Genomic DNA, 288,358 nt, shown 5'->3' on the forward strand with positions numbered 1-288,358 from the left:
AGACGAGAGGGGTAACACGATTAGATGGCACAGGACTGGATGGAACGATTCGGCCGACTTGATTTATCCGCGTACCAAAGCGTTATTGCATTAGCGCCCCGACGACGATACCACTGGCCAGCGTCCCGGGGGCGCTTCGGCATCGCGGCTACCAAAAGTCCTTCTGTCCAACCAGCCGTGAATCATCCTTAAGAATTATGTCTTGGACGGTGGTTCCAGGACGCGCGATTTGTCGTTGGATGGCTTGAGCACGAGCTCGTTACCAACGCTGAGAAAGCAGAGAATTCGCGATTTAGGATGCTGTTTTCGCGTTAGGAGAATCCATTGTACCCGGTTGGTTCGATATGAAATAAGCGGAAGAATTCTTTTGCTTTTTGATTAGGTTTTTGATTAGACTCGTTAATTGGAAAATCGTCGTAGGTCAGGATAGTGAGCAATAAATGATCCACGACTCGCACAAGATTTAAGTTTATATATTTTAAAGCTAATAGTATACAGTGTGACAATCATGTATTCAAGAACAATCATGTATCCTCAACACGCCATCGCCGAATTCGTTTTAATCGCCTGGAGACGCTAGACACCTATCGAAATCTCTGAATTTTTCACACCCATCATTCTACAACATCGTTCCATGCATTTTCAGAATTTCGTTGATATTCACTTCGTGGTTCAACGAAGAAAATAGAAATCGAAATACAAAGAATTTATTCGTCTCGGAATGAGAAATTTCGACCGTTCCGACGGATGAAACTTCTCACCGACTCGTTATTTCCAAGCCCAGCTACTACTGACCCTCGACTATTTATATTTATGTATAATACTTTATATTATATGTATAATACACACTTCTCCCGGAAATTGTTCACTTTATACACATCGAGTCTCCGTTTGTACTTCTCGGACACGAACTGATGCAGCTGTCTCGCTGACGAGTATCCTTGCATCACGATTTTGCAGAGCTTCACCAAATCGTCAAAAAATAGCTACGATAGGTGTAATGGAATTAAATGAAACAAAAGAATGAAAGATGATTTACTTGGAAAGAACGTCTCTTCGTTATTGTTAGAAAATTGAATACGTGAAGCGAGTATCTTGATAACACTCGACGACCAAGAAGTCAAGTGCTTGCCAAATACTCTAAACGAATCGATATTCACCTGCACAGTTTCACAACGGTGGTGAGTCGGCTACGATTAACTTTATTCTTCTAAAATAATTCCACCATTCCAAAAGAAATCTACTTTATCCGATCTCAAACTTTTCCCCTCCAAACCACCCCTGTTACTTCCCACGCCAAAAAGTGAATGGAAGAAAATATTCTGCAAGATCGAAGACGCTTCCTATCGTCGAAATAATCTTCGAATAAATTTCGAAACCCAACGAATCATACGGAGAAACTCTCTGAACGATACCATACTCACCACCGTGCAAGGAAACAGCGACAATCGCTGTTAGTCGACTTCGAAGTCGGAGTTTTTTCGTTTTACGCAGGCCTGTCGAGTCCCAGTGCTTCCTGGTGTCGTCTGGCCTTCAGTCTCAGATCCGCGATGCTGCTATTTTTGGAACGTGCTGCGGCCGCAGCCAACGAAGCCGCCAAACTCAGGGGATGAGGGTGCGGATGACTGGACGTCGGTGGCGGAGGCGGCGGTGGTGGAAGACAGAAAAGACCGCCGGCTGCCGCGTAATGGAGGACAGCTGGGTCGAACGCAGAACCTGCCGCCGTGGTCATGTTGCCACCGGCACCTTGCATTGGGGGGTGCAACCTCAAGGCCGGCAGGTACGGCGCCACTCGACACGGTTCCAGGGTCGCTGGCGGACTTCGAGGAGCCAGCACCATTCCACCTGCTACATCAAACCTTTTTGTTACTGCCAAACCTACATATAAGTATATGTAATAATTAGTTTGCGAGTGTCTTTGTGCGTTTATGGGAACTTATATCTACCCATACTATAGTAGGATATAGGATTGTGAGATTTTCGTTGAAGATCTGTGCGAGGTTTATGAGGAATTTAGAGAAAATTTTTAGGACACTTAGCTGGCTGTTTTGCAAGCGATCATCTATCGGCTTGATCGTATTCTTCATTGTAGCTCACCTTTATGCAATTGACTCTCGTGCTTGCGGCACTTGGCGCGTCGATTCTGAAACCAGACTTGAACCCTCGCCTCGCTTAAACCGAGTCTCTGGCTCAGTTCTTCTCTCATGAACGCGTCAGGATAATGCGTCTCATCGAACAGCCTTTCCAATTCAGCCAATTGTTCCAAAGTGAAATTCGTTCGAGATCTTCTCTGTTTCCCGTTTCCGTTTCCGCTGTTACGGCAGTTCGATCCTAGGAAATATTTCAGAAAATACGTCAGCTTCCAAATTCGCAACACACGATCGATGCAACCGTTTGTTGTACTTTTCGTAATTTTATTTCGTCTTCTTTTATTATTTATACGGATGTAAAAATTGATAGTGGAGCTAGAAAACTTAGGTGAGTCAGATGTTTTACGAGGATTAATTCAAGAACAGCAAAAGCGGTCAGGAGAAGATTCAGAATTAATCTCAGCGAATCGTTCACAGGTCATTTCTTCCGGTCTGGCCGGCATCAACATAAATTCCTTCCCCTTACGAGAATCTTATTCAAATTACACGACGAGAAGAACTTCCGATTAGTCGACATCAGAGACGCGTCTCCTCGGAGTACGATTTATGTCTCTTTCTTCTTGTACAATCCATATTCTTCTCTGCTTCTTCGAAAAAGTCGAGTCGTTTTCCCCATTCAATAAGCAGATTAACATAAGTCGAGACGAATTGCCGCGATTTTGAAATTCGATAAAAATACACGTCTCGATTATTATTCCATTGCAGTCATAACCGCTTGTTTACCAGGAGACTTAAAGCAATAAGGGAAATCCAAAGTTGCAACCTCGAACGACGACGAAGTGTTTTTGCATTCGCACCCCTTGAAATATGTTTCCAAGTACCGACGAGACCAATAAAAGTCTTCACGTTCCAAAAAGAAGCCCGTAAAACAGGCGCTCAAACCTAATTTAACTCACAAAATAACCGCATCCTCCGCGTCAGCACCTTAATCGACCGAATCGTCTCGAAGAAAGGTCCAACCTTGGACTAATTATCTTCTCCCTGTCAACTGACGCTAATTTCCCCGGTCATCCCGGAGACGATCTTAAAAACTAGCTTCAAGACCCTGGCACCAAAAGAGCCGCAACGAGTTAAAGAGACGGCCGTGGGATAATTAACGGGCGTGCGATCTAATTAATGGCTGCTTAATGCAAAGTAACTACGGAGTAGAACTCCGACGAAGGTGTTGCCGATGGGAGATCCTCAGAAGGAGGTCCGTAGCTAGAACAGAGGCAGAGGAGGCGTTAGAGGGGTGGATTAAGCGTCTCGCGTAAGAGCCCTTGACGAAGGGGACGTGATTTATATAATTTAGCAAAGTGGTGAGCTACGCAGCCTTGTACGGGATCGTTAGTTACCCTTCCACCCCTCTATCCGACTGTTTAGTTTCTCCCTCTTTCACCGCGCCACCTTAATCACTCCCTCTCGGCCTTTCTGCATCTGTCCGTCGACATTTCCACCTCCGTAAAGATGGATCTTAAGCGAGTCGCACGTTTGTACCGATCATTAACGATGTTTGACGAAGATTTTGAAGCTCGTCGGGTCGGTTCGAGCATTCGCAAGTGGATCAGAACGGTTGATTTCAAGTTTTTGCGAATGGTGGAATGTTGCGATCAAGAGGTACCAGAGCGAACGTTTTAACCGGTTTCGCCAGGAAAAATATCTTCCTTATGTAAAGACTTAAAAAATGGTACGAACCGTGATATATGTACGTATACGCAGTCTGGAAATCCAGTCTGCTTTTAGTTTCTCAATTGGTCGGTCAACGATCTACACAGGACGCTCGTTACCTGTTCATACCTTACGATAGCCACGTAAAGGCACAAAGAAGTAGTAACCATAGATCGCGGATTTGTATGTCTTTACACGTGCAAGTAAACGTAACTGTTATCGATAGAATTCATTAGATAGATTAGTAGGATTATTCAAAGTCAATTACCATCGATTACAGTCAATTTCTCCCTCCCCGGCGGGCAACAGAACGATCCACTCCCTAAAGCAAAACAACGCGCCTCCCTCTCATTAGCCGCGGCAGTTAACTGAAAACAAACACTGATAATATTTGCAAGCTCGCCATTCGTTTTGCCTGATAAATTACAAACACGGAGGCAAAAGCGTAGCGACGAAAGTTTAAAAGCAAAAGCGAGACATTTAAAAAATAGGACATCAGAGGAGAATTCGAAAGACAGAGAATTACGAACGAAAAATAATAAAAATCGATGGACAAAGAAAATAAAGTGTGGAACCGTGTTCCGATTAAAACGAGGAGGAATTACAAGGACGCAGTATCGCGCTTTAATCAATTAACGCATAGCTACGTAATCCAATCGGAGGCCAGGCAGAGCGAAGCCCGCATCCATATGTACAGCGGTTTAAAACCCCTCCTAGTAAAATAACTCGCGTGGTTTCCGGACCCGTTGTCGTTCCCGTCATCCGCCCCTTCATCATCAAACTATCCCCACCAGTTTATACGGTTTTCGTCACCCCCTCTAGCCTGTCTGCGTTTCTAGTTGTCTCCCGTGTTGTTGTGATCGTTTTAACGATATCGAGTCTACGACTCGTTGCTACGAGTTTATTAGTTCTGTGGGCAACAATTTTATGGACGATCTGTTCTTTCCACGAACTTTCCAGTTTACAATTGCATCTTTCCGCGAGAATGACGAGATTCTAAAAGCGTTACGCCGCTTCGTGATAGTTTGGATATGACTCGATGATGGTCTAGAATTGATAGGTATAGCAATAACAATACCTTGCAAAAGTATAGAAGCTGAGGAAGTTTTCCGTGTACGAATAACGTGAGTCTAGAAATGGTAACAAGCGAATCGTAGGTGCGAATTGGTTGTTCGAACAAAGCCAATATCGTATTGCCGTAATCGGGAAGACAATGCTAGAAGGATGAAACGAGAGAGAAACTGGAGAAACAGAAGAAAAAGGGAGGGTGGCTAGTAGCGAAACCCTCCTGGAAAACCCGAAGCAATCACACTCGGACACGAGGGGTCGCTAATTCGATTACTAAGAGCGCTGCCCTCTTGGCCTGATCCAGTCAAACCACCCTCGACTCCCTTCGTGCACCAACTCGCCGATCGTGTCCGGGTCCCTGTATTTTTTCACCCTCGCGAAACGAGTCGGGATATCGCAGCCATTAGGCGTATAAAAGCGTCGGGACAATCCTGGTTAACCCCCTCGCTAGTCGCGTCCACGTTGTAACTGCATATGGCACGCAGCCGTGAAACTTTCCGTGAATCGTTTGGCAAGAAAGTAATTTGGCAAGAAATAGTCGAAGATTTGTGTTTTTTGTTTTGTCTCGGATAAAGAGGTTTCGCAGGAAGATTCTTGCTTTTATAAAAAGAGGTGGAATATTGGAGAGATGTTAACGTTCAAGAAATTAACATTTTATTTTTTATTTTTATGGGTGGAAGAAGCGATTGTTTTATGTAGACAAATTTAGGGAGGAATTGGTTTCAAATTATTTTAAACAGATTACTCGTTATAAAAGTTTCTATGGGAGAAGAGTATTAAGAGATAGTTGGATAAAGACAAGATCAACAATCGGACAAGATTAACAAGACTACCAATGTTTATATAATGTAAATTCATATTCTCATGGTTGGAACTGAAGAAATGAAACTTAAATTGAGATTCGTCCACCCAGTCCACAGTCCGTGGATAATTATCTCGATGATTTCTAGCATGACATAACACGTAGGTAATTCTAGACTGTGCAAATCATCGATCGAAGTGTCATTTATATTTCACGACCAGCTAAAACCTGCTCGATGAAGATTCACCAGGGTGTAACCAAGGGTTGTACTGTAAATATCGGGGAGAATTCCAGTAACGTTCTAACAACCATAGCCATGCTTCAAAAACTTACGAGCTTAGGGGCCGTAAACATCGATGCACGACCTTTGACCAGGGGTCAAGCGGAAACGGCGGTAGGATCATCGGCGATGGCCATTTGCAGAGGAAACGCGTGCGCGAGGACACGGGTCAGGTCGACGGCAAACGAGGCTAAGTGGCTGGCCGAGAAACGTAGTGATCTACTACGACACAGACCACTTTCTTTCAGTGATATTTGTTATGTCATGCAGCCCGTCGTTCCTCGTCGTAAGTCGTGAGATATCGTTTCCATTCTCCTGTCTGCTATGGACGTCGCACGCCACGCGAAATCGCGTCTACTGCAAATTGGATGTGCAAGGAAAATTAAATTCTGGTTTCTATGAATTTCGAAATGATAGTCTGGTAATTTGAACTTGGAACGGAGATTCTTCTCATCTATTCGCAAAGTCTTTTTTCGAAAATAAGAGAACGAAGTTCCTGTATATCGGTACATCGAGGCATGACTTTCACAAGTGGCTGCCGTGATTAGCTTGTTCACGTATTTCTATTTATCAGGGTGATTGAATAAATTCTGTTCTCCGCTGTTATCAACTTTAGCGCTTTTATACATCCTATTATCCTAATCTTCCCGAGATTACAATATAACTCTGAATACATATCCATAAAATCCGATAGAATTGAGATTTCCAATTGAAATTCTGTTTCCAAATCAGAACCCACACTCCGTTGGCTCGTTTTAACTCGAGTTTCACGACACCTTCGAAACTTTCATCGCTCGAATCTGAACTACAAAACACGAAAGATAAGAGCCTTCAACCCGCTACTGCAGCTTTTTCTAGAAACCAAAGAGTCGAACGAGTTTTCCTCCGATCCTTTGCCGCTTCTTCAACTCGCGGTTATTTATGGTTTTACTTGGGCGCGTCTGATGGCTGCCGGCCGGGCAGATTGCTTTTTGATTTGCGCTTAATCGGGAAAAGTTATGGGCCCCGGAGAGATACAGGCGGAAAAGAGCAGCGAAAAGAGAAAGAGAGAGAGAATACGGACTCTTGCTCTCCTCCCTTTTCTCCACCCTCTGCGAAGCAAAAGAGCCGCGTGTTAGGGGGCGTACACAACTAACGCGGCGGGCCGCATATTAAACCATAAATTCATGCGAGCTCCGGCCGCAATAGACGCCGAGTTATCGCGGCGAGGAATCCGCGTTGGCGTTACTTGAACGCGTCAGTTTTTAAACGTGATTTTCATTCGCTATAGCCGACCGTGCCCCGTCCTCTTTCGATCCAATTTAATCCGCGCGTATGTAACGTCCAGCTTGTCGATTGCATTTTTTATCCAACCGACCATCCTTCTCCTACTGTTGCCCGCTGTGACCGCTGTCACCGATCGTTTGACGTGCTGTAAATTACGAGACTCCAAGATTTATAACGCGAAAGTGAATTTTGGACTTTTTCTGAGGGATTTTGGAGAGTTTTTTTGGCAGACGCGTGTCTCTTGGATATTTTCGAACACGACGATTCTGGCTATGTTAGAATTTGTCGTAGAGGTTGAAGCAAAATTTGTCGAGATCTTGTTACAAGACGCGATAAAACGTACAGTAGCTGGTTGCTTGAATCGAAATAAGCACAAGGACTAGATAAGCAGTGAACACAATGTAACTACTACACAGTGTTAACCTTTTAAGAGAAACGTCAACTGTTCTCCGCATCCTCGCAGAATGCTCTGCAAGAGCAATTCAACGTGTACGTTCGATATTATCAAGTTTATCCCAAATCTCAGCCCCAAATTGAACCGTATCGATGATCGTCGTAACCCAAACGAAGAAAATTAAGATAATGTTACTGAATTGATCTTTATACGACTATTTTAAAATTTGCTCTCTTCGTAGCGAAAGAATGCAATCAAGGGAGATTAGAGTATCATAGAGACGTTTAAAGAAAATTCTTGGAAGGGGAATTGATTTCAATGGAAAGACGTGACAAAAGAGAGTGGCGAGGAGGGAGGAGAAGAAAAAGTGCAAGTGGTGGACGGGGAACGGCTGTTATTGAAGTCGACTTGGAATGTGGGTAGAATTGGAGGTCGGTGATCGTTACGTTGTGAACGGTCAGCTATTCCCAATCACTTCTGAGCTTTATTGGACGACGTGCTGAATTATAAACGAAGATCGAACCCTCCGACGATACGTGTCGGACCACGGAATTCGTCCAGAGGTTCCTGACCTTCTTACTATCGAAACAAGAACGAATTAAGAAACGTCCTTTGGAATCCTTCAAAACACCAGTCGTACCATGGGAGGTACTAAAATATCTTTGTACAGCTTGCAAGATTATACACAAATAATAATATAACGAGACAATCTTCTTCTTCTTCTTCTTCTTCTTCTTCTTCTAGCAACGAGAAAAACGAATTAAATACTCCACAGAATCGCCGTAAATAAATCTCGAGAAATTTAAAGCTTAAGACCAATGATTGTTTCATATTTCCTTGAAACTCGAGGCACGAAAAACAAATGACGTAGCAGAATTAATTTCTATGTCAATGTCAACACTTTTTAGCACGACACGAATAAAATGAATTACTAAAAAATACGGGAAGCTAGTTAAAAGGCTATATAATGTTATTTATATTCAACGTTACCTTTCGTACTCTCTTCCTGTCCCTGCATCAAAGACCTCGAAACCTGCGACTGTAGCTTCAAATCCGACGATTTCGTTTCGTTAGAAGCTTGACTTTTCAATTCGACACAATTTTCGGGGCTAGCTGATCGATCTCTCGAAATCGGTGGTGGCGACGGACTGCATCCTAGCAATTTTCTTACGGAGAGCTTTAATTCCGGTGTCTTTAGAGGCGGAAGGCTGTCCACGGTGTTAACCACGTCCTTCGCCTCCTTGCTCTTGGTCGTAACGGAGAGATCTTCCGGTTGGAGGCGGCCTTCCGGCGACGGCGGCTCATCCACGCTGCTCGCCTCGACGCTCGATGGATCTTGAGCGGATTCGCTCGTCCCTGCACCGACATCTGGAGAACCATTGCCAGAAATCAGTGTCTGAACACCTCATTACGTTCTTCTTCAGACAAATATCGTTAATCAGTAGAATTATACAAATTCATATCCTCGTAGTCGTAATTAAAAGAGTAAGAACTAGACAGAAATTCGTTTCATCTACCGAATGTTAGGACGAATTAAGATTTTGACTAGGGAAGTGAAGAAGAAAAGGAAGAAGAGATATCAGCGATGGGAAATTTTCATTTGCGTGTTTAGATTTGACGAGACAAGACTGGTTAATCTTAACGTAATGTTAGAAGCAAATATTACGAACGATTAATAATAAGACAGCCATAAGCAGACGCAAGAGATTGTTATTCGAAAATATTGAAAGGATTCTTGGAAATTCCTGATGTAGATTTCAAGTGTAAAATTTATATTTCCCAGAGTCTGCTTTCAAATTGAGGATTCAAGATTCACCGTGGGAACAGTTTGTTTGACATCGTCTTTGAGGAATGAAGCGCACGTTCGCGATATTCTTGGAAACAAACAGTGGGAAGCGAATCGTGCACGAGGATCAATTGATTATCAATTCACTGAATAGGAAAAAGAGATCTGTTGAAACTTTGTGCGATGGTAGAAAGGTACGCAGAATATTTCTTTGACTTTTTCTCTCTGTTCAAGAAACTTCGCTGTTCAAGGGAAAGGAAGATTTTACCATCATCTATTTGCATTCTTAACCCTTTGTTTAATTCCTTAACGTTGTTTAACACCCAAACGTCTATTTCATTCGTTCCCTCGTCAAACTAAAATTGAAATCACGAAGTTTGGCTACGTGTAAACTTTCCGCACAATGATCGTCATCGGAGAGTCAAGATTTCTTAAGAAATAAATATATACCATACGACTTGGCAACTTCTTCAAATCAAAATCTCCTCAAAAAAGTAACTGTTACATCAACCTTTACAAACCGAATAAAACTGCACAAACCACCTACTTCCATTGACCAATCTTCACATTCCCATAACTACAACCTCTCGCCTTTTCCATCACCACGGACAACCATATCTAACTTCACAACTATGCGGCCACATGAAACTCAACCACGATCGAACCACGTGACAACCATCTCAAACCGATCCACCAAGAAAATACACGTAAACCAGCAGACGAGGTTCCAAGGATGTAAAAGTAAACCTCCAAAGAATAAGGAAGACGTACTGCCATCGTTCTCCGCAGAATCGCCGAGCAAATGCGCGACACTGAGGGTGATCCTCGCGGACGGAGGTCGTTCGGTGGTTGTTCTGCATGGCGCGTGTTCGCCAGCCGCGTTGTCGAAGCTCTTGGAAACGAACTGGGCGAGCTGCTCCATCCTCGCGGAGAAGACTCGCGCGACGACGCGGCTCTCGCGTCGACCTCGTCGCCGAGGACGAGAGCACCGAAGGGGGTGCACGAAGGTGGCTGGTCGGTGGTAGCTGACGGTCGGCGTCGCGACGCCACGCGTCCCCCAGGACGCCATTCGGACGCCGGCCAATCGAGCGGCTCGTAGGCGTTTCCGCTACGCCCTCTTGCCTTCCCGTTCCTCTCCGCATCCCTGTCGACCACCATCGACCTTCGACACCCTTCTCCTCTCACCCTTCGATCGTTCGCCCCCTCTACCACCGGCTACTACCCGTAAACCGAGGCTCATTAGCATTTGCGCCCGCTTTTCCACCCGCGAAGCGCAAACTACCACCTACCGATGGCCGAGCTGCCTACGTTGGCCAGCGTTTGGCTATCCCACGTCTTTCGCTCTGTTCCTCTCTCCGTTGCTCTAGATGGCTGGTAGTGTGTGTAGCTCGACGACCACCACGTTTACGAGCTCCTCGTTCGCAACCACCCACCCTCGGTGACGTCGGGACAATTCCTCCTCCCTGGAGGACACGCTTCTCGTCCCCGTGGATGCTAGTTTTAGGTGAAAACGATGCACGCTCACGATTCCCGTCGATGACGTCTATGCCGTGATAGCCTACGACTGCTCTGAAGGATGACGATCAGTTTAAAATGATTTACTCTTGATAGATTTGTCGAGATACGTCTTTCAACGAGGAACAGGGATGAGTTTGGAAAGTTTTTCGAAAAACGCCAGCAGATTAGATTAAAGGGGGAGAATTTAAGCGACCTCTAATCGTCAATGACTGGGTTTAAAGGGTAAGCTTGGAATATATTAATTAATCGAAAAGTAGGGGGAGCGAATAAACACTGGTTTAAAGGATAGAAATTTAAGTATGTAAGTAACGATGGTCAGGAAGGTTGATCTCTTTATTTCTTTTTTATCTCCAGCGCTCTACGACGTTCTATACACCCAAAGTGTCGAATCTTTTCGACCTTCGAAGGTAAAAGGTTCACAGAACAAAATTGAAATTCAGGTAGCGATCTTAAATCTTAGGTAAAAGATGGAGAACTCGTGTGTGGTACTTTGAAGAGTAGTCGAAAATATTTGCGTGGCAACGTTTTACTTCGAAATGGACGTGTAACGGCCCTTTTGGCAGGCCAGCCGCGTTCCAAGCGAATTGCGAGGCCGGGACGCGTCGTGTCTCGTGTTTGCCGCTACCAAACTCGGCAATATTTAAATGGGATTGCGTTCGGGAATGTAATTGCTTGGACAAATACGGCCCGTGAAACGTTGGGACGGATATGGACAGAGAGGAACGAGCTGACAGATGGGAGATCCAACGGGGATGGAAGAAATCTGACCTGATTGCCAGGAGTAAAACGTAGAAGAAAAGAAAATGCTGGTAACAATGAAATAGTGGAGCATAATGTATCAGAGTATCATTGATAAAGAGAATCGTCGTAAGTGTGGGGGTTTCAGGATACGGCAGATTCTTCGCGGTTGATACACAAATAAAAATTACTCCTAGAATCTTTTCCAAAATCAAATGCAACAGAGAGTTACTTCCAAAGTAGTTCCAGATTAAAATATATATAATTATTACCAACTAGAGTCCAACTCTCAGTCTCTTCTTATACGTCTATTCGATTATCATCGATCAACCACCACAAAAAAGAACACATAGCGGCGATTCGCCGACCAATCCAGAGACACATATGTGTCATCGAGCCGGTGACATATCATAAAAGGCAGCAAATGCAGGTGAATGGATCCGAAAGACGGAAAAAGAAGCCGCGAATCGGACAACGGAGATGGAAGCAGACAGGAAGAGGAGACTTGTAGCGACATTGAATGACGCTTGCGTACGAGAGGATGAAAGAGACCGACCAACATCGGTATAGAGGAACAGAGAGAGGCGAGAAACGAAACGAGGAGAGAATTAACACGCATGCAAGAAAGATAACAAGAGGCTGGTAGAGCAAAGAGAAGGGAGAAGCCAGGCTACAGAGAAACGTTGGAGAGGGGAACGGTCTATAACGCAGGCAGACGGAGCCAATCAGGGCGCAATGCGATTACCTTAACGAGAAATCCGATTACTTATTCATTCGCCTAACTCGAAATCAGTTTAACTAATCGTTTAATTCGGTAGCTACCCCCCTACGAGCGAGCGTTTTCGAGACAGACACGGGCCGAATTCTCTCTGTGGATGTTCGTTGGGTGTGGTGGCCATGGGATGGATGGATCTCTCCATCCAGCCTTCTCTGGCTGGCTAAATAGAGCCGCACACGCGCAACCACCGTCGTTTCTACACGTGCTGTATTACCCTTAGCCCAGAGGGTGAGAGAAGGAGGGATACAGGCGGTGGGGAAACAGGCCAGGAGGAGAGAGGCCTCATTCAATTCAATTACGTAATGAATTGTCGTGTCTTGAGTAAACACCCTTCCTCACCGCGACTCGCCGCCGGAAAATCGCCGGTTGGGGATATGTTCTCCTCGCGCGGAGGGGATGTCGTGGTGGCTGCGCGCACCATCGTCTTTACTGCATCGTTCAGGTATGGGGATGATGTTAGGGCGAGGAATTAGCGAAGCGATGAAGCAGTTTCAGATAATATCGCGTGAAGAGTTGAATCAGTGTTTTTGTCCTTGTTTGCACTGGTTTATCCTTAATCGTCGACTAATCGACAGCCTGTTTTACTATTCATGGTGTAATAATAATCGTCTTTCTATCGAACCTTCGTATCGTGAATTATTTCATTCATTTTCTATTTACTCTGTCTCTACGCGATAACGTAGCAAGGTATATTTTTATTTTACTTTTGATCAAAGAATGAGAATTTTTCAAAGTTCAACGTTAATCGAGATATAAATCGATCGGAATCGATTCTGTTTGCTGAACATTTTTTTTCGTTTTAATATTAGAATACGCGATTGATATTTAGTTTTACGAAAACAAACTTGACTTGACTTGCGCGTGATTCATTTATAAGACATACTGTACGAAACCAGAGATTCGATTGAGACGAATCAATCTGCGGCTTGCAAACGCTTCGAAATCTTCCGTTGCGTCTCCGCCAAGCTTCCAGTTTCACCTCTGTTTGGCTTGTTTCAACGTATACTCACTTCTTGGTCTTCATTTGCTTCTTCTCTATCCTTGGTCGTTTTCCATCGCGGTACATCGATACGTGGATGCTCGCGATATCGACGTTTACGGTGCTACTGATCTCGTTTGCATAGGCAGTATCAGTAATTCCGCTGTTCTCTCAGAATTAACAGGACCCGTTCCACGGGGTTACTCACGGGTTTGCATAGGTAACCGGTAACGGTCGACGATCAAAGGAAATCGAATCGGTATTAGCGGGAATTCGAGTAAATCGTTCGTTTCCTACATTCGATTATGTCCTAAAATTTATCATTTTTTTATCATTAAAGATCATATAAAAGTTTGCTTATCATTTCGTTACAGCGAACCTTCGCCATGGACTCAAATCTTCGGACAAATTTCAATCGAATGACAGAAATATCGATCGATAGATTTTATATTCGTCTTAAAGAAATTTTAACAACACGTGCCCAATGTCATCGATATTTCTTTGTTTCATTCACGTTCTGGAGGACTAAATTTCCGATGTAACGCACACACGGACGAAAGGACGATTTCCGTCCACAAAAAAAAGTCATTTTCGCCATGGCATCCTTCGGGTCCAAGTTCCAAATTCCCAGTGTAGTGTCGTTAAAGGTATCATTTTCAATTAATAACAGAGAAGATACGAAAAAGAGAATTCATAGGTTATACCACAACCTAACACAGCTTTTCTTAGCTTAGCTTAGTTAGCTGAGCTTAGTTTCTAACGAAATGAATCAACAAGGTTGCATGCATAAACGAATTACTATTCCCAGGATAGCAGATATCAGAGACCATTGTTGAATGGTCCTTCGATAATACAATCTGTGCTAAAGGAGAACATCAGAGCGTTTTGGTTTCGAAAATCGAAGGATCAACCGGTCGAACCCGCCGTAGGCAACTGTGCGCAACCTTTGCCACCTCGTATGGATCTCGTTTGCAAGGGTTGTCCTTCAAAGTGTCTCGAATTTGAAAAACAGAAAAAAAAATCGAAGAGACAATTTTTTGGTTCTAAGAAACAATCAGAAAAGCCAAGCAATTGTAAGAAAGAGGAGAAACCGGTAGAAAAGAAATTGATCTGGTGGGAGACGATATTCGGTCCAAGCCCTAAGAGACTCTGGCCTGATCCATGTACTTGTAGACTGGCACACAGAGAGAGAAAAAAGACGAGGGCGCGCGATCCAAGATTGCGCGATCCAAGATATCGACAGACTGCAGGAGATGTTCTTTTGTATACAGAACCGGTAAGACGATGCTCGGTATCTTCTTGCTTCGAACCACAACCGAAATCTCCACCAGGATACAAGATACCCAAAGCGGCGGTTTTCAAAATCATGGAAGATGTTTCCTATACGGTGAGCAATAATTTTGTTTCTTTTTTTGGAAGTAGGTTTTTAATAGTCAGTTAATAGTCGATAATTTAGAAAAATTAATTGCGTGCAATACTTCAAAGCAGGACTTTCATTTTGGTTTATATTCTGTCTTGCGTGATAACAATTATCCGTACGAATGTGAATTAAGGTACATGATCAATAAAATTAAGTTGTTAATCTTAAAACATATGAAAGTTTGAAAAACCATAAATGATATGAGTTACATATATAAAATTCTTTCGTAATACGACTTTACATTAAGAAATAAATTTAATGGAAATTTGTTAATTTCTAGATGCCGGGTAATCGCATGGCCCTTGATATGCAAATGTATAAAGTTGACAAAGATGTACGATTGAAACCGTATAGTCTTCCGTACGAAGAATTAAGACCTCCAGAAAGACAAAGAAGACCATTCAGTTGTCAATTAGGAATTCAATCGAAAGACGTTCTTCCACCAATAAATAGAGACTTGAATTATTATGGAGGTCTTCGACAACAACCGATCGAAGAAGCTAAACTACCGAAGAACCTCAAATCCACCCAAACAAATCAGAAGAAATTGCCTGATACTGGAGCCAATTTAGATCAAATGGTCCAAAAGCGAAGTAGAATAGAGCAGCTTAAAATGTATATCAGACAGAAAGACATGTCTTATTATCCGCCGTTTTCTTCCTGATCGACAATGTTGAATCCATTTTGCATGACAAAGAATCTATTAACTGAATAAAATGCTGAATTTTCGTGTAATGTATATTTAAATCGTCCGTGTGTGCAAAAGAAGTAATCTGTAATGTTGTTCACTTAAGCACATCATCGAGGAATAAAGAAAACGTAAACACGATCTGAATTTGTTATAAGAAAATAATATTCGCAGTCTGGAAAAACGTATTTCCAAGATAAATTAAGATTCGTGAAATATATACATATAAATGTTACAAGTTACAATGCACATTGTAAGGTGTTCTGTTGGAGTTGTTCAAAAATTGCGCGAAGCTATAAAGCGATACAGTGCCATCTACTTTGGTGAATTGCAGTCGATTCTGAATAGAATAAGCCGTCTATGAGCTACAATATTCCCTTCGATGGCGGCGTTGTTGCTGTGTGTGGACCCCTGTAGAGCTGGCTACGGGGCAGTCAAATGTCTCGTAAAGGAACTCCCTCCGCTTGCAAGTCAAAACAAATCCCGCGAATCTTTCGTAATCGACGAGGTTTGTGTTCGGTTCGCAGTTGGCCGCAAGGAGAGGTCGGGATTGTGGGTAGTTCGATAGGTTACAATCAATTAATCCTCCTGCCTGGTTCGCCGGATGGGGACAAAAGGGAGGAAACAAATAAAAAAGAAAAACAGAAAGCTAAGAACAACGACGACACTGTACAGTATCACGACAGAGTGTGGATCGAGGGTAACCAAGTGACAAACAATAGTGTTATAGACGAATCGAATGTTGACGTTGGGATCGGTAAAACCGCCGATGTCGAGACTGTAGCCGACATTGAGAAATGGTTAAAAACGCGGTCGGAATCCGTGTCGAGCATGGATCTCGACGCGATCAAGTCCGGGGTCGAGGAGGGCGTCGACCGGTACCTGGGCGAAGAACTGCAGCACGCTTTTCTGGGAAAGGACCCTGACGGATTGTCGATCGACATCGATCTCTCCGATAAGAAACTCAATTTAGGTTATGATCCATTGCTTCAGGAGCTTCAAAATGAGAAGCTGCTCGACGAAAAGGATAGCTTTATATTACCAGAATTTCAGCTGGATCATTTGGATCCACTGGCGTTGTCTCCGGATGACATGATGGTCGCCGGTGAAATTTTACCGTCGACCAGTGCTCAACCTACTTTAAGTGTCCCTAATAGGGACGTCGAAGGAATGTGTACAGAGACTGAACAATCTTCCCTGATGAAGAAAGCCATGATACCAGATAATCAGGAATTGCAGAACAAGTCTACGCAAGTTGTGGTAGATGATTTGCGTTGCATAAATAGCACGAGCAAAGAAATCGAGCTGCAAAAGGACAATGACTTGTGCAATAATCCTACGAATCTCTATGTGCAGGATCTCAATTCTGAAAACACTATACAAGAGTTGCAAGGTACAAAGCTAGATGAAGGTGATTCTGAAAATACTATAATTGAACAATTGAAAACGAAAGCTAAGGTAAAATTAGAACCACGTATTATTAAGAAACGTAAGAAAATACCAGAAATGATAGAAAAGAGTTATGATAATGAGATTAGAATATCTGGAGAAGATATTGTGGATACTGAAGATGGTGTGATGGCTGTTGTAGCTATATCAACAGATAAAATTTCAAATATGACTCAAATTGTGATAAATACCGGTACAGAGGAACAGATTTATCAAGGAAAAACTTCTGAACTTATAGAAGCTACAGGAAATTTTCCAAAATTACCAAAAATAGAAACTTCAACTGTATGGAATGGAACAGTGGAACATAGTACAGAAAATCCCAGTAATCAACACGAAATGGTAATATCTAATGCTTTAGAAGAATTGGGTATTTCAGATGATAACCTACAACCAATATCTGTTAATGAGCATGGCAAAATATGGCTTTGTCCACGTGATGATTGCAATAGACAATTTAGTAAACTTTATGCTCTAAAAGGTCATTTACTAGCGCATTATGGTGTGAGACCTTTCAAGGTATGTATTATTATATCATATATAATTATTATAATATATATTATATATGTCGGAGATGAAAGAACACCGGAGCCTTTGGAATTTTGGATAATCCCGCAACATTGTAACCTAGAGTCTACTATAGCTGTAATTGAACAATTGTAGTTATTCAACCCGATTGTAATTGTTCGAGAGTCGTGATGAGCTTGGGCTCGAGGCGACAGTCAGTCGCCGAACGTAGCCGCGGTCATGGGATGAACGCTTTGTCTAACAAAGGTATGGAGTAATTCTATAGCTCTCCTTAAAAGAAATATTCGTGGCGACACGCGACAGTAAACATTCCAACGGTTTCTGTCCTGTGGCTCGCCACACGCAGACCCTATTCTTCGAGTAAGATGATTGCCAGATGTCGATGCGTCTCCGCAGTACATGTTCGGCTAGCTCGAGGGCCCGTTATAAATCTTAAGATTTAGTCAACTAAAGTCCTTCAAACAGACAAACAGTCTTTGTCCCAACTACGGGAAAATAGGGGAGACTTATTTTTCAACGAGCGGCGTCTCCCACTAGCAACTTTCCCTCGAGGGCGGCTAGCATCTTTTTCTAACCACCGATATGGAGATTGACCAATTAGCAGCAACGCCAATTTCCCTTACTTTCTGAACGAAGGCTTTTCTCGACGAATCCGATGATCTCGTGTCCTTAGACACACCCCATTATAGTTTTCCTCTGTGGCATCATCGGGACGGGAAAGGCATTCTTTCTCACGATCTCATTGATGAAAGGAGTAACTCTTTACGACCAGTGAATATTACGCGTCCGACTTAGATTTTGTGAGTACGTTCATCTATCATCCCGTCGACCGCGGATTCGTTATTGAACCTAGGATCATTGTCATTAGTTTCTCGAGCACCTAACTACCACGGTTACTTGTCCGGTTCTATAATAATCGTATTTGCACTAGTCAATGTCTTCTCCATTGCATAACGACAACGTGTAACCCAAACGAAGATTCGTTTCACGCCCCTAACCCTAATTCTAATGTAAACCCGACATATATATATAATAGAATTATATATTATTTATAATTTATTATATTTTATTTATAATCATATATAATTCTTTGTTTCTGAATTTCCTTTGACCTTTTCAATTAGAATTGTATTTTATTTATTCACTTATATCTTTATTTTCAGTGTGATTTCGAAGGATGTGCCTGGGCATTTTATTCAGAGTTTAAACTCAAAAGACATAAAGAAACTCATTTGAAACGTAAAGACTATGTTTGTGAAGTAGAAGGTTGTAATCGCCGATTTACTACGATTTATAATTTATGGAGTCACGCGAAATTGCATACTCGCCCAAATAGAATAGTATGCCAAGTGCCAGACTGCCAAGAAAAGTTTCAGACAAAGAGAGCACTGGAACTGCATATGAAGAGTCATGATCAAAGTCATGCTCCATATGTTTGTAAACACGAAGGATGTGGCAAAAGATATTATAGTAGTAATGCTTTGACGTCGCATCAAAGATGCCATAGTTATAAGGAAGTAGATGTAAAATGCTCGTGGCCAGGTTGTGGTAAAGTATTTGATAAGCCTTGTAGGCTGAAAGCACACATACGTTCGCATACTGGCTGCAAGCCTTACCTTTGTACGTTTCAAGGTTGCCAGTGGGCATTTTCTTCCTCTAGCAAATTAAAAAGACATCAAAAGAAACACACCAATGAACGAAAATTCGTGTGCGACATACCTTCCTGTGGAAAAGCATTTATGAGATCAGAGCATCTCAAGGAACACAGATTAACTCATAAAGAAGGAAGGTACTTTCAATGTTTTATATGTAATGCAAAATTTTCTGCAAAAAGTAGTTTGTACGTTCATATAAAGAAGCATCAAGTTAAGGAAGAGGTAAAGATGAACTCACACAATAACGTCAATAGCCGAAGCAAGAAGGTACCATCCATAATAAAATCGAAAAGAAAGTCGATAGATCTGAATGTAAACGTAGCATGCCTAAATACATCTACAATAACAGAAAAATCTGAACGCAATGATACAGTAATTCAAAATAACAGTGAAAGTCAAACTAAGGACGATACAGTGCCTCCACGAGATCAATCTAAGACTTTATACCATTGCCCAGTTGAAACTTGTACACGTTCATATACTACGAAAGCTACGCTAAGAGCACACATGTTAAAAGTACATGGTACTCCTGTTGATGAGTGTGGTAAAACAGCTAATAAAATACCTGGGGATTCTGTTTGTAACATGGATTACATTTTATATACTGGTCCTTCAATATCAGAGCCTACAGAGCAAATGATAATGGTAGCACCTTGCGATGCGGTTATTCTCAGTACTTCTTCGGAAACGGATCGCTCTCTTCCTGAACCAGAACCGCCGCCTCTTAATAGTGTACTGAAAACATCGGAACCTTCTTCAAACGCTGCTACACATAAGCCATTATCTAATCAACACGTGAGAAAGGATCAGGGTTCCGCACGGACTGATCTGACATTTTCCGATGTGTGGAAATTAAAGGCGAATGGTGCTGTGTTAGATTCAGTTGCCGGAGCATCCGATGTTGTGTTAGGTACAAGTGAATTAGAAGAGGGTCTTTTGCTCACAGAGGAATTGCCTTCAATGTATTATCAAGACGATGTAGTAGGAACAGAGTATCAGGTACTGTTACTGGATTCGGTACCATCTGAAAATACTATAAATCTACGAGGACTCGAATAATACATGTAATGTACTTCGGAAATGGGTGAAAAAACTGATCATTGTTATTTTCTAATATAGGATAAGTTTTAATATGGTCTGTGATCAAAGGCTAGTATGAGCCCCATTCATTTATACTACAGTCCATAATTGCTTCAAATCGTTATTTTATTAATAAATTATTGCTATTTTTCCAAAAAGTTTATTCATTGTTCTTCTATTGTATATAAAATTCCTAAAACCTTGTGTATATAAAAGCCAATGTATAATAAGATTTGTTTACTAGTGTTAAGGAACTGAATACACATTTTGTAAAATGTGAGTAGTTTACATGTTGTACACTTCATACATTGAGGATTTTTACTAATTGTATAACAATTCAATAATTTCAGCATTTAATAAACCAAGATATACCGAAATATCAATAAAAGCAGAAAATTGGAATGTTTTTATACAATTGGTATACAATACAATAATTAAAAAATAATTGGACAAAATATAAGCTGCACGAAATTAGATATGTACTTTAATTCCTATAAACGCATTAAGTGCATGTATTAAAAATATCCTTAATGCATTATTTTTATTTTATTAAATATACATAATATATTTTCATAGTGCTAAAACTAGTAGTTTAACTAACAAAATTATTGGCCACAGTATATTTGACTTTATTTCCTAAATTGATTTTCTATTAATTTCAAATTTTGCTTTTGTAACAGTTTTTAATCTTTGTAATATACGATATTTATTAAAGAAATAATTTGAAAAATACTGTTTAGTAACGTTGCGATTATAAACATGATAATCGTGCACGTACACATGCGTATGTTTTTATGTATCACAATTCTGTTAATCAATTTATTGTCAATGTGATATAAACTTCATTGAATGAGGATGAAAGAAAGTTCTCTCTTCCTCCACATAGGCGCTAGTCGTAATTATTAATAGCTAAAAATAGAAAATTAACTTGTCTAAAGGTAGGTATATCAATGCTTTAAACTATTGTTTTGAATGGTACAGAGTTTCTAAAGATATTAAGACGAAATACAAATACATAATACTTCATTTTAGAATCGTGAAAAAATGTTGCCTATTATCGCTAATTTTCAGACAATGTCGGCATGTTTCTCTACACTAGACATGTGTGTTTCCGCATACGGTCTTCCTAATTTCTTATCGATCTTCAGATACAATCGATCCTTCACTTTCTCTAGGAAACACATTAAGGAATGCAATATGGTTATAAATATACCTTCGCCTACGCATATCAATGAAGCTTGAACAGGTTTTTTCCAATCGAGGATTTTATAAATATAATGATAACCATTCTTATCTACTCCTCCAGCAAAATAATATATTAGTGAAAACATGGTGTATAAAAACACTATGATTAAACACCACCAGAAGTTCCTTAACCTAAACGGAATGCTTGTAATACAAAAATCAATTATCATTAAAATACTGTTACATATGTGTAGCATAATGTTTAAAGGGTCCAAATAGTGAATCCTGGGATCGAATATGCTGCACCAATAGGTAATCGTAACTCCAAACGCGATACTAGTAGTTACGACATAAAGGAACCAATAAACTCTGTCTATCAATCCCAGCATCAACGCGGAAGGATCAAAGTCTGATACTTTTTGCAGTTTCCATCTTCTCAATACGAGAAAACCGCCAAGCAAAGCTTGACTGACACCCAATATTAAATCCCAGTTTGTCAAATAAATTGGCCACTTATCATATACTACCATAGGTTTGTAGCTACCGAATTCGAAAATCGAACACACGACTATACAAGCCCAGACCATAAAGATTAACCAACGATAAAGTAGGTACCAGGTGGCTACATGTTTCTGACATTTTGGTTCGGACAAGAGTCGTGAATGTAGTGACTGATCCTTTTTGTAGAACCACTTCCTTGCTGCTTCTTGGCACCAGAGTTTATTTACCATTGTTCGACGACCTGCAAATAAATAATATTTATCACTAATGACGTAAGATATTCATAAAAAATAGTTACGTACAATGAAAGTAAAAAAATATGGTGTATATTCGCTATGCAATTTTAAAGCCTAGAACGAATGCTACTATGCAAGATAGATATTAGAAATTACGAAACATTAAAATCGAACTGCCACAATAATTTCTGCTGTTTGTGCATGATTGTTATATTACAGTAATTAGAATCCTGTTATTTGGATTTGAAATTACAAATAATTATCGTGTTATAGTACACATGCGTGTTTGTTCATTTCCGGCAAATTTCCCGCTCAAAACTTTTGAGCGGTTCAAAATGAACAATGACAATACAAGTGATTGATATACGAATTTTCATAGAGTGATAACGTTTTTGTATAAAGGAGGATGATCGTAATGTTGTGGAAATTCAATAGCAGGTGTTGTGTTGTGACAGAAACATATAAGGCAACTGCATAGTGTTGGTTTCGAAAATCGATGATATTAAAAAATAACTTACATGATGAACATTGTAGAAGTGAAAAAAGAAATCGTTTTGGGACTACCAAACTGCTGAATAGTGTTAATACCATTTTTTATGCGAAAGCTTTTGTTAAAAGCCTGGTAAGTGAAATAATACCGTTCTCGTAAAACTGGTAAGTAACATAACCTCTACGTGTGATTAGAGAATTACCGTGGATGCAGCCATGTTGGTTCTATTCGAACAATTTTATCTTCACCGCCAAAAATAGCGTTTATTCAAATATTATTAAATAATATTATTTTTTAACTTAAATAAAATATGTCAATTGGTCTAGCAGTAACTAAATGCAAGATTAAATAAAATTACAATGTCATAACAAATATCAATCATTCCCCTGTTTAGGACGCAGGTGATCTGACAGATGCACGTAAAATCTAATTCTAAAATATTCTAATTCTAATTCAATTCTTTTTAAATTCATAATTGTTCATTCTTTATATTTAAATTAATAATTATATAGTTTATATGTACTGTAAACATATCTATGTATTATATTTTGTATTAATTTTATCATAATTAAAAACAATTTCATACATTTATACAGTCTTTTCGTAAAAATTAGTACTGCAGCATAGATTTTAAGTTACTGCATTTGCCAGATACACCGCGACCGCTGAAGGAATTTCTACGACAGCGAACTCCACAAGGTTAAGTGCAAACAAATATTATAATTTACAAGTTTGTGTTAAACAAAGTCGAATATTTGATAAGAATGTATATTCTTGCACAGGTAGTGAATCTGATTAGATAAATATTCCAATGTTTAAGTTTTGTGTTTCGTATAAATTTATATTTCAACAAACATTAAAAAAAATCATATATGTCAGTTTCTCAGGAAGTAAACAATGTGTGTATATATATATACATACACATTTCTTCATATACTGTCAACATTTTAAACTAGAGAAATACAAAACAAGACTACATAGATCAAGTGATATCTTAAACATTATATAATTTTTAATAATTGATGAAATAGTTAAATGCACTAGAGGTATAAGTACATAGTATCGTTTATAGGTTATAACAGCTTGAGCGATAGAAATAAAAGAAAAAAGTACGCCATGCCGCTCATTCGAAGGATTGAAGCGATTGAGGTGAGACAGCCGTGTAAAATCTTTAATGGCATTGTCCAGACACCGGCGCAGATGGGAGCTGTTTTGAAGTAATTAACCCTGTTAACCCAAGGCTCTGAGGTTCGCACGGACAGCGCTTTAAGCTCACGCACCGCGCATATGCACGTATATATATATATATATATAGATACGTAAGTCGTGACAGCACGGTCAATCGGCCAATACCAATTCTCTCTTAATTTATTACAATCTTCTATTATTATCACTATAGTCACACAACTGCAAGTAAAAATTTTTCCTCAAGGATCAACATCCTTAGGAATTCACACTACTTGCGAAAGAATTACATGTACAATCCAAGATTAATGAATGGAAAACCCGATAGTGGCGTGGAAAGACGAATTTTTTAATCACGTATTACATTGAAATTCGATTAATCGATCGATTATCTCATTCAGGCAATTGATTACGTAGCCATAGTATGGCTTTGATGATAATTGAATAAATCCGTTGATAAATTTAAATTAACACATGACACCCACATGGATCGTTTTGCCGAGGACCACAACTTTTCGTAATAATCATGGGAGAGACCTATTCCAACGGTAGAAATTTAAAAAAGGTTGTAATCAAACATAAATTTTTTTAAGTGCGCAAGGTATATCTGCTTGTGTATTAAATACATACAGAGCAAATAGATAAGGAGTACTATCTAAAATAACTTGTTACCTATTGACGAAAAACGTTTTAAATGAATTATGTTGTATTTCATTGCTTATAAAATGGATGCAATTTTATTTTCTAGTATCTTATATTTTCTGAAAAGACCATGTATCAAGATTACTACGAATTTTTTAAATGTCACATTATATTTTTTATAACATCAATTGATCCTACTGGATATTCTTTATAAAAAAGCATTAATCTATTTATAGCGCAAAATTATTAGTTTAGCAAATAGATGTTTTTTACAGATAATGACCAGCTGGGTTGACTAATGTTCTAAAAAATATACGGTGCCATTTAAAAATATAATAGATAAAAAAATGAGATATAAAGAAATGAAATTGCATCTATCCGATGAGTCTCTGAAAATGCAACATAATTCATTTAAAATGATATTCGATAAGACTAATAATTAACTGGTTATTTTATATCGTATGCACTTCTTATTGACTTATCCTGTATGTAGTACTAGTACTTACAAATTGTATAAGTAACACATTGAAGGAACTCCTGACTATTGAGTTAAGAACAATACTGAAGCTCCTTTAATTCAAGCGAAGTCAAGTTCGATTTCTTGATATTGACATCTGACAAAATATTTCGTTATCACTACGGCACTTTATGAAACCGATCTTATCAATATTGGTAACGATCTATGGTATATATACATATATGTGATATGTATCACATTTTCAGATTAAACATTTAAAATTCAAAATTTTCAAAGGGATCAAACTCTAAAAAAACAAATAACATATTTCTAGTAACAATAATTTTCTTTATATAGTGAAGCAAAGAGGAATTCTGTTTTAAAATGAAAGAAAAAGGAAGAATATAAACAGATCACGAACCGAGTTGTTGACCAGGCACACGAAGAGGGAGGTAGACTTTAGCTGTTGAGGGGCTATGAACAACGTATTCTTCGATCAAGTCGATCCTCGACCACCATAAACACACGATCTGCCTGCACGATAGAACGCCTGACCCGTCACTGACCAGTCTCCTGTCCAGTCTGGTCAAAACCCTATAGCCATGAGTGAAATCAATCCAATCCGTACATTACCCTTTCCCTTCCTCCACCCTTTGTTAACTATGTATTTAAACCGCCCCTGGACGACCAGCTTCACTGCACACATTCACAGAACGTACGATCTTTCATTCAACTATTACGGTTGATAGCTTTTATTTCGAGGACATCCGTGGAATCGAATCCTTTTCACTTCATTATTTTGGCCAAATATATATAGCTCATGAATTATATAATCTCAAGTTAAATAATTAAAACTTTATATTCGAATCATCAATGACATTTGTCAAAAGGTTTGGAACGTAATAACTATATATGCTTACCAGACATTGAAGCATATGTTATCTTTCATATACTCTTGCAAGTATGTATTACTTGTAAAACACTCATTTATAACACTTTACGCAAAAAATTAAGGAAGAAGGAAGAAGCGTCTTTCAGAGCATGCTGAAGAACATGTGAATTAGTATACAAGCCATAAACCCATTTAAAGGTCGGGTTCTGTTTCGATAACTTACAAAAACAAAAGGAACGTTGATCTTGAGTAGCCTGACGTCACATGAAAAGTTAGTAGATTTTATAGCTTTGGAATAACTGTACGCTGAGAAAAAGAACACAACTTGTCTCTGTGCTTGTCATCTCTATCCTTCAATTACAAAATATTACATTTTTCAGATACTGATCCTTCACTCTAAACAATCTGATCCACATATACCTAATCTTCCTGTCATTATAATATCAGAAGAAGAATTACATTCACACGCATCACCGAACAACTATAAACCTGCACAAGATCTTTGACTCATTTAATCCTCCAACTTTTCTTCTGTGAATGATCGAGAAACACGCATAGACAACACGTGTGAAAAATCTATAGCCGGTTGGAAAATCCATTACGTAGTAATGAAGATAACGCGAAGTCCTTACTATCGAATGAACGGCGCGACGTAAACGTAAGAAGGAAAATGAAACCGGAAACAAAGGAAAGAACGAGGATAAACGTTCGCACCGCATAGCGTTGCGGGTGCCGGGATCCGCAGATGTTCCTTGATCCTCCCGTCGATGCAGGAAATCTTCTCCGGCACGCCATGGTCCTCTATTTCCTCGCACTCGGGAGGCATTTGAGTCCGGCCTCCTGTTCGACGTACGCCTGGCCCGTGACTGCCCGGCAACCGGCTCCGCGTGCTTCAAATCAATATCAATCGCTATGCACCAGCTGTTCCCCCCGTGGTATACGGCACTGTGTTCCTTGCGACCACCTTTTCGACACGTTCTGATAATAATTGCCGGTGAGTTTCCTCCTTTTTATGAACGACTTACTATGTATTTACAGTGAACGTACCTTTGCCTAGTGCTCCCCGGATCCTTTCTCATAAAAACACATTGATGTTGACGGAATGGAATTTTTTTTAGTAATGAATTTTTTAGAATAACTATTTTAGTATTTCCTAATTAAACATTTAAGCGAAGTTTGCTAAAAAAGACTAAAAAATATGTGCTTAAAAATATCACAACTGTAAATCCATTTTCATATCTAAAATATATTTTATGTGCATATTAATGTGATATATGAATATTTAAGTATGATATTAAGTAAAAATGAATATCTATTTATGAATATATGATATATGAGTGAGATATATTATAATCGATAAAAAGATAGAAGATCGAATGAAAAAATAAAAAATTCATCAAAGATTTAAATAGTAAGAATCAATGGATAATCAGTTCGTAGAAAAATTAACTGTGCAAGCTTTCCGGCAATTATCGATCGATTAAACAAATAGCTAATACGCTAATTGCTCGTTAGCCAGCTTATGTTGCTTTTAAATACTCATATTATTGTTATTTTAGTGAAAATGGCATTGTATTATGTAAGGGTTACCGAAGTGTCAATCAGCTCTATTGCGAAGCCCTATGTGAAAATCAGTTAATAAAAGATGATAACTTTATTAACGCTAAAGAAGGAGATATTACTTTAATTGTACAATAATCATCTAAAACACGCCACGCTTTGGAACTTTATTAATTTTGTTCGAGCACATGGTCTTCTATACGTCTATAAGTACTTACATGGTTGCTCTGAACCGAACGCCATTGACTCATAATGTCACGCGTTGCCTCATTCATTATAAGGAAGATTTCTCTAATTCTTTGAATGGGTTACGTCTTCCTTGTCAGTAGATATGCTTTCTCACTCTTTACAAGAATTATGAAAGTATAATGTTTTATTGCGTTCGCTATAAAGATAACTTTCTATGCTTAAAACTTTTCAACACAGGTAAATATATTAGTTTATCTCCCCTGCAAGAAAAAAGGGCCGCGTGGTCAAGGTTTTACGCAAACGCAATCGTGTGGTTCGCATCGTCGTTTTGGATGTTTACGAGGGATACCGAATTAGGGCTGCGGTGGGTTCCCCGAGGTCGAATCGGTTTGTTGATTTCAACGTAGATCGTGAACCGAACAGTATGCAGTATTTCGAAGAATTGATCGATGATACGGCTCACTTTACAAATCGCTCTGTACAAACTTTATATATACAAGTCATCTATCTTATCATTTCATTATACGTATACCTCGGAGATTTTAAATAAAAAGAATTTGGAACTGAGGATATTCAAGGTAAAGAGTTAATATAAAAGAATGTAAAGTGGTAAAGTAAACGAGCGAGTGAAAGTTTTCCTAAAGTTCTTATTTAAACCGTACAGGATGGTCTACTAGGAAAAGAAGGTTGACCAAGCTGTGAGGTGATTGGTCGGCTGGAATCACCAGACTTTCGAGCACATACACAATATTCTACCGCACAACCACCGTTCAGTGGTTGCGTGTGATAAGGTATTGAATAGTCTCAGCAAGCAGCAACGATGCAGCAATTTTGCTGATTGCAAACACGTACGCGGTAGGTAGTCTTTTGAAACTTGTTAAGCGTATGACGTGGTCTTGATTCTACCTTAAATGATTGCACGCCACCGACCGGGCGTTCATTAGTGGATCGGCTACTAGATGATGATGGAGCAGTCAAGTGTGCGTGTTTTCGGCGTTATGCAACTATGCAATAGTGCGTTAAAGCATGGTCAAATTACGGTAGATGCTTCGACGCTCCACGTCTCTTATTTATGCTGTTGTATGTGAATTTCGCTCTTCCCAGTTAAAAAATCTGATGAATTTGAGAAAATGAAAACGACACTCGGAATCTCTACAAGAATGTAACTCCTATACGCCTATGCATTTTTTTTATGGTTACAGAGATCTCCGGTTACCCGTGTATGCGTACGTAAGCGGTTTACGCGTATCATTAGTTACCGGTAGTAAGACGTTTTATTCGATTAATACCGTGTTTGAGGATTCGTAGGCGCTTCTTCAAACATAAATACTTTCTTTTAATTGTATTAGTAGAATCTAATATGCTTGTAATTTATTTAAAAGTAAAATTAATTTACCGTTTACTTTATAGTTTTATTATATTCAGTATTACACTATATATACGAGTATACAGAATGTTCCAATAAAACGTAAGTTGTCTGAAACTTTGAATGGAACACCCTGTATATAAAATCCTAAATAAAAGCAATTGATAAAATTATCAAATTTTCAGGATTTAATGGGTTATGCTATTTCGAACACATGACCGATAAAAAGGATTTCCTATGGCTGATGAATACTCACACACATGTAGAACAAGTATTTGGAAGCGTAGTCATGATCCTAACCGAGAGCTACAATTTTATAAATATACGGGACCACGCGAAGGAAACAACGTGGTGGAAGACCGAGTTTTGTGATTCGTTGGTTTACGAGACGACGCACCGTTCATGTACCAAAAATAAGCGAGACATCTTGCCTTTGCCGGTCTCTCGAGATTCAGAAGACTTGAAGATACTAAGATAGAGGCAAACGTGCAGCCGCTGATTCAGATTCACAAGGTATAGAAAACAAAACGGAATGATGGGTTTGCGATACCTCTTCTGCGGTTAAATCGTGGTGTAACGTGAATCTCCATCTCTCGAACAATGCGACAGAGATTCAATATCCGTTGGATCATTCTCACCATTTGCTTCCTACTATGCACCGGCTGCTTGGCTAAAGACGGGTACATGTAAGTAATGTTAATATTTATTATTCTTTCTAGATCAGGAGCGGCATTATTTTGAACAAAAAATATACATATAAATAGTAAAATAATTAATGGATCACGTTAATTGTTTCTGATTTTTTTGGAATGGCGTATACCGTATATCGTATATCGAAACTGACAAGGATTAGACATTGATTTTACCTGTATTATTTTTTAGTTTGACAGATCGTCATTAATTTACGTTATTTCCATTAAATATCAAAATATAAATATAAATTTAAAATCAATATCATTTTATGGTAATTCAAGGAGAAATACTTTCGCCATTCTTTAAATATCGTTAACCAATAATTGTTATTCTAAAATGTGTACAGATTTGATGACAATAGATGTTCTATAATCTGTTTAATTATTCATTTAATGGAACAGAAATTGAGGAGTACATTCATTATTTTATCGCTTTAGAGTCACGCGATGGGCAGAGACCTTGGGCGACGAATTATGGGAACTTGCAGAAAAGGTGGCGCGACCCGAAGAGTTATTAAGCGTAAGTTTGATCTTCATTCGTGCATGCATCTGTGTCCATACATAAGTTACACGCGATCGCGTGTTTCTCTCTTTCTCTGTCTGTCCATCAGTATCGGTTGATTCGTGTAACTATTTTCGTCGCGCCCCCGTACATGATTATCGTCACTTAACAGAGGTAGAGGACTTAACGGATAGAGAAGAAGAAAATAGTAAAAGAAAAAGACCGACACAAAGCACAAGGGAAACAAAGTTATTACTAATGTAAAAAATAAACAACGCAGAAAAGAAGAAAATTGGTCACACGAGATAGACGAAAGAAAAGAAAATATTTGATGAAAAAGAAGGCTCTAGTATAATATCAGGACTGCAAAATATTCGGCTAGAATTATACTTTTTAGAGATTTTTCTGTGGCTTATTCTGTATGCATTTGAACCATGAGTATTGGAACAGATTTCGATTATTTAGATTTGGACCATCTAGGCTGTGATCATATAGAGAGCGGTAAGCACAAAATTGGAGTATTTGGAGTATTAGTATTGGCTGTGCCACCGCTTGTATTACCGCTTACCGCTCTGTATGATCATCGCCTTGCACGAATTTCTAAATGTTGGTAAAATCGAATTTTCAAAATCATTCATCTCCATGAATGGCAACTGTCATCTTCGGGTTTGGCAACCTAAATACTGCCGAAAAGTCACATTCAGATAAAAAATTTTGCAGTCCGGATACTATACTTTATCTAAGAAGAGAAAGTGGAAAAATACATAAATGCATTACTCGTCTGTGATAAGTAGTAACGAAGATACAATGTATCGACCTACGATAAACTAAATCGCCAAACTCTTGCACTGGTTACTTGGCCGTTAATAACTTAGTTGGTAATTTTGGTTTATAGAGAAATAATTCGTTGATGGGACAATAAATTATCCGTTACCTATATATAGCTTAGATGGCCCCAGAAAAGTAACTGAAATTATGTTATGCAAATTGAAAGTACTTGTGATCTGCGTAGGGAAAGTGTTCTGCGCTTTGAACCGCGATCTCCGTGCATAGATGCCGCCTGCGATACGTTTTGAACAATGATTATGATTGTATCTGCTGAAGCCCATTTGTTAAACAACGTAAAATACTAATGTACGAGTTGAGGATGAGAAAACTCTATAAAAGCTGCTAAAAGTTAATATCTCACTAAACAAGACGTCTTTTAAAGAAAACAAAAATTTTACATTTATGATTAATATTTTTTCATTAAGAAATTTAGACGGTCTTTGCAACAAATGATTTGTTATGAAAACGAATATAATTTTATTTTTATTTTGTACTGAATTAAACTTCAGGCGTTATGATAATTCACGATAATGCTGTGACATTGCATTCTCGCCAGATGGTTCATGGTTGTTATTATTAATTAAACTAAGCCAGGATTTGTAATATAATAGGCTATTACTTGTATCAATTATCCAAAGTGGATCGCAGGAGGTTTTAGAATTTTAGAATAGAAAAGAACCTGGTTTACACTGTTTATCGATCATTCTTGTCCTTTTATCAAAAACGAAGCATAACCATGCGAAAAATGCAGCCATTACTATAAATGAGTCGGGTAAAAGTTTGAATGACCATGAAGCAGTTGACATTCATAGAGCTTTGTACTCTAATGTTTTTGTAAATCGTCCGTAACATTTATAATTCGAAGGTCGAAATTGAACATATATGTAGTATGAAAATTCAGTTTTATAATTAAAGATTTCCAATTTTCAATTGTACCATTTGTACATAGCACTTCGCAATTACAAAGAGTAAATCGATGCATACACTATTATTATACGTATACATACATACATTACCATAGCGATGTATTATAAAAATATTATTATTTAACTGTAAAGTTTCTCCCTCTTTTTTCCTAAAAACTTTGTTTCGATGCGAAGGAATGAAGGACCAGGTTCATTACGTATTGTTCAAAAGAACAATACGATGAGACACGGGCGCGTACGAGTAAAAAAAGGCCGCGGTTTCGGCGCAAGAAATTAATAGTAGCATGGCGTGACGAGAGGGAAAAAGCGGTAGAATCCAGGTCGAAGAGGAGGCAAGGTATAACCGTAGTCCCGAATGAATTGCAGAAATACAAAGCGATGAACACGCGAGTGGAAAATAAGTCCGGGGAGGAGTTGGTGAACATAATCAGCGAGAACGTCGGTAGGATGCTCCGAAGGAAGATGGACGCGGTGACCTGCATCCGGATGGCGGCTGAGGAACACGCAGAAAACTGGGAGAACGATGAGGAGGAGGGAAATTTCACTTACGTGTCCGGAAAATATAGTCCAGTGAACAAGGAGTTACCAAAGATTCCATCGAATATGGAAAAAAACATCGATGCTTACAGGTTCATAGGAAATTGCTTTTATCCAATTTAGATTTCTTCTTTCTATAACTAAAGATGGCAAATATCTATCTACCTTCACTTTTCACTTATACATATACTGTATATCTGAATTCAAATTCTCATTCTCAATTATTCGATGAAATATAGTTATTTAAAAATTATTAGTCAAGCTGTAAACGATTAAAGACGAATCAGCAAGTCGATTTTTCTGTGAAAGTATATCTATATCGTTTGATGATTACTGTTTATTTGAGATGAAAAATATTGTTCATGAAACGAATATAGTTATACTACGTAGTGGTGTATATGTAATAATATATAATTCGTGCGTAATATCGAAGCATTCTGAGTAGTGGTACAGAATGGAATTAGGCTGAGAAGCTTGAAACGTCTTCGGCATCGATCGTAGGTGAATGTTCGAACCACGAATTGGGTCTAGCATTCTGTCTTGGTCTGAATAGTTTGACGGTCGAAGAAATTGATAGCATTTGTTCGAAACATGAAAATCAAATGAGATGACATTCGAACATGTTTTAAGTTAAAAAATACATTCGATACATTCATGATCCTCTCATTTCTCTATAAGCAACAAAAATAATCGATTCCGTATTACAAAACATAAATGTGATTGTTAAAAATATTTACAGAAAAATGCTGCTAACGCCTGACTCACACTTTTACAATATACCAGTAAATACAAGCTTTTCGTCAGTGCATATACCTACAAACGTGTACGACATGTCACCAGCGGTGATCGAGGATATAAAGAAAACCGAGATCCTCGACAATATCTTCCAACAAAACTACGAGTCAGATCCGGCTTTGTCTTGGCAATATTTCGGCTCTGTCACGGGAATGTTGAGACAATATCCTGCCATGCAGTGGAAGATGGATCCTACGCAGGACGGCCAAGGGGGAGAGGAAGAAGATGAAGAAAAGCCTGACATTTATGATTGCAGAGTACGTAGCTGGTTCATTGAGGCAGCGACTTGTAGCAAGGACATGGTAATACTGATGGATACCAGCGGCAGCATGACGGGCATGGGAAAGACTATTGGTGAATGAAATATTAGTATTTCAACCTTTTAATTGTAGGGTGGAGTTAATTTAACTTAAATGAGAAATAATTTCCATGAGAATATTCTTTGTAATCGTAAGGTATGATAGAACTATGTTAACTTTGATTCAGTTTTAACATTTTTTAAGAAACTGTTTAGTTTCCCTTCAATTTATAACTCTATTTATTTCTACGTACTCGTATATGTACTTTATGCGTTAATAAAATTTGGAACTTATAACGGTCTGACGCGACCACGGAAAATGTGTTAGAATCAAAATTAGAACGCATTTGTGGTTGCTCCACGTAAACTATGTAATGCATGTTTGGAATGCACCGCGAATCTGAGGTTACACGTGCAGTATTTAGTGAGGATAGAGTATATTGACGCAATCGTATCGCATAAATCTTCGCAAAGATTAAATAATCTTTTCATTCTTGATATAATATAATCACATAATAACAATTATCTTAATGATGTGAAAACTAATATTAGTCTAATTTCCTTTCCTTCCTAGGTGAAATATTCAAGATACTTATCTCCATTCTTTCATAAATATTTTTTCAGCAAGGACAACAGTGAACGCAATATTGGATACTCTTTCAAATAATGATTTCGTGACTGTATTGAGCTATACAAACGTGACATACGATGTGGTGCCCTGCTTCAAAGACATGCTAATCCAGGCTACTCCAGAAAATGTGTACACTTTCAAGAATGCTATAGCAAATGTTAAAACAGAAGGACTCGCTAATCTAACAGAAGCATTCACTAGAGCCTTCAACCTACTAAGCACATACAGAGAAACACGCGGGTGTGGTGCAGACACATCGTGCAATCAGTTAATTATGCTTGTCACGGATGGTGTTCCTGGAAATCTGACAGAAGTAAACCAATATCTCCTTATAAAAAATTACGTTGTTTATCTAAGCTGCTAATTATCTCCTCGTCTTTTTCTTTTAAAACTGTAGATCTTTTCTGGAGCACATTTAGTAAGAAAAAAGCGATTTTATCTGACGAGATAATTACGCCTAAACAGATGATTAAGACTTAATAATAATGTAAACAATTTTCTAGGGGATCTACATTACATATATACATATATATACTCCAACCATTTTTCTATACATCTATCTGAATGCTATTATTCATAACGTAGAGAAAGTCTCTCTAATTAATTGTTCTATCATAGAAATACGGAGCTCGTTTCTGTCTACAGACCATTTAACCTCCCATTTGTGCTTATTGTAATTCGCCCTGGCTGAGCTACGTTTCCACAAGAATTATACTATCGAGCGTAAGAACATGCTACGTTGTCGCGAAACCGCACTAAATTTAAGTAGGTCCGGTGAGCGCGATTTCCATTGGAGAAAAAGGTCGCGTTTTTAGCTCTATCCTCGACGAGTAGCTCTTCAGTTTTATGAGATCCCACTCGAATCGACGAGAATCATAGCGATCTCTGTCTTCCTATCTCTACCTCTCTTTCCTTTCCGCTCCTTTCATCTTTCTCCGGTCTTCTTCTCTTTCCTTCATCTTTTCTCCTTCTTACCATCATTTCCTCGTACTCCTTCCCTCTTTTCACGCTACTCTGTCGGTCTCTCACATTTTTCTCTCCTTCTAACTCAGTATCTACGTATATACCGATGCTCTTCACGCGACAGTGGTCGCATTTCCTTATCACTCTTTCAAGTGCTTAGAAAACGCATCATCAACGATAACGCCGCGGCACAGTTGCACCACGATTACGCGAAACTTTATGGCTGTGAATATGCTGCTCCGAACGACCTTCTTATACTCTATTTCTTTTCACTATCTATTCGAACTAACTTTATTTTTGTTATTTTTATCAAGCAACATTCGAAAGGATATGATCTATATGAATTTTATGTAGGTATTCAGAACATGGAACTGGCGAGATAATGACACACACATTCCTGTACGAGTATTCACATATCTTTTGGGAAAAGAAGTTACCAAAGTTCGAGAAATTCAATGGATGGCTTGTCTAAATCGCGGCTACTATACGCATGTTCACACACTAGAAGAAGTTCGGGAACAAGTGCTGAAATACATTCCCGTGGTCGCACGACCCATGGTTCTTCAGGATGTGGTGCATCCTGTCGTTTGGACCCATGCTTATGCGGACATTACGGTGAGATAATCGCCTTATACAGATAACTAATAATTGTATAATGTATAATCACGTTATAATTTTTAATCTTTGTCGTGTAAACAATTGATCTATAATTAATTCATAATCAAAATTACCCGACTATTAGATCATTTTAGGTGTTTGAAGAAAGTAAAACGTTTGACTATGTTAACAATCTGTACACATCGAAAAGCATCTATGGCTCTGTTTCCTCTTTGACCGTTTCACTTTGTACATAGTGTCCCCAATTCTGTAAATTTTCTGATTCACCTTCCGCTAGAATCCAGCACTCGCCACTTGGCTGTGGCTGGTGATGCAGCACAAGGAGCAACAATCACGGCTTCAGAAACTTCTGAAAGGAAAACGTCTGGGCGTTCGAATAAATGAGGACGATACCTACATACAGAAGGTTCAGAGCAAGCAACAATCATCCCTGTAGCTTTAAAGCTGCCTTATCGTGCTCGATGCGCTCTTTCCCTTGGCATTTAGTTGAATGTAGAAATAGTAGTACACCCAGCAGATAAATTTAGGCGAACCCTGCATATAATTATCATTAGCCAGGCACTTTTATTTTAATTTCCATTCGCGTTTAATCTTGCTCTTCTGTATCCCGAAAATTAATCCCATTGTAAAATGCGAGTTTTTATTGACCTATTATTAAAGCGTTTTGAATGGAAATAAAGTTTAGTATTTTCTTTGCATGCGATACTTTTCTTAGGAAATGTAAGTCGTAAAACATTAGTTAATGGCAAACAAGACTGCACAGCATCTATAAAATGTTTAATAGTTCTTTAGATTTTATAGCACAACCTCAAATGTCATTATTTTTATTTTTATATATATATAAGTGTGATTTTTTTACACTGATTGCATCATAGAATAACACGAAATAGAATTTAGTATACACGTAGAGGGGAAAACAAATTAAATCTATACCTATGAATTTACAAACCTACAAATAATTAAATTGTACATCTAACAGCTCCACAAGAGTGAGGACGTTCGACAGGATGCATCTCTATTGAACACGACAGCTTGGCAGGAGTACAGGCTCCTTACATCCGTCAGCACGCCAGTGTTCGACCGTAAAGGGAATCGCAACAATCGGACAAGAATAGCGAATTTACTAGGTGTAGCCGGCACGGATGTACCAATTGACGACATTCGAAAGCTTACATTGCCATACAAGCTGGGCGTGAATGGATATGCTTTCATCGTGTCCAACAACGGATATGTGATACTGCACCCAGATTTGAGACCCGTTTACAAAGGCACATTAAAGCGCAATTACAACAGCATAGATCTCACGGAAGTGGAGATCTTGGACGATGGTCGTGGCCCAAGGTAGTTTCCTTTATTTTTTGGATTTACATTTACAAAAATATAGTACGTCTGAAACATATATAATATGTTTGTTTGTATAGCGTAAAATTTAATAAAGATCTAAATTTTATACTCATTCTTTCCTAAAGAATAAAAAAAGTAAAGGATATAATAATCTATTCTAAAAGCTTGGTCATGATAAATCTCCGAAGTATAGCTGTTCCTGAAAGAGGAAGATATTGCTTTCGTGCAACGCGGCAGACCTTAGAGGTTTAAGAAGAGTTTTTATTAAAAACGGGTACAGGAACCCCGGGCCAGAGGTGCTGGAACTACGAGCCGCGTTGGTGGACCACAAAAAAGGCAGCTTAAAAGGAGTACCCGTGAAATTGCATTACGACGACAACCGTCGTGTGTCTCTCGAAAGACGCGACTACTTCTACGCGCCTCTTCCTGGAACGCCCTTTGGCCTTGCGGTCGCTATACCCAACTATGGCACAACTTGGATCAAGGTAATCCTTTCAGGATATCGTGTGTATACACGCATTGCTAGAAGTTTACGGAATCCCGGAGTATCTCGGCTAGTTCCGGTGAACCCGATGCCACAAACTCGGACTCGCGTTCTCGAGATTGTGGAGCAGCAGAAACTTTGAGACCTAGAGCAAGCTTAGATGGTAAACAGCAACCATCTGGGGAAACCTCTTAATGGTCGATCGAGCGCGGAAAATTCCTTGCAATTAATGTAACTTTGAGGTGAAGCTCGAAACTCATGGTTTAACAATCAATGGTTATATATTTTTCGTCGTTTTTAAAAATGTTTAAAGATACATTCGATTTAAAAAAAATAATAGTTCACTTTGTTAAATAATAGCTTTTTCTTTCTCAACGTATTACTGGTTATCCTTGATTCATCCTAAATCATCATTTTCATAAAAAAAATTTCGTACGTTAAAAATTTTATCACACATTGTTCAAGGTTGGAGACGAAATCCGGAGGAACCAGAACTTGAAGGTGAATATCTCCGACTTCTTTATGGGCAACAACTGGCGAGTACACCCCGGTTGGGTATACTGTCGCTTTCACTATTTAGAGGGTCACGAATTCAACAGTCCCGAACAAGAGTTGAGACACTTCCTGGACCTGTTAAATAAGCCTGGCTGGCGTTGGTCTGAACAGTACGAAAATGAAACTGACCATGTTCCTAACTGTGGTAGACGGACTTTGTCACAGGATGATTATTATTGTAACAAGGAATTGATGCAGCTGTTAGTTTTCGATGCAAAAGCAACGAATGCCAGCTTCAATAGCGATTTTGTATTGGATGATCCCCGAGCGCGACAGTTAGCAGAAGATTATGGAATTTTTTTAAGATTCGTCGCCACTCAGAGTGGTTTAACTAGGTGGCATCATTTAGATACAAACAACTTACCCGAAGACGATGATGGCATCGTTTTTGGTGATCTTCACAGGAGAGCTGTAAACGAACCTTGGTATAAAGGTGCCATTTTCCAAAATATTTTAGATCCTAACAGCATATCTCTGTCAGGTGATTGGAAAAGATCATTTCTTAATAAAATTGCCTATCTACTTTCTTAACGTTTAAATATCTATTTATCTTTTAAATTGTTTCAGTTCCTTGGGAAGCAGGAGTAAATGCTACAGTAACAGCTTCGATTGGAATATTCCCTAAAGACGACCGCAAAACTGCACCAGCAGCAGTAATCGGTTTTCAAATGCCAATGAAGGATCTTTATAAGAAATTTATTAATCTAACTTCCGGCCAAACAAACTCAACCTTGATAAACTGCCGCAATTTATGGATAGATTGTTACTTGCTCGATCAGAATGGCTTCATCGTGATATCAGAAGCGCACAACGATACCGGTCAGTTCATGGGGACACAGGAGGGTGCAGTGATGAATTCCATGGTCGGCCAGGGTCTCTATGATCCTGTCGATATTTACGATTATCAAGCCTGGTGTGAGGAAGTTGTAAGTACTTGAACTTATAGTATATTCTAGTAACCAAAACAATCATACCTTTTCTTCATTTCTGCTTTTATAAATTGTCATGTAACGATTAATTTCCATATGTAACGACAAGATTTTTCTGTAGTAAGACCTGGACAAATCTTATATCCTTTCCATTTTCACCTTTTTCTCCTACCCTACTATACCCAGCATTCACAATCGTATAACGTATAAACTTCAAGTTTTCAAGTTCCATCGCCGAGCGAGAGTTTGTTAAAAGCTCTGTATTTCGAGAAGCGTGCGAGTGTAAGGTAAAGTTTCGAAAAGAAGCCCAAGAAACAAGTAAAACAAATAATCGAAAAGTTCTTGGAAACTGTACGATTCCGTTCGCTCTTTGGCGACATATTTCTAATTCGTGCCAAGTTCCACCGAAGAAAAAGTTCTCTCGCCGGGCGAAAGATAGCCGTAACTTGTTGTGGAACGTTTCGCAAACAAAATGAGAAACTCGGCCGAGACAAAAACAATCTCACGGGAACAAAACCGTATCCACAGCGCATCAGCGGTGCGGCCACCTCTCTGACGGACCCGCTGATGTACATCTGGAAACTGTTGCTCTGGTTTCTGTTACGTGTGACGTGGTTCACGACCCAGTTCGTGAACTTGCCAGTCGGTTACGCCAAAGTCCATTTCGATGAAGACGCCCCGGACCCGCCGCCCCCGCCTCGCCCTTGTCTCTATCATTATCCTTGCGACCAGAAAAGGGTACTTTATATGATGAACAACACGATCGCTGGCCAGGGCATCACGAATCATTCGGATTATTGCTCAAGGCCGTTCTATGCTCGTAGGGTCAGTGTCTTTCATTTTACCCTCGAGTGGAGTATACTTCACCCATAAATTGATTTAAAACATGAAAAAATAAAACACGAATGATATGATTCGCAGGTCCCGCATACAAATTTATTATTGGTGGTCGTCGATGCTATGTATCCAACCTGTTACAAGAGATTAGAGGTAACACCGGTAACAATTTCTCCGCTTGAATACACGAACGGCTCGGAAAGCGCGCCTTGCCATAAAATTCCACTAAACGACCTTAAAAGGAGGCGTCTTGAGGGCTGCTTCACGGAGCACCCCTTGGAGTATGAGATCGAGGACTGCGGAGGGGCATCACAACTGACTGTATCTTTGCTATTATTTTCTACCGTTGTAGCTAGAATCTTATATACATTTATATAATTGTTTAAAACAAGAAGGTTATAGATTCGTTTAACGATATTGATTGCCTTGAGTACGATGCGAATTACAGTATATAAATGATATGATAATAATAACGTTGATATTTATTGTGTCGAACCTTATAACTTCTTGCAAAAAAATAAAATTAAAAATTGAAACACGATTAAGATGAATTAATCTTATTAAAAAAAAAAACGTAAGATTGATGATTACTGTAACTTCGATAGCTATTCAGATTAGAAATATTCAGCTTGATGTTTTGTAAAGCAGACTATGTTCTTTTTTTTTTTGTGGACCAAAGACATCGAAGAACGAATCGATCGTAGCGAAGAAAAGAGAACATAAAGCCTGACGAAATATCTCCCTATCCATGCAAGATACGATTTTCTGTTGGCGTCGGAATGTCTGTTGATAGGGTGAAAGGAGCTTGCCCCAGAAAATGTTTTGTTCCCTCCTCCGCTCGGATATTCAGATCATAACTCCTTCGCTAGCTTAATTGTAACTTTTTATTCCATTTTCTTATATCGAATAAAATTATACTCGTTAAAAATGGCTAATCAAAATTAATCAGTTTCTTTTTCAATCTTTTCCAATCAGTTTTTTTTTTCTATGTAGAAAAATTAATTATTCAACAATGCCTGTTTTAGAAAATCTTCCATTAACGCCAACTCATTGGATTCCTCATCTCCTCTTTCCTATCGCTAAACAAGATAAAAAATTCAAGGATGACGATTTCTTAAATCTCGACGATAACCATAACAGGTATTTTCTCAAATCAAACAATAGATTCACTAATCCTTTTATTCTTAAACCAATCAATCGTTATATTTTATCAACTCCGTCATATTCCTCATATTCCAAGAAATCTACGAAAATCTGTCAAATCAACGAAGAACTCGAACGTTCTCCCTGATTCTATAAATTTGCGAAAACATCAGCCACCTACAATAACTACGAGAATCACCGCTACGAAAATCTTTGGGAAAACAAGGGCGGCCGAGCTCGAAGGTGACTTTTCCGAGAGACAAACATTATTATCAATTTCGTAAGGATGCTTATACGAACGGCGACGCGGCGTCGAGACTCGCCGGCCGTTCCGACGCCTCTCTGCTCGTCATCGCGCGCAAGCTCCACGTCTCACCGAACGATCGATAAACCATACTGGCGAGTACCGTGGTGTCCGGAGTGGAACGGTGCGCGCACTGCATGGCGACGACGTCGACGACGACGACGAGCACGACGACAACGACTACGGTCGGACCGGAGTATCCTTAATGTCAGACGCGAGTCTTCTCTCGGCCTCAGTTTTGTTTACCGTGTCCTCGCGTAAACACCGGAGCGCCGAAGAAGACGAGAGTTATGAGGCTCCGTTTCCTGCCTGCTATCGTCATCCTGATCCTGATCGAGGCACATGGTGACAGCATATCGTCCGACAAGTAAGTTCGAAACGACTATTCATCCAGTAACTCGTACATGAGAAATTTTCCATTTTTTCCTTTTCCACGTTCGAATTTTATGTAGTTGATAGAACGGTTGGAATTGTCAGGAGTTTATTACGATTAGTCCACATGCGCAACCCTTGATATAATGAAAACGTGGATGTTGATACACGTTCCTCGTTGGTATGTTTGTATAGGTCGTCCCTTTGTAGTTTTAGCGAAGGTCGCTTGGAATAATTGGAGATTTTACAAGAGACGTAGAATGTTGAAAACGGGGAACGGTAGAGTTTATGGATTTCATGTAACACGTTTATATTCTTTGTATTATCGGCATTTTGAAACATTTGATGACATTTGAGCATTGACAATTGATACTTAGATAGATAATTGTATAATTATTTACAAATTATATGGGTACCTTTAGATTTGACTTATTATTTCGTGCAGTTATAAGAAATTTCTTGGAGTTCAATCTGTCTCCAATTGGTAAACCGTAATATTTTAAATACATCCACTGCTTACATAACGTTAAAATAATATAACATAACATTATGTTAGACTAGTAGTACACACTAATAGTGCGACCATTTGAAATTTATTCTCTGTACAGAGTGGGAACATGGGCAAAACAGTTAGGTTTCGAGTTGTCGCAGTTGGGCAAGTTTGTGACCAACGTGGACAAGTTCACCGAGAGCTACAAACAGGCAGCGGTGAAGCCACGTGATGGCACTGCTTTAGTCCACGAGATCGCTAAAGACATCAAAGCCATGATGGAATCGAAGATATCAGCTATTAAGGTACATAGTCTGATCTAACCAGCCTAGAAATAAATCCTAACGCTACAAATTTATTTATAAAAAGCCTTTAATAATATAGATTATAACATCTGCGACAATTGGTCAGCTTTTAGGTAAAAATCATGCAATTCGTAAATGTCGTATTTATAATGTTACCATAGAGAATCATGGATGTCGCGGAAACATCAGCCTTGTCCGCTCCAGATGCCGATCCTCCGGAGTCCTTCTTATATATCAACGCAAAGAACAACACGATCGATCTGAAACACAGTGCTCACTTCGGCGGTCAAGTCAATTTGACCATGTCGGCAGTTCACGTTCCGACGAATGTCTATGATCGAGCCTCTAACGTAATTAGAGCGATCAAATGGTCCGAGGAGTTGGATAAAACCTTCATCAACAACTACGAACAAGATCCTTCATTGTCTTGGCAATATTTTGGTAGCGCGACTGGTTTCATGAGACAGTATCCTGCGATGAACTGGTTGATGGAGCCTGTGGATTTGTTCGACTGCAGAACCAGAAGTTGGTACATCGAGGCAGCTACCAGTCCAAAAGACATTCTTATTCTTATAGATACTTCCGGTAGTATGACAGGGATCCGCAGAGAAATTGCTAGACACGTAGTGAATAATATTCTGGACACTCTTGGAAACAATGATTTTGTTAACATCATAACGTTCTCCAATGTTACGAAAGAGGTAATTGACACAGAAATGATCCTATATTAAGAGCGAACAGCTAGATTTTATAACAAGATAAATATGAGTTAGTTATCGATCATATTTATGATAACCAGTTATGGAATCAGTGAAAAATGGTATTCCAGGTGGTGCCATGTTTCAACGACACCTTAGTACAAGCTAATTTAGCGAACGTGAGGGAATTAAAGAGAGCTATCATGAATCTAGACACGGAGAAGATTGCGAATTTTTCCCTGGCCTTGACCACCGCATTCGAGCTCCTCGGAACCTACCGAACCGAGAGGGAAGGAGCCAGGTGCAACCAAGCGATTATGCTGATAACAGACGGCGTTCCTTATAACTACAAGGAGATCTTCGAGACATACAACTGGGAAGATAATTCCAACGAACCCTTTAAAGCTGATATGCCTGTCAGAATGTTCACTTATCTGATTGGCAGAGAAGTGGCAGACGTAAAGGAGGTGCAGTGGATGGCCTGTGCTAACAGAGGTTACTTCGTGCATCTCTGCACCTTGGCTGAAGTGAGGGAAGAGGTATATTTAATTATTTTATACTTTAAATTGATCGGTATTTATATTTCAGTTTAGTTTATATATCAATTGGGTGAATTAATTAACAAATTGTCGTCTTTAGGTCCTTAAATATGTTCCTGTAATGGCAAGACCATTGGTTCTCGGTCGTACGGATCATCCAACGATCTGGACTCCAGTCTACGCCGACGTGACAGATCCAAAGATGACCGATTGGTTGTGGGAGCAAAGAGAAAGCGAAGAACAGAAAGAGAGATTCCTCATGCTTCACAGCAGGAGAAGATTCTTCAATGCCGAGGAACGAGATCGCAGATTCGTGAAAAAGCAGAAGAAATCGCACGACCAGAGCGGCGATCTTCAGGAATACAGGCTAATGACTTCGGTTAGCATGCCGGTGTTCGACCGACGAGAGAACGCGGTAAGATCTTCCTTCCTTATACGATTCAATTAAAGAAACTAATTCTCTAGAAACGTGCTAGGACACGTCGTAACTGTTACGTTAGATTCTCTGCATATATTCTTACAAAAAATTATATTCTGTCTCGGATGGTGAAGATTGATATGAAAAATTTCGAAATTCAAGTATACCCGATGCAATTACATATATGCAATTACATGCAACGTCACATGATGCGATATCCATGGTGCATAAATAAAAGATTCAGCTTTAGGTATCATTAAAAATATCCTGGAACCTGTGTTATTACATATCGAGAATAGATTAACGTCCCTGTCGCTGTATGCAGATTATCATTAACCCCGTTCTATTAATAATTATTTACGGTGAGATACACCTATTATACCTGTGTATACATTGATTTGTAAGAATTCGAACATCAATCAATTAGTCGATCACGCCACGATCAAATGAGCGATTCTCAGGTTTTCTTTGTGATTATGTATATTATTGAATGAAATGAAATTAACGATGGTGGTATTATCGAGACACTCGAGCAAGCAGGCATTCACAATCATCGCTCTCCCCATGATAACCCCTTTTCACTCCACTGCCTTCGTTCGATCGATCAGACGATATCAACACGTGTCGTATTACCCTCTTTATTCGTTGACGGATAAACGTTTAATCGCGCAAATCACCTCCGCAATGAGTGCATTTTTTCCTTTGGTTTTAAGTTCCTGTTTGTCCACAGAACATCACAAGGCAGGTGCTGGTGAACGAAGCATACTGGGTGACAGAGACAAGAGAGGTTGGCAGCTAAACAAAAAACACAAGCAACGTTGTTTCAATGCATAGAACCCTGTACCCATCCTTTCACCTTATTGTATTCAAGTACGCGACTTGGTCCTTTCTGGTCTCCACGTTTACCAATGGAAAATTTATCTGCCTGATCTAGAGCTCTTCTTAATAGCAATGGACAATTATTTTATTTTGTAATGTCGACGACGAAACCTATATTTTACTGTAAGATAATGTAAATTAAGGAAATAGCAATTTTTTTAAACGAGACGTGGATATCCAGGGATGAAATCGATGTCGCGTAACAATCTTTCGTTACATTTAGGTCTACGTTCGTCTCTCTGGTATCTTACTTTGGTCTAACATTAGTATTGAACTTAGTTTAATCATTAGGTAGGTTTAGGTACTTTAGTCTACCCTGTGCCCTGTTCGAGACGAGTAGAAAAAAGCGGATAATCCCGCTCGCCTGTTGGATTGCGAACGACGATACCTCCTCTTGATATTACCATTATTATTATTATTATTATTATTATTATCATTGAGACTCGTAGAAGAACTTCTGGTTCTGCAGTGTCTATATATGTATACGTATACTCATACTGAATACAAGAGAGAATATTTTGGTTGGATATAAAATGAGTACCAAGTACACGTGGTACAATTTGATCAGTTTTATTGAGTGCTAGATTTCGCTAGACAAGTAACATAGTAGAATTAATTCGAGCATCGTTCCTATGGCCATCTTTTTTCTACTAATACATAAAGAGAAAAAAAGACAGGAGAAAAAAAGATAGGACAAAATTTATGAACTTACATTTCATCAGATTCCTCGGTTATTCCTTTGCAGTATTCACTTTATATATATATTGATATTTTTATTTTAGTATTCGATAAAGAATCCTTTTGCAGTAAATTTGGAGGAAAATAGACGGCTATCGGAACGATAACGGCGTGGCTAATTGTGATTTGATTATTAACACTTAGGATAGCCTGCGTCAAACGTTTATTGTCCTTATTGTGTATCGTTCTTATTATTATCGTTATTATTGAGAACGTAGTTGAGCTAGTTATACGTCCAGCAGTATCGTCAGTGAACATTATTATTATTATTGCTATTGTTTTTTCTTTTTTAGTAACTATCGTTATTTAATTCTAGAACGTGTGTCATTAGACGAATTTATTGTGATAGCGTTTATATTGGAGAAGGTAGATACGCTTATGGTTATGCGACTTGGGATGATGATGATTTGTAATTAATTTTGACACACAAATTAATCATTTGTTTACTGGATTTCATTAAAACGTTGTCATGATTCTTTGTGTAGACACGAATCGCAGATCTGCTCGGCGTCGCTGGTACGGATGTTCCTATCGAAGAGATACAGAAACTCATGATGCCACATTTAGTAAGTAGACTACATTTAGCGTTTCCTTCTATTAGAAATAAAATATTAATTGTCACTTTTTATTTTCAAAAACAGCTTGGCGTCAATGGATACGCGTTCATTGTGACAAATAACGGTTTCATCCTGATTCATCCGGACCTCCGACCAGTGGTAAGGAATTTTCTTCGTATTTAACTTCTCTTTAAAATTATTTGATACAACTCGAAATCACCTAACGAATGTCATTACAGTTATTTATGGTGGTGGAAATATAGTTTCAGGGCATCCTAAAACCAGCGTACAATAGCGTCGACATGGCGGAGGTTGAGCTGATGGATCAGGATAGGGAACCCAGGGAGTTCGATGAAGGAATTATTACGGTACATGTAAATTAGCTTCTCGAAAAATAAATAATTCCTACTACTATATATGTAATATCCACAAATTTATCCACAGCTTCGGGATGACGTGGTCGACCAAAAAAACGGTAGCGTGACACTGCACACGAAATATCATTACGATGATATGGTGAGTTGTATTAAGATCGGTATTATAATTAGAACAATATAATATCAGAAATATTAATTTTGAACTCTTCTGTTTCTTCTGGAGAAACGTGTGGGTAGGGTAAGGAGGAAGTACGATTACACAGGTATACCAAATACACCATTCACGGTGGTGGTTAGTCTGCCGGAACATGAACACATTGGAAATTATCGCGTGCACGCAACCGAAGAAATACATCGTTCACACGTTAGTGGTACGTACGTTCGTAAAATGCATTTCAATAATAACTAAAATAATGTTTCTTTTTTGCATTCTTGTAATTCCCCACATTAAAGACAAATCTCGTTAAACCAGCAACATTCAAGAATTAAAATAGTCAGACGCATCTGCGAGCGCTGAACTTTTAATAATCGAGAGAATTTCGTCTCGAAACTTTTCAACGGTGCCTGTAAATAGAATTCAATGTTTTATTCAATAGCATAGATATATATGCAACGTGAAAAGTTCGGTAGAAGTTTGATTGCAAACTTTCCACCGAGCATGCACATTTGCGGGAGAAGCTGGCAACTTTTGCCTGCGTATATAATGAAAAAGGCCGCGGAAATAAAGTTATCTCTCCCTCTTGGACATACAATCATGGGAATGTTCAAACTTCTGGTCTAAATCTCAGAAACTCTTCGGATACTTTACGTCTCTTGTACGAATAATTCTTTAAACTTCTTCTGACCAATACATTGCGATCACACTAATTTAATTCATCGTTACATTACATTTCCGATTATTTGTTAATCATATCTTAATAAGATTTCCCGTTATAGGCAAGAACGTGTCTGATTATTTCACTGGTAAAAACTGGCGGGTACATCCACATTGGCTGTACTGCAAGTAAGTGAATAAATATAAAGTAATCAATAGCCTATTTTTTTACAATTTTATTCTTCAGCTATTTCTTGGTAGAACTATAATGAATCAAATAATCCTCTGATATAGGTATCACTATGAAGACGACCGACCGTTTAATACCTCGGAAGAGCAGCTTGTGCACTTCCTACAGCGAACCCGCCAGCCAGGCTGGAGGTGGAATGACATGAAACAGCCATCCCAGCCACCGGAATATTCAGCCACGAATTCCGGTAATGACACTCACCGCAAATCAAAACGTAAGCTTCCGCATACTTTGTCTTTATCATATCCTCATAAAATGAAATGGTAACTGACAAATTTTTTTATTCGAATAGCTACACCATACAAAGCGGACAAAGACTCTTATTACTGCGACAGGGATCTTCTGTTGAGTCTGGTTTTCGATGCAAAGGTAACCCAATGGTTCGCGAATCCCAAAACTGCACGCGAAGAGGCAGGGTGAGTACCGATATGATTTTATTTTTAAAACAAAATAGCAAAGCATTCTTGGTGGATTGTACGCTTTAAAAATATATATTAAATGAAGCTTCAATGGTCTGGGGATATTAAGGATAGGATATCATCTTTTCTCTTGAGAAAAATCGTTAAAATTGTTAAAAAAGAGATTAAAAAGATTGAAAAAAATGTTTATAACGCCACTGTACCATTAAATAGGTTCGGTGAGCCCCCATTTTCGTGCCCTCTATATTTTTACGTTTTCTGCACAGTTCTTCTCTCGTTTCTTTCTTTTTATATTCTTTCCTCTGTCAAAATTTTAACAAAAAAGTGCACCCATTTCCTTTTTTACTAATACTGACCACTTTGACGCCATGCAGACCTTTAGCTAGGCTGATGAATCTGCTGCCCAGGTAACGTCCATCATAAACGCACCTTACGTTTTTAGAAGTTAACCAGTTGACTACAATGTGCTATTGCTTTTTTCTTTGTACAAACTTTCGTTCTACAGTTCGTATATTTTTATTTATCTCTGCTGATTCTTTTTGATGTTGATTAATTTATCATCTCTGTTACTATTAAGGACATACCTTTTTATAACATTCATTTAATGTTTCTTTTCCTTAAATCTTCTCAACAATCTGTATTTTATTCTTTTATTATTCCTTGTACATTTGATTAGTAAAAGGTATTATAGTCCGAGGAAGAAGATAGACCTTCAGTATTGGAACCTTGAAGAGGAAGAGGACATTGGCGACTGAAAAACTGGAGAATCATTTTTATTATTCTGTATAGTAGTCAAACTCATTTGTGAAGCTTTCCATGATAATCTATTATAAATAACAAATTCTAACTCAAAAAATATCAAACGAAGCGAAGCAAATGAGTAACCACAGCCAGTATTCCCATAATGCAGTATCATATCAAATATAGCATCACAGCAGAAAATAAAGTATCTTAGAAAATAAAGAACTTGGATTTTAAGGAAAGAATGTATCCTCCGCATATATCTAATACCATCTTTCTTGTAGGAAAGATTTCCAACAACGTTTCGGCGTAACGCTTGCCTTCATGGCTACCCATAGTGGTCTGACAAGATGGAAAGACTTCATGATAAACGAAGAAGAAACTATTCCTGATGATCACTTCAGTAAGATGTATCCCAGAGCTATCGACGAAGTGTGGTACAAGCGTGCTGTGGAACAGCACTACGTGAATTCCGATAGCTTCGTCTTTTCCGTGCCAATCGACGAGGAAGGGGCAGACAACACTACTCTTGTCACTGCTAGTCGTGCCATATTTATCGGTAAAGTGTCGCGTAAAAAGATAAATAAATTTGAAGAAATTAAAAGAAGATTAAAAGGTTGAAAGTGACCTAAAACAAATTTAGAAGTTGTTCGGAAGGATAGATCGGATGAAAATATTGAAGTGAATTATTTATTTTATTCTTCAGGGACTGATAAGGAAAAGGCGCCAGCTGCGGTTGTTGGTTTCCAATTCCAACATACCGCTCTTCAGGCTCTCTTTCAGAATATTACATTTAGTTGCAAAGGAGGTGAAAAGTGCACAGATTGCGCTGCGGATGACTGGGCCTGCTACTTGATCGACGACAATGGATACGTGATCGCAGCCGAAGATAAATTTGATGCTGGGAAATTCTTTGGTGAACTGAAAGGACCAATTATGTCTAGTTTGGTAAAAGAAGGTGTCTTCGAAAAAATCAGAATATTCGACTATCAAGCAGTCTGCTTCAAAAGTAAGCAAACTAGTAACGATGGAAGCATTTTGTTGACGGTAAGAACATTTTATTTTCTACTTATATTAGTAAAATGTTTATGAAGAATTGCGTACAAATATATAATGATATTTTTTAATGAGTTACTGTATTTACATGTTTAGCCATGGAAACACATGCAACAGATGGTTTCGTGGCTCATCGGCCAAGCAGCCTGGGCTTGGGCTAAAGCTGGAATTTGGGAATCCGACTACGCAGAAGCGTATGCTTATCCGAACGAAGATGAAGGTATGCATGAAGACTATCAGGAAAGCGAAGAGAAACCACCGATAGATCCTAAGGATGAGAGGCTATTCGATCAAAAGGTTTTGATCAATAGAACACGACCAGAAGCTTGCGATCAAGAGGTAAACTTCATAAAATATCAGTTGCATTGTGACATATTTTCCAATTTTACCGCGACGAGACTACACCATTCTTCTTTCAATTTTATCAGGTATATCTGTATTTGCGAAACGCATCCTTCAACTTGTCCAACACAGATGTAGGCGCAAATACAGGATGTAAATACATCGTGCAACCAGTTGAATACAGTAACATGCTTCTCCTGGTTGTGAACATTGATGAGAGCTGCGAGCAAATGATGATGCCTCCTTTGAGCGTCATTCCAGAAGAAATAATCTACGAGAATAATTCACTGGTATGCCAGAAGGCGCTCACTTCATTAAAACGAAAGAGACCTCAATCCTGTATTCGTAGTCACGCGAGGGAGAGCGAGATCAAAGATCTTTGCGGTTTGGCTTCGAATGTGGCGCCGAATGTCTACCTCCTTCTTCTTTTATCATTAATTTACACTTTGGTTCATCGACTCGTTTTTGGTCAACATTAATGTTTCATTGGATCGATTTAAGACGAAAGACAAGAGATAGAAGGCGATTAAAATTTCAGTTACAAATTTACACGCTACTGATTTTTTCGGAATCGATTATCAAACGGAACGATTATCTTCACGGCCGTTCATGCTATGCAGTATATAGATATCCTTAGAACGTTTTTCGGGTTCGCAAAAACGTATTACATTTATCAACGTTTTACGAAAAGCTATTAAACGAAAGAAAAGTACAATTCGTAATTATTCGTTACGAATCGATCGATATTCTTTTTTTCGTTTTTATAGTTATCGCGATTTCAAGATGTTCTAGTGTTTATAGCGACGCTATAATAGGGAGATATTCTCCGAGTCCTGGTACTGTCTCCTTAAATGGTACTTTGACGATGGTGCAAGCAGGGTCTGCACCTTTATACTAATTGGTCCAATCATCAATGTACCTCAAGGATTATACTATGTCACGGGATCAGGGTTAACGAAATTTAAAGAGGATGTATACCCGTGAATCGGTGCCGAACTAGTCCTAAAAAACAATCTTACTGCCTGAAACGCAATGCGGTGTCTATTTCATATACGTCCCTGCTCTGTTTCTTCTTTTTATCCTTCTCTTCGCTTTTATTCATTCGATTATATTTCTTAGACTTGTTATAGGTACTTAATCAAATTCTCGAAAATTGTACAGCGCTTATTCTTTGCCCGTATGAGTGGAATGGAAAAAAGGAAGCTAACAGATGGATATAATCAAAATTTTATAAATCTACATAGATCGGAAAAGACGACAAGAAAGCAGTAGTCAAAAGTATACTTTCTTAACAAAAAGAAATATCGCGTATAGAAATATTGAATAAGGAAACGTAAAATACATTGCTCATTCAAATACTGTCGCTGCTAGTTACTCTACAAATCATACACTCGACCAATCTTGCGTAGGAAGAAAATTCTAGAGCGGTCGAAATACATATGACGCGTTTAAGATCTAGATTTAAAGTGTGGTACAAAGGAGGAAGTTAATTCACGCGAGAAACGCTCGTAGGTGGAGGACGCACCTACATTTCGTGGGATAATCGGTTGAAGGAAATTGTGAGGAAACGATGAAATCGCATTTACCACGAACTTAATTCGTCACGGTCGCTAATGTTAATTTTTGGAGCATTCAACTATGTAGAATTTTATAGGAAACTACGTATATGCGAGCAGGGTCGTATATAAGAGTTATACTTTCATGACACTATGAAACACACACACACACACACACATACACACAGCGCTTTGTACATTAACCGATGTAAAACGTGTCGTTTGATATTTATAGAGATTACGAATATTAATTTTGTATATTAATGTATTATATGAGAGTTACAAGGATGTGTGCCTTTGGACACGCGGTTACGAGACAAAACGAAACAAAAGTAAAAGAAAAAAAGAAACAAAATCTTGTTGTGTGTTTTTCAAATAAACAACTGATCTCTCTAATTCAATAACTTCTCTGCTTCCTTAAACGAAACAGAAAGGTTTTATTGATAGAAGACGTGGCGAGTTTTCATCCGAAAAACAAATGATGTTACTTGTATTACACAGAGTTTATTACAATTTGCTATGTACAATGGCTTGCCTATGTAAAATGAAAATCATTTCTTATCAAAATGGCAAATGTTGGACTAGTGTTATTTGAATTGACTCATCATCTCCTCTATAATCTCCAGCGTGGTCCTCGGTTGCATATCCTTGTAGAGCCTATCCTCCAGTATTTCCAGATCTGCTCCATTTTCCATAAATTCTCTTAAATTGTGCATTGTGCCATTTGATATTCTATGATCCGTAATCCGATCTTGATTGAAGTTATATGTTCTGATTTTCTCGTTTCTCAATCTCGACCCCATTTGTTTCTTACGTATTTTATTAATAAGGGAAACCTGTTGGTCCAATTGTTCCTCAAACAATATAGTTTTTAGTTTTGTTAGTGCTAACTGTTTGTTTTTTATTTGAGACCTATTGGTTTGGCAAATTACAACTTTACCAGTGGGTATATGAGTTATTCTAATTGCAGAATCTGTAGTATTTACGTGTTGACCTCCAGCTCCAGATGCTTTTTTTGATTCTATTATCAAATCTTTCTCATCTATCTTGATATCAACATCCTTGGGTTCTGGTGTGATTATTACAACAGCTGTACTGGTATGTAAACGACCAGACTTCTCTGTTGCTGGAATCCTTTGTACTCTATGTACACCACTTTCATATTTTAATTTCTTGAAAGCATTGTTATCCGTTATTAATAAAGTAGCTCTCCTTAACCCACCCATGTCACTTTCAAACTGTTCCAATGTCTCATAACTAAACCCTAAATGATCAAAATAATTTACATACATAACTAATAAATCTTTAGCAAACAACATAGCTTCCTGACCACCTACACCTGGTATTATCTCCATAACAACATTATCATAATTTTCAGTATCTACTTTTTGTAAAATAATATCTAAAATTTTCCCGTCAATCTGTGATATCTGTCGTGCATATGCTAAATCTTCTTTTTTTATAAGATCTTTCATTTCTTCATTCTCAGGTACTAAAACATAAGTTATATAGATTTGTTAAACAATCAGGAAAGAGGGTTTTAATTTACGATAATGTAAATGAATGCAAAGTACTTACCAAGATCGTTCAAATCCTTTATATTCTCAATTATCTTAATTTTCTCATTCAGCAACTGGGGGATTTCGTGTATTTTAAGAATATCAGAAATACTTCCTTGTTTTTCATCACCATTTTGATACGCATTCATAAGATGATCTAAATATTTTCTAACATGCTCATTAGTTACAAATAAAGTCGCTTTCGAACAAAATTGGCATATAGATAGATTAGCCTTTTTGTTGAGGTTAAGGAACACTGGATAACACGATTCGATCAGTTTAGTCTTAGCTATGAAATTTCTACAGTACTGGTAACTATTAAGCGAGCATCCTCTTATTAGAAATAACATATTTCATTACAAATTATTATGCAATCAAGATATGTTCCTTATTCATTTACGCGACTTTAAGTAAAAATAAAATCACCTATCTCATGTTTGTATTTACAACTGAAGAGAGCGCCAATATGGCATTAACGCTATCAGTATAGAAAACATTAAGGAGATACAAACTGATCTTTAAAAATTATATACATTTTGTAAATTATATATTCTTAAAACAAACCTAAGTTTCTTAATTTAAAATAATCACAATTTATTATTATATGAGGAGCTGATATTCTTACGAAATCAAAAATAAAAAATTGAAATGTTTAAGTATAATATTTTAAGTTTACCTCTGTTGGTAACAGCAGGTTGTATCATCATTTCGATAGCTTTTACAATCTCAATTCAATTAAGTTTATCTAGTTTTGCATAATATTAAAAAATATAGTACAGGAACACCATCTTTTATAACATTCACTCTTTACGTATACATATAATTGAATTAAAATGTATAATTTATTGTAGCAACAGATATTCAATATAGGCACTCATAAACTCAAAAATGTATGGAATATTTTAATTTCAATCATAAAATCGTTATAATATATTATTGCTATTTACTTTAACGAATCTATATATTGGAAAACAGATACATACGTAAGTAGTATATGTGTAAAGATTGAAAAATGTGGCATATCAATTGTATCGATTTTCTAACGAGTACATACAATTATATACTATTCACTCTTAATATATCCCATCTTTCTCTGTGTAACGCTATAAAATAACTATAATAATACTTTTACAAGAAACATAATGTACATAAAAATATTGACAATGTTGCCATTTATAAATGAATTAAAATAAAACTTGTTATTGTACTTATACATATGTATCATACACTAAAATGCAGTCACTTTAATTACGTATATCAAATATGTAATATATGAACAACCACGTGTTCAAATTAATACAACGACTATATTCAAAATACAAGCTTTCAATATATATATATGAGTATAAAATAATCTATATTGCGCTTAACAAGCTTTCTTCGTTACAACTGGTCAATCTTACTGAACAATTGACCATAGTGGATCAATATTAACACAAAAGAAATAAACAAAAAATAGAAGATAAATTTTTGCGTAACTATATCATTGATGATCGCTGAGGCTTGTAAATCTTATCATTTAAAGGATCGATAATGTCTTTCTCGTGACAGATGATAAACTTGCAATATTTAAAATTAAAAATGAAATCCGATGAATAATCGTAGACAGCTATACTTCATACGGTATGGAAAGCAAGATATACCTAGGGCAAGAGTACCTATTGTTGGAGGATACCGTTATTGGTGTTAGGTAAATATTAAAAAGAATTACCGGAAGAGGCATAGACAAAGACATAGATAGAACAAGGCTAGTAGTAGTTTCAGAAAATATAATTGAAGGTACATTCAAAATGTTGCCCATTTCAAAGTAGGTAGATCTAATGTTCGGGACGAATGCGCCAAGCGTACCGCACGAGAGAGATAGAAAACAAAAGAGAAAGATACGCGTACAGTAGACCAGTATAGAGCGGCACGGACAGCTACGATTGAGGATACTATTTTTCATTAAAACAAACACTACGCAAATTTCGAAAATAAGCGCTTACTACAAAAAAAGGTAAGTTGTAAATTGTTCGACGATTTATTAGAAAGTTTAATAGAAATTAATAATCTATCCGCTGCCCAATTAACGGGGCCGCGATGGAAATTGATTTTAATGTATTTATGTGCAGGCTTATAATATTATAACGAAGTCATGGAACCTTGCGAAAACCGATCACAAGAGAAAGTGCAAGAAGGAGGTAAGATTAAATTAATTTGCATTTGTGATTATTTTACACTGTTTCGTTCGTGCAATTTTTATTATATAACGTCAATGTTATTTGTAATAAAATTATGATTATTCGGTAACCTTTTAAAGTTTTTGAAATGACTCTGACCGTTTAACACTGATTCTATTAGAAGACATTAATCACGTTCGCAAAGTTTTTGATAATAACGTATTGCAAGAATGTAAATTTCATGAAATCCTTAATGAGACGCGCAAGTGAAATTTATTTTATTTTATTAATCATATCGTCATGATAATGACGAATCTTATAATCTATTTATGAGTATTAGATATATAGTTTTTAGACACACAAGATATATATTTTTTAAAATAAAATTACGTGTCATTTTAACAATTATTTTATAATAAATATATTTCATTAAAAATAAAAAATAATGTATTTCAATAAATTAAAAGTATATCTTTATATATATATATATATATACTTTTTTAATAGAAATATTTTTATTTTTAGTATATTCATGCTTATTATTAATTATTATTATTATTATTATTATTATTATTATTATTATTATTGTTATATTTCACATATTATAATTAGAAATAAATGATATAATATATTTAAATATAAATATTAACAAATTTCATAAACTCTAATAATTAAAAATTATACCTGAAGAAATCTGAAATTAAAATCCATTTTTCAGAATATGGCTTCTTTTGGCAAGATTATCTTGATGCTACAAACAGTGTTGAAGTACCACAAATTATGTTTCCACATGTTGAGCTAACACTTCAGAGTGGTATTGAAATTGGCATGTCCCTTGAGGTGCCAATTCCAAAAAATGCAGATGAGGAAGACACCAATTACTGGGTGGCTTCTATTGTCATGGCATGTGGTCCTTTATTACGTTTACGCTATTTTGGTGGAGATGATAGATCATTGGAATTTTGGTTCAACCTTACTAAGGAAGCTGCTCATGAACTTGGTTGGTGTGTGCAAAATAATAAAAAATTAGTACCAACTGATATTATTCTTCAAAGGTCCCCAGACTGCGTGGAAAGATTGACCGAATTTTTAACAACAGCCCGGAGTGTTCCATCAGAAATGTTATCCGGAGTTAGTTAAACATTTGTGAAAAATTTTATATAAAAATAAAATTATAATTTAATTTTCTAATTTTAATTTTTGTCTCCATATAGGATGGTCTAAGCATGACAGAGAGAATCAAGCAAGGCATGAAAGTTGAAGTTAGTGATATACTACATCCATATAAATTATGGGTAGCCACGGTAAGAAGTAATGTACAAATTTTATATTATTATTTCCATAAGTACCATTTAATTAATTTTGTGTTTCTTTAGATTATAGAAAATGTAGGAGGACGACTTTTATTAAGATATGATACTCCTGGTTCATCACGTAAAGATTTTTGGATGTTCTGTACATCAGAACATCTTCATCCTTATGGGTTTGCATCTAAATCTAATTCTACTTGGTTTCTAGAACCACCCAGTTCTATAGTAGAAATGCACACATATGAAGAATGGAAAGATTTATTAGAGTCTATACCAAAAAATTATGATCTTCCAGAAGAATTATTTCATAATACTGTAGATCATCCGAAACATGAATTTAAAGTTGGTATGAAATTAGAAGCATTGAGCCCAATTGATCAGATAAAAATATGCCCAGCTACTGTTATAAAAGTATTTGATGACACTTATTTCCTTGTACACATTGATACATATGATGAGTTGTCAAAGGGAATGGATATTGAAAACTGTATGTACAACAGTACAGAGAAAAACACTTGGCTTTGTACAGCAGAACATCCATATATATTTCCAGTTGGATGGGCAAAAAAACATGATATCAAGTAAGTCTAATCCTTGTGACAGCAACAATAAGTAAACTTTTCAAGTATCCTTCTAAAACAATGCAATCTAAAAAGATATTGGCAGAGAGAAAGTGAATATCCCTGTACTTAGTATCAAAAATGCAAAACTATTTAAATACGAAGAAATAATTATTTTCTAAATTATGTATCCTCAGTGCTCTTAAATCTTCATAATTGATCCATGCCTTATAATGTAACATTTTAACGCTTTTTAGAATTGTGCATCCAAATGGTTGGACTCCAAAAGAAGACGAATTTGATTGGGACGAATATTTGAAAGATACCCAAGCAACTGCTGCAGAAGAAAAGTTATTTCCAGAAAGACAAAGTGCCACTGATGCACGTTTTGAATGTAGTATGCGGTTAGAAGCAGTTGATCCAGAATGTGAAAATATCATATGTGCCGCACATATTACAAAAATTGTTGATAATCTTTTATGGTTAAAGTTAGATAATTATGAAAATACAAGACCAGAACATATAGTTGATATGTGTTCCTTACAAATATTTCCTGTTGGATGGTGTGAATCTAATCATTATCCATTGAAACCACCAAAAGATTATATGGAAGTTTGTAAACAACTGCAAATGCCCGTGAAGGAAGAAAAAAAGACCAACATTCTAGATATACCGATATCTGAGCCACGTTCTTCACTTTGGTGTCCAAAGATATATTTTAATTATCGTTGTTTCACAGGCCCTATGATTTCTAAAGGGAAATTAGCAACCCTACCAAAAGCAGTAGGACCTGGCCCTGTAATTTTAGTTATGAGAGAAGTTTTATCAATGATCGTATCTGTAGGATATAGAAGTGCTCGGATATTAAAGGTCCTTCAATGTGATTCTAAACCAGATCCAGGATACCATTTAGAAGTTTTAAAAGCCAAACATAAAAACAATACATATCGCGCAAGTGTTGCCGTAGTTACATCCGGAGATATGGTGGCTGATTTTTGCAGAAATATTTGCAAAAAGTTAATGGTATGTCCAAATTTATTTGGTCCCTTGTATGTACCTGAAAATGAATGTCCGGATAAGTGCCACAAAACATCAAAAGCAAAATTCAGTAAGTGTAATTTCTTTTACATTTAAGTTATCATATATATGGTTCATTTATAATCTTCATTTCAATTGATTTATTAATACTAATTAACTTTTTATTTTAGCAGCATCTGTTGGTACCGGACGAAGAGGTAAGCCAAAGGGTTACACGAGTATTATGGTACAAAAACCAAAACCATGGGGTGGTAGGCGAAAAAGGAGACGAGGAAGATGGGCAAACAGAGAAAAAGAGACTCATGAAGATTTCGAGCAAGAAGATGAAATGCCATTTATGTCATTAGATTTAGCCAAACACGTATCAGGGCTTGAAGAAACGCTCGATGGAAGACCACCACTTTCTGAGATAGATATCATGATCCAGAAAGGTTTAGAGAAAGGAGAAAAATCAGATGAATTTAAAACTGAGCCACCTTCGAGCAACGCATCGGATGATTCTGGAAGTTCATTTAACGATAATAGGAAGATGAAAGACAGACGAAGCCCTAATAGTTTAAATAATAAACAGCATTCATCAAAATTTAGCCAAAGTTCCACCGTTACTAGATTAGGTAAGAGAGAACGAGATGGGGATACAAGTATTGAATCTGATGGCTCAGATGGAGAATCAGAATATGTGATGATGCAGAAGAAACAAAGGCGTCCAAAAACGCGGAAACTTGATTCGAATCCATTATTTTGGAGTGTAGATGATGTCTTCAGATACTTAAGAAAAACGAATGATTGCAAAGACATTGCAGAAGATGTAAAAGAAGAGGTAATGTATCCAGGAATATAAATTCTTAAGCGGCATAGTTCTAATAATTTATTTTCCTTTTTCTTCTTTTACAGGAAATTGATGGGCTAGCATTTTTACTATTAAATCTACCCTCTCTTACACAACACATGAAGTTGAGAACGAGTTCAGCTATGAAACTTTGTCGGCACGTTGAACAAGTTAAAGTCACGTTCTTTTTACGACATATAAATGAAGTAGAACCAGAACAGTATCAAATTGTATAATTTTAATAATTAGGAAAATTCAATTTATTGTATTATTTATATAGTGTAATATAGTGTATCATGGAACAAGAGGAAAATAACTAGATCTTAAATGTATAAATAATTACAAAATGATTTTTAATTTATACAAACATGCAAGACTCCATTACTTTTAAATAAATTTTAAATAGATATACAATGTATTTAATTATACTGTTGTATATTTAAATTATTTTTATTATATCATGTTTTTTAATGAAATTAAATGTTACTGATTAAACTGACTAATCAGAAAAGTACCTAAGATGCAAATACACATTAAGGCTTATTCTTTATTTTCAAATTGTACAAAGTCAGTATGAAGAAGATTGGACGACCTTTTTCTATCATTAATCCTACTATTATTAACGTTTATATAATATGTATTCATTAAATTTTTATTTTGTGAATTGATAATAAAGCAATAAATTTACAATCGCAAGGAAATCATGTCTTAATATAATAATCTAAAATATACGTTTGAGTTTGTCGGTTTCGTGTAGCTCAATCTAAATTTGTGACAATGCTTTTACATGTCCTATAAACTGCACTGCAATTTTTGATACTTTGCCAAATTATCTACACTGAGGATCAAGTGTCAAACAAGAATTGTGAATGAAGTAGAAATTATTAAACTTGTCATTTATCCAAGACAGATGAATAGATGCAAATTATATGCAAATATAGTTTACTTCTTTCAATATTTCCTACTTTACTTCCTACAACAACTTTATTTTGATACCTAAGTATAACAAATATTATATAACTTTTAATGCAAGAAATAAATGCGATTAACGGAACGGAAAAATCAAATAAAACGAAAGAGATATGATATTCAGTACGAACATCAACTTCTTTTATCATAGAACATATTCTTTGCACACGGTCTATCAATTAACGCCAAAAGAAACGATGCGGTTAAGTGTTCTGTAAGCAGCGCTCGTTGTCTCTGTGTGTGTGGTCTGAACTGATACGAAAACCAAATATGATTACGTACATAATTGTTAACATATTTTGTATTCAGAGACATGATAATTTTTGCATCTTGGCTTTCTACAATACAATGAAAATCATTAATTTTATTGAATATCCATGTAAGTCATAGCATACGGCTCGACCTATATTTTTATATCGAGCATTCGATCGAAGTTTAAATTTGCTCAGACTCAGACGTATTTCTTATCACAGAAGAGATTTGCTATTGGATCTTAGAATATACATGTGTTAGTTATCTTGTTATAATATTTGTATCTCTTTACCTGGAATACCATTTATATATTAATTGTTCTCATACCTATCATATATACGATAATATACCGATAATTAATTAATGGCATAGTTTCTCATCTTATACAATCGTTTGTCATTTTTACATTAAGTTTTTTATCTCTCTTTTATAAAATATTATCGTGACAAACTCTGTTACACTCATGTCTAAAAAAACCACATTACCTAAATATGAATTTCAAACTTGAAAAGTTTTGTCATATTTAGAAGTTGACAAAGGTATGACAGCTCACGTAAAGATGCATCGTTTACCTCTCTTTGACACGTATCAAGTCTAAAATATATCACTTCCCCCTTTTTGCAAAGTATACACAGCTGCACTTTATCCTATACAGGCTATACATAGTAGCTACGTTTGCTTAGGAGGCGCGCTTTTTTTGAATCTGGCGCGACAAGATGCCTTCGATTTGTCTCGGCCGTTATTGGCCAAGAGACTATAAAGACTCACTCCTATAAAGGAATACCCACACCGTTTGTTTAACCTGCGAAGAGAAGACTTTTATGAAAAGATTGTAAGTATTTGACATTATTCAATAAAGCAGTATTAACAAACTATATAATGAACGACTATTTTGCTATATAAAATTCTTATACTCGTCTGCAGTGGTCTTATAAATGTCAACTCTTTTCATAGAATGCAGTAGTGTCTTACTAACTGGCCGGAATTCCACCTTGCTAACTAACATCACTATCCCCACCATTTCTTGGAAGTGGAGCGGAACTTTGACACTATACATATGTGTGCATGTACGTGTGTGTATTTGTACGAGACCTGACATTTAATCGTTTTTATAAAGATTGACAAACCTTTAGATATTGGAGCCGTGATATCTTGGTTGAATTTCTATAGCAATGAGTGCTTAAATCTCAATTTCGAAACAAATCGAAGTTTTACAATATTGTTAAGATTCGAACTATTTTTGGCATGATTCAGTATTAGAAACTGTCTAGGATTTTAATAAATCTTAAATTGTTAATGTTTCGATAAGTCTCGAATACCTTGATTTTGAATGCTCTAAAAATCTTCATAGATTTCAAAGTTTTGAGAGCTCGATGGATATATGTAGATTTAGAAGACAGAATCCCTGGACCTCTTTGCGCTATAATTTTCCAAATAATAATATTAGAGAATTGACAAGTTACAAGTGATGGGTTATAACACTTTATATCTTTACGATTTCAGGTAAAATAGGATAATCGGATAACTTCATCGGTAATTCATAAAATTTACTTTTAAAGTTCCATTTGTTTAATCATCAAACACTAATTGTTATTCTTGTCTAAAAAAGAATATATTAATCCTAATCTATAACCAATGTAAAATTTTACTAATAATATTAAATCAAAAGTATAAGAGAACCGTAATGCAGATCGTATCTTGCTAACTGGCCAGGTTTGGTGATGACCCGTGGCTAGATAGCGAAATACTGCTACACTCCTATGTGAGCGGACCTTAAAGTTCAGTGAAAACTTAGCAGTGTAAGTCGGTGTGACCGAAGACACTAGGTGGGGATCGAGTCTGCAATACATGCAACGTGCACATCCACACTAGTGTACAGTACCGTACGGTGCGCTACGTTACGTGTGCGAGTCAGTGGTTTTTCGATGATGCCTTGGTGATGACGGAATTTTTATAATCAAACACGTCTTAAAACGTTAAGATAGGTGAGCTATTGTCATTGACGTGAAGAAACGTACATTTGATTAGTGACGTACATCGAGATATCGAGTAATAACCAAGGTATTGAGTGAAACGAACAAACGAAGCGTCGGCGATCAATGCTAGTTCGCGGGTGTGCCCGTTTGCCCAGCCCCGTGTGTTCCCTTTTTTCCCTTTTGGTCCCCATGGGATATCTGTTTTCTAAGTAGCGGTCGATCGATTCAGATTCCTTTAAACGCCGTGAGAATAAAGCAAACGTATCGTGAAACAGGTGGACGAACGGAACGGCGGTAAAATTTTCATCGGCGATGTTGTGATTTCGAAGGACAACTTCGGTGAGATCATCGTAACACCATCACCTGTTCCAACGATTGTGCGCGATCCTGAAGCGAATACATAACATTGTTACATATACTTGTTCTATTTTATCTAGTTTCACTGAAAAAATATGGAAAAATAACGTAGATTTTGCATGATACTTTTAAGAAGCTGCTGATGAATACACTATTAGCCGGTCCGATGACACATGTCTAGTTTTCTACATATGTATATTGTTCGTTGATTTTTTACACGGAGAGCACGCCCATTTCTCACATCTCCATTGGCAACTATTCGCCAGGGGATTTGAAAATTCTATTTAAAGTTAGAACTACTTGAATATCGTCAAAATGATAAATTGATCATATTTCATAGAAATTTTGCAGATTTATTACGGCGTATTTTTAGACATTTTAATGATTTTTGACGATGTATACCGGATAAAGGCTTGTTTTTCTTGCATTATGTATCTTTTTATATTTCAGCTTGAGTTCTTTGGAACGCGGTTTATACCTTAGTCATTGGTAGTTCTAGCGTTAACACATTTATTTCGAACAAAATCGTTAATGTCATATTGTATATTCATTCTGACATTCCTGCGCACGATTCATATTCTTCGTATACGCGTGTATACAATGTGATTCAAATAAAATGCAGCCCAGTGTTGTACCAAAAAACTCGCTAATGCCTTTGCGAATGCCAATAGGATTTACAAAGCCTCTAACGTGACAACTTTAGTTGTCGGATTCGTTTGAATCATAACGATTAACGTGGATAAATCTATAGAAAGAATGTTCAAATTCATAATTTATATTTCTTAAAAGGAATTCGAAATGAAATTTTAATTTGATTTCATATAATAGATTCTAGTTTCTACCTATATGACGAAAAATTTGCAATTTTCATAAATGTTTTCTTAAAATATATTTTGCTTCTTCCCGAAATTTGTACGATTGAAATATTTAAGAAAATCTTCTACTTCTAGATCAAGAGAATACCGGTCGATCATGAAGTTCATCGTGTGTATTATCTCAACACTGGTACTGCAGGCATCGGCTTTAAGTGAGTGTAATTCCGTCATCACGTTTTATATCGGTCACAATAAATTCGAAGTAATACTTGTTACGATCAATCAGTTTTCATAATAACAATCTGTGATTTTTAATTATAGTCCATATTCTGGATATTATAGGAGGTGAAAACAGTAGCAAGCTTATCAGATGCAACTAGTTGTTTTCACATAAAACAAATTTCCTTTAATTATGAACTTTTAATCACAAACAATTTTTTTTATATCATTAGAAAATTATAAAAAATACATATTTTGCTTTCACTTGCTTTTATAAGATATGTAACACTAAGTGAATTTAGTTTAATACGATTATAATGCATTGAGTTAGGAGATTATATTGTTCTAAGAATGCACTTTAATTTCATAACATTTCACTATATTTTAAAACATTTCTATTTAAATTTATTCAACGGCTATAAAAACATAGTTACTGCTATATAGCACATATGTTATATATGTAGCAATAACATATGTAACATATTTTACTAAGTGCATATCAGCAAATCGTTTCATAGTGTGTAACAATAATGCACATGTGTCATTTGTATCTTTTATTAGTCCAATCTCCACCACGGATATCCAAACAACCCCCAACAGATGAGCAGTTATTTCAAGTGGCTCAAGCGAAGATTAATGAGAATGACAAACCATTTTTAATTGAATGTGAAGCAGAAGGAGAACCTGCTCCAAGGTAAAGTTCATTTAATTAGAAAATAAATAAAATCTTAAAATATGTCTTGCTACTTTGTTATTATTTTGCAAATAAAAATATAATGTTTAGGAAAAAGATAAAAATAATACTACATTAAAAAGAACTATTTATTGCATTGATTTAAATTTTAAATGCTGATCATAGAAAAACAGAAATTTTATAAAGAATTAATGCAGTAGTGCAACATTAATAGTATATTTTCCAGGAATATTTCATTCATGTAGTTTCATTGCACTTACATGTAAGTCCACTATCTCTGTCCTGCAAAGAAGCCAGAGTAACTGGTCTTAATTACCAGGATGACCTCATAGCCTTAGGGGGTATAAAGTTACTAGTACTGATAAAGATACCTTACTTGTGGTGTGAACTGTAGATGCATGGGAGTGGTCTAACAATATACTGAAGGAAAATAGAAAATATCATTACTGCATTATGATTTATTCTCATCTATTTATGATCAATATCGTACTATTTTTAGCATAACAGTAATCATGAATAATGATAATGTTGAGTATTTGACCAATCTTGATTTTTTATTTATATTTATTGATTTAATGTAGGTATCGATGGATTAAAAATGGAAAGAATTTTGAGTGGCCAGCATATGATGACCGTATATCTCAGCAACCTGGTAGAGGTACACTGGTGATTTCTAGACCACGAGATGAAGATCTGGGTCAATATCAATGCTTTGCAGAGAATGAATGGGGAATTGCAACGTCTAATTCAGTTTTCGTTAGAAAAGCTGAATTGAACTCATTCAAAGATCAGAATCCTATAAGTCTGGATGCAAATGAAGGACAGCCATTTAAACTAACTTGCCAACCACCAGATGGTTGGCCAAAACCAAATGTATATTGGTTAATTCAAGATACTGCTGGAGGCATCAAGTCGATCAATAATTCGCGAATGACTTTAGATCCTGAAGGGAACCTTTGGTTCAGCAATGTTACAAGAAATGATGCTTCTGACGATTTTTATTATGCGTGTGCAGCTACATCTGTATTCAGAAATGAATATAAATTAGGTAATAGAGTTTTATTGAACGTTATCTCTTCGGGAATATCTGCTAGTCAAAATAAATATGAACCCGTTAAACAATATGTGAGTAGAAAAAATGAAGTTGCCTTACGTGGCAAAAAAATTGAATTATATTGCATACATGGTGGAACACCATTACCACAAATAGTGTGGAGTAAAAATGGCGAAGTAATTAAAACTAACGATAGAATAATGCAAGGAAATTATGGTAAATCTTTGATAATTAAACATGTTAATTCGAAAGACGAAGGAACGTATACTTGCGAAGCTTCAAACGGAGTGGGTGACGCGAAATCGTATTCTATACATTTACAAGTAATGGCGGTACCATATTTCACTATCGAGCCTGAGATTATAAATGCGGCAGAAGACGAAACTGTAGAATTCAAGTGTGCTGCTAATGGAGTACCTGTCCCTGAGATAAAATGGATTCATAATGGTAAACCAATATCAGAAGCACCTCCAAATCCACGCAGGAAAGTTACACCAAATTCTATTATTATTGAAAAGTTGACTAAAAAGGATACAGGAAACTATGGTTGCAATGCTACAAATTCATTGGGTTATGTATACAAGGATGTGTACGTAAATGTTTTAGCTTTAGAACCCGAAATTACTCAACCGCCCGCTGATATCGCTACAGTCGATGGTAAAATTGTGAGAATTACTTGCCGTGTATTTGGAGCACCGAAACCTGCTGTAAAATGGATTCGAAATGGACAAGAACTAACTGGAGGACGATACAAGACTTTAGATTCTGGTGACTTAGAAATTGAGAACGTAATATTCTTAGATGCAGGCACCTATACATGCCATGCGTCCAATAAATTCGGAGAAATAGAAGCCTCTGGTAATCTAGCAGTAAAAGAACATACTAGGATCACAGATGAACCAGAGGATTACGAAGTTGCTGCAGGTTCTACTGCAACTTTTAGATGTAACGCTGTTACAGATTCCAGTTTAACGCTTACAATCGATTGGTTGAGTAACGGCGAACCCATCGATTTTGAGATGGAACCACGATTTATCCGAAGTACTGATTATTCTTTAATGATTACAAAAACGACTGAACTAGATACCGGTACTTACACTTGCGTTGCTCATACCGAGTTGGATGAGGCAAAGGCACAAGCTACACTAGTTGTACAAGATGTACCAAATCCGCCAAAGTTAGTTAGTGTTAATTGTGCAGGGATTACAGCTACTATACATTGGACTCCAATGGGTGATAACAGAGCACCAATTTTGAGATACACTATTCAACATAATACCAGTTTCACTCCAGATACGTGGGAGATATCGAAAGATCCTGTTCCATCAACTGAACAAACATACGATGTTCCGATGTCGCCTTGGGCTAACTATACATTCCGTGTATTAGCATGGAATAAAATAGGTCCATCGTTGCCCTCACCGCATAGCGATGTATGTACTACATTACAAGACGTTCCTTTTACGAATCCCGACAACGTTATGGGCAAGGGAACAACACCACAAAATCTGGTTATATCTTGGACAGTAATGCCACAAATTGAACACAATGCACCCAAATTCATGTATAGAGTATACTATAGACGTGATATACCAGGAGAAAAATGGACAATAGAAGACATACATGATTGGAAGAAGAACAGTTTGGTTGTGGATAATCAACCAACTTATCAAAGATATAAGATTAAAGTGGTAGCTATTAATGAAAGAGGAGAATGTAGAGTTGCACCTGAAGAAGTAACAGGATACTCTGGAGAAGATGGTTTGTGGATTTTTTATTACATTTTTTATAGTATTTGCAATTTCTTTTAGAATTAATATTACCTAAAATTCATTTAATGTTACAGTACCATTGCAAGCACCGAGTAACTTTACGTTAAATCAAGTAAAGTCGAGTACAAGCGCACAATTCTCGTGGAATCCGGTCCCCGAGGAATCGGTACGGGGCGAATTACAAGGATATAAGATTCAAACGTGGACAGAAAAGGACGGTGAAAAGGGAATGCGAGAAATCGATATAAGAGGTGGTAATAGGACTCATGCACTGGTTACCAAATTTGTTCCCTTCAACAAGAACTATGTTCGAATATTAGCATACAACGGACGGTAATGAATCTTAAAATAGCAGTTTATAGGCTTTCATATGTAACATTATTTGTAACGATAATCTTTTTATTTTTATTTATTAGATATGCTGGGCCACCTTCTGAAACTTTAAGCTTTGACACACCAGAAGGTGTCCCAGGAACAGTCCTCAATCTTGAGGCGTTCCCAATGGGTTCCAGTGCTTTGTTTTTAGCATGGACAAAACCTGCCGAACCAAATGGTATCTTGACTGGCTACAGAATATATTATGAATCCGTAAATGGAACCAGACTGGGACCTCTCTTGGAGAGAAAACCACATATTATAGACCCAGAAGCCACCAGTGCAAAATTGGCTGCTCTAGCACCTGATATGAAATATCGTGTACATGTTCGAGCAACAACTAAAGTTGGTGAAGGAAATGAGTATGTATCATTGCTTTCTGCTTTAATTTTATATATATGTGTATGAGGTAACATATTGTTTTATACTCACTTAGTTACTTTATCGAGCAAAAAACACGCACATCTCAACAACCTGATATACCACAATTCACATGGGAAGCTATTCCAAAGGAAAATGGATACTCGAATGTAAGAATTATCTGGCAGCTGAATCTCAATGGGAATCCAGGAAGTCACTTTTTTGTGAAGTATAAACTCAAAGGTGAAACGATACCACTCCAGACCGAACCAGAATATCAATCGAACACGATCGAAATTCGAGGACTTCAAAGTGGTGAAGTTTATGTGATGTCTGTCGTTGCTGCTGATGGTAACTACTTCACAGAAAGCGACCCACAAGAAGTAGAAACGAGTAGCGAAGGACCTATCATTCAGCCTAAAGAAAATGTTGCAACCGCTGGATGGTTCATAGGAATGATGTTAGCAATTGCCTTTCTTCTTTTGGTACTTATAATAGTATGCGTTATTAAACGTAATAGAGGTGGAAAATACGCCGTACATGAAAGAGAATTAGCTGCTGGGCGCGGCGATTATCCAGATGAAGGCGGTTTTCATGAATATTCGCAACCTTTAGATACCAAATCAGCAGGCGGTCGCGCGTCTCTGGCATCTTCTTCCCATCAAGATGGGAAGCATCCTGAATCTGATACTGATTCTATGGCAGAATATGGAGAGGGAGATACAGGTTAGTTCAATAGATAATAAATAGTCTATTTACATTAACAATGTAAGAAGACAATTGAAGTAAGTAGTATTAGATTTCAGTAGATATGCATTCCAATTCCCACATGTGTAAATCTGAGGTATAGTTGCATCCGTGATATTTGTTGCGCTGGCTGTAGATGTCGCGCTGCTGGAGTACTGCTATTTTTCTTCTAATTTAAATGCCTGGAAGATTTCTTCTAATTTAAATGCCTGAAAGAAAAATAGGAGACTACTGGCGCCGGTATTCGAACCCGGGTCCCGAACGTTCGTAACCTAAGGCGCTAACTACTGCGCTACCGTCGTCTGGTAGAAGTTAGTGTCGAGTGGCGGTATTTTGTTGTCGAGTGCCGCCACAAATCCACATAACAGCATGAATACAAATACTTGTTTTATATCCATTTTGTACACGCCCGACATAGGATAAGATATTTATTCACATGTTATTTATTTTTTTTTGCCTTAGCACCTTAATTTATGTTATGTTTTTGTTTGTTCATTTTATTTTGCCTTGTTGTTCGACTTAATGTAGAAGGTATGAATGAGGATGGATCATTCATCGGTCAGTATGGTCGACATCGTAAACAGGAACCAAATTCACAAGCATTTGCCACGTTAGTGTAAGGTAGGTTAAATGATACATTCAAAAATAGATCGGAACATTAATGGTTTATGTTTCTTAAATTATAATTTTTAATGCGAATTTATAAATTGTGATGGTCATTTTGTTAAAGGGCGGTTTACGGAGGACGGCTCTTTCATTGGACAATACGGGCCCAAAGGTAGACCGGAAGAAACACCGCCTATTCCAAGCGGCACTATGGCCACATACGTGTAACCTCTGGTATTATCTTATTCAAACCGCATAAACATTGTTTTTTTGTCAGAAGTAAGGTATCCAATCCTTACTAGCCGCAGCATCTCTGCTATGCACCTTGCGCTGGGCGCAACGTCCAACACTATACTGCCAATTAGATTTTGGTTTTGGGTTTTATAGTTCACATAGAAAGATAAGTATAAATGTTTCTATGTCGAGCCGAGTAAAGGCTATATAAGTCATGCACAACGTTTGTACATTCGTGTCGTTTAAAAGGTAATTCCTCATGGATATTTAACACACGTCTAGATATGTGTTACTCGAGTGTTTCAGCAATTTTTAATATTTTTGAGAAACGTTGATCTGCGATGATTATTTCATCTACGTGATTGCGTGTGTTCCAAAGTACAATTTGTTAGTCGATCGAAAATTATTTATAATTATTGAGTTTGTTGAGAAGATCTTTGACTAATTATAAAACCCAAAGACGATAGAGGTGTCTCATAGCGTGCAAGCTATTTATGGACATAATATAGTAGAAAGTATTCTAGCATCGATCGTAACATTTGACATGGCCAGATTGGAAATTGACACTTCCTGACCATTACAGGGTATACGAGTTATGTTTATATTGTTCTAAGTATGCGTATCACAAAAAACGAAGTATGAAGCACTTTTAAGGCTGCATATAGGATTCACGTCTTTCAAATGAAGATAATCAGTATCAATAATTAATTCGTATTACCCGAAAATTAGTTAATACACGGCACATACTGGTGTTACTTATATGCAATCTTGAAAACGGAAGGACTCACATTGAGCATAGTGTCGCAATCTGGCCGGGACTGAAACTAACTTTAATTGAAAAATGAGAAAAAAATTGTTCTAAGAACCTTTAGATGCGATCAATTTTTACTCTGCCGACAGAGGGCCAAATATAAAGAATCAGTGACTATCTACAATTATTGTGCACGTGCACTTTCATTAACGATACACGAATAACAAAAGTATATGAAAGATATTATTATTATTATTATATTATTATTATTATTATTATTATTATTATTATTATTACTACTACTGCTACTACTACTGCTACTACTACTACCACTACTACTACTACTACTACTACTACTACTACTGCTACTATTACTACTACTACTGCTACTACTATTAGAATATAAAAAAGAACATTGTACATGCACTATGGTAGTTTAAAACGAAAAATTTCACATGGCCTCTAATTGTTGCTTTTTGTATGTGAAACGTGCTTTAGCTGAAAATGAAAGTTCTTTTTATTCTTATTAATGTTTACTTTATTTTTTGTAATTTTATTATAATCCAATCAATATAGAATATAATTTAATATATGAAATAGCTATTGAATATATAGAGACATATATTGATTATTAATTAAAATTAGTGTTAAAAAAATGCGATCACATGAGAGCAGCTATTATTACATTTTAGTGTATAAAATGTTATTATGAGACTCATAGAGTTCGTTATTTTCTCCGATAATAAATTTAATGTTTTTTATTTACCGTATTAAGTTATTCAATGCAATGTACAGGTTGTCTGCAAAAGTGTCGTGAGCAAATATATCAGGTACAAAAATAAAAAAGGTACAAAATATAGAATACTTACAATACATGTGCGCGTAAAGTTCGTAAAAGTCTATATATGCAAAATCGTACACACCTCTCAGCCTACGACAAGAAATCGAACTGAATTATGATTGTCCTTCCGAGTTGACTTTTAAAATTTTGATGATTACCATCTTTAACAAAAAAATTTTATTTTACTTAATGAACAAATTCATTGATCTTCAGTTTATATTTGTCAGGGTCTTTTTTGCCGATTATCCTGTACAAATGACTTGGACGTCACATAATTTTTACGAACTTTATATATATAAATATATACGTAAATATATAGGCGCCTACAAAAAAGAATGTATTGTAAATGAAAGAAAACAATAATTTATTATAAAGATACTATGAAGTATATAAAAGGATGCGGAGACATGTAATATATTTAAACGTGATTAATCATAAATTTATATTAAATTACATATTTGCCAGGATAAGCATCCGACGTCCAAGTCAAAATATAGTCGTATATAATTACGTTTCAACGTATTTTTCTAATCGTAGCATCTTGTGTATAGTTTCAAAGTGTGTCCAAATGATATCTATCAGGATTTGAATTTCTAGTTGGCTGAAACACATGGTAACTTATGTGAACTTCCAATATTTTCGTACGTGTTACTGGTCTTTTGATACTTTTAATATATTTTGATATTTTTCTTTTTCTTTATTTCACTTGTTATATACATAGAAAGTTTTTTGTATTCACGATAGGTACGATGAGCGTCTAGCACGACGCATTCGTGTGTTGGATCTGATTTTTTTTATGATTATATTAACAGTTTTATTTATACCGTCGAAGGAATGACACCGTGTTAGCGTAGTGAGCACAGATTTATATTTAAAAAAAAAGTATGATATATGCGAGACTTTCTACAAAACCGTGTTCATTTTACAACGACATGACAGCACATGTTATACCTATAAAACTGTGACAAAAGTAACAAAACAAAGAGAATACGCTCGTTCATACATGTGCGCGTCTATCGTGCTAACTTTTGATTGTACATTACCTTAGTACTATTAAGATCCTAATGCGTTTTCCGATGAAAAGATGCATAAGAGTGCTCCCAGAAGGGATACATCATTATGTATTTTTTCAGCGATGTCATCGTTTCAATATTTTTTCTACGGAGTAGAGTTTTCAGAGTTTAGCAATCTGGTTAAAGATTCTTTCATCTCCCCGTAGTGCAACAGAGATTGAGAGTATGTATCACATTGCGTTACAAATGTTATGTAAAATTTCAAAGTGACTTCGCTTTGTGTTCGACTGTTTACCAGCGACTATGATAACGCGCATTCCAATGCCTGTGTAACATCTCCTATGTCAATAAAGAGAAGAATAAATTATGAATAATAAATAAATAAATCAAAATCTTGAAACAACCAAAAAATATGAATCTAGGACCATTGATCATTCTTTCACCACCGAGTTCTCATCGTTTTCCACCACAAGAATCAGCATGTTCCATCGAAGAGACTAATGACCCAAACTAAAGTAACCATCACAGAAAATGTTCGATGCTTCCTATTCAATTTGCCATAATATTCGATGTTTTCTACCAAAAATCCGTAAAAGATAGGATAAAGAACAATGGCACGGACCCCCTGCAGTTTCATTGGAGACCTTGCTGCATCGTCCTCGAAGCAACGGTGGCCTGTATTATATGGGAACGCATTCGTTTTCCCAAGCAAGGGCTGTGTGACTGTGGACAGAAGTCGAACGAGATGTGACCGATAATGTAATTATGCGGGACAGGTTTTTTGTGCCAGTACTCTAACTTGATCTCTCGAGAATTCCTCTCTCTCTCTCTTTTTTCTTGTCCCCTCTTTCTCCTTTGTCCTCTCTTTCGCCAATATTTCCTTTTTCTGTCTCTTTCCCATGTACTTTCGTCCCTGTTCCATCTTCTTTGTTTTACCCAACTTTCTACCCTGTTCTCTCTTTTTCTTTCAGAGTTTTCCAACTTTTTCGGATTCTTTCTCTGATCGCTAATCCCATTTTTCCGTATTCCCCACTCCGTAGAGATATCATTCTATCATTGTTGTCTACCTAGTGAGAAGAGAACGATGAAAAAGGATGAAAGGAGAACGCGGTCCGATGACGCAGAAACATAGCACGATCTGGCCGCTGCCGTCAGCTACATGCATCGACGTTAGCGCCTGGCTGCCTGCCGGAGGAGCCGTGTGTCCATGTAGGATCCGAGGTCGTGTGCGTTTGTATCCTGTGGGAAAAGAGGAGGTAAGGTCGGTGCATATGAGAAAGAAGGATCGTATATACGAGTTGCACACGCTGATCGGATACACGGGTACGTTGCAAGGTAAAAATTACAATGATAGGTAGATGTCATGTATATCGTACCTACATAAGATGAAAATATATAACGCAAGATCAGACATTATCTCGATCAACGTAGCATAAAATATTATAACGTATGTTATTATGATAAAACAAGAATTCCATTCACAGAAAAAAGGAGAACAAAAGATCATCCAGCGCATAAATTGCTTTCCCTGGATTTTTACTTCCACGAAGTAGGTTCATTGTTCCTATAAAATCGTGCGAAAGATCAACTTTTAATACAATCTATTCGTTACAATTAACAAGCGTAACCAACAGCTGATTCGATTTTGCAAGCATGATCGGACGAGCCCCTGCGTTAATGCGGCTCGAAACGGACCGACCGTCGGCGGATCGACATTTAAAAAGCTGGGGACGGTACACGGTTTTGCGTAATGCTCTGCCGTGTACGACTGTCAGGTGGTTCGTAGCGAATCCAATTAGGTTTGCGACGGTCGGGCAAAAACATTCGATCGGGAATAAACCGGCACCGGTTGCTCCTCATGGGGACGGCCCTCGAGACTCGCTTCCCCGTTCGTGAGCCATGTATAATATACGTTCGAATCAATTGTACGTTGTGTATCGGACGAAACGGCCTTTCCTTCGTAATCCGCCGATAATATACAGTGCTCAATTTTCTCGTGCAATGGTTTATTCAATTTATCCTCTAATTTCGCCTGGCTATTAGAGTCTCAGCACGTATTCCCGCCTACAAATATCGATTGCTCGATGGATATTCCAATATCCGTGAAATTGATTATTTCTGTCTCCACCTTTTCTCCTACTTGTCACTTATGACGCATAAAAACGATGTAAGACTGTCCTGATTTCTTTCTGCAGAAAGTTCTATATACACTATATGATTCTTTTGTTACTAGAATAAAAAGCAAGAAGAAAAGAATAAAGAGGGGTGCTTGTTGTTTTTCTTTTTTTTTTTTTTTATTTTTACTTACCGATCAAAAATACCAAGAATTCAACTGATGGGCTGTTATCGAACCGTGTGTATCTTTCAACCGACCAAACACAGTAATAATAGCTCTGCGCGCGAGAAGATCGTTTCTCTTTTCTGAATTACCCTGTATGCACGCCCGTTTCGTGCACGGCAAAAGGAGTATGAAGAAGGAAAAAGGCGAAGAAGAGAAAGAGCAAGAGGAAGACCGAGGAGCCGTAAGAGATAACAATGGGCCATTTGTTAGATGGGCCAATCCTCGGACACGCAGCCTACAATGGACACTATTATCAACTATTCATTAACCGTTCTGTTAAACCTGTTGCCTGATGTATCCAGAACAACCCCATTCTCCTTCAGGAACTGTGTACTTTGATTTCTAAAAATGAAGATATCGCCGTAGAATTCTTAAGACGCAGTGCATCGTCTAAGATATCACCGATCTGTTAAAGAAAATAAATAGCTCGTTAAATTTTCAGATGAATTACCCGGAACACCTTCAATACAATAGCTTTTTTAAAATTTGTTTAGTAATATATAAATATAAGAAAAAATAACAAAAAGTGCACGAATAGAGCAGCTGGCAGTTTGCTACATATATTTAACGTATTATCGTTGGAGTGCTAAATTAAATATAGTTCCTTTCCCGAGACACGGAGATCGAAGACAGTTCACTAACAAACTCGGTCCACAGCAACGGCAACACATCTATCGCATATCATGTATTATTCATCAACCGGGCTTTCATTCGAACCCCGTGGTCGAAAATAGTAATGCAATCGCCAGCCATTCCATTATTACGCGCTTGTTTTCTACTTTTGCTTTGATTTCGGCTAAACACGGAGGAGAATCGTTCATCTCAGCTGCCATAAGTAACCGTGGAATCGCAAATAAACCTGGTTATCGTTCATTATTTGATGAAGATAAATTGTTTCTCTTCAAGAATCCATGAATTACTTCAGTGAACTCCCCGTAGTTTCTAAGAAATCAATCAATCAATACTATTAACAAAATAGAAGTGCAATAAAAATTTATTAGATGCTGGGATATATAAGAATTAATATTTCATCATTTAAAATATGGAGTTTTTCATTAGAGAATATTTAATAAAAAAGAGACGACATTCTAAGAAAATAGATGATATAGTAATGTTGTTCTCTTGAAACAATGAAATTTGAAAATATATTGAGTAATATGAAACTTTCGTGAAATCTAGGTTATAGAATACGCTACAGTATCTTGCTGATATTATCTGAGATACTAATGTCTCTCTTAAGAGAATAATTTACGTAAAATAGCATTGTACTTTACATTTGTAGTGTACTTTTGCTCGACCATATTATCTCTACGTATATATCTATGTGTGTATATATCTGTGAAATAACCAGTACATATGGAGAGCGTCTTGTGTACCTTTCGTCACCTGCACCTGTTTGTAGAAAGTTTCCGACGATCTGGCATGTTCCTTGGAAGATCAATCGCGTCGCGAAGAGTTGCTCGTCTCTGTGAGGCGCGAAAAATGTTTGCGGCCTGACCGACCACAAGCGCCAGAGTGTAAAATCGTGCATGTCGTATATACCACGATACCTAACAAGCCAGCCTTTGTAACGGATTGCAAAACGACCATGGAAATGTGGTCGAACATTCGACGGGAAGAATACCGTACTAACTAAGAAGAGTTGCACCACAAGAGAACGATGAAATACCATCCTGAAATTCGCTCATCTTTTAAAATATGTCTCAAAAGTATTATGTAATAGAAACTACAATAAGAACTTAAAATACTTGATAAATTTATATTTAATTTTCGTAGCAATCTCTTCAGAAGATTCTTCGTTGTTGTTACGATATTGCTCGTGAATAGTAATCCCCTTTTGGAATATGTGTTCTGACCAAAAGTAAGTTTTAAAGATTTTGTTCCATCTACAAGATTTTTATTGCCAGAGATGTAAAAGCAGTCCTGGAATAGTAGAGTATGTTACTTTGAAACAGTTGTGCGAAATAGCAGGTATTTGAAGTGCTTTATCGTCGATCGTTCGTCTCTGATCGATTTCTGACACCTCACAGATTATTCAAGAGATTCGGGAGAAGCTGAAAGATAAGTTAACAGCAGACTTGGTGTCAAGCTTGGGAACAAAGTCCACACTGCAACAGTGAATTCTCTTTGCCGAATGCAAAGACAGACGGGGGAGGGATAAGGAGGGGAATAGACGATGAAGTACGAAAGAGAATGGAGAGAAGAAACGAAGAGGAGGAACCTGGCCAAAGACGTTTAAAAACTGGTTCCTTCCACCCATTTCTTTTCACCTTATTTGCTAATCCGAATTCTGATTTCCATATATCCGCGTATACAATATTCGAGTCCCGAGGAGATTGATATCGACTGATAAACCATAAAATACGTCAACAGGACTGTCTTTGATTTACCAAATAAATACCAGATATTTATCTCTCCAAGAAACACGTCCGTCTTTAATAAGATCATTCACAGACTCGTCGAATACAAAGAATTTCGTAATATCGCGATTGTTATGCAAATAATTGTATTTAGATGAATTCTTTTTATCTTCGATATCCGATAGATTTTATTGATGACAATGGCTGTATTGCAATTATGAATTGCAGTCAAGGTAATATTCGAATCAATTCAAATTTAAATTCACAGCTTTGTTCAATGAGGACTTATATATTACATTTCGAAGCTGTTCTTAACATTAAATATTTACTACTATGACCTACGATTTGTTATGCCCTGTTCTTATTTTTCTTTCAACAAATAAAAAAATATTCAATGGATTAAGAATCATTTTTTCATATTTTCAGCAAATTCGATACATTTTGTTAACAATGAAAGATCACGGTGGCAAGCAATGTAGCAAAATTAAAAAATATTAAAAATGTCAAAGAAGAAGTTAAGAAAATCCAATGGAGATTATGTCAGAAAGTATGATCGGTCAAGTTTCAAAAGAAGCATCAAATATCGATCTTGCGAATCGTTGTGCACGCACCCTTATCCCCAAACGTATCGGGACCCCTTAAGAGATAGAGATCTTGCTCTCAGACTCACAGCAAGAAGACGGGCTGCTGTAGACCTTTTCTCATTGAGTCAGTCAGTCAGTCAGTCAGTTTGCCGCAGCAACGCGGCCTGTACGAACGTGTGCATACGCGTCTTGTTGACTTAACATCGTGTGATCGTACGGCTGCATTATCGACAGAGCTGGCAGAAAGCTACAGCGAGACATCGGCGAAATTGGTCGTCGGTCAACCGGTCGTTGGTCGTTCCCTTAATCGCGAGATCTGATCCCCATTGAAGCTTCGCATACGTGTCTCTCTGGGTTGTGTCAGCTCATTAAATTGCGTGCGTGAGAACGTGCTCGTTCGTCTCGAGTTTCGCCGTGAAATCCCAAATTTCACGCGTCAAATCGTGGCGTGTTCCGTCGGGCTGCACACACCAAGACACACGAGTGTCACATACACCAACGAATAGCTTACGCTTACAAAGAATCATACAGAAAGAGAAAGATTTACATAGCCACAAGGGGGCTAGTCATAAACCGTGCAACACCTGGCGGCACGTCGTTAATTATGCAGTGGGCCGCAGCCGCCCTGGCCTCGGCGGCGATCGCTCTGCTCCTGGACACGGCGGCCGCGAGAAATCACCATCGATCCGGCAATGGGCACAAACCAACCGGTGACATCTCCCTATGGATCGACCAGCAACAGATCAAAATGTTCAGCGGTAAGTTGGTTTACGGATATCGATACTACCGCGCCACGAATATCCATCCGTGTTGAGTGCCGCATTTTTCTTTTTGCATATACTGTGTTATTTTATTCCTACAGTATTTTATTCTTCTTGATATTCTTATCATATTGGTATTAAAAGAAAAAAATACATATTGTCATTCTAAAGAATTTATTTGATATTGATAAAATTGCCATTTTTGGGATGCTGTTGTGGCATTCACTTATTCATGATTTTAGTATATGGGGACAATATTTATTTTTTATATTATATCTAGTTTATGTTATAAAATACTTCATATATATGTTTATGTTATATGATACTATGTTATTTCATTATAAGATAAAAATTCTATCATTATTGTTCATATATATATATACATATCTTTTATGTGATTCTCTCATGTTTAAGTATAGATATACTACTGTATTAATTTATTCTATAAATAGTATTAGAGTAATAATCTATTTCTTTTAATTTATTCCAACATCACTCTACATAAATATGTATGACAATGTAACAAGTTACAATCGATCTTTATCTTCTCTGTTTCATTTAGGGGTTGAAATGGAGATATTCGCGATTACGGAGGGTAGGGTCTTGCCTTATCTATTGGATCCAGAATTCGAAAGCAAATTACCGATTATTCCGAGCGAAGTAACGTACGTGAATTTTACATGGAAGTCTGGTGTAAAGAAATATTACTATAATTTTTATCGATTAAAATCGTTCGACGAGACGATCCTGAAAACACCATATATCACGATCAAAACGCAAGGAAGAGTACCCAAGAGACCTAAGGGTAATTTATGTTTTTTTAATTATCGAAATATTTTGAGTCAACAAATTTAATCGATTAACAAAAAATTATTAAATTTGATGCCTACGTATATAAATAAATGCATAATGTTCATTAAATTCGCAGAATTCAGCGTCCTATTACCATGTTCCGGTAATAATTCGGGCATTGCGCAATTAGGCATCGGTTTGATGATTGAAAGTCGTAAGGGAAAACCTTTGAACGGAACACCCCTTCGCCTTAACCTGAGAAAAGAATGCGCCGTGCGCGGTGAGTGCGTCAATCGCGCCCATGATCATCTCTTTCTACACACGAACACACACGCCTGCCCGCACGTACAGAGTTCTGTATCAGCAATAATTCATTGCTCAACTTGCTACACACTTCAATTAGAAACTATCGAAATCTCAACTGTTTCATTACCATGAAAACTGCTCTTTGCAAAAAGATAAGGAAAGAAGATGATAGAAGCAAACATTTTTTGTAATAATGATGTATGTGGAGTAGGAGACATGTTATGAATTGACGATGATTTCGATTGTGTTTCTGTCCGATCGGTGCACGATATATATCTTTGTGTATACAACTCGATAAAAGATATTTTGCGGGAAGCTTTAACTGTGTATAACGCTTTCCGATTAGTATGAAGGTAGATCCTCTTATCCGCTTATCCTATAGATCTGTAATCGATAAAATAGTTTCTTCAAATCAATGAGCGCATGAGTCTCTCTGACCCGAATGTATCCTAAAATTTTTATTAATGAAAGCCATTTTAAGTGGCCGAAGTATTCACTTAAGTCAATGTGTAATTGCGTTTATCTGCTTAAATTTACGTGGGTGTAGCGGAAAATAATCGCTCAATGTATCTTGTGTTCCTTTGCAATGAACGATAATTGTTTATGGTCTAAAGGTGAAAGACAAGATAAAATTTATGCATGAACCAATTTGATATTTGCTTGTACTATTTATGAATTTATACAATATTATTAAAAAATACTTTTATGATTACACTTATTATATTCAAATCCTGTACTTGTTATTGATATCAAATGAATCTTTCTTCTTTATATAATATTTTTCATTGCAGAACCTAATCCTGGACCTTGTCCAGATGGATATTTAGGCCCACCTCATTGTAAAAAGGCATTGTGCTATCCAAACTGTATGAATGGTGGCAATTGTACAGCACCTGGTGTTTGTTCGTGTCCACCAGGTTTTCAAGGACCATATTGTGAAGGAGGTATTTTGATTTCAAAATAAGACATATATATAAAACAGATATTTTATTTACTTAAAACTAAACTAATATTTATAAATATTTTATTAAAGTTACACTTTTGTACTATATTAACAAATTATATAATTTATATAACTTTGGATATTGATATAGCAGTTTTACAACCAAATTTAATAACATTTGTTAAAGCTTGATAGAATGGTGCTTGTTCTGCACCATGTTTTAGACCAGTGTCATGATGTTCTTGTTCTTCATCACGAAATTTTTTTATTACTTCTAAAACTTCTTCTTGTACTTTTTCATCACTTTCCATCAATGCACGTAATTGATCGTTATAATGCTCTGTGATCACTGTTTCAACAGCTACGGTGCAAGCCATAGCTGCTTTTTCTCCCATAAGTGCTGTACCAGCACCAAGGACAAACCCAGCAATGTTCCAAACAGGTGTTAGAACAGTGGGTCTTACACGATATTTTCTAATCAACTCTTCAAACTTTGCACGATGTTTCTTTTCTTGATCCCACATATGTTGAATAGTTGGACCAACAGATGTTCTACCTGCCTTATATACCCGTGTTAAATTTATATTCAAAGAAATAACAACATCCTGGTATATATTTACAGTATATTTATACCTAAAACAGCCATTTGTCCAGCATATATTCTATCAGCTCCTAATTCTCCAGCATGATCTACCCTTATAACTGAATCTAATAATTTCCCTGATCTAGTTGCTCCTGAAGCTGCTGATGTACTAGCCAATCGAATTCCAAGCTGTCTAAGATGCAGCATTTTTTTCTATAAACTTTAAAAAAGCGTTTGTGACAAAAATTTTTTCTCTTAATTAAAGCACAATTAATTTTAGGTATATGTGCAGAAAAATGTTTAAATGGTGGGAAATGTATACAAAAAGATACTTGCGAATGTCCAAAAGGATATTTTGGATTACGTTGTGAATTTTGTAAGTAAAATTATAATAGAAATGTAGCTACTAATGGTTAAAATTATAGTATTGGCTTCATAATAAATATGTTTTCACTTCTTTAGCAAAGTGCGTAATTCCTTGTTTAAATGGAGGAAAATGTAAAGGGAACAATGTGTGCAGATGTCCTACTGGCTTCAAAGGAGATCATTGTGAAATTGGTAGAAGATCTCCGCAACGCTCAGCCTGCACAAGAGCATGCAGAAATGGAACGTGTCAACCTGATAATACGTGTCTTTGTGAGCCTGGTTGGTTTGGAAAACTGTGCAATAAAAACAAGCCATGGGCTTGAAAGTAAAAACATATTTTTCACTGGTGGTATTGGTCTGTAGCCAATTGGATGCAACAAGATTTCTTATTTAACATAAAATTACAAAATGTCTTGAATTCTATTTAGACTGTATTCCTTCATGAGTTTAAGACATCTTTTACTTCGAACCTCGCATTTAGTTTAACAAACTTTATACTTAAGACAATACTAGATATGTATTCAGAAAATTATGAATCATTAATTTTATAAAGTATTACTATGTGAATTTAATAACAGTATATATATATATATATATAATAATATATATAATATATATATTTTTTTAAATCCAATTGGTTGATACCACTAAACTAACATGTATAATTAGTAATTTACCCCACCCCAGATGTGATATGTAAAGCTGCTTTACAACATTTTATACTATTAAATATTATTTTTAAATAATATACTTTTATATTGTTAGATTTATTATAATGATTGTAAAAAAAAATAAAATAAAATATATTTTCTTTCTTGTAATTGGTACTTTTCCTTGTTGATTTCGTAAGATTACATGTTGTCTCTCTAAATTACCTTCGTATTTAAGATTCGAACTTTATATCTCGATAACAATTTACAACAATTTCTCATTACGAAAATGTAAGACAAGAATATCGCTATAAAGACAATAAAATAGAAAGAGGAATTGCATACCCAAGATAAAGTCTTTCGAATAGAAAACGTCAAAACAACAAACAATTGTTTCTTGCCGTTTCAGATGGTGCAAGTTTTTAGGTTAGACTGAAACTCAGCAACATCGTTCCAGGGACGCTGAGAACAAGAGTCACGTGTTTCAGGATCCAATAAGAAGGTAGATCGGATGGACGCCATGACGCGTACCCCAGTGGTACCAGCCAATCAGGTTATTCCAGATCCGTATACATGTATATGGTGTTCGTGTTTCCGTGGTCGCTGGTACCTTTTTGCGGATTCTGAGGGGAAATCGGTGAGTGCCGAATAAGTATCGGTGCGTTATTAGCACGTAATTGATCGTTGAGGGACCGGGCGATGCGCGTATGTTGCTTATTCGCGAAATAAGGGCAATTTCGCATCGTCTGCTTGGAGTGCACCGCGCAGGCTCGCTCAAAATGGCCGCCTCGCTGCCGCGTTTGTTGTGGTGGAGATGGAGGGCCGCGTAGCCGATCGATACGGCTGCTGGCGAAACTGGCCATGGTGTCTATGGCGGCTGTTGTGTGTGTTGTTGTGGCGTGGCGCGACGTACACGCGAGTTACGCCCGGTGAGGTAGAAGGTCGCGTTTTAGCCTCACGGTGGTGGTGCTGTGCGGGTGAGCGTTTAACACGGGTGGCGAGATGAGACCGCGAGACGCGAGCGTAGGGCGTGGTGAGAGAGCGTAGCCGACGGCGGCCTCCCCGCAGACGCGAAACCCTGAGCCCTCCCTGATCGGGTGACCACTCACGGGACACACAAGGTGCGTACGCAACTCGCGATTTTCACTGGGCCTGCTCCATGGCTCCGCGGTACCGCGGTCATGAGCTTTGCGGCCCCGGAGGTGGTCTCTTTTGCGTGTGCCCTGCGCATTTTCATTGCCCCCCCAAGTATCCACCAAATAAACGCGCCGTGTGCGCGGCTTGGCGCATCTTCTCTCTCTGTTCTCTCACACCTCGTCACGCTTTGCCAAGCCACGCTCTTACCACTCTTCTTAACTGCCTGTCCGCCGTCTGTCGTCTGTCGCGTCGCCTGTCAAATTCATCCAACAAATATGTATCTGTTGCTCGCTGTCACCCCGAGTGTAACACCGGTTCGCTACGCTTCATCCGCGCATCACCGATATTCTATGTCTATGCACAGACCACGGCGACGACGACGACGACGTTCACATATTTACGTTACGTTAATTTGTCACCGCGTGCTCCTTTTTCACGATGTTATCTCACGTTTAGTGCGAATATCTTATAGCATCACGTTTCATCATGCGTGGGGATCCTAAACATACGCGCGGGAAACACTTCCGCCTGAAACTCATTGTTTATGTTTCTCAAATTCTGACCGTATGTAGTATCATCATCCTGGATTCTTATCTACTCTACCCTTATCATGTAGCATTCCACATGGAAATACTTATGTATTCAATGTCATTATTATACTTTGTAATATTTTATAGTTCATGTGTTTGTAGTAAGAATATCTGTTTATGTGTTTTTCTTACCTTTATATCATCAATTAATGATACATAGATAACGTTATCATTATTTTAATTGCTCTTAAAATATTATTTGATATACAATCATCTTTTTTATTGTTGGATCTAGATTTATTCGTTTCATTATATATATGAACATAGTAAATTTCAATATTTCTTTTAACATTGAAGTTCCTTCCTATAAATAATGTAAGTGATTATCTATATATAGCTAAAAGAACATTATTTTATAGTTATATTTAAATAATATCACTATGTAAACTTAACAGAAGGTAAATTTATAAACATTATGGAAGACAACTTTGTTTTGGAAAATTTATACATTTACAAGAGACAGTCTATTGTTCTATATTTTATATTTCATATTTTATATTTTATTTCTCATATAAGCTTGTTTCTTTCGATTTAGGAGGTGATGTAGAAAGAAAATAAAACATCAAAGATTGGCATCTGTTTCGACGGGGCATTGCAATATAACCGAAGACAAGACGGACGAAGACAAAAAGATGGTGTCTCTGCCTAATGCAGAGCCTGGCACAATGGATAGAATCTCAGATGATGATGATGACGAGCCAAGTAGTGGGTCTGAAACATATGAGGAAGGTGACCTTTTGACAGCTGCTATGGATGATGATGTGACGGCCCAGCTCGCCGCTGCAGGTTGGCAAATCAAACACGCTAATGGTGATTTCCATTTTTTTGCTTTTTCACCTTTTGAGTTATTTATATTCTAATCATTTTCATTTACAAAAGGAAAGTAACATAGAGGGTGCACCAATAATGTTAAATGAACAAGTCTCATTACATAGGCACAAGGAAAAAATAAGTAAAGGACTTTGTAAATTAAATATTTTGGATTGTGATTGACATATTTCAGTTTATAATTGATAATGTTAATAATGCATATTATTCTAAATTTTTATATAATATATAAAGTACTAAAGTATGATTTGTATAATATTATTAAATTCTTTGAACATAGATAAAGAAAAATGATTATCTTTTGCAATATTATAATAATCATATAAAAAATATGAAGATTCATAGAATTGAAGTTACCTTGATTTATCATCAACAGAAAGATAGAAGTAAAATACTGCCTGCCAATGATACATCTAATCTGGTAACTATTAAATATTAAACTAAAATACATTTATAAGAAGATTCTCTATGGAGCCCTAATATGGTTAATAGTTTTAACTGTTCATGTTTTTATTAAGTCATTTAAAAGAAAATACATAAGTTTATTGTTTTTTTCATTTACATCATTGACAGTGCAGCATGAATTTATTGTTTTTCTTTTTTTTGCCTTTTTTTATCTCACTTTTTTATCATTCTAATTTTCTTTCAACAAGATAAGTACTCATAATACAAATTACAAAGAAAATATTGACAAAAAATACCATTATTGAATGCATTTTACATTGTTTGTGTGCTGTAATATTATTTGCTTCATGTTTTTAATATTCTACATACATGGAAACACTGTTTTTTATATACATGTTAATTTTGCATTTTATGCAGTAATTTTCACTAGCAAATTTAGAATTATTCATATATATCATCTTTCCTGTGTGTTTATTAAAATATCATAGCTTAGAAATTAGCTTAATATTTATCATTTAAATTTGTGTTCACTTTGTGCAGTAAATTTATCATGTTATGTTTACTCCCTAAATGTTATAGAAAAATATGTAATATTTTGTAGATGTTCATTTTTACCTTATCGAAAAAAAATTCAAGAATATATTACTTATCTAGATTTCAAATACCTTTCATTTCATGTTATAAAACATAATGTTGAGTTCTATACACATATACAAATTTAATTCATTTTAATATATGTATAATATATCCTTGGATATCAAGCACGTTTCATATCACTACTGCTTTGCATCTCTTGTTTTGAATGAACTAAAGATACATGTTGACATGTCAGTAAAATATCTATACACATATATACATATACATGAATAGGATAAAAATATTTTAGCAAAAATATTTTGAAAATACCGCACAAATTGAAATTTTTTCTTCAGTATCTTTTAATATTACTGATATTTTACTGACATTTTATTTGGTGTGGGATTGTAAAATTAGAAAACATATAGTTAATAATTTGCACATTTAGGCCCTGTTGGCGTAGCTGCCGCCGCGGCTATTGTCTCAGCAAAAAAGAGGAAACGACCTCATAGCTTTGAAACAAATCCCAGCATTAGAAAGAGACAGCAAAACAGACTCCTAAGAAAACTTAGAGTAAGTATATACATATTACTATGTTTTATCTTGTTATCTGTATGCCTTTAAATATTTATTATCATTTATTTATTTATTTATTATTTATTAAATATGTATTTTTTACAGCAAACAATAGATGAGTTTGCAACACGAGTTGGACAACAAGCAGTAGTATTAGTAGCTACACCAGGAAAGCCAAACAGTAGTTATAAAGTATTTGGAGCAAAACCGTTAGAGGATGTAGTAAAAAATTTAAGAAATGTTATAATGGAAGAACTTGAAAGTGCGCTCGCACAACAAGCTCCGCCACCAGTACAAGACGATCCATCTTTATATGAATTACCACCTCTTATAATAGATGGCATACCAACACCCGTGGAAAAAATGACACAAGCTCAACTCAGAGCATTCATCCCTTTAATGTTAAAGTATTCTACAGGCAGAGGTAAACCTGGTTGGGGAAGAGATAGTACACGGCCACCATGGTGGCCAAAAGAACTTCCTTGGGCAAATGTGCGTATGGATGCAAGGTCTGAAGACGAGAAACAGAAGGTTTGTAGATATCTAAAGAATCTTCGAACACCTTTTTTTCATTTCGGATATATACATTTTCTAAACTACTTAATGTTTGTTCTAATGTATTTTTTTAGATTTCTTGGACACATGCGTTAAGACAAATTGTAATAAACTGTTATAAATTTCATGGAAGAGAAGATCTTCTACCTGCATTCAGTGAAGAGGATGATAAATCAAATGTACTGATACAACAATCGACTCCTCATTCCTCGTCGCATCCGTCACATTCATCCGGTCAAGGGCAAGGTGGACAATCGCAGCAACAACAGCAGACGGTGGGAGTTGTTCGCCTCAGCAGCACGGATTCATCTAAGGGAAACTCTTCGCCAGCACAAATCATTGCCGCGTCTCCTACAACTCTTGCCACTGCCACTCAGGTGGGAGTGGATAGAGTACAAAAAAAGAATTGATCGAAACAACGTGATTGAAAAAAGTCCAATTATTTAGTACAGTTTCAGTCTAATCAAATTTAATGCAAGATTCGATAGTACATTGTGAGATCATGGTGTTTCTTTAAATTCTGATTTTACATTAAAAAAATTAGAATTTGAAATTCCTTTATACGCAATTTGCGTTTATGTTCATGTGTTTGGTTTCCCTTATTTGAGTTTAATCTATCTTTATTTCTGTAGTCGTTGTCGTCATACTTGGAATCACATTTTATTTGGTTATACCTTCTGTAAAATTTTCACCATTTTTTTAGTTGTAATCATATCTTGCTTTTTAAAATATTTAAAAAGACACGTGACTCGGCCATCATAATTAATATTTTGTTCTTGTGTTCTAGATGACGGCTCAATATCCGACGGCGGTTTTACAAACAATAACGAATCCTGATGGCACCGTATCAATCATCCAAGTTGATCCTAGTAACCCAATAATTACTCTACCAGATGGTACAACAGCTCAGGTTCAAGGTGTAGCTACTGTAAGTTATCATAAACCACTTTTTATATTTTTCTTTTTGACTTTAGGAGCAAAGTTTTAAAATGGGAATTAATTTTCTTATCTACAGATCCATACAAGTCAAGGAGAAGTGCAAGCACTTGCTGAAGTAGCAGGCAGTGGGGAAGGTACTAGTGTCGCTGTCGATTTAAACAGCGTTACAGAAGCAACATTAGGTCAAGATGGTCAAATCATTCTCACAGGAGAAGATGGACACGGTAAAACAGTTTTCTATAGGCTCTGCACCGTCGCCGGCCAGGAGCTACTTGAACAGTGAATTCATTTTTACTGGCCCAGGATCCTTTGTTGTTTTGCATGCTGTCTGCTACGCTCCATTCAAGAAAAATACCTACGTGTTCTACTACTTTGTACAACGAAAGTAGAATATCGATTAGTTATTCTTTTTTGATACTGTACATATGCAATTTCATTCGGAGCTATGCACAGCTTTATTTTAATTTCTTCTTTAAGAATCCATGATACATGTAAGAGATCATCAAAAAAAATGTTCAGGGCACCTATGTATTAATTTTTATGAATTAATTTACGTTTAAATGTCGTGTGATAAGTCAAGGAACTTTACTAGAGAGAAAATAGAGAAGTTGCTCTTAATATTGTGTCGTTTTGTATATACACATATGTCTATAACGTTTTTAGACTATTCTCTTTCTGAGATGAGATAAAATTCAAGATCTTTTTAACAGGGGCTCGATAATGATGAAATAATACAAATGATAGAATTAAATTTGAACGTACCGTATCTATATGCATGTACATACTGTTTTTTTTATATACTGAAAAGCAATTCATTGATGCCTACAATATATTTACATATTGGAATGTTGCATGTATAGTTCGTACATTTCTATGGAGAGCTTTAGATACATAGATTTTTAAAGATTTTTAAAGTGTGTACGTTATAAAGTAAACAGGTAGAATCGATCGGTTCACATGGATTCTTAAGATTTTAAATTTAAACGAGAAAATAAAGGAAGGTATTGATGATCACATAAAGAACCTGTCCCTGTTTTACAATCACTTTACCATTATTATCGAAAATTGGTTACTTTAATTTACTTTAATTAAAACAAAGAGAAATAAAACTGCTGTACATAGAGTATTTTTTGTTGATGTTTTTATTATTTTATAGCTGTTGTATTTCGCAGCCTTTGTTTAAGCTACTCACGATTGCTATTTTCTAATTTATTTGAATCAATAAATTATTTTTAATAAAAGAATTCGTATTTGTATAATTTATGCTTGTCCATACTTGATCTTACAGATTGGCTTAAACATCTGTTGCTTTTTATTAATGCCTTATTTTTTCTGAAGTGTAGATGAGAATTATGTTTGCACATTAATGATATTACATTAAAAGGGTGTGCCAGAAAAAAAGATAATGCTAAATGTGAAAACAAAAGTATTCATCTTTTCAATTACATTAAATATTTGACACATAGAGTAAGTATATCTACTTTTCTTTAGCACACCCTGTTAATCTAACATTTTTTTATTAGCTTTGTATACAACAATATACTTTTAACTTGTCATTTAAGTTTTAGAAAAAACGTATAGCCCGTTAAATCTGACTGTATCGTAAACTGGTAGCATGAACGCACAAATCCGAAAAAATTGTCGATATCGAAAATACACGTACGAATACGTGCTCTTCGAATTATTAAGTTTGACTTTTTAATTCCCAGTTTGCTATACAGAGAGAAAAATGCCTGGTCAAGGGCAGAACACAGGACAGTTACTTCTTTGTTTCAGGCTATCCTGTTTCCGTCTCAGGAGTGATAACAGTACCAGTATCTGCTAGTATGTATCAAACTATGGTTGCCAATATTCAAAGTGACGGTACGATGCAAGTAGTCACACCAATGGTTCAAGTCCCAAAGGTTGAGCCTGGAAATGGGGAAGCTAGCATTGAAGCTGTCACTATTCAAGGGCATCCTATGACAATGATAAATGCCGCAGGTGAACATCAAGTTCTTCAAGTAATATCATTAAAAGATGCTAATGTCCTCACAAAGGCTATGCAAGCCGAAGTTGTAAAAGATGAGGATAGTCAACAACAACAAACCGTCTCTAGTCCAGAATAAAGCGTTTTACATAGTTAATACAAAGCTTTTATGTTAACACCAAAATGCGACAGGTGCACATTAGTGGTGTTCATGAGAAGAAGAGTGAGAGTATTAGAAATGATATGTGTTATTAATATTAAGGGAGATGATTGTGTCTTTTCTGAATCATCGTATAGTGTGTTCTCTTGTTGAGAAACAGTAAATGAATAGTAAATGAATAATATGTTTGGAGAGTGAAAATGATTGAATGTTCGATGACTCATTGGACTTGAATGTAATCATATTTGTATTCAAGATTCATTGTAGACACTTAGAAGTATTCACTTGTAATTCAATTTCTCGAAGATAGTACTAATTTTTAGAAAGTACTGCGACGCTCGATGAATGAAAATCGTTGAACATGCAAAGTTTCATCGATATATTTATAGTGATAGTATCCGCCGTCTGGATATTTAACATTTTCCAATAAGCAAACACGGATACAAATATTTTCATCTAGTCTTAGTGTCGGGTCCTTAAGAACGATCGATATACCAAAGAATTTTAAATTTGTGTTAAACTATTTTACGAAAGAGATGATTACTAACAAATTATATAATTTAATTACATCGAACTAATGATCTAAAAAGGACTTTAATTGAACGAGTTGATGCTGTAAACTATATAATTCGAATTTATTTGTTGAACTTGTTAATGATAGATTATTTTTTCAGACAAGATCAAGTCTCAAAAGTCGCTTATGGTTTCAAAAATATTTATGGAAAGATCTGTCATATGTAAAAACCTTTTTGAAGTTCAATGAAAAACGAATTCACATTTCGTAGCAGGATTCCGAACTAAATGTAATTTTTGAGTTAATCAAATTTGGCTATCGGATTAAAACAAAATGTAATATGTAGCCTATTTTTATGATAAATTGAGATATGGAGATGAGTCATTTTTCGGCGATAGAGATATATAACGATACATATTAATATACATTAATAATCGACAGTAGAGATAAATGAAAAAAAATTAAGCATTTCTGACGGGTACAAATAGGCTATAAGACATAATTTTTTGAAAAATAAGACATATGGATTTGAAGTACACATCCAAAAAACATAATTACTTTTATCATATTAATACTATGTTATATTAGAAAATTATTTTTAGGTGATGTTATAAAGAACACTATATACATAATTCTCACAAAAATGACAATTAAATTCTTCCATTTCCATTCTGTATTACTCTGATAGTGTGCAGAATGTAGAAATGGAGAATCGCTTATTGTTCTTTATTTTCATTTTCAGGTAATCTATTTATTTTGATTATTAATGAAAAAAAAAATCAAAATGTTTTCATGCATTTAAATGCCAACTCACTTTTATACAATATATTTAATGTTAGGAAGAATATTATTTTTTCTGTGCAATCTTGTTTCAATGTTGCGGTATCAAGTATTGCAAGCATATGTGATTGACTACCGAAAATGAATTTCATTATTCTGACGATTTTATTTACATTTTTATATTTTTTTAGTATCTTTGTGTGCATCATACGTATATATATAGGTATGTGTGTGTACACATGCGCGCGCGCGCGCGCGCGCACACATATATATATATATTATATATATTGTTTTCAGATGATAACTAATAATGAATTTGTGATACTTGTTTAATTAATATCTTTTAGTACATGTGTCTCTATCATGAATGATGATCATGAAGTTCCTGTAGGTGTGTAGTACAGTCTTCTCTTTAAAAAAGTGTATGTCAAGAGCAGAGTCGTAACATTGAAACAACAAACTGCCCTCGACATTAAGTATGAATGATACCAAAAAGAAAGAAGGTTTTTATAACATTATAGGAGAAAGTAGATAAATTTAATAATTATCAGTAGAAAACAGATCACAATGACTAGATATTAATTGTTATATTGTTTTTTAAAACTATGGCCATTACATACAAGATGTAATATATTGATACTCCCATGTAAGACCATGTTGTATTTTTTTGTTCTTGTTTGTAAGAAATCACACAGGACATAAATTAAGTTTAATGTCATTTGAGAAAAGAATGTAATACCATTTTAGATAATTATAGATGTATGTGTACATGACTTTACCACTGTGTATCTTACAATGTAATTTGTACATATGTCATTGTTGTGTCACCTTTCTGCTTTGGTTACTTTTGATGTAAAAAGGTAAAAAAAAGGGAACTTGAAAAATATTAAAAATTTCAAGGCAACATAAAGAACCAATAGAAGTTGCAATTAAAATATAATATATACATATCATTTTGTTTCATGATCTATTAAGGCGATTAAGTCTTGAAAAGCAATATATAAACAATACATGTTTCATATATTTTTCCAATTCATGAACAATATGCTTCATGTACGAAACAGATATGACATATGATAAATATTTGTCAAAATCAATATTTAATAAGAGACATGACAATTGGTATTCTTTTATCCTGATTTAGAAATTGATTTTTTGTTTATTTGTGACAAGTCTAATAGAAAGCACCTCTAAGCGTATATACTATGTTTATTAATTTAAAATCAATAATTAATGTATATCATCAATGGATTGAAGCGCTAATTCAGGCTTATCATAACCAAGCTCTTCTGGGGTATTGATACCTAATTCATCTAATGTAGGTCTGATTTCTTGTAAAATGTAAGGATAAATTTCTTTAAGTTTGCTTCCACATTTATCCTTTACCATCTCCAAAATCCTGATAGCAAGAGCAAAATCATTCAGTTTCCTGCAAGCCCTTAATGCAGCACAAATAACAACTGGATCTGGTACAAGATCTAAACCTGAAAAGACAATGACTGTTAGAACAATTATTATAATATCGCTACAATAATAGTTATTTCAATCTGACTATTTAAATAAATAAGGAAGAACATTTGAAAACAAATTTTTTGAAAATAGAATGTTACTGTTCGATTTAAATTACTCGAAATGATTGTCATTTAAATTGTTAAAAAATAATTGTGATTGTAAAGTATGATATAACTACGCAATTACTGACCCGCTAATTTGTTAAAAACTCGACGAATTTCCCAGTGATCGAGATCTGGACGACTTAGATAATTCACGTATTGCTTATTAAATTCCTCCTCACTTTCTTCTGGGCCATCGTGGGAGGCACGAACATTTCGACTTACAACTGTAGCGCGTGGTAGTAGAGAATTTCTTATGATATTATTTGCTTGTCTTCCCACAAATCGTAACATTTTTTCGACGAAATGTTACTGAATTGAATATGATAGCAAGGCTGCACGATTGGCTTCTTGCGTAATATCAGAAGAAGACGGAATTTGCTCTGAGTTCGATCGAAACATTTCTACCAACCTAGAAGTAGTAAAGCGTTCAATTTACATGCTTGCAGATGTTGTACCGCGTGTTTCAATTATCAAATGTTTCCATATTACTTTTACGTCACTGTATATAATTTTTAAAACTAACCCGATTACAATACATGTATAATTTATTATCTAGTTTTTTTTAAATGACTAAATATTTTACAAATGTAAGTCAATAAAATTTAGAAAATACTAAAAATGTACATTTATATATAGTTTGAGTTATTCATTATCATTATGACAATATTATTATTATATATTATTTTTTCATATTTTTCAAACAATTTACATACAAATTTAATCGTGACGAGTTTATCATATATAAGTACTTACATGTGTACACGTGATGACATATGTACATCGTGTACACGTGTGTTTGTACACGATGCCATTACGTACATGAATATTCGTAGAATCATTAGATTAGCGCTGATCATAAGTAAATCAAAATACAATAATATAGTGTAGTGCGATAATTTACTGTAGAAGAATAGTTGAAAAACAGTGGAAATATTATAATTGCAGAATTATGTATTTCGAGTATAACCCTACATGGCCGTATGCAAGGTTCTGTAATTGTACTTCACTGACTAATTGTCGTTGCGGAGAAAATAATGGTATGATAAGATATTTAAAATAGCGTTAAATGATTCTCATTTTTCTTTCTTTTTTCATTAGCAAGAGTCTAATAATTTAAATGCAATTTTTTCACAAATACTACCAAAATTCACATAAATATTATCTTTTTGTTTATCTAGTGCATGAATGGACATGGAACAAAGAAAATGATACATCTACTATCGTTTTATCTGAAAATAATTTAAAAGTTAAATTTCACAATGGCTATAGTTATGGTACAGCAGCTGTGAGAGGTACAAACGTATTAGAAAAAGGCAGGCATCATTATTGGGAAGTTAAAATGCTTTCTTGTATTTATGGAACCGATATTGTAAGTATCTTCAATAGAAATTAATGACATTTAATCTACATATTGTTTCTATTAATAATGCAAAATTTTCAGATGGTTGGAGTTGGTACAAGTAATGTGAATTTAAATAGTGCACAGGATTACTTCTGTTCCTTTCTTGGGCGTGATAAAGAATCTTTTGGTTTTTCTTACCATGGATATATACAACATGCTGGTATAAAACGTGATTATGGCACTTGTTTCGGGCAAGGTAGCTTGGTAGGGGTATACTTGGATACATGGAGAGGCACCCTAGAATTTTTTCTTAACAGGAAGCCACTAGGTAAATTCATAATATTACAAATATCAACGTATTTATATTTTTCCTTACAATATTTTATGATTTAGGTATTGCTTTTACTGGATTAAAGAATTTTGCGTTATATCCTATGGTGTGTTCCACAGCTGCACACAGTACGATGAAATTGACTCATAGCTGTTCTGTGCCAGCTTCTTTATCAGTATCTTGTTTGTCAGTATTAAAATCATCACATAGAGCATATTTATCAACTATGATTCCTGGATTACGGTACCTTACTCAGAGCATTTTTGCAGATATATTAAAAACTCACTCAAGTAAGTTATTTACAAAGAAATGTGCAATTAATAATTTATACTTTAAATGTTGTTCTTTTCTTCAGACAGAAACGATGAGAATGAGAAGGATGAACCCCAATTTCCAACAGATCATGTAATTCTAGATGACTTTGACTTTGTACTAGTGGGTATGAGTATAAAAAGGAGGAAAATGTGTAGGTGAGAGAATGTGGACAACAGACGTGGCCTCAAATTAGTTGTAAAATTTCTTATTTATAGATAAAAACGATCATTGTAAACATGTACATTAAAAACGAATTATTCCTTCACAGATAGAAAATTTCATATGACTTTATAGAGTTTTGTAAAAGTGTAATGTAATGCATATACCGATTTTTTTAAATATTAAGTAAAAGTATTATTAAAATTTCTTAAGATTTCGTAACATGCTACTTGTACTATTTCGCTTGATACGCGATCTGGTACGAGCAGAAATATCATTAATTTTTGCACAAAAGACAAGAGCTTGAGCCCATCCAGCTAAAGGACCCCATAATTCGCGTAAATAGTTACTAATTTCTTCATGAATTTTTGGGGTGACAGTTTTATATTGTTTTAAATGAGGTAAATACCTTGCCCTAGCTATTTGGAAGATATGAGTGTCTACAGGAATAGCCTCTAAGTGACCTAATGACATTAAACATACACAATCTGCAACTTTTGGACCAATCCCAGGAAGAATAATTAGTTGTTCCCTAGCTTTAGCATATGATGTATTGTTCTTTTTGTGTAAATTTGAAAGCCATTGTTTTCCACCAAGATCTATCAAATGCATTGCTGTATTTACTATATATTCTGCACGATATCCAAATTTTTCTTCTCTTAATTTACTTTCAACATCTTTACTTGCTAATGCCTCAATAGATGGAAACTTGTAATAATCTTTGCCTTCGATTGAGCAAATTTTTTCACCAAAGAACATACATAATTTTTCTACCATTCCTGATATCCTAAAATAATGATGTATTTAAACGTATGATATATAAATTAAACCATTTTACTTTACAAACCTTTGGATATTGTTGTTAGAACTACATATAAAAGAAAACACATTTTCAACAACATCTTGATTTAGTATTCTAACACCATTTGTTTTGTTTAACGATTCTTTAAAATGTGGATCCGCAGCAGTCCATTTTTCGCACAGGTCTTTTAAACACTCGTTCAATCTGAAGTAGTCAGACAGAATCGTGTCATAATTTTTAGAATCTACTAGTGGGCCTTGTACATTGTAGAATAGATAATTATCATGTTGCGTAAGAGTCCAAACATATCCACCAAAGACTCCTCTAAATCCATTATTGTAATTAAACCATCTATAAAAATTATTTTTTACGTTATTTGTAGGAAGCAAGACTATGTTATTTCAAAGCTCGCAGGAAAATTATGTTAGACAAGTGAGAAGTACTAAAAAAATATTGGTTATGTTTTTTTAAAAGATTAATTATGCCATTAAAAAGATTACCTGAAACTTTGACCGCCTTTTAACGTAATGCCTAAATCTAATTCCGACGACAAGCAAGCGATTTTACCATGCTTTGTTCTCACTTCATTTTCGTGCATCTTTCCTTCCAAATGTCTTATATTGCTTGACAAATAGATTTTAATCTTTTCTATCAATGCACTATATTTAATACGAGGCAGGAGAAATTTGTAATACTAGAAATTTCGATTATTCGTACAGGATTAACAGTTTTAAACGTTTATTTTCTTACAGAACAGGTAATATAATATAAATAGATAAACCGCGCGCAATTTGTGCAAGTGGAATAACGGAAACACGTGCGCATTTAATAGCCCGCCAAATTCGACTTTGAATTCGAATCCAAATCCCGAATAGTTGTAGAGGAAGATGCAAAAGATATTATGTATATGAATTTTGATAATTTTCATAAGGTTTTATTCTAATTATTTTTATAATGCATCCTTTATTAAATATGTTAGTACTATATCACTATTATACATATTTACAACGATGTACCTACTGTTAAGAATTTTGATAGTTTATATTTATATATCTATGAATTATTTTCATTTATACAATACGAGGAGATATTGCATATTTAACTTATTACACTTATTTTTTATATGTCGCATTTAAATACAGCATATATTTCAATATTTAAATACTTTTGTATCGTTACAATCTTGATTTTCTTTTCAACATTTTTACATCGCACGAACATGACTCATTCACACATAAATACAATCATACAGAATACATGCACGAGCACAATTAACGCGGAATCAGCGTTATTGTACACATAACCAAGAAAATAAGATAAAAGTAAGTGAATTATTACGCAGATTTCTAATTACAAGAGTCAACAATTTTGTAGGAAAGAGATTTTTTCATTTTCTAAACTACTTGTTAATATAGCGATTTTTTCTAGTTTTTTTATGCTTGAAAAATTATGCTACTCATGATATGTACAGTTTTATTATAATTTATCTACAGAATAATTTATTTGGCATTTTCAAAGACAATAACGACTACATAGTTAGTATATAGATAATAAAAATGATACCCTGTCTATTTCGAACGATTTCATTTCTCCGTTTCATTTCATTTTACCATTAAGCCACCAAGTAAAAATCAGCAGTCTAAAACGAATCTGACCTTGCAAATATGAAAAATTAAATACAAACCACTTTTATATAAGTAAATCTGCTTCATATAATTTTCGTAGTTGATATGTTTGAAAGATTCTAGATACTCGACCAATTAGCTTTACAATTATAAATGATGATTAACTCGATCTTACAAAGAATCGATCCAAGGAACTGAAATATGATATAAAACTGTCGTCAATCTACTCTAATGATTACACTTTCTATAGCGACCACTACGTATTGTCATTCTGTCATTCAGACGGTCAAAGAGGATGACTGCTTTTATCTGTGATCTGTTGTCCAAAAATGACCGATCGGGTCATGATCGAATACTCTCGATAAACTATTACATCCCTGAGAATTGGTATTGACATCTCTAGAAAAAGAATATTCTCAAACATTCGTCGCTCTCTTTTTAAATCTCTTCCATTTAATTTAATGATAAGGAACATTTTCACGGACATGAGCCTGCTTTCGGTATTCGTGATGCTGGCATTTGCCCATCCAGGACCATTTCGTACAAACCTTTTGCGGTTTCAATATAAAACATTTCGTTCTTAGAACGTCAAAGAAGATTTTGCCGATAAAATTCGCGGATGCTGTGTCTGCCATCTTTAAACACGTACGAAATCTGTAAATATGACAAAGAATCTGATAAGTTCGATTCGCATTCGGATTGGTTTTTGATAAATTCATTCGAATCTACAGATTGTCTTGCTAACTGGCCAAAATTTTATCTCGTTAAGAGTTGCTCATCTTTACTCTTGAAGCTACTTCTTGAAAATGTATCTTTTTTTATTTCGTTCGTCTGACATCGACGTCCGAATTCCGACATTCAACTGATTCTATGTAGACTGACTGACAACTTTAGACAACTCGGCTATTGCTGTCTAAGGGTGGAATTTCCTATAAAACGCATACGTTTGATGCAAATGCAATAGTTGGAGATCGTTTGTGCGAAATACGCTTCTTCGATGTATCGTACTGCAAGCATCTCACACTGTTAGAAAATCTCTGTGTGTGAACGCTGCATCTAACCGAACTGAAAGCGTCCTTGTAGGAAATTCCAGCTAAACTCTATCTCTCTATCAATTTCACGTGAAACTTCTTAGCATCGATAATTTGTAACTTACGTATTGTAATATCAATCGATTATAATAATAATATTAATCGAGTAATGCAACAGGACCTTGACAGAGATCCTTCATAATTAATTGGCCCGATTTGAGGCCAGTTAGCAAAGCAGTACTGTAATCGATACCGTTCGATACCGTTCGTCACAGGCACAATGCATCATGCTCGAGATACCCCAGTTGAAAAGACCGTAGCGCGTCTCGAAAGCCGGAATGAAAAAAGGACAGGCCGTGTCGTGTCTGCGACAGCAGGCATCTGCTGTGCCAAAACCGCCCAGATTCGTGTATTTCGTGGCCCGATGACCGCGGCCGCACCATTGTGTCCCTGGGATCATCAACAAGTCCCTTCGCGAGCGGCTCTTACCTCGTCTCTGGCGGTGACTGCTGCTCGTTCCGTTTAAAAGCTTCGAGTATTTCCTGTATTACGTGATATATAAAGAAAAACTGAAAACTCTCTCTCTCTCTCTATCTCTGTAACAAGTACGACAAGTAGATAATTCTCCTATTTTAGAAATTCGATTTATCGATTTAGCAAAGCTGAAAGTGTCTTTATGGTATATTTGAAGAAAAAAGTTAACTAGCACATCGAGATAGACTGGTTAAAAAACCTTTATCCACGATTTTATTCGTTATTTCTATCCAGAGTGATTCGATGACCGAACCTCGATATATTTCGTTATATTCTTAGATGATACCATAAAACAGGATCACAGTTTTTTTATTCTACGCTATATTTCATACATTTTCTTTTTATTATAGTTTTTATACCTTCGTCGATGTTGTGAAATCAATTGATTTCGCGCCCTGTTCCTTACGTGGGTGCACCGATGACGTAGATCCGACGTGGACGAGAGCCACGAGAGGTCCTGCGGGATCCTCGACGAGTTCTCCTGATCGTCCACATCGAACAGTTCGACGGACGTTTCATCGCCGTAATCGTCGTCCAAGTGCGTGCTTGATGTGCAGGATCTCTCGTCACCGACGTCGAGTTTCTCGTCCACACAGTCAGTAAGCGTGCCACCCTCGTATATCAGTTGCACCTTTCTGGCCGTCTCCTGTAGCCAGACCTGCCTCAGTGCTACGTCCGTATCTCTATCACAGTCATACATGTATTATGAAGAATAGAATTATTATTTAAATCACTGCAATTTAAAAATGTTATGACGATACATGCCGAAGCTTAGAAAATGAATTATCTTTCCCTAACATGAATTTTAATAAACTATTAGTTGCATATAACGCGAAAAATACTCTTCTCAAGTAGCTTGAGTTTTTTCCTTTTTAGCGTTTTTTTAGTTGTTAGTTCTTTTCGCATCGACGACGAATGACACAAGAAGAGACGCATCTTTAATTATTTAATTTAATACGCTCGTTTAAAGTAGCTAAAACCCTAACGCGATGCCCGTGTAATTCACGCTAGATCGATCACACGCACGCGTTGCACGATACTTCCTCGTGATTAACGCGCAGCTATGATTGATGCTCCCCCGCCTTCTTTTCAACTCGTCGATAAACATCTTCGACGTTAAATGGTCGTCGTTAAATTCGTCGACGGCTGTTCCACGATAACAATGTTCCGTCCATGTGTTCTCGTTCCAATACGTGTCTTTTCGTCTACTTGTTACGTATGAATCACTCTGAGCGATTAAGAAACTATAAACCTTCTATTTTGCAATACTATTTACAATTAATAGAACGAGAACCATTCAACCAATTCTTTTAGCCCTGATGCTATTTTTTCACCTTTTAATTTCACATTTTGCGAACTTTGATACAAATAAAATTATTCTTCGTTATTTTTCATCTAGCTGACAATCGTGACTCGTTACTATGAATCAAACGTGTAAATAGTTACCAAAGAAATCGTAAACCGGAAGGATTGGAGTTCTCTAACGTATTCATCGAATCGGAAGATTTCGTTTCTCGTTGAAGAATTGATGGTTCGAGAACGATGGTGTCGTTGGCGAATCATGAGAACAGGCAAGCCGCGTGCTTTTCTCGTTACAGCAAAAGAGCTTTCACCGATTTAAGTGCAAGGTGACGTTTCGCGGTCGTGGAATTCCCTGGTATCCTCGTGAGAGTATCCGCAGATGAGTTACAACCGCTGGTCCGAGGCCAGCAGCTCTGGGACCGTTCTCGATGTTCGGTCTCCTGCTTCCACCTAATCCTTGCTTACTTAACTTGCCGCTTTTCGGCTTAAGGCCTCGGTTGGCTTAGCGGTCGCTGTCCACGGCTGTACGCGATAAATTGTTTTCGATCCGAAAATTTAACAAAACACGATATAACCATCGTTGTACGATCTACTACTTGCTGGAAAGTACGCTTCGCTTTTAATTTTCGTCTTTCAAGGTATAATATCGTTTCTTAAATAAAAAAAAAAATCTTTCCATGCGATCAGTTCAACCGGAATATCTAACGTTATTGTTTCGTTTGAAATCAATCATCGATTGGGATGAAAATTCGAGGACCGTGGCGAATCGAACAATTTTTCAATTTTTTTCTCCGCGAGAAAATCGTTCTATTATTTTCTAAACCTTTAGTCGTAAATCTTCAAGGGAGAAGAAGCATCTGGACGCATTGGATCTTTAAAAAGAAAGAACCGCGAGAAGAGGCACACTCACGTGGGAAATACGCGAGTCTCTTTTTAAAGAAAAAGAGCCGACCGACTCGATTTAGCGCTGTGGTAATTCTATGCAGTTTCCGGCTGACAAGGACGCGCGTCCAGTAAACTGCAAACGTATGCCCGGTATCAGTTAGTCGATGTAAAAACGACGACGCGCGGCGTATTGAAAGAGGTAACCAAAGTTAAATGCATACGTAGCCAGTCTCGTGGCTCCCACGCGTATTGGCAATGCTGAAAGGAGGCATTGTTTTCCTCTTCGCTAACACCGACTCCTACGGTTTCACCGGGAGGGTTGTAGTCGTGAGATGCTGCCTCTTCGGGAGATTTGTTCCCTCCTAGTTGAAGGAAATGTTATTCCAGGCAAAGAGGATGCTACGATGTTGCTCTAACGTCGATCGGAAAAACAATCGAACTTCGCGTTTCAAGAAGAAATTCTTGCCGAGTGTTTTCACGAAGTTTATTCGCGATTAATATGTATACTACGCGGTCGTGAGTCGACTAGGTGGGAATCGATGCAGAAACATTTCAGAGAATTGACTTTGTGCGATGCAATAAATTTTCAACCACAGACATTCGTATTTTTGCAATTTTACTATAGCTACGTAGACCCTAAGCTTCTTGGTAATTTTATTTATTAAAATCACTGTTACGAGGTTGATCTAACGTAACTGTTTGGCTTGAATTGAAAACATAAACGAATTCTCAAATGGTAATGAAATAATAAATCTACTCTTCCGTAACTAAGGATTAAACGAGAGATATTCGATGCTATTGAAAATAGCCTAGATTTTACGATTTAAAGAAATATTAAAAAAAGAAAAAAAAAAGGAAGGAAACTTCGAAGAGGATCTTTGATTCTTAGAACTAATAAAAAGAGCATTCTTTTAAAGACAGGATGAAGATCATTTACCCCCAATTGACGATGGTCTCCTTGGCGCAAATTCCAGGCAGTCGAATCACCCGTTCGAGTTCCCCGTCCTGCAGGATCCTGGTGACTGAAATACCGCGATTAGTTGCGGCCTTGGCGAATCCAAACGAGACGTTCGGGAACGGTAGGAGGAGGTTCGATTGTTGGTGAACAGCTCCGGCGTCCGACAGCACCAGGAGCAGCCCAAATGCCAGCAGCATCGAGTACGGGATCCAAATGATTCGCCTTCTTTCCCTGGACACACGCGATATTTATTGCCTCGTTAAGCTATCCGCCACGATGCCTGGTAGCAAATTGAATTTTATTTCTATCCTTTTATTTTCTGGCCGGAGGAATTCGGAGGAGTTTCATGTTACATCTCCTCTCTCGCTATTCAGTTTAACGTTACAGACCAGCTTTTTGCTCTTTGATATTATTCAGATATGCAGCTTCTCAGAATAAATAAAATAAATTTTATTATGAAAATACACTTTCCGTTCGACTTTTATATTATTTGTCAAATAAATTCTTTCAGTTACCATTACTTTTTATTAAATAATCTTACATAAAAACGCTATATAAAAATATTTCTTTCCTCGTGCGAGTTTATGATTAGAGTAAATTATAAATCGCTATATAAATTTTTCCACCTTTATGTGTAATAATTTAACGTTCGTCTATTTAAATCTGTTCGTTTCTGTACTCTTTGAATTATCTGTATTTTTGGGAAATTCGATAACAGACAGGTTGTAAAGAGAATCGGTCGGATCGATGGACGGTGTAACGGAGGTATCAATTTCTGGCGTACAACTTCGATTTGAAGAAATTAAAGCACCGAGCCGTGGCTTTGACAAGCCACCGGGGCCGATACCACCCGCGATCCTGTCGCAGTTTCTTCTCGTCGTTCGTGGAGAACTGTTTGGCGCTTTGCCATCACAGGCTCGATCATCTTCTTTTCATCGGCAAGATAAAAAGAAGCCGCGCCTCTGTATGCTGGCTCTTACGTAATTAACACGTATGATATCTGCACAGCCATATGTTCCACGACTGTTTATTATTTTTTTCACGAGAAACTCCGCAAATTTCTAATGTTCTCTCACCGAAAAAATCTTTCTTCTCAAACGTATATACATAGACATAAAATGTAAATAAATAAAAAAAAAAAAAAGAAAATAAGAAATAATAGCTGGATAACTGAACGTTGTAATGTTTTAATCTTTTTAGCGTCCTAAAATTCCATTGCTGCGGCAAAACAATCCCTCTTCTCGGAGACTTAGACAAAAGACAAGTAAAAACGAGCAGTAAGATAGAAACGTGGGGAAAGATTCTGGAATCTTGGAATTCTGTAATGTTTTAATTTGTCTAATTAAAGAAATTTTAACGGTTTTTATATAAAACATTAGCCTTCCGTCGATAGAGTTCAACGAGCTTCGTGATAAAAGTAATCATGATGTAAATTTGGAATTGCGGTAGCATCTAATCTTGGAACGATGACACATGATTTCATGCAGTTCGCGAAAATATTATCGCGTTTGAAAGAACGAGATAAAAATTACACGTATCCGTATCGTTCCCTTTAACCGGTTGCTTTTTCAAGAATTCTTAATATGTCGTCGGTTATACGCGATAAAACAGACGATTCTTAGAAAATTTTTTTCCTCTTGAAATACGCTGAAAAATCTTACGATACCTTGGTAGCACGCTCATCTGCACGGTCCACGAGCGAAAGTTCCAAAGAGCCCTTGGCGCGGCGGTTCAAACTCTTCCATAAATAGTGCACTTCCGTGAACCGCTGCGAACTTCCTCACGGGACGCACATTCGTTCATATTCGATGGCTATCACGGGCTCAATCACCCTTTTACTATCTCACTTCTCCTATCAAGGATTTCGGATCTTATTTTTAAACGTTAATTGTCAACTCGGAAGCTCTAACTCGTGGTGTTTCGACGCGTTTCCTCACTGAATCGACATGAATCTCAAACGAAGGGACGGAGTCGCGAATTATACAAATAGAACAGGCGAAGGGAGAGATGTTTCGGAAAATCGAGTCACGTGGTTGAGACTTTTCGCGCCCTTTTCTTTCGAGCGAAATCGGTGCAGTGCACAGTGGCTCCGTTTAGCTCGGGGATACCTCGTGGAGGCAATCGGCCGTAGTAACTGGCGCGCTACGCTCGCGACTCTCCCTTAAATACTGGCGAGAGTTCTGGTGGTTGTCCAGTTCACCTACACCACTACCTATTCTGTCACTTACGTCTCTCCTTCTCTGACGCTCTCCCCTTGGTTCGATGCGTTTCCCCATCTGCAACCCCACCACCACTCGGACACCAACCAAAGTCTCTGCTTCCCCTTTCCTCCTTCTCTTGCAACCTTCTACCACCAACGTGAGGAGCCGCCTCTGCCAAATCCAATCCTACCCACTCACCCTAAGATCTAATCCCTGCTCTCTTCCTCTTACTCTTTCACTCTAACTCCCTGTCTGCTCTATCCCCCTTTCCTTTTTTTCATCCCTCTTTCCGCTTCTGAATTCCGCGCGCACACCTCTTTCCCTTCCTTTTTCCCTCATTTCTCTTTCTCTTCCCCTCTGTAGCCGTCTTTGGATCTCGCGTTTCTTCCTCCCCCTCGTTTCTCTTTCTCTTTCTCTTTCTTTCGTTTCCTTTGTCCTTCCACCGACCAAGTCGCTGCTTTTTTACACCCTGATCCTTCCTATCGTCTAGGCGACTCTAGCGAGCTGGCGAGCGACTTTGGTAAATGCCGGTGCATCCATCACCGAGCGTCACACAGGCAAGTCGAGGTTACCGAGGGCCATGGCTCTGATTCCGTGTTACGAGTCGCGTGTTGGTGCATCCTCGTCGGTTGCCTCCTAGCCCGGTGGATTCACCTAATCGATCATACAAAATAAATTTACTGGTTCATCGATATTCGTATTAATACAAATAACAAGAAAACGATTATCTTCTAAATGTAACGCTTTTCATAAATCAACGTAAAGAAGCATTAGTTTCGTCTGCTATTTTCCGGCCGTAATGGATGAATATGATAGAATTACCAATAATCGAAGCTCAGACAGAAGCTTTCCTTTTTCCATATATATTGCGAAAGAAATTATTCGATGATCGACGTCGATAGTACAGACAAAGTCAGCGTCTGATCGACTGGGAAATTTTTCCTAACGCAGGAAGATGTCGACCAAATTGTCGCCGAAACGTTCGTCCATAATAAATTATGCAAATCAGCGCAACATGAGTAGTCCTCGTCATTGGCCATGAGTCCCGCGAGATCGTACCACGACTGGCGACTAGCCAAAGGTCGTTCTTCGCGAGGTTCGCGATAAACTTTCGTCCCGGCGTGCAACCGGGAAGCATTGTCACGCGAATTAGCGCGGCTTTTCAATTTTTCCGCCGGCTAGGCACTTATAGAGAGCCGGCCGCGTTCTCTGAAATGGATCACCTGCGCGACGATTCCTTATTTCCACCAGTGCACCGCGAATATTTTATTCGCAGATGCTCCTGAAGAAGATGTCCGGGTTCCCACGGATGGCTCCGTGAAATTATGCTCCATTAGCTTACTTATTTATATTGCAGTAGCTGCAACAGTATATCATCGTCACTATTATCATTCGAATCTTACGAATAAATAAAATTAAATATAAAAGATATAAAACAATAGGGAAACTTAGAACGTAATTTATCTTCAGATTACGTATTAGAGAAAAATTTACTCGTCACTCGAAAAAATATTACCCAAAGGTTCTCGAACGAGAAAAGAAAATTCCTTTCTATCTTACCAAAAATTGTAAATTCCTCCGAGTCCTTCCTCTTCAAAGAACCATATACCGTCACATAGCTTATTCTAGTAGCTATAAAATACAGGTAACAATTAGACGCGTGCACGATGTCTTAAAGGAGCCGGTCATAAAAAGATGAATGACTGGCCCATCGTGAACACTCGAGGGTCTTACTCTCAACTCAGGTGGATCTCACAAGTTAAACGCGTTAATAGCACTAGGCAAAAGGAGGGGAGAAAGAAGGGCGACACGACGGATTTGAAGATTTATGCTCATCCATCGGCAGCTCTTGAGTGGTCTCCTTGAGGAACGAGATCGGCTCCACGGAAATTAATTGGCGGGACGAAGAAGTGGCAGTGAAAAGCCGCCAGTGGTTTCCACCCATTGTACTCCTTGTGGTTATGACTCGGTGCCGCAGGACAGGGTTGTTAAAAGGGAGGGGGAGAGAAATGGAATGACAGAGAGAGAACAAGGGACAGAGAAAGGTAGACTAGTCGAGGTGAGAGTCTGTAAGTGAGTAGGTAGTTCTTGGGGCACTCGATTGTTCGGTCCTCGAGGGTTCGTCCACGAACTACCGTCTCCATATGCACGTTTTTGGGGCTCATAAAAGATCTCCGAACAAAGGTCATCCCGTTCTGATTTCCAATTGCCTCGTAAAATCTGTTATGTGATTGTAAAGTTGCTGTTTCGCAGTATCCTTTCGGTCGGGAACATCGTCATTTCGTGTTTCGACTCTGTTTGTGCGTGTGAATTATGATCCTGCGAGTAGAGGAATTTTACGTTATGTATAGCAAAATGGTAAGTTCTAACGGCAAGGAAATTAGTAGAGACAAGATTTTTACAAATATTTCCAAATATATAAATATATAACTTATTAAACGTTGAATGCGTTAAACGAGAGAATTCTGCAACGAAAGAATTTTATTTTCAAGTGCCGAATAGAGATCTACCTGTGCCTCCATCAGCAATCTGAAGAACGGTTTCCAGAGTTGTTTCACTCCCCCACAGGAATGGTTTTATTGTTCCGAAGGCGAAGAGCTCTCGAGCTTGAACGCCAGTGCACATAGTGTGAGGTAAGGTTCCGTGGGTTGACTCTTGCAGACACTTTTAAATCTTGGAAAAATATCTATTACCTCTTGTCGCGTTACATCTGGCTGCTTTCTTTTTCCTCTCGCGTTTCTATGTCGATTAAAGTTCAGTTCTCTAATTTATTCAATCGCGTCCTTTCGATCTCCATGCTATTTTTTTACAGGCTAATTAGAAAGAAGCAGATTAACGTGAAACATTATTCGTAGTTAAAAATATGTCAACCACCAATTGTTCCGTCAATCTCCGATATTTATACAATTTCGTAGACAAGAGAATTATCTTGGGGATCGTACTAAATTGCAATTTCTAGAGCTACTTTAACCAGAAAAGAATTCCTGGAAATATGAACGAAGGAAACGTAGACAGAAAAAGGAGAAAAACAAATAGAAATAAAAAGAAGAAGCCAGTTTAACATTGGCATCGCGTGGTTCACATGACTGGTAAACGGCTTCCTCAAACATTCGTGGATTGAAGTTTGTCTTCTCGAGAAGTAAACGATGACAGAACGGATCCTTTGCTCCGTGGATGTGCTCGATCAACCAAGCTCGCAGATCCCGAGTTAAGATCCGCCGCTCTATAACTAACTTGCTATTATAGCGGTTGAAGTGTAATTATCTCGCGATAGTTCAACCGCAAGATATTCCCGTTAACTAGAAGGCAATTTGTGGATACTGGCCATAATCGAATTCCCTCTGTGCTGTATGACAATTGTACTACGTCAAATTAGACGCCTCTCTTTCATTTTCTACCCGGCAGCCTCTTTTCCTCCTACAATTGTAAAACGAGCCATTAGCGCTAGTAAACATTACCGCTGTGAAGAGTTGGCAAACACACGGGCTTTATCGAAAATTTCGTGTACAACGCGGGTCACTATATTTTCGGAAAAGAACAAAGAATTATCTCGAGAGGATTATACACACGTCTTATTCCTCTCGACTCCTAAAATTCAAGCAGAAGTTAAAATTATAATTGAATATCTTTACCACAAAGATCATTTCAAGGTGAAAGTAAAAAAAGAACATTTGTTTCATCACTGAAAATAGATAAAGTAGATAAAACATATATATATCGCGATTCAAAATCTCACAGTCGCAATGAATCATCTTGTAGACACGATCCAGACCTAAAATATAACCATCTTAACAAAACGTTCCCGAATCGAATCAATGACTAATTATACGTTGGAACAACAACGCGGAGAAAAAGGTTTTGGATCGGACGTCGTTCGTGGGATAACGTATCGATCATCCATCGGAGATCCATTACACCGTGCCAGCTTAGATCCTTCGAACACGGAGAGAGGTCGACGATCGTTTCAAGGGAGGATGGCTTCATGGATTTTGTTGAACGAGTTGAGGTATAGTCGTCGTTCAACTTCTCCTTCTAAGAGCTAATTAATTTTTATAGCTTTGCTCGAGGAGAGAGACCTCGGGTCCACCGTTCGTTTCTTCTTCAGATCCTACGAGGCAATATTAATGGACTGGCCCGTTTGCTTCGCTCATGTTTGCAGATTTCCTGCAGGTCCTCTTTATTTGCGGATCGTCTCGTTGTTACTGCACTGACCCCTCCACGTCCATACGTTGATTGTTCCTCCCTGGTCGATGCACATAATTTAATAGTTTTTACAATTTATAAATTCGTCTAGTCGATGGCAGAAAATGAGAGATATAAAATAATCAAGCGTGGTACAGTACAGACATAGCGCCGTGAAGCATAATACTGGTTTCCATAATGAACATTGTTCTCGTGGGCTGACGGTTGATATCTCATAGCGGTTTTCTTCGAAATTGACATATTCTCCTGGAAAATTTATGGGTAGAAAATCCTGCAAAATTATGAGTTGAGTTATTATTTTGTTGATAGCTTTTATGACTTCATATAAAAATTCCTATACGATAGATTTAATGGAATCGAGGAACGTTTGTTCGATCGATTATACTCTACAAGAAGGGGTCTTTGATCTTCCCGTGAAATTTATAGAAACCATGATTAAAAAATCGAAGCAGTTCCACTATGTGAAGCTCTTCATCGTCCGAGAAAAATAAATAACCGGTCGATCAAGTGGTGCGTCTCCCTCGCAGGTGATTAAGTTTTAGGGTTCCGAACGGAGAGATTTAAACATGAATTTATCGTAGTAATTATTTGCCGAGGCACGAACATACAAATCAAGCAGGCTCGTTATTATTACACACGATGGCGAATTAATTGCCAAAAGAGTATAGATCAATATGATCGGTGGCAATCGTTTGATTTATGTCGACATCAGATAGCTGACAATGGAATTTGTAGACTCTGATATAACAAAAAATAGAGTGCAAGATTCGATGCGTTGTTTTCTTTGCTTATTCCTCATATTCGTCGTTTTCTTTTTAGGTTCAACGTCTTAAAATTTGACTGCAAAAAGCGTTCTTCTGTAACAGACGAAATTAGCTGAATCAATAACGGATACTCATAACGATAAAGCTGTATCGATTAAAATTATTTTCGTCGAAATTAAAACTCACCCGTACACGCTGAGATTTTATCGAGCACTTGAATTCTAAATTATTGCAAACAGTGAGTCATTCAAATCTTTGAGTAGTTCCACGGGACCGTAATGCCTATGGAAGCTTATAATGGAAGCATTGTCGGATTTCTAATATAAAATCGTGGCTTATTTTCTGTATTCAACAAAACGCTGTGCGTGCAAATATATGATACCATGGAGGAACGTGTACGAACGCAAATGGATATCCTAAATGGCCAACGGTGAGTGTATACGTGCACGGTTATAATCTATATTGTACCCGCATAGATGTGTCTTTGTCCGTGACCTATACATCAAAAAGATTGGCGTCTTTATTAACAGAGATACCCAGGATTTCTTTTTTTTCCTTTTATTAGTCAAGCTTCGAACTCTTGACGAAAATCAACGACCGTTGCGGTAAACGTCTATCTAATCTCTCGTACGAGCCGTTTCTATAATCATACAGAAAATATTGGGACGTTTGTTAATGTTCGTCAGGTTTAGTTGCATTTTAGATTCAAGACCATCACGCGATACATCAACTTGATTGACTAATGTCGCATCCGAGCAGTTGGTTTTCCCTTGGAAATCGTGAGAAACCGACGCATACAGGAATCTAGTGAAATTTCGATTTACAATAGTTTGCCGAAACTCCCATGTATGTACCAATTTTACAATTCTACTTTAAAAATATTATGTTATACTATATTCCCTGCGAACACCTATTTTGTTATTCGAGCGGATCTTTCAATACTTCATACGCTCGAAAGCAGATTAAAATCGTATTTATCTCCGATTCGTGGTCGTGATCGCGGCCAACCAGAATGAATTAAAACAGAGAACGAAACGTACGGGGAAATGTCGGTAGTAAAACGACGAGGAAATCCCCCTTTCTTGCCCCGTTACCCCTTAGACACTCAGGCCATTCAGGCAGTCGCCGTTTTCCGCGACAATTGCGAGCGCAATGCAATAATTGCATAATTCCCGCCACACTTGCCACTCGGGGCGAAACTGGTCGGTCCATGAGTGGTTGAGCCGCGCGTTCGTAAAAGGGTGTAGCCGCTTCGTAGCCACAGAATTGTAGCTTGTAAGTTGTATCCGCAAGGAGAGCCACCTTTTCTTTCACTCCTCGAACTTTGCCGCTGGAGGATGAATTTTGTGACCGACGTGCGGCTTCGACGAATTTTGTTCCTCCTACTCTCGGGCTATGGGTTAATCGTCAGAGAGTGCTGCAGCATCAGGATGAAGCCGACCTATAGAAAGTATAAAAAGCAAAATATACACATTGTAAAACGGAAAGATAGAAAAATATAAAACATAGTTACCGACGTCGACGAACCTTGAACTTCTTAGTGGACAGTAAGGAATTACAACGAATTCTACTTTTCGTTCGGTCTAACGTGACTGGTCGGTCACTAGCGGTTCTATACCTGAAATTTGTGTGAAAAATTTGTTTCAAAATATCATAAACGTTAAGTCAAATACTATTCAATTATCTATTCATTAGCATCGCTATACCTATGGTATATATACCCATAGTAAGATGAATAGAACAGGCACAATTTACACAGAATAATCTGCGGTTACCCAAAATTATTATGCTGGTAATTATAAGTGAAAATAGCTTGATTTATTGCTGGGGATGGTTATATTTTCTAAGTAACGAGAGGTAACTGTGACGAGGAGGAGGGGGCAAAAGGGTCGGGCAGACGAAGAGAGAACAGATAGGCAAGGCTGCAAACCGCTTGACGAAGGAAATAGAATTCAGAGGAGAACTTCCTTCATTTCGACTTTTACCGGCTCTTAGCGAAAGCAACGCTGCGTTGTAACGGGTGACGTTCGCACAAAGGGTGTTAAAGTTTTACGCGGACTATTTCTCTTTTTCATAGATATACGCCTCTCGGGCGATAAAAACTTGTACAGTTTACTGAGATTCGTGTCGTTGCCATTGGAAGAAGGAAAAAATCGTGAAAAAATTAGCAGACGTTATATTCGCCGATATTCTACGTATATATTGCCGACATTTAAACCATTTATTCCGTCGATGCGTTTGCCTCTACCTAATAACAAATTTCCATTGTATTTCTTAAAAATATTTCAACCTTTTGACAACGTGAAAATCGTCTAGCTTGTAAACACACACAATGAAGCGGTCGTCACGGGAAATTCTTTCGAATTGGTTACGGCGTCGAGTCCCAAAGATTTGTCCGAATGTCGTCGAAGCTTCTTCATGCGGGGGTGGTTTCGTGGAAGAACGACGGGAAAGGAATGGGAATAGGAAAGAAAGCGAACGAAAGGCAGAAGAAATGAACTGGCAATCTCATCAATTCACCAAAAAACAGCCGTAGCGGTATCTACCTGATAATATTTACTGCACATTGAAACGCGGCAGAAAGGAAAGCCACGGGTCTTTGTAAGACCAATCGGCCCATTCAAAAGCTGGTATTAGCCAAGCTATTGTCGGAGCGGCGTGAAATCGACATACGAAAAATTTTAAGCGAATCAATATGACGCTACTAATTGCTGTATAGCTTCGAGTCATGCCGGAACGCAATGTTTGGCCCAACCAACGATATCTATTGTTTATTATAAAAACATACCTCTCTTTGTTGCTGTTCTGTTTCGCATTTTTCTATAGACGCGAAGGATTTGAAACGATTGGAAGATTGCTTCGATACAGAAAGAATTTTAATACATTTAGATTTGTATTTTGATATTTTCAAAATAATTGGTTCGGCTTAAAGCAAGGAGAGTGTCTTCTCTTTAATCAAAGAGCTCGGCTAACTTCAAAGTAGACAGTAAGAAAATCATAGGAAAGCAGCTACTCAAATACAATTTCTAAACGACACACGAAGAATATGCGAAATTATAATAGAACATTGGTGGTTAAAAATGAGAAAAGCAAAGATACGTGGCAAGTGGATGTTCCTGCACCACCCTCCGGTGAGAAGTGATCACGGAGTGGAACCGGTGATCGGGGAACACGCAGTTCCCCGAGAAGATCATAGAGAAAAGAGGAACTTTACGAGCCGCGTATATGGTGCACACGATCCGGGCTGCGGCACAATTCGCCACTAATTGATTTTACGACATCCGTTATATTGACCGTGAAGATCGTCGACAGAGTTGGTCGAGCTGCAGAGGGTGCAGATGACACCCTGGTGCGAGCCATGCATGACGCCCTTTTTCAGCGGATACACTCGAGGAATCTCCATGTATGAACCCTGATCACCGAGGACGATCTGATCTATAGTCTGTAGCGGCCCTCTGTTCTTTGTCCGCTTAATGTTTCGCTGATAACGGCCGACAGAACGGGCCGAGTTGACCGAGGAACGAGAGCTAAACCGGTTGAATCGAGAACCCATCTGATAATCTGATAATCGGGACCCATCTACGGAGACACGACTAAGAAGCATGTGAAAAATACTCTGCTCGTATTTAAGTTTTACATAGAGTGTAGATTGTTTAAAAGCATCGACTAATAAAGAGTATGTATATGAAAATTAGTTTAATGCCACTTTGGATTTTTTAAGTCGAGTTAACGTAAGAACAATACTGAATTTAAAGAAGGGGTTCAGGAGAAAACTGTCTTTGAATCACCCTGTATATTATTAATAAATAAACGGTGAAACTATAAATTAAATTATAAAATTGAGTCTCGATTTATTTGGTGTTCGTTTTTTTTTCAATGGAGCATTAACTATATATAATGAAAGATCGGGAACTTAATTGGTACAGTCGATGAATAAATATGGAAAAAGCGATAAAAAGCAATCGGAGAAACCAGTCGTGGATACAGGTCGTAGCCTCAATTCTCGTTCGATGGCATTAGTTGCCCATAGAAGAACAGAGAATCCCCTTGGCCTCCAATAGGATCGAGACGGGATCTCAAAAGGAGGCAAGATAGGAACGAAGGAAAGTCATCTCTCGCTCTCTACTGCTCCATCGCTATCTCTCACTCCAATGGACAATGAGACAATGGAGTGACGTTTGCGAGACGTGATAGCAGTCGGATTAATTCTCGATCGATTCGAAGGGAGCCGGTTCTCCGCTTTGAGAATTCGTACTTTCCCGACAAATACGCAACCGGTTAACTGTTTGACTTGACACTACAAACCACGTGCTTTCAAATCGTACCAAAATAATTCTAGAAAATATGCTTACAAAGAAAATGCTCAAATTCTTCGATCGGTCATCGTTTAAAGTCTTTTATGCCATGCCTAATACACAATTTCTGAACCATGAAACTTTAATATACCCTATATAAATAAAAATACTACATTGACACGTGCGTGCAAAAAGGCTGACTATATCGACGATCAAATTATTGTTATCATAACCATCTGCTCGTCGCTTTTACAAGCTTAAAAGCTAACGCTGCCGGTCGTCAGATCAAAGGAGGCCGACGCTTCCGCTCTCGAGAATGGAAAACATAACCCGAAATTCCCTAGCGAATACATTCGAAAGTGAGCAGTGAACTGATCGGCAAAGTACCCGGGAGACCGCTCAGAATTTTATATGAAGGAGAACAAAGAGTTCTGCTCAAGAGTTCAGTCCTGTAAATACATATATTCGGTTCAGTATCGCAGAGAATGTCGTTGCACCGGTCTTTTGGGAATTCAAATATGCGATGCATCTACGATCCAAGACACGGATTGGAGATCAAAAGGTTGTATCGGTTTGCAGAGTCCAATAAACGTTTCACGTTCCTCTCGTCGAATGTTTGATTCCTATAAGACGATAATAGTAATCTAGTTCGATCAATCTTTGTCTTATCTAGAATAATATAATATTTAATATGTAAGAAGTCGTGTTTTTATCGAATCAACCATATATCCTATCGTGTTTGTTTCCTATCGCCTCGTGCAAAACGCGTATTGGACAGGGTGCATCGTTTTCGACCACTGAACGCATGAATTGTTGTCACACGAGTTGATTTCAGGGTGGCTCGAAAATCGATGAACTTCTGGCAGGTCGTACGACTAATCGTGATCGATGAACCGGCACGCAGCGGCACGTGACTGGTGATCTATCGCGTGGAAACGATTGATCGCGATATATGGACGCGGAGACATTTCGCCCTTTCGTTGGACATCATTTTTTTTAATACCTCGTTTTAGATCTCGTCCTACCATGCACTCGTTTCAAACTTAGTTTCACTTGTCATTGCAAAAAGTGAAAGAAAAAGGGTGAGAAACAGTGAAAAGAAAATCACTTTTGACTGATCCTAAAAGCTAGACGAATTAGGGCAAGAATGCAGGATAACTAATTGCCCCATAGCGTAAGCCTCATAGACACGGATACCGATACATTCATTTTTAGGCAAACCCATGGCCCCAAATGGCGTTCCATGGTCAGATAGAAATCTCGAAATTATAGCTCGACTATATAGATGTTCTCAGCGACAGAGGAGCTCGTTAGTGACTGAGAGTATCGATGACCCTCGTTAGGTAATCATCTTTTAATTAAGCCAAGAAAAAAAGACGCCGCTGATACATAGTCTGCAACCACAAAACTCTAATTACCTTGCTCTACCGGTTTAACAGGCAGCTTTGTGTCTTCGAATGGGGGCTGACATACAACTTGACGCACTCTAATCTCACGGTTAACTCCTGTGTCAGGTGCATTTCATGTGGTGATGATGTCGGAACTATTCTTCTAATCTACATTTCTTTTGTAATCGCTAACGCCTCAGTTTTTCTAAACAATGACAGAAGTAGCATGTGTCTTCAAAGCAACCATGTGTTTATGTTCATATGTCACGCTCGTTGCCTACAGATGATGAGACGTAATCGTATAAAGTTATGTTATGAATAAGTATTAGAACTTGCATAACTTCTTCATTATCGCAACTGTGATTAGTAGTCTTGCATTTCAAAGTATGTACATTCTAAAAAAACATCAGTTAAGAAACTTTTGCTACCTTCTTACAATGGAATTAATTAAGACGTTGAAAAGTAAATCTCACCATATCGTTTGTTTATTTCCTCACTCTATCTCTTATCTTCTTGCTGCACGTTTGTTCCTTTGTTTCGAAGGCGGAAAGCGCAAAGCACTGTCTCGTGCATATTCGCGATGTCCGTTCACTTTGACGTCGTTCACAGTCCGGGAAGTGACCTTGAGTGACAAATTGATTTCGAACGGACTAAGGTATATAACTCCTTTAGATTTAGTCTAGTCTATCGAGTACCTCTGTGAACCTGCTACTTTTACATCTATTTTACTGGTAAGACCCATCGAAATAACAATAAAATAAATTTTATTTTATTTATTCGAATAAGAATAAAAATAAAATAATATGGTATCGTATTTCCCATTTCCTCTGATGACTTTTATCTAACGATAATGATCACCGATTGTTATTATTCTAAGGAAAATTGAAACTGTTATTGAAAAAGCTACAGTGTATATCGTAGTATAATTGATATATATATAGAGATCGCAACTGACCTGCAGAGGATGGGATTTGCACTACGAAGGGATGGTCGACGAACGGTTGTTTGACGGTACCACCCCCACACCGAAGCATGGCAAACCTGGTATCGCATTCACGGTCCACTGCTTCAGGATTCGGGTCTCCACCCTGTCTCTACGCTCGTGTTTCCTCGTGAAAAAAGAAAAGAGAGAGGTGGAGAGAAGGGAGAGAGAAAGGAGAGAGAGAGATGATACGGTAAAGGCTACCCATCGTTGGCGATCTGTAACCCTCGATCGTCGGATCTGAACATATCTCACGACGAAACATACTTAACAGATGGTTAGGTGAACAACGCATTTGTCTTACAAATTGCAGCATCGAAACGTCTTCACGGCTTCTACCACGAAAATTGTTCATCCAACTGTTCTGTATCCGAGAATATTTATGGAAAAAATTTATTTTCTACCTGGAGAATAGTTTTTCGATTACTACTGTTGGAATCGATTGTGCCGTGAAGAAATTTGAGAAGTTCGTCTTTGACAATTTAGTTTAAACTAAGTTAATCTAGAAACGTTGACTTAATTATTACATTACGTATTGCAATACAAGTAACAGAGTACCAGCGAATGTGATTGCTCTTCATAAGAATATATTGACTTTCGTATACTTAAAGAGAGTTTATAGAAAATTCTATCCGAGAGTACCATCGAATAATCGTAAATCCTGAACCATCTTGCGTCTGTTCGACAAAGAAATCTATGTTGCGAACGGATCGTGAATCCATGAACATAACGCAATCACCTCACGCATCCGTCTTATTCCAAGATCAAGTCACGTGTGAGACTGCATGGTAATCAGCTGACACGGACCGTACACAAAAAGAGTAGGTGATTTTAATAGAGAACAAACAGGATAAAGTGATGCAATTTCCCTCTCTCGATATTTATAAAACGTACTTACAAAGAAAATCAAGAATTTTTCTTTTTTGGTAGTTTGTCCAATATTGTTCCATCGAAATGCAACAATATTCTCTCTTTACTCTGTAAAGTTATCTATCAGTAGAGGACATAAGTCGTGGTCGCGTGGTAAGAAACGGCTGGGCGATATACATAGCAGGTGCGCGTGCAGACAGCTCGAGGCGTTTACCAGTTAACCAAGGGGTGGGCAAACTTTTTTCTGAAAGGGTGGAATAAGAAGCTGCGGGATTTACTGTGCCAAAAAGGGGTCACGCTATGCTAAAGCGAACGCGCAGGTCTTTTTAATCATCTTGTCAGGCTGGTATAATCCGTGCAAATCGTTCGTAAAAATTCTCACTACTTTCTGGCAGACAAAACTACTGTAACTGCAACAGGCATAGCTTCTGAAACATGAAGATGGCTAACGTTGACTGTTCCGTGAAAATGTCTTAAATAGATATCGTATATATCGTAAAAAATATTTTCTTTCTCAGGAGTATTTAAAATTCATACTTACCATTTCATTTGTGTTACAGTAATATATTATCCTATATAAATTAACGAGGATGAACTATCTTAACTATCTACTCAAAGAATGTCTTTGGGACAAAAATGTCACTGAAATGTTATAAAAAAATTAATCTTTAAAATATTCATCTCTCTAATTATTAATTAACGAAAGAAATATTTCACGTACATCAATTAAGTGAAATTGTTTGTCTATATATTTACCAATTTACAAAAATATCCATGATGTTTTAGGGACAATATTAAGAAGTGATTGCAAAAAAATAAAGCACCGTAATCGACACTAATTAAAGATAAACGAGCATAGAAGTGAATAAACGTTGAAGATGTGCTTAGCGCCTGAGTGTGAAGATGAGTAAAAGTTTGTAAAGATAGCACTTAATCCAACGTGTTACGTCTAACACAGAGAGAAAGAGATAGAAGAAGAAAATGAATGGACGTGGCTGTAAGATTCTCATTCCGCCAACACGCACTGGCTTTTTGCCAAGTCGTGAGCGCGAGCCATTAACGTGCGGGATTGCTTATCAGTTGCTGAGTCCGCGTTATTGCGTCGACGATGACCAACCGAGCGGCGGGCGACGCTGTTTCTGTCCCCGTGCCACCTAGATGCCCCCACGTTTCATAACTCGCCAGATATCAGCTATAAGCTATAAATGACGAAAGCGATCACGTTCACAAGAATCTACGTCCGTGATATTGACCTCACATCGATTATGGAACTATTTGCGTGCATAGCGAAAAATTACCGCACAAAAATCATCCTTCCTTTTGTTTGTAAGCTGATTGTTTAGAAAACGCTTCAGGAAATCTCTTACGATACAATATACTAAAACAATGGTACATAAAACATTACGAATGAAGTACATTATAAATGCAATTTATAATGATTTTTATCGGAGTAACAATTTTTAGTTATATATACTTAACTTTGTATGTGATACCCGAAGTTTGATATTTAATAACATTATCTGTATACGGAAAAATTAATTTAAAAAAGTGAATAATGGTTATATCTATTATATGATAATTATTTTCACACGTGGAAAGTAGTTATAGTGTAATTAGCGTTGTTGACACTCGATGTAATCACCTCATACTTGTTTTCCCCTTTACATCCTGAAGTAGATAATTGATTACTACGAAACCTATAATTATGGGTTATCGCTATGTTAAAATAGACCTTTCACTTTCCACTTGTAGCTATAGTAATTGCACATAGAAATTTCATAATGAAACATCGTCATATGAAAAAATTTCAATATAACATTTTGTCAAGAGACGAACGAGTAATAAAAAGATTGTTGGAAAGAAGAGTAATAACTTGTAACCTGTGAACATTTAAATATGGTGGAAGAAATCGCGTCGGCGGTACAGTGTTGCCAGTACGGAAGTACTCGATGACGCTATGCCAGGTTTGCTCCCTCCAAAACCGCGCGTGCATTGGCAGCATTGTTTTTTGGTAGTTTACAAATAAAATGGCCGATATATGAGGCTATTTTGTATGGACAATAAAATATGCAATTCTGTAAAATTAATGACCATCGGCCGCTCGTGTATGTATGTCAAAGTATAGGTTCAGTGCCGCGAAATACGAGAAAAGAAGGTGAAGTGTAAGTGAGCGTGTGGGAGTGCCGTGAGAGGAAGGTGGAGGTTGTCTTTCAAGACCCGTGGACGCCGCGGGCCCGAACACCGAAACGAAGAATAACTTACGAACTCAAATATATTGAAAAATCAACCGACCACTATATCTTTTTCATTGGCGCGCGGTGGCGCGGTGACAACAATACGAGAACGGCTCTAGATTTACGGAACCTGGTTTACAGCGCACAGGCCCCCTCTGCCGCCTGCTCTAATTCTTCAGGCACTCTCGCCTCACCTAAACACTGTGTGTTCCTAAGTCTGACAAAGCAACACTTGGGAACACACCAAGCATTTGTTATACTTTATGTGACAGATGACATACACATGGTGTTAATCACCTTCCATATTTTATTTTATGAATCTTGATTATCCATAAGCTGTCTATTAATATCAAAGGATCAAATATAGTAACTTAGAGCCGCTTCAGGCAGATATGATTCTCAATTTTGAAACCCACAGCTGAGATACTGGAGTGTGACGGGTACGTTTATTTAGAACCTTTCAAAATATTTCCCGCCGACCAGTTTGTTGTAGTGGAAAGAAATGGTGCCGACAATACGTTGACAGAGACGGAGGGGCCCACGAGCAGTGCGTCCAGCCAGCCCACCCCCTCCGTTACTCCTCTGTCAAACATGTGCACCACTCCTGGCAACGTAGGCACAGGATTTGGGTATGCTTGGTCCTTTGGTGGACCTGGAGCAGAAACCCGAGAAAATGCACAGGGTGAACTTACTACAAATATTAGTTATGCTGTGAATAATAATCAGGACCAAGGATCCAGCCAAAAGATACAGATCGACATTAAACCAACTAAAGTTGCCAATAGTACACATCGTAGACCCATGTTCACTATGAATGAAACTTGTCAACAGACTCCGACGACGCATCATACAGCTGGAGCTCATAATCAAACACACGGCACACATGTTCGTACTAAGAAACATCACGATGTATTTTCATTAACATGCGACAAGGGAGGTTGTAATTGTGACGCTGCGCATGCAACACCCCCACCATCTCTTTTTTCAAATACTTTAGTTTTTACTACAGCTGATAAACACGCTATGAGTAAGCATTTCATGACACCTCTTGGACCACTACAGCTCACAGCAGAAGAGTGCAATGAAATTTTAATGAAAAGAGCAGCAGCTGCTTCAAACCAAGCTAATGTTAACAATGTGGCAACGAGCCAGACAGATAGTACGGCTCACTTTGGGCATGTTTTAACGCATGTGAACACTACACAAATCGAAACAAAGGTCAAGCAACAACAAGATATGGGAAGTCAGGTCAGAGTACCAAAAGAAAGACCGTATTCTTGTTCAGAATGCGGGAAGTCATTTCTTCTAAAACATCACCTTACAACACATGCAAGGGTACATACAGGAGAACGACCTCATGTTTGCGTTCATTGTGGTAAAAGTTTTGCACACAAACACTGTCTTCATACCCACCTTCTCCTTCACAGTGCGGACCGACCATACCAATGCAGAGAATGTAAAAAGTCTTTTACACTAAAACACCACCTTGTAACGCACACACGAGTACATACGAGAGATCGTCCATTTGTTTGTCAAGAGTGTGGAAGATCATTTCCTTTAAAACGTCATTTAGTGACACATAGTAAATTCCACTCAGGGGAGAGACCTTTTGTTTGCGAAGAATGTGGAGAATCATTTTCTCAAAAGGATCACCTAACAATGCATTCGCGCTTCCATGGCAGTTTACATCCATTTGTTTGTCACGACTGTGGAGCAACCTTCCAGAGAAAGTTTGAGTTAGTGAATCATGGTCGTTTGCATGGCAGAGTTCCACATTCGTGTACTGTTTGTGGGAAAGAATTTCTTCAAAAGAGAACACTACTAGCACACATGCGCTTACATACAGGAGAAACTCCATTTGCTTGTACTGTTTGTGGAGAAGCATTTCCTCGAAAAACAGACCTGGTAACCCATTCGAAGATACATAACAATAATACGAACACAGACGAAAAATCTCTTATGTGCAGGTAAACAATAATTTCAATAACATATAGTTTAAATGTGTATGTCTGTCTATATTAAAATCTTCTGCATATGTTAAATTTAATGTTTCAGGGAATGTGGATTGGACTTCTCAAACCGGGAAGCTCTTACCCTGCACTTAAGGTTACATTCTGGTGATCGTACTCTTGTAACAGATCTCTGTGGGTTAGCAGCTGCTTTCCAACAAACTCCTGGACACTTCCTTACACCCAACACTTCTGGAACTCATCAGGTATTATCAACATTAGCATAATATACGAAATGCGTATACAATCAAAGGGTTTACAGATGAATGGACCCATCGGAAATCCCGGTGTCAGCCATATGCATGGTGCAACACAAACATCACCACCTGTAGGAACAGGCCCGAAACCAAAACCACACGTATGTCCCGATTGCGGTCGTGGATTCGCGCAGAAACATGGCCTGTCTCAACATCAAAGACGTCATACGGATGGTAGCTGCCATATAAGATCACACGTGTGCGATAAATGTGGAAAAGCGTTTTATCAGAAGAATCATTTGTTATTACATCAACGCCAACACATGGATCCCCCGCCCAGCATACTTCGGCAACAACAGAGACAAGCTGCACAAGCTGCTGCTCAACAAGCACAACAACAACAACAGCAGCAGCAGCAACAACAACAGCAGCAGCAGCAGCAACAGGTACAGCAGCAACAAGTGCAACAACAAGTGCAACAACAACAAGTGCAGCAACAGCAAGTGCAACAAGTGCAACAGCAGCAGCAGCAGCAACCTCAACAGCAACAAACAACGTGCACTGTAGATACAAAAACAATACAGCTTCAAGCAATACAACAAGTGCAACAACAAGTTCAACAACAGGTACAACAGCAGGTACAGCAACAGCAACAGCAACAACAACAACAAGCGTGCTCTGTGGACACTAAAGCAATACAGTTAAATGTCACTATGTGAGACGATATAGAAAGTGGGGATTGGTCGATCCCTGGAACAATAGCACTCCCAAATGCGCACCCTGCTGCCACCCTCTGCACGCACTTCTCTTGTACTAACATTACACGTTAGATATATTTATTATCTCTAGAATCGAATACGAAATAACCAATTTTATTACAAGAGTATATATACAAAGTATACATATTATATTCTAAATATGTAAGGCTTGTAACAAGAAAATAAAAATAACCATATATTAGTGTTTTACATATACTTTATATATCATTTACTCTAGATATGTAAAATGAAACTAAACAAATTAGTTGCCTTAATGAGACGAAGAATTTTAATGAATATATTAACTATTGTTTGGTGAACTTTTTTTCATTTACTTTTAATTAGTAGGACGTCACTTTATAAGAAAATACATATTGAATAAACAAACGTAAAAAATAAGTTTTTTATGTACTACTGCTTTGTTGTTATCCTTCATGCTGCGCTTGTATGGTGAAAGTCGAGAGAAATGTTGATCGTGTGAATGATCAGTAAAAAATAAATATGTAGAATGTATCAAGAAAGAGGGAGAGGGTGGCAGACATAGCGCATTTATGGAGCATTTAAAATTGTAGGTCTGCCCGAAAAAAAAAGAGATGAATGGTGTCTTTAAACGTATTTTTTACGTTATAGCAATTCGCGAAATTTGTTTAACAAATTCTAGAGAATTAAGAGCGCAAGAGCATTACGAAAATTTATATTCCATTAAATGGATAGTTATTAACTTTATTAAATCGAAGGATTCGAATAAAGTTCGAATCGTTAAAATTGTTTTGTTTTTATATGATTGATAGCGTTTTCATTTCTTGAACTTCCGTACTTTCTTATGTTCTCGACTTCGACTTTTTTACTTTATAATACTAAGATATGTGTGAAAGCCATTCACATATTCTTACAAAAAAACATTCAGCATAGTAAACTTTTGTAATAGTTTTGTCAGAGATATGTAATAGCTAATAGAATTGCGCAAAGAAATGAAAGAAGTAATAAAGGTAGCTTTCCTACATAGTTTTAACATACATATATATTTTTTCCAGACAGATAACAAACATGCAATGCGTTTTTTCGTGATTTTACACGAAAGTGAAACACGACCTAAATTAGAATCACATTTTTAAATGGAAGAAAAAAAGGAGAAAAATTGTTAAACGATGAAATATTGTAAAACGAGCTTTAATGTGCCTTTTTTCAAGCTCGCGATTAAAGTACCTTTCCTTCTTCTGCATTCCTGTTTCTATTCGCATACGATACAGATTGTCTTGTGAAAGTAAACGTTTTGCCCACGCGCATGAAAATATATGGGCTACACGAAACAATCAGTATTCATATTTTTTTCAAACTATGAAAATACGAGCATGTAGTACATCTATGCGATTAAAATTTTCATTCGTTTCATTTGTGCAATATATAAGTTTATTCAAGTTACTTACAGTCACACACGAATCAAATGCTTCGAATGCTGCGGTACTTTACTTGTTTACTCATTTGAACATCCTGAAATCTCCCGCGTTTCATTTGGTAATGTAATAAAAAATAGAAGATAGGTAACACGCATTTGTTCATAAGCGATATCTGGCGGTGATGTCCGGAGATAGACGAACGCAAATAGCGCATGCGCATAGGTCATCGTATACCGTCCCGCCTGCGGACGAACCGAAATAAATCGAACGACGCCGAGCCGATCAGCAGTACGGTGCTCGCTGGATGCGACTGTTTCGCGTTAGTGATGATCAAAACGAGTTGTCGTCGTCGTTGTTTGTGGCATTTCGCGAAGACGAAGAAACCGTGATCCGTGATCAAAAGCTCGAGACGGAGAAGAGGCCGAGGACACACATCGTCGCTCGTTGCCGCGGCCACGGATGCATATGGAGGTGCGTAAACCCTTGTTTCGATGCACCCTCTTCATCTATGCACACGTTTTTTCTTTGCTTTGAAAACATCACAGACACTTCCTTTAACACCACTGCTATTTTTCTATGTGATCTCCTCTGTCCCGTGAAACATGATTTAGTACGCGAATGTATCCTGGACAATTGAAAGTGCAATAGATGCATTTATCACAGGAATTGTTATTTACGATATCTGCGTCGAATCGAAGGATCGTTATTCGTCGAAAACTTTCAATTTCGTACATTACCTCGAGTTAATATTTTTTTACAAATAATAGTATGTTTGAAACGCGATTCGAGGAAACGTCCATGCTGTTTTCATTCGGTCAGCCTGTGCTTGGAACGACGCAATACTATTTTTTCTTCTTTAAGTTTGTTTATTTGATGTGCAATCATTCAGGTGATTACAATAGTATCATCTTGGGTTGTGCAAACGTATATGAATTTTGCACGACAGTGAACTCTCCCTTGGAAATAGGCCGCAGATTAAAAGTACGTGCGCATACGGCATTGGACTTTGTGTACGCTCTCAGCTGACGGGGGCCTGTCAGCTGCCTTCCACGAGAAGATCAGGGCCGTCATTTTGTGTGGCGTTTCCATACGATTTTTCCCGTTACTTCGTTTATCTGAAATTTTACAATCGACTCATTCCATTTCGTTTCTACCTTGATGGTACACTTTAATTACAATTTTTCTTCGCTTAGTAACAGTGCATAATCTGCCATATCGAATAGCTCTGTCGTCACGTCCGCACGTGTGCGTAGGACAAGAATCTATTATTCCATTGTTAATTGATCATTGTACACTTAGTTTACACTCATTTAACATCTCATTAAATTTCCATCAGCCTCTCGTATGTATACCTCGTTTCTTTTTCGAATACATTTTTATTCGTCGACTTTTTTTTATTCAAATTTTTTAAATTGCTTCTCACTTACAATGTCAACGACATCGTAATATTCCGCGTCAGTGGTGATAATTTCCTTGATACTTAACCGGCAATCTCACCAAGATAATGCGCGCCGTCTTGTTTTGTACACATTCACAGCTGATTCAACCGCCTCGTCTTAAAAACGTTCAAACTGTTATCTTTTAGTACGCGGGTACCCTTTTGCGACATTTCTTCTCTCTGCTGTATGTGAACGCGTACGTACAGAATGGCTTCGATCGCTCTGAAAAAACCGTACATACATAATATCCAGCATAGTACCTGTGGTAAAGGCTAACAATAAGTGGTAGAGGGAATTGACGTAACGCTTTGCTTCTTCCCTCTGGGTGTTTCTACCCGAGACCACCAAACTTCGATCGATTTTTCTATCGTAAATATTTGGCCAAGTTTACATCAACATTTACGTATCGTCGATTTGTTAAAAGAGTGACATCTAAAAAATTGTCAATTCTGAAGTATCTACAAAAATTAATCTTTCATTTATTTTTTATTAATCTTTTATTTTATTTAACTAATATTAAATTTTTTTTCTATAAAAACGATACTACTTTACTTATTAATATCGAATTATTTAACGAAAGGAATGTTACAATGTAAAAATTGTATCAATTCCCTATTTAGTAGTTATTTTATTAAATATCCTCAAAACCCAAAGTCTGTTTTATCCCAACGATAAAAGAAAAGAAATTCTTTTTTATTACTAGATAATGGAATTATTAATAATTTTTAAGTTTAAAACGATCTCTTGAAAAATGGACTTTTCCTAGTTGTGTCTTTTAGTAAATGGATGATATAAGTTGTCTCTTACTATAAAAATCATACTGTCAACAGAAATTCTCTAAAAGGGAATAGTATATATATCTATTTTCCTTGTACTTGTACCGATTGAGTATAATTTGACTACGGGTTTCTCGAGTCGATCGAGCGCCTTTCGAATTTAATAGCCCGAGAACCGTTTGGTGTGTGGACGGTGTCCATATACACAAAGTGCATATTAAGGTGCAATTCGCTTTGAAAGCGACATCCGCGTGATGCGTTCGTCCACAGGACGCTTTACATGGAAAATTAAATATGCGCGACGAGTTACGAAGGACGATGACCCGAATTAACTAAACTCGAAGCTGCTGCTGTGCGCCGCGCTTGTTCCTCTCCCGGTGTTTATTTAAGCTGCAGTGGTGTAGCCTCGCTTGATTCCTGTCTAGCCAGGCAACAGCGACCAAACCAAGCTGCTATACAGTCACTTTGATTCGCGCAACGAAAGTTCTTCGCTCGTTCCTTCGTAACCATGCTATTGGCCATACCAATATACACCTACCATGTGTACAGTACTCTGCAAAAATATTCTTACACCATTTAACAAATACAAATCTTTTGTTTTCTTTCATGAATGAATGATAATATACTTTTACGATACACTTTAATTCTGTTCTTATTTATAAAGAAGCATTTACCCAAAAATTTCCTAGAAGTAATTCCCTAGAAAGTTGTTAGTTAATTTTATGTAATTAATTTTGTGTATGAGCTTTTTCTGCCTCAATAACAAAAGTTCTTTTAGGTTCATATTATTTATTATCTTGTGTTTGATGTTAAGATATTTACACTATTGTACCAATTTTGCTTTTTTACGAGGAAGTGTTTCCGTGATATTAATACAAGGACTACCAGACTGCTCGAAATTCGCAATTCTTTATAGAAATTTTATAATGTACAACGATGCATCTATAATTTGTAGTTTTATATTATATTTTTTTTATAAATTCTTCATCTTGATTTCCTTGATACAAGTCCCGTAGTTCTAGTCTTAAACTTGGACGTCCACCGAACAAAGCAAAATATACACGTTGAGTAACACGATACCGATATTTTAGGTATTCGTGTATTATGTATAAAAGAAGTTCCACGGAATACATACTCTCGAATAAAAGCACTACCTGTAATGATCGTTTCTCTAATCGTTATACACAGTTATTTAAATTTTCTAAAAGTGGGAATTCCAGTATAATTATGACTAATTAGTGGCTTGTTGTTATTATCTGTCCGTAACGCGTTACGCTTCGATATAGCCAATTTTTTAAGTCTTTTTTAATTCTGTTATAGTCGTCGAATATTTCAAGCAAGCAAACGCATCGAATTTTCTGTTTCCATGAACGCGTCCTCCATAGACCTGTTGGACGACGCTTTTGTGTACGTTTACAGCTGATTGGGCTGTCAGCTGGGCTGCGCGCGATAGAACCATCTAGCAGGCTGGCCAACGCATGTTCCAGAACGCTCCGAGGGGGTCTTGTTTTTCTCTTGCTTTTTTTCTTCTTCTGTCATTTCCCAGCAGAGGCTCTGCTCGCTGGCGACCACGCCAGTCAGGGCAATGCCTCTTACAATCTTTAAACTTATCCCTGCTGAGTCGCTAGCGGTTGGGATAAGGTGAGGGGTTATATTCTACGCGTTTACGTTATACATGTACGCAAGCGTAAACCCTCGCCTATACTGGATGGGTATTATAAGTTTTGCCGGCCAAACTTTTTGAGTAAGTTTTACGAATATAAATAAGAAAAATAAAATACTGTATAAACAGTGGTCTTTTATAGTTGTATTAAGAATATGACGTATGAGAGGAACAGTATTTTAGTCTGCAAAGTTGTAATTAGGTCTCATATTATTAGACTTGCATAGAGAATTCCGTAAGAAAAATTATATTAAGTAAGTTGATACGAAAAATTCATTGAAACGAAATAGAGTTGACAAATAAACTTTATTATTCTTATTGTTACGTGTAATAGTTACCTGAAGTTTTTTATCGCTATCTTCCTATCTTTCTTATAACTTTTTAATAATTAACAATAAATTATCGAACGGCAGTTATTTATGTAACATTCTTTTCTGATCTATATTTATCAAATATACCGAAAAAGTATAATCGAAAACAATTGTGACACTTTTATAGGGATCTATAAATAACGTCCAGTTTCGGTTTTCTTTTTATACGCTATTTTTACGCGTATTCGGTAATATAACGGACGTATTTCTATGGTAATTTATTAACGATTTTCTGCTAAATATGCGTGCTAAAATTACTATATTGCCAAATGTTTAGCGGTGATTGTACTTAATTATAATCGTTCTCGTACGTGAAAGAAAATCTTGCAACATCGGGTAAAGTTACGAACGACCTTTAATTCCAGGAACTTATTTCTAGTTAGTCATAATAGCTGGTAAAACGTGACAAACTACACGAAGATTCCCATTCATAATTCGTACAGTTATACGACACGAGTAAACTTCCGTTAGAAACGTTCTTTATTACCGAACTATAAACTAACGCACATATTATTTTCTTCGCACGCACTTGATTAAACTCGGCTCTCATGGTAGTGGGGCTCGGCGGGCTTGCGATCAAAAACCTCGCTATCATTTATCACTCTACCGCTGCGCTGGTTCGTTGTACGTGCGTGACCTACGCAACTTGACTTCGCTTTTTTTTTTCAAATCGTTCTCTCATTTTTTTTTTGCATTGTAACGATTGTACAACAGAAGATTGCGAGTTTACGTAATTAAAAAAAAAAAACCAAACTGAAGACTTAGGATATAGCAATTCTAATGTGTATTTAAAAAAACATTATTTCTTTTTTTCAAAGCGATCAGACGAACGGATTAGATCACGATACTGGCTTTTTTCTACTGATTCCAACGCGATGCTTCGTTACAGATTGGATTATATTCTTTATCTGGAACATATATTCCGGATTGTATTTGAAGTCCTTGCCACGCGCCATTGGTCTGCTTGTCCGGTGGCCATTGCTTGGAATAATAGGGACACGGATAAATACGAAGTCCATTCACTGTTCCACGCATATAATTGAAACGTTTCAAATCGAACGTTCGCTGCGATAGATATCGGAAACAATGGGTTACGCTTGATTGTGACATGTACCTGGAACATGTCATCTTTACACGAAATTTAAGTTCGCGGCTATTCCAAGTATCGATAAAATGATACCCGCATATCTCCCCTTGCTTATTCTTTTTATTTTTCTCCTAATGTATTTACGAGGTAAATAAGAAGGAAAGAAAGACGCAGTGTTTTCGTCGCTCTTACGTAGTGCATCGCCTTTTTTTTTTTTTTTTTTTATTTTACTCATAGTTGACGAGCCAATAGTCGAAGCCGTACATACTATACGTAAATATAACCACGGATATGTATATGTTTACTCGAGTCTGGAATACATACAGATATATATGTGGATACAAGGAAGGAGGAGTTTAGGGGGAACAAGAATGAAAGAAAACGCTGACCACCAACAACGACCTCTAATAGGAAAGAGGCTATTCGCTTTGTGCTCATCGATTTGATAATGTAGTACTTGTCTTTCGTAATACGTTTTAGAAAGCTAGTCGAAATGCTGGAATTTGAAGTTTAGATTTCCTATTATCATGGTTATCTCGGTTCGTCGAACGTTGTCAGTACGCGCGGATCACTAATTATGTTCAACGAGTCGTCGCGATGAAATGTAAATCTGCACGGCAAAAAAGCCAGCTGGGTTATTGAATCGTCGTACAACGATTTGCTCGGAAGTATGATTCATTCGTACTCGTGCATACGCTTGTCCAACGCACCGCCACATATACGCTACGCAATTCGTGAGTTTTCCTTTTGTATTATTTACCATGAATCAGTAGCCGTACTTAGTTAGGTTTATATATTTACGTTCACGTGTTTGTTCTCCCCACCATTTTTTGTTTTCATAGAACAAAACTCCGGCATTTAGGATATTAAGGACTTACTTTTATGGTCGTCTGGCTTAGGATTACGTGTATTCCTGGTATAGAGCCTACCTTGCTAACCGGTCACATTTAGTCCTGATTTATGGCCAATTAGCCATTCAATTTTCATAAATCTTAACGTAACGATAAGAGCGAAATTTGTTTAACAAAATCTTTTATTTCAAACGTAAAAGATCTCGCCAGTAGCTTCAACGCGATTGGAAAAAAAATATTCGCAGCAACGCATTCACTCTTATCGCCGTCCGTTTCTTCCTTCGCGTGGTGTGCATGGCACCGTTATATTGTATATAATTACTCGTTGCTCTTGCATGCAATCTTGCTCGTGGTTCAACAATCTTGGCGCTTTTAGACGTCCGCGCGAATTATTTATAAAACGATCGTGCACCTTGCTCAACGAAAGAGTTATCTGTATGCTAAGCGGGAACACGCCGTTGCTCGTCGTTCAGTCCCGCCACGCCGCGGCGTGTAATGTAAAACTTGTTGCGAAGAAAACGCGCGCAACGCGACGTCTTTAGAGTCATTGTTCTCTCTCTCTCTCTCTCTCTTTCTTTTCCTTACTCGTGGGGGAAATACACGGATGTATGAATATACGCACTAGACGATCGCGTGTGAGCTTGTTCCTCCCGTTGCGGATGTCTGCTTGAAATTTTTCGGTTGCTGCGTGCACGAAATATCTTCGAATATTTTGGTTCCTAGTCGCGATCTTACGTTTACCATAACATGGATCGATAGCGTTCTCTCGGTAAGTAACGTGTTCAGGAACAAAGAAACAAATCCGCGGTCACTTTCCGTAGAAATAACTGGCCGAATGATATCTGGATTGCATTACCTTTCTCACTTTATATCGGACCGCAACGTGTCTACCGTCGATTATTTTAGCTTAGCATCGAAATAGAATTTAATAGAATGTGTTTCTTTCTCAGGTTTCCGATATGAAGTTTAAAGATGTTTTGTGAATTGGGCTAATGGAAATGATCAAAGTATTGAGAAATTGATGAAATCAAATTTTCTTTTTTATGGAAATGTTTATTGCTTACAATGCACTGTCGGATTCTTATCCCTATTCGAGAGGTCTGCGTGATTTATTAAAGCCATATCTTCCTGTGCATTCGATGGAAGACAAGGGAGAAGAGATATCGTCGTTGCACAACGACTAAAGGGAACGTAAGTCGACGATGTTTCTTACGAACTATCTGCATAAAGGCGTCGTGTTGGAATAAAATTGAAATACTTAGGAAAAATAACGATAAAATGGTATTCTTCCTACTTTATATTTACATATACGTTTCTTATTAAATCGTAGCATACGAAATTCTATCAGGGCTCAATGTTTACATCGTATTATCAGCGAGAGATATTTTGATCGTCGCGTAAAACGTGTTAAATCCATGTTGACGAGATAAAGAGGGAAACGACGCAACGTCACTTGTTTCCTTATCACTAATGTTTGTGTTTATGGTACACTTGGTATTCCAAGTGCGTACATTCGCTATTTACACTTAGCCGGAGATCAACAGCTTTTTGGGACCCACGTACCTCGCGCTTGTAACATTGCGAATCTTTGTAGAAAAAGTATAATACGCAATCTCCTTGTTTTTACTTCTCATTTGCTTTTTATTTTTTCACGTTCGTTTCTATACAATATATTGTTAGTCGCGCATAGTATTTATTCGTACCCAAACGGTGATCTTTTTACGCTCACGTACGTTACGTGTCGTCTATCTCCAGTTTTTATAGCGAGATACGAACTGTGAAATTCGAATGCGGAGACTGTACATGCACATTTAATGCACATACCTGAATCGACTCAGAACGTAAACGTCGTAAATATTCGATTTTACTGTTACGTTTCTTTTCTTCGTGTCCTTATTCTGAATTAAGTGTACATCCATTGACATCGAACCTTCTCGTTGAAATTTTCCGACCTTTTATCAAGCGAAGATTTGAACCCTAGTCAATGTTCGAGCATGTTGATTTTTCTAAACGTACGACATTATCGCGTTACGAACGTTTGCTCAATTCTACGTGTACATTTGTGCTGTTTATCTTCTGCTGAGTAAATTCGTCGATAATAAATATCTTTTTTCAGACAGGAAGTAGCACCTCGAACTTCTACTTCTTTTTATCAATACAGTTAAAAAACTTGTTTTTCAGGAAGAGGTCAGTTTTGTAAAGATCAGGAGACTTTGCTACGTTGTGTTCTAGAATAAACAGATTGTGCAAAACGTAAACATTATCGTGTGTGAGCTACTTGGCAAATGTTTGTAAAAACTGTGATCCTTCGCTGTTTTCCTTTTTATTTTTTTTTTTTTCTGTGGGTCTGTTATCACGAAAGACGTTGATCTACGTCGTCTCTGCATGTAATCCAAGTTAAGGCCGTATCACCGTGTACCGCCTTGCATGTGATATGCAATAGAAAACATTTTGTCAATACACGCGATGACGCGCGGAGTCGTGACTGTATTGCATGACCCGCGATGCGTGTTCCGTCGATCGTGGGTCAAACACGTGATTGCCTTCTCGCGAACGCCACTGTTCACGATCATCTATTTAACCCTTTTCTGTATAGGGTTAGTCGTTGAAGAGAGTTATCGATTATCGCGCGTGACATATCGAACTGCAACGTAGCGCGTCTTTCATCCTTTTTTTACATCATGGAGATTATCGATATGTCGTTTATCGCTGTAGTCGATCACGATCGTATCCTCAGTTGTGTGTGTGTATGTGCGCGTGTGCGCGCGTGTGTGTATATATATATGTATATACGTCAATAAAGTTGCGAACTCGAAATGAAATCCGACAGGAACGAAATGAAATTGTACGACTACACACACGTACATATGTAATTGACCGGCACTATAGTCATCGTGTAGAATGTGAAGACTTACCTTGTGAATCAAGAATAACTAATATTTTTATCGAAATATACGATCGTCTGTATTCTTAGAGAAGTATCGTCTATTATGCGCTTGAAATATGTTTTCGACGCTTCTGTAGCCACTCGTCATTTTAAACGACAACTTATAAATGGCGCCACTTAAACGATGGACAACATTCTATGAATACAAAAAGAATACATGAAATATACATGAAATATGCAAAGAATATACATACGTATCTAGACATGTACGTGATTCGTTCATGGAACACTTTCTTCTGCATGTGAATTATCGGTCGCGTGTAGATTCTCGATTATGTCACGGAAATTCTTTATCGATGCAGTCGATAGTCTTTGTCGGAAGAATGCTCGTTTCTTGGTTTTACGCCGTATCAAATATAAGAGCCTGATAATTTTCAACCCATGCGATTAATGGCTCACTAAATGGCATCGTGATACGTGTGCAACACATTTGCATGGATTGCCGTTGTCCACGTTATAACGTAACGATTGTTTTATACATATTTGGTATCGATACGATAATTCTACTGCGAATTAGTCGGCGTGAAAATGCTCGAACAGTAAAAAAAAAAAAAAAAAAAAAAATGAAAAAATGAGGAATTGTAGTCAATTCGTATGGAACTCGTACGTTCGACCTCTAGTGGAAATTAGAGCGTATTTACTAGCACTTTTTAAGCTGCTTATATCAACTTTATTATACTAACCTTACCTGTTATATCGAGTTAGCGAAAGGTTAAGGGGAAGCCTATTATGTTATATCGTGTACTAGCTCTTAGTCTATGGTGTAGCCATCTAGAACTCGATAAAAGTATCAAAATTTCCAAACAAATACGTACATTCGGTTCACCGAAGAGTTTAGATGGCTGGCCGAGCATGAAATCGATTAAAATTGATTTCTGGTTAGACGGCTACGGTACACGAACGCAAGGTTCGCCGAGGTCCTTGAAACAGGTGCTACGCGACTCCTCGCTGAACTTCGATAGTTTCAGCTTAATCTACTCGATAGTGATTTCGCTGTAACAGCATCCCGAATAATCGCGCGCTTGTCACGTGTTTGTATTGGGTTACCACATGATGCGTGTGGTATGTGTTGGCTCCGTTGAATGAAGTTTAGTCGAAGATGGCCGCAACTCCTTATTCAATGGAGCCGAGAACAATAATACGTGGAACGTGGAGGATTGTACCTCGACAACGGGACCAAATTAGAATCGGCAAGAATTTTTGTATCGTTGGCCGTCGGCCATGTGTCCATGTGCTTTTATTACGACGGTTGTCACATTTCTACTAGATTGAAACAATTTTGTGCGTCGTCGTACGCGTATGTGTGCGCGAACGATCATTAACATAAGTGTTATTTAACGACGCTTCATGAATCTTTACGATCGTTTCAATTTACGATTCTGATAGAGTAGTTCATTCGGTGCCATTTGGGATGCTGGTCAATATGAGTCGAACATCTACGCCAACAGTGGCAAAACGATCGGTTCGGTTTAGTTCGGTTGTCGGTTTCAATTGGGAAGAATAAATGAACATCGCGTCGTTTTCAACGTTCATGGTCGATGTTAACTCCTTGCTCTATGACTTTTTTAGTACATAGTTATTTGTGCGAGCATTCAGTTATTTAGTTAATCGTTGATGCAACATCATATTCTACATAATATTTATTTAGTCGTAAGAAACTGAAATTAGAGTTCAAATTAGATTTCTTTACGAATGTAATTTTCGATATTATTCGACATTATAAGACAAATGATTAATTATTTCTATTCTAGACACGTGTACATCTGAATAAAAATGATCGAATAATTTTCTAGCGAAAACACCTTCTTCTTTATTTTAAATCCGTGCACGATCGCTCTGTCGGCCGAGAAGTTTAATATTATCGATAGAGTTACCGGTTAAGTTAGAAATGGATAAGTTGGCCGCGCAAACGTGAAATTATCGATGGAAAGAATGCAAGCCTTAACGAAATTTTCCTCTAACCTGATTATCTTTCGCGCCGATTAAATTTCCCGCGGGAAGATTTTGCGATAATGTCGTTGAAAGGTTTTCTTTCATTCTATCTCCGCTATTTATATCGAATGGAAAATCTGCGAAAGTCACTCGACGAACTTTCGATCGAGCAATTAACGATCTAGCTCATTGCAATTGTTATCATTCCACGTAACGAGAATGTTTCTTATATGATATTAACGTAGAGATCATCCGAAAGAAAACTTCACGCCTGATTGGAAAAAGCCGATAAGATATACAATATTCATATTGATTGCATTTACCGCTGACTGTTAACCTTTGCAAAAGCGTAATCGGTATTTAATCTAATCATCTGTTTAGATCTTTATTGCGTTTATCTTGACATAATATTGTTTACCATTCTACAAATTGCCTCTTTATTGACCCTGAATGCTCGAAAGAAACGACATTTCTCGATAATTCCACGATGTATATCAAGTTTTAAGTCCTTTTTTTGCCTCTCGTGATCTTCTAAGCGTATTAGATTCGTGTAAGACACATTTACACGGAATGCGTGTAAAAACACGTTCATAAATATGCACGTTTGTAACTAATACTTGAAACGGCATATGAATTTAAAATCGAAGCAGAAATCAAAGGATATACAAGGTAGGACGTAAAATTTCCTGTTTTATCGTTTCAGCTTTCGAAACATAAAGCATATGCGTCGTTCAATTCCCGATAAACGTTCGGTGTATCGCATAAATGGTTATTTCGTTTTATCTAATGTCTACGGATGTCCTGAAATTCTGGTGTCGATATCTGTCTTTAGTATCGGAAGAATCCAATCGTTTATCTTATCATCCTACCGAATATCGTAAGGTTTCTGTCGCTCCGATGAAAACACGACCGAAACATAAACGTCCAAATGGTTTTCTACGTTCCTTCGATTTCATAAAATTCCATCCTTTGTCTTTAGTATTGGAACAAGGTGAACGGAAACATGACCATTTTTAAAAATAAGTTTCATTGTCTGTAAACATCATGAGTTACTGTTATGACTCACTCACGCGGTCTGAAACGTGTGTGCGACTGTTCGCAACTTCGCAACTAGAAGTTGTTCTCTGCGCAACTCAGTTTTCGAGAGTGAACTGTACGCTTTAGGGTTACGCAGTTTGCACCGTACGACATCTGTTCCACGTGTTTCCCTATTGCACGCTTCGTCTGTAGTAAGTACATAACACGCATCATATATCAACAGCAGGTGAAGAAAAAAGAAAACAAAGCGTCTATCGCGGGTAGAAACGGGCTTTCACTGGATTCTTCGTGTCTTATTCATTGGCGAGGTGGGCTCACGCGGCGCACGCCGTCTGCACCGGCATGGCACGGGGAAAAAAAGGATGACAAGAAAATCGGAAATTCCGAGGATGCGCCGGCGACGGGTAGCAATGACCTTGGGTCGTGTATTGACTCGGTGTTCCATCTCTTTGTTCCCAACAATTCGTCGGGAAACTTCTTTCTTGCGGTACGGCCTCTCTGCGGATTCATAGTCCGCGGCCATCGAACCGCGCCACCATTCTATACAGTTGTTCTTTATCGTCACTGTATTCAAGGATGCTCGAGGAGATGCCTAAGAAATTTTTTAACCTAACCTGAGAAGCGTCTTTTATTATATCTTAAGTTATATTATATCTTACGTTATATTTGAAGGTTTCTATTCGTGTTTTTATTCAAGAGTTTCTGCGCTGTTTTGCACGATTCAGTTAATATTGTCAGCAAAAGATTAGAAGCTACAAGTTATCATATATTAATCATTGCCCTCGTAATTTGTTAGTCTATAGCGTCTATAGAGTGTATAGAAACTATGATATAATTATAATTTTTATAATTCATATTCTTAATATTTGAAATAATTACTACTGCGTCGTTCCATTAGATAACTTTATGCATTTAGATATGAAACTACGTTTCAAGCTTAAACCTAGCAGATAATCGTTCGCAAACGCGAATTCGTATCTTTAAATGCAACACACGCGAACCGATAACGGTTTTACGTATTTGTGAATGAAAGTAACGTGTGCTTTTAGTCTGTCAGACCGATCGGTGCCTCGTCGACATTCAAAATAAAATATCAATCGAATTATTGTATCGATTTACTTTTCGGTAGATTAAAATCGTCTTGAAGCGTTATTCTCTTTCAAACTGTTCCATTTCAAATACGCTAATTTCAATTAGTACAGAAACGAGTTTAAACATACAGAAAGTAACATTAGTTTCAAGAAATTGAACAGATGTATAATTTGTTTTAATTACGTCGCATTCTTTTCCTTTTTTTATGGTCTTTAGAGCGACTCTCACGTGTCAGAAATAATACAGCAGGAAGTGTGTCCGGCGATTGTGTCACACAGGCTGTTAATTCCGCGCGCTGCCATAAGCCTGAAAAGTGAAGTACATAGTACCGTTATCGCAAGGCCACGACGAATCATTGTTTCGATTGATTCAAGCTGAGAAAGAAAGAGAACGAGGAGGACGGAAAGAAAGAGAAAGAGAGGGAACGTAGGCGAAGAAAAGGACGCGACGAAGAAGGATTGAAGAAGGAAAAAAGAGGAAGGAGAGGAGGATACGGGTTAAAGCCGCAGAAAGCGTCTGGCTCTCTAAATCCAAATAAGAGGTTACCGTTCTTTCATTCTTATAAAGCAGGAACACCTCGCTAGGTCTAACAAAACAAAAGCTCTCTTATTTTTATATGTACGTACGCCACTATGTATGTGTGTGTGTGTGTGTGTGTCTTTCTCAATACAATATGGAAACGAGATGATCATAATTACGATGCACTTCTCATTCATATTAATGAACGATGCTACATTTTATTTCGAGGCCTTGAACTGAATCACAGCGTTGTCGATATTCTTAGTTTTTTCTCTCTCTCCATCTTTCGCATAATTAATTTTGGGTAATGGGCGCTGGAGAAAACGAAGATCGTCCCGCTTCGAGATCTTTCTTTTCGAGAAGGCTTCGACGATGCATCTATATCGATATTTCTCATCGGTGCTTGATATACTTATATCGATAGAAATGGTTTTCTTTCAAGATTGCCTGAAGCACAATTTACATTGACGTTTCAAACCAAATGCTACGCTTTTGTTTCAGTATCTTTAGCAGATAAATATGAAAGAAACTTGACGATTCTGACGATGAGTACAGCGGCCTTCAGACAGCTCAAGGTCACAGTAAGGTACAACAGGATACAGTTGCATTTAAGAACCACGGGCATATATAACCCCTGAATGCCTCCGCTGCGGGACGCATCGTTCGTTAAACATCCTTGACTTGGAATTTGGAAATGATTTTCACAAAATTACTTTTCTATCAAAGATCACTGTATTTTCTCTAGACATTTTACAAACCTCGTTCAACCGTCTACCTAAAAGGATCTTTTTTAAATTTCTACTAAACCAAAGTTTCTGGTTAAAGTCGTACAAATGTTATTCATAAAATCCCTTCCCTTTCAACATTTTTAACGTTTTCTCTCTCCAAATGATTCTCATATTAAGATCGTGTGATCTCAAAAAGAAGGAAAAAACATTGTACAGAAACAGGTTGGAAGCGTGAACGTTTAACAAGAAGAGAGACTGGCCCGTGCTTCCTCGATCCTTATAAAGAAGTCTTTCTTTAGGTGCATCATAATAAAGACCTTGTCTCCTTTCTTTGTTTGAACACACGCCAGCACGTGGCGTAGCCGGTCGCTCGATATGGAGCGTACATCAATGCTATTGCGCTTCAAAATGTTCAAGCAGTTTCGCTGTTCCGCCGCTGTGCGCGCGTATACATTTCTTATTTTCATATATGCGGTGCACCATATGTTATCTATTCTTTTTCTGCTTTTCTCTTTATCTTACCGACGCGATGCGACGACCGTATTGAGATTTTTCCTCCCTCCTTTGCTTCTTCTTCTTCTTCTTCTCAGCTGTTGGTTTTCCATAGTACACTCTAATAGTAAGCCACAGCGCGCGGTTTAACGTGCTTGGAGCCAGAGCACGCACGTTATTTAACAGGCCGTTATAAATAACTCGGAACTGATAGTTGTGGAATAAATATACATGATAGCGAGTAAATAGCGTGTAGAGCGTACAACGTAACGAGAACGCGGATCCCGAAGAAGACGCTTAGAAGCCAATGTTTGTTTCATTTTTAATGCCCAAACGAATGTAATTTTAGCCCATTTCGCACGTGACTGCCTTTGTTTACTCAACTCGAATATATAGCAATATTTTACCTTAAGATGTTACGGCTATTAGAGACCTTTCATCTTTCTTCCTTTTTCTCTTTTTATTTTCTTTCTTCCAGAAGAAAGCGCTATCCGTTTTCATGTATTTTAACTTTTACAGATATTAGTTTCTTTTTATCTTTAATAAAATCTCGATGATCCTATTCAAATAGATGTCATCTGTTCCTGGTAGAGATTAATGATATCGGATTGAACGCATTGCGTTAGTTAGATCACGCGGCTATCCCTGAACAGTGGCATACAACGCGTGTCGTCATCGTAGATGTTATAAGCGCGTAATTTTAAGTTGCACAACACACAGTCGATCTTATAACTCTCCGTAATAAGAATTGCTATGATTAGAGATACAAAGAGAAGAGCGGCGAGTATATATCGACTACTAATAATGATGTTTATCGACAGGTGTCCCCGAACCGGCGCTGTCTGAACCAGCTCAACAGCTGATCGGAGTACGAAGCGGCGGTGAACGGGGCCACTATTGCACCACCACCCCGCGATTGGAAAAAATTTGATATATTAATCGGTCACTGGTTAACGGCCGGACGTTTCCACGAACGAAAAAAGAGGAAGGACGAGACCAAGGTCGAGAAAAAGGAGCGAGGCGTCTGGACACTCGATAAGAAAAAGAAGGAGACAAATTAACGACGAAGACGACGACGACGGCGACGACGAAGACGACGACGACGACGACGACGACGACGACGACGACGACGACGACGACGACGAAGAAGAAGAAGAAGACAAGGGCGAAGATTTCTTTGCTTGTTTGGATACGCCATCATGGTCAAAACTTTTCAAGCATACCTGCCCTCGTGTCACCGCACTTATTCGTGCATTCACTGCCGTGCTCACCTCGCCAACCACGACGAACTCATCTCTAAGGTGAGCCGTGCTAGATCAGGTAACGAACAGACTTCTCGCATTCATTTCCGAGCTCTGTATACATCGATGTATACTTGTGTTGTGCGTGTCTATGCGTCTATATATTCTCTACATATGTGTGCAACTATGCGCAGTCTACTATACAGGCTTTTTCCTTTTGATTGCAGTCCTTCCAGGGCAGTCAAGGTCGTGCCTATCTCTTTAATTCCGTGTAAGTATGCTAATGTCTTCAGAGAGGCGAGATCAAATCGCGATGGAAAGTAGGACGCGTTATTTTACCCGTGAAACTTCTCGTGCTTTCTGTATATTATGCCCGTCTCTCTTCATCTATTCCCGTTGGCCTGTCGCGATACGATAGGCTATTTATGTAAATGATAAAGAATAATGATCGGTCTTCTTGTTGTTTTAGGGTGAATGTAGGCTGTGGTCCTGCGGAAGAGCGAGTTCTGTTAACTGGCCTTCATGCTGTCGCTGATATTTACTGTGAATGTTGTAAGACCACCCTTGGGTGGAAATACGTAAGTTCCCTCTAGAATTTCTAAGAAGACAGCTATACGTGTATGCACGTAGATCGATCCGGGTATTTGCTAACGACGCTTGGAAATTTTGTAGGAGCATGCGTTCGAGTCGAGTCAAAAGTATAAAGAGGGCAAGTTTATAATCGAGCTTGCTCACATGATCAAGGAGAATGGATGGGAATAGATCGAGTCGAGGGTCACCCGTTGCAAGAGAAACTGGATACTCCCGATACAAACATATACGAGGCCCATCAAAACTTTTCCTGATATAAGAATAATGCCTACAATGTTGTTCTAATCGCAATGTGCGGCCCCCTCCCCTCTGTCAAACCACCAACGAAAGTCTGTGATTTCATTTGTGATTTGTAATCTTAGTAACTTTTTATGTTTCGGACAATTCGACGCTATTTTTCGTTCTTTCCGATCGATTCATCATACAAGCGATGACACCGGCGATCCGCGGCGTCGCGGATCGATCAAACAAGGAAGTATTGTAAAGAGAGAAAGAAAAAAAAATTATTTTTCAACAAACCATAAAAAATAGAAGAAAAAGAAAAAGACGGGAAACAAAAAAGGAAGAAAAAACAAATGAATATAGAATATAAGGAACAAAAAACAGATGATAATGACGTTAGTAAGCTATGGTAAATATGATGACGAAGGTGCCATGGTGGAAATAAAGATGGAGAATCGCTCTGTTCGAACAATGGGGTGCCCTCCTAATTTTAATTCATTATCTTTCTAGACATTTTGCCGTGAATGTCGCAATGATAAATGTTAAAAATTAACGCGCGGGGCACCCCGATTAAAGATCAAGTTTTTTAATCCGTTATTGCACCGGAGCAGCGCAAGTGCCACAGACTTTGCTGGACTGACTGCCTGCCCGCCGCGTCTATCATTGGAATTTCACTGCCGATATTCCTAATATTAATTAAGATGGCTGTGCCGCATCGTAGGCGACGCAGCTGGTAGTTTTTAGAATAGCTTACGAGTATAGCATATTAAAGCCTACGTTATAATATTATAGGACCTCATGGATATAGAAAATAAGGATACCGTAAGAGTAATCACGGGTGTGAAACGGAAGTCGAGAGGAAGAAAGACGGAGTGAATGTCTTACGTGTGCGTGCGTGCGTACGCGCGCGCGCGTTGTGCGTGACAGAGACAGAGAGAAAGAGAGAGAGAGAGAAGGAAGAAGAAAGGTTTGATTAATCGTGTCGTGTGTATATGTTTGATTTTATGTTCACCATGCCTGCCAAACTGTCTGTTAATCTGCCAGTCGCCATTACTGTTAGTGAAAAAAAAAAAAGAAAGAAATACCGTATTCTAACATGTTCACGTTTTCGTCGGCTCTGCAAGGTGTGGTATGACTGAACTTTTTTGTTGTGAATAAAAAAAATCATTGATCTGCGCCTTCCTATGCACGCACTATGAGATATATAATATTAAAGCAAGAAAAACGAGAAAAAAAGTTAAAAACGGAACAAATTAATTGCTCATTACTTTTAATATCGATCTCATTTGTAAATATTTAATAGAGTTCAATGACATCGCAGATTCACTATTTTACAAAAGATCGGAATTCCGATATCCGATCCCCCTCTCGAAGCCCAAATGTACGATTGATTTTCATTGGTCATTAAACGAAAAAATTTTACCATGATACTGATTTGTCATTTTCACGCTAAACCAATACATAATGACATAGCGACATTTTAATACAATTAATTTTCTTTTGGTAGGATATCGTATCTTTGAGACTGCTTGTGTAAGTGAAATGATGTAAACTAATTTTTAGGCGACTTTTGATGTTACCTTCGTTATCTTCTTTAAATTGTAAAACAATTAAAATTGATATCATTTATTTTAGACATAGAGGTCCTAACATTTATGAAATATCGATATTCGGATAGATATTTGGATTTGAAACGATAAAAACAAGTATTTACCGTTCTTTGCGTTCTATATCCAAACGAAGGTAGCAAAATGTGCAGGCGTGAAAAACGTTTAATTCCTATTTTAATATAAAAGTACATATATAAAGCAAAAGTATAATTGTGACATAAGTGTACAAACAAACAAAATATTGGTCGGTTCTTGTGCTACGTTTCTCTTAGAAGAGCGCAAATTGAATAAGGAGTATAAAAACTAGGTGGGGTCATTATTCAGATATTTAATAAAACACGAGTCATATGCGTTCGTCGTTTTGAATGCATACATACGAAAGTGCAGTGTACTTGTGTGTATTTAGAAACGTGATGAATGAATGTGCCGGCCTAATTCCTCATGCTGTCTCTTGAAAAGTACTTTTTATATTACTGTGCCGACGTCCCTTTATCCGCACTCACTTTTCCAGTGATCTTGTTAAATTGTCCCCACCAACACTAATTCCGTAGTTCTCAGCCTCCACCACCATCCACCATTTCCACCATTACACAATTTTGCTTTGTAAAACATGTTCATAATAAAAAAGAAATACAAGGTATTTAATCGAAATCGACTTATTTTATTTCATACGTGATACTCTATTAATTGTACATATGAAATATAATAATTTCATTATTTATATTGACTAATATAGATATTTGACAACTTATTTTAATGTAAGACCTTCCTTGTTCATGTGAAGTTTATAATTTTTTGAAAATAAAGAAATTTAAATTATTTCTGCTGTATATAAAATTAAAATCACGTTCCAGTTTTAACTACTTGTACATCCAAATGTATATAAGTAAGTATATACAGAGATATTAGATGATTATCCTGAACAGCTGAGTTTAAATGTATATTTTGCGTTATGATTGTTGATTGTTTACGTTTGATCTTCGAAAAAAACAACAACATATATTCGGGTATTCTTTTCATCTTATATACGTATATACAATTTTATTTTTAATGCATAATAAATTTTTTAGTTTATTATATACATCTAAAGATAATTTCATTCTTAATAAATTAATATATTTTGCAATATTAACCTACGCTATATATTAATTCGTACAAATATTTGATAAAACATTTTTCATTGTTTTCATTCGAAATTCATACAAATATGAACTTTGCGTCTGCGCATTATTATATTTGGATTTTGGAGTCACAGTTGAGATCTGGTAAAGGTTAGATGAAACGTCATAGTGACGCGTCGTTGTTTATTTCGTAAATATTATTAATTGCATGTGAAACATGTATAATTAATTGCATATGAAGTACGTATATTTATCAATATATATGTTTACAATATAATATACATTATATAGATTATATATGTAAGTCAATAAATTCATACTAACCTTTAGACTGTAAACGTTTTTACGATACTCTCAAACTATAAACTTGGGTCTTTCATGTTCGATGCATGTTTCAGTAGATGATACTTGTTTAAAAAATCCCAAAAAATTCATATAACATGTTCAAACGTTCTAAATTAAGGTTATCATACAATCTTTATCGAATAACCTTTAAAACGGGAGGAAAATAAGGTTTTCTACCTATTACTTTGTTAGATACTCGACTCTATCGAAAAAGCCCGGGCATAATATACTTTTACAGTTTAAGGGTTAATGAAATCAACTGACATATAAATTTATATTACTTAATATAGGTAAAGACCAATAAAATAAAAAAGATGTTACTTCAAACGTGGAAATCGGCAGATAATATTGTAAGAAAAGATATAATAAAGCCAGGAACTTTCTCGAGAAAACCGACTGAATGCGCTTCTTGTGAAGTTGTTATTGAAAACATAAACGTTATCAATGCGTCTGTAGAGGATTTGAAAAACAAATTTAACTCGCAGATTTTACATGGTATAAGTAAAAAAATGTTAACTATAGGTGAAGCAAATTGTGAAATAGATCGTCAAATTGAGCGAGCAATACAAATGATGATGGTGTTAGAAAAAAGTTCAGTTACAATAGATATAATGTTAGAAGGCATTGATGATCGTTTAGTTATTAAGTTCGAAATAACATTGAATAAAATGCAACCATATAAACCAATTTGGGAATGGACGCCACAAGACAAGTATTCGATAGCTTTAACATATAAGGAAGCAGGTGTATGTTTATTTCAGAAACATAGATACGTGGATGCATTTTATAAATTTAGTAAAGCCTGTAAAATTCTAATAACATTAGAGCCAATTCAGGATTTAGAATTAGATAAGACATTAGAAACTAAAATTAATAATTTAAGACTTATATTATATAACAATATGGCTGGGTGTCAATTAAGTCGTAAAAATTATGAACATACCATATCCTTATGTAATAAAATTATAAATAAAGAAGCTAACAACGTTAAAGCATTATACAGAAGAGGAGTGGCACGTGGAAATTTGAAAGACGTAGAAAATGCTGTTACTGATCTAAAATACGCTGTTAGTCTAGAACCACATAACCAAGCAATAAAAGAACAACTTACAATATATAATACAAAATTACAAGAGGCCAACCAGAAATTTGAAGATATGGTAAAAAAGATGTTCAAAGCTTAAAAAATTATGTTGATACGTTTACCTGTAAAGGATTAAAAAAATAAACATTTTTCATTTTGTAAATAAAAAAATAAGTGTTTATTTTTATCTACAATAATTTACATATTACAAGTAATGTATTACTTTAAAATTACAACATTAAGAATTTGTTACAAATATGTAACTTTGTAATTCTATGTAACTATATTATTGTTAAATTATTCTTACATGTTTTGTATTTCTCTTGTAGCTTATATGTACATTATGCACATTATGTACATATGCACATTAATAGTAACAGAAATATTTTTACATTATGTATAATTTATTCAAAAATACATGATGCATCAAGAGAACAATTTATTTCTTGCATTTATAATTATATTGCAAAATTGATTAAATATTGGAACAAGATTATAAGACAATTAGAATAATAAACCTCCCCCTATTATTTAACAAAATATAAATCGTATATTAATACATACCTCTAAAAATATTAGTTTCAAATGTATATATTGGCACTTTTATTATTTTGTGCTTTTATTTTGAAAAAATTTTATTAAAGAAAACATTATGGAATCTATAAGTATTTTGAGAAAATAAGATTAGAATCACTTAAATATTATTTTAAAATGTAGAAGCAAAATAACAATAGATTTTATAGCTTGCAAGTTACATTAAAATAAATATTATTACATATACATAATAAATGTATGAAAGTATATTTGTTAAGCGTTCAGAATGTATAACATTTTCTTGTTGAAATAAATGTGACCATTAGTAACTGCACAAATAGATAATTAATGTTTTAAAACTATCACCATAGAATATTAGAATATAAAACCTTTTCTGCAATCTTTCCTTTTGAAACTATGGATTGCTGCATTAGAACATGCAATGGAGTGTTACAGAAACAAGCCTGAAGTATAAAACTTTTTGAATTTTCTAGTCTGTTATGATAAAAGCCTTATTCTTACAATAAGGAAAGAAATAAAACTATTATTATATTTACAATCCTTCAAAAATTTGTTAGTACATAATTGATATTTTGTAAAATATTAATCTAAGGTAAAGTTATTTAATGCTAAGTCTAATAAAATATATACTACATGGCATATATGTATTTTCAATCCATTGTAATTAAATACATTATCAATTTTATTTAAAATTTATTAAATGTGAAGAACAGTGAATAGTATTTACACTTCAGTTTATTAAAAAAAATTAAACAATACAATAGTAACTGATGTAGGGTAAATCTGGCACAGATATAATTTAGGTATGTTAGTACATATACATAGAATAATGCATAAATATACAAAGTGTGTCTTATTAAAATTTCGTTTCAAAAATATTTTACCACGTTTCCTTGTGACCTTGAAATGCGTTTAAGTACGTATATTCCTCTAACTAAAAAGTTAAACATGAATTGAATATTATAAAAAAAAATGTAAACGTATTTGTTTCTAAAGACTTCTTTACACTTTGTTTTTTATGTATGTATATATATCCATATATTTCAATATAAAAAAAATTAAAATTGATGATAAACATTAACAACCCCAGAACAATAGCTTTCATCCAAACTATCTTTACCAGTAACTATGGAATTTTATTTTTCTAACAAATGTAATATCAATCATAGACAATACTAATAATGATGATTTTCAACAATCTAGCAAGGAATTGTAATCAAAATATATTGTATATACATTCACAGTCACTTTAAATTAAAATATGTAACGTACAGTATTTCCTTGTGACTTAACAAAGAAAAAGCTATTTATGGCCTCATATTACATGGTCAAAACAATGAAATTTTGTTATGTCACTTACTGGTTTTAATACATTGATGTATGTTTCTAATGCACTTGCGAAATTGGGACACAAAGGGAATGAACATCATGATAGTTTAGGCTTGCCATTGGCAGTGGCAGTGGCATTCATTGTTGTATTTGTAGCCATTTCAGCAGCTTGAGCCACTGCTACAGACACTGACTTCTCCACAAATTGTTGATAGACTGGTTTAATTAACTGAACAGAAACAAAAGTGCATTTTCTTTAATATACTTAAGCATAATTTGCAAATTAATGTAAATTTAGTATAAAACAATTACTGATGTTTATATACTCTAGTTTATAAATGGAAAACAATATGACATATATGACATCTAATGATAAAAATGATTATTTAATTATAAATATAACGTTATAACTTTGATAAAATTCATAAAGATAAATGAATTGTGCGTGAAAGTCACTTTTTTTCAAACTGGAATATATGGAATAAGAATTATTTTTATTTCTAAATTAATTATAAGCAAACCCCATACCTTTTGTACATTCGCTCCTGTTAGTATTCAGCTTACATTAAGGAGGAAAAAAAATAGTAACATAATATTAAAGGCAATATTTATATAAGTGAAAAATGTAACACATTAGAAGTAATGAAGATTAGAGTATATAATATATACAGAATATAGAAGATAGAATATATATGCAAATGTTAGAACAGTTCAACTACATTCAAAATGATTTACAATGATCTAGATTGTAATCACATAATTTAGAAGTATTATCAAATAGAATGTTTGTCACATAATTTAAATATCTAAGACAAGGGGGAATAATAATTTAAACAGGGATCGTATAATTTAAAAATATTATTAAAGGCAATGTTCATGAGATGTTGTAAATATCCTGTAAGGGTTAGACTAATAATCTAAACAGAAATTATATAATTTAGAAATACCAAACAAAGTGATATTTGTGAGGTATTGTAAATATTCTGAAAAAAGGGAGGAATAATCAATTAAACAGGAATCATATAATTTAGAAGCACTCTAAAAAATGATGTTTGTGAAGTACTGTAAATATTCAGAAAAAAGAGAGGAATAATGCGTCAAAGAGAAATCGTATAATTTAGAAGCACTATCAAAAATAATGTTTGTGAAGTACTGTAAATATCCTGAAAAAAAGGAGGGAATAATAATCTAAACAGGAATCACATAATTTAGGAACATCATTAAAAATAGTATCTGTTAAGTAATGTATATATTCTAAAAAAAGAGAAGAGTAGAAATTTAATCTATAATTTATAAATATTATTAATAATAATATTTGTTAGATTATATAAGTATCTCTAAAAAAAAAAAAAAAAAAATGGACGAATAGTAATGTAAAAAGGAATTGCAAGAACTCAGAGCTAGTATAAGAATTAATGGTAACTATATGGGAAAGGGCACACCTTATCAATTTTGATGACCTCGGAATGTGTTGTCAAGGTCGCTAAAGTCAACATTCGGAAAAATTTTTTTTCTGTACATCTTACCGTCACTCGGCCTTAATTTTTGAAATATTTGCAAAAAACCTCAATACGATTCATGTTAAGATTACACTCTACTCTGAAGTAGGCGGGCATCTTTATATAGCCCAACCTAAGTTTAATTCATTGGTGAAAGAAAACTATTTTTGATATTGTGCAAATAAAAAATAAAAATGAATGGGCTATGGATTGGAGTTCAGTTTAGGTTGGGTCATATAAAAATGCGGTCACTTATTATGTTGTATGAATGAAATGTAATAGTAACTAAATTTAATTGAAGCTTTTGTGAATATCTTGGACACGAAGGCCGAGCGGTAATTAAATGTACAGCAAAAAATTGTTCAGAATGTTGTCCTTGACAACATATTTCAAGCTTATTGAAATCGGTGAGGTGTGCCCTTTTCTATATAATTGCCGAAGTAATAGTTGATATATTTGAATATTTGATACTTCTCAACAATAGAATATAAATGTTCCCAAAAATTAGATATATCTCCAAAACTAAAACGTGTAGAAGACGAAGGTGGAGAAGGAAGTGGAAATGAAATGAAACCATATAAAATTATAAACCATGATGAAGCAGCAGCCACAGCAAGTGTAAGTACAGTGAATAGTACACCCATATCTCGGACCTGTAGAAATCATATGTGGAAGGTATGAATCAGGAAATATGGTGAAATGATGAGCAGCAATTATTTACATTACCCAGTTAATACCTTGCGCTACATACAATACCATCATTAAAATTTAGCGTGCGTAATATTTTAAATATATGAGGTTTTAAAGATAATGCAATTTTTGATATACACATTTTAAGTCGCAAAACTATAAAAAGAACTTGTGTAAATTTCTATTCATATGATATAGCTATGTAATGTGAATGATTAAATGTGTGCACAGTACATCGATGTAAAACTGGATACTAATTGAAAGTATCTAATTATACATATACAAATTACTTCTCATCATTTTAACGCGTGGAATTAGCGTTATTAATAAATAAATTAAGTTTATTAATTTTATAGCTATAGAGATTTTACGGATATCTGTTATACGTAGATAATTAAATATACATTACTTACATTATTCCATAAAGTGTTTGCCACTTCATCTATTACTACCCCAAGTGTGTCGTAATTACCACTGTACCTATATCGATGAAAGAATAATTATAGTTAAATCAAAATTGCGAAGTACTTATGTAAATTACTATTATGTATATACCTAATATATGCCAATAACATGAGGGTTAATATACAGATGCACATGATGAAGTTACAAATATTTGCTAGCAAATATAAGCCAGTAAAACCAAATACTGAGGATAAAAAGTACATGATGGCAACAATTGCACCATATACTCCTGCGGTTCTTGTTGATTTGAAAACATTTTTACTTTCATTTTGTGCTTTAAAATGAACAAACGCTTTATCCATATCCTGTAATAAATCATGTATTAACATTTTTAGCATCAAGATGAAATATCAGGTAAGCATAAATTCGAACAGTTTCTCACCTCGCATAATTTTTTCATATAGGTTTGACTAAATGCATCTCCGCCCATTTTTCTTTTATTTTGAAATATGCACATAGCTTTATCCATACAACGTGCATGCTCGGTCTCTAAACGCGCTGTTGTTAAATATGGTTTTCTTGATCCACAGACATCTTCCATTAATCGTATATAAAATTCTCTCGCTTCCGTTACCGCAGCCAAATTATTTGCCTCTGCTGTTGCCTAAAAATAGAACGTATACCATAACAAATTCACCAGTAAGGCATAGAACTATAAAATTAGATATATAGTAAACGAAAACTTACCACTAACATACTTTTTGGTTCTGGAAGTTCGTTTCCTTTGTAAATTTTCATGTAACTTTTGAAATATTCCAACAAATCCCTTGCTTTCACAAGTTGACCATCGATTTTCTTTGGAACTAAATTCTCTGGAGCTAATAACACCGGTATGAGCACTTTGAGCTGTTCCTTAAATTCTGGTTGAATTTCCGATAATCTACCATCGAAACGAGGATTAGTGGCAATATTCAGGCCTGGATGTGGCATTAGAAAACAAGATATTTCCGAGAAGCAAGACTTAATATGCATTCTCAGATTTTGTAATTCTGGATGTTGTTTGTCGGAGATTTCTAATCTTCTGTTCAGTATCTCTTTTCCACCTTCTGAACCATAAGGTGCTTCGTATGGGTAACTCCAATCTCTCACTAAGAATTGTAACTTCTGGAACGGCGTGACACCGGACTTTTGTAACGCCAGCCTACCATATTCCGTAAAAAGTTGCAAGTGCTGAAGGTCATCCTCTTGGATGTTTTGTGATAGATTATAAATTTGTACGGATGACAACATTGTACTTAGAGCAAACACAGTCGCACAGTCCTTCACTGTCGACTGGCTATCGAAAGCACCTTGTGTATCCATTAAAATCACAGCAACTTTTTCACCGTCCGGTAAGGTACCGCAAAAAACTTTCGACCACATTAATATCCCTGTTGTGTCTCTTTCAGAGCCTCCTTTCCATGAAAATCCACTCAGTGGCTCATCATCTTGGCCCAACCAAGAATCCGTCTGGTTATTATTATTATACTATGATCGATGTTAATTACGCAGCCAATGTTCCGTGCAAGCATGGAGAAAAATAAAAATAATTATTCGGTTTAGTTTATCTATTCATCTGAATAAGTATTCTAATAAATTATTGGAAACAGTAATTAGACTACGGATATTTGTTAGATAGACTACGGAGGCAATTAAGTAAATGAAACCTAAACAGAAATTTAATCATTTTTATCTGCTAAATATTACAATCAGTGCTTTGAATATTTCATATATATTTCCATTTTATATGCATTCTGTGTATTTTTGTATTTTCAAATTTCCCATAAATCCATTAGAATACCCGCAATCTAACTTATAATTAATATTTCAATTTTACCAGTAATAATAACATACCTGACTGTTCATGTATCGCAAGAAAAAGTCAAGCAGGAAGCTTTTGCCTTTTCTGAAAGCACCTGCTACTGACACAACAACTACACTCCTATTTTTAATTTCATCGTCAAGAAGAATTTTTGACAAGGCTTCTTCGTTTAATTCGAAACTATGGTCTGGATGAGCAAGTACGATCTGTACAGGTTGTCCTACATCCGATGTCTTTTTATCCTGACTATCCATTGAAAGACGTTCTATTTTTTCTTGCCAACCAGATCGATCTAGCGAGGTCCAGAAGCGAAAAAACACATTCATTTATAATTACATATCATTTCTAAAGTAACAAACATAGAAAAAATCATTATTATTACACGCTGTTAACGGTATAGTAACTTGGTAGAATAAAATATGATAAGGATAAATTAGAAATTCTGGGATATAATTAAATGCCTTAATTTTGTAATTTTATTATTAATAAGATTTTTCTATAAATTCATAGGTCCATCGTGTTCAAACGAGCTTTTCGTCACAGTTCATCAGAATGATACAGAATCATCATATGACCATATATGTATTTATTTATGCAAAATGTATACATGATCTTAGGTATTCATCGCTAAACTTTTATAAACATAAGCCTCCAGGTTCTTAGAACTACGTTCGTTTCTTTACCACATTACATGCATTGTAATAATATCCATTATTGCTAAAACATACGCCAAACAAATGAAAATTATCAAGAATTATAATCAATCGTAAACATTTTGCCATCTTCAAACTTTTGTTTTTCTTTTCAAGGATTTTTTAATAAAATTTTTGTTGAAGATGTTTTATATTATCTACTATTATAATTTGAGAATATGAAATTTCTATGAAAATACGAAAATACTAACTCCTTATACAATTGCTCGCTGTTAGATTTTTACGAGAGCAGGGCGAAAAAACGAAAACAAGTATAACGGAGAGGAAAGCAACGTGGACCTTGAACGACCAAAATCTTTTGCTCCGACTGCATACGACAAGGGGGGAAATGTAATGTTTAGAGGCCTTGACATAGCTGACATCGTTCCGACATACGTCTAAATAGGTGTAGTCCACCGCACGTGGCACGAAAGCCAACTATATGAAATCAACTATCATTGCTCACGTCTTACGTGAACAACACGCTGACCTGTGCCACGTGATTCGATTCAATTTGACGAGACAACGAGACACGTAACTTACGCACTCGTGCAAAGGATTGATGTCAGAGTCTGATGAAGATAACGATTGAAAAATCTAATTAAACAATTATATATATAATTCTATCGCGTAACGGAAATTGATTATTAAACGATATTTGATCTGAATTTCTTGTTGTTTCAGAAAAAAGTAGATCTGTTGTAAAGAGCTAATGGTAAATATCGAATATAAATTTTCATATAGTTAATAAAATATAGAATAAAATAGATAATCAATCTTATTCGTGGATTTTTCTCTTATTTATCGTTTTTATGTAACAACAACAAAAAAATTCGTGAAAAAACCGTATGTGATGGTAAAAAAGAATGATATCCATGTAAGCGGTAGAAACGTCACACAAAGATTACCATAACGCGTGAAATGATAATTGTTACACGGCTTCTAGGTTTCAAGAGTCTTGAACACTTTCGTTTTCCAGCATAGTTTCCATGGTACGTGACTGCACGTAGAACGTGAGATACGTGGAAATTTCTCACGACTCGATTTCCAAGCAGTTTTTATAATTGACGAACGACTATGTACGCATTTGCATTCGCGTGAAACGACCACGCGAATTCTAGTCTGGCACCTCGATCGCAAATCTGTTGGTCACAAACATACTGAATACTTCAACAGATCGATCTGCCCTCTTGTAAATGATTATCTATTTCTTTCACTTTGTACACTATGAGACGAAAGTTTGAACTGCAGTTGTACAGGGTGGTTGGTGTAACTGGTGGTACAAGCGGAAAGGGGGCGATTCTACGCGAAAAAGGAAGTCGAAAATATAGAATAAAAATTTTTCGTTTGATTATAACGGATCTCACTGTAGATCGTTGTGTCGATGGAAAAATTAAAAAAATTAAAAAAGAAATTTTATTCTATATTTTCGACTTCTTTTTTCGCGTTACCAACCACCCTGTATAGTACCTTTGGGTATCAGTGAAGATTTAATCGACTTCAACAGATTTTAACGAAGATCAGCAATGACTAATTAATTCATCGTTTAAAAGTATTTCGTTTCTTACGACTGTCGACTTACGTAACTAGCTTACGTCGTTATGTCACAGATTTATGTAGCACCGTGTTAAACCTTATTTAAAAGAAACTTCTTTTTCATCTTTCTAGCTTCGAATATATCAGCAAATAAGTACATGATACTTGTGTCAGATTTATCAGAAAGATACAGAATCACGATATGATGGTGCGATTAACAAAATTTTTAAGAATCTGTTGGAACGGTTAATCACTGTATCTCGATCGAGATATACGTTGCATCCACTACAGACCAAGTAAATTAATTTCTTCGATAACGCGAGATAACACGAGATAATTATTTTAATTCTGTTCGTAATTCCACTTCAAGAAGATCAACGAGTTGGAAACAAATAGTCGGCTATAAATCTGACGTTTCTAAATATCTTTACGAAAGCTCGTTTCTTAATTTCTGCTTCTTCCTAACAAATTTTTCATCAATAGCGACCAATAAAAGCCTACTCTACTTTTATCAACGCGCTGTTCTTAATTCAAAAAATCGATCAAGAATTCGCGCAATTCGTTATATAGTATACGAATAGTGACAATTTCAAGCATAAAGAAAACAATTTCGTTTAAAGCGAAGAGCGTTCGAAACGCGGAGCAGATGAAAAGCGGAGACCATTGGAAAAGCAGCTCCCATGAGTCGTGGAGCGTTTCAATTTTACACGATAGAACGTCTACGAAGGAGCCCCGAGCGATTACTTATTGCGAACGAACGGCCAATTATACTCGCGCGAGCGCTAATTCCACCTCTTCGCCTCTCCTTCCGCCTTCTGTGCTTTAACGCTAGTTCTCTCGTCATCGTTGACGTCGTCGTCGTTGTCGTCGTCGTCGTCGTCGTCGTCGCTGGTGAAATACGCGACGCCGACTGCCATCCACAGCCGCATCGGTGCCTTGCAATCTTGTATTTACACGAATCATTACCGCATTAAACTCGCGAATACAGGGCGTCGAATTTCTCATCTGGAACGGAAGACTCGGGGCGACGCGACGTAGCGAGAAAAACGGAATACGAGAATTTAATTAACAGACGCGCGTCGCCAGCCTCTGCTACACTCGAAAAGAAGAAGGAAATTCTGAAAACGAGATGTTGACTAATGCAATTGGCCTAGTGAAAATGTAGCTCGCCGTGTTTGTACACACCGTTTCCTAGAAAGATTCTGCCGCGCTCTAAAGGCAGCTACAACTGCTTTTCGCATTAATCGTCGTTACTTTTAAGCAACGCGTACGCCACGTTCTTATCAAATATTTCAAGAGTATCCAGAGTATGTGGGCAATTGCGTGTATCGAGGTAGATTTAAACGACGCGGAAGTGAAAACCAAAAGTAATTATTATAGAGCACGGTAAAGAGTAATATTATCGAGAAAGAAGGCGAACGTTTGAATCTTCTTAATGTACTTTTGATATTTTGCGAGATGTTGAACTAAGATACTGAACAAGATTCTGAGAACAGATAGTGATAGGCTAACTATAACTGAAATCTCTTATGAGATAAAAACGAATGATCTTTGGTTTAACATTTAGTAGCAATTTTTTCGACTGCACATTTTCGAAGTTCCATGTAATAATAATAAAAAAAAAAAACAAAATTACAGTCTATATAAATATATGTTTGCAGCATGGTGAAAATTCGATCGATCTTCGTACGAAGTGTTTCTGCTTATACGAGTGAAAATAATTAGAAAGTAACAATTAAAGAGATAGTCCGTATTAATAAGTTTGATTTTCCTAGAAGTCCGTGCGAACGTCAATGAGTAGAAAAACTATTCGAGCTGCGTAAGTGTAAGAAAGCAAATCTATAGACGTTATTAATTAAAAGAAAAAAAAAACTGCAGATTGTTGCTATGCTTACGTATTCAACGCGTGAACGCTGGCTGAACGCTACTATTATACACGCTGTATACGCGTCTATATTTTTCTCCACGTTGCAAACCTGTGATAATAGTTTTTGCACGAGATTGCGTGCATCGTAAAGTATGCAAAAAATATATATGTGTAGCGTTACGTGCGGCATAAGTTATCGTTTGACCGTGGTATTTAATAAAAATTTAAATAATAATCACAGTTCTAAATAAATAATATCGGACTAGCAGGAATTCACAGTACAAATGTTACTGTTTTTTCAATATTATATAATAACAAATATTGTGCCGCAATATATTACTATACTTGGACTTAAAATTCTTAGAAGCTTACGAAGGTTTTGTATGACGATCTATTAAGAATACGCTGTGGTTCAAAGGTCCATTGGGTATGTTTGTAAGACATACTAAAGAATAAGTCAATGAAAGAAACTCACCTTCTTCCTCCCGTTCGTTTGTGTACACCCGTGGAACACGGTTCACGTTTTCATCGAGGGTCGTCATCGGGACTTTCTTGACTGAAAGCAAATTTCGAAACGCATATTTAGTCTATTTACTTCGTTTATGCAAATATTTTCTTCGTAAATAATTTCTATAAACGAACAACGGACGTTAGAACGGAACCAACAAAATAGTCAAGCAAAGAAAGATTTTAGAAAGAAAATTCCAACGATCGTCGATCATCGAAGCATTGGAAAGTAAAATTAAAGAGCAACTATTGCATGTTACGCGTAATGAACGTCAACACTCGGACATTTTCTAAGTTGCTGCTTGTGTATTCGTTTGGCATTACAATGAACTCTGAAGGTCTGCGTTCCGATAAACGATTTCATTGCCGCGAATCTGTTGCGTTGTCGAGGTTTTGGAAACGCGCCAATATCATGTCCAAACTCTCACGTTCGATTGAAACTAAATTCTAGTCGTTCTGAAAAGCTAGTTTTGCGTGCTACATTGTACCTCCTTTTACGCAATTTCGTTATTTACGAATACGCGACGCATTCAAAATTTTAATCCCGTCGAATTCAAGTTTCACGTAGTCGAACGATAGATCGAATGATTTACGTTAATTTCACGACGAGACTGTACTTTGGAACGCGTCACGATCAAAAATATTAGCAAATTATCGACAATTTATGTTCCAATCAAATCCCTGAACTTCACGTACGACCGGTCATTACGTTTCGTATATTTTCAGACCCATCGTTATCCCGATCAAACGTTTCCGTTATCGCGAGTTCTTGTTGCGTCTTGCCGCAGCTTTTGACAACAAGCCAATTCCCTTTCCAACGAGCAAATTTTCAGCCTCGATATCTGCCTTCAAACTTCGTTGCCTACGATTTAAGCTCGTTTCGTTTCGCGATTAAATTCCATTCTCGGCTCGATCGATGATTCCGCGTCGTACTCGTTGGAACATCGTCTTCCGAAATTTCTGACAAAATACCAATCCCCGGCAGCAATCAAACTTTCGAATACGATTAAACCTAAACCCGTCTCGGTCCGCTATTTAAGCTGGTTTCACGCTGGTCCACGGCGCACCGCGATTGTCGTGTCGATCGATAGCTGCATTGTGACGAGCCTGTTGCGCCCTTGTCCTCGGTGGCCTGACCGGGTCCTTGGGCCTGTTGCTTTGTTCTTCTTGCCTTTTCCAGCTGGACGGTATCTTCTTCTTGTCGCTCATGTTGCCGTGGCTCGTTTTTCACATTCGATGCAACGGCTTCAGCAGCCTCTTCTTTCGGCGTTCCTCACTCGTCGACTGAAAAAGGGAATCGCGAGTCCGCGGAACGAGCGAGAAAACGAGGCTGTACCGACACGCACAGGTGCTCGATGCGCACACGATCCAACACTAACTCGAACATGCCAGCCGACTAGAAATATCCTGCTGTGTGTGGTGGTGGCCAGCCGATGGACAGTGGTCAGACCAGAAGCGGAGGAGTCCACCAGAGTTGGCAGTATCCCACAATCGGTGAATACCGGTGAAACCTGGGTGACGTGCTGTGGCGTGTCACCTTGTATCGCGACAGTAGCCCCGCGTATGACCCAATATTACGCACCGCGGATAGTAATTAACGAGAATCGGCTCGTGGAGATTCGCTCGGATGCCGGCGTCCAGGAATAAACCGACTCGAACGCATGACTTTTAATAATAGACGTAATTTTACTGATCTCATTTCACAGATTTACGGCCACGATTTGGCCAACGTCATCGTCGAAGCTTTCGTCGCACAGATTACGTTAAAATGTAATTTGTATAGAATGTCAGAATGTTTATAGAAATTTTTCACGAAAATTTGCATAATAGATACGATATCTTACAATCGAATCGTGTCCAATCAGCATTAATGTAATTCCCAAATGTTTTACGCAATAAGCATAACATTATTATAGGATTTATTTATTCAGAAATATTATAAATTCAAATTTCCAATGATTTCTATCCTATATGATAACTTTTTTATTCACAGATGGATCTATTTACAATGGATTAACCAGGAAACGATAAACTAAATACAGTAATGTGCTGTAACTAAGACAACTAAATGAATAATTCACAACTCGTAACAACTCGGCAACTCTCTCGACTAAACTCTCGACTCCTCGCAACTTGACTCTCAACCAACGACTTCTCACTATTTGACTCTCGGTTAACGACTGTCGATTAATTCCTCTTTCTCCCTTAAGGATCCCTTTGTCTTTTCTCATATCCCCACCACGTACGTGTTCCACGATCGTCATCGCGCACACCTTTTCCCGCGTAACTATTCGACCGAAGGACCGACGATACATTGATGGGCCGCTTGGCCCATTGAAGTTTCTCGACCCTCTCGGCCTGTCAGCAGTTCGGCTTTCTCGCAACGTTGTTTATAGTTCACCCGATATTTCTTAGGCAATCTGTCCACGATATTACATTATGTATATATATATATATACGGAACACGTACGTGGTGGAGGTATGAGAAGAGACAAAGGAATGCTTAAAGGAAAAAGACGAATTAATTAATTTTATATACAGAGTGGTTGGTAACTGGTGGTACAAGCGGAAAGGGGGTGATTCTACGCGAAAAAAGAAGTCGAAAATATAGAATAAAAATTTCTTTTTTCAATTTTTCCATCGAGACAACGATCTGCAGTGAGATCCGTTATAACGAACCGCACGCGTACCGAACGAAAATTCAAAATTGATTTTCTCGAAAACAAAGCCTCAAACGAAAAATTTTTATTCTATGTTTTCGACTTCTTTTTTCGCGTAGAATCGCCCCCCTTTCCGCTTGTATCACCAGTTACCAACCACCCTGTATGTTGAAAGTTTTATATTAAATTCCCAAATCCTCTCATCGGTTACTACGTATGTTTTAGAATGTACTTTTGTGCATTCCAGTTAGCTGTTAATGTATTCTGACTTTTATAGTGTGAACGTAGGTGTTTAGTGTCTGCCCAGATCCGAACGTAATATCACACTTGGCGTGTTTTACCAATGTACTGTTTACTACGCTCGAATAAATTATTCGTTAAAAATTGTACGTTATTATTAACTTAAAAAGTTTGAAGACGTGAATTTTCTAGATCTTTTAAGAGACTATTAGCCACTGAGGAGAGTTTACGCTTTAAGGATACCGTAAACAGTACCGTTTATACAGTAAGTGATAATCGCCTTCGTTGCTCTGGATATAATTATTTACTTTTTGAGATTCTTTAGAACGATTATTCGATTATCTGTTAATATTGCAATAGATCGGTGTATCGTCGAATATTACGAATGAATATTTTCTACGCTTTTTGATAATTCTAGGAATTCTAAGACATTTTAGCGACTATCAATCTCAATAACAATCTTCGTATATACATTACACTTTCAGAATCACTGGAAGCCAATATTTTGATCGTTCGATCCCTAATCCCCAATCAGTCATCGCGTTACGCCGTATCCGGAGATCACTTCGTTATGGAATAATCTAATCCATACTTATCGCGTACCACGGTGTTTATAATGATTTGTTAAATAACGCAATCAAGACAGACACAATGACACACAAAAGTATACTTTCAAAACATTTAAACACTTAATATTTCTTCCGAATATATATGCATATTAAGCTAGAAAAATTTACCGAATGTTCAGCTGGATAAATTGTAAAATACAAATTACACGATAAAAAGAAAAATATATACATATATGCACTACGTAAAGACCACAGATGCAAGATACGATAGTCACGTGTTTTCTCTTTGACACGAGAGTAATTTTAAAATGCAATATCTTGTCAACCTGTCACATTACCAAACTTTTGGTTTTATTACCAAACATTACCAAACATTACTATTTTTGGTAATTATCGATCGTCCACCATACCGATTTCGATGATCTTTGAATATGTGTAGAAACCAATATTTTGAACAATTTGATCTTCTACGTATAATCGCCGATCGACTTTAGTTTCCGAGACATTCGTAAAAAAACTGTCGGTACCAGTACCCTGAATTCTGCTTAAAATTGTACTTCCGCCGTAGCGTATGCGTAGGTATAGTTGGCAGCCGCTTCACGACAGCCGAATAAAACGGCACTTAACCCAAATCTATATAAACTATAAACAGAAGATAATAATTAGGTTTGGTTTACGGGCCACGTTATAATATTTATTAGAAAGAAGACGAATGTCTAGGTTCTGCTATTTTGATTAATTTGATAGGACACTTGCAGTCTAAAAACAATAAAACTTTGTCTTTTCCTATTTTGGGTTTTTCTTACAAATCTATTAATTAGAAGAAAAACTCTGGCGACTAATACGCGAACAACCTGTATATGTGTGTACCTTTTTCCTTTTTTTTTTTTTTCGGAGGATAAACGCAACCTTAATGGTCTCTCTGTTCGAGTCTGTTTAACTCGGCATGGATCTTGGTTAAAATCGTGGGATATTTTTTGAACATATCGTTCCGTGCAACTCTTTTTGATCGGTGGATCTTCAGGTTCGTTGTCGAAGAAGATTCCAAGTATTATTTAGCTTTGGAACTGACGGCGAATGAAAGTTTGGCCTAGCTAAGCGAAATCAGGTTAAGGGAGATTCGGTGGAAATTCGGGTAAACATTTGGTGCAAGTGTAATGGTAAACACTGACCGTATAAACGGCTTCGATAAATGGCATTGACCTATACTTGCTCGATCTGTTCTTTCTAACTTACCGCTAAGTTATCAACGACGATAGTGTCACGTAATTTTTTGGGGTTGGTTGGTGAAATAAAATAGCTGAGTCGTAACGCAACTATTAACCTTGTTTTAATTAAACTTTATTATTAATTCAGCAATCACAATGTAACACACACTGAATTAACATAAATCACAATTCACTCCATCCACGTTATTTAAGACTTAGTTACAACGATACGTTAAATACGCGACTGTTATAAGGGTAGAGACCGGTATAGATATGTTGACTATTCTAAGGATACAGAATAAGTGAGTTTTTCTGGCGATACTATGTCTGAGGAAGGCTAGGGATGGGTGTGTTTAAGGGCACGAGACTATCGGATTTGTTGATGACAATTTTGGTTAAGGAAGTGAGGGCAGTAGACACTGTCTCCGATTGGATAATAAGACGGTTGGTGGACCAGGAAGGGTTTAGCCGCCCTCGCGAGAAAGTTGCTAACGGAACATACCAGATGTGAAGAAAACCAACTTTCTAAGCTAACACGTGGTAGACAATAAAAGTAAAGGGAGATCTAAGACAGGAAATACTCGCTTAGTTCGAAGGACCTTAACTATGAAAATGCCAAGACCCCTGGTGGGTACTTAAGACTATTGAGGGTGCGCACCAAGAATCTGCAGACATCTGGGTGCCATCCTGTCCGCGGTGTGTGGCCTGGTCTCTGATGTGAATTGACGTTACAATAGTTCCGTTAGTTTTCGTATTTTTCGTTATATGCCCGAGCTAGTTAGAATCGTTTTCTATTTCGTCTCTTTCGCGTTCGATCATTGAGCCATCTTTTTTAAATGTCTGCCTTAAAATCAGTTTTCATTGGTAATGAAACGTGGATAATTCCGACGATGAAAAAAAGTATATTTGCAAATACAACATGTTTTTCTCTTGTTCGTAAAGATAGAGCCTAACAAAAAACCAATGGGATTCGAAAGAACAGGATACTTTACTATTATCTTCTCTAAAATAAAGAATGGATAACGATAAATTTCTATTTTTTCCCTCGTTTTTCCGCTTTATACGAGATGACGATAAACATTTAGAGAATCCAGCTGACGATGATCATCCGTACGCTACAACAGTTACGATTCTGCCATCAATGTTTGCTTATGGTTGTTTCATCGTAAACACAGGCCATAAACTAGAAAAATACAGGATCAAAAAAGATACTGTTTGTGACAGATATTACGTCGGCGAGTAAATTACAATTCTCCAACCGTCTGATAGTTGTCGTCACTCTACGACGAATGGATGTCAGTGGCCAGATCATTGGATGTTAACATTCTGCGTAGAAATTTTACGCTCGGTGTCTACTTCTAATTCCCTTCAGGTAGCTTTACTTCAATTTTACGCAGCGTAGAAAAGAACGTAGGAAAAGGAAGGAGGAAGGAGAAAGAGGGAGGAGAGAAGAAATCAACCGTCGAGTATTATCGTTTTGCTCTCTGGCGCGCGGCGATCGATCGGACAAGTGATCGATTTGCTCGCGTTGCACATCATAGAGTAACAGGTTAATGCATACCAAAGCGAAGTGGAATATATCGGTCATGCATAGTCATAGACGGGAAAGTGGATGAATAATGGCTTGTAAAAGTGAAATACAAACAGAAATATAAAAGAAAAAAAATAAAAGAATAAACAAAAAAAAAAAAGAAAAAGGAAAAAGGAAAAAGAGGAGGGAAAGGAAAATTATAAAGTAGATTGCAAGTCTTCCTTTCGACAGGATTGCGTAAAAATGACGGAGAGTAAATAACTGCAACATTCGTAATTACGAGAGAATGATAGGAATATACGAAAAAGCGTAAAACGAGTGATAACGATAATTTAAAAAATCCAAACAGAACAAAATAAAAAATATAAAATAAAAAAATCGGATTTGATAATTCTTTAGCTACACGATACAATTAATATGTTTACAAATAGAAATCGTTCTTATCTTCGTATCATTTGTTTCGTAACCTGCAATAGTAAAACTAACGTACGGCGATGCAATCGATGATGACACAGTAAACAAAAATTGAAGTACTACGATTATTGAGCAGCAAGCAAATATTTGTGTAAAATGAATAGAGTGGATGTTCAAACGTCTCTCGCTCTCGAGTAAACACGTATTAATTTCCTGACGTATGATCTCGGTCTTTTATAATGTTTACTTAAAAAAATTTCGGGGAAAAAGGTAATTGACATAAAACAATATTTTTTGTATCATATATCTACATATTATGCATATTCCTGAGTACGCTGCGATGAGTTGCAATCGTTTAAGCATGAGAATCATATTGTTCGACTTTCAAACTGTTTGACCTTTGAATTATTCTGTTTTGCATCGTCAATTTTTATACGCGATCACGATATGACGTTAGCTGTTATGACAGAAGTAGAAAAAAAGAAATGAACAGAATCCGAGAGTTATTTAGCCGAGGTTCATCGCTGAAGGTGATTTCCAAGGTGCACGAAAGTGAAATTTAATGGCAAAAATAGTGAAATTTAACCTTCAGAGTCAAGTTTAATCCTCTGCTGTTATCGTTGAAGCGTAGATAGTTATAATTAATAAATCACATTTCGATTAGACTCTTTAATTCTAGTTTATACCTTTTAACTGAAAATTTCAGGCGATTTATATTGTACAACATATATTATACGACATATTTGTCGATGTTCTTTATCATATAAAATATGGAATGCAAATAAAGCGGAAATATTCTAAAGACAAGTAACCCAACGCAAAATGCTAGTCAAATACAACTAAATAACAGTCGCTAGAAAGTTAAATACAACTAAACAACAATCGGCAGTACATTTTTTCGCTACTTATTTTTCTAGAATTTTTAAATATACGTTGACGTGCGAAAATTACAATTCAAGAGTAGCAAATTAAAGTAGTAAAAAACTAAAAAAACAATCCTCTGACAAATTATTTTATCGCTATAAAGAAGGAATACACAGACACTTCGTATTATACATGTATACAAATTCTATGCACACAGATTGATATTTTCAAACTCTAATCTTTCGTAAACGTATAATATTTCAAAAAATCGAAGAGGAATTATCGTTATCGCAGAGAACATTTTATCAAAAATGCAGCGTCCGAAAACGCTAGGTGAGGTCACCTACCTGAGCGACGTGAACAGAAGGTATAGCTGCGTGCAACATAGAAACAAACGTACCACTTAACCAGACGGCAACGTCAAAAAAACTGACGCGTTCTCCTTTCTAAAAACACGTGTGCCTGTTCGTGATACTTCATTATTCACGATATCCCCGTTTAGGTTGTTTCGGCGTTCGTTCGCGTTTCCGCGAACGTTACCGATTTACGAGCCTCGACCGAACAAGAAGAATCGCAATCAAAGCGACGCGTCAGCGTCGTCGGCTGCTTCGGCAGAACTTTTAGATCGGCGCACGGTTAGCGGCAGCTATAAAACTGCGGAGTTAACGATCGAATCCGTGGTGCACCAAGTTACGATGTGCTTTCATGGCAAGATATTTATTTAAGAAACCATCCCTCTCCGTATCAGTGTTTCTCAACCTTTTACGAATCGTGACGTTATTCTAGTATAGTAAATAATCCGCAAACCTTTAGTATATTATGTACATAGCAAGATATTTTCAATAGGACAAAGGAAATGCATTAAGCAAATTAAAGCAAATACATTCAACGTAGTTCTCTTGCAACGTGATTCTAATCTAATATTTAATACAACGGTTTCAACAGAGTGTAAGCGTATATGTAGATGGCAGGAGAAAAACGCGGTAAAATACATTTTTGTTGATATTATGATTTTCGTGGTGCTTCGTAATTAAACGTAACAATGTTAATGCGACGTAACTGAGAAAGAAAACAAACCTGTTGGATTAAAAGAACGTAGTAAAAGAACGTAATAATAACAATAATAATTAACGAATTTCTCAAAATTTATGGCGATTGTCCAAAAACCTGGAGTAGCAAAATAAAATCAGGCTCGGACATAACAAGAAAATTCGACTACTTTTCATTTATAAAGAATCGATGTTACGATAGGTATTCTAATAATATTTAATAATATTATAAGAAACCCGTATTGAAAGAAATAAATGCTGAGAGTCTTCGTGATGGAGATTTCTACAGAAAATATTCTCTATAAAGATAATTGTAGATAAAAATAACTTCTGGCAAGACATTCTGCAACCCCCTTGGGGGCAGCGCTGCACAGGTTGGGAATCCGAGCTCTATATATTCTACGCCTCGTTGCGTGATCCCTAGTCCCGCACGAACGCAAATGTTTTACGACAAACGAGGTTTACGGATGGAAAAAGCCGAAGTGTATGTCGTGATGGATCAAGAAGAAGGAAGAGTAACGGGACAAGACGAACGAAGAAACGAGAGCTCGATCGTATTCCGGCTAGTGACTCAGGATTATTATGCCTCCTTCAACCACCTGAACTATCGTTAATCTCCCCAGGCTCGGCTATATCTCCTACATGGGTTATTTATATTTCCAGCGGCGTACGCTAGCAAGTAACTACGATTCGCTTCGAGTTTATGCTGCGCTGTTTGGTTATGCGTTTTCCAAGAAACAGGCTAGCGCATCTATCGGACAGAGATTCCCTGGTGGCAGCGCTTCTTCGAGTTGCCATTGGGGAAATTGAGGTTAACAATGTGGCCAAGAAACTGGTTAACAGTGTTGAATTAAGAACCTTTCCTACGTGCTTGTAGATTACTTCCGCAAATGTCAGCAAAATGTGAACGACATTTGCGTAACAGCGTTCTATAGCGTAGCTGTGGCGCGTAATTAGCAATAAACGTTCGATTGTTCGCTTTTGTACGAGGAACGCGATACGGAGGGCCTCGATATTATAAGAAAGCGAAGCGAAAGCTGCGTAATTGATCAGCGATAAGGCGATGAATTCACTGGTCCTGTTTCTCTCCGCCGTTTGTACGTGACTACGTTCATAGAAGCTAGAAAGTTACGGAATAATCGGAATGTCAACTTTATTATCGTCGTGAACGATCACATAGAAAGGGAGATCACTAGGAAGAAGAACGAGTTGGGAACAAGATATGAGAAAAAAAAAAAAAAAAAACGAAATATCATGGTTTGCCCCTTTTTCCTATTCGATAATAGACATGGTTCGTTCGTAGATGCAGTCGAGAAGAAAGAGAACGAATTTTTCGTGGTGCGTTGGTAGCAATGTAGAAGAATACATCAGTGATCACGTGCAACTGCCCTTACACGCGTTTTACTGCGTTCTCCAACTAACTCAATCTCGTCTTTACCGCGGCGCGTATAAGAAAAATATGGCCGGTTGAAAAATGCCGCTGTGATCTCGCGGTTAAAAGCGAGAGGCAGAGGCAAAGATCGCCCGAGACGTTGCAGAGTCTGAAGAGACCACGCGTTTACTCGTCTTACGTATCGAGCAGAATCGAGGGTCGCACTTTTATTTTACGACGGGAATGTGCGTTTCGCTATTTGAAACGTTGGACGACGTTATCCCGGTCGCATAAAAATCTTTTATGGACTAGTCGCAATTCCACCGGGACAGACGTTCAATCGTTTACCTTGACGCGGTAGTCGAACGAAGGGACAAAGAAAAACGGAGACGAGGAATTGTGTGTTTTTCAGAGGAATCGCGCTCCGGTTTGCACAGTGTGGATATCGTCTCCGAACTCGCTTGAGCGAATAATGCGAGTTTAATCAACGAGCTACGGAAATACGTGAGCGGCCAATGAAGTGAATTGGATGGATCCATCGCGATGTGGAGCACGCGTGCGTGTACTTTGCCGTGTATTGGTACACTCTAGAGGAGAAACTCTTGGTATTAGTCTTATTGGATTGCGACAAACGGATTCGCGAGGTCCTCGCTGGCAATTGACATAGTTCCCATTCGTTACCAGATCTCGTCTTTCGCTAATTATCGATCGGAACTAAGCGCTATTCGGCTATGGAAAATGATTTCGTTTGATACTAATGCACTTTCTTTATGTACGTTCTCCACGTATCAATTGATATAGAAAGTTCGCTCAAGCAATTTCGTAATTACCAGATTGTGCTATAGATGTTTGGATGCTGGATGTTTACGTATTTAAAAAAAGTACGCAAAGAATGAAAGAAATCCACATTTAGTATGTATTTCTTCAACTGTGTACATAAACATATAAATTTACATAAACATCTGCAATCTAATAATCCACATTTAGTATGTATTTCTTCAATTGTGTACATAAAGATATAAATTTGCATAAACATCTGCAATCTAATAATGATGCTACGTTGTTAACTGGAAAGTGACGCGTAAAAAAGCTATTTTCGAACGTAATAATATAATATATTATTAATCAAATTTCCTAACGACGAGAGCGATACTCATAAAATGGGATCAAATATTTTTATCACTTTCGGTTTATAGTTACAAAGAACCCACAGTGATAACTCGAAACACGTTTTTCAATTTGATCGACTTTCGTAATAAAAATTGTAACGATGAAGAAAATTTAGATTAGAAAAAAACGTATCGCTTAATAACACCTATTGTTCATTACCAATTCAGCTATCGGGACGATATCATAAATGATAACAAATGATTTACCTAAATGAACTTCTTTTATTGATTGATATTATTTATGAGCTTCTTTTATCAAACGAGTGGTTCTGTTTTCTTTTCTACATATTCCATACTTCGTTACAATTTATCTTACGTGTTTACTTTCTATTAAAAAGAATTCGTTGTTGATTTATCATTTACACGACCCAGTTTGGAAAATCACACGTCATCGATTATTATTATTACGTATTTGCCGCCTCGCAAAGAGAACTATCGATTGAATTATCGATGGGAGGGAAACGAAAAGACCAGTTTTCATTGGACACGTAAACCTATCGATAGAATTCAATAAAACACGCGCTGTGTCGGACTGAATAGGTATGCCAATACACAGCTCTCATTTCCAATCCTGAATATCGGGGCTCTGCATAACGCAATTGCTTTCGAACTCCGGCCTGCTTGTTTCCACCTGTTTCATTGTCACGGATTTCATTTAACGCGAAATAATGTTATAGCCCTCCCTCGTATAACGTATCGCCGTTCTTGGCCATTCTTTGGTCCCTGCTCGTTCAGAGGGATAACGTTTTCCCCAAACTTTATAGCGGGTACAATAGACAGTTTAACGTTATTGTGTATTTATACACGATGAAACGTAAGCATGATTTCATGTACAAATAGAACACGTGGAAAAGATGCAAAGAAATGTTAAAAAAAAAAATTCTATTCGACATTTTTTCATATTGGTCAACGAAGAGAAATAATTCGTAAAGCGTGTCACGTAAGTGTTTGCAAATATCTAATCGGCATGATATCGGATGTTGTTTGTAAATATTTAACAAGTATCATTTGTATTAAATGTTTAACGATGTGATCGTAGATAGAAGAAGATATACAAGAAAATAAATAAATATTAGGACGAATTTTTTAATATTTGAATTCGTGTTTTACGAACACTCCCTATATACCGGTCATTAATTCGAGGTCATTGCCTTCGACATTAGTTTATTGTATATATTTTGCATTCAAAGGAATATATGCCACAATATACTTCCTGGTTATATGTATAAAGAAGAATTTGTGGACGGTCAACGACATGTGCGTATATTAAGCAATAAAAATGAGTAACGATAAAGCAAGAACGCTTATCAGGTCATGTGAATTAAAGTTAAAAGAAGTATTCCAAAAATTGAGTTCGGGATTTGAAAAGCACGGTAATTTCAAAAGTTATATCATTTCGTTATATTAAAATTTGCAATAAAATATTAAATTGAGAAGAAAATTTAAAATATAAAAAATCATATTACTGCGATTATTTAGTTTTTAAATTCATAAATAGTTCTCGAAACTATTTGTCATAATTGAAAGTCTGATATCTGAAACATTTCATCATAAAATTGCAGTAAATAATATTTTCCTAACAAGAGTTCAATAAAATGGGACATATATTTGTAATTCTAGGACAAAATTTGTAAAATTATATAACAAACAAGAAAAATAATTGAAAATTGTAAAAAAATATATCGTGTAATTTAAATGTAAGAATAAGATTATTATAAATTAAAATAAATTTGTCCTGTGTATGGTTTCCTAATCATTAGTATTACTATGCTTAGATTACTCTGAAGAGAATATCCGCTTGTTGACGCAGCATAAATAATATCGTACAAAGCAGTAACAAGTGAAATAGCTGGTAATTCTGCTGAGTAATAACAAGCAAGGACGAGCAGTCAGTAACAGGCACAGTTTGAAATTCCCTCGTTTTAAGAAACATAGTTGGAAACTTTTCCAGAAGGCGGCAGCACGTACGTGCCATGCTTTGAGGCTACGTCATCCTCCTTTGACAGAATATCACGTTACTACACATGATTATGTATGCATAACAGGCTATTACATTGTTTATACTCTATCATGTAATTGATATAAAAGATCAAATCGTCATATATTACTAATAAAAAATATTTACGATTGTACTTTAACCTCTACCATCAACCATCAACGTTACTTAACACATCCATTAAAGTTTTCACTCTCGCAGCGTATATTTAGTCTGGACGCAACAGTTACGAAGCAATATATTCGTTAGCAATGCGTACACGTTGTAATTCACGAAGTTAGAAACACAGGATTTTCAACAACGATTTACATTGCTTGTGGCAGCACTTCTTACAAATTGTTCATTATTTTAACATATAACGATTCCCCACTTAATCAGAATTAAATTAAACTAACAAAAAACGTTAATATTCGTCCTATTAAGCTAGAAATGTAGTTAAACAGTTGACAAAACGTCAAAAAAAGAGCACAAGGCATAACGGAGAGCGGTTACATCTGGCGCATGAGCTTTCAGAGTACATTTCAATGATTATTAAACGCATTTTATATCGTCGTTGTTATCACTTGAATTTTCCTTCTTATATTATCATAAAATATTGAAAAATAATAGCAGTACTTACCCACATACGATCTGCTGTAATTGCCACTCTGTTTACTCTGCTGAATGTCCGCCATAATGGAATAAGAATGACGCCACTTCCGTAACTGCGTGCAACTGCTTTACTACGTAGGTTAAAACGAACTTTGTCGCTAACTTTTACTTGTTCGTGACAATTACGCGATATATTTGATAGTGAGACGTTTATTGAATGTAAATGCAAAGAATAATATTAACGAAAGTGAATTGCTTCTCGTGGGAAAGAACGGTAACCTCTTCCCACGAGTGCTTTTACTCTCGTTACACCGAACAATAACAGTAGATTTCAAACTTCAAACAGATAATCAATGAGATTAGATACATATCTAAAAATAAACTTCCTCTTAAGGCTAGCTTTTCGTCGAGAGTGTACTGCTTTTTTTTTAATTATGTTATAAAATGATCGATAGAGATTTATTCTTATAAGTGAAACTTCACTATTTCAACTTTCACTAATTACAACCGGTTTCTGGACGTTCAATTGCTCAAACTAGATTTGACAATTTTATCGGCCACTTATAAGAATCGAGCGATATTAAATTTTACGAGTGTAAACATGCATATTTGGAAACGAATTCTACTTTAACAGCACATACAAGTAGATATATTTAAAGAGACTTGCGATACTAAAAACTATATACGTATAACTATAGTTTATAGTTTTTAACATACCTTCTATTAATTTTAACGATATAAAAAGATTACAAGTCCGTCAAAGTTTGTTTAACTACTCACAACACGAAACGACAAAAGCCTCGATAAGATGAAAAACAAGAATGTGTACGATACGAATGTTAGACTCCGTGTTTACTAGTTTGGGAGCGCGCAGCCGTCCTGAAGCCATCTGATTCGTGGTTTCGGCGAAGCGCGGCACTACTTTCGCCGGCGGATGTGATTTGATCCCGGCAGTTGCACGGTCGTAGATTCCCTATGGTGGAATGTGGATGCTGTGCGCGGTGGTTTGTTTCGTACGTGAATTTAGATTCGTTTTGCTGGTGATCGAGCGTCCGGACCCGTCGACCGAATCGCCCTTGCAATCTGGCAGCCGTTTCGCGTGACGATGCAGCTTGACAGAACGTACGTGCGCATTGACAATTACGCGCGAATCAGCGTACAGTGGTCGAGCACGGGTTAGTAAACAAATGACAGAACGGTGGACGAGAGGGAGAGTGAGAGAGAGAGAGAGAGAAGAGAGTGTGTGTGTGTGTGAGAGAGAGAGAGAGAGAGAAAGAGAGAGAAAGAGAGAGAGAGAGAGAGAGTGAGGAAGGGAGCGAAACGAAACACTACCGTACCGTTCCAGCGCGAAACAGTGGCGCAACATTGTGCCTTTCGATTCGCGTTGTTCGATTTCTTCGGTCATTAAGGGAACGCCAGCCCATGCGCTTTTCAGCTGGTTGACGCGCGTGGAACGTGTCCGTGCATTGTCGCCGTGACGTCAAGTGTCACGAGTCTGTGTTTCCCAAGTGCCAAGTACATCAGCCGCGTGCCAGCTGCATATTCAGCCTGTCAACTTTGTTTGGGTTTCTTTCGACAACATCCACCGAATTCGTCGTCCCCATCTCTAACAAGTGTTAAAATATACATACGCATGCACAACAAGTTAACGACATTGTGCGCGAATTCGGTGTCATTTCTGTGTAAGAACGTTCGAAAACACGTTCACGCGGGTGATGCTGCATTCCGTTTACGACTGAAACGCGAGTGGAACTTTCATACCGGGGCCCTTTAAATGTAAGTGGTCGAGGGCAACTACGTTTACACGCGTGGTATATCTAGAAACACAATAACGGTAGTTCTCGTGTGCCGGTTAGCAAGGCATTTAAACTTTGACAAGTCTCGATTTCTTTTTCGTCCCGCTTTAGTTTTATTTGAACGCCTTTCGCGTATTATTCGTTGTTTTTAACGTATCGGACTTGTGTTTTGCTCCTGATGCCGGCAGCGTGCAATCGCGTTCACATCGCCCCTAGCCACGAGAACGAGATCGTCAAGTTCGATCGCGATTCACGGTGAGACGTTCCGATCGTTTTTCTTCCGCGCTATTTACGTGCCATCTCTTCGTCTTTTTCTGTCGACTTTGTCACGCTTTGAGGTTAGAAAATTATGTAATATCAAACGAACACTGAACTTGCCTGGCTCGGAATGTGGGATTTGTTTGCAGTTCTCAGCGGGACCTACTTGACTTGGTGAGTAATTTCATTCTATGTTTATTGGCCTTCGAGAAGCGAATTTTTACTCAATTCCTTATCCATATCGTGAGAGTATTAAAGATGGTTGGTAAATTTTGTCGTACCACTGTGAAGTTGACGTTTATTACATTTTGTATAATATAAGGGATTGATTAAATTGTTCGTTTTTTATTTTGGCAATATATGTTCGTTATGATGCGGTCTGTAGTAAATAATATGTTTAATATGGACTTGCTCGAATATTGTGCCAGGTGTATCGGACCCATTATGTTTAATAATATACGATACTTTAGAGTAAGTTACTTATTACAATATACAATACCTTTTGGAGTAACTTAATTATAAAAAGAGATAAGAAAAAAGTCGAGTAGTTTTTTAAACAGTTGATGCTTAAAATTTGTTCAAACAGTTCTCTTTGAAAAGAAAAAATATGACATAAAGATAAAAACTATCATTCATCGTATCTCACGTACTGCGTCCACTCATTTATGAACTCGTTTCGTGAAAACATAGTCATCAGTCGTCACGCATAATATTTTGTCACGGATGCGTAGGATTCTGATACTTTCGCGCAGTGTTTGCTTGAGCAACCGTGAAATTCGAGGCGATCTAATTTTCGCGTAGCGCGTGCAGTCGTGTCACGTCTCGGAGTGGTAATGAAGGACATTTCGTAATTGTCGATGCGATTAATTAAATCCCACCGCGCACGATGTTAGTCCGAGGCGAATATCCGAAAAGATCAAATAACGTATATCTCGTAAGGTCGACTTCGCATTCCTCTGCATTATCTTTGTAATCTTTGTTCTTATTCTTATCGTACAATAACACAGCATTATCATTGATTTAGTTTTGATGACGCTTCACTCTTTCGTTCGATATTCTACATAAATCGTGCGACAAGCCAGTCGTGAAGCAACAAATTCTTCGATAAATAAAAAAACCACCGAAAAATTGTATCAATCGAAACACAATGATATATAAATTCTATGCTTAATTTTCGATCGTTGTTTTTAAATTTAAATTAAGTTACTTAATTTTAGAGTACTTCATTTTAATTTCTATTTCGTGCTTTAAATAAATAATAATGATTAATAATAATAATTGAAATAAATAGTAATGCTCGAAATAAATAAAAATCAGATAGGGCAGAATCAGGCGAATATATTAGGCGCGATAGTACTCACCGTTTTCGTGTTGTTCTAACAAAGAATCGCATATTTCATCGGTCGTTATTTCATCAACATTTATCTTCATCGGTGTTCTGTCACATCGTTCGTTATCTTCCAGGTTGAAATCTCCATTATTGTATCTTCTAATCCACTTTTTAATGGTATGTTATCATCATAAATCACCATACACATCACAAACTGTTCCTCTTATTTCTTCTATACTTTTATAGTATCGATTCATTTTCACATTTAACATGGAAAATGTATATGTATCGTGTTCGCTCATCCTCAGAAGGCCTTTACTCGTAGAAAATTGAATAAGAAGTGGTTGATGTTGCAGATGAACCATTCTAAGACCGTATTCGTCGTAGCTAGCATATAAGCATTAATTTGAGATAATACTTCTTGAAATGCAAACGCGTTTAAGACGAACGATCTTATTCCTCTACATAATACACTTCACGAGATAAAAACGTAACCTTCTAACAATTTGCTACACACACACACACACACGCACGCACGCGCAAACGTATTCGTAATACATATGAAATTAATTGTAAAAGGCGGAAAGTTTTATTTGGTCGAATTGGACGTGAAAAATATCGGTGCGCTGGAAATCAGCGACTCGTAATTATCCCGCCGCTTAATTACACCGGCGTGTTTTTCGGGATGAACGGGTGGCGGTTGTCTTTTTAGCCGGCAAAACTCGGAAAAGGAATTCTCGCGGTGTGTCTCGTTTTTCAACGGGTCGGCCCTTTCACTTACAGGCTCATCAATCTCCCGCTAGTTTTTCCGACGTGTCAGTGTTACCTATGGGAGCTCGTATGCAGTCACGAACCCTCATCACCGGCCGTTTCTCTTTCCCTTTCTTCCTCAAGCTTTCCGGTTCTGTTGCGCAACTTATCATTATCATATGTATCTCGTGCACGCAGCATCGAGGCACTCGGCAAACAGCAACGTGTATCTAACTTTTTGCCAATCTTCGTTCTCGTTCGCGAATGATGTTTTGCTCGAAACAAGTGGTTGGTATCGATAGATAGTTGGTTGAAAAGTGTACGTCGAAGAATGGTTCGGTCGGTTTACCTGTTGGTTAAATAAAGTAGCATTCTGATCCGCGTTACGTGGAAGTACGAAGTTGCTATAGTTTGTATTATATTGTATGTAACGGCACATGAGTCACAGGATAATACAAATCATGTTGTTGTTGTTTTGCCTCGGAGTATCAAGACCGTTAGGTTACAGGTAATGTAAGAACAAATAAATTCCGGGCAAAACAATGTCACATACAACCGTCAAACGTAGACGAATTCGAATTTTCCGGTTTTCCCTCGACCAGTGTAAATAAACGGACGCGATCGCAAGGAAAGAGTTACAGTCAGTTGTCGATCAGTTATCAACGAATTATCAGCGATCTAATTAACGAGTCAATAGCGGTCCTATTTTACGACTTATACACTGTCTCAGCGAATCGGTTGGTACGAGCGTCTTTGCGAGCATTATCTGTATACTAATTTATCATTTTAAATATATTCGACGGTTTCAACAACGAGCAATCTCGTCCATTAAACCTCACCGACCAACCGCCCTCTACACATAAACTTCTACATGTATATTATATTTTTCTATACTTTTTGCTACGATCCGGGTCCCATTATACAATAGAGTTAATATTATTAAAGAAATTTTAATAATCGCAAGTTTTAAGTTACCAATATTGCTATTATTGTTTGTTGGTTTAGTTAAGATTTCGTAAAGTTAACTAAATATTCTGTTTGATAGAAAATTATGAAATTATAAAAGACAAGTGTATAACCCACAACTTGGAACTTATCAATTTGCTAATTACATATTATTGCCTGGTAAATTATAGGTAGTTTAAGAGATCACTGACCTACTTGTAGATGAAATATGATTTCCTTCTTTAAAAAATTAGTTTAGTAACGACAGTGGTTGGCAAGGAATTCCTGCTCAAACTATAATTCTATTTTAATCATAATTATACGTTTAAAAACTTGTTCTTCAGAGAAATTTGATCGGATATTTTACAAGTTAAAATGCTTTTGTACTTGTATGTAGCAGGCTTCTATTTTCAAAGATTCTTTCTATCAATATATAATCGTACTATAATTGGCTGGAAATTTTTCACACGAGATTATATAATTACAATTTAATTACACCTTAATATACCGATAATAAGGTATCAATTTAATGATACACTATTACGAAGATATTGATATAATAACAGATATAGTATAGTGTTGAGTCAGAGAAATCCTAAGTCCCATTACTTTTAACGAATATCTAAGTATGTGATTTTTAAGAAGTTATCTAAGTCGATTCTATAAACAAAGATACTTTACGTTCGATAATATACAATTATATCCGATCGTAAACGCGATTACTCGAAGGTTAATTACTATCGTACATCTTACCTATGTATATTTTATTAAATAACAGTGGATCTGCATTGTTATGCAAGCAACGTACTTTTTATCCTTTATCGACGTTTGATTACCTTCAAACACATTGATAGTTATATAACATGTTTTGTAAAATCAGGTATATTTGAACTGTTGACTCACGTTTAACCGTAATTTGTAACCTACATTGCGTTCAACGAATGGCGATTGCAGTGTTTGAGAATGTTTTCTACACTTTGTGAAATATCTTAACAATACTGTACTTATGTCCTCTAATTAAGATATCCAATTACATTTGAATTAATTACATTCGTTACTAATTGCGTTGGCAGTTAAAATAAGATAATGGAAAGTTTTCTAGAAAATTTATTCAAAATCAAATTAAAAATGTAATTGCAACTTCCTTACCAATCGCTCTTAGCCTTTGAACAATTTTTATATTTTATATATTCAATATACTATATATTCAGAAGGTTATGAATTTCTCTAAATATTCGTAGTCTGCTTACGTATCAAATATAAATACTAGTTCCCCTACCGTGTATAAAACATAAATTTAATAATACACAAATATTTCCTAGAAGCACTTTCGATACTACGAGTTTATTTTTGAGTTCGATAATTTCCGCTCGATATCTCTTTACTTAATGTTATATCAACACGTGGCTGCGAAAACTTTTTCTAGAGGGATCGTTCGTTTGGTTCCACGTCGAATCGCAGTTTCTATAAGCGATTTCAACGGGGTGGTCCCTCGCCCACGGTGTGGCAACTATATTGAATAGGCAAACGCGAAGCCGGACCGGTACGAACCCGATTGTACGTACCTAAGAGAGTTTATATTTGCACGAACCTCTGTACATGCAAACACGAACGTTCCGTAATTTCTGGTCAGTTATCGTCTTCTCCGGTTCGAATTTAATTGCATCGTCAGGTAGGTTACAAAACGCGTTCCTATCGCTGTCGCATGATTTTTATTATCACGGCCTGGACGAAGCACAGAATGAGGTTTCTTTTTTTTTCCTTTAAATACGGAGAATTATCGTAGACGACTTAACTAACGCAGCAATATCGTTCCATCGCGAATATACATATTAATGTATTAATGCGTTCAACAAACCGTGTTCCGTACTTATTCATGCAGTTGCCTCGATACATTAACCCTTTGCGGTTCGTCTGCTTCATGCGATTGCCTGTTACTATGTTCGATTTATTCCCAAGGTAATTTGTCCTAAACATAGAATAATGCTGAACACAACGGTCAAATTATAACGTCGTACAATTAAATCTGGCAGTAAGATATCATTTTCTCGAAGCAAATTAATCATATTTTTCTTGCGAGCAACGATATAAATTAGATGTTAGAAGAAAAGAGTTTGAGATTTTAGAAGCTTACGGTACTCGTCGAGAGGGATAGATAAACAATGTGTAATCGATATCTATGGATCTTAAAATTCATTCTTTCGATATTTTTCAACTTTCAATTTTTGCGAGAAAATTTTGGATTTTTTCACGAATTCATATTGAAAATATTTGAGGAATCTTCGGAAAAAGATAGACCTTTAGCTCATTGTAGTGCGCTTTGCTTGAGAATTGATGCAGCTCTAATTACTCTGGTTCCGGCTTTGAACGATGCCAATTAAAAGTGTTTCTCCTCGTTACACGATCAAAATCTGTATCACTTAAATCATATGTTTTAAAGAAGAAACCCTGTTTCTCCCATTATAAAACACGTACAAATTTTTATCGTTCTTATACATATAATACTTACGTCTACTGTCATAGCTAATTAATTTTCTTGCGAAAATTGCTACGTGCTGGCAAAATCTGAGATCCTTTTTATGTAACATCCTCTATGTTAAATGCAGGGTACAGCCGTATAACACGTAAAAGCGAGCACGACGATGATTCCTCCTAGAAAAATACGAAAAAAAAAAAATAGAGATAAAAATTTTCTTATTCTCGGCCATTTGAAAATTTATCACGTGTAGTTGATCGTGGCTAATTTCGGACTGGTCAAGACTAGATTATCGACAGGAGGTTATTCTACGCGTGAAAATAAGTGTAAAACGTAGAATAAGATCTTTACACAAGATACTTTGTTTCCGAGAAAAATAATTTTGAAAATCTATCATACGCATGTACCAGGCTGATTTCTAACCAAACACGTTCAAACTCTATTTTCTTAAAAGCGAAACTTTGAACGGAAAAAAATTTTATTTTACATTTTCGACTTATTTTCGCAAGTAGAATGACCTTCTGTCGATAACCTAGTTTTTACCAGTCCGGAATTAGCCATGTTGAAACGTCGAAACTTGATAAATGTTGAAACTCGAATTTCTCGAAAACCAAGCGGCGAATGAACAAATTTTATCATATAGATTTTTCCTATTTCTCCACAAGGAATCAGCACGTGCTCACTTTTACACGTTATTCGACCGAACACGGTATACCGCGTAACTGAGGAGCCACTGGAATCGTTTCAATAGAACAGCACTGTGTTTTGGACCACCCACCGGTAAACTTTAAGACACTGCAATAATCTATCATGTCATAAGATTCCTTTTTGGTAGACAATCTAAAGTACACTCTTGCAGCCACGATAATACTTTTCTTCTCGTGAAACGCGTGGGATTCGTGCATTGTGCGTTATTCGACGTTAACATTTACGCATCTCTACAATCATCCTCTATGCACCGGAACAAAAGGCTGAGGTTCGTCGATCAGAGCCGCGGCTGATTTTAAGAAGCTCTCTACGGCTTCGTACTTCCTATTGTTCCCTGGCTGCTGTCTTATTTCGAACGTGCATCTGCAATCTGCTTCTCGCATCGCGAGTAAACGGCCTACGAAAATTTTTTCTCCCCGTGCGTTTCTCGTAAAACAGGTTGTTTGGTTGTTCCGATACGATCGCCACTGTGATTTCTTGCTATATACGAGTTATCCAGTTTAGCGAATCGAGGGTTATCGTCGATCTGCTTCTCTTATCGCAGGTAATAGGAAACACGTTGCATGTTTCGGGATTTTTCAGAGGGTTTGCTCGAGCGGTTCGTTTCGAACCGGTACCCTGGTCAATTTCGAACTTTGAATATCAAGTATACGAAGATTCTATCTTCAGAGCGTATGTATATCCTTATGAATACGAGTTAACGCGAAATGAATACGTCTTAAAACCAAATACAAGTATATAAATATATCATTATGTTCCTGTTGCTTTCCGATGGACAAAGTATATAGATTTCTTGTCATTGTAATAATTACTATAGACCCCATTACTAGTAATTCTACCATAACGTAGCCTTTAATGATCAGTTTCAATTACGCCTACTTTAGAGCAGCGTATTCACATTGTTTTATCATAAAACAAGCATCCAACGTGAAGTATCAATTTTCAAGTAGACCTGCACCGTAATTAACGAAATGTGGCATGATTAGCGTTCGATTTTCCCATGTTACCATTAATAATTTACTGTAAACAAATGCATTCGGTGTACGACAAGCACGATAAACAATAGTAGCCACGTTGATTACCGAGTGGACACCTTTGTCCCTAGAGACACCCTTTGTTTCGATGTCTATCTTCACCAGGGGAACCGTGTGACGAGAGGGTGGGAAACAGGGGTTAGGGGAGAGAGAGAGACAGAGAGAGAGAGAGAGAGAGAGAGAGAGAGAGAGTGGTTCACGCTCTACTGGCAGTAGCGTTGAAGTAATTGCAATTAAAATTTGTTTCGTGAAATTGGTTACCCACATCCCACGTCCCTGTCTTCTCTGCTGTCCATCAGTTGGAGGCTTTTAGCACGCACTTGTTTTCTATTTATTACACTCTTCTGGTAGATCGAAAATCGTAATTAGTAGCTCGTTCACGCGACTCATTTTCCGTCCCTGTCTCCCTCTCCATTTCGCGTTTCTCTTTTCCCCGTTCTATCCACGTCATTTTTTTTTTTAACAGCTGTAATTAACAGCGCACCGTTTGATAATTGTGCGTCTATTGTCCCGTTGCGGGTTGCGTTCGGGATCGATTTAAAAGGTTCGCGAGCAGAGGAACATTTTAGGCCGAGCGCTTCCATTCTATTTCGATTCGTTTTTCCTCGAACGGCGAGAGGCCCTTTTAATTGAAATGTAAATTGTTCGATTGTACCGCCGCGAAGTATCGGTTGATTTTAACGACGCATCGACCTGCGCAGAAATGAAATTTCACCGATTCTCCGAATGGAACGAAAACAATGCTCGAGCCCGCTAATATCCTGATCGTGACATTTTCTTCCCTTTCGATCGCAGCACGATGTTTGTTTCGCTAAAAAAATCTACGTATTCCCTAGTTTGCACTCTAACGACCCGCCGTGAGGAATTTCGCCGAGCGAATCGTAGCGTGCTCCGTTACTCTCTTTAATTCTTTGATCGCGCGAGTTGCAACGTTTTACGCATATTCAGCAGACTTGTACGGATACGCGTATGTCAGCCAACTGATGGGAAACTTGAAAAAGAAGCTACGTTCACGGTAAATATATCCTCGGTTCGATATCAGATAGATCGGTAGCATACTTTTAGCCAGGGGACGTTTCAATTAATTAATATGAATATACCTAACTGGAGCGTTCAAAGCTAACGAAATGATCATTCGAAGTAATGAAATATCGATAAATTCTGTACGCTTCTATGTACAGTAATTTCATTTCCTCTATGTTCGTTCGTTACAGATATCTGATTTTCGATTTTCATTTTTCAGAAAACGTGTTCGTATACATTGTACGTATTCCTGTATACATATAGCGAATGCATATGTAACCGCGTAAACGTGCACAGTCTGCTCGTACAGAGTATTACGTGGGGGGGATTAAAGAAGATTTTTCTAATCAAATTTCTACCATCGACGAATAAAAATATTAAATTTGTACCAAACGAATCGAGAAATATATACAAAAATGTATACGATGGAAGGAGAAGAACAGGCTCTACTAATAAAATCATATACTTCGTCAAAGATCATTCAAATCCGCAAAAATAAAAATGAAAAATTCCCAATTGGTCGTTTCCATCACTCTGTGGTTCCGGTGTTAACAAATCGGATTAATTCGCGATCGATTCCCTGGACAAAGGGAACGAAAAATGGTACAATTTTGATCGGCAGAAGTAGAAATCGCGCGGCCGCGAAAACGCGAACCGTGCACTGATTACCGGCAATATTTCCCGCACGACCGGTCGTTAATAACGTTTCTGTTATTAATGAACGAACTGCGGCGTGGCGTTAACGGCTGATACGCGGTATAGTACGTTATGAGGTTCGATAATGCGCCACGCGGGATGGCTGACGCGTAATTGTAAACTCGATCGGAAAGGCTCGTCGATGGCGATTCGCGTCACGCTCCCTTATTTCTGGCCGGCGATTTGTACGTTCAGGCTTTTCGCAGCGTTAAATAATCAAAAGCGAATTCGAGGCGCAGTTGCGCGCATCGGCCGATCGCACTTTTCTCCATTTGAAATTCAATGCGATCCGTTTGGGCTTGTCACGAGACTGCCATACTCGATATTTATCGCGTCTTTCCAGAATTTTAGCAATTTTTCGGAAATATCGTTTCTGCACGTTGAGAAGGAAAGACGAGGGTGTTGGTAGGAATTCGGCACGACAGGTGATTCTATCGCGCAGGAATTACATTTAATTTATTGGTCAAAAGTCACGTAAACTATGTATCGTCGAAAAATGTAAATAATATCGTAATATTATCGTATCAAGATGGAAGAAATTTGAATATTACGTAATTACACATACATAGGTGCTATGAAGTAATTGTATCGTTTTGTCAGAGTACAACGAATCGATTAGGACAAGGAGATAAGTAAGTGCTGGACAGAAGTATACTACAGAAATTAGAGAAGAATATAATTTGCATTGATATCGTGCAGATTCTCAGCTTGTTCAGACGGATCTTTCTTTATTTTCTCGTTATATGGTAGTCAAATTTGTTGAGAAAAGAATACACGTGTTTTATTGCTCACGTTAATTTATGCAAGCGACGAATGCACGCGTGTTTAATATTCGCACACAGTTAAGCTATTTCTCGAATGCTGGACCAGTTCAACGGGTGGTCGTTATAAATTATAATAAAACGTTGCACTTCGTGATATCGCCTTCGTAGGAATAGTAAATTTCTCAGGGGCGTAATAACAACGGAAAGTGGTCGCCTTGGGGGGCGATTAATGTCGTCGCTATGAAAAATGCTCAATATTCTTTTTTACCTCTAGCTGTGTACACCGCGACACAATGTATTTTTTTTCCATTTATTATTTATATTCTTACCAGTACAGCGTGTTCTCTTTTTCCCCGATGAAACGCGGATTGAAAAATTTGTTTAATTTACTCACAGAGTTACGATTGAACGATAATTACGATCTTAATTGTCGATAGATCTTTCATTTTCTACCTTACAGCCACGAACCTTCGAAAATAATTCATTTCCACAACGATGTTAACCTTTACGTTACGAAACTCGATTACAGCCGAATGCTACCAGTCGTGCGCGTTTTTATTTCAAGCCAATCGCTGTTAAAATTTGTCTCCTTCTACTGTAGGGATCGACAATAGAATGTACGTTGGTAATATGAGAACAGCGTAAAGAAGTTGAAAATCAAAGAATATCTCTCCTTTATAAAATCGAAACTACCTCGAAGTAAGTAAAGAAATCTATTAAGCGACATAAGGATTAGTCGCGTTCTATGAAATTCCATTAAAAAGAAAATCCTGTTCGTGAAGCCCAACGTAAAAATTTCATTTTTCAAATATTTTTTTCCGACGTACCGGTCGAAAGAGGAGCCACATATTACACGGAACGATATTTCTCAGCACTCATCCGTGCTGTCGTTGCGGAATCGAAGTAAATGCGATTAAAGCTGGCCAGAGCATGAGATCGACGTTGCACGATGAATTCGACGTAACCATGCAGCCATGACGTATAACGGGGAAATTTATAAGGATTCACGGGGATCGTCGTAAACCATGAAAATTCTATTTATTTCGCGAATTTCAGGGCGAATGTGGGACGGACGCGCGATGAGACAAATTTACGATCCTTTTTAGGCATCAAATCTGGCGTGTCGGGAAAGTTTGGCTCGCAGCCAGCCGGTTCTCGAGTGCGGCCAAATACACGTACACATGTGCTCACTTATACTCGGTGAACACGTGAGCCACAGTATTATGAGATATTTAATTTGAGTTTCGCGCCGTTATATATCACTCGGGTGTTGATAGAATGGCTTGTTCTCTTGATTTCCGTTTTTGCACCCGTGTCGACCCGTGATTTACCGTAATTTCTATTAAAGATCCCTCGGAACGCGCACCAATTCCATTCCTCCTTTTGCTCTTCTTCTGCTTTCCACCTCTTCGTCTATTTTTCCCTTGCCGTTCTTGTTTCCTCCGTGCAATCTCTTTTTTCGCGTCAACTTTCGTGCCAGCGGTGTCGCACGCCTACTTTTACATTCTCCGACGACGATTACCGGCATCCGTCGTCGGTGGCGAAAGAAGGACGAGGAGAAGAAGAAAAAAAAAGAGAGAGGAAGCACAGCGTGAGAAACATTATATCGCCGTCCCGTAGAATTTTCAATTTTCTTGAAAGCTCCGTAAAGCTTAAACGCATCCTTCGCGAACGAATACGTTTCGCGTCTTCTCGCGCCGGATTTCTCCTTACAAACTGTGAAAAACCGTGTTATATGAACAAAACCCTACGGTGCAGGCTGTTTCACGGATACGTGCACCGATCCATATGGGAAGGCGCGTTTTGTTTACCGAAACGCGGCCACCACCGGCTGCTGCTTGCCAGATCGGCCCCGTTTTATGCAATTTTGGCCAGCAAACAAGTTTCACGAGAATAACGTAACGGGAATGTATAAGTAATCGTTCACCGTTTTGTTTGTAGAGACAGTCGTTTGTTCTTTTTTTTCTTTTTTTTTTTTAAGGTTTATAAAGAAGGAATTAGTTAAGTCGTTTAAATCGTTGCAGTGAAAAGGACGTATTTCATGTATCGTTGATTAATCTTACGGTTATACATAAATATAAAATTATATTATCGTACAATTGGGAAGAAACTTTAGATACCATTGCTATCGAGCTCTTCGGTTTTGTTTTCCATAAATAGTTTGGTCTCATTTTCTCTGCTTGTACGAGATTATTATCTCGGTTGACCATGTACTCGACCGACCATTGTTGCAGCTTATTGTATCGAAAGGTCATGAGTCGTGATCCCTCAAGATATCTATGTGCTCACCTCGTTTTGCAATAGAAATCGATCACGAGTATTACTTTGTACCATTATTCATCGCGATTCTGTATCCACTTTCCTTCTACGCTTTATCTATTTTTATTCAGTATCGGTTTACTTTCTTATTAGCCCGTTTTATCGATCGGATCCACTCTGACACGAGAAATGAAAAACCACGCAAGATTTAATGATTTAAAAATGACAAACTCGTAAGACGAGAGCGTACGTTAATGATTTAATATAACACACTGGCCGAGGATTGAAATATTTTCAAATTACATCTTGCAGAGAAGCAGTTGGTAAAGATGTCCACGAATTTATACAACAAAGAGTAAAATTATCAATAATAAACGAGAATCGTTGTTAAAATTATTTGTCGTTAATTGATCAGATAGTCGTTGTCAAAAATCTAATCTAATCTAATCGTTCAATTTATTTAATTCATGTGCAGTTATCATCCTCTGCAAAGACAAAGGTAGATCTCCATTCTTCGTTCTTATTTTCCCGAATTTTCCGTTTTCTAAGCGAGATCAGGTCGCTCGTTCGATTCAAGCGAACGATCACCTGCCACCCACTAGTCGCTGTGTTCGCATCTGCGTAAGAAAATTAAAGTTTTCTGTGCTGTTCTTTCCATTAAAAACAGCAACCACATTGCGCTCGATCGTAATTGATTCTCCTCGAATCGTGCACCGATATTCGAACGATTCGCGATTTTCATGCAGAGCAACATCGCGCAATTATGTTTACCTACACTTGCCGGCAACGTTTAGCAGAATAATCCTTTCTTATTTCGCCGTTAGCGGGATAATTGCATTCCGTGCGGCGCCACAGCTCCGTGTATCGTTTTTCTCGAGAGCCTCGTTCCGGCTTTTTGTTTGACGAAGTTACCTTACCGTTGCTACGGTTGCTCCAAGTATCCCGCCGTTCCCCTGGGTACGAGAAGTAAGCTTAACAGTGCGATAAAGGTAATATGATTACGCGAATCTGCAACGCGTAAGCTCGGCCCAGAATATAACTTCTCGATGAATTTGTGATTAATATGCAAATGCCGGCTAAGTTCCGAACCGGAATCGAGGATAATTTCGCTTCGAGCGGTGTACGTCTTGCGGGATATAGAAAATATCGACAATCGTTGATTTAGCGTAGAAATAATTTTTCCAAGAAGCGAGTTTTTATCCTCGTTGAGACGAATAATTTTCGCTAGTACGAATTATTGTTACCGTACGAAGATCACAGGGAAAACATGGTAAGTACGTTTTTATTGCTCTTTTTTTTTTTATTTCAACGTCGCATTGTAATTTAAAGGCAATATTTTCGTACAAAATAACTAAGAATGGAAAGAACCTGTTGAGTTTAGCTAAAGGTATAATCGTTAAAACGAACAATATGTACATTCTCTGTTTCGCATCTTATTCATCGTATTCCATAATCGTTTTTCTTACCGTGCGTTCGTTTGATCGTCAGGTTCGTGTAAATTGAGCTATTAAATTACTATTATCTAACGATATATCAATAATATCTCGTAACATTTTTGTAACAATGTAATATTATAGAAAGTTAAGTAATGGGAGGTTTTTTTGTTGGGCAACGCTTTAACAGCTTTAAATATCCAACCGAGACTGTTATTGCAAGCGATAAATCTTTCGTCTTTCTTACAGCTTTGATCTTATGTAACGAAATAAAATCGATATCCACAATATTTTCCTGGCGTAAGGTTGATACCGATAAGTATTATCGCTGGAAGCTTGAAGGTATTTCGTAGCGCAACACTGCTTCAATTTACAGATTAACAAAACAAACAATCGATAATAACGATTATGATGAAAAAAAACGTCTCGAATGATCAATAATTGCGTTACAAATTAAAGGTAGCTGCGTGATACAAACTATTTTTGTCAATACTGATCCGCTATATTGCCAATCTTCCAAATCAGGGATTAATAAGGGAAAATAATCGCCTGAACAAGAATTTCCTCGTATCTCTACAGAAAGTCGCTAGAAACATAGAAACTTGAACTTTCGTCCAACGATCCACACATCTGCACATAATAATTTTAAAAAATATTTCAAAAAACCCAGAGTTGGCAGTAAGGGAGAACGTTACGATAAATGATCGATCGCATCATCCTTCGATGAAAAATCATTGCGGTTCCGTAAGATAATAATAAATAATAATTAATAATAAAAATCCATTAGCGCTCGAGTGATTTCTTACGAATGAATCATCGATCTAATCTCTGGATTCTCTATCGCTCTCGATTCCCGATAAACCGTGTACGCCATCTCGTTTCGCTGGTTTTTCCATCCGTCGCCTGCATCTTTCTCCGCTTTTCACGAAAGCTGTGCAAGTCGTAAAGCAGAGGCATGAATTCCCTCGCATCCCATTGTCGTAAATAGCTGCGAGGGAAGGCCCGTGTGAATAAGTAAAGACGTTCCCTGAATGACGCCCCGTGAAAGTGTAATGCCGACGAACGTAACGCGTAAACGTGCAAACGTTGATTCTGAAAGTGATTCAGCGTTAGGATCGCGTGCCACATGGAGGCGAAAGACAGACGAACGTGAAAGTCTGGAAAGTTTCGCGTGTTATACGAGGGCGAATTGTGGTTTCACGATCTTTGTTCGGGCCGACTCTGCTGCCTCGTTTAGGCACGCTTCATCAATCATGTTAATAAACCTGTTCGAGCGTTGTCCACGTGTCCGCCGGATGAATCGGGCCACGTTACGAAAATGCACATCCCGAGCATTGCTCCGCTGGAAATAGCCGAACGCAAAGGAGACCGAGTGATCTATGGAGGATTCTTTATCATCCCAAGTCTCATTATACGAACCATTCGCGTTCTACAATGCGTACGGTATTTCTTTTTTACCGCGCGTACTGCCGCGTATTGTTCGAGTTCTGCCTTCAAACTGTATAACATCGCGCGGGTTTTCCTCATGCAAGCCACGTGGTAACCAGCGGCGATTAAATAAAAGGTAATTAAGAAAGAAAAATGCGTCGGCTGAATTAAAAATTACGGATATCGGGGAATACGGTGGCGAATGTAGGGCGTGATGTTGAACATTGTTGGCAACTGGGGTAGGATCTTTTGTGCGCGTGCATTGCCGACACGTGCTTCTTGTTTTGACAAGATAATGTGACTTGATCGGTCGGTGTTATCTTTCAATAGAAACATCATATGGTGTGTTGCAACCGAGAAACGTTTCAATCTTTTACTTTCTTTGTGATTAATATATCCGCGTATTGTTTCATAATTTACCGATATCGCGACTGCATTTATTGTAATTCGCATCGCGTTAATTATAGATAATTCTAAAGGGAATAGTAATTATGGAATTGGAATAGGATGAATTATTTTATCCGTACCGTTAACAGTGATAATATGAATTCGGATGCACGAAATTCTAAATCGATTAAAATACCTTGATCCGGGTAAACGGTGGAAATTTTAATGATCAGCCTTTCTAGGTTTAATATTCTCATTACGTATTCCACCATCGAAGAACGTGCTTTCCGTTCTCAATTTAAACACTGTCCGTGGTTTGTTTGATTCTGAAATGATCTTGGACAAAAACGGTTAGTTGAATTTATCGCTATCTCTTTCATTCATTGTCGCATGACTTAAATACAACCGGTTTTTTGACATACCGACACCGATCGTCACTCACCGGTGCAGTGTCTTCACTAATGAGTCATAGTAACTACAAGCGAACGTTTTAACGCTACTCGTAACGTAATTATTCGCGTGATAACGGTTTTTATACTTAGACCGCAGATCTTTGCGCGAAATATTTCTAAGGAATACTTAATATCGATAAATATGACGCCAGGTATTTTATTTTCCACCTTTTCGATACTTTTATCTCGTCTTACACGTTTTACAAAGAATGTCACCTTTGTCCCATCGAATTCGTAAGTTAGCCTCAATTTTCTCCACGAGTTAGTTCCAATTTAATCCGAAAAATCCTTTCATTGTGATTTACCACTGGAATTGAAGAAACACGTTGATAACCCGTTTACCGGCTAAGCTTCGAAGGCAAGTTCGATAAATAGACGTTTTCATCAGTCGTAAGGTGTTTCCATTTTCAATTTCTACGAAAAGGAAGGAAGACATTCGGCTGCTACATTTGATACGGAGGATAGAGAGGAACTAAAAGGTTTACAGTCGGCACGGCGTTGGGCTGAATAAGCGCGACCCAATGCTCTCGAAGCTTTCGCGCAATAACGTGAGTAATCTACGAAAGCAACGCGGTATGGTGGCTAGATACTACTATCTGGGAAGGGAAAATGTAGGGCACAGAACGGATCGAAGCATCGATCGTTGAAGCGCGATAATGACTCGATGGATTTGAAAGCGGAAGACGCCAGCCGGCGTTCACCTTTTCGACCGGCTCTCATTTTCCCTTCGCCGACTTCCTCATTATTCCCAGATCATTTACTCTGCTTTTTGATACAAAAGCTTGGCGGGCTTGAACTGGCGTCGAAACACACGGCCCTGGCATTCGTGTTGGTGTCCACAGGTTCGTTTATTCGCCCTGTGTGGGCGCGCCTTTTTGCACCGGCTCTATTCGTACCGCTGAAATTCCGGTTACACGCTGCGTTCTCGAAAAATACTTTACGCGGAAGGTTAACCGTTGAAATCTTCCACTGCGAACGTCGATTCTTTCGATGCAAGAATAACAAGAGTTGTAGTAGGTTGTGCGAAAAGTTTCTTTCGTTTTATAAGGAAATAATAGACGCACGATGTTTACTGAATTATGCACGAATATAATAATAGAAATATAATAATAATAATAAAATAATACAAGACAGAAATTGTTGTTCGTCTATTATCACCTTATGAAACGAAAGAATCTTTTCGGACAACCTTTCAACGAAGCAAAATGGTTATTCGTATGTTAGAAAGCGATGCTATTTTTATATAAAGATCGGCGCTCTTCTTATCTGAGACTTTGTTCAATCGCATAATTCTCGCTGATGACACGTGTTGTCCTTTGTCTTTTAAAAGTCGTACGTTTCGTTCATAATCCAACATCTCTCATAGCATAATTCAAACATGAATCAAAAATGATTCACTCATGCGCCCCGTTTACGTATTCGGTACGTGGACGTATGCGAACAGCAACAATTTTTAATCAACGATATCAAGATATCAAAATAAGCACATAAACGGATAAAGTTCGTGCTTTTGAATTTACGTTAATGATGATTGTATAAAATTGACTGTAATGAATTGATATAACTAAAGTGAAGTAGAATGCCATCTTAGTCGAAAATTGTTCGTAGAAGAATGAAAATTAAAAAAAATTCCTCACGAGGGGGTTAAAGTCGAACGTCTTATTGTTAGTCAGATATTCTTCATTTGCATCTATTATTCGAGAGGTATCGTTCATTCTTACGTAAGGTTTACATAAGCGATTGATTTCGTAAAAAATCAATGGGTCGTGAATATTCATGAAAATGTTTTCCTCGCTGTTTACGTATTTGTGTTCTACGAATTTTTGTCTATCACAGTCGAAATATCGAGTACCATAGCCAGCTTCGCATTTTGGTGGATTCAGGAAGATTAGCATTTTACGATTTCGTGTTCCCTGTATCATTGTGCTTAGCCGGTCTTGGTGCGTCTGTTAGAAAGCAATACAATGTTACGTTAATAATCGATCAGCAATAAAACGATAAAGACGCGGCTACAATGGTATCTCGAAGAAGGATAGAGAGGAAAAGTAGCGGGAAAAGAAGTAAAATCGCCGTATAAAAGTTTTACGAGCCACGACATTGCCTTGTTGCATCTGCTCATACTTTATTCCGCTTCTCTTTATTTTTAGCTCCGTACGCTACGAGGTTTAACATTCGGATAAAGTAACTTCGCCGTTATAAACAGCGTCGGCTAACAACCCCATTTTTCCGCCCTGTAATTGCCTCCACATCGAAATAATTCGTTTTAAATGTATTTCCTTATTTGTAAGATGGCGCAACTTCGAAAAATTCGATATTTACGAAACTTACTTACTGCAGCTTTTCCTTTCAAGTATTTCGAACATTCTACGTACGCGAAAATTAATTACTTTACGCGTCAAAGTACTGCACAAAGTACCAAAAACGTACGGACGTTCCAACCCTACAGGTAAGTCGTTCTGCACTTCGAAACCACTTTATGTAATTCGAGTATTTCGTAAGTACAGTAAATTAGATATCGCTTTTGACGAGCAGTGATCAAATGCCAGGAAATGAAACTTTTATATCGAGACTTATTTGGATTCATAATGAAATTGCATAGTGAAATGAGAAGTCCACCCCTGATCGAAATATTTTCCATCGTGGCAATTATTCCGTCGCTCATCCCTCAACCATCGACTTAACTCCGATTTCGTGATCTTAAATACATATGATAAAACTGTTGGAGATTTTCAGTTTTCGTGCCACGAGCATTTGCACTGGTCAAAGCTGACGTAAAGGCTATCTATCGTTTCATCCTTTTAATAACTTCAGATCCATAGAATTTCTCGAACAGCAGCAGTTCTTTTTCCTGTGTGTCGTAACTACGATATGGAAAGGAGATGCATCTATATACCGGTAGATGTTCAAGAGCGTGGACGAGGGTACAAAATGCGAATATTGCGCTTTACCTTTCTACGAGGATTATCTTCAGTGCGATGCATCTCAGTGCATCCGTCTTTCCGTGCCACATACATATTTAATACGTTCATCCCATCCGCGATCAGCCGTTAGATTGCATCGTGTATCGGTCGGATCTACAACGAACAAAGAGACGTAAGACGTGATAACCGTGCACATACGCGCATATTGTTACAGAGATGCATCGGGTATCTGGCAGTGGTGGTCAACTTGCTCGATGATATTGAATATTCGTTTCAACACTGATTCACCAGAGTTTCGTTTATTATTTTTTATAATGTTTACGATACTTAGAGTTTATATATTCTTCGTAGATTTGAACGAAGAAGATCTAATAAAACACATACCTTTCGAAAAATGTAAAAAAGGAATTGATTCTTTCGACCGTTTCTGGCGTATTTCTCCCTTAAGAGATATCGAGATTATCGATAGAGATAATTTATTTTGAGCGTCATCATTTTAATTTATTACTCGTTTTACATTTTAGAATATTGCCTGTAATTAGAATGCACGTTTATTGTACGAAATTATCAGACCTAAGGTGATTTAACATTTATATAACAGACAAACATATTTTTCCACGCTATATAAATAATAGGATCGTTTACGTCCAATATCGCTTCGTGCTCTATCGTTTTCGGTTTCTAAGAAATCTAGAAACAATCTGGAATATTTGTAAATATCTCTGTTGTATGATTTTTTGTTAGTTAAATGATTGAAACTTTTCTCAACGAAGTAAACTATCCGGAGGCAAGAAATTCGATGTTGAAATTTTGTTTCCATCGTCGATGATCAATATTATTTCCTTTGATTCGGTAAAATTCATTTACTTCGTACATTGTAATAGGCATAGAGAGGAAATAATTATTTGTCGCCTGTAGTTTCGTGCGTTACATTTAATTAGATATAAAGCAACGAGCAAGTAATTGATACACGCTATTCTCTTTAACGGATCAAAATGTAATTTTTCCTGTTCCGGACAATGGCTATCCCTGTCGTATCACCGTTTCTAGCATATCGACTATGAAATATCCTCGAATTTCCATTCATAACATATTGGTTTCCTTCGACGCGAGCTTGCTTACTTTTTAATATTCCTCCTCCACTCTGGCGTGCTTTTAAGCTGGAAAACCCGAATATCGGCATTATTTATCGATGTCAAAACGCTGATATTGATCGTTAAATGGATAAATATTCGCGGGGTTAATTTTATTTACGACGAACACGTGTCTGCCTAAGTAACGATGCAAATATTAATAACAGCTTTGATCGATTTTAATCTATTACCTCAGTCTGCCGCATCATTTGTATCATTTTTGTTCATTAAAATTCTTTATCGAATTGTGGTATTTTCATCGTTATTATTCCGTGAATGATATATGATCCTAAATGTTATTATCCTACAATTATTACATACGTTGAACTATCTACTAATGTACTTTGCGTAGCCTTTTAATTTGAAGTTTACATAATATACAGCGTTTGCTTGTCCTCACACAGACACTTTTCAACGACGAAATAAAATATAAAAGGGCGAATATTGCAGAGAATAGATATTCCGCGAACATACTACTCGAAACATTGTTGCAGAATAATTTTTGAAAAAGGGGTTCCCTGTGCCACGGAATGGCACGCGAATGGAATTAAAATACGTTAGAAATGTATCAGAGAATCGAGCGTTGGCCATTTGCCCGTTCGAAGTTCACGCAAAATTAGATAACTGGCCGATATCGAGAAATATCGGTTTCTACTCGGTCATACGATTTCGCGTCCAGCCAAGAGAAGCTTACTTTAGTATTTCCAGACGATTTCACCCGGTCGAACGGACTAGTCACCGGGTATAAATTTCAGTTGCGTTCGCAGGGATGTGTGTTTTGTCTGCGGCCGTGGACACAAGGGGAGCGGAGAACGATTGTTATTAATTCCGTCTCCAGGGTACCACTAATATTCATTTGGTCGACGGCCAGGGACGTACGTGGAGGCAAGTGTGTGCCAGTCGAAGCTTCTGAAAAACGAAGGATCCCACCTCCGAGCGAATAACTCAATATCGACGTGGTTTATTCCACGGGGACGAGACCAGCGTTCGTTCTTCTCGCGTATTTGCCTATTTTGCCCTCTCCACCACTGTCGTTTTGCTCGTTTTCACTTCTCGACGTTAGTTTTTGCGACTCGAATAGGCCGTCAATCGTTAATTCGAAAATAAATTGGCTCGCGGAAATGATAGCTTTTAGTCGATATTTCTTTAACTCTTTGCGATTTCGGTTAAAAGTATCTTTTAAACAAAGAACATACCTGCACACACGCGAAAGTGTATTAACCGCAAGTAGTTAAAAAAATTCAGAGAAATGTACATAGGTCTGGACACGTTATACGAGTTTCAGGACAATATCGAAAAGTACGGATGCAAGAAACGGAGAGAACAAAATAGCGTAATTCTACACCTGTCAGAGGCATTACCATAGATTTCTGTGAAATAAGAGTTAAAAGAGTGTATTTGCTTACGTCCAAGAAACTATTAAAAAAATAAAAATAAAGTACAATTATGGCTTTACAGCGAAACCACTGACCCATAAGAGTTGAACGCTCTATAGTCTCGTATTTTTCTTATCAACAAAGAGAAGTTTAGTTTACATTCTACTGTAGTTAGAGAAAACTTACGTAGGGCGTATAATTCGATAGAATATATTATATGTAGAATGTATAATTCAATAGAACTGCAGGTCTTGCAGAATAGTAGAAACGTATGGAACGTTATCCGATACAGGTGTCAGAATTAATCTAAGCATAGAATATATATATATTTAAATGGTACGATAGGATATACGTGGTTCCTCTGAAATTGGTCAGATTTACCGTAACGCTGTGTAAATAATTGCTTTTACGTAAATCCAGTATCTCTTGATTCGATTACATACGTACGTATAGGCATTTGGAAAAGTATTTGAATATTTGTCATAGAAAATTTTTCACAATATATCGTACGTGTAGCGCTTGTCTCAAATGAAATTCTGTGAAATTTCATTAGCGCTGTAACGAGACGCGAGCATCGTGATTGCATTGGTAATGTTTGGAGCCAATTAAAAAATGTACATGGAAATTACAAGACATTTATTATAATTGTACACTTATCAAAATTTAATATACAGCGTAAACAGTGGCCTTAAACGTATCCGAACCACCTAATTAGCGTTAAACGTGATTCCACTAAATATCGTAGCTTATTAATATAATAAATAATTGACTGTTCAATAATTTCACGAGCCACTATATGTTGTACGTATTTTCCTCGAGCGCGTGTTCTACGCAGAATTTGAAATAATCCTGATCGAATTAAGCGGTTGCAAAGTGCGAATAAAGATTTAAAATAAGAAAGAGTAGCAATCCGCTGAATCTGCCCGATACTTTCGGATCGTATTTTTCTCCTTGAAATACATTTCACGGCGAAGGATTTACCTGGTCCCGTTCTTCCAGCGACGTACATAAACCTCGAGAAATTAATCCCTCAGGATAAGACAGTATGACGGAACAGCCGGAGAGAGAGAAGATGGAAAGCTTTTTTTATAAGCGAGAAGCGCCTCGATGCTTCGTTTACCGAGCTACGATTAACCTAAAAAGTATACAATTCGTCTCTTCCTCTACCGCATCTCGTATTCTTTTTTCTTTTTTTTTTTTAATACTTCCACCGTCTTTTTTCTTACGCTTCTTCTCCTTCCTTGTTTCTGTAACGTTTTATTGTGTAGCAGACTTTTACAGTTTTCGTTCATTTGGAAACAGGAAGTTAGTCTTTCGGTAAAATTTGTTCTTCTGCAAAATGTGGTATGATCTTCCTCGATAAATTTCTTTTTTATCCCGCAGCCGCTTTTCGGGACAGAGTTCTTTGAACAGCGAATGTCATAATACAATATTACAGACACATATACACGTGAATTTGACTACAAAAAAGCTTCAGACGAATACGGGCAATTAATATACTCGAACTTGAAAAAATGTTGGTTTAAACAAATACACACATTTCCAGGCAAATTTTTATTCAGGAGACACAATTTTTAATTACCAATTGCTTCTTACCTTCGATTACCCCTTTTTATCGTCGCTGTACACCTTCTAACGAACATCTTTCTCGCATTGAATAGCAAACGATGGATTTTCAATAAAGGAAATATTGTTTTTTACTCCGAAGTTATCTCTTTTCATTTGGACGCCCTCAGCACGGACTGTTATTGTTTTCGAAAATTATAGCACTCTATTCCGTAGTTCCTCTTGGTCCGTGAAGTGAAAAGGAGAGCGAAGGAGGTAACTTCAGGGATCCTATCCACAACCTATCGTCTGCCGAAAGCGTTCGAGCCTCAGCTCCCGTTTCCTTCGCCTCTTTTACCGTTGTTCTATGATTCTTTTTATTCCCCGATAGACATCTGTATCCCATGCCATCTCCGATACTGTCTTCAATATCTGGAGCAACATGCCGACAACTACGAATGTTCGTGTACTTCCCGACTGGTCAATAACATCCGGCTCTGCTCGGAAATGTCGGAGTACTTCAAGTTCCGTCGTTACATTCAGACGTAGTGCCCTTGCTTCCGCATTTACGTGTCGGTTCTACGAGGGACATCCGGCCCTTATCTTGTAATTGTATCGATATTGAAAAGACTAGTGTAGAATGGATCGTCTTTATAGTTTAATTCGATAAAAATTGAATCAATAACGTTACTATGTTTTGAGGAGAGATGGTTTAAAATACTTGATGTTAAAAATTATGTCTTATGTTAAGAATGTTTGTGATTTATTTATAAGCTGCGTAGCTCTGTATGATGGAACTAAGACTGTGAAAATTGACCGAGTTTGTCCGAACTGATAAAACAATTGACAAAATCATTATACTTAATCTATCAGACCTATTATACTTTTTACCCAAATTCTACGTTGCATTTCTATGGAAAGATTTGCATTTGTTTAGTCACGTCGGATTACCTTTAAATGGTAGGAAATTTAACATACAATACTATTCGTAATTATACTTCCTTTGTTTTCGCAATTGTGATTTAAAATACTTACACTTACGGTTCGTGTATCATAAAATCTCGTATCGTACTTTAATGTACGATTACAATTTTCTTCGTCGATGTCAAATCTTTGTCGATGGAATAATTATGAGCGTGTTTGATCTTTATCAAGTATCGCGTAAATGCTAAGCGAATACAGCGGTATGCAAATATTTTTCGAATTCATTACGTATCGACTTGTACGTATTTGGGGTTCTCCGTGGTGGCTCTTACAAATTTCAGATTCGTTCGTAGCTATCGCGTCTCACGAGACCGACATAGTCAACATCGTATACATCGGTCCGACTTCACGTGCACACATTGTCATCTGCGTTTTGTCCCACGAATCCTGCGACACCTGTATCGTGCACGCTGAGTCCCAGATTATCTCTGACGTGTCCTCTTGGTACGAGCAAAGCAACTTCCGCGCCATTTGTTGCAATAAACTATTATAAATGCTAACACAACTATTCCGTAATAAAATAGAATTATTCCACAAAGCGAAAGATTACCGCTTCGTTACACAACAATTATATAATTTCTGTTTATATACACTCGTGTTCTATTTCATCGTTTTACACTTTCTTTCACTCGTTTGCGACAAATCGCGTGCACCCAAAAACTGATACGCTCGTGTTCTCTTCTTCTACGCTAATATCGAGCACTTTCTCGATCGTTTCACTAGCGCTTGCACTTTCTCTGGCATTTGAACTTTAATCGCTCGAGTACTTGCGAATATTCGCACCACGTTTCCCACAATTACTCCAATATTCTATGAGAAAGCCAATATTTCATCTATGAAAAAACATCGCCTATCCGATTGTTAGAATGTTACATTCTCGCGAGCCGTGCATTCCACCGAGTTATATTACGATATAACTGAAATATTAATTTTTCCTTTTCCACGAAAGAGGGAAGAACGATTTCCATTCGTCGCTGCTATGGTTGCGCGTAAATATCGCGTTATCGGCCCGACTCCATAAACAGGACGCAGCTCGCGAGAAGAGCAAAAATTCAAAGAGAATAACGAATCGGTGCAGTTTCAAGCGGCTGAGCCGCGGTCCTATCGGAGGACGAACGCAGAGGTGAAAATAGGGAAAAGGGAAGGGCTTGAAGCTTTACGTCAGCAGCAAGGAAACTTCCATAATTCTCGTCGTTTTCGCTGGCGCAGGTTGTGCCATAGGCTGCACGGATCGTAGACCTGGAAGGTTGCTGTGAGTGGCGGTTCTGGAGGTGGGGTACGGATGTAAGGTAGCGAAGGCGTACGGTAAGAGGATCATTACGTGGAAAGGCGGGCTAAAGGATAAGAAAGGAAAGCACGATTAGAGACGGGCGGAACATGGGAAACCTGGAAACCGCTGAAGAATAAAAACGGTGTCCTAGCTGGTTTCTCTGCTGTGCGAGACAGATATTTTATATAGATACGTGGTCATGCGCGCGCCAACCAAGGACACACAGTGGAGCTCGTATGTAATCACGTATGTATTACACTGCGAGGCTCGGTTTGTGTGCACGTCGCATTTGGCGGGAGGAACTAAAATCTAAAGGGAATAATGGATTCGCGTAGTTCAACCTTGCTTCTCGGTGGGTTCCAGGCGAGTTCTCCTTTTCTCTCTGCGTTCGCGACATCTGAAAAGGGGGAAACGAGGGAAGAAAAGAGGAAGGGAAGAAGGGTGGGACTTTAAGCTTTACCTCGACAACTTTACCTTCGCTGAGAAAACTTCCATAATCCTCGTTCCGTACACCCGTGTAGCCGCGCGTCTCGGTGAGCGTCGGCGTCGTTGTCGTCGTTGTCGGAAGCTACAGAGCGGCGGAGGAAGGTCGAGAAGGGTGCGTGAGGAGCGAGGGCACGTGGTAAAAGGCTGTACGTGTAGGTAGGCGAGTGGAAGGTAAGAAAAGGATGGAAAGGCCCGTCTGCTAGCTGGACGAAGTAAGTCGGCTGGGTATGGGGCAAGAAAGGCGAGCCCTAAGACCGAGTTGAAAAAGAAAAAAGAGAAGAGAAAAATATATAGGAAGGAAAGAAACGGCTAAACAGAGGAGGAGGAGGAGTTTGATCAGCGAAAGAAGAAAAGCTTCTGACCACACGAGTCAAGGAGTAGCGGATGAAGCAAACGAGGGGAAAGCAGAAACGGGATTCACTTTCTTTGGATTCTATGCTCGTCGACCGGTCGTTCGATGCTCTATCTAGGCTTTGTCTCTCGTCTCTTCCTTTCCTACTTGATTACGTCTTTTCTGCCGCGTATCTTCGTTTTCGATTTTTTCCCTCTTGTCAGGCTAAACTACGGAAACGTTGCTATCCGGAGGAACTGTGGTCGAGGACACGGTCGTTTCATAAATTGCACCAGATTTTCCTAATTACTATCGGGGTTGCCAGGAAAGTTTGTGCCGATTTTTAGATAGACGAGCAGGGTATTAAATATATTATGCAAGTTTGGTTGATACTCCCTTATAGAGTTTTTTCATATCTCTCTCATAAAATTCTTACTATCTTATGAAACAGTAGTTTCTATTTAAATAACGTCCTATAAAGTTTTTATAATTTCTGTGAACGATACCACGCACGTTCGTTGACTTTCATTCGTTTCGACGTACTGAAACATTACCCGTAAGAACTTACTCACCTGTAAAAACTTATTCGATAATTCCATGTTTCTCTCTATCATTTATTCGAAATAAAACTGCAAAAAGAAAAAGAAGAAGAAAAAGAAAAATGTCGTCCGATCCATTCTCAAACAAACTGCCAATTTGCATTATCTCTAATTAGTTCCAGTTTCCTGTTCGTGTAAATTACAGTCGACTGTGACAGTCAACCGCGTAAGCCCGAGCATGTGTGACTGAAAGCGCACGTCAACGAGGGTAGCCGTGTTCCCTCGGCTTTGCAAGATTCTCGTTGTATCGAACACAATTTCTCCGCGGGTTTTCGGGATGCCAATCGCACTCGGTAATCTGAAGCTCGCTTAAACGCTTTGCCGACGCGCATTACGATAATTGATTGCTCAGTTCCTGATTAGAGTTTCCGATCATTTGACACTCGCTCTGTCTACAATCCGGGGGCGAGCCGCGTGGGGGTGGTTTCGCGTCTCGTCTCCAACCAACCAGTTGGATAGAGCTAGTCGATCTCTCGAGCTTACGGTTAAGCCGCCGCCTTCTATCGCTCTACCAGTCGTATCGAAGTATGTATCCTGGATATCCGGATTAACGTCACCCTCAGCTGCGCTGTAGGCGAGTCTTTGCGTGATTTGTTCTTCCGGCAAACGGTTCGAGCGATTCGTCTTTGTTTGTCGACTCTCGCAATATTTGGATGTTGTTGTTTGTCGATACGGTTCTTCTGGAGCTCTTCATGCGACACCGAAGTTGTGCAAACAGGAAAAACGCGAAGATAAAAAATAAAGCTTTATGTCGGGAGCTTACGATATTTTAATGCTGCTACAAAACTAAGAGGATGGTTGAAATGGCCAGTTGGTGATTATTTACGGAAATCGTATAGATTCATCGAGTTTTAACGAATATTTGTTCTTTCTCCGCTTATTGTTAGCGACGTAATATCGGTTTTCCATTTTTTACCAATTTCACGTCCACAGATGTTACATGTTCTAAAAGTTACATCTCAGTGGCAATTTCGATGAAAGCTTGTCGTTATCAATGGATTCTTTTGTCAAATTTTTAAACCTATCGGAAATTTAAAGGATATCTTCGTCGCGCGTGTTATGTTTCTCTTCTATCGACGAAATTAAAACGAACTGGAAAATTCTAGTCATCGTATAACAGATGCAAGGGTATAGTGTATTTTTGGAAATTTGATTGATCATTTTTTCTCTCGTATAAAGCGTTCATACGGACAAAGGCTTGTTTCTGTCTTGCGTCGTGTATTTTTCCACGCGTCTCTCGCACTGATTTCTTTAGTACGAGTTTCAGTATTAAATTTAACTCGCAATTTCAATCGGTAAAGCTTTTCAGCATTAAAAGAGCTGATTGCTAAAAGTAAAATTAATTAATTTTGCAAGGATCTGCAACATATTTCGTTCTTTGACGGAGGAGTGTGTACCGTTTGAGGGATTTATTGGAAAATAATGTGGCTGAGTTTCCAGGAACTTTTCGATTCTGACTAATTAAATGCCATACTATTTTTATACGTTTATTAACCGATGTATGCTTCTGCTTGTTTCTGAAACTGCGAAATTACGAAAAGGTATTTCTGCAGGGGATTATGTAAATCAAGTGAAACGAACGAGGTCACCGTTGACAATAAGAATCTGAATTCAGAGCCACGTATTAAAGCGTCCATTGATTTATTTCGTTCCCTTTACAATCCCTTGCAAATGAAATTTTATTCGATTAACGAATCCCAATGAGATCATAATGGTCCACGACATTTACGCTTTTCATTGTTCAACAGGATCCTAACGAACGTGCCAGGATAAGACAATAGGATATTATAAACATCGATTCTTCGTCGATGCACATTCATCTATGCATCGTTTAATCTGAAAAGAATCCATTGAAATTAGCGTCGCCGCTATACTCGCGCAGAGACGATGAAATGTTAAAAGAATCGTCCGCGACTTAAAATCCACCGGATTTCATTGCAAATCCATCAGAAGATATTGTAGTTAATAGTATTAGCTGTTATTGTAGGTATTCTGAATGGAATGTTAGAAAAATTGGCCTCAAGTACCTAGATATCCTACGTTTAAACCACTCGGAAGTCAAACTGATAAACTTAATCTTTTTATGGACTTCTCAAGTTTAATAGCACAGTTACGTGAATAAAGATTAACTCTTCAAATTTAAGCATTTTATCTTGACGAAGTTGATTACCTTTCGTCTTTTATGATTCGCTCAATGCTTTCAAATGACGTGTATCAGTAGATAGTATCAAGCGTCAAGTCATTATTCAATGGTGTTTGGAAATAAGGCGATAATGTCGGGATTTTAGCTTGCAATTAAAACGTACACAAGAAAGGAGAAGGAAATATTATATCTTTTACACACGTTCGTTAAAAATTCCTAATTAGAGATCACGAATTTTGTAGTTAAATTCGTGCGATGAACCATTTTAAACACTTTGATCGTCGAATAGAATTCGGAGTAAAAGGTGGATTAATTACGTGGAATTCAAGTACAATCCACGAATGTGACGATAATAATCGAACAATATCGTATTCGACATTAAAATCTGGATCTTACCCAACTGATCTCGTGGAAAACGTCAGATCACATTTTGCAATGTCACCTACGGGCGATGAAAACCGATTAAGCGCGCTTCTCGTTGCTCGTCGCACCGGATTCGCCGTGTTCCTGGTGTGTTACCATCATTGATCCTGGTCTCGGTTAGTCGTTGCTTGGCTCGCGCAAAGGTACACGCGTTCCACGCTCGAGCGTGCACGGCCGTTGCGCACGGAGAAAGATTTCAGTAATCCGCACACGTCCAGAACTCGTAAGCGTTCGGAACAAGTCGTCCAATTTTTCGGTACGGTCAAGTTTGCGCGGACTCCAATTCCTCGTTACCCGCCGCCATGCCGCCACGCCGCCTCCCTCGTTTCGATCGTTCGTTTTTCCATCCTCCTCCCTCCTCCTTTCTCTATTCCAGTTTCTTTCGACGTACCGTCTACTACGGCTTGACCCGTGCACCTACGTTGAATACGGGCCACCTGCGATCGTTACGGAGCCAGAAAGTTTTGCGGATCGATCCCGCGCGGAAGAAACTCTTCCCACTTTTCTTCTCCTTTTATTCGTTCCACCCTTCGATCCACCCTTTCCCACCACCGCGATCCTTCTACTTTCCCTCTTTCCACCCCATTTTCCTGCAACGTCACCAGTTTTTCTTTCTCTTCTCTCACCTTCTCCACTTCCTTCGTCCGGTCGTTTCTGGTTCACCATTCTTTTTACAGCCGCTATCGCCGACTTTTATCCGCGGCTCCACCGCTGAAATCCTTCTCTTTTGTTTTCACCTGTTCTTTGTTCGTGCATTAGCATGTAAAGCTCGCCGCGATGTCGCGTTTTTATAGCGGCGACCGATCCTCGCCAACCGCCACGACCGCCAAAGAACGGAACGCGGAATTAACCGCGGATCGACGATTTTTGTTGAGCGTGACCGTCACGGGCTTTCGATGCTACGGAAATCCTCGTTCTTTGTTTCGCGTTTTTGTTAGGGGAACACGAGAGGTGTGGCTTTTTAAATTTTTACAATTCTCTCGGGCTTTCGATATCTCGACACACTAATTGGCGATTTAATTAATAATATAATTCACGCGGTATATTTTACACGGATCGAACTACGAGAAATAGGAAACTTAAATATATTGTCTACTTTTTGTGCGAGAAACTCCTCACAAGGAAACGTCTCGAACTGTCCGGCTTCGATTTGCATGAAACTTTGCAGGCTCGAAAAAAAGTTTAAGTCCTCCAAATTTCAGCTCCTTGCGAGCTAACTAGGAGACGATCGTAGATAGAAAAAAATTGTATTAATAAAAGTCGAAAGCTTTTCAACATGTTGGAAGAAAATGCTCGAACAATTATAAAAAATGAATTTAAAAACTTCGTGTATCCTTATCTCTAAATATCATAAATGTGTAATAAAGTTCAAAGTATCCTTATCTTTCTGAGAAAGAATTTTTAACAATTCCTTATATCTTTGTTTCTGTATACGCACAACCAGTGGATATTAAACTTTTCTGCGTATCGTTGTGTCGTATTTTGTGTGTATCGTTGAATTCATGTAAATGGGAGCTCGTTAATGAACGCTATGTACTTACTATATCGAATTGTAATCCAATGACAGATTAATCGTGACAAAGGCATCGGCGAGGTCTATTTCTGGTTATGCAGTTGCTATTATTACGATCGCATAGACCGTCGGGGTCTGACATCAAAGTTAACCATAAACAACAAGCATTTCCAATGTGTGATTTGATTGATACACGAGTAACCTAAACTGCCGCGTATACAACCGATACCTACTTCGTTCCATGAAATTCTAATCCACTATGATGTCGAGTCTGCTAATTAAATAATGCCTTGTAAATAATAACTTGTTATACATGATCATAGAACAAATTTCCAAAACACAATTTATACGAATATTAGACGTAAATATCAGTCTTAGATTTATCGCAGTTTCGCAGAGAATTTCAATTTTTCCGAACATCCATATTCATCTCAATTAGATTCCACGTACGTAACTATTATAGAATGACACGCTGTTCTTCTCCATATACAAGGACGATATTTTTTAAACAACCAAATTAAAGAACCAAAAAGCGTTCCTCTATTCGTTTTACATAGTTCGTTCTTGCCGCTCTTATTTCTTTTCGTAGTTAGTACTCTCGCTAAAAAATTCTTGGAACGCGTTTTATCTTTGATAAAATTTTAACGTAGATTATGAATCTTAAATTGAATGCAGTTTATAGCATACATTTTAATGGAGTAATACATTATACATCAAATATTTTCTTCGTCATATAAAATGTCGAGCGACGACATGTAAAATGTTAAATCGTGTTCCTTCGTATCTTTTAATAATGCTCTACCTTTTCCAACTTTGAAATATATATATAATCGCATATGTAGGAAATATAATATAGTACATATGAAATAAGAATTTCGACTGGGAAAGTATATTATAGTATAAGCAACCTAAAGTATATAGCAACCTAGTTACTGGGTCCACCAGGAGGTCTTATAAATGATCAATGAACAATAACCAAAGATTCGTTCGTCGAGAAAATCATCGCAATAGAATTAACGCGAAATTAATTAAATTAGCCGTTCGCGATCCTGAGGGATAATAATCGTTGCAATAATTATCGACGAGGAAAAATACCGGCCATTTGCGGTTCTCTATTGTATCGTAATACTCGTTTATTAATTAGATTGAAATTGCATATATGTTACACAGTATGGAGAATTGATTGCTGACGAACGAAGCTAATCGAGTGCATATTCCAGCGACCTGAATTAATTTCTTGTCGACGTTGTTGGCACGCAAGATTCTCAGACTCGCGTGTTGTCACGTTTCCAAGCCGAATATCATCGTCGTGTTCATGTTTAATCGAGTCGTAAATTCATTGCTGGTTCTCGTTCGCGCGGAACAGCTCAAAAATATCACGGAAATGCGGAAATATTCGATTTCGCGATTTCTTATCGATCACGTCATTGCTCCCTCTTTCTTCTCCGCTCTTTCTCAAACTCCTTTATCTCCTTTTATTTTTCCCCGGCAACTTTTTCCCCACCACTTTCGACTAAATGCTTCGTGAGATAGAGAGCCACGCGGCTTTTACCAGTTCAGGCAAAAATCTTCCGCTTATCGCCCGACCGTTTCCCCGTGGAACCTTTCCGAGTTTGCACGTTCGTTCGAATGATATGGATCTACTTTTACGGTAAACGAAAATTAATCGAGCGTGAATATCGTAATTATATTATACCTCTCGATCACGGTTTTACTCTTTTACTTGAGATTCTCGGTTTTACGTATAGTGCTAAAGTTTCCGATGAAAGTTCGATTTTTTAACGATTGCCAGATACGCAGGGTTTTAGCAGAGTGTCGAATCAAAGCGAGAAAGTTGCATTGGAACGTTATTAGTTTGGAAAAAATTGTTGATAATTCCATCTCTTTTTATGGCGGATTGTTTTAATAGAAACTTCTGTTAATCGTAATAACGAAAGTCTCGCGAAACTCGTTTTTCAGAAACGGTCGTAGATCTCTATAAAAATCTCGGGACAATTATATTTTATAACGATTGAGAATACGCTTGGTATTTTTTTTATGCCGGATACATTATCTTGATTCGTAGCTCGTAATTTCTCAATGAGATAATACCAGTTATTATGAATTAACTGCGGTATAATAGCGCCATGTCATATAAATTCGGAACAGTGAAAACTTTAATAGATGTACTTGATAATTTAGTTTGAAGCATGGTATCGCCGAAACTTTGTGGAAAGCTGCTAAAGATACGGAAGTTTTGCCGTATACGTGTGTCGAGCCGTATCGAGTTCGCGGTATGTAGCGAGCTTATAAAAGTAAATGAAGTTTTCCGCAGAAGAAATTCGCTATTGGAGAATTTTTCTGTCAGATTCATTAGCGGCACGATAATATTTCTCCAACTGTATTATTCCATATTGTTCCTTGTTAAACATGCTTTTTAAATTGTGTTTTATTTAATATCAAGCAACGTTATTTTTCATAAAAACGAATAAAAGAGATTTTTCGAAACGAAATAAAAGATTCTTCGTTTTATCTCTACACGTTTTAAATATTGTTTAATCCAAATCAACGATGTAAATAACATTTTTACAATGAAAAAGATTCGAATTTCCAGTTTGAAAAGTATCGTATCGTGATACTTAGCATTTTTAATAATTTAATAACATTTTAATTTAATAGCATTTTTACAATGAAAAAGATTCGAATTTCCAGTTTGAAAAGTATCGTATCGTAATACTTTCACGGCAATGCTACTGTCAGAATCGCTGGTATCATAGTTTAAACTGACAGGAACGGTTGCTATATCTATTGAAAACTATTCGTTAGGTTGTCCTTGCTCGCGAATAAGAGTCCGGATGTGAGAACATTACAAACCTGGGGGTGCAATCTGTCTATGTCTCCTACATCGACAGGTTTTCATGGACCCGTGCCATTCCCGTGAGATTTAGAAAAGATATTTTTGAAAGGGAACATGGAAGACAGTTCGTTTATCCAAAGTGTAACTACAAGAAGGCTTCAAAGCTTTCGAACATGACAAAATCATTTTTATTATTCAACTTTTCTTTTTTCTTTTTCTCTTCTTTTTTTTTTTTACAAAATTGTAGCTACTCGTCATCGCTTCGTACGTTTCGTTTTTCGAACAGAATTGAGACTGCATTTGAATCGAAGTGTGAATTTGAAAGAGACGAAAGACAGTTAGCGATTCGAACACGATACACAGTTTGACGATGAACATCATCATTTGGAAAACGAACATCACGCTTTGACGAATTTTCCAGTCACAGCTGCGTAAACATCGCTGTTTATCATATCGATAGGTTCGAACATATTCTGGTTTATGCTCCGTAAAGAGAGCAGAGTCAATTGTAACAAATGCACCAACTGTTTATCTTTCATCTCGATTGACACGCGAATGGAACAGTTACGACATCGGTTTCCTGGTCCTTTTGTTTTTTAATGAGCCATAGATGCGCGTATGGCGCGGATGTGGAACAGTTCAATTGTTATTGAGAAACAAATTAATGAAACATTTACTAGAAACGAGAATTCAACTGAACTCCGTTTTAACACACCGAATTTCTAAGCTATTTTTTTAACGTGTAAAATTTGACGAGTGGAAAGGAATTAAAAAATCGGAATTTTAAGTTAGCAACTCGATTCTCGACGCTGATTTGGTTTAGATTCGAGCCATCTTTGATTAATATTATTAAAATCATCGTAGATTCAAAGAAAAGTCATGAACTAGCTATGTCTAAAAACGAAGCTCGGTCAAAGATTTCGGATTTGGCGTTTTGCTCGATACGATCGATTTTCCTTTTCATTGACGCACCATTCGATTATCAATTGTCCTGTTCCATCCATTCTGAGTTCTCGAACAAAAGCAAAGAAAAAACGAAAGGATAAGAATAAAGAGAAAAGATAGCTTTACGTTGAATCCAGCCTCTGGGTTGCCTCGTATCGCATAAAGGACAAACTCCGGCTCGTTATCGGTCTAAACAAAGATTGCCGGGTAGACGACGAAGCTGAATTCGAATCCAAGGCCGAAGGAACGAAGAAAGAAGCTTAAGAACGTTAGTTCTTACGTAATCATGGCCCCGGCGTTGTCTGATCCCTAGGCTTTGAAGTTTCTACTGCCTCTCTGTCGAGAATTGGTCTTAATAGGTGAATCATTAACGACCAAGGTAAATGACGGTCCGTGATATTAAAGTTAGGCAGACATTAAAGTCGACTTGTTCGTCGTTATTCCTATATAAGATGAAAGGAAGTGTCTGGGCCTGTGTTGGATAGAGAAGATGTTCCAAGTTTACCGTTGCTACGGCTCGTTCTTATTACCGCCTTGTGACATTAGAACGGCTGAGAAATCGAGTGTCTTAATCATTACGTTCTCATTTGCGAGAAACGCGTGTCGAGGGGCGGCGCTTTCGTCTATTCTGTCGACACGCGAACTGGTCTCGCACAATCGTATTTACACCATCCACATTTTCTATTTTCTGACTCGGCTACGACGACTGTCTAACACCGTTACTCGTGGGTCCAGTTATTTCAGGTATCGAGCTACGAGAGAAAGAACTCTTTGAGGTTTCAGTCGCTTAGAACATCTGCGCATGGTTATCTAAATAATTATTTTTGTAATTTTTGTTTCGTAGAAGGTTTTAAGCAATCCATATCTGCTTCCTTTAGTCTGATTAGTTTTATCAAAACACCAATGTATACTTTTTATTAAAACTTTATAAACCATTTCTCCTAGCCGACTACTCCATTTCTGCAATTTGAAGAAAACGATCAACCTATTGTATCGATAATTCAAACCAAATATCTTCCTCTTTCATCCTGATCGTTTCTAATCAACGAGTCAACGTAGACGCTTTCCTTTCGCACGACTTTCTACGACGACTTTTGCTACCGATTGTATCCTTGTGAAATACGAACGATTTTCTTAAATACATCGACCTTTCCAATTCAAACGTAACAATTAACCATAAATTAAAGAGCAATCTAAATATTCGGATATCTCCTGTTCTAATCGCTTCTAATAGAAAAGTCAGTGTATATAGAAATTTGTCACTACGTCTTCCCATACCATCTATGAAATCGATCATCCTGTTCGAATTGATTTAATCGATATCGATTCATTTCTGTATAAAGAAAGTTACATATTCCACATGAAGAGAATCCCCGAAATAAATTTACCGGAAATACTCGAGAAAATCTCTGCAGCCGTACAAAAATGCCGGTTCCATTGGAAATTACCAGTTGCACGGGTCGAAGGCCAATGCGAGTAAAGGTCGGGAAATCGTGGCAGGATATTTTTGCGCCACTTTGCATCTGCTTATGCCTCGCGTGCGAAGGTGCAGTGTATCTTTTGCGCAGTCGAATTCAGAGGTTCACGGAAATACCTTAGTACCGGGATATCCTCGTGTCGGATGCTTTCGAGACTTCCGGCATGCTGTGTGTCTTTATTTCGTCGTAGTATGGGGTTAGAAATTCACGATGGTCGGAGAACGAGGGAACGGGTCACGGTTTCGGGATAAACGGTGAAATCCTCTGTCACCACCGTTGCAAGAAAACGATACTGTCTCCGTTAACGTACACGATGGAAGAAGGAGACAGCTAGACGATTCGTATTCCCTATGTTAATGTAGAAACATAAAGTACAGCCGACACTAGACACGAAGCTTCTCGTCGTTCGCTTTCGAGGGAGGGAACAGCTGTAACCAATGTCGAAGTCGATTACTCGAATTGTAAGTTGTAACTGTGTCCACGTCGTCGCGTCGTGTTGGAATAATCGTGAACGGAATAATGTATTTGCGCTTTGTTCGAGAAACAGAGGTTTAACGCGAGAAAAATTTCACGATTAAGTTTCTTGATAAACTTTTTGTCTTTCTGTCGATGATTGACTTCTTACGGTACTTTCGTTTTGGCAGACTAATTGCAGATCTTCGTTTCATTTCTTTATTCCGATAGTTGGTACTGAAGTATATATACGCAATTTTTATTTCGTTTATCCACGTTAAGTAGATTCAAGGATTATGAGATTATAATCATAGAGATCGTGATTGATAATTATCGATTCTTCGCAGATCAGTTTCTCAAATTCTGTTATTTTCATCATGAAAGCTTGCACATTTTATCGTAATTTATTTACCTCTTCGAAAACACGTAGCAAGACGAAGAAAACCGGAAATACGAAGTCCTGGTTCAAATATAACATTGGACATAAAATATCTATATCAATCCACAGATATAATTATGTTATACGGTGCAAGTTCGCAATAAGAAGGTAACTGAAACATATGCAAATAATAAACGATAATATCACATTATATTAATATAAAAATGTTATCGAAAACAGCAATTCGATACAACAGAAACAAATATGAAAGTATTCACTCTTCGTACGACTCGCTTTACTCTCAAACCAACTAACACTGTCTCAAAAGACCAAAAGAAAGGAGGAGGAAAGTACGAAGAAGTATCATATACTCGGCAGAAACGATGTCCCATTCACAGCAAGGAATAAGAAGTTCCATCACGGGACAAGAATATTCGTTAATCTTTATCGCACGTTTGGGCTACTTGCCGGTCGAGAAATTCATCTCGGCCACTTGGTTCGCCTCTTCAATTTGCATCGTCTTTATCCTAACTTCCAACCGCGTAATATTATCTAGCAGCGTACCTCGCTAAACTTTTTATGCGTTTACGAGATTAAACTTCGGCCCCGTGGGTACAACGTAGTTTCTTTCTATTCGTAGCTTCTTTCACCCCTCCTGTGTCACTTTTCTGCGCGCTGCTTTGGTACAAGCGTAGTTTCACGTAGCTGGTTACTCGAACGAGGCGCTTAGTATAAGCACGACAGAGAAAATTCTTCGGCCGGGGAAGCAGTTCTCTAATACGAGGCCTGCAGTATGATAGGCGCCACGCCGGAAGTAATGCAATTTTTCCAAGCGATCTCGCGAGGGATTCAATTAGTTTGGTATAGTGACGTTCACCTGTTGCATTTCTAATTAATCGCGGTTGTATCTTTGCCTGTAATTTTACGGCTGCCTCGAAAGCTTCTGAAAAAGCGAATTTTTGAAGAAGGAATTTCAGAAACATGATAGATACATTGGACAGTGATATTTACTAATACCAAAGTTAGAACTATTCAGAACGTTAGAATGCTAGATTTTAAACAACGGGTCTTAGAGTTTTTGTTTTTGCAATTATTAAAATCGTGCAGGTACCTCTGGCAAGACCAATTGTGCGTTTTGTTTCTTATTGTATGCGTATTTTATCTGTAGCAACCGTTAACTATTAGATCGCGGGTGTTCACGTCAGTAAATAATTACGATCTAAGTACAGGTTCCTCTCATCCTCTAAATATTATTACTAATTCTTCATCCTAGATACTTCGCGTAATTTTCTAAAGTATGCGTTTTGTACATTTTTACACGCATAAATTTTCCTTAACTGTGCGTAAATATCCACGATCTATTAATCACTAACATTGTCATGGAACCAAGAATTTATAGTCCACCTAACCCACAGATACAAACTTCTCTCTTAAACAAACTAAATAAAACTCCGCTGCGAAGGGTCAACTTTCTAGATTACTCGATCTTCCGAAAAACCTCGAACCGAGATTCTCCAGCACCGGACAATTTCCTTCGTTCTTTTTTCCGTGACCAAGATCGCTCTACGATTTCACTGAAAATTTCCGTCCCGCCGGCGGAACCGAAGAGCTGAAAATTATACGAGGGGCCTCGTTTAAATTCACTCGCATTGGGTGGCAGCAGCGGAGCGCTCGAAAGTCTCGTGAGCGGAGAAAAACGGCCGAGGGAGGGATGCTTTCTCGTAGCTAACCTAATTCCGCAGATGAATGCTAAGTAGAGGCAGAGATTTTGGGGATACGCGGGGAGACGAAGGCCTGGAGGACGCGTTATCCTGGCTCAGGGATGTCTACCTCTTCTCGACTCTTCACGGCCGCCGAATTCGCGCGTATACATCGACCCGGATGCGCGTTTTTTTCCGCGCGAGCACCGAAGAAACGCAACCGGAGAACACGAGACGCGCGACGACGTTTCGCTACGCTCAACGACACCCGTTTCGTCGCGTTGGTATTGTCCTTAATTTCTGACTCGAGTCTACAACTTGCGTTTCGCATCGCTGCAAACGATTCGGCAAAACTATGCACGCGAAATTGCAAAATTGTGCTTGCGGAGCCTTCCCGTTCCCGCAATTGGCACGTACGTTTCGGTGTTTCGTTAAAGTAGAATAGCTGTGGCGTTTGCTCGCGCAGCGCAGGGCGAAAAGGAAGATGCGGTTGTTGCAAGGATGTCGTTAAGGATCATGGAAAGATGCTCGAATATTTGGCATGCTGTTAGTATCGCTGATATTTTGTTTTCTTCACTGCTTGCTAGTCGTACTGATTCCGCAACTATTTCAAATTTTATCTTTCTGATATCGTTCTTAATTCTTTTCTGTTTTTTTTCGCGTTCTTCTATCGTGTACAACTTGCAAACGATTCTATAGTTTTTATATCACTTGCGACTTCTACTTCTACTTGCGAAATGACGACTACAAATGTTATTTTTATAAATTTACTTTAGAATTTTCAATTATTAACATCGTTTCTTTCTAATAAATACATATTTATTTATATACTTAATATTTATGTACTTGAGCAACGAAATTGTGAAATTCGCAACGAGTGGAGTCGATCGGAGGTTCGCATAACGGTCGATCATTAAATCAAGTAGCTTCTGAAAAGTCGTAGGAAGTATCTGAGTGAGAGTTTGACGACATAATTATTGATCTGACCTCAAGTACCCTGATACCACTTAGCATGCTCCGGGTAACGCAGACTTTGCGAGTTTCTATCGGGTTGTTCTTTCGAAAGGTGAAACCTATTTTTGACAAAAAACTAGATCTAAAACTAAGACACAGAGTAGTTGTTAGAGTGCATTTTCTAAGGTGACGTCAGAGTGCGGCAAGAAAGAGCCACTTATTCCGTGGTCTCGAGAGTTTGGTTGTTGAAGCGATGTTGGCAAGAAAATGAAAAATGAAAAGGGCCAGGAAACACGAGATAAAGGATGCGCTGCTTTGCTCCGTACTTATTGTACTTACATAATGAAGTCGTCAGCTATGTATCTTACATTAGATCAATCGTTAACGAACGATACTTTTACGAAAATAGAGTTCTGTATAAATTATTCAAACAAATACTTTTACGCTAGTTCTCTTATTTATATCTGCTTCTAGATTATCATTAAACGAATTAATTTGCCTGTTGAATAATAAACAACGTTCCCCTAGCTAATTTCTCTTGCACCCCCCGTTATATATCACGATAATTATGGTAGAAATACAAATTTATTTTCATCATACTCGGTAATTTCTTCCTAAAAATGTCATCGCGCAGAAATTGTCCCTTTTGTTTCACTTTCAACAGGCTGTCGGAGCAGTACAGTTCCTCCTCGATAATATGCGTTGCGCAGGCGTCACGCTCTCGTTTTTTTCTTTCTTTCCACCCCTTTTTTTTTTATCGTGAAAAACTCTATCTCGTCGGGCGATTTCTTTTTTCTTCCTCCTCTTCCTCCCTCCCTCCCTCTCCCACTCTCTCACTCTCTCTGATTCAGCGTTGCTAGCAGCGTTCGAACAGTATTTCAGCGACGGTGCGCGACAGCCTATTGTTCTCCCGCACTGGTCAATCATCCAGTAGTTTGCGGGCCGGCTATACAGGTGGAAACACACGCATTTCCGTAGGCGTATATTATACATATAAATGATGCATGTGCGTGGAACGGGGAGGATGCACGCACGCGCACGCATATGCAATATATGTGTGCATACACGGTCGCCTATATTATTCCGTCGGCTAACAAAAGCGGCGGTGGCACCGCATTTATCTGGCCAACCGTGAACGCAAATTTAGTTGCGGCCATCGCGGTGGACCGATAAATTCTTTCACCGCGACACGTCGCCCGCTACACGCAAGTGGAATCGACGTACCTGTGTATACGATTAAACGATTAAAAAAAAAAAGAGGTAGAATAACCACGAAAATGCGAATAACCAGACGGCCGCAGATTTCCAGCGTTCCGAATTGCAAGGATTCTCGATCGTAAGGAAATATGGAGCATAAAGACGAGAGTGAAATCGGTTCGCAGTAACAAGGAAATAGCTTCGATATTTTTATATTCTACTTATTGGAAGAGAATGGAAAGTAGAGGGGTTAGGTTGAAGAGTACAGAAGTTTATAGTTGACTGTAGCATACTTTGAAAAGAGATTTCGTTTTTACTGATTTTCTATTGATTTTCATTGCGCACTCTGTCTCCTTGGTGCATAGCCTTTTCAATTTTTTAAAAGGATAGAGCAATGGAACTGTAACGTTTCTTGGGTATTGTATGGGTATTGATGTAGTTGAGTACAGGTATGAAAGTATGAAACTCCAAACGACTATTAACCCATTGTCACATCGATTAAAGGAGTTACACGTAGAGAATTAATAGGGGCCATCTATCTAGCTATAAACTAGAATCTTATTACGTATATTATTCTACACGTCGCTTAACAACCTCGTTTACATAAAATATGATTTCCTGAAAAATCTACTTTTCTTAGCTGCGTCACTCTTTTGAGTGAAACCACGTCACAGTAAAATACATTGTGCCCAAACAAGCAACAACAACACTCCAAAATCTCCTACACGCAAAACGTACAAAATTCAACGAGGGTGTTAATCGCAACTTCGTAACTGGCTTACACTGTCCTATTTCTCAGTAGAAATGTCGCATTTTGGTCAGACGGCCTTGGTAAGCTACTTAGATAGTACCGAATCAAATTCCACATGTTTTCCTTGCGTACGGTGGTTAACCAGAAGAAAGAAGCGCCGATGCTGAGGTTACAGGCAGACGTGGTTAAGTTTTTCATCGCCGATCTTCTATTCCCGCGGCGTGGATTACGAGGCGCCTCTTTCTCGCGATAATAACTTTTTTAAAAGTTTTTCATATCTGAAAATTCGTTCCACAGTCGGTCAACGCATGTACGTTAAAAATGGAACGATATCCGCTAACCGACAGTGAGGTTTCAAACGACGACTTCAACCTCGATGGATTAATATCAGCGATGGGTTCGAGTGCAACCCCGCAAAGTGGGCTCGAACACTGACCCGTTACATTCGAACCTTTCATAGATATTTAACAAAAAGAAGACTATAACGCGAATGTATAATATGTATATATACTGTATAATTTCTTAACATTTGGTTTTAGAATCCAATAAAACGATAATTTGTCCGATGTCTTCTTCTGGTTCTTGGCATTTCATTTCTTTAAGCACTTCGATTCGTTCAAATATTTGGATAGTTATCAGTGGATTTTCGAAACTTGCAAGTATTCGATCTAAGATTCGAAACCAGCTCGATCGAAGATATAACACTTTACGTGTACCTGTATGCAGGTATGCAACGAGTGGATGGTTACATCTTACGAAGAGTATTGGAATCATACGAAATGATATTTTGCATTTGGCTGGAAATCACTTATTAATCTCGTCGCTTCCTTATTCCATATTTTTCTCCTTTTTCCCTCTTCCTCGTCTGAAAATGCTCTCTGTCAGTCTGCTTGGTTTTCGAGTAATTTTCTCTTCTTTCACTTTTTATCTTTTATTTTTACTATGAAACGCCCCGTTGAATGCGTAACGTAGAATACGGTCACACAGTGGCGTGGTCCTCCTGTTTAAATACATATCTTTCTTGCACGGCCACCGAAGAAGGGCTTGGAATTTGCATAATAGTTGAGAATTTGCATAATGGAAAAGAATGTATAGTAGAGAGTGGCGGGAGCACGTGTGCATTTAGGACGGACCGGTTGCCTGCCGAGAGGAGACTCACTGATGATAATGAAGCTAACCGAAACTACGTCGTTTAATTAATTAATAATGTAACGTCATTTTGAAAAAAGGAACACGTCCGAAAAAGAAGAGCAGCCGAGATGCGCGTCCCCTTAATGAAACGGCCTCGCGAATTGAAATAGAAATTCCCGTTTTTTCCAAGTTTCTTGCGATCCTCGTAGCAGTTGCATTCCTTTGTATCATCTTTCTCTCTTCAACGTGTGTTTTACTTTTAGATCGATGGCTCTCTTACGTTTTATATTACAATCCATGAAAATCTTCTTCGTCGATCATTTCTTTGGAGAAACAACGATTCTAAATACATTTTTCTTATTTGGTTTTACTTTTAACCACACGATGCAAACGATATTCGATAGATTTCTGAAAGGAAAAGAACTTTGCCATTTGTTCCATATTTTTCTTTTAACCACACAATATCGTAGTTTTTGTCGATAATTCGTAGATCAATACATCGGTGGTTGATAATTAACGATCATACGTAACGAATAAAATCGGAAATTACGAACGTCTGTGCGCAGCGGGATTAAGCAAGCCAAATCAGTTTGATAATTCTGGCAATTTCAATAATCTACAAAGCTATTAAAACGTAACATTCCGACACCTCGACAGACGTTGCTCTCGAAAAACAATATTTATTTTATTTTGTTACACAAAGATGAAAACAAGCTGGAATCACAACGTGCTCACCGACGCAAGATTTACCGCGCTATGTTTTTCCGTCCTTTTAAACCAAAAGCCAGGCAAAGCGTAACGAAATGTTTACCTCGGTCCGTGAAACGCGAGCCCGAACCTTCTATTTATTTGTTGCTCTGCTACTGGAAGTTATTTCGTGGATCGTTGGTTCACCTACCGATCGATGCTGCCTCCAAGATGCTGTTCGACCGTCGCACCGGAAACTATGCTCGGAAATGTCGGTCTCGTTGATTAGTGATCGTATTTTGGCCCAGTATGTTGTTCAGCCCTGTACCGCCGATGGACGATCGACGCGGATGTTTCGTTCGCGCGTACGCGTGTGCGTGTAGCTATTTTAACACCTATACAAGTGAATCGAACATGAGCGAGTATTTCTCTTTTCCGTTCTCCTTCTCCACGAGTTGGTACAGGATTTAAGGGAGGAAGGTAGTATATTTGTCTGGCAGGTACCGCCCATCTCGTTTATGCGCTCTGCCTGACTCAGCAAGCCCATAAAAGCCCTTCTTATTCGCGAAAAACGATTTCTCGCGAAGGATCTTGTTTGCTGCCAATATTATTCCTATCAAATCTCCACGACGACGCCTGTCTACGTTAGACTCGCCGTAGTGCGGTTTAAGGCTTGTCGCGTTATTGAAACGGTTTTGAATGCAATCTTGCCGCGGCTGTTGCGTTTTTGCTTGGATAGTTTTGCAGCTTCGGAGAAATAACGTTCCACGAGTTTCGCACATTTATTTTACGTTTCGACGTTTTATGATAAATCGTGTACACAGGTTTTCTAGGTCACGGAGATTTCGTAGCACGTCGAAGTATTGTAAATTTGCGCGAAAGGAGTTCCATCTGTTTATGGAAAATAGACTACCAATCTCCATTTGTATGGTAAACAATTTTTGTTAAGACAAATTTTGCTAGCATAAAAGGCAACTTTCTCTCGCTATATCTGCACCATTCACAAGACAATGGGAATTTTGCACGATCCTTTGTAACAAGCGATTGAATTTCCAGCGTTACACGAATATATTACGCTTTTAAGATCCTGCTTTGAACTAAACGCTGAATGTGTTTTGCGCGCTTTGCCTAAAGCGAATGAACGAGGTTGTGAAATAGAGAAAAAGATTTATTACGTCACAGAAGATGGAGTTGGTCTTTGAATGGTAGTTTTTACGCGATATTTCGTCGCATTGAATCGCGCTTCTCTAGCTTTAACACACGCTACTTCTAACTTTATTCCAGCGTCGAAAGTACTTAACGCTCTTTATTTTCCATCTTTCTATAGATGTTACGTTACAAATTTCTACGTCCTCAATTACGTAATCGAAGGAGACGAGCGTGACGGTCGGGTATTCGCAGTACCGTGCGAGGCTCTACAGCTGACAGCGGCGTGATAACCGATTGCAAAAAAGCTGGAACCACCGGGTCGGTCCGACTACTTTAACGTAATCCCGCGACGCCAGCGAAAAAATAATATTATTCGAGAGGGCGGGCCAAAGTTGTCCGTGGCCATGGGAAAGTTAGCACGCGCCGTGACAAACTTACTTTCGCATTATCCTTTGTCCGCCGTCGCAGTCCCTGTCCACCGCGTGGAAGAAGTTTTCGCCGATAAAGAAGCTCGTAGCTGTTCCTTCCACGAGTGTTCCGGGATAACACAAAGCGTGTTCTTAATAACACCCGTCCCTGTTGCTTTTATGAAGCCGCCTGTAAGTCTGCCGCACACTTTCGACTTTTTATCGCCGTTTATACGCGTTTATACGCGTGACGCCCGAGTACACCAAGCTAATATCCGCTAATACCTGTTCCAAAAGATCTATTATATGCGATACCGTGTTTCTCTCGTGTACTTCTTTCGTTGTATAAGTCACGCCATCAAATATAATAACATCTACTTCTGCAAGGATAGGGATTGTCGTGAGCAGATCCTAGTTATTTATACTGAATGCATGTACAGGCTTATTCGTTTAATTCGGAATCAACGCTCACGCGAACGTACGAGAATGCCAACAGCCATAACATGTACGTTTACTACGCAATCAAATCTTGTTCACCGTCTATGCGCTGTTGGTAGAAGTATAATTATTCGAGAACATAGAACGGTTTGATTGTCATCGAAGGACCTTAGATTTGACGTTACAGTAAGGAGAAGATCGCTGAGAATTATTTACATTCTATTTTTACTTCCCACCATTTATATAGGTATTATTTATTATTAGTAGTAGTAGTACTTACGTAACACTTATACCACCTTGCATCAAATTGCATTAAATTTCGCACGATTTATTCTCATACGATTACGAGAATTTATATACTAAACGTTGAGATCACCTGAAGATTACCAAGAGACCGATCAAAATTTTGTCATTAGTGTGAGCGTGTAAGATCAAGTTCGAAGCTGATACTCGAAGCTATTATTTAACGATATATTCAGAATTAAAGTTTCGATATAGTACACGGTGTATTACGAAACATACGCTACGTATCTTCGATAAATACGAACTAAGAACAGGTGATTGATCGTGAGTATACATTTCTCGATCAAAACTAACTGATAGACAAGAGAAGTTGGAAGATAGAAACGCACGATGGAAACAGAGTAAGAAGGAAAACCTCATGACGCTGAAGCGTGCAGGGGGTGAATGGAACGAAGAAGAGGGAGCAGTTGCGATTGGTTATAAGCCACTGGTAAACTCGGCTTGAAGAGTTGACATTAATTGGACCGTCTTGACAACTTTCATTCATCCTCTAACAAGCTACATCCTTCTCTATCCGTATTACCGGTTATCCCTTCTGCTGGTCGTAAATTCGACCTCGTCGAGCGTTGGTTGGTACACGAGAAGATGCATCGAACCGGAGAACGCGTAGTTTGTTGTTCAAATTATCAAAGGGTCCTCGTTTGCGTCAGCGATGATATTTAATTTTCGCGTATCGAGAAACGCAAACATTTTCGAGTATTGCCCGATATTTCCGTATACACGACCTCCTGCCTGTTTATTTTACATGGCCTCTGTTACCTAACGAGTAATTAAGAGATAGCGCACCGAACTCGAAATACAATAGAAACGAGATTCCAGCGTGGTCCAACTTTTTCTCTCTTTAAATTTGCTATCAAGTGGATAACGATTACGCGCGGTAAAATAGTTTTTATATTCGGGATTATGGGAATTGCCGGAATTCACCGTTTAAGGTAGTTTGCGAATATCCTGGAAGTTGTTTAAACGTTAAATTCTATGGTCATCTGTGTTTAAGAAGCGCAATGATTAACCTCTCCTGCTTTATGATTCGTTTCATGGGAACTGTATGTGATGCAGAACATTGGATTTTAGTTGGTCGTCAAAAGTACAGAGGACATGTTTTATTTCTGATGGAACCAACGTCGGCTAACTTTGAATAAGATTACCAGATATTCGGATTTAAGTATATTCGAGAGAACATTAAACTTGGTATAATAATGTAATTATATCAACATTTTGAAAAATTACTATACACATAATACGAAACATTTATTATTTACAGAGAAGTAATTGACAATACGATTATCCGGTAATAATCGTTTTTATCTCAATTGTGACTCGATATTACAACACAAGTTTAGCTAAATTCTATCTTGAAAAAATCAACCTTTCATACTACTGGAAACTTATCGATACAACGTTCTACTATCACTTACGAGGTTTATATCCGATGTGAGATTATGCGATCACGATTATACGAAATTCAACTTTCGTTATTTTTCTACCAATTCAGTGAATATTTCGTTTTTAAATAAACGATCTTTCAGACCATAATTCAATGTACGATCAACTTTATTCCACGATACTTATCGCAACTGTAAAGTTATTATTATAGAAATTTACTCCTCTGTACGAAGGACATAATCCTCTATTCGCAAGAAGAATTGCTACATCCAGAGGACTAGCGAGTTTATCGCTAAACGCTGGCACAATTTTTCAGAGGCTTCCTCCTCCCTTCGTATTAATACGACATTCAAGCAAAATTAATAGGAGATTCTAAATATCGTAAGCTTCTGTTAAATACAGCCGTTACGAAGTTATCTTTACAGACGGTCGTTTATAAATAGCCGGTTGCAATTTGCCGAGGCAGCTCGTTTAATTTTCGTAATTGGTGCAAAGCAAGCGACATGTTCGCGTACAGCAACTCCATCGGCGAACTATAGTACACAGTGATCCATCTATCTGCTAAATCGATAAATCGTACAGTTGTCGAGAACGCGTTTCGTGAATGAGAAATTTCGAACGAACGTTTGTTCTATCGAGGTTTAAATCATGTCATTACTGGCTCGACGAGTTAAACAACGGGCAGAATCGAGAAATTCGTCGTAGGTACGCTATTTCGTAAGAAATCTACCTGCAGAGACCGGGATGTTGACAGAAAATTGGGAGAATTATTTGGAAAACTTGTGTGCGATCTTAGTTTTGCGTGAGCCACGTTCGCGAAATCCACCGGCCTTTCAAATAACCTTTCGCTACATTTCGTACGTTGGGGAAACTTTTAATTGCCGGCTTTGAAGGAAACGCGCCGAAAAGCTCGGGTTTTAGAGGTGTTCTTCGAATTCCGGCGTAATTTACTGGAATTTACTAAATGCTTCGGTCATTAAGAATTTACCTTTTGTTGACGAATGGAAATAATTTTTGTAGCAGGTGGAACACGCGGCATACTTCTTATAAATTCTTATCGATATACTTCCTTTGATAGAATTTCTTACGGTTATGCGTACAGTAGTAAACACGCTTTATGATCGAACAGATTGTTCTGGCTATTTTCCGGCAAACTAATTTACCGACTTTTGGCGTAAAAAAAAAGTAAAGGATTAAAGAATAAAATAAGAAGAATGAGAAGAAAGAACGAAAAAGCTTTCTTCGCGGGAAACGAGAAAAGTGGAGATGGGAAAGAGGGGGGAAAAAGAAGAAAAGCGAGGAAGGAAAGAAAAACGGGAGGAAACGAAGTAAAGAAAAGAGAAAACGCAAAAAGGATGTGAATGCAGTGGAGATGGAAGGGATACCATTAAGAACATCTACCTTCGCTTCTGCTTATCCCGGGGTTCAAGCATGAACGATCCATCTAACGTAAGATTTCGTAATGCTTCTATATCTCTTTTACTATAACTCAGTGTCGTTTTTTAATCGCAAACCAGCCATAGTACTTTGAGCTTTTTACAAATTTTTATCTACTTCGACGGTCTTAAGTAATTGGTTCAACCACATGTCTTCTGATAATACTAAACGTTATTCCTTTCTTTTCTTTCCTCGTCTATTTTCTTTTGCAATTTCTAGCGTTAGGAGAGAATATGGAACATTTCCTCGATAGCGTATTTCCCGTTGTTACTATACGTTCGAATCTGCGTTTGATAACAAGTAGGCAACTTGTTAAACACGCGTTGTACCAGCGAATATCGTAGCATGTTCGTCTTTTTACGAGCATGTGACGATCGATGTTGTGCACAGTCGCAATAATTGAGACACCGAAATTTAATTAACTGCACCATAAACAGATGGTAAAATTTCATCGATTATCCGGTATAATTATTTGACGTTCAGAATATGGTTAATTAAAGATCGTGTTTGCTCGTCGAGCAGCTAGTATTTTCGATATCGGAAAAATGTAATTAGCAGAAAATATTCTGGCCGTTTACATGCGTGTTCCTATCGGAAAATTTGTGAAATCCTGTCTGTTTTATTTCTTTCTCTCTCTTCCCCCTCCGCTGCCCCCCCCCCCACTTTTCCTTGAAATCGTTTCGTCGTTCTTTGATCTTCTCGATGACGGAAAATATTACGCGGCTCGATGCTCGAGGAACGAATAAATCTCCAAGCGAAGGTTTCAGAAAAATGAAATATCGTCAATGTAGAAAAGCGTTCTCTGACCTGAATTTTTGTCCTTTTTTTTTCTTTTCTTCCTTCTCCTTTCGTTTTTGTACCGATGTTTTCTCAAGATCTCATCTTTCTTCGTTCAAGCGTATTTCGCGATTTCAATTCGTACGTTACGTACAGATTTTCGTTGCCTCGTAACATCGACGTGGAGAACGAAGAAGGCGCAAGCGAAATTTATTGCGCACCATTAGAATAAAAAGCGTACAACCTGTACGTTTGATCGACAAAATTGTAAATAATTTATTAGTCTCTATATATCGTACGAAATTCTTAATATTATCAACGTGATGTAAAATTGTCCGCAATTATGTACCTTTTTTTTTTATCGATCAGTTGCTCTATCTCGTTCAAAAAGATCCAGAAAGAAATCTATTTTGAGTTTTGTACGCATATTGCAGCTTTCTTTCCTAAAGGAACGAAACGAGATTCGAATACCTTCAGCAATCAGTATCTCATTTAAAAGAAATGCAGGATTAAAAGTCTCGATTCGTACGTATTTCCGCGGTTCAACCTTTTTCCCCTGCACAAGACCCTCTTACGGCGTGCGTGGAATTTTCGTCGACTGAATTTTCTCACGGGCCTCTCCATGCCGCGTTCTTAATTAAAGCAAACCGACCTGAAAATACGTTCAAATTATCCCGGACCTTGAATCCCTGGGCTCGCAGCGCTTTTCATTCGCCTTCGAAGCAAAAAGGGAAACAGAGAAGAAAGGAGAGAAAAGCTCGAAGAGAAAGACGTTTCTTTTAAGCTGGTTTTCTTCTCTGCGAGCGAGATGGAACGCGCGTACACGAGCCAACAGCAAAGAGCGAGCAAGACGGGTGTCGCACACTTTTCCTTTCGGAGAGGAAAACGAGCGTGCACTCGAAGTAAAATTGAGACTCGACAGAGAACAGGACGAGGCGACAGAGACCAAAGGGAGGCTCTCGGATGGAAGAAGGAAAGAAACGGGTGAAAAACAGCCGTGTTTTCTATTTGTCGCGCGTCTACAGCGTGCAGAGGTAACGTTACTGTCGTATTACCGTAATTTGCTGGGTTCGCGCGATGTCATAACGCCACGATATTAATATTCCCACCACGTCACTCTTCCTCAAAGCTCTGTGCTTTGTTTCGTCGCTTTTCTCCGCTACACCCCTCGATAGAGTCAATAGCGCGGTAGAAGCCGTGGCTGGAAACCCTCGCGACATTTCCTTCCTAATTCGAATTCCACAAAATCCTTTCCACGAAGCCAATTCAACCTTATTCTCCTACGGACTCCGCGCGTCTACGTATCTAGCTACATAGGTACCGTTCAAAGGGACTATATATATCACATAAAGATATATATATATATATATACAGATATATAGATCCTTGAAAAGTTCCCCCGATCAGAGTCGACGAACCAACCCCGAGGAAAGGCGCGTTGGAGAACCAGCAGCGCGGTAAAAAAGGAAAACTTGGAATAGGACGAAACTCGTGGATGGCGTCACGGACTTCTCGGATGTTTCCCGTTTTCGGTACTTCTCTGCCTTTTTTCAGATGTTTCTTTCCACCTCGTTTTATGATATTCTTCGTTTCTTCTCTGCTATCTTCTCTTTCATCGCTAGCTCCATCCGGTAGGTGTTCCGGGTAAGATGGACCTAAGCGAACATCCGGATGCTACGATGCTGGGTTACGCCGTTCAGTTCCGCAATAGAACGGCGAAACACCGCCTTGGCGTTCTAGTCTGACTGTACGATTGACTTTACTACTGGTTCGTTGAATCCCTCGATCTCGAAATTCCCCTTCTCCCTATGCTGTTCCTTCGTTGGTTCGCTACGCAATGGACGCTCGTATCGCTTTCTTTTTCTGGCCGTGGAATTTTGCCGAGTCTTCTCTTTCTTCTTTTCCTCCAGCGGAATTTCTTTCAACGGAGTTGTGTAAGTGGTATCGACGTAGTGGCGTTAATTATCGTTGAATACGGCTTCTTCGTCGTTCTGATCGATTCTTGGGCTGTTGTTCGATCGAACAACAGGAGGAAGATAATTTACGCCAGTCATTTTATGTTTTGTATTTAATCCTTCAATATTCGCGGCAGTTGTTCTACGATAAAAATCAGGTATATTAAGATTCTTTGGTATTTTCATCAAATTTAAACAATTTTTTAACGATAGAAAAATACGATTCGGTCGTGAACGACCCCTCAAAAGAACTCACAGTGCCGTAAATAACCAAATTTTACACAACGGTTAAAAGCCGAACGCGGTACACGTATCCGAGGATTAACACGAGCCACCGTTGTTCTCGCTGCGATGGTTTCGCGTTATCGTTCACGAGGCGAGCATCACGTTCGCAAAGCGAGATAAAATTGGCGGAAAGTCGCATGCCTTCTTTGGCGTTGTTACGAGTAGAGAGCCATACACTCCTCGAAGGTGCTTTCCGTAGCATTCGACGGCCATAAACGTTCCACCGACGCTTCGAGGTTTGATGCCTCCCCGTTATTTCCAGACGCCGCGCCGCTTAGAAAACTGTATCTCGCGATAACTGCGAGCAGCAGAACCATTACGATCGAGCAACGTGGCTGCGTTACGAGCGGCAAAGTTATAACTTAATATTTAGGAACAAAGGAAAGAGCTGGCTGGCGTTACGTTTCTCTTTGATCGAAGAAATTACCCTGCTACGTTTCCAAATGGAATAAACATGCAGAGTACGCGAACTGCAGCAAGTTCCGTGGCTCGAACGTACAGCTCGTTTGAACCGATCCAACGTGGAATATACGCGCGAATGGCACGATATCGATCGAATCGAGGCCCACGACTTATGTGCGAACGGAGGATTTGCTTCTCCGCGGAATAGACGTTCTACGGGATTAATTCGCGCAACATAATCGCATTGCAACATCGTCGAAACGTAAATGCTTCGTTACAAGAGCTTAACCGGTTGATTTGAGGTAAACTGGCAATAGGCTTTGACTGGCTTTACACGCGGTCTGCTTATCCACTGTCCGCTCCAGGCTCTCCGCGTTTTTATTTGCCGTGCATGATACGCGAATGTACGAAAAGATTATCGGAATCTTTTCTTGATATATGCGAATTTAATACACGAATAATACGAAATTTCAAGAGGAATACTTAAAAGGAAACCGATCGTAATCTCGTAGTCTTCGCGAGGTTATTTCGAGGAACTGTCGTTCTGACGAATAGAAAAATGAATTGCAGAGTAAATTGTCTAAAGTATATAGTAATCAGTTGTTCGAAAGATGACGTAAGAGACGAACATTCCGCTGTCACGACAGTGATTTAATCAAGTAAGTCAGGCGTTCGTTCTATTTGACGAAAAATTCGGAAATTAGAGAAGCTGTTTGCATAACGGGAATGTATAACTCGTAACGTATCGTTAATCGATTCACTGTTACTGTTAATTAATAAATTACGATACACGGACGGATCCACGTTATGGGACAAATTAATATCAAAATCAAACTACTACTATTTCACTGAATTACCTTGTCCTCGATAAATTTCCAAATTACCTGCACAATATCAAAATTTAATTCGTTCGCCCATTTTCCACAAACGAACCAACCTCTCCACGTCTATCGTTCAAATTTAATCAATACAATCCTCGACACATATGTAATACCCCATTTTTCATCCACCTTATCCCAAACCCGTACCTCGTACGTTCCCTCCCATCAAAAGCGATTATCTCGCATTTGCATAAATCAATGTTACATAAACCGGTCGGAGAGGCGGAGCACGAATTCTCCGCGAAAAAGACCCGTTACCATAATTCACGCGGACACTAAAATCGGCCGCTGATGAACGGTTCTCTTTCACGGATGCTGGATTTGCGAGCTCGCAATTATCGGGCGATCGCTTCGCGCGATCCTCGTGTGCCTTTGACACTGTCAAAAGATGCCGTCAGCCAGAAAGGCATGGAGCGGCGAAACCGAAAGGCAGAGCCGGCCGGTGAAAGAAAATCGCGATTCATTAAAGTCCCGCGTCGCCGTTTTATTATATGTTGAACGTTGATTTAGGGATCTCGGCGGGGAGCAAGCAACCGCGCCGCATTGTCTCGGCGCTCGCCTCATGCTGGGCATTGTTGGCTCTCCCATTGTCCGGTATCGTCTCCCCTCGTCCCCCTCGACCCTTCCTATGGTTCCAACCCCCTCAGGCAATGGCTAGTAGCCGGCACACGAGCACCTATGCATGTAGCCCGTGCTCTGACCAACGTCGAGTGACGTGAAGAGTATTTTCCACCGATTAATTGTTTTCCGCAGCCCTTTTTCTGGCTCGATCGCGAAACCTGCCGCTGTTTGCGAAATTATGCTACGTGTAAGTAGGATTTTTTTTTTACAGCGAAGAGTAGACGGAGGGTAGGATACTTGGATTTCTATTTTTATTTGAGTGATTTGTTTTTACACACCGTACATGAAATTTCGTTGTAAACGGGAGCTTTCTGGTTAAAGCTAGTCGAAAGCCTCGGAGCTTTCATTTTTATTTCAATGGTCAATTCTGTCTGTTTCATACATCGTGTTTTCTCTCTTTTGCCTGTGTGATGGATTCTTTATGAAATTGTCCTCTTTTTTAAATAACAGTATACATTGAATCAGTAAAATTCATGTCTTGCGTTTGTACGTATCGTCAACGTGGAATTATGAATACGTCGTGTATAGTTTTGTTCGCATGTATTATGTAGTTTCGTAGTAAATGATAATAATCTATGTATTGTCATTTACTATATATAATCATATACTTATATATTATATGTACACTGTATACGTTAAGCATTCATAATATATTGTTGAATGTTAGAATTGTTGAATGCAAAAACAATTCTAATACCACGAGGACCATTCTCACTGTAACATGTATTAGATTCTCGCCACACTATGATAGCTTCGGTAACATTGACAATGGGACGAGTCCGCCAGTATTAAGACGACTCTCGCGATATTCGGACGACTTTGACAACGCTGAGACAACGCCTCGGAAGGAAAGTTTCCGCCTCGCTCTTTCTCTCTAAGTAACAATTCCCTTTACTTTCGACCAAATACAGTAAAAATTCTTCATCAACGAATAACACACGATTTTCGAAAATATCGATCGGCTTTTATATAAAACTACCAAAACCAAGTAAGAGTAACAACAGATACCAGCGACGTATTGTAAAATCACAAACCTGGTTATCAAAGCATCCTTCGTCTAAAACTTGTTCATCAGAGCCACACCCCGCATCGTCGACACAGCACCCATCTTCAAAACGCTGATCCAGAAACTTTCCCAATAATTGCCCTTTAGGCGTGCACCTAAATTCGTAACGTGGCAAATTCATCATCCGTTTCAAGCTGGACGCACTAACCGGCAGAACCTTTGCAATTTGTTCAAAATCCTGTTACATCCCTTTGCCTCGTCCGCCATCATGAATCGTTGGGGAACATCCACAATCTCGTAGAAACGCGACGAGAGCGCAGCTGGCGTTACCTGTACCCGTTGATCCGCCAGCATGGCAAATAGCGTAACAGTGGCTCGTCGCGTATGAATGTCGTGTTATCGCGCGTCGACTGGTCATGCGGAACTCCGCGCGCCTACGTCGAACAATGCGTCGTAGAGACGAGCGAGTATAACCGCGTGCACACTCTCGTAATACGAGCGTGTGCTAGCGTGTAGTTCCCCGGCGCGGCGTGTTGGCGTGTCGCTGTTCGGGACACAGCGCACTGTCAAACGTTTCACGATAACCGATCCTTCGCGTTGTCTCCGTCGGTACACGCGGCCACGTTTCCGCGCCCCGTGTATACTCGTTCGGCGGCAGTCGAGCATCGAGAGGCCATCGATATCCGTCCCGCGTTTCCGACGTATCTGACAGACGCACTCTTGGGTCGCGACCAACAATTGTTGGCACTCGAACGCCGCGAAATCGCCAATTGTTTTAGTCTTTTTTCTTCTTATTAACCTTTCGACGTTATACCTGGTTGAACGAAAGGAAGTTTGTACATTAAGAAGTATAAAAAGGCATTATAGCTTTGTATTTCTACTTAGCAGAAGCAATTAATAAATATAACGTACAGCGCTAGTTTGTAGCAGGATAGGCGATCGTTACCAATACGGTAACAAATGGTTAATGTGTTGATGGTTAATTCACAGTGTATCGGTTTTTGAATTTGAATACGAAAGGCGTATATTGCGTAGGATGTTGAGATCAAGAGATCGGGATGAAATTGTCATCTTGTTTTTTGTCAAATTGTTTCTTTCGGGACGTTCGTAGTTTCGTATAAGGAATTTTCAGAGAGAGAGAGACTGATTTATCGACTAAATCTTTTTCTTAATTAAAAATTCTTTTATTTAGGTGAATTGACTTTTTTTTTTTGACGGTAGAAAAATTGTAATAGCGTAACGTTAGAAATCTTTGTATAACGTTTTATTTACGTAGTTTCCACAAATTTCAGGAACGGGGAGCACTGCTTTGTGCCTTTTGAAGAAAGAAAGAGCTCTTTGTCGGTGATTTATGGTTCCCGTTTTATTACTTTCCTTTCCTAGTTCATTCATGCTGCTTTTGCCGCTTAGCTGTGCAACGAAACTTTCAGCTTACTTAGTCAATGCTGTTTTTCAATAAGTATTGTACAACGTATTTTTAATACAAATTGTATTATTCCTTAAAATTATGCAAATGAAAGACTGTTCTTGTTAATAAAGCATCGAAAACGTTTTTCAAAAACGGTTGATTAATCAATTGCGTAGCTTAAATTTTTGATTAAGATTAATTTCTCGATAATTGTATCAATACGTTCGAAATATTAAGAATTTGATAAACTTATTTATTTATTTTTATCAGTTAAGATTATTTTTAGTCGATCGCGGTTGGACAGAGTAGAATAGGACGTGTCGTGATCAGACAGAAGGTGGGACAATAGTTCGAAATAGAACTTCTTATCATGACCTTGTTACGTGATAGAGAATTTATTACACGTGCCTCGATGCGTGTAGATTGCTCTTCATGTTCAAAAACAGTCGCTTTATGGAGTCGATGTAGAAGAGAACTAGTTCGTTATTATTCAAACAAATGGTAGAGCAATTAAAGTGTACAAGTAGAATAGGGCCGTTCCTGATCGGACAAGTAGACCGCTGCTGCATTTAATCATGTAAATACAATGGGACTGTTCCTGTTAAGATAGATGGTTAACTAGGACGACGCTTCCGGTCTAATAACCATAACAGTTCTATTTTTAAGCACATAAGTGGACAAGAATATAAAGGGAATCTACGCTCTGTTTAGTGCGGCAAGTAGAACAGGATTACCACTGATCGGACAGTTCTATTCCCTAAGAATTTGAAGGAAATTATCGAGGTCTGCGCAAGTAGAAACATTCATTTCCTATCAAACATATCGTTTAACATCGTATTTAATGTAAATTCAATTTTAATCAAACAGATACGATATACTGTCGTACCTTTGATTTATGTTTGCAAATTTATTTTTATACAAACTACATTATGACTTGTAACGTACGAAACGTTCAATTTTATTCCATCAATTTTCTAAATCTCTTTCCCCAAGAATTATTTTTGTCTTTTTCCACGTGATTTATGCATTATTTCAAACTTGAACATTTTCTCTTTCGCACACGGTTTTAGCTTCGTAACTTTTACGTACATAGTCATGTATTTTTTACGATTCAGTGAAACACGTCTCTTTAAAAATCTTCCACTTCGTAAATCATTAATTTCTACCTGCTAACTGCAAAATCAGATTCGCTCGCGTACCTTTCTTATCCACGCTTTCATTCAACCTCCATATACGCCAGATTATCGCATATATACTTAAATTTATTCCCAATTACTACCAATTCGTGCATTACAATCAAATAGAACGTTTGTAGCAGTCAAAAGATCAGATCACTCTTGCCAAAACCAAACGGAAGAACCTACCCCCGACCAAACCGCCACTGGTAACGAGGCTAGAAATAAGAGCAAGGCCATCCATTCGACCGACAGGTTTTCTCCCGTTTGACCTTCGTCCTTTGCTTTACCCTAACTAACTAGCATAGGAAACGCGTGTAACCGCGAAAGTTTCCCCCTTGGCCGGTGTAAACGAAATTACCCCGAGACCGCACGGTCACGGCGTTCGTGTCTCGCGAACTGGCCGCACTGCGGCTCGTTGAAAATTAGTTCTTTGTATCTCCATGAATTATCGAGGTTATCAGGTACGTGTCGGCCGCCGGACGGGCGCAACGCGGTCTGGTTGCCGGCGTGGCTGCACAAGAGATAGCGAGCGAGCGTTGCGTACGTGTCACGTTTAGATTGCAAACCCGCCGGGCTGAAACGTGGCTATTAGAGCGTAAAAAAGTTTCCACGGGCTTCCGTCTGGCACGTAGCGCGTTTATTTTACGAAAATAGACGCATACGAAAAGTAAGGATTGAACGAGGGAGAGGGGCAGGTAAGGGAAAAAAAATTTTTTTCAGAAACAGTCCGATCGACGGAAGGCAAACTGCCGAGCGAAAATCTCTCTCTCTCTCTCTCTCTCTGTCTCTCTTTCTCTCTCTCTCTCTCTCTCTCTCTCTCCCCACGTGCGCATTTCAACCTATTACGCAAGCAAATTTTTGATTCTCTGTGTACCCCGTTGCGAGCTGTTACGACGCGCATGAAACTTTCATGCGGCGGAAAAGGCGAGCTTGCGTTGCGTACTGGCCGAAATGGAAAAAATATCCCGAAGAGACGGGTTTCGGTGTAGTCCGTTGATTTCGCTCGAGGACACTATGGTTTCGTTTATGTTGTCGGCGCAAGTGAAATTTCACTGGTTTCCTACAAATTTCGTTTGACGAGGATATCGATGGTAGGTAGAATATGCGACGAGACAGATTTTTAATTGGGATTTATGAATAATGAAATTGATGAATAACGGAGAAACGAAAATTGCCAGTTGAATTTTTATGCTATTGCTGGGAATTTCATTCGAAGTGGGGGAGTTAATAAACCGAGGTTGTAACGTAACATTAGTAGAATGCTGGGAATTTGCTATATGGTCAACATTTAGATAGTTTTCTTTTATGGTATTTGAATATCGATAATCGTGTTTTCTTCATATTTATTATTGCACGTATCATTTAATTTAATAATAGCCAAGTACAAGTTGTCGGTTCTATTATTTGCAAAATAGAAATAAGCTTGAAACAGACGAGCAGAAATTTATTAATTAATTTAGTTTGCAACTAGATACTGTAATATTTTCAAAGTATAACGAACACGAATACGAATGGGAGCACGAATTTCCGCAAATGAAGCGAAGGTTTGGTGGTAGAAAGCTAATTTGAGGAAAGCATCGTTCAAAGCGTTCGACCGTCGACGCGCAATTTTTGATTTTCAACGAAACATATTGCAGCCGTTCCCTTTGAACAAAAGGGTGCGATATCTTTCAATTTCTCGACGATGCGTATGAAGTATGAGACTTGAGAAGGATTTCGAGGGTGCCAACGCGGCAAATCGATATCCGACCTCGAACTCCGACTCCATCGGCCGAGAGAAGAATGGCTGGTGAATTCGGAGCAATAGCCACCAACAAGGAGAGATAAAAACAGGATCGACGTGGGCGAAAATTCAAAGGGAAACAGATCGAGCGAAAGAAGGATTCCAAAGAAATCGAGAAAGAGTTACGAATCGAAAGAAAGAATATTTCAGAACGTTTCCAGACTCGTAGTACGTATTTGGAATTTGATCAACAGGATTATTCTAAAATAATCTCTCTATAAAATCTCTTTGTAAAAGTTTCGTCGGAATAACAATTTTCAGTTTATCTTACATTTCGATCTCGTTCTACGGTGTCTGCTTAAACTTACGACATAATTTAAAATCTATTTTAAGAAATAGAATTGTATTTTGCAATGGAACCTTTTTTCCGGAGTTTCCATCGTTAAAAGAGTCAACCTTACATTAGATTCTATTTAAATTATATGATATAAAAAGCTTCGTTTCTTAAATATATTTCCATAACGTAATACCATCGTAAAATTCTTTTCGAACGTTTCGGTTCACGAACATTTTACTTCTGCAGTTATTCAAAGACAAATTGACACTCTCGAAGCTATTATCGCTTATAACACCGCGCTTTAAAACCCTATATTAAGATTGTGATTCAGCAGGAGTTTTGAAACGCAAATGGATTATGAATATCCATAGATAAATGTATATGACCAACTGGAAGCCGGCTTTCACGTTAGTATCACTCGTAAAAGCATTTCTTTGAGGTTGACCCTTTAAACCTGAATTCTGGATACCCTTACAACGCAAAGTAAGCAGTGATCGCTGGAAATACCTCGTCGTTTCTCATGTTCTTACAGGATAAACCAATTACGCGTATCGGATGCATTCTAGAATTAGGAGAAGCTTAACACGTTCACAAAAAAACATTTGTATAAACGTTTATATAAAACATAAATTGACAATTGCAAATCATCTTTCATATTCATCTTTACTAATGCTTTAACAGTAGAACTACCATACCAGTCAAATTGACTGGTTTTACAATTTTATTTGAAAATTCCTACTTCACGTTATCTCTTTTTCCCCCAATGATGTAACGATTTTCGTAATCATAACTAAAAGAATAATATAATGAATTTTATTTTGTTTTTTATTTATTCAATATAATATAATAATACCAAAAATGTACTACGTAACATGGAATTCCTTCTGTGAGAAAATAATAAATCAATAAATATAAAAATTTCTATTTTCACGTATTTTTTAAGGACCAGTCATTTTGGCTGGTTTTGGTAGAAATAGCTTCGCGTTAACTATCGGTAGTTCTAGCGTTAACTCTCCTCTCGTTCGACAAACTTCGATGTTTTCCTCATGGATTATTAATTATAAAAGTAAGAGCTTTACTGTTTTACAAAGTACAGAAAGAATTCCTATTTATTGGAGAGATCTGTTTAAACAGTTAAATTCTCGTTCGTTTCGATGAATAGCTTCGGAATGAAAATTTTCTTCAGAAATATTTCTCTATCACGTAAACGACCGCACTTTTGGAACAAACATTACGATGGCGACAAACGCCACGACGATGAAACCGTTATTGATACTGACCATGCTGGATTCCGCGAACGTAATCCACAGTGGGCCAGTAAGGGTGCTGGCGATAAAAGGATCAGGCTCGTTTTTACGATCTCTCCGGCCACTTTCGTGTAGGCGATCTCAAGTTTCCGCAGTACAGCGACACTAACATATGAACGCGGTATAAACTGAACGACAGACCTGCTCGATAATCGCCATACTCGCGCGGTACTCGAGCAAATCCCTTGATTCATTTCGTACGGTTATCTAGAGATCATTTTGTGAGAATGCGCTTTAAAGATGATTTTATGTTTTAAACACGATTTATAGGGTTTCAAGATTTCCAGATATTTCATACTCGATGTAAGATTTCGAAGAAATTGATACATAAAGTGTCGTTATTTAAGTTTCAACTTTACGCTGTGCAATTAATTAATTTCTTCCAATCACGCCGAAGTATAATTAATTTTAAAGGAGAACAAAAATTCTTCGATTGTCAACCCTTGGGCAATTTTTTATGTCACTGTCGTATGCCGATTTTTCGAGGGTAGAAGAACGAGTATGTAATTTACCTTCAAATACCGCGGTGTTTAATTATAGCCGAATGTCGCGGATTAACACAGTTCTTATATATTGGCAAAATTAATATTTTATACGAAGCTTTATCAGTAAGAAAGAAAATAAGTTAAAATTTGCCAAAAGTAGAGTGCAAAGTAGAAATTTTCCAGAGTGTAAACTACTTAAAAAGATATTTATTTTAGTGATTGGATTTCCTAGAGAATCGACAGCGCTTAAGGTATTTATTCAAGAAATTTCACAGATTATGATGTCGATTTATTCGAAATATCCGTCTTTGTATCTACGAATGTTTAACCAGCGAATCGACCGATGGAAAAAGTGTAAAGGAAATCGGCAGAACTGTAGCAGAGTTAAAAATTTCCTCGAAGAGGTAACGTTGGAGAAGGAAATCTAAATACCTTCCCCTTCATCGTCGAGATAAATCACCTTTTTGTACGAACGACTGAACTTAGTTGGAACGTGACCGCGATTCCCTGGCGCAGAAGCGCAGAGAAGTTACGATTCCGGGAAGAAAGCGGGGAAAGAAGGGGGGAAGGATAACGAAAGAATCTTACCGATAGGACAAGTCCGATAGGAAAACGGAATTTCCTATTAAGTGGCGCGCATACGAATCGCCAATGAATTCAAATTCCGAATAATCAACACTCAACAAGGAAACGAAGTAGCAGAAAGCCAACCCAATCTTCCATTTTCTTCTTCTTTCTCTTAAACAATATTTGTCTGTTCGGAATATTTTTTTCTCTAAAGGAAATTGCAATTATTTAGTTAATCGCGTTATCCCTTAACGAGAAGAATATATTTCCAACGTCCGACTATTTCTATAGATAGAAACCATGCTAAAGGTGGAAAAAATCGAATCAATGTTAGTTTGTTCGGGTTTTTAGTCCTTGCGCAAGTACGATGTAATTTTGTTTTTAATAAACGAAAGGACACAGGAAAGGAAATTATCATGTCAAAGAGAGATTCCCGTTTTTCGAACGGTTCCATACCTAGATTCCATTCTTTTAATTCTATTCATGAAAATATGAATTCGCACAAATGTCCGTCAGCTAATTATTTATGTATCAATCTCCATCGATAATCTCGCAACATCAAGAAACTTCTGATCGACACAAACCCACCCGAACGTCACCTGAGCGGATAACAGCGGGCGTATCAGTGTCGCCCTGACCTACCTCTCACGCTTGCTAAACTCGAATCCCGAATCGTATCAGTCCTCCTGCCGCCCACCAGAGACAAAGGAAAATAAACCGGACAGGCAAAACCCTGTCAATTCCACAACTAGTTCGTATTTCTCGTTCGTTCGAGAAACGAATCGTTCGGCAAGTTAAGTTCGAGCTCGAGTATGGATCTCGAGAAGAAGTAGAGAGAAGAGAAGAAGAAGCAGAAGAGAAGGAAGAAGATGAAGAGGTCGTTGTTGCAGAAGGGAAAGGGGCTAACTTAAAGAGATCGGACCAGCCGCGTTACGAGGAAAAAGCGAGAGGGCGGTTTCGCATACCTTCTCCGTCGGCTGCAAATAAAAGCTCGCTTCGCCGCTGTTTCTTCGGTCGTTATCTCATGCGTATAATCTAAAGCAGGCCGTAAAAGCTTCTATATAGGACTGTTGTGGCGTTTCATTCGTTCTAGGACCAGCTTCAGAAACAGTTCGGTCACTATAGGTACGTGTTTCGTGTGGTTATGTTCCTAATACGCGGATCGTTTCTATGCCCTGGCTGTTGCGCAATTACGCGAGCAAGTGGCGGATAAGCGATTTTTCGCGGGAAATAAGAGGCCACGATCATCGATTCTTCTTCTCTATGAAACTCACCCAGGTTGCGATTTCGTCGGTTCCCATTCCTCGTTCAATAGACCAGTTCTACTTTGCTTCTATGTAGCTTCCGATCGATTTTTAACCCTTCTATTCAAACAGAAATTCAGATAAACCTTCGAGCACGGGATCAAATTATACTCTACGTAATATAGTCGCTAAATTTTGCTGCCTACAGGAATGTAACTAATATCGCGTGTTCTTGCATCAACCGTTGCAAGTACAGAGGATTTCTCTTATGGAAAATATGGTCTCGAATAATCGGAAAAGAAAGAAATCTGAAATTCATCGACGTTTATTAGAGACTAGTACCTTTAAATCTTCTCCAAGCAGAAAAACACCTCCTAAAATATAAATCTGCAAGAGCCATGAAAATCGCTGGAAACAAAAATTCTCAACTTCTGTAGAACAAAATTAAGTCTATTCTCAACGAAAATGTTACAATTATATCAGACCTTCTCTCGAAACAAAAAAAAAAAAAAAAAAAAAAGACAAAAAGACATCGTTCCGAGCTTCTTGTCCACGTCGTAAAACTCCAGAATACAAAACGACAAGCACCGACACAACAGAGAAGCAGTGGAAGGGGATCGTACAGGTTTGTCCGCGGAGTTGGCCACGCGTTTTCGCCAACTCTGGCCGCGCGCGTATTCGCGACACATGCGACGCGGTTTCGAGTTGGGGCATATTCGTACCACGTAGGAAACCTCCACTTAACTATCCATTAAATACGAGCAGCGGCCATCCGGCGTGGTGGTCGCGAGCACGCCGTGTACCACGCCAAATCCACCGTAATCTAGGGAAAATTTCATGGCCGGTAAAAAGCGGCGTGCTCTCGCGCGTAACGATCAATACCGCACGTACGCGCGTAAAACTCCCCGCTGACCGGCCGCAAGGGAGCGACATTCGGCGAAAACCCGTTTCGGGGGCCAACGACATGCCACTGGCCAAAAGCTGCTCGTAAAGGGACGCCGCGTTGTCGCCGCTTGGAAACGCCAGCGTCGCCCATTTTTCCGAAAACGAACGACCTTGCATGATTTGCAAGACGGATCCTGGAAGGCCGAGAATTGACCTGGCTGGGAAAAGGGTGTTTCTGGCTGGTGCAGTTTGGCTCTGGGAACGTTCGCTCGACTCCCTCTTTCACAGGGGAATATGGATCGAGGTTGAGGGCTGTCTCACGGCAGAGAGTAGATGTCGTGCTGGATTTGTAAAGGACTTTTTTTTGTCGGAACAAGTTGGAAGCTGCGGATTGGATAGGTTGCCCGAATGGTTAATCCTGTTAGTGATAGTTGACGTATCGAGATTTTTTCTCAGTTGTTAAGGTGGTTGATTTTTATGAGCGGAAAGAAGCTGTTGGTTTATACAGAGTCGACCGCGTAAGTATTCGTTCGTACACTGGACGTGACTTTTTCAATACGGTTTAGTATTTTATCGAAGTTTCTGATGTTGTATGATCATTAGGGATTTGTAGGCATATTATTTTCTTACGTATCGCGTAATTAAAAGTAATATCTTTTGATCTCAATTTTACGCGCATAAGTACGATGTGTATTCATCGATTGTATTAATAATCGTTTCGATAATCCGTTAAATATTTTGTAGCTTATCTAGGTATTAAAAACCTTTTTCTTTTCCGATAGAAAAATTGATTGCCTTTGGTAATCGACGATCGATAACAAAACAACAGAGAGCAGGCTAATCAGATGCAATAACTTATTATCGAAATGTAATTGGAAGATGGATGAACGTTCATTAGAACGGATGATGTCTGTTTTCGGGACAGAAGGTGTCAGCCGGCGTTCGAAACGAATTTCGCACGTTGATTGGCTGAGACAACATCGGCGCCGCTCGGTATCCATTTCACAGTAAATTAATTACAATCATTTAACAGCCGCCTATAGACAATTTCGATAATGGTAAACTCGCGAGAGGAGGCGGTTGCGTCCAGGCAAAAGACCTTTTAAATTTATCACGTTTTGATCGGTCGTGATAAATGTATCGGAGCTAATTAATTTCCCGTAAACGTTGTAACATCGGGAACGCGAAGGAAGCGCATTGTACACGAATTTCGACTAATTACACGGCCCTTAATTATCAATTAAACGCTATCTGTGGGCAATATTTAAAAATGTTTCGGCCCGTTAATTACCGCGAGTTCTTCGCACGGCCGCGTCCAATACGACGGAAGATCGATCTTCGTGGCGTGGATGGCCGGTGAAAAACGTCGCGAACGAGATCAATTAGTTTTATAGATCGGCGAGAGGAAGGAAGCGAAAGCGGCCAGGGCCGATCTACGAGCCGCACGAATTATCCGCCACGAAATTACGAGTAGATAGGTATCGATGTCGATGACAAATTAGCCGTCTCCGCCGATTAAACGACCCGGCTACCCTCCTTTGACGCAAATTGCCTCGTTAATCTGCTATTAAATCGCGGTATAAATGATCGCGACCTTTTTTCCACAGAGTCGAACAGAGTCGTATTTTTACGAGATAATGGGAACGCCTAGATGGAATCCTTTATGCGAGTATAATGGACGCGCGCGAGAACACTTCCACCGTCTGCGTTTAACTTGACCAGTTTCATCAAGACCTACCTTTCGAAGTTCTCGTTTTGTTTAATGATCGAGAATAGACATTTTTTGCGAATTTTTTCACTCAGCGTAGCTCAGACGATGTCAGATTGATGAGATCGTAGGAAGAACCTTTTATGGTTAGATGATTAATCAGTTTTCTACGTACATATAGTTACGAGTATAACGTGGTTTCCAAACGATTGATCTCAAATAGTTTGCGAACATCGATGCACCGTGCGTTGGTAATTAAATGTTCGACTCGGGCGTCTGTACATGTTCGTATCTCGTACTGTACGGAGAGTCTCATTGATCGTTTGATTTTTCATTTTGACCATCGAAGAAAGTACTTGAGTAAAGAATACATTAAATATGAAGATACGATTCTTTTATACGACGACGAATCTACGATGTTTTGTAAAAGGTTAACGATATTTTCATAAATCTTTTATAAATCTAAAATTTGATGAAATTAAAAGCCATAGACGATGTAATTTTATTTTATCGTTATTCTTTCTTACTAACACGATAATATCAGAATATTACTTTATCAGATTAAGAAAACACCTATCCGGAATATAATTTCAACGAATATATACACGATATGATGTATGATATGATAATTTCCATCTTTCGTTCATTTCAATTTAACCGCAATTCAAAAAACCTTGTTCCACGATCCCTTCGACAAACTCGAGAATTCGAAAACTCGCACGAAGCGGACAAATATTTTCAATTAATCGCAAATCAGTCTGGGAAGCCACTTGCACGCAACTCGAGGGATTAAGACGTAACGAGCTGCACGGTGTTCCGAAAACTAGCTACGAGCTTTATAACGGTCTCGCGACCCTCGTTTCCCTTAATTGCTCCGATAACTACGATAGCATTGCGAGAATCTCGGTCCATGGCCGTTTCCGGTTCTGCGAGACACGTCGTAAACTCATAGGTTTGCGTTTGCAAATAATGACGCAAGATGAAAAGGCGGCGTTCATCTTAGGAGGAATGATGGCAACGTACGGAAGACACCCAAGCTTCGTCATTTCCTATTGTCTAATTTTTCTCCCTTATTTATTCAAATTTTCCTTAAAGACTCTCGATTACTATATCATTTAGATTGGTAGGTATAAAAATTAATTGTATAATTGGAGTGAAGAGTACATAGAGATGAATTATGTTTGTCAGTAATCTTGAAGAATCCTCTTCGATACTACTTCTCCCGTTGTAAAAAAAGATATTTAAAGTAGGTCGTTTCACGTATTATAAATTTTGTAGAGGAACGTGTTTATCTAAGAATTGCGATAGAAAGACGACGGAATTTCGATACTCGTACAAGTCTACTTAAATAATCTTTCTAAGTAAATAATATTCTGATTAAGAGTTTTCGTGAGATTAGCAACTTCAAAGGAATAAGGATATCAGGCAAGAAAAAATGGCGAAAATTATGACTTTCTCTCCGTCAGATAGTCGTTTGCAAACACTGAACGACCATCTAAGAAGAATGACGACGCGGCGGCCACCGTGAAACATGCATCCATCTTTTTGACATTCTCCAGCGAGCTTCTCGAAAGGAAAATTTTCCTGGGCGCGGGAAAGAGAGGCTACGCTCTGTAATCGATCGACACGCTCGCCCACATCTGGGTCGCGACTTTTTCTCTAATTACTTGCGGCTCCGAGAGCGCTGCTAGTAGTAGTAGCAGCGGTAGTAGCAGCAGCAGCCAACCAGACCGCTGCACCAATGCAACTTTTCTACGCGGCGGACCAGCCTTCTTCCACTTTCTTCTCCGATCTGCCTGCCGTTCTCTCTTTCGCTCTCGTCTCTGTTTACTCCTTTAAGTCGTCCTTTTTTTTATTTTCTTTCGCTTGCTTCTTTCGCTTCCTTTCCTCTGTCGAATCAAAGTCGAAGCACGGCAGCGTAACTGGCGCACGACGTTAATCTCGATCAAAATCAGCGGATCAAAGGTCGGCGAGCCAGGTACCTTGCTATTTCGCGATCAGTAAATCAGCCGACCTGACTAATTAATTATCGTAGCCTTCGTCGAGGATATCGAAAGGAGAGCGCTGTAACGATCGTATTCTTCCTTTCTTTTTTCAATGTGTCCGTGTGTTAGTACGCGGCGTAATCACCCGGTGATTACCTTCTATCCGAAGATGGAGAAGCGGACGGAAGCGGGGGCGAGGAGAGGACGAGAGAAATCTTTCAGGGATCCAAGGGATTCGTTGGCGACGCGACGTGCCGCTCGAAAAACGTTTTCGGATCAATTACGCGAATTCGCAGTAGTACCAATTACTTTCGCAAGGAACCGATGATGGACGTGATCGTGATTCCGTGAAAATCTTGCTCGCAAACGGCCGACTGCCTCCTCCTATCGTCCCTTCAAACCTTCTTCTTCTTACTACTTTTTTCCTTTTTATCTTCTTCGGCTTCTTTCGCTCTTCCTTCGTGGTCTCCCTTCTCCCTCGACGTGGATCTTTCTTGCTCGCTAATTGCATCCGGTCTTTGAAGCTAAGTTTGCGAACAGACGCTCAGTCACCAGGGATGAAAGGAGCGGACGCAGAGCACGGAGAAGAAGAGAGACGCAGATGGAACTATTGGATAGGTAGATGACTGGTTGAGTAGGTATAGGGCGATGGAAAAGTATACGGGTGCTACGCTTATCTGCACGGGAATTTTGCAGGCGTTGGTAATGGTTATGAAGTTTAGAGAAAGAATTCGGCTTCTTTACGAGGTTTCAGAAAAGCAGCTGGAATTCCTCTTGTCAAATGTAAAAGATTCGCTAGGAATATAGCGGTGTTAAAATATAGGCTGAAATAAATTCAATATAGAATTGATTTTCAAATTCTCCGTTACGTTACATTTTTCTGCATGTTATATTTCGATGAGAATGTTAACAAGATACATTATGTATCACCAAATTTATCAAACATCAGCATACCTGACAAATCAAATTTAAATCGATTTTAAATCTTCTAAATGTAAATACGGTGGTCCGAATTTATTTCCAGCAAAAATTTGACAACGCGTTAAAAGAAAGGAAAATAGCAGCGAATCCATGAATAGGGAAATTGTATTAGCAATAAACGAACTTCTCTTCGTCGACTAAAACATTAACTGCGAAATGGTTTCTCGCAAGACGAAACCGAACGATACGAAGAAACACTGGCAGATTTCAAACTCGATGCGAAGAGGAAAAATGCTCGATCGCCGTCCAGATACAGAGACGAGAAAGAGAGGCAGGAGAGGAAGCAAGGAGGGATGAAAACCGATTGGATGTAGCGGTCGGGCGGAAACGGCAAGGTATATTGGCACAATCAGTCGGTGACACGTTGCTACTTGTCGAACTGATTGTAACTTAAGAGCGAATGTAGTGCGCGCGTTACACGCGGCAACGTACACGTGTACGCCCGTAATAAGTTGAATTCCATGGATCCATCGCGTCGTGGCCAGCTGCACCAACGTGGTTAAAAATGGTGGACGCGGCCAGGCACGATTCGAGTTACGTTTCCATGGTTTTGCAGCTCTCCACCGAGCGAAACTGGGATTACGGAAGGATCGCGGGAATCTCTCGATTCGAGAGTAATTCTATTAAGATTAAGGGAACATCGGTGAATAATCTTATCCGTGTGGCGCCTCGAGATCCCAAGCTCGATGGTAATAACTCGCCGAGACAGAGATTCGTTGCGATATCGTTGGAAACGAACGTTATTCCGCAACGTCAAAGACGTTTCAGGATTACAGACGTTGGATTTTCTGCTTGCATCGGAGAAACATCCGACGCGCTGTTTTTCATTCGTAAGGAATCGGAGGTGCAATGGCGATTTCGCTTTGAGATAGAATTTCTTGGCCATCAGGGCTTTGAATCTTTTTGAATAGTTAGCGCCGTTTATATCCTACAATCTTTCAGTAATCCATTCGTAATCTTAGATCTTTAAATAATTGCTTCATATAAACACGAAGTATTAATAATATGAATTGTTGAAGTGGTTACCACTTCTAAGAAAACTCTACATCCGGTCTTTTTAGTTTTCTCAAGCACCGAAGCCATCGACAGCGTGTAGACAAAAGACTGCGTCGAAGACAGACCATAAACGGTAGACAGGCGACGTTGGCTTCGGGGTTTTCAGTTATTGGGTAACACAGCTGGACCAGCTCAAATTGTATTCTTACTTATAATTACACTTCTATTTAAATATATTTTCTGCCTTACAATTTATCCACGAGTTTTCTCTGTTTACACATCGAATAACCTCAACATGAATGATAAACGTATAAGTATCTATGTGTCTTGTGTATCGTCATTGTACTATCACTTTACTTTCACGACAATTTGGTTTAGAATTAAGTCGATCAATTATTTATTTCTATTTCGTTTGTTTGAGAATCGCTTGCACCTACCATCTCGTCCTTCTGAATAGCGTAAGCTAGAATTTAGAATTAGAAAAGGTTCGTGTGTTGACTAAGTAATCCGATCTCGTGATTATTTGTTAACCTGTTCGATATCTTATAGCTTAGCAACAGATTAAACGTCGAATAATTTGTTAAACAATTTGAAAATATACTAGCAAATGGAAACGCTTTGCAAAGCGATGAAAAGTAAGATTGAGAGAAATTTCCATTTATTTTTTGTTACACCGATCCATATTTTAATAACACGAAACCATTTGCGAAAAATAATTGAAAAGCTAAATTGCTCGACGGCTTTGAAAGTGTATTTTTTAAAGCTACTTTCAAAATCACCGGTACCTGTAGCGCCCCTATGATTTCATATACAATTTTTGTATATAAGCTTTGCACAGTAGTACAGGTACGACTCACGCTGTTGTTTTTCATTGTGAAAATTTACGTTGCCATCGACGACGTACGTATTAATGAAATTATAACAGTTTTCAAGTCAAACAGTCAAACGGTATTCGAAATAATCTCCGTGTGATATGCGAACTACACATTATAGATAAGGTTATAGTAATTTTTAATTTTCAATATTCGGTAGAAATAAATCTATAGATCGACTTATAAACTTTTAAGTGCTGTTTAAAGTATTAAAAAGATGGATAAGTGATAGAGACGATAAACGAGGCCGCGTTGCTGATCGCCGATATAACAGAAAAGGAAAGACGAGTATATTTTCCACAGCGTAAAGATAAATCCACGTGTGCAGGTAAATCAATTTCCTGTCGCGGCAAGACCTACCAAAGCAAGGACAAGTTGTTACGTTTTTTTTAGATCGCCTCTTTTCAAACCAATTTCCTTCCGTCGATGAGAAACTTTGCGGTTATATTGCACGACGCATCTTTTCGTGGCATGATGGAAAATCTTGACAACGTATTACGAAAATTAAAAGGGAACGCAATTTCGTTTCGATTAATTTCTATCGGATCGTTTAATTTCCATCATTCGTTGACGTCTAAGATTGTTAATAGAATTTAAAAGAATTTATTTGGAGCGAGGTCTGATCATAAACGTTCCCGTTCTACTTTGTCTGCTCATAAGTAGATGCAGCCTATAGACGTAACAGTTCTACGCGGTTGATCAAAAACGTCTCGTTCTACTTGTTTAGTCGAGATTCTAGCATTGTCCAGGATTTAAGCTTAATTCGTTTTTCTTATCTGAACGAACAGAAACGTATTAATGTTTAACAATTTGTTTCACCCTCTTGTAAGTATACGTTGGGTATTAGTCCTGCTATTTATTAGGATAAACATATTTCTCAAATGATATATTTACGCCACATGTTTATACGTATCGTACTGATGGAATGTTTGGGATCGCTATGTGTTTCATAGAACCGAACAATTTCAAGGAAAACTCAATTTTGTATTCTTCCACTTTAAAGAAGCTCTTGGTAAAAGAATGTCATCAAAGTAAAACATATCCTTTTTTATTTATAAGTTCCGAGTCGCATCAACATCAAAGGTTATTAGCGACTGTTGGCTGAATTAAATAAACATTATAGGTATGGGTTTGCGACCGATCGAACTAGATTCGGTAAGGTCTTTGTAAATTGTCGAGAATTCCAATAATCTTGCAGAAAGTTACCAACGTGTTCTGCTACGATGTCGATGTTGTTGCTTGAGTCAGGTTGTTCCTGATCTTTAATCAAAGATATTGTTATTGACATTTCTAGCGTTCATTCCAAACATACAAATAACAAAGTTAGCAGCTGATTCAATATAGGTAGAGTGAAAAAAGTAAACCTAAATTTTCGATCAGCAGTACGTATAATACATCGATCATTCGAAACGATCATCGAATCTTTTACATCCACAGTCGTTCAAGTTCTAAATCTATAGATCATTCTTATTAATTTTACACATCTCCTGTCTGCGACTCGTTTCAATTTTATTCGTTTACTAAAAATCCATCGTAAAAGAACATTCGAGCATATACATAATACTTTTTATTCCTTGCTCTTACGTTATCTCACGAATCACGGTCACAAGCAACGACACGTCTCTAAGCCGTGGCTGTAAAAATTTCGATCTCGGCGTGCACACACGAAAGAATTGCCGGCACGTCGACGCGGGCGGATAAAAAGAGGACGCTGGCGCGATATGTAAAAGCGATGCTCGAGTAGTTAGAGGAGCGTCGAATTGAAGCGGGGCGAAAGAGCCAGGGGCGACTGGTGGAGCTTGAGTAAAGGTAACAGGTGCTATCTATAACGGCTGTAACGGCCGCGCGTAAGCCGAGGCGAAGCTGTTTCCGGGAAGTTGCGGCCTCGGTTCCATCTCGTTCCGTTCTATAGGAATACGTGCATTACACTCTCACCACGTCGACCCACGACGTCGTCTTCTGTTTTTACCACCGACTAATCGTCCCGACTATTTGCACTCGGATGCACTTTCAGCCAGCGAGTACCTTAAGAAAGGAATACACGTTTCTTTTCTTTGGTATTTTTTTTTTATTTCTGTTTACCTTCAGCAAGTTATTCGCGTATTTTTTTTTTATTTGATCGTTCGCCTGTAAAAAATTTGATGAAACGACTCCGTGTAAATTTCAGGTTTTAATTTGTATTTATTTCGCGAAATTTTAGAGACACCAGAGACATTATCATAATTAAACTGCGAATTGTTACGTATATGGGGACAATTTGAAGGTGGCAAAGTGCACCCAAAAGCACGCGTGTAATACGAAAGAAAAGAAAATATAAAACTGTTGTAATATTTAATAAACGAAATAAATATCTTCATTTCATTCTTTATATTCGTAAAATTGTGAAATTTCAGAAAAATTCGCAGTTCAATTATAATAATACAAAAGCTCTGGCATCAAGACCAACCTTATCCGACCAGCACCAAGAGTCGGATATCGGAATAACAGACGACGGAAGAACGAAAGACGAAGAATCGCGGAATCGATGCACGAGAGACGGTGTTTTCTGTTATCGAAACAGCTAGGAGGTGACGTATTGGAAATTCTATTTTCCGCGGCAGTGAGTCTCACGACGGGTATTTCTACTTTTCGGGCGCGTATTGTTCGCGTGAATGTGTATCGCGGAAGGACCGCGAAAACGGAAACGGGCCACGTTTACGTCGTAAGCCCCCGACTCAATATTCCGCGGCGTTGCACCTTCCCTTCGACTCGCTTTCGTGTAAACCCTTGCCCGATCCCGAATATATATAAGGAATTTTATTGAAACGCATTGCGCCTCGCGTCTCATCTGCGACAATCGTGCTATCCCTCCACCCCCCGCCCTCACCCTGGCGCAACCTCTTTTGTATTTTCATGCTGATACGTTCGTTTCGCCGCGTGTTCTTTCCGCTTTCTGTTCGCGAAATCCTCCTTTCATTTCGGTTAACGCTTTATTGACGAGCTTTTAACGTGAACGACGGTTTTGTTGGAATTTTTTAATTAATCAAGATATTGGTACGAAAATAGGAGGATGCATTAAAAAGGATTTAAGCGTATTTATTTTATATTGTTTAAATTACGTTTTAGTTGGAACATATAGCGAAATTATCGAAAGTATCGGAACGATTGTAATTTGTAGATATTTTTTGTGTACATATCGTGATGTATGTGTTTCTGATATTCGGTGTTATCGTACTCTTAACAATTATAATACGCTTAAATTTTTACCAAGTTTCTTTTAGTAATTTTTTTGCTACTTTTGAGTATACATACTTTACAGAGCTTCGCGTATTGTCGTAAACTATTATTTGTTGATTTATGTCACTGGTTCTGCGAAAAGCGCGGAGTATCGATCGATAGAACGCAGTGAAAGGTTAATCTTTTGTCTTTGTGCAAAAATGTGACAGTCACGTATTTACCACATCGGCAGTCAACGTCGCGACACAATTTCACGAGGAATTATCACGTGTCATGGTACTAGTGGCTATTAAGAAAGGAAGAAAAGGCAGAAATAACGTATAGTAAATTAATATTCGTCGACAATGCTCGTGTTACTTTCGGAACGAGCGTTTTACGTTTAATGTTATTCCGTTGATTTTAAGTCCCGGGGCTCAGCGTCATAATTAAAATCTGCTTTGTTTCGCTGCACGCGTCAGCAGCACCGGGTATTAAATTTTCTATCGAAAATAAAGTGTCACGAAGTGGGGGAGAGGGAGGAGGAAAAATGAAAAAAAAGGGGAAAAAAGGAATGGAGCGGCGCGTGTCAGAGATCGTTCGATATTCTCGCATGAAAACGCGTGTCGTATAAATTTTAACGCAGCTCGTCGATTCGTGAAAAAAAGCTACGCTGCGATATACACCGCACTTTAAATTTACATCGGCCCTTTATCCTGGCCGAACGAATTATTGATACCTGTCTTGAACACTCCGAATTGGATTTTATATCAAATTCGACGAGACGTCGATGAAAAGTTCCTTTCACGTATTTGCATGTTTCGGCGAACATGTTTCATAGGGACTTATACATAGAAAAAATAACTAAAATGGCTTTGTTAATAGTAAGATTTGGACCCTGGTGATATACAAATTTTAACAAGTGGCAAAACTATGAAGCGGTAAAGAATATGCAAGTAAATAAGAATATAACGATATCAAGAAAACGAAGAATGCAGAACGAAGAGAAAGTACAAATGATTTCTTGCATTATACAGAATGTCCTTATAATTATCGTACAACCAATAAAATGATAATTCTATGTGAAAAAATAAATTGAAAATATAGAATAAAATATTTCATACGACGCTTTGTTCGCGACAAAATCGAATTTGTATTAGTCGAGAAAGAAACAGTTTCATAAAAATATTTACTTCGGAAGAATTCTCGAAAAAATAAGACGCGTCAACCTCCGTAGCTCTCGAGACAATTACAAATCTCAAATTCTCTCGTCGCAAATCCAACGACAAACGTTCCTCTCGCTATTCGTCGAATCTTGCCAACGCTCTATGCATTACTCGCTGCGTTCTTCTGCGACGACGAGCGCCAACTAAATATTGTTAATAACAAACGATAACCTCGCCAAAGAAACGTCATGTTAGGCGGAGTAAACAATAATTTATCCACGGTGGGCTGGTCGCGGCGACGAAAGTCCGCAAAAAGAATAAACGGAAGGGCAAAGGAGGGCCAAGAAATGGCTGGATAAATTGATAGCACGGGGACGAAGAGGCAACGAGGACGGTTTCCATTTGAAACGACGAGGTGTGACGAGGATGGTCGTGATAGGAAGGTGGCCAGGGGCGAGATGGAGGCAAAGGACAGGCTTTTCGCGTACTGCACGGGTCGCTTTTGGCCGTCGTCCAATTTCGGCGTCGTTTTGACGTCGAGAGAAAAGGAAGCGCGGCATAGGGGAGAGGATAGGGTGAAAAAGGAGAAAATTCAGCGCGCGTTCACACCTGGGGTATACACACGGTACAGCGTTGCGCACATAAAGAGGGAGGGGGAGCAACGGAAGGGGAAAGGGGGCTACGAAAAAGAGTTACGTCGGCTAAGTAAAGCGAGGCCAGGCTTTGAAGGGAGCGCGTCCTTCTGAAGGGGGCGTATTTCTTCGTTAAAATTAACGGTACCACTTTGAAGAGTCGGTCGCGTGGAGGGTCTCTCGTCAGAAGTGGATAAACATTCAACGTTATAATTCACGGAGAAAGCACTGATTCACCGTAAATGCGCTAAATAACCCTTGTCGCCTGAAACCAACGTCGCTCGAGAATTGTTTCGGTCGTTATGGAACGCGGTGTTAACGATGGCAGTTGTGTGCTACGTTCCGTTCGTGCTTCTTCCGCCGATATCGGGCGGTATCATTGACAGTCGTGCGCTTTCGTGGCTTTCCCATTTTATCTGAAATGTTGTTGCTGGAAATTATCTGTTTAGATAGGATAGATTAATGCGCGGGCTGTGTTTCAGTTGTGATTTAACGGAGAATGCCGAATGTATATTGCGTTCATGGTGAATTCTGATTAAAACAGCGCTTTACGTTGTAAGTATCCGGTCAATAGTACACGATATATGATAATAACACATTCGAGTATTTTTTATTCTCTTGGCTATTTGCGTACAATGACTCACAAATTATTCGTACTGTTAAGATAGTATTAAGGAATTTGTGGGTTACTCGTTGCGAAGACCGATTTCACTTCATTGGAAGCCAGCTACTCGGAACTGGTACGCTTGCAAATTCCTTGCCCGAGCTCTAGGAAGATGCCACCCTCCATTTATCACGCAGCGGCTTTTATTACGTACGCCGCTATACGATAATAATTAGCGGTATAACGATACGCTGCGAATTGCGAACTTCGAGCGGTTGATATTTTTTACGATACAGACTTTCGTATCGTCGATGATGCACGTTGCAAGGACTAAACTTGTATTTATAAAAAGATTAGAATCGCTCAAAGTTGGCAACTGAAAAACGCTGGTACAAATACTTTTGTGATTCATTGTACACACCCATCTTGCTGGACTCTCGATCATTGGCCGTCTGTTTCGAAGGTACGTAAATAACGTTGCATCCAGAGGGACGTTTAACAAGCACAGGACACGAAGTCATATTATACCAGCATGGAAACGTCGCGTCTGTCGGTACACAAGACCTGGTCGTTTCCTGGTCCAGGGCTCGATACTTGAAGCGTGTTTATGCGAGTCGCCGCACGCTCGGCCGAGCGTTCGGCTGTCTGGCCGGCTACGTGCTCGCCTCTTGCCGAACGAATTGCAAACTCGCGGACTCCTCGTCGGAATTGCAAATGCCACACGCCGGGGGTATATTTTAAAACGAGTGCTTCCCGATAATAGCCTCGGCCCCGGAATTTCATCGGCACGGATCTTCGCGCGGATATCGTCTCGTCGCGCGAACGCCGCCCACGTTCTCGAATAAGAGGGGGTTGATAGGAGGGTAGAGAGGGCAGTAGCGAAAACTGAAAAAGCTTGTTTCCCGATTTTACGCCCGCCTTGTTTCATACGGTAAACACGAACAACGTTTGCGACGCGACGCTTCGCTGTGCGCGCTACTGCACCCTGATTCTATTATCTTGCCGCAGAGTATCGGAGGAAGCTTTTCATTCCGAATCGTTCGTTCTGTTGCGTCTTTCAGGTATAAGTTTATCGATAGGCTTACGTATATGACAAACTTATTAGGTACAGCCAGTTGCTGTTCGAGTGTAACATCGAATGCGAAATGTTTCGTAAATTTAGCGCAAAGTTTAAGATTGAATTTTAAGGTGTTGAAGCTTAGGTAACTCAAATAATCCTATTATCCTCGTAATTAGAACCACATAACCTTTGCTATGTAATTGGATTATCCTCTATCAGCGGTACGTATTAGGAGGAAGCTCGCAATGAAATTTCGTAAGACGAGACCCAAGTACGACATTCTGGTTGGATAAAAAAACGAGGAAAAAAATCGTCGTGACAACGATGCCGTAAAACGGTCGTACGGTGGCCTGGGCCAATTTCTACACTGGCCAGAGTTTCTATAGGAACGAAGCGGAAGATGGAGAAACGGTCGCCTATTATTCACGAAGCGACGTCCCAACGTTCAGCGTAATTGTGCATATTTTTGTCGCATCTGTGCTGTCGCTCAGCGGAATGGCCGATGTCCAATTGTCTCCTTACGGAGCGCCTAAGAGCCAATTTTGGCTCTTGGTTAAAGCCGTCGAATTTGGCCGTTGCTCGAATTCCGTCGCGGTCGGCATACAGCCGCGATTTTGCGACACGAATACACGTGTACGAGCTGTGACGAATTCGTCGTGAGCTTTTGTCTGACCAGAATCACGTTCGAGTCTCCTTCTGGTGGTAAATCGACCATGAATTCAATCCGTTCCAATTTTGAGACGCATTTGCGAACAAGGATGGAGACTGAGCGATCGTTCGTTAGTCTGATTGCTGCTTCTTCGGAGCTTAATCTGTCGTGGGTACGCGTGTCGTCGGGCTGCGTATTTTTATGGGATTATGGGAAATTTGAGCATGCAAAAACTCACGCAACGCAGTTAACATACAAAAATGTATGAAATATTTCGAATAGGATTTGATATAAGAAGTTGGGAAAATTACATAATGTGAGAAAGTGTTTGAACAGTGTATCGATGTAGATTTCAGCCTAAGCTTTTCTTTTACATTCTATTTTTTTGTCAAACATCCTATGGTTTCTCAAACGACGGCTTATTCGAAAATTAGAGGCGAAGCATTCGTAAAAAGATAGTTTGTATCTCAATCTACGTTCTCGCGTACTTCGTTAAAATGATTCACAAGCGAGGTAAACCAATCTACTGGTAAAACGAATAAATCCTTTAAACCCGTGGTTCCCATTGTCCTGCCGAATATCCATCTGGACATATGTCTCACTGTGTCGCTTTATCGAGTTCGATATATATTTGTATCTTCGTTGTCGACTGCCACATGTATTCTTCTTTAACGCGTGACGAATTTCCTTCGAGATTTTCGCGCTATCGTCCTATCGAAAGCGGCATGTATCACAGGCGAGCTCGAAAGATTTATCGCTTTTCCAAAGATGTAACGTCGTCGTTATTCCAAAAAGGTTGACAGAGGGAAGATGGAGAAAATAACAGTATTCTCTGTATCCTTTCGTGCAGTATCGATTCCAGATGTTGATAAGAGATCAGGTGAGCCGCGGTTATTTCGTTTGGTGGTCGGGCGCGTAAATCGCGCACGTGCGTGTCGCTCGAGCGTGTACAGCCTTAGTACGCGCACGCATGAACGCGCAACGCCTGGAAATGGAGTCGAGCGAAAATGAATGCGGCAATTAGGGATTCGAAGGAATTACGTTGCGGGGAATTGTAATCGCTGTCGATGCACAGGAGAAATGCAGTGGTGTGCGTCTGCGAAATTACACTCGCGCAGCCAGCATCCATAGGAATACGATTATAGGTGCGCATGATGTTCTTGCTGCTGACGCGATCGACGATTCCTTGCAAGATAATTTCGAGGATGTTAATAGTGGTAGATGGTTGCAATCGTAGGTTTCTAATTTGTCATAGTCGTAGATTTTGGCCTCAAAATTAGTCGTTAACTTGGTGTTACACCTTAGGATAAAATTGAATGGAATTTTTGCGAACTTAATATCGTCCTATTGATTCAAGTTGACGATCGTTGTTATAATATATTTTGTCTAAAACGAAATCGGAAACTTTCTCTAACATATCGTAGTTTTAATGTCTTGTCAAATTTAAAGCAAAATATAAAATCTGATTTTCTAAATTCTCACGCAAAATAAAATTCTGGAGACTCTAAGTAGAATAATATTAAACTTTTGTACTGTAATGTACAGTCGAATTTAGAAAATGCATCGAACGACAAATAAAAAACGGAATGTTATCTGACACAAGGGTTGTTCGTATTCAACGATACGACTGTATCTGAACGTATGAGAAAATCGCGAATCGCTGGATAGCTAAACTGTGTGTTTGCTCCTTCATTACCTCCGAGTATATACTAACCGATTTTAATTACAGCCTCCTTCGTGTAACTATATCTCTTCTTGCTTGTTATTTACTCGTAAGCTTGCCTACGCCATCCAACTTTCTTGCTGACGGTTTAAATGGGAGTCGCAGCCAGGACGTGATTTTCCTAATCTTTCCGGCTCTTTGGGTTTTGCGTCTTTCGCAAGAAGTTTCACGGCTTTAAGTATATTTAGATGTAGTCTCCTTTAACATTTTATAAATGTTGCGCATTATGCTACTTTTAACTAGACTTAAATATCGTCCATCTATTTTTACTTACTACATTATATCTTTATATTTCGTTATCTTTCTTCTAATTTTTTCATAAACTTTCAAAGGATACGCGTTTATATATCGGTTTGTTTTTATTTATGTCCATAGAATGGACAAAGTTTGACAAGGAGAGAAAATGGAACGCTGTAAACCGGTGTGTGTTGAGAATTACGTCATATTTATTTTTGATCGCTCTATTCGTCAAAATTAACCTGCTACTGTGAAGGAAGAACACGTAAGTCCGAATTAACATCTCACATTTCTGACAAGTCTTCTACACCTTACGTTCCATTAAATTATCTCAAATTCCTATCTCGTTTTTCGAAACTCATATACAACTGGCTATAAAAAGCATTGGCATATTATTGTATTTATTATAGAATTTCTACGTTAATCGATTAGAATTTCGAAGTACGAAAATGAAGCGTATAGAACTTGATGAAAAAGCGTCTCATTAGAAAATAAGGATGAGTGCCAATACTTTTTATAGACATTGAAGATCTCATGCTTTTGAAACCTAACTAATTTTACCACCGAGTGTCCGTATCTTCTCCACGCAGTACAAAAATGATGCCTCGTTCAGGGGCGGTTTTACCTTGACCCTAATGACACTGTAAGTCTTTTGCCCCGAAACGCCATGGGGTCTTCAAAAGTGTTTGCCAAAGAGATTAATAAACGATTATCAGAATTACAGAAAATACGTTTATTAAGCTATTAATTTTATTAATTGGAAGCAGCATGTATAATCGATCACTCGATGAGTCCTGCGTTTTCCGGAATGCGTGAAAAACAATGAGCGCCTCCAACGCTCTTCAGACGTAAATATTAACTTCATCTTGGTTCGACAAACATCGATTTAACTTGACCGAAACTTTTTCGAATTTGGCTTAGTTCAGAAGCTCCAAAATGATTATTATGTTCAAGCTCGCAGAGTTAAATCCGCCACAGCCCTTATCGCAAAGTATTTCCTTCCTGCCTTTCTGCATCAAGTCTCGTGCCAACATCGATACCATCAAACTTTCGCGAAATCTATTTTTCCGTGGCACGCCGTGCGAGATATTAAGCTATCTGCCATTATCAGTCAATTACATCGCGCGTTACCTCCGCGATATCTCCGTCACGATCGACCTCTCTCGACGTTCCCTTCTCTTCTAATTCGAGGCCGTGTGCTCGATCCCTCGACTTGGTCGCCGCTTTTTGCACTGCTAACAAGCGATTCGCGGATTAAGCCGGATTCTCGGAGGCGTGCGATACCATCGTCGAGTTGGCGCTCGTTTCGCCTTTCGGCCGAAAGTGAGCGCGAAAGAGAAAGAGAAAGAGAAAGAAGGAGAGAGAGGGAGGGACTAAAGGTTAAGGGCTGATAGCATCTCCGGAATTCCGCCCCTCGTCGATATTTCTCATGGACGCGCCTATTACCGGCTGCCTCTCTCCTCTTTCGCACCGGCTCGCGCTCCTCTTTATCTTCAGCCCCTTTCCACCCTCGTATTTCCGTTATCTAATGTTTATGGACGAGACGATCCGCTATATAGCGGCCGATCGCTCCTTAAACGCGGCCAGAAGCGAATTTATTCAACGCCCTTCTCGATCGCCGTCCTCGTCGAAAGACAAGATCGTGGCGAGTTCGGAGGTTTCTCTGACGCTTTTAAACGCCGATGAAGATGCAAAGGGGAACTCGTTTCGTATTCCCGGTACTGAAAATTCTTCCACCATGCTCGAAATGATTGGAGTGTCGTCTACGAGTACGTTTTCCTCGGGGGAGGACGGTGGAATTTTAAGAGGTTCGCGTGATGCGATTAAATCGTCTTTACGTCGGGTTAGAATCGGTTTGGGCTAGACTGGACTTGTTTGACAGGTACCGTTAAAGTGTTCGAGCTGTGTTTGAGGAAGGGCGAGCTCGGTGAAGCGTGACACGAGGGTTGGAATGTCTGAAACAGAGGGTAGTCCGTCTTGCCGCGCGTTGGATCTTGGCACTGTCATTCGATAGAAACTACGAATAACGCGTCCGTTTTGCTTGAAGCAAGATTTTCATTTAGCGAGATCTCTAATTATATGACAAATATTACGGATACGAATAATTTACGATTTTAGACACTGTTTCGATGGTTTCTTATTAATATTGTGCAAGTTTACGATAAACAATGCTCAATTTCTGATTCTACGGTCAATACACGAACATGTTTAAGCTGAGGATGGGACGAACATTTGATACGATAGCAAAAGAAACAAAACGCTCTAAATAAACCTAGTTTTCAGATCCTAGTATTTCATCGTTCGAACTACGTCAAATATCCACACGACGATTTTCACCTTAACCACTCTGATCCTATATCCGTGAAATTATAGCATAGAAAAAAGAGCTGCGAATCTCCAAGTTTATAACCTGCGCGCAAAACACACTTAAGCCGAGGTATAACGAAAACTCGATACAGTAGCGAACGAGGTGAAACGCCGTAAATCATCGACGATCACGATGGCATTCTGGCATCGAGTCGGCCAATGGGAATCGACGTTTCGAACGGACACGCGGCCATTCCCGCGTCCTCGCCGCCGATCGTGAAATATCGTCGGACGTTAAGCGGTCCGCGTGTAATTTACTCGGGCCGGCCTCGAATTAGAATTCCTACCTAGGGCCGAGCAACCTCGTATCTAAATGGTAATGGGTCCGCGTCACGCTAAAGAAGCGAGGGTGAAACGTTTGCTAACGGATAGTGAATCAGGTGGCGAGCGTCTAATGGCCTCTTCCAAGAGACATTGCCGAGTATCGAATACTGCTTGCTGCATTGCCGATGCATCTGCGAATGCTGGTTTATGTTTCTGTCAATTATCTCCGGTAATGAAAACACGCGAAAACGAAAGCAATCGTGCTTTTGCCTTGTTCGCTCGGCGAGGTATTTGCCATTTGTTGCGCGATGGAAATGCTTTTTAAATTGACAGACGATCGTTCGCGCATATGATATATGTATATGTAATATATATTGCGAGTTAAAAGTTAGAAATCGTTTCGCTGGAGCGCGATTCGAAGGGTAATGATTTAACTTCAGCTGTTTATCTAATTGTCCGCTGTTTATTAAATTGTCCATGAGACATGGAAACGCGTAAAATTGAACAGAATGCATGTAATGAAATCTACGAAGTAAAGTGCTCGTTATAACGCGATATATTAAAACGAAGGAGGTCCATTTGAATTATACAGAAGTTGAACTGTTGCTCCACCGATTTGCTTTCTCAGAGGTTAAACGTCAGTTATATGCGCGAATTGAAAACTTTTTAGGAAGACAGTTGATCGGTTTGACATTTTAAATGGCTCGTTTATCGAACTTCTTTTTGGTATTAATTTAATCGTGAGTCTTGAACAATACGACTCGTCCGTGTAATCCTCACGAAAGTACAGAAGCTTTCGCTAATTGGTTATTAAAATTCAAATTATCTTCTCGGTTGGTAATTTCTTCCAGAGAAATATAATAGAAGATGCAAAATTTCAGGAACGAAAGAGATATGTTCGCATCTTGTTACGAAGCTCGCAAACTTCTTTTCGTATCCGGCGTTCTAATGGTCGCGTTCGTTAACGTAACGTCTGAGAATTGCCAACGTAGAACGACTGAAAACGCAGGCTGTCCCGAAAGCTAATATTATTAGTGGCACAATAGAGTCTCGATTATCCGACTCGGTTGGAGCCACTGCACAAGGAATGCCATGGAATAAAGTTTACCCTTTGACGTACTCCCATCATGCGAACGTCGGCTGAATAGGGAGTTACCAAAGCATATGCGTTATGAACTTTATGCACCGTGCCGCGATATTGCCTTCTCGCGGGACGATCGTTTACTGCTTTTCAGCAACGAACAGGACAGTCTCGTTTAATAACGATAAAGTGGAGAAAATTTAGTAGTAGAAAATTATAAGTTTTTAACGTTTCATTTTGTCCGGGATAAATCGGCCATTTAAACTTCTAAAATACGAATGCATTTGGAAAAAATTCGATCGATCTCGGAAATTGAAAGTCCAGCCATTAATTTGTTATTCATTGGAATTCTTAATATTTTACGCGCGTTGCTTATAGATGGATTATTGTCGCGTTTGTTTATTTGCCAAAGCGTTCATTTCTATCGCTATTGATTCACTTCGAGTGAATTACAAGTATATCGCGTAATACTCGATTGAAATTTCAATCAAGTGTGCTAAAACGTTGTGAAATCGTTTAAAATCTCATACATACAAATAACTTATAAATATCTGTTGCACCAATGTAACATGCGTCAATAATTTATAATTTGTCTCGTTGTTCGTATGTTTGACCTCAAAATAGCAAACTACAACAACGTACGTATATGTTTCGCAATTTTCCGTAATAACTGAAGTGCTTGGGCGTTAAAGAGTTACGCTTTGCCATTAATTTCTACGAAGCGAAAAAGAACAATGCCGACAGAAGCTAAAGAAAAACACTGGAATCGACCGCGTCTTCCGTTCTTTCTTCCCTTTTTCTTTCCGCGAGTACGTAAACCGAGGAAACGCACAATGGCGCAATCAAAGAATAGATTGGTGCTCGCGATAAAACGACACGCTCTCTCTATCCACGAGCGTAAAACCCGGAGTGCCAGATGTACAGTGTACAGTCGTGAAACATTTGTTCCGACTAGACCGGCAACGTTTCGAACACAACGTATTTTCCTCAGCATTTGCCGATATAACTCAAGGAAATCTGGCACGGACGTGCGACGAATGTATCCCCCTATGTAGACGCGAAAATCAGTATATTATACAGGTTCCTGTGTCCCCTTTTCTCTCCTGTTATTCCGTCGATTTCGTTCACGATTCAGTGACGAAAAGGTACCGTTGCAGCGTTACCTCGTATAGACAGGCGACTACGTTCTTTTCATCAGATTTGTGAAAGCAGGCAACCAAATTTTTCGAATGTAGCATTTTACATTTGGTCCTTGGTACATACAGTCCTTGGTCCAACAGTTTCACCTGGTGACGCCGAAAGTTTGAAAGAGAGAGAAGCGAAACGTCGTAAAATATTTTCTTAGATAATGAGTTCCGAGTTTGCAAATATGAGAAAGATCCGTATGGTTCTTTAAGTTTGTACATTGAGAATGGTAGGAATCGTTTTATACAATTCCTGGCAATTGGATTCATTTTACTTTCTAATTGCAACGCTGTATCACGAATAGGAAAGCGTACCGCTTGACAATAATATCGTACACATGATAATTAATTTATTACTACACTATATCGTAGATTCGAGTCCCTCACAGTGTTCCATCCATTGAAAAACATCCTTCAAACTGATTTAAATCGAGCCTACAAAATGACATATATTGTACATATACTTGGTTCGCCTAAATTAAATAAATTCTGCCCTTATTGGCTCTCTTATTCGATCTCCACGACTATCTTTTGCATTTCACGTAAATGTATGTATACGGTAGTCCCACGACAGGTAGGTTCGGCGTGTCAATAAATTGTTCATTCCGATCCACTTCTTCACGGACAGCCGTGTCCCGCCATGCGGAACCGTCCAGTTGTACAGTCAATTTAGAGTGGCCGTACCTCGTGCGGTAGATAGAGGCGACCTTTTTAACTGTGCTCCGTTACGCATAATTTACGTTCATTATCTTTAATGGGCGAGCTATTAAGAGGGGCGCGAGTAATAGTATGGCAATACCACTAATGCTTCCGCTCCTCTTACTTTATACCTTCTCCACCTTCACTCCCTTTCTCCCTTTTCTCTCTCTTTCTCTCTCTCTCTCTCTCTTTCTCGCTTTTTTATTCACGCACACATAGAACCTGGATATACACACCGATCTACTTTCTTTCTTTCTTCAGCTTTCGCAGCGTTCTTTCAGTCTGCTCGTTTCACCATTTTTCTGCCGGCACGGTTTAGAGGGCCGCGCGAAGCAAACGATGCCGGGGGAGCATTACTCTTCGCGTGGGAGAATGCAATAATCGGCGAACGATCGCTCTCGTCGAATAAAAGTATTTTTTACGCGGCGCAGAATCGCTCGAATGGGTAATTCGATAGCAATCGATGGACGGTCGTTTTTCTTGCCCTCCTGTCCTTCTTTTTCTTCTTTTTCGGTTTTTAGTTCGATTTGTCGTTCGCTCCTATCGATAACGAATGTGTTAACGACGATCCGTTTCGGGGGATGATTCCGCGAGACAGGTTTTCGCCTAACTGTTTAATCTTCGTCCTGTTTCCGCGTATCGTGAAAGATGGCTGCAGTTTTCGTGAAACATATTTCACAGGCTGGGCGATAGTAGATTTGTGTTGATTCGAAGCTTAGATAGAAGCGGATTGAGAATTTAAATAGACAATTTGATTGCACGACGAAAGAGAGGAAACAGAAGCTTACGTATAGCGGCTATAAAACATGTTTCCACATACTCTTCATTTTCTATCGAAACGTCGTTTTTATCATGTTTCGTGCTTCATCATATTCGTAGTATTAAAATTTTGTAGCCGTATGAAAGCGTTGTTAAATGATATGAAATTTGTTATACTTGAACCTAACCGATTAATATGCAAATGTTATAATAATATACAATGGTATGCAAATATTTTTTGTAGCCATTGCATATCGACTGCGTTTAATTTAATCTGAGAATCGAGAACGCAATTTACCATTCGATAATACGTTTCAACGATAAGCAATTATTAATGGTGAAATTTCATTCTCTCCATATATGCATCTCCTTTTTCACTCTAGCAACTTTGAAAGTTGTTTTGCTTTAGTTTGTCTTGAATTATGTACATATGTATTCCAGGAAAACATATCTTGCTTTTCATTAAAATAGGTTAATGTAATTCAACTTGAGATCCAAGAACTCCACAGCCGGGAACCTTGACGAAGATAAATAGCACTTGAATGAGTCATAAGTTCTTATCCAGTTTACGAAGAAGCTCTATTTATTCTATAAAAACTCAGGCTTTAAATTTTAGCTTCCGACGGAAAATGTATAGTAGAGGCGACGCTATAAATCAATATCACCTACATAGTACGCGAATAACGCTATTTTTAACCTTTCTACTGCCATCGAATCTATCTCTTTCCTCAAACTGATACAATCTTTTCATTTCGAATTTTACCGAAATCAAATTTCTCCACTTCGTTCGTTTACGTTCGTGTTTTAGTAGAATACACGCGTTTTAGCAGATTTCGTGCTTTTTAATTTTTTTTAATTCCATCGAATCTCTTATTTTCTCCACTCGGTACATTTTTTTCCAGAACAGTTCTTCGCGGAAACAAGAATAAGTCAAAATGTCCAAGATAAATCCTTCGCTTGTCGAAGTTGCTTTCGTTCACCGATATTACGAAGCACATTTTTTCACAAATCCCCTACTCTCATCTCTAGCATCATCTTCTCTAGCATCATCAAACCCTTTATTCCTTCGATTCATTATCTTCGAGAAGAAAGCTTGACAAAAACAGGATGAGGATGGAAAAAGAAAAATCTCCGGGACAACAATTCCACCGATTGTTCTGCGGAATTGTCGTCGTCGCGTCGGTCAAACGATCAGCGAGATTTTTCGCGACTAGTTTCATCGTCGTGTTCCCTCCTTCTTTGGCAAAAGTGCGTCCGAACTTTTGCACGATGACTCGCTGTTCGTTCAGCGGATTCGTGCGACCGTCTTCGCGACATTCTGGCACGAGTATCTCCGAATGTCTTTCGACCTGTCACTTAGCGTCCCAAAGAAATAACATTTCCTCCTCCAGCATCAGCGCGACATTGTCGTCGTCGTCGTCGTCGTCGGCGTCGTCGTCATGTTGCTCGTTGTCCGCCTCATTCTCGTTGGACACTCCAGTTTTCCCCTCTTCCTGCAGGACATCGCGGTGAGCGGATCCTTGTCCTTCCGTATTTTTGTTTCTCGCCAAGCATTCTTGTCCGACGAGGATCCACCCTTGCTAAGCGTCGCGTCACTGTCAGCTTGAATAATACATGTAAGCGACATAGAACGTTCAGCTTGACGTCCTGTACCACGTTGTTTGTCCTGTACGAAACTGCTCACGCGTCTGTATAGCTCGTTCGTGAAACTATTTTTATCATGGAGATTGTTTTTACCGATTTTTTTAACAGCCACGAGGACGTAGTTTAATTATCAAATGCATGATTAATGTAAATCATTTGTAGACCTTCGCGTAACGAGCGTTACCGTGTGAACGTAACATACGCGTGAAAGTTTTCCATTCTGTCCGTGTATTTTTGAACCATTCTACGTAATCTCGTAGGTGCATAACGAATTCCAAGATGTTTGTTGATTTAAACAAACTTAGTTTACAGTTCGCGCACACATTGTATATTTCTGTTCAGTGTAAAACCTTTTCACCGAGTACTCGTGTCGTGGCAGTGATCGAAGCCTAAAGCAACCCTGGCGCGGATTTCCTGTGTCGTCCCGGTAGTCAACAACTCGGTTAATGTTTCATCTCTCTGTAACCGTGTACCTCTGTGTGTTTCAGGGATTGCCTTCGACGTGAATTGGATGTACTGACGTCATCTGGAGTTCGCTACACGGTGAGTACACCTATGCAACGATGTGACCCGAACCCAGTCAACGATAATTCGTCCGGGAGTGTGCGAGGCGCTTTGAATTTTCAACCGAACCGAGTCGATTCGAGTGTTTACCTCGTTGCGCGCGCGTTTGCACGATTTCCAAAAGCGATTACAAGGCGAGCGTCGAGTGATTTCTAGATTTTTAAGAAACGTTCATTAGTTAACGCTTTTCGCCCTTCTTACAAATTTTGAAAAATCGAGAATTACAAAATACGTTTAATCGATTTGCATAGGAAACGCTGGAACTCGACTCGGTCCACGATCAGACGCAAATTGGCTTACAAGTTAAAACGTTTCAACCTTTCGAACGATACTGTGTGTTACTGTATTGAAATTAGTTGTTGCTAACGAAGCTGGATGCAGAGAACAAAACGAAGCTTTAGTAATGACAAAAGTATTAACTTTACCTTCGTACAGAATTAATTCTCCGATCGTGTCATTCGCCTCGCTCGACTTTTCCACGCGACAACCACCATACGCGAATTCTACTTCAACCCGTTCCCCAAACCGAAACCTCAAGATACACGAAAAAAGCCCGCTCGAACGAAGAACATCCAGTGACGGTAGGTAAAACATACCTTAACGCTGTTAGTCGAGCCATGAATAAATTTAGCGCAGCGACCGAGATTACGAGGCCGGTCAAGTAATAATGCGCGCGAGAAGAGGCGCGCCCTTAGCCCCGTAGACGTTATCGAGCAAAACCATCCCCTTTCGCCCTCAAACTAGTTTCGTACGCGCGTGTACAGTACTGTACAACCGTGCCGCGTTTCTATAACGCGTGTACACACGCACAACCGTGGTTTCACATACTCCACTCTCACGAAAGCTCGTAGAATCCACGCGAACGACAAATGGGGAGCGTAGAACACACACACATAGACAGAGAGAGCGAGAGAGAGAGAGAGAAGGAAAGAGAGAGAGAGTGAGAGAGAGAGAGAGTGGTCCAGCGGGGGTGAACAGGGGTTGGGAAGCGCTCGAAAACATTTACAGCGAATCGGATTAACGCGGGTATTTAATCCCGCCCGCGGCTTTCTCGTCGGCAAAATGAAAAGCGGGACGGCTAAAAAGGCGTATTAAAAAATAAGGCCGACGGAGGGTGAAAGGGGGGTGGCTCGCGGACGAGTGGAGGCGGTGAAACATGGCGGTGCTCGCGGACACTGTGAAAAGGGGCGGAATGGGCGAAGAAGCAAGATACAGGGTGCGCGCGGGCCTTCGATGAAATCTCATCTCTTTAATGGGAGAAACTTTTCCAACGAGCGAAGTCATCTCCCTCGAGCTTTCTCATCGAGTATCGGATTTCTGGCTGATCGCGCGCCGCCGCTGCCAACGACGCAGACACCCTTGAATCCGCCGCGTCGGGAGGGATGCTTCTCTTCTCTTCTTTCTTTCTTTCTTTCTTTCTTTCTTTCTTTCTTTCTTCCTTTTCCCGACGAACGAAAGTTAACGGCTGAAACGTAGAGCTGGTGAAAGGAGAGAGACACAGATGGGCCTGGTCCGTGTCCGTGTTTTTTAATCATCCTGAAAAGGAGCTCGAACGTGTCGCGTCTTACGTTTGAATCGGCCAGATGCTCGAATGGAAAGGGTGAGCGCGAACTTGTTCACGGTTATCTGTCGCAAGGGTGTCGCAGCTATTCGTACAACGCTCTCGTGTCTTGGATGTTCTGCACGAGGCGTGTGTGCATGGTTTCTCTCGTTCTTTTGGGCTTGTAGGCGGATGATTTGCGACGATAGACATGGGAAAAGGACAGTAGAGAGAGAGGAAGTTGTTGAAAAAGTTGGAAAATTTCAACGTAGTGGAACTGTGATCCAGACGGAAGGTGCAGCGTTCTTGCTAAATTCGTCCTTTCTTTTGTCCGAGATTCATTGTAAATGAACGTTTTGTATCGAAATTTTCTATGGCGTTTTTTTTCATTTTTGTTTTCCTATGCAGATTTTTCTATCGTCTGCAATTTGTTCACCATCTTCGTTTGATTTCAGAATTAATTCTTAAAAGTCGTAAATCAAATCGAAATAGTATCGTCGATATTATTGATAATACTAATATGTGGCGATAATGTACGATGTGTGAGGATCTTCACTGTTAATTATCAAAAAATAGAAAACAAGTACTTGAATTTCCTTTTTGTTCTTGGCGATGTACAAATTTTTGAACTGTTTGAAATATCGGTACTAGAGAGAATCCAATTATTGAATAAAAGTGCCGACTCTTTGTATTGAAATTTACAAATATATAATCTGCGAGAAAGCAGCACCGAGGAAGTGTAAGGAAACTCGTACAGTTTTTCAGTAGTCCGTGAAAATGATGTCTTCCTTTTTTTCGAGATCAATACTAGGATCGGTTTCCGGGTCTTTTGAAACAGTTTACTCTGGTTTAAAAACGAACGGCGAATAAACTTGGAAAAGAAAGGTCTCGGTGAAAAGTGGTACAAGAACGATGGAACATTTTGAAACAGAAGACGTGTTGCGTTATGGCGATTCTTTTCACGAGCAAATAGTAAATGTAGATTCCTGACGGTACACGCAACAGAAGGATTAATGAATGTTGAACAGCGAAAACTTAATAAGCGACTAAAACTTTGTGTCTTGTATGGAAATACGGGCATTTAAAGCATCGCTTTTAACGTAAAGAATTTAATTTCAAAAATATTTATACCGTATGCTTGGATTTTATTCTAAGATAAAACGCGCAATGATAGAGGGCACTGTAATTTTCTGATATGCCGGGAACAGAATGTAAAATTTTACTGGGATTTATGTTATGAACCCTTGAATATTCTTTTCAGTAATAATTTTAGACTTTTCGAAGAAACTTTTATGTATTTAATTCATTAAAGATAGGGGAAGTGAATTAATACGTAGAAGGGACAGGCAAGAAAAATATTAAATGAATTCTTGGAACTCCCTTCGGTAACCACGGTATTAAAAAACAGAATTGAAATCTCAGTTATTAGCTCAGTTACTTTCAACGCATGGTATATTTTTTTAAAAGATTAAATCGCAGTGAAGAATTCTATGAAAAATGTATTCGCGTTAATTATCGTGTGCACCATCTTGAATTTCTAAATCTCTATCATTTATCCCCTTTAAGAGACTGGCCGAAGAATTTCAAACGACGAAGACACAAAATGCTCGTAGTTAAATGCTTTCGAATTTATCGAGGTAATCGCGAAGCGACCTGAAATCTTCCGTTTGCATCTTTGCAGTTGGTTGCAGCACGTGAGCACGATAACTCGAAGAGCGAGGCAACTTGTTCGGGGAACGCGTTTGTGGCGCAGAATCTCACGTACGTTCACACGAACGCGGCACGCTCGCAGTTGCTGCGCCTGTTTCGTTGGAAATTGCCATCGGAAAGTCGTAATTAGTTTAATCAGTTTCATATTGCTCTCTTCCTATGGATATTGCGTCCCAGCATCTTACGTCACGTCACATTTTCCTCTTTGCTGGCAAACAGATCTCTTTCAATGGGAAAATATTTTGTAAATTTTCTAGAAACGTTAAAATTTGGGTAGTTTCGATATTACGACCGGGCTCAACGAATCCGATTCACAACTCTAGGTTTGTGAAAAGGAAAACTCTTTACTTTGACGGTAAATATATTTCAAATTGCGTCGAGTTCCACTGTATTTATATTTTATTCTTCAATTCTGTGATCATCGCTTTAAAGTTATTGACGTTTTATCAACGTTGTCTACGTTTAGTCGAGTATTTTATTTTTTATTGTTTACTTTAATGCTTCAATTTTTACATTTTTATTCCTATTAATAATAGAAATTAATTCTGTTCAATTCACTTGGGAATGAATATATTAATAAATACATTTTATTAGTAGATAAATGAAAGTAATATAAAAATACAGGAAACTCGACAAATGTCGAATTATTTTTTAATCATACGCGAAGAATAGAAAATACCAGGAGTTTTCAATCTGCGGCTGTTTAGGAATATTTCTAATAATAATGAGTAACGAAGAAAGTGTGAGTAATATATATGTTTGGACTAAACGAATGGCAGTAACAATGTCGGAAGATAATATACTTTATCTCTGGTGTGTTGTTTGATAAAAGAGCATTCAGAAGCGAGAGGAAAAAGCGGTGGAAATAAATCGACGAGGGATAATGTCCTGAAACGTTCGTGTCAATCTCAAATGCCGTCAGTCCCTTCTCAAGATTCGTCTTCGCGGATTCGAGTGCAGTAACAAATACCTTTGCTCGTTACTTGTCATTCATAAGGTTTTATGTGGAGATAGCTGAACGTGCCTCTGTTCTATTCGTTTTCGTATAAGTCGAACTGACATTCCAATTCTACCCACCTTCCGCGTTTTCTCGCATCTCCGTACGAAAGTATCGAAAGAAATATTTCTGTCCAGTCAAAGGATAAACATCATTCGTCTTCGAATTGATAAAAATTCGTAGAAACATTTACGACACGGCGCTTTAGTTAATCTACGTTTTCATATCTTTTCTCTTTGCTGTAACGAAGAAACGTCTTTATAGCTGGTATATGTTTGAAATATCAAACGTAAGTTTACCTTCTTATTAATAATTTCGAAATAATTTCTCATTTGTACTTGTGCCGGATTTTCTAATAATCTTGATAATAAATTAAAATTAATGCTACAGATATCGATAGTAATCTTCTTTCGGTTTCGGTAGATTTTTGACAAAAATGTTTCCCAAAGTTAAAACGACTATTTCACCAAATTCTGGAATTTTATGGAACATATAGTTACTCTAAACTGTAAGATGGCAATGTAAGTAATTTAGGATAAATAATTTAGGAAATGTTCTTGGAAACACAAGATTAGGTAAATTTTATCGAACAGTTGGCCTTTAAAAAGAATCAGATTATCGATTAGAATAAATGTTATTTTGTTTTGGATTATTAATTATTTCCTTCTATAAATTGAAGGGTGTAACGATATGTTTTATCATCATTATTATTTATCATTATTGTTCTATTCTTGCCACCTTTTTCTACTATTTATTCTCTCAGCGTAGGTATTGGAAATACTGTTTCCTACCTCATTTGCCAAGAATAAAAATGGGCAAAAAACGGGAAAGTGATATTTCAATAGAATTGGCTTCGATCAGCTTCGAACTCCTCCAGCCCTCCAGCACGTTTTATGGAATCCGCTATTCAGCTAACACTAACAATATTCTTTCATAAGGCATACTAATAGAAACAGTCTACTGAAAAATTAAGTCAGCGAAGTATCAAGAGATATGTCAACGTTTAAAAGCAATCTAATTCACCGTTTATCGATACTATATCGTAAATTGATTTTATGAAGATGACAAAAATTACATTTATAGAGATCATAACTACGTATTACACCCTCCCATCCAAAAAAAAAGCAAAAGAAAAAGAAAGAACACTAAGACCTACTGAGTTAAATTTCTGTCTTTAAATTGCACTTCGATATAACTCAAGTATCTTCTTCGAACATCTTACCAAAAACCTTAATAAAACAAAATATTTCGACCATAAAAACAAGGAATAAATAAATTCTCCTCGCGCAGCCCAACTTTCTAAAAGCAGATAAAAATCGTACAGTGAAGGAACAAACGACTACCGAAATACCAAAATACTAAAGGAAATCTACTCAATAATTCAACGTAAAAATTCAGAATACCATTCAGCGCAACACGTGCCACCCATATCCACGTCAGCCCGAGACAACCATTTCTGGATCACTTACCATTCCTGAGACGTGTATCGTACACGTTGAACGGACCACCCATTTCCGTTCCTCGTCAGTTCACCATCACCGTGATAGCGACTGGTTCGTAGCTGAAAATCGGCTCTCGAATCTCCTACTTGCTTCACGAATCATACCTCGTCGGCTACTTCGCGGAAGGCATTCGCAATTCCTTCGGCCTTTCCCCTCCAGTTTCTTCGCTTCTGTAATCGGTCGTTCGTATCTCGCGGCACTGACGTAGAGAGAACGTAGTGCGGGTTCTACGTGTTATCGTGGAGAGCGAACCGCGTGATCGCGGCCAGGCCGATTTCGTGGCGTGAACGATGTACGATCGAGTCGGCTGGGTGAAAAATGAACAGGTTTCTCGAGGCGGGTAGAGGCTTAGCCACGCGAGCCGAGCGTACGTTACGTGACCTCAGCGAGACTTCATAAATCCGGCATCAATATCGAGCAGGCAGCCCGTGGCCGGCATCGCCCTTTTCTCTCACGTTTTCCTCGCACGCCACGCTCCGCGCGTCAAATTTATTGCGATTGTCGTCCGCTCCCGTTCTACGATTAATAGAATCTATCGAACGTACAGCGCTCGGCACCCTTTCTACGATACTTTCACGCGAAATCTTCCCGCCGCTGTTTACACCCTGCAGCTTAATTGTATTCTTCTGTCGTTGAAAGTGGTCTCTCGAGTACGAAAGAAATATGGTGGAATCGTTGTTAATATTTGCGTAGTTTCTCACTTGTGCTTTTTCGTAATCGTAATGTTTGACCGTTTTTAACATTAATTAATTAGGGAAATTCTACGAAAACGCGAGAAAATATATCGTATTTGATTCAAGACGTTCGCATTGGATGACTATTGTTGTTATTTGACAATCCGAAGGAAAAGAGGTCAGCGTCATCGATCAAACACTTAGGTATTGCATGTTTTAAGAAACATTGCCGCACATCGGTTGATAATCGCGGATTATGATTAATGTCTGTATACGTTCTCACAAACCGCTCCACCAATTGTCACTTTTTATAACAGACATATAAAAGATCAGTCTTAGACGTAGATAAGTTACCTAGTTCTTATGAAACACGCTACTCTACGGAGCAGATAATCTGTTCGTTTCTTGTCAAAGGACACTCGCGTTCCTTCTCCATGGACACCTTAATCGCACGATGCAAAAAGTTAAAACGGTAAACGTGAAAAGCAAATAGAGAGGAAGGGAGAAAGAGAAATAGAGAAGAAGAGAAGGTGAGCAAATAAGAGGTTTGCCGCGTTGTTTCACGAATGCATATTTCATCGAATCGACGCAACCCTTGACTTTTGTCGGCAGCTGCCGTCATCTCGAGAGATCCTGCAGAAGATTTCTTTTGGAATCGAACGAGCCACCGCCGGTCTACATCTTGATTAAAGCGATTGTTTCGACGAAGAGCACTTTCGTAGGCGCTGCTCCTTCTTCTCTTTTCATTTTCCTCTCCTTTTTTCTCGTTCGAGCACGATTTCTAGGTCCTCTTCTCCCTCCAGAAACGTCCAAGCGTGATATCTACTTAATTACCGAAGCTTTTGTAAGCGAAACGAAGCAAGTGCTCGACAAAGAGCGTCGGAAAAAAAGGACGATTGTATATATGTATAAAAAAAGAGGCAAAGAAAGAGAGAGAGAGAGAGAGAGAGAGAGAGAAGAAAGGGAACGAGAGACACTGCGTTGATACCAATGCTGGAAAAGGCTCGAGGAAATGTCCGTTGGTAAGAGGCATTTACATGTAAATGGCCCCATGGTTACGAAAGTCTCGTCGAGTGGGACGAGGAGAGCGAAGTTAACGAGGCTCGATCGTCAGGAGGAAAAAGAAAACGGCTGCCAGACGGAAAAAACGGCTGCACCATAGAGAAAGAGAAGGGGGATATCGTTCCGTTCCGTTTCGTTTCGGTTCGGACTTTCGTCTGTCGTTAACATCCCCATCCTTCTGAGTTTCTACCACTTCCACCGTTCTTGCTCGCTTCGCGCCTCCAACTATCTCGATTTCTTATCCTACCTCGGCTAATACCCAGATATACTGGATAAATCGAAGCTTCGTGGATGAGCTACTATTGTCCTCTCTATGAATGTGCTTTTGTGATAAATATGTGGATACAATGGTTGATTTTTATCGCGATGAGATTAATTTAGGAATTGTTGCGATTAACAGCCTACGAATTTTGATGCGTTCGTAGGAAATTTTTAAGAATTTGCATGGAATGCACGTAATACGAAAAAGTAGGTAAAATATTCAGCGTACTATAGAATTTTCTTCGCTACTTATCGTTAGTAGGTAAAACGATTTTCTACGGAGGTTCTACTTTTTTAATCATATTCTCAAACATAGGAATTTGCATACAAATCCGCAATATAGGAATCACTGTTTGAAATTCAGGATAATTCGAAAATTTAAGCTGCATGACATTCTCGGTATATTTAGAAATCTAGTATTTTGTACGCTTTCGCGAATGAAAGATATTTAATAATTAATACAAATATATGAATTAATATAGATTTTCGTAGAGACCTTTAGCTAATCGAATACAACCGCTTCGAGTAACTTTCGGTCAGATTCTCACGCTTAACTGCACGACGCTTCGAACTGCTGTGATAAATTACAAATTCCTGAGATTATAATTACAGTATTATAATTATATAATTGTATAAAAAATATAATCATAATATCGAATATAATTGAAACCGATAGAAATAGAGTGCAAAGTCTAGGACCGCTTTTAGAGCGAGTCGCAGGTTGAAAATCGAAAATGGAGGGTTGGCCAGTTGTCACGAGGGTTCGCGTGTATGCGCATTAGGTACACGCAAGTGCCAAGCCAGACTGGTCCGGCAAATAGTTGGAAGCCTTACGGTCGTATATCATCGGGACAGGATTTATGCAACGTGGAGATTCGCGTGTAGGTACGAGTGTGTTGGCTTAAGCGAAGGTAACGGGCCGCGCGTACAACTATAAGTCACGAACAGTTTTCAGTGCACACGCGCGAACAACATTCTCTTCGACGTGTCCACGCGGAAGTATACGTGTTCCTTGACGCACAATTTAGTCGAGATTAGTTCGTCATTGTATACCTTGTACGTAACGTTATTACTAAATCGCAGATTTTCAAGCAAATTCGTACTTTAACGAACCTAGTCAAACGAATGAAATTTAAATAGGAATTTGTTTAATCCACTGATTGTTATAACAATTATTATGCTTTGGATATTTCGTGCACTTTTTGCAATTTTAAATTTACTATAAGTATAAAGATCTGCGTTCGTCATTTGACACCAAAGGGTTAAATTACTGTGACGAGTCAGCCTCGTGATATGAGACCAAGGGATTAAATTACCATGACGAGTCAGACTCGTCATTCGATGCCAAGGGGTTAAATTCTTTCAAAAGGAAAATGGAGGTATCGTATCGTTTCGTGTAATTTTGCGTCCCAGTGCAACGGATACATTATCATTTACGAGCGCTCGGTTGTTGCAGGCGTTTGTCGCGATTGCAATTACCATTGAACTTGTTACTGGCTACAGAGGAATCGATCAGTGTTGAAAATTGCATTAATTCGATGATGCTGAAGTTAAACTTGTGGCAGCCCGATCGATTCGTTTTTGTAGCAACTTTTACGTTTCGTGCATAGGGGAAGGTAAATGGTTTAAACGAAGAATTATAGCGATATAAAAATAATTGATACTTTTATAGAATTGGTGGCAAGTTGATCGTCTATTGCATTTTTCCCTATAACGAAGAATAGACATCGCTTTTCATCCAGTAGATGTTCGCTTCTGCCATTTCTCTTAGACCAATAATCTACAAAATGATCTACTTTTTCCAATATTCTTGATCCAATATTATCAGCGTACGTGTAATAACTAAACCGTGAATATTTGTACATTCGTGACAAATATAAATTTGTAAATATCTACAAATATGAAAAAGTATATTAAATATCAAATATAAAATACACGTTAGATAATAATTAGAAAGTAAGATATACTTTTATTCGTCTTTTTTATCAGTGTCTACAAAAACACGAATTGACATAAACATTTCACAGTACGCTAATAAACATGTAATCGTACCTTTCTTATTTTTTAAATTGCCATATTAAATATTTGTAAATGTGAAAAATTCAATTTATTTGCTTAGAAAAATCCACTCTCCTCGAGGAAAAATTTCAACCTGTAAGATCAGCCGAATGCTGCATCAGTTCGTAAGCTGTCGGTTATAAACCCGAGATACGATGAACACGCTTCAGAAGCACCTGACTGACGTCAATCTGTAATTGCATTTCTCGTGACGTGTGGATACATTTTGGTCGAATTGCGTCGGATTATCTGTTCTCAATGTGCGATAGCTTCCGTGTTCTAACTGGCGCTACGTGGACAAGGGATTCTAGATCGTGGTATTAGACGAGCTTTTCGTAGAGCTTTGTCTTTAATTAGATATCGTCTTTCAATTTCAATAATGACTGCTCTATCCTGTGAACATTTTAACAAACGTATAATGTTTTGTGAGACAAGTACAGCTATCAGAAATCTATCGGACTGGTCGATACAAATAACACGTAATTATAAAGATATGTCATCTTATTCTCGTTACAGATTTATAAACGTAGAAAAGAAATTAGAATCGGTCTGCTATTATACGATACCGAAAAAAGAAAAAAAAAAAACAGTATCGACAGAAATACTATCTATACGAAAACTAAGCCATCGATCAATGATTCAACTTGAATCCGCTCTACCACTTGAAACATACCAGCTCACAGTTTCATCAATCATAATACATCTCGAACGATCGTCACAATTCCAACATATCAAAATCGCCGAATATCCAACGTTTCCATAAAGCAAAAGGAAAAAAAAACGAAAAGAATTCCTGGCCAATTTCCCGAAATAGCCGAATTTTTCGCTTAACTAATCGTAGAGTCATGCTCGATGCGTTAATTTACAGTTCGTTTCAAAGGATCGTCACAAATTTATATTTCCAGAAAACGAAAGGCAAAGGGGAAAGAATTTTTGAACAATTCGTCAAACTATGCGCGTTTTTCGCTTAACTAGCGACGAGCGTGCAACGCGATAAAATAGAACGGCGGAGATGGGTAACACGGCCGCGGGAGAGCGATAGACCGATAGAGCCGTAGACATTGAATCGGCCCCGTGTAGCCAATCATTGGAGGATCCTCCCATTCCCTGTTTAATCGTCTCAGCAACCTGGGTTCCGGCGGCCCGATAATGAATACGCCCCGTAGCGCAGTTAGCTGCATCTGCAACCGACCACCGAGACACTCTTGGCCAGCGCGAAAATTCTCGAAACTTTGATACTCCGTGGCCGTGGTTAAATTTCAACTTTACTTTTGCTGTTGGAGAATAAACGAGATTGAAGAAAAATCATTGAAGGAAGAAGAGAATCGTAGAAAAATTTGACGACAATACCAAGTTGTTAGCATGGTGGTGCGGTTGATGGAAATATTGGCATTGGTTTCGGTTCTATTGTTCGTGACTGCACGCTTCGAATGTTTGAAGTTATGCGTCGAAGATTGTTTCAAGCTGTTTAGTATTAATTTTCCTTTGTTTCGGAGTTCTTACGGAAGGATTTAACATTAATTTAACTCGATTAATTTTGGAAGGAAAATCATGGTATATGTAACTTTTGTTTTTATGTGAAAAAGATAGATCTTTATCGTCTTTTTAGTGAGCGCTATTTATTATTCGTGTTTGTGATCTAAACTACATTTTTAGGTAATAAATAAAATATGAAAATCTTACAAACATCGTATCTTCGGTGAATATTTATTCATTGCACACAAAGATATCTTTATGATATAGGACAGGCAGCAATACGGTGTTACTATATAATTTTAGTTTTGCCCACGAGAAATTCGTTTTCGTGCGATTCGCGAGAATCGATCTTAGAAAATGTTTCTGTCAGGCACAAGCCGCCGTATAAACCTGCAGCCGTTGATCGGTAAATTCATCTCCAGTTCCTTTCATTGAAACACAGAAAGTGTTCCACACGAGGGAAATGGATTTCTTGTTCGGTCGTGTGTCGCCATGGGAACTGGAACGTGTTTTACAGACTTTTATTTTGATCTCGATGGAGACCGTATGTAAGCTATGTAATTTTCGTGGCAGACGATGAACATAATTTCTGAAACCTCCGAAATACAGACTTTTGCAAACTTTCTTATTTCCTAAAAAGACAGGTAATCCCAATAAAAAATTGTTCATTAGAAATTTCTCTTGTACCATTTGCGTTATACCTTTTGCGTATTAAATTTGCATATTATGTGTATATTTTTTACATTTGCATATCACATCTGCGAGCTGGTATTCCGTCGTTCTAAGAGCAAAAATGAAAGAAAAATTACGCTCTTGATTTGTTTATATGTTTCTTTATATATAATTCTACTATCTACGTTTTTGAAAATTATAAAACTGGACAATTATATCGCTGCTTTTATACTTATAGAAACTGTATCGGTTAAACTGTACGTGCTCAGCTATTCTATTAGCCGAATACATCGATCGCGTGAATATCTTCCTGTATTTTACTTCTGGCCATGTATCTCAACGCTTATCAAAGCTTTCGAGAGTTCTAAATTTCGGATCATGTTCAAAGCGATTCGAATTTGCCGCCACATAAAATACAGTACAGGTTCGAAGCGATTCGAAGTGTTTCAGGTAGAGAGCAAGGTAGAGAGAAGATATCTTTCGATTATACTCCGATCATAATTCTCGACGACGATCACCTTCACCTTTTTCAGACATTTCTAGACATTGGTCGTATATCGATTGCAGCAACGAGGTAGAACGCATCTGTACACAGGGTCGTTCGAGTCTGGCATGATTTAACTGCGGAACAAAGTGACGATTTCGCAGGTGGTTTGAGTCGTTTGTAAGCGTCGCGCGTGTCTAATGGTCCCTGTACGTGTAATTACGTTGACAGCCCACGGCAGCGACGAATTGTACGACCGATGTGTGGCGTACGGTGTGCGTCGTCCTAGGGATAGGAACGCTCGCTTCGATCGGTGTCCTGTTTGCCTACTCGATGACGCATTGCCACGAGATCCTCTGACCTTTCCGATTCCAGCTCACGCGTTCCGCTCGACGATCTTCCAAGAGAAATTGCAATGTCAAACTACGTGTACCAAACAGGTTTAGTTTAGGATAGGAGTTTAAAGACTTACCTATATACATAGATCCCTTAAGGTGAAGATATCCAGGGTCTTGCAGTCTTCCTTAGTATTAAGTACTTGCTGTTAACACACACTTGGAAACCTGATTTCGATATAACGCGGAACGAGTTAACCATGTTACAAAAGGCCTGTCTGTAGCAGAATTAGTTGGTATCAGTCGAGTGTTAGCTATTAGTTAATATCGGAGAAAAATCGAAGCGATAGGTGTAAAAAGTTTATTTATCGCAATTTGTAATATAATTTTTTTCACAAGAATCGATAGCGTCTGTTTTATATATAAACGTACACGTGTATCCAGAAAACACACGTGTGTGGCATAGTTAGAATAATCTCGTAGAACTTTTTTCCTATAAATTAGAGGGAACGTAAGGATCACACAGGGGGGTAAACACTCGTGTCTAGTTGCCGGTTCGGTGGTATGTTCCGTATGTATGTAACTATACATTGACCAGCTCTAGAATTCCACAGGGACGGAGGTCGCATCTGCGAATACGCACGTACAAGCACTTATGCGTGTTTGTACGTAAATGAAGCTATAAGCGACGATAACGTTAAATTCACCGACGCTTCTGCAACATCTGAAACACGGGAAATATCGGCTTGATTAATGGCGCATTCGTAAATGCTTCGAACGTGTTCCGCCCGAGTTTCGATTCTAAAAGTCACGCACCGTTATGCGTGTATTTTGATGCTTGCGCAGGAAATGTCAAACACGCTGGAAATATTAAAATAGCCTGGAAACGCGGTAAAATATGTTTGCGGTAAAGTATGTGATTAAAGTTACAAATGTAGCCTCGTTTTTGGGTTATTAACGCTTATACAAATTTATTACCGAAGCATGCAAATTTTATATCCTTTTACCATTTTCCTTTCTTTTTTTTCTTTCTTTTTTTGGCGACATTTAAAATTCGTCTCAAAATTGGACGTCGCCACCGTTGTATTGTCACCAGAAAAATATGTCCACCGCTGAGGGTTAACAGCTAAAAGCATTCTCTACCTAAGCCCAATTTTTTTCGCAGAAAGTATGAATTTGCAGAAATACGCACAGTCTACTGGCAATAAAAATCTACTGGCAAATATTCGAATCGAAAGCAACCCCTTAACAATCTGTGGACGCGTGGCCGTCGAGTCGAACGAGGCTTCGATTACGCGAGACAGCCAGGGTGCCGTTCAATTTCGGTGACGTTACGTCAGTCGACATTCCGCACGGTTTGCTGACTCGCGAACGGCCGCGCGCTCACCCGCGCGTGCATTTCCGTGTAAACGGTACACGCTCGAAAGTATCGTCTCTCTCTCCGTGAGTTTCGAGTTGTTTCCACGCGCGCACGGTGAAATCAAGCCTCAGCCAGCCCCCTGGCTGGATTTACGCTCGGCCCGCTCGTCTCCGCCGCATACTTCTCGACGTTATGGCAAAATTGCCTGGCACGTGTGAACGAACAGGCGTACGCGCCGAATGCGTGTGAATCGTGGCAAGAATCCCTGTGAATAAATGTGAGCGTCAATGTTCGCGTGGCCAGCCCCTTTGGCTGCTTGTCTCTCTGTAAAAAATACGAAACACGCTGCAGGGAAATAGCAATTTGTCGAAGAAAGAGATGCAGAAGGGCGATCTGGTTGGCGATGGTAATGTGTTTTTCCAGAAAGAAAGCCTCGGTGTTCGGGGTCATAAGAATTTTGATGGATTTTTATTGTCGCGGTTTATTCAGAATTATAGTCGTCGGGTTTTCGGAATTATAGTCAGAACTATACAAGTTTTTTTTTCGATTTGATGTTGTTTTTTGGAAGGAGCTAAGCGTACGCTATTTTCACGTAGATCGAGAAACGATAGATGTATCGGTGGGATTTTATTGCCGGACTTTGTTTAGAGATTTACTTGGTATTCAGATTATTTATCTTGGATTATTTTTGGAAGGATTTCAATGTCTGCTATTTTAATAGAAGAATTGTTTATATTTGATTTGTAGAATCTTCGAATTAGTGAATTATCCGTAATTTACTACTGTTTACTTTTACTTACTTTTTTCAACATAATTCACAATTTCACGATTTTTGTTTAGCATAAAGTGGCAATAGGAATCATTCACATGTCAGTCACTTTCAGCTAATATACTTTGTAAAAACGCGATCATCCTCGATCATTTCGTACCCGATGTACGCGACACTGTGCTTTTTGTAAGTTACTGATTAATTAAACTTGTTAAGTTTAAATATATTTATTTTCTATGAGTCTATTGATTTGACGAGTCTATTATTTCTATGAGTCCTAAATATATTTATCTTCTATTGAGTCTATGTTACAGTCAACCGGAAAAATGTATTGCTACTATCAGTAACTAACAAAAGACAATTTTTTATCATAGAGCAAAGAAAGATTTCGATCATAGAAGACTCGGATTGTCTTCAATTACAATTTCCATCGATAAGATACTGAAAATCTCGCACAAAGACTTTAAATGAACGTGGGTAGACGAACATTAGACGAAATTTCAGTACGCAGATTCGGTTGTACACTTGGTGGATGGCGGAAAATCGGAGTAGACGTTTTGCTACGTGAGCACGAAACTCGCATGCATGATCCCTGGGGCATGTCAGCCCGATCGGACAAGAATGTCAGGTGGTCACGTCACGGACCACCGGCTGTCCATCAATCCTGTCCATGGGGTACATGGGGGTCCCCGTCTCATTTCGATTACGTCGGCATACTGGTTGGATTTCACGTGTAAACTACGACTTACTCCCTTCGGTATTATCTCCCTCTCTCACTAACTTCTCGTCTTATGACCCCGTCATGGGTGATAATAGAGTTCTGAAACGCTGAAGGCATTTCTGGCCACGTACATTCTATAAATGTTCGTTCTGCTGTCCGTTGAATGTAAAAAATGGGCTATTTTTGTCCCTCGATCATGGGTAGCGCGAACGATTCTTTTAATTTATCCTCAAATTCCATTGATTTTTCTTTCGTCTTTTTGTTTTTGTAATTATCGAGTTTTAAAATTGATCGACAGAGCCGGTTGTAAACAGCGCGAGGGTTTTGAAGTTTAAAATTTTGAAGTAAAAATTTCGCCTATTTTGTTATGGAAAATACGATATGTGGTGGAATATTGGGTACAGTAGAATGTTAATTATAAGTATGTACATCGCGAGATATTTGTTGTCTACGCGTGCTAAAGAAGTTTGAATTTAGTAGAGTCTGAATCTACTAAGTAGTACAAACGAAGTATGAACATAGTTTCATTCTAACACTCTCTCTCTCTTTCTCTTTTTACAATACTATACTCTATATACTAGTAGATATATTAAAATGAAATATAATCAGGAAATTGTAAAAAACCCAATCATGAACTTACGTATATTAATCGCGATTCAATAAATTCGTATAGTATATTATACTGAAATTCAGATCACTGTTACTTCGATCGCACCTTGAAATTTTATCAAAAACGTTTTCCTTATATTTTCCCCTACTTTCCACTAAAATGTTTCTCGATGTTGTTGCCTGTAGTTCGTTGATGTTTCCAAATTTCTTTTATTAATACCATCGATCGATACTGTTACAGTGATTTTACGTAGATTTTTGGCTTCGAGTGGTAGGAATAATAATATTCGATAAAATATTGGAAAAATCGTGACTAAAATTTAGTTGCTTACTGCATAGAATAAAAAATCGAAAGTTCAACAGACTCGAGACGAAGAAAGAAAAAAAAGGTGAGATGATGTAGGTTCGAACGAGGGGGAACAAGTTTCAATATCGATACGTCGGATTGGCTGATGCCCGGCGGCGCGCGCGTCGTGTCGACGATGAAGATCAGAGAGTAGCGAGACGCGTGTTTTCAAAGCGTGCAAAGGATCGGGTGAAATTGGGCGAGATATTATTGAACACGCTCGCTAGCCAGGTGGAAAGGCGGAAAGACTGCGTTCCGGTGATGTACGATCACGACTGCGTGCATCGAAGTAACGTAACTGGCGTGCATAAAGAATTTAGTTGCAGCATCTTTACTGGATGAAAGAGCTGATGTCTGTGAACAGCTCGTTCACGGTGCGCGAAGGAACTCTTTACCAAGGAGCACAATTTTTCGATATATTTCGTTGACGATATCTCGTATTTTGAGGATACATGAAAATATCGATGAATGTATCGTATTAGAATAACGAACAACGTCGATCGAATGAATATTTATATGAAATTGTCTGGAAAATTCACAGCGAAAGTTAAGGAAGATTTAACGAGAATTGGATCTTTTTTCGTCTAATAATTTCACGAGTATTTTCTCGAAAAACCACTTTTTTCTTTTTTCGTTGATGATGAATCAAGTATAATAGCTTTTACAGGATTGTAAAAATATTTAATTTTTCGCTCTTTCGAGAAGTTTTGTTAAGACTATAATAAACTATAACGAGACTATTTTTATCCATAGAACAGTGTAACAAAATTGATGCAAAAGTAACGAACTGAGAAGAAAATCTTCTCAGTTCCTAAATGATAATGCAAAAACGAGCAAAAACCATCACTCGGTCAAAAATTACCCTCGAATCGGGCCAAATAATTCCACCTTGCCTCAATTATCACTTACACAATCTCCGAGTTCCATCGCGGCCAATTAGCATTCCGGGTGTGGAGGAAAAAAGCGTCGCTTCCGGAAAGAGAGCCGAGAGAGAAGCAAGCGCAAGGGTTAAATCAATTCGCACGATTCCCCGGCAACAATAAAATTCGTCGCGGTGTCGAATTTTAAAATTCAATTGCTGGTCGGGGCGCGGCGTGTAAAAAGCGTCGAGCGAAGACGAAGGAAAGAAGAAGGAAAAGAAAGGAAGAAAAATTGTAAAAGATGAGAATAACGAAAGAGGAAGAGGATCAAGAGGACGAGCGGTGACAGAGCGCGGGAAAGCACCGAGATTTCGCCGGAAATATTTCCCGCCATTGGCATGCGGCCCGCGATTATTCGTATATTTCGAAAGACCGGTACAAATTGTTCCCGCTTCCGGCCCTAGCCGCGTATCCCTGTCTCCGCGACCGTTTAAAATTCCACGCGCGACCCTGCCCACCGCGATCCAGGATTTTGATTCTCGCCGTTCGACGCCGCTTAGCGCAAACCAATACGATCTTGCGCGCGTTCACGCTCATATTCTTCTTTTTGTTGGAGAATGTGTGCGCCAACGACGTCTCTACAGAGCCGCGTGTACGATCATCGTTCGCCCGCTTGCTTCCCTTTTCCTTCTTCGGTGTGTACTTACGTGATCGAATACGTAAGCAGCCGGCTTTCTCCTTCTTTTACCGCGAATTCCACGATTCGCTTCCACGCCACTCTACCCACCCTTTCGAACTCGCCTACCTGCTTCGATCCGCTCGATGGAAATCCAGATAGAATTCGAGTTATTTGCTGGGATATTTTAGTTGCGTCGGGGGGGCGAGGGGTAACGTCTCGATCCGCCGCCTCCCTCTACAGCTCCACTCGGCTTCCTCGGCACGACGTCGTCGTTTCCTTCTCGATTGGATTTCTGAGAAGCTTCTTCTTGGAGTACGCGTGACGCTAATAACGATGTCTGGCGAGATCGCCGAGGAGAGGATGATACGTTAATAGACGCGTTTTTGCGTTTGTTTGGTCGACGGACGATGGGGTTGCGTGACGAAGCTCTCGCAGATGAGAATAAAGAAGGAACGATACAGGGAAGATGCTTTAAATTGAACTTTAACTTCGTGATGGTCGATGATATTTCTTAGCGTGCAACTGGGCATTCTTTCAAGTTCTAGAATTGTTTACAGTTTCGGAATTTTGTATTTGTTCTATAGTTTTATGTATTTCATTCTTTCGAAGTCTGTAGCGGAGATAGGTGGAATAAGATGACGTAAAATTAGAAGAGTGTCGTATCTCTGACGTCAAGTACAAAGGACGTTATTTTCTACTGTATTCGTGGGTAATAAATTTTAATAATTGCATAATCTCATAGTTCTTTGAACACGGAACCAACTACTGGCTAATTGCAAGAATCGACATAAGTATAATTCGACCATCTTTCGCGAAACGTAGCTCGCGTACGTTGCAAGAGCGCCGAGGGAAAATAATTGAAGGTAATTCATAAAATTGTCCCTCCGTTCAAAGGATAAATACACACGGTCCACGGGCGACTCGCCGAGTCGTTTAATTAAGTCTTCGCGGTGGAACAAGCTTAACGAATGTAAAAGACAGGGTAAATTCGTTCTGCCGTGAACCGCCACGCGGCAGTACGTCTTCCTCGCGAGAGATGTAATTTAATCGCACGATTAAAGCTCCGTGGGAGAAAGAGAGGTCTATAAAAGTGGTGGAGGCGTGGCAAGGGGTTGTGAACGTGAGGGGGTGGAAACGAGAGACGCGTCCCGACAGATAGAAATGGGACAACACCGGACGATTCTTTTGCGACGCGTATTTAAGACGTTTAAGCGTAAAAGCGCGCAGCGCAGCCATTTTTCCTCGGCGAGATAGCGAATACTAGCGTCGTCGTTCTTCACCGTGAACGCATTCGAAACTAAGTCGGCAATCGTAGTTCGTTTCTTTTTTTGAATTTATTTTAATGGTTTTAATGATTTCTTTGGCGATTTCTTCTTTGTGAATTTTTGCTCCTTTTCTACGTGCTTTGCTTGTGTTATTTACGAAGCTTCTCTCAGTGATTCTCATTTATTTACTTCCGATTTTTCTTAAACTCATATAAATATCTTCAATATTTGGCTTGTACGTGTATACGTATCTTGTTAGTTAAAATTCCCTTTATCTTGCCACTGTAACTGGAGATTCAAGTTATTCATGAATTTATTATCATAATTATCGAATATTAAATAACATCTCCATATTGTTCTACCGTTGCTATTCTCTTATCGTTCGCTAAAAAATTTGCATCGTTGAAGCTTTCAAAAAGTTGTCCATCCTCATTTCCCTTTATTATTGTAATTTTTAGTAGCGTAACAAGTATGCCGAAAAATGTGCAAATCTCGAACAAATTTCACCGCAAGTATCCCTACCCTTACAAATTCTTCTCTATCGTCGAACCATCAACGCCAACTTTCATTTTTCGCAAATTATTCGGAGAGTTCCATCTGAAGAATTAAATCTTTTACTTTTCACCACAAAGCCTCTGCATATTATATACGGTAAACCTGCACAAACTTTCGCAATTCACAATCTTCGCAAACACCAGCGAACACTCGATACATCGTATGATCGATACGCGAAGCACGTTAATTCCGTATACTTTTTATCGGTTTTAACGAGATCTCGGTTATGATAATGATAATGAGACGATAATCGATAGCCACTCGAGCTCGAGCCGCATTATCGTTCCGTTATCGGTTCAGGTATTTCGCGGTCGGATAATTGAGTTTTTCGCGACGAGTTACGACGACGTTAAAGGCGTGAAAGCCCGCCAAGCTGAGACGTAACACGGGAACGTCGATGGCCTGTTGCGTGTCTATCACTATGAAAGCGGTCATTCGCCACGTACGAGACGCTAGTTTGCGCCACGGTAAAACTGTACCCTGCTAGAGCGGACGTGTTGCCGTGCTCGCGAAATTATGGCGCAGCCCGTTTCATGTTGCAAAAGTGTTCTTGTATAGCGGCCACGACGGCAACTCGTTTCGAAACTGCGCTTTAGCGCCGACGAATATATCTGATACGGGTTTTCGTGGTCGTTGCGCCATGATCGTTGATACTGACGAGCGAAATCGAGGTTAATGGTTTGCTTAAGTGTAATATTTTGGAATTTGATAGCGATGCTCGTGGTATACTATGGTTTAGGAAACGTTGACGCGGTAATACTTGGTTAATTGTAAGCAAAACGGATGCTTTGTTTATTCGAAGTATTATAAATGTTAATATAGTATAACGACGAGAAACAAAATGTGATGTTCTAGATTGTGTTACAGATAAAAAGTAATGCTTCGTATTAGTGTGTTTCAGTGACTTTTCAATGCAAACACTCGATTGATTGGTAGATTCTTTCTTTTGTTATATAAGTACCATACGTAGATAAAATATTCTACTGTCATTTTACAACAACGAAATTCCATTACTTTAAGAAATTGTTTGTCAGAAATACCGTTTGAAAATTATTAAATATATGATCTATAGATTAATATTATTGGAAAAACGAAGTAGTTTGACATCTATTGTTTGTTGGTTCGATAGTGAGCACACTTTTAACGACACGGTAGAATATAAGAACGCGAAATTCTACTTAAGCAGTCGATTATCGTATAAATATTATACGAGCGTGTCGCATCGAGTAAGATTAGAGCAAAGTACCAGAGAAAACGAGCAATTTGTAGCGAGCGTCTGAATAAAGGTTGATGCTGGTTATTTCCGATGAATCGGATATCGAATTGAAAAGAAGGAAAGCAGGATCGCAGAGTGGATTGGAACACTGTCGAATTTGTGAGAGATCCGCCGAAAGCTTTTCAGATTTGCATACTGCCGAATTTTATTGAATACATTACTCAACGACTGACAGATCTCTCTTCAAACTTATTGAAAGCAAACATTAGTATTAAAAGGGGAGAACGGATTTTATTAATAGCGGAGCTATACGAAAATCACGTCTATATTTATCTTTTTATATGTTCTTCGTCTTTCTGTATCCCATTATGGAATACTTGATACAACATAGATAGTTTAATCGACAAATAATTGTTCAGAGTACTGTACAAATTTCTTTTCGTTATCTTCTTCTATTTTAGTATTTTTCGCAATATTTTATTGATAATTTCGGAAACAATATATGTTTTCTAACTGAAGAGTTTTCTAAGCAACGTCGTTTCTTCTATCGTCATTTTATTCTATTGTTTAGCTCGTTCTGTAAAAATACTTTTGATACGTGCACATATCGCTTACATACTTACATATCCCTTTTGAAAATAATACAAAGATCCTAACATTTAAACATATTTAGCGGATATAATTCTCACCGCAAGGCAGACCGCACGTGGGCAGCCGCACAATTGTTTCTAGTTACGATCGATTCTCCTAATGAGATTCTATACGAAAACTACGGCAACGTATTTCATTGCTGCGAGGCAAATTACACGATAACACACGCAGAATCGTGATCTAGTTTGCTCTGTGATCAACGTACCCGAAATTAAGATATCAATTTCCTATGAAAGACCGAGTCTTAAAAACCTATGTCTAAAATATATCATATTACGAGAACCATCAACGAATTTAATTGTTTAAATCAACAGAAATTTCTTATATTTCTTATTATTAAATGTATCGTCCAAAATAAACAAAAATATCCAATCATCCGAGTATTTTTTATCCACTTCTCAAAGTGTACTTTCTCTACAGTTATCGACGCGGTAGAGTAAAACGATAAGTGTTTATCAGAGATAAATTTCTACTACATTTTACCTTGCGCTCTTTTATCATTTTTCGTAAAATATATCAAGTACTCTTATCGCCAACTATGTACAACATACCAAGCAACGCATTATCCATCAAAGTACCATTCAATCAGAGTCGCGAAAGAATCACCCCCGCGGTGAACACTTACGACAATTCGACGGCAGTTAGGCGCATCCGAATCAATGGCACTCGGCCATTATCTTTCCTCTTCATCCATGCGAGGCGAGCCGCAGGGTACGCCTCGATAATTATAATCAGTCAGTAGGGGTCTGGCCAGGGGTTAGCCTGGATCGTCCAGGTCACTCGGGGGTTGATGTAACAAGAGCAAGACAGAGAGAGATAGAGAGAGAGAGAGAGAGAGAGAAAGAGAGAGAGAGAGAGAGACGTTCAACTAACGACAGAAGGAGAGAACTCGTGTGTCGTCTCTCCTCGCTACGACAGAGGGTGGACAGAGCATTTACATCATTTAATTTATGACCCTCTACGCTGCACCGACAACAAGCGCGAGAAGGCTGTGCCCCTGTAGGTGTACGCGTAGTCGCGCGCGTGTAGACGTATACTCGCTGCCGGACACAGCATGGATCGCACACGGACGCATATCCAGAATAAATTTGCATACGCATGTAACGGTGCACGGTTGCAGTCGTGGAAAGAGGGGAGAAAGGGGGTTCCTGCGGGGAAGAAGCAGAGTGGAACACCGATGCCCTCCCTCGAAATCGAACTCGCCGCGTTGGAGAACGCTGGGGTGAGAACGATCTCGATGTCGCGCGAATCGTACTGGCTGGATAATGCCGTGTCGTTTCGACCGGTTTGCGACTGCTCGCGCCGAAATACAGAGGATGCCTGAATGCCGAATGATTAGGTGATTCGCTGACTGTAAGCGCAGGGTGCTGTTGCGTGCGTATGTAGTCGACGGGTAGTGGATGTTTATTGGGATTATTAGCGTGGAAGAGAGTTTGAATCTTTTCGGTGGATGATCGGAAAATCAATTTGGCCATCTCTAGACCTAAATACTGTTTTGCGAGCAGTAACGTTCATGCGAAATATTTGACTTGAGTATTAGTGGATCTGGAAGTTTGATTGGCCGTGAACAGTATATTAAGTTTTGACGAGGCAGGTAGAACTTCAGCTTGTACACCGTAAGATCTACGGGAAGCCGCAACTTGGCGAAGTCACAGACAAATCGGATTTTAGGTTGCGTGTTTTTAGTTAATACACGCATCGATATTTACCCGTCTCAGCGTCTTATTTAAACAGCAATTAATTGCGTCTAACGATTTTCTCGTTAAATATTCACTGAGCAAACTGTTCTGTAAATTCATTGCAATGGCACGGTATAAAAGAATTGTTCAAATAAAATTACCTACATGTTATATTAATTATCGACTGTTAATCGAACGAACGTATCATCTTTTTCATTCTCATCTCTTTCATTTCGTAATGAAACCGTGGCCCTTTGTGTCAGAAATCAATTCTTCGTTTGAAATTCGTCCTAATACGTTTAATGCGACGATTAAGTCCGACCACAGGCTGATAGTATTTTATGCGATTGAAGGTAAATGAAATCTCCATATGACTTGTAATATCGTTTCATCTACGAAAATTCCAAAATTGCAGGCTTGTATGGTGCTATCGAAAAATCATGTAAGCAGTAAGCAGAATATCGAAAGCTGATACATTTTGTTGTATGGCTGTCTACTTCGTATTTGAAGTATACAATACTCGAAGAGTATCAATCATCGTAACATTTCATAGCAGCGGAATTTTAGGATAAAATTTTTCGTAATATAAACCGAGAGCAAGTTAAGATTCAATAAGCCCGATTTTTACGTGTGGCAAACGTGTTCAATTAAGACGCCAACGAACGAAGGATTAAAATTCGTGACCATCCCATTTTCCACGTCTTGGTGGCGCGACAGTTCGCTACCTTAGCGAACGAAGATGTAATTCTTTTAATTACTGGCTAGCTTAAAATACAGCCCCTTTTAAAGCGCGCGAGAAACGAAGGAACGCTGGTTACGCCAGGACAACGACAGCGAAGAAAGAGAACGAGAGAAAGAGCACTTTCGCGAGGCTTCAAATTAAAACGCGTAATTACGCTGGGCGAATTTAGCTGCAATTAGTTTACGATTGGCTTTCAACTTGCTCCTGGACCGCATTGCCATTCGAATTTCCGAAATTGACTTACTTCCCTGTCAAGCGACGACCGTGTAATATCTCATTTTCATTTTGAAAAACAGACGTCCTTGGCGAAAAAGGAGTTTAAGGACTGCTCGACGATCGACGAAGATACATTTCAAGGATGACACGAGTGATTCCTTTCGAAAGTGTAGAGATGACACGCGTTTCTATCTACTTTGTTATTTTTCTAACAATAGAGTTATGATTTACGAGTTAGGAGCTAGTCTTGGAATAATTTTATTGTTTGTAATGGAAGATATCGATTTTCAGAAAATTGAGAAGGAATCTTTCGTGATTTCGGATAAAGTATTGAGAGTAATAATACGTATTTCATATTTGTTTTAAGTAAATATCAATCATCCTGATAATTCACAACTATTAGGTCGCCCGAAAAGTTTCTTTTTAACGAAATAATGGGTGCACAACATTTTCCGTTTTATATTACATCATCGAATTACATGGTCCATTTTGTTCTATCAAAATAAAGATCACAACGTTCGACTGATTAGGTTTCATGTTTGTATAAAGATGCGTTGTCGTAAAAAACGTGTCTGTCAAAGAAAGACACTTTTCGGACAACCTAATATATAATTGTCATGACGTTTATAACATTCGTGGACGAATAATATTTGATACGACGACTGTTGTTTCAAGAAAGAAATCTTTACGTCCCAAACAAACAATGGCTGTAATAGTAATAATAATAATAATAATCGGACGATGGAATAAAGCGTATTATAGGAATACATTTCTATTGCAGAATGTCCAAAGGCGGTACAGATTCCGGTTGGCTATGGCTCGCTTAGTGAAGCCTCAGATCCCGCCGTCCGAGCCGCCCCTCATCTCTCCATGGCAGCCACGGTAAGTAAATTGACGCTAAAACATTGTTAACCAGAGACCCTTCGTTGCTCCTTATGCAACGCTATGCCAACAGTCTGTCCGTCGACGAGTTTCCCCGTCTTGATCTTAATAAGTGGACGACAATAAAATTAGTTTCGTTAGCAGGGAATCTCGCGTGTCCCATGCGCGTGTCTTCCGTTTTCGGCTAACGGCCATTCCTTTACCGCGTTTACCCTCGTCAACGCTTTTCTCGTCTGAGATTCCGATATCAAAGTTATCCGTTTCTCCACGAATATCCTCTATAGCAATTTGTTTCCGATGTCACTCGATAGTGGAGAAAGATTTGTTTCTGCGAGTTTAAGTTGAATTTATCCGTCGTTCTAAGGTAGAATTTAATGAATTTTGTACATTTGTACATTTCTTATTCTATTTCTAATAAATTCGCGTTCGTTTATGTAGTAACTTTTAAAAATTATAAATTTCAAATAAATTGACAATAAATAATACATTGAAATAGAATGAATACTTGGTATTATGATATGTACAAGGGTGAAAATAATAGAGGAAGAATATATATCAAGTAATTAGTTTGGGGTAGTTTAAGCAGATGGTTATTAATGTAAGTGCAAAGTGTTTCAATAGTGTTGTAGTTTTACTTCGATATAAAATTCAATGTATATTACTTTTTTTACTTTGCATATAAATAATAATGCCTAAAGCCGCGCTTTAACCTGCTATCTGGAAAGACGACTTAACTTGTCACAAAAATTGCCAATATTTTAGACACAGTGATTGATTTATTCGAAGATATTTATTCCTCGAAATGCAACCTTATATTTATATCCAAAATATGAAAAAGCTATATACAATGTTACTACACTTTGACCATTTTTATTAAGAAAATTTTTAACTTCGTATCTGAAGCAGTTTATGATTATAGCACAATCTCGTTAATAGGCCGAGGGTATAATCATCTTCGTATAATTAACGATAATTCCAGGTGGTAAATATAAAATGACAACCATAAGCAATGTTACATACATGAATTTTATTGTTCACAAATTTTATAATCTTCGGTAATCAAAGAATTATTTCATACCGTGAACTGTAGTCTAACGATCTTGAAATACATCATCATTGATCTTCCCTGTAAAACGTTACGATTTCGAGCATTGTCCCTGTATCCCCCCGGAGAACAACCCTTCCTCAATCTCGTAGTTTATACTCCGAGTCCCATCGGTCACTAGGCCCTAGAGGAAGGCCTGTTTGTCAGCGTGCACGTGCAGCAGCGCGTTACGATAGAGACAGGGGCACTTCGTTCTCCCTTCACGATGGACAAAGTCCAAAGTTTCAGACCGCCCCTTCCGGATATTCGTTCCTCGTATATCTCCAGCTTGGCCGGCCACGTACGCGCCTGCCTGGATCAAACAGGACGAACGCCGTTGCAACTAGGTGTTCACAGGGTGCAGGTTATTCTTGAATACCCGTTAAAGGTAGAACCTATTTTTTTGAAATACGATTGAAATACGTGTACTTTTGCGAGGGTGGACACACACCCTACAAGTTAAAAATATGTATGATTCTATGGATCGTTGTTGTACCTGTATCACTATAATGGAATTAATTGCGATTAATTATGTATATTATTTTGTCGTGTTGCGAGGATTCGTTACATTAGCACCAGAATTTCTAATCACTTAAGTTGACGTTCCTGCCATTTTCTCTTATACCAATCGTTTAAAATTCATTCTATTCCTCCATGAAAGCTCACAGCTCACGCGCAGCCTTAATTCCACTCTTTATACACCATTTTCCTATTCCATTTTCCATCACCCAATTTGTAAATTTAAAATAACATACTTTCCAAGGAATGGAACAAGTAGCACACAGAATCTATCGCGAGCAAACTAGTCCAAGGGGAAAATTGAATTACAGATACTCTTTTCGCAAAATCGTCCGTAAATACGCATCTCACAGTAGGATCTGTAAATATCCTTTGCTAAATAAATAAATATTGCTAAATATCTCTATTATCCTTATTGCTATAACGGCAATCCATCTGCCCCGTTCCACCCCTACGAAAGAATTCTACTTACCAGCTCCTTCCCGTGTTTTCAGCAACGTTGATCGTTCTTGAATTGCAGTAAGGAGGGTAGAAGTTCGGTGATCGTCGGTCAGAGGGTGGCTGCTTGTTGCGAGGGAACTAATTGGGTGGCTAGAGCACGCGAAGGGCTACGCTATCGGCACGAACATCCATTTTGATCGTTGGCGGCCGCAGCCGCGCCATCAGACTTACCCCTATACTGGCTCTCGTAGATGTTCCATCGATGTATTGGCCGACCGTTTATCGCTAGTCGATAACACGCAATACGCACCTGCGCTGGAATTCTCGGCGACGCAAACTAGCGTAGCCGAGGTCGCTGTCGGTTTCCGTTGTTTTCGTGACATTACGGACTCATTATGGGGTGACTGTTTGATGTAGAGTTGATCGAGCGAAGGGATATATATAACGTCTGGGGTGTAAGAGCCGTGGAAGGAGAATTAAGGGGCTGGTTAGGGTGGTTTGTTAGGTATGTTTGACGTGGTCGTATCTAGGGTGACTTTTCTGTAACATACAGGTGGTTGCTGTTTTCTTGGATTGGCATATGACTTATCGAATGTCTATTTGTTCTTCTTGATTAGTTGGGGATCGTTATCGTAACTATTTGGGAATTACTTGCTATCGGGGTTTTCTAGTTAAATATGAGGAGGAAAATTAGTTTTATATTGAAAGTATCAAGGTCCGTTTCGAATTGATCTAAGTTTGGGTGTGAAGTCTAGACTCTGAAGGGATTTCGCGAAAGCTCTACCACCATACACTTGTCCGATCGATTCAATCTATTTTCCCGATGCTTCCTCGAGCTTAGAGAGTGTTTAAAACTGATTGGAGAGCGGCCTCCATTAAACCGGTGAATAAATGTAAGGAAATGGGGATTCGAGTTGCTTAGGAATAGATTGTGATGTATTTTAGCTGCACTGATATAGTATAGGATGATAGAAAATTGTTAGACATACGGGCGTACAGTACAGCGTGTGTAATGTTGAACGCAGTAGTATATGTCTGATAAATCAGACACGTCTGTCTATTAAGTTTTAAGCAAGTGTGATTCTTACATTATTTTGTTCCTTCAATTTTTTTTTGAAATTTTTGTACGTGGGTATTGATAAAATTTACAAAATCTTCGAAAGTTTTAATCAAAATTGGTTATTGTTTTTATACAATAGTTGATTTTCCAAGGTTCCATCTTCCATTTAACAGCGTAATTCCACCATATACGCTGTATTCCACTATGTGGTTCTGTAAATTTCAATTACCGCTATTACTTGAAGCAATAGGTGCAAAAATGATTCGCAAGAGTCATATGCCTGCAAAAGAAGATACAGTAGCAATAACTTTTTGTTAGGAGATAAGCATCAGTCTTGATTCTTTAAGTAGGACGTCCAATGCTTCATAATCAAATTCATTTCGTTGTTTGAACGGAAAATCCTGCACTGTGAAAAACGTGTATTGTATCGTACAACGCTATGAACATTCGGTTTGAAAAATCACGCTTCATCTGCAGATTTCCACCTACAAAAACACTGTTGCTACTACATTGTGCCTCTCATCTATCCTTCGAGAAGAAAGAAAGATTATATGTATAGATCAATGGTTATCACGAACAGCATAAAAGGTCAGGTGGCATTAAGCGACGAGTTAAAGTGTCGAAAATTAAGGTAGCTGAATCCATATCTTGCATCGCCTTTCCTTTTGGCGTCGGTAACGCCTGTCTCGAAGGAGACGTGCTTCCAATTGCAGGGTAAACCAAACCTGACGTTTCCATGCCGCTGGTTTTCATTAAGAAGCCAAACTGCAACCACACGTAACAGACTAGCCGTGTTTAGCATTCAGCTCCGCTCCTGTTCGACGCCCACCCCTCTAAGCGCCAGCTTCTCACCCCTCTATCGACCTTCTGCCAACCTTCCATCCATAATAAAATATTACGCACGCCGATTATACGCGTAATTGCCGGCCTAGTCTATCGGAGAGTGTTCCATCAGTTTTGCGATCGATCACGTTACACCATGGTAATTAGTAATTAATATTTTTCCATGTCCTGATAGAGGATCGGATATTTAGGAAATTGCTTTATAACAGTAGAGCAACAGATTGTAAGTCGATTAAATATGTTATTTTAAATGTAACTCGATATATTAGAATCAAATTTCAACGTGTATATATATATATATATATATATATATATAGAGGTTTGATCATGGAACGATCGATTATTTGAAAGTTAATTTAATTTTTCTAAATAAAATTATTCTATATACAGTTTCATAGAGCTTATATATTTAAATATGTTTATCGTTATATTAATAATTAAAAGTTGTTATTCGCGTTCAATATCAATATCAAGAAAATACTGTAAAATAAAAAATTCCCTCGTACATGAAAACGAAATTATTCGACTAGCCGAACATTTCGATTATCC

At 38.2% G+C, this 288,358-nt stretch overlaps 20 protein-coding genes and 2 long non-coding RNA genes across 64 annotated transcripts; 11 read left to right on the plus strand and 11 right to left on the minus strand.

Annotated features, from left to right (window-relative positions):
* Window positions 1-1,302: 1,302 nt before the first annotated feature.
* LOC117232896 (short stature homeobox protein 2-like) lies at window positions 1,303-10,693 on the minus strand. The gene is made up of 4 exons (XM_033492660.1): window positions 10,165-10,693; window positions 8,598-8,975; window positions 2,098-2,331; window positions 1,303-1,848 (listed from the first exon to the last, which is right to left on the minus strand). The coding sequence occupies exons 1-4, from the start codon at window positions 10,460-10,462 to the stop codon at window positions 1,487-1,489; spliced, it is 1,272 nt and encodes a 423-aa protein (XP_033348551.1). The 5' UTR covers window positions 10,463-10,693; the 3' UTR covers window positions 1,303-1,486.
* Window positions 10,694-13,773: 3,080 nt separating this feature from the next.
* On the plus strand, window positions 13,774-15,724 carry LOC117232900. Its single transcript, XM_033492666.1, has 3 exons — window positions 13,774-14,053; window positions 14,215-14,793; window positions 15,107-15,724. The coding sequence occupies exons 1-3, from the start codon at window positions 14,003-14,005 to the stop codon at window positions 15,488-15,490; spliced, it is 1,014 nt and encodes a 337-aa protein (XP_033348557.1). The 5' UTR covers window positions 13,774-14,002; the 3' UTR covers window positions 15,491-15,724.
* A 137-nt stretch (window positions 15,725-15,861) lies between these two features.
* Window positions 15,862-20,387, plus strand: LOC117232880 (zinc finger and BTB domain-containing protein 11-like). The gene is made up of 2 exons (XM_033492614.1): window positions 15,862-17,482; window positions 18,655-20,387. The coding sequence occupies exons 1-2, from the start codon at window positions 15,953-15,955 to the stop codon at window positions 20,203-20,205; spliced, it is 3,081 nt and encodes a 1,026-aa protein (XP_033348505.1). The 5' UTR covers window positions 15,862-15,952; the 3' UTR covers window positions 20,206-20,387.
* Window positions 20,371-27,640, minus strand: LOC117232892 (protein rolling stone-like). Its single transcript, XM_033492656.1, has 5 exons — window positions 27,593-27,640; window positions 26,862-26,884; window positions 26,529-26,792; window positions 25,344-25,516; window positions 20,371-22,153 (listed from the first exon to the last, which is right to left on the minus strand). The coding sequence occupies exons 1-5, from the start codon at window positions 27,623-27,625 to the stop codon at window positions 21,294-21,296; spliced, it is 1,353 nt and encodes a 450-aa protein (XP_033348547.1). The 5' UTR covers window positions 27,626-27,640; the 3' UTR covers window positions 20,371-21,293.
* On the plus strand, window positions 26,672-40,368 carry LOC117232879 (voltage-dependent calcium channel subunit alpha-2/delta-3). 4 transcript variants are annotated; one of them, XM_033492611.1, is made up of 15 exons: window positions 26,672-26,808; window positions 28,228-28,418; window positions 29,115-29,615; window positions 30,060-30,141; window positions 32,244-32,506; window positions 33,154-33,563; window positions 34,132-34,451; window positions 35,456-35,716; window positions 35,997-36,125; window positions 36,699-37,060; window positions 37,344-37,548; window positions 38,013-38,583; window positions 38,670-39,028; window positions 39,560-39,856; window positions 39,953-40,368. In XM_033492611.1, exons 3-15 carry the CDS (start codon window positions 29,530-29,532, stop codon window positions 40,244-40,246), a joined length of 3,639 nt encoding a protein of 1,212 aa, XP_033348502.1. In that variant the 5' UTR covers window positions 26,672-26,808; window positions 28,228-28,418; window positions 29,115-29,529; the 3' UTR covers window positions 40,247-40,368. The 4 variants fall into 4 exon arrangements, with proteins under 4 accessions (XP_033348502.1, XP_033348504.1, XP_033348501.1 ...); XM_033492610.1 differs by lacking the exons at window positions 26,672-26,808; window positions 28,228-28,418 and adding an exon at window positions 28,508-28,789; XM_033492613.1 differs by lacking the exons at window positions 26,672-26,808; window positions 28,228-28,418; window positions 39,560-39,856; window positions 39,953-40,368 and adding exons at window positions 28,504-28,789; window positions 39,250-39,538.
* Window positions 40,369-41,402: 1,034 nt separating this feature from the next.
* Window positions 41,403-52,262, plus strand: LOC117232878 (voltage-dependent calcium channel subunit alpha-2/delta-3). Of its 4 annotated transcripts, XM_033492605.1 has the most exons (19): window positions 41,403-41,682; window positions 42,296-42,482; window positions 42,644-43,183; window positions 43,312-43,719; window positions 43,820-44,134; window positions 44,868-44,924; window positions 46,240-46,320; window positions 46,396-46,470; window positions 46,575-46,679; window positions 46,756-46,827; window positions 46,912-47,059; window positions 47,625-47,691; window positions 47,797-47,966; window positions 48,045-48,168; window positions 48,546-48,578; window positions 49,197-49,471; window positions 49,619-49,959; window positions 50,065-50,307; window positions 50,397-52,262. In XM_033492605.1, the coding sequence occupies exons 1-19, from the start codon at window positions 41,606-41,608 to the stop codon at window positions 50,787-50,789; spliced, it is 3,711 nt and encodes a 1,236-aa protein (XP_033348496.1). In that variant the 5' UTR covers window positions 41,403-41,605; the 3' UTR covers window positions 50,790-52,262. The 4 variants fall into 4 exon arrangements, with proteins under 4 accessions (XP_033348496.1, XP_033348497.1, XP_033348498.1 ...); XM_033492606.1 differs by lacking the exon at window positions 48,546-48,578; XM_033492607.1 differs by lacking the exon at window positions 44,868-44,924.
* Window positions 52,263-52,350: 88 nt separating this feature from the next.
* On the minus strand, window positions 52,351-53,917 carry LOC117232897 (peptide chain release factor 1). The gene is made up of 2 exons (XM_033492662.1): window positions 53,445-53,917; window positions 52,351-53,358 (listed from the first exon to the last, which is right to left on the minus strand). Exons 1-2 carry the CDS (start codon window positions 53,773-53,775, stop codon window positions 52,454-52,456), a joined length of 1,236 nt encoding a protein of 411 aa, XP_033348553.1. The 5' UTR covers window positions 53,776-53,917; the 3' UTR covers window positions 52,351-52,453.
* A 1,213-nt stretch (window positions 53,918-55,130) lies between these two features.
* On the plus strand, window positions 55,131-59,660 carry LOC117232882 (scm-like with four MBT domains protein 1). Of its 2 annotated transcripts, none has more exons than XM_033492618.1 (8): window positions 55,131-55,418; window positions 55,535-55,605; window positions 56,303-56,715; window positions 56,799-56,888; window positions 56,961-57,475; window positions 57,712-58,562; window positions 58,666-59,312; window positions 59,387-59,660. In XM_033492618.1, exons 2-8 carry the CDS (start codon window positions 55,560-55,562, stop codon window positions 59,555-59,557), a joined length of 2,733 nt encoding a protein of 910 aa, XP_033348509.1. In that variant the 5' UTR covers window positions 55,131-55,418; window positions 55,535-55,559; the 3' UTR covers window positions 59,558-59,660. The 2 variants fall into 2 exon arrangements, with proteins under 2 accessions (XP_033348509.1, XP_033348508.1); XM_033492617.1 differs by having other exon boundaries at window positions 55,133-55,418; window positions 58,663-59,312.
* Window positions 59,661-59,795: 135 nt separating this feature from the next.
* On the minus strand, window positions 59,796-62,064 carry LOC117232909. 6 transcript variants are annotated; one of them, XR_004493219.1, is made up of 3 exons: window positions 61,670-62,064; window positions 61,115-61,344; window positions 59,796-61,027 (listed from the first exon to the last, which is right to left on the minus strand). XR_004493219.1 is itself a non-coding variant. In XM_033492679.1 (2 exons), the coding sequence occupies exons 1-2, from the start codon at window positions 61,639-61,641 to the stop codon at window positions 61,212-61,214; spliced, it is 318 nt and encodes a 105-aa protein (XP_033348570.1). In that variant the 5' UTR covers window positions 61,642-61,658; the 3' UTR covers window positions 61,035-61,211. The 6 variants fall into 6 exon arrangements, 1 of the variants encoding a protein (XP_033348570.1); XR_004493220.1 differs by lacking the exon at window positions 61,670-62,064 and having other exon boundaries at window positions 59,796-60,834; window positions 60,893-61,027; window positions 61,115-61,661; XR_004493221.1 differs by lacking the exon at window positions 61,670-62,064 and having other exon boundaries at window positions 59,796-60,624; window positions 60,870-61,027; window positions 61,115-61,660.
* Window positions 62,065-62,377: 313 nt separating this feature from the next.
* Window positions 62,378-70,717, plus strand: LOC117232876 (neuroglian). 4 transcript variants are annotated; one of them, XM_033492603.1, is made up of 9 exons: window positions 62,378-62,527; window positions 63,826-63,902; window positions 64,471-64,603; window positions 65,185-67,418; window positions 67,504-67,762; window positions 67,846-68,166; window positions 68,241-68,890; window positions 69,440-69,532; window positions 69,642-70,717. In XM_033492603.1, exons 2-8 carry the CDS (start codon window positions 63,848-63,850, stop codon window positions 69,529-69,531), a joined length of 3,744 nt encoding a protein of 1,247 aa, XP_033348494.1. In that variant the 5' UTR covers window positions 62,378-62,527; window positions 63,826-63,847; the 3' UTR covers window position 69,532; window positions 69,642-70,717. The 4 variants fall into 4 exon arrangements, 3 of the variants coding, with proteins under 3 accessions (XP_033348494.1, XP_033348492.1, XP_033348493.1); XR_004493215.1 differs by lacking the exons at window positions 69,440-69,532; window positions 69,642-70,717 and adding an exon at window positions 69,267-69,380 and having other exon boundaries at window positions 68,241-69,001; XM_033492601.1 differs by lacking the exon at window positions 69,440-69,532.
* Window positions 70,718-77,602: 6,885 nt separating this feature from the next.
* On the plus strand, window positions 77,603-82,142 carry LOC117232899 (protein shifted). Its single transcript, XM_033492665.1, has 6 exons — window positions 77,603-78,399; window positions 78,965-79,207; window positions 79,331-79,474; window positions 80,292-80,444; window positions 81,307-81,402; window positions 81,489-82,142. Exons 1-6 carry the CDS (start codon window positions 78,246-78,248, stop codon window positions 81,713-81,715), a joined length of 1,017 nt encoding a protein of 338 aa, XP_033348556.1. The 5' UTR covers window positions 77,603-78,245; the 3' UTR covers window positions 81,716-82,142.
* On the minus strand, window positions 80,471-82,507 carry LOC117232906 (5-demethoxyubiquinone hydroxylase, mitochondrial). The gene is made up of 3 exons (XM_033492675.1): window positions 82,388-82,507; window positions 81,077-81,246; window positions 80,471-80,999 (listed from the first exon to the last, which is right to left on the minus strand). Exons 2-3 carry the CDS (start codon window positions 81,231-81,233, stop codon window positions 80,569-80,571), a joined length of 588 nt encoding a protein of 195 aa, XP_033348566.1. The 5' UTR covers window positions 81,234-81,246; window positions 82,388-82,507; the 3' UTR covers window positions 80,471-80,568.
* Window positions 82,508-82,558: 51 nt separating this feature from the next.
* On the plus strand, window positions 82,559-90,829 carry LOC117232890 (DNA-binding protein P3A2). 5 transcript variants are annotated; one of them, XM_033492650.1, is made up of 8 exons: window positions 82,559-82,679; window positions 84,305-84,579; window positions 86,027-86,151; window positions 86,260-86,685; window positions 86,784-87,086; window positions 87,497-87,637; window positions 87,725-87,872; window positions 89,425-90,829. In XM_033492650.1, the coding sequence occupies exons 2-8, from the start codon at window positions 84,402-84,404 to the stop codon at window positions 89,754-89,756; spliced, it is 1,653 nt and encodes a 550-aa protein (XP_033348541.1). In that variant the 5' UTR covers window positions 82,559-82,679; window positions 84,305-84,401; the 3' UTR covers window positions 89,757-90,829. The 5 variants fall into 5 exon arrangements, with proteins under 5 accessions (XP_033348541.1, XP_033348540.1, XP_033348545.1 ...); XM_033492649.1 differs by lacking the exon at window positions 82,559-82,679 and adding an exon at window positions 82,859-83,163; XM_033492654.1 differs by lacking the exon at window positions 82,559-82,679 and adding an exon at window positions 82,859-83,163 and having other exon boundaries at window positions 86,784-86,984.
* An 810-nt stretch (window positions 90,830-91,639) lies between these two features.
* LOC117232907 (cytochrome c oxidase subunit 5A, mitochondrial) lies at window positions 91,640-93,062 on the minus strand. Its single transcript, XM_033492676.1, has 2 exons — window positions 92,774-93,062; window positions 91,640-92,555 (listed from the first exon to the last, which is right to left on the minus strand). Exons 1-2 carry the CDS (start codon window positions 92,976-92,978, stop codon window positions 92,302-92,304), a joined length of 459 nt encoding a protein of 152 aa, XP_033348567.1. The 5' UTR covers window positions 92,979-93,062; the 3' UTR covers window positions 91,640-92,301.
* Window positions 93,063-93,475: 413 nt separating this feature from the next.
* LOC117232904 (SPRY domain-containing SOCS box protein 3-like) lies at window positions 93,476-94,942 on the plus strand. The gene is made up of 5 exons (XM_033492672.1): window positions 93,476-93,724; window positions 93,866-94,056; window positions 94,129-94,357; window positions 94,423-94,650; window positions 94,716-94,942. Exons 1-5 carry the CDS (start codon window positions 93,637-93,639, stop codon window positions 94,832-94,834), a joined length of 855 nt encoding a protein of 284 aa, XP_033348563.1. The 5' UTR covers window positions 93,476-93,636; the 3' UTR covers window positions 94,835-94,942.
* A 67-nt stretch (window positions 94,943-95,009) lies between these two features.
* On the minus strand, window positions 95,010-96,478 carry LOC117232901 (N-glycosylase/DNA lyase). The gene is made up of 3 exons (XM_033492667.1): window positions 96,137-96,478; window positions 95,682-95,987; window positions 95,010-95,621 (listed from the first exon to the last, which is right to left on the minus strand). The coding sequence occupies exons 1-3, from the start codon at window positions 96,232-96,234 to the stop codon at window positions 95,033-95,035; spliced, it is 993 nt and encodes a 330-aa protein (XP_033348558.1). The 5' UTR covers window positions 96,235-96,478; the 3' UTR covers window positions 95,010-95,032.
* Window positions 96,479-96,583: 105 nt separating this feature from the next.
* Window positions 96,584-104,971, minus strand: LOC117232898. Of its 2 annotated transcripts, none has more exons than XM_033492664.1 (5): window positions 104,200-104,971; window positions 101,951-102,202; window positions 99,186-99,509; window positions 98,556-98,834; window positions 96,584-97,915 (listed from the first exon to the last, which is right to left on the minus strand). In XM_033492664.1, exons 2-5 carry the CDS (start codon window positions 102,166-102,168, stop codon window positions 97,720-97,722), a joined length of 1,017 nt encoding a protein of 338 aa, XP_033348555.1. In that variant the 5' UTR covers window positions 102,169-102,202; window positions 104,200-104,971; the 3' UTR covers window positions 96,584-97,719. The 2 variants fall into 2 exon arrangements, with proteins under 2 accessions (XP_033348555.1, XP_033348554.1); XM_033492663.1 differs by having other exon boundaries at window positions 103,638-104,970.
* A 3,845-nt stretch (window positions 104,972-108,816) lies between these two features.
* LOC117232910 lies at window positions 108,817-117,330 on the minus strand. 2 transcript variants are annotated; one of them, XR_004493222.1, is made up of 5 exons: window positions 115,778-117,330; window positions 115,296-115,444; window positions 114,853-115,217; window positions 110,657-110,757; window positions 108,817-110,580 (listed from the first exon to the last, which is right to left on the minus strand). It is a non-coding gene; the product is annotated as an uncharacterized LOC117232910 (long non-coding RNA). The 2 variants fall into 2 exon arrangements; XR_004493223.1 differs by having other exon boundaries at window positions 110,653-110,757.
* A 2,235-nt stretch (window positions 117,331-119,565) lies between these two features.
* Window positions 119,566-142,519, plus strand: LOC117232886 (protein yippee-like 1). Of its 14 annotated transcripts, XM_033492633.1 has the most exons (8): window positions 119,566-120,875; window positions 120,964-121,123; window positions 121,171-123,740; window positions 126,805-127,228; window positions 130,407-130,647; window positions 136,682-137,006; window positions 137,486-137,570; window positions 139,026-139,171. In XM_033492633.1, the coding sequence occupies exons 1-3, from the start codon at window positions 119,710-119,712 to the stop codon at window positions 121,831-121,833; spliced, it is 1,989 nt and encodes a 662-aa protein (XP_033348524.1). In that variant the 5' UTR covers window positions 119,566-119,709; the 3' UTR covers window positions 121,834-123,740; window positions 126,805-127,228; window positions 130,407-130,647; window positions 136,682-137,006; window positions 137,486-137,570; window positions 139,026-139,171. The 14 variants fall into 14 exon arrangements, with proteins under 14 accessions (XP_033348524.1, XP_033348521.1, XP_033348525.1 ...); XM_033492630.1 differs by lacking the exon at window positions 137,486-137,570; XM_033492634.1 differs by lacking the exon at window positions 137,486-137,570 and having other exon boundaries at window positions 126,904-127,228.
* Window positions 142,520-143,100: 581 nt separating this feature from the next.
* LOC117232903 (peptidyl-prolyl cis-trans isomerase FKBP62-like) lies at window positions 143,101-144,584 on the plus strand. Its single transcript, XM_033492671.1, has 2 exons — window positions 143,101-143,229; window positions 143,625-144,584. The coding sequence occupies exon 2, from the start codon at window positions 143,649-143,651 to the stop codon at window positions 144,516-144,518; it is 870 nt and encodes a 289-aa protein (XP_033348562.1). The 5' UTR covers window positions 143,101-143,229; window positions 143,625-143,648; the 3' UTR covers window positions 144,519-144,584.
* A 1,106-nt stretch (window positions 144,585-145,690) lies between these two features.
* LOC117232885 (atlastin) lies at window positions 145,691-172,718 on the minus strand. 9 transcript variants are annotated; one of them, XM_033492627.1, is made up of 9 exons: window positions 156,427-156,732; window positions 155,328-155,408; window positions 150,790-151,049; window positions 149,644-150,423; window positions 149,339-149,560; window positions 149,047-149,261; window positions 148,905-148,971; window positions 146,831-146,861; window positions 145,691-146,531 (listed from the first exon to the last, which is right to left on the minus strand). In XM_033492627.1, exons 1-9 carry the CDS (start codon window positions 156,566-156,568, stop codon window positions 146,524-146,526), a joined length of 1,806 nt encoding a protein of 601 aa, XP_033348518.1. In that variant the 5' UTR covers window positions 156,569-156,732; the 3' UTR covers window positions 145,691-146,523. The 9 variants fall into 9 exon arrangements, with proteins under 9 accessions (XP_033348518.1, XP_033348515.1, XP_033348519.1 ...); XM_033492624.1 differs by lacking the exon at window positions 146,831-146,861; XM_033492628.1 differs by lacking the exons at window positions 145,691-146,531; window positions 146,831-146,861; window positions 156,427-156,732 and adding exons at window positions 148,090-148,454; window positions 156,739-156,892.
* Window positions 172,719-271,033: 98,315 nt separating this feature from the next.
* On the minus strand, window positions 271,034-278,484 carry LOC117232911. Its single transcript, XR_004493224.1, has 3 exons — window positions 278,444-278,484; window positions 271,450-272,036; window positions 271,034-271,374 (listed from the first exon to the last, which is right to left on the minus strand). It is a non-coding gene; the product is annotated as an uncharacterized LOC117232911 (long non-coding RNA).
* Window positions 278,485-288,358: the final 9,874 nt, after the last annotated feature.

Source organism: Bombus vosnesenskii, unplaced genomic scaffold (assembly GCF_011952255.1).
Source record: "Bombus vosnesenskii isolate JDL3184/JDL3185 unplaced genomic scaffold, Bvos_JDL3184-5_v1.1 scf7180000013293, whole genome shotgun sequence".
In the NCBI taxonomy this organism is placed as follows: domain Eukaryota; kingdom Metazoa; phylum Arthropoda; class Insecta; order Hymenoptera; family Apidae; genus Bombus; species Bombus vosnesenskii.

Excerpts from the sequence above, each read along its gene's own strand:
- LOC117232904 (XM_033492672.1), top strand. The coding sequence starts at position 93,637 with ATGTATTTCGAGTATAACCCTACATGGCCGTATGCAAGGTTCTGTAAT. Across the intron at positions 94,057-94,128 it reads GTATTTATGGAACCGATATT|ATGGTTGGAGTTGGTACAAG; the intron begins GTAAGTATCTTC and ends CAAAATTTTCAG. Across the intron at positions 94,651-94,715 it reads TATATTAAAAACTCACTCAA|ACAGAAACGATGAGAATGAG; the intron begins GTAAGTTATTTA and ends TCTTTTCTTCAG.
- LOC117232897 (XM_033492662.1), bottom strand. The coding sequence starts at position 53,775 with ATGTTATTTCTAATAAGAGGATGCTCGCTTAATAGTTACCAGTACTGT. Across the intron at positions 53,359-53,444 it reads AAAGGATTTGAACGATCTTG|TACCTGAGAATGAAGAAATG; the intron begins GTAAGTACTTTG and ends CTTATGTTTTAG.
- LOC117232898 (XM_033492663.1), bottom strand. Across the intron at positions 99,510-101,950 it reads GAGACCATCGTCAATTGGGG|AGATACGGACGTAGCACTGA; the intron begins GTAAATGATCTT and ends TGACTGTGATAG. Across the intron at positions 98,835-99,185 it reads ATTTCACAACATCGACGAAG|GAAATACTCGAAGCTTTTAA; the intron begins GTATAAAAACTA and ends CACGTAATACAG.
- LOC117232876 (XM_033492601.1), top strand. The coding sequence starts at position 63,848 with ATGAAGTTCATCGTGTGTATTATCTCAACACTGGTACTGCAGGCATCG. Across the intron at positions 67,763-67,845 it reads ATATTAGCATACAACGGACG|ATATGCTGGGCCACCTTCTG; the intron begins GTAATGAATCTT and ends TTTATTTATTAG. Across the intron at positions 68,891-69,641 it reads ATATGGAGAGGGAGATACAG|GGCGGTTTACGGAGGACGGC; the intron begins GTTAGTTCAATA and ends ATTTTGTTAAAG.
- LOC117232901 (XM_033492667.1), bottom strand. The coding sequence starts at position 96,234 with ATGCACGAAAATGAAGTGAGAACAAAGCATGGTAAAATCGCTTGCTTG. Across the intron at positions 95,988-96,136 it reads AAAGGCGGTCAAAGTTTCAG|ATGGTTTAATTACAATAATG; the intron begins GTAATCTTTTTA and ends TAATTTTTATAG. Across the intron at positions 95,622-95,681 it reads TCTAACAACAATATCCAAAG|GATATCAGGAATGGTAGAAA; the intron begins GTTTGTAAAGTA and ends TCATTATTTTAG.
- LOC117232903 (XM_033492671.1), top strand. The coding sequence starts at position 143,649 with ATGTTACTTCAAACGTGGAAATCGGCAGATAATATTGTAAGAAAAGAT.
- LOC117232906 (XM_033492675.1), bottom strand. The coding sequence starts at position 81,233 with ATGCTGCATCTTAGACAGCTTGGAATTCGATTGGCTAGTACATCAGCA. Across the intron at positions 81,000-81,076 it reads TGGACAAATGGCTGTTTTAG|GTAGAACATCTGTTGGTCCA; the intron begins GTATAAATATAC and ends TATATAAGGCAG.
- LOC117232882 (XM_033492617.1), top strand. The coding sequence starts at position 55,560 with ATGGAACCTTGCGAAAACCGATCACAAGAGAAAGTGCAAGAAGGAG. Across the intron at positions 56,716-56,798 it reads CATCAGAAATGTTATCCGGA|GATGGTCTAAGCATGACAGA; the intron begins GTTAGTTAAACA and ends GTCTCCATATAG. Across the intron at positions 57,476-57,711 it reads GCAAAAAAACATGATATCAA|AATTGTGCATCCAAATGGTT; the intron begins GTAAGTCTAATC and ends AACGCTTTTTAG.
- LOC117232886 (XM_033492633.1), top strand. The coding sequence starts at position 119,710 with ATGTTCACTATGAATGAAACTTGTCAACAGACTCCGACGACGCATCAT. Across the intron at positions 120,876-120,963 it reads GAAAAATCTCTTATGTGCAG|GGAATGTGGATTGGACTTCT; the intron begins GTAAACAATAAT and ends TTAATGTTTCAG. Across the intron at positions 121,124-121,170 it reads ACACTTCTGGAACTCATCAG|GGTTTACAGATGAATGGACC; the intron begins GTATTATCAACA and ends ATACAATCAAAG.
- LOC117232900 (XM_033492666.1), top strand. The coding sequence starts at position 14,003 with ATGGCATCCTTCGGGTCCAAGTTCCAAATTCCCAGTGTAGTGTCGTTA. Across the intron at positions 14,054-14,214 it reads CCAGTGTAGTGTCGTTAAAG|GATAGCAGATATCAGAGACC; the intron begins GTATCATTTTCA and ends TACTATTCCCAG. Across the intron at positions 14,794-15,106 it reads TGGAAGATGTTTCCTATACG|ATGCCGGGTAATCGCATGGC; the intron begins GTGAGCAATAAT and ends GTTAATTTCTAG.
- LOC117232880 (XM_033492614.1), top strand. The coding sequence starts at position 15,953 with ATGTCTCGTAAAGGAACTCCCTCCGCTTGCAAGTCAAAACAAATCCCG. Across the intron at positions 17,483-18,654 it reads ATGGTGTGAGACCTTTCAAG|TGTGATTTCGAAGGATGTGC; the intron begins GTATGTATTATT and ends CTTTATTTTCAG.
- LOC117232890 (XM_033492650.1), top strand. The coding sequence starts at position 84,402 with ATGGTGTCTCTGCCTAATGCAGAGCCTGGCACAATGGATAGAATCTCA. Across the intron at positions 86,152-86,259 it reads GACTCCTAAGAAAACTTAGA|CAAACAATAGATGAGTTTGC; the intron begins GTAAGTATATAC and ends TATTTTTTACAG. Across the intron at positions 87,873-89,424 it reads CACAGGAGAAGATGGACACG|GCTATCCTGTTTCCGTCTCA; the intron begins GTAAAACAGTTT and ends TCTTTGTTTCAG.
- LOC117232892 (XM_033492656.1), bottom strand. The coding sequence starts at position 27,625 with ATGAGTCAATGGCGTTCGGTTCAGAGCAACCAT. Across the intron at positions 26,793-26,861 it reads CCGGGGAGCACTAGGCAAAG|AACGTGTCGAAAAGGTGGTC; the intron begins GTACGTTCACTG and ends AATTATTATCAG. Across the intron at positions 25,517-26,528 it reads GGCACCCGCAACGCTATGCG|GGTTTTGACCAGACTGGACA; the intron begins GTGCGAACGTTT and ends TCATGGCTATAG.
- LOC117232909 (XM_033492679.1), bottom strand. The coding sequence starts at position 61,641 with ATGTCAGGTCTCGTACAAATACACACACGTACATGCACACATATGTAT. Across the intron at positions 61,345-61,456 it reads TATAAGACCACTGCAGACGA|GTTAAACAAACGGTGTGGGT; the intron begins GTATAAGAATTT and ends TTCTCTTCGCAG.
- LOC117232878 (XM_033492605.1), top strand. The coding sequence starts at position 41,606 with ATGAGGCTCCGTTTCCTGCCTGCTATCGTCATCCTGATCCTGATCGAG. Across the intron at positions 41,683-42,295 it reads GACAGCATATCGTCCGACAA|AGTGGGAACATGGGCAAAAC; the intron begins GTAAGTTCGAAA and ends TTCTCTGTACAG. Across the intron at positions 44,135-44,867 it reads TCGACCGACGAGAGAACGCG|AACATCACAAGGCAGGTGCT; the intron begins GTAAGATCTTCC and ends GTTTGTCCACAG.
- LOC117232879 (XM_033492611.1), top strand. The coding sequence starts at position 29,530 with ATGCGACAGAGATTCAATATCCGTTGGATCATTCTCACCATTTGCTTC. Across the intron at positions 34,452-35,455 it reads TTCCTGGAAATCTGACAGAA|GTATTCAGAACATGGAACTG; the intron begins GTAAACCAATAT and ends AATTTTATGTAG. Across the intron at positions 36,126-36,698 it reads ACGATACCTACATACAGAAG|CTCCACAAGAGTGAGGACGT; the intron begins GTTCAGAGCAAG and ends TACATCTAACAG.
- LOC117232907 (XM_033492676.1), bottom strand. The coding sequence starts at position 92,978 with ATGTTACGATTTGTGGGAAGACAAGCAAATAATATCATAAGAAATTCT. Across the intron at positions 92,556-92,773 it reads AGTTTTTAACAAATTAGCGG|GTTTAGATCTTGTACCAGAT; the intron begins GTCAGTAATTGC and ends TTGTCTTTTCAG.
- LOC117232899 (XM_033492665.1), top strand. The coding sequence starts at position 78,246 with ATGCAGTGGGCCGCAGCCGCCCTGGCCTCGGCGGCGATCGCTCTGCTC. Across the intron at positions 79,475-80,291 it reads AAAAGAATGCGCCGTGCGCG|AACCTAATCCTGGACCTTGT; the intron begins GTGAGTGCGTCA and ends TTTTCATTGCAG. Across the intron at positions 80,445-81,306 it reads AGGACCATATTGTGAAGGAG|GTATATGTGCAGAAAAATGT; the intron begins GTATTTTGATTT and ends AATTAATTTTAG.
- LOC117232885 (XM_033492620.1), bottom strand. The coding sequence starts at position 156,568 with ATGAGCGACAAGAAGAAGATACCGTCCAGCTGGAAAAGGCAAGAAGAA. Across the intron at positions 151,050-155,327 it reads AAACGAACGGGAGGAAGAAG|ATCGATCTGGTTGGCAAGAA; the intron begins GTGAGTTTCTTT and ends GGACCTCGCTAG. Across the intron at positions 150,424-150,789 it reads TGCGATACATGAACAGTCAG|TATAATAATAATAACCAGAC; the intron begins GTATGTTATTAT and ends CATCGATCATAG.
- LOC117232896 (XM_033492660.1), bottom strand. The coding sequence starts at position 10,462 with ATGGCGTCCTGGGGGACGCGTGGCGTCGCGACGCCGACCGTCAGCTAC. Across the intron at positions 2,332-8,597 it reads ACAGGAAGAGAGTACGAAAG|GATCGAACTGCCGTAACAGC; the intron begins GTAACGTTGAAT and ends AATATTTCCTAG. Across the intron at positions 1,849-2,097 it reads CGAGAGTCAATTGCATAAAG|CAGGTGGAATGGTGCTGGCT; the intron begins GTGAGCTACAAT and ends GGTTTGATGTAG.